Below are 257,798 nucleotides of genomic sequence, written 5' to 3'. Positions count from 1 at the left end.
ATCCCTGTGTTAATTTTTTACAGTGTGTGCCTGTACAGAGTGCCTGGAATGTTTTTGGTTTTGTCATAAATGTCTGTGTCCAAAATCTGGCACGGGATGGTCTCTGGTCATTATTTACCAGAGGTATTGTTCAATTTCTGATGTGTTTATTGGATCCCAATTAAAAATGAACTTAAACAGTGGACCAGACCTGAGATGTCAGTTTAGTATCCAAAGGTCCTCTGTGTGTTTTCTAACGGGGATTACAGTGCCCGCAGTTTTATGGGAATCCCCGAATTTAAAACTGCTGGAAAGTTTCGTTTCACACATCCAGCTGGGCACTGCTGGCCCTAAGTGCATTCTTTTCTTATGTGAAAGCTGTTTGGACCAAGTGACGAAGGCGTTTTATATAGACAGCCCAAGCACTGCAGCAGCACGCAGGGATCTTTTACACATGCTCCGTACAACAGAGGAAAAACTCAATCTGCAGCTCTGCTGTATGAATCCTTCTGTGTCTTCCCTTCGTGTGTGAAGGTTTTTGCATGTTTGTGTCAACAACGATGGAAAAAGCTTTAGTTTAATTGGTCTATCCGCATTGGTTACGTTCATTCCAGGAGCCCTCGTAAGCTGTGTCTGTCTCCCCACGAATAAGCAGCATCAAAATGACCAGTAAGCGCAAAGCCCACAAAAACCATCTGAGCTCAGAAGCAAGAGTCAGATCTTGTCATGCAAGGCTGCTCTTTGACTGCTGTTTCCATTCATGTGTCACTGATGTGTTTTCTTTTTGAAACCATGACCACAAGTGTTTCCTAAACCTAATCCAGTAGATTTTTTTTCTGCCTGATCTTAAAGAACAGTTTAATTTTTGTTGACAGACGACTGAAAGATTATGTCATCATGCCAATCAGGGGCATCTACAGGCATTCACACAGGATTTATTTTGGTGTTAATTCAGAAGATTTGCTGCCTTAGCTACACTTGCAGTAACTTCTTTTATGTTTCTATTTCATGCTTCGATTTGTATTCATTCATGTATACATGTAGTGTTCAAGACACATGATCTTACAACAGACAGAACCACGAGAAATCCCACTCCCCCTAGGACCCCACTGGAAGAAGACCACCGATGTAGCAATGAGAGCACGACTCTGATCATGAGTACTGTGTACAGTGTTTGCATGTCATGCATCAAACCAAGAAATAACATTAACACACAACAATCTGTGCCAATATAAGATATGAAATATGCTTGACACTGAAACATCAGATACACAGAAAAAGAAGAATATTGTAGTGGTGACAAATAAAGCCCTTCATGTCCTACGTCACTGTGACATCACGTCGTTAGCTGGAGGCGAACACTGTCACTTTCTACCATTTACCCCCCACAGTGGATCCACTTACTTACTTATTTACTTCTTGTAATATCTTTGTTGGAGAGGCCAGACTTCGTCCCCTCTGTGTCCTTTGGTAAAATCGTCCGTCCAGTGACTGAGAGTGTAGAGGTCAGTGAATATAGCCCCATCAGTCAGAGTCAACTTTTTAAAATAACACTCACGGTCTCGGAGAGTGAGTGTATTCATATATTCTCTGTATATACATTTCAGAGAAACCCAAAATGAGAGATGGACACTAGAGTAGAGTTTAATGGAGCTTTATAGGTTAGTTTGTTTTGTTTAAATATTCTAGAAGAATACCTGAGAACACTGCTTAAACACTATTGATTGTGGTGATAAAAGCAGTTTAGTTTATCATGCACAGCGAGGCTGGTGCTGAAGCATCTGAGCCATGTTTGTTTTTGCACACACTGAAACACTCATTTATAATGTTCATTCATTCATTCATTCATATATTCATATATTCATTCATTCTCCAACAATGCTGGTAGGGGAGAGTAAAGTGAAATGCAGAATACTGTGTAGTTCCCGGCTGACATGTCTGCTTTAGTCTGTATGAAGGACCTCCCCTTCGTTTCTTTAAATCCCTGCAGCCATCTGCTGGCGGCATGACAACAACCTACACCCTCATGCACAAGGATTTACACACTGGGCACTTTTCTGACAGTTGGTTTCCCTAAATTAGATGTTTTCCTTAGATTCCCATACATCTTTTAATCATAGTGTACAGTAATAGTGATGTTATCATCTGTTGATTGTTATGTTTTATGTTCATGTTAGTCCCTGTTATGTAAGTTGGATGAAATATATATTTATATTTTTCCTTTAATATGTTTCAGGCCTTCAGTCTAAATTGGTAAATGGCAACTGGCAGACTAGACTTCAGCCATGAGAAAATAATCCTCTCATCTCTACTTAGAAATAGTATTTATTTGTGTGCATTTATTCATCACTCCTGCCATTTATTACCTGGTGCTTTTAATTACTATGACCCTTCGTTATTATTATTATATAAATTGCACATTCTCACACTACATTACTACTTTGTTTTTTGTTACATTCTTTCTTAAATTAAACTTGCATACTGTACATACCTTCATCCAGACTGAATAGAGTTCTACACACCCACAAACACACCCTCACATAGACCACACACAACTGTACATACACACTCCTGTACATAATTTCTTCTAGGATTTTGCTAACAATAGTTTAATTTCCCTTTCCCCATTTTTTTCCATTTTGCATGTTCACATGTTCACAGACACTTGTTAAACTCAACATTATTTATCATTTCATCATTCCTCTGTTTGTTTAAACCTGCTGCTTTTCTGATCTGATCACTACATTGTGTATGACTTCAGTACACAAATAATTATGATTATGACTCTCATCAGTATCACTGTAAGCTTCACAATGTAAGGAAAAAGACCAGCACATATGTGCACATTCAGCTTTGTGTTTTGTGAAAACTGTGGCCTGTGATTTACAAGCGCATCCTGTGATGATGGAAAAACTTTAAAAAATTTATATATTCCCTCCACACTCTGTATCGCTGGACCTCCTCAGGGTTGGCCGCTGCAACGGATGCTCCCTCCAAAAAAAAAAAAATGGATTACCGAGGGCCACAGCTGTGCATGTCATCGTGTTCTTTCCAAGTCGTCCACTAAAGATCAGACTGTGTGTTAAATTATGAAACTAGATAAGAAACCAACAAAGTGTAGCAAGCAGGGTGAAGATAAGGTCACAGGACCTCAGTAAGAGAGTGTGAGCCTGGCAAAGTTTTCTGTACTTGCTAGAGATGGGAGATATTTATCTCACTGAGTCATAAATAAAGAAGTGCAGCTGCACAATGTTTTTCTATGCTATGCCACATTGCACTATACTATACTATACTATACTATACTATACAGTGGCATACAGTAAAGTACATTGCACTACACTACATACTACGCTATGCTATACCCCAGTGCACCAAGCATATAAAACTTCACTTTTACTTCATTACCTTGCAGATTTCATGTGATTTAGAAACTATCCACTTACATCTGAGTGTAAAGAAGCAAACCAGACTCTGTGTTTTTCTATATACTTTACATGTTCCACTGATCGATTCAAGGCTCTGCTACTTTCTCCTGCCACTCCGCTTCATGTCAGAGATAATATTAAGCATTTTGTACCACTACACAACCTCAGCTGAAGGGGAAACGAGTCCTGTGCGAATACGACACTAAACTGTCTTTTCTTAACATCCGTGTTAGTTTACTGACCAACTTCAAAGCTCAGTTTGACCAACATGACTTGTACAGTTTGTACAATGAGGGAATGTTAGCTGAACAACAGTGATTACTTTAGTTAGTGGAGTATTAATCTTAATGAAATGGGTGCTGAGATGAGATTTAAAGTGATTAAGAGTCCTGTGCTAGACCAGGAAATTGAAAGGGACATTATTAAGGAAACACACAGAATGCAATAAAACGAGTAAATACTTTGTAACATATCTAATGAATACAAAGTTAGTCGGTGTTATTTGGATGCTTAGTTTAGCTAAAGTGTATGGACCTACTTACAGTACACAGCCAACAATATTCATTACTTAACACTCGGACTGTCTTACTGTCGACAGTGCAACCGAAAAAGACTGCGTCTGTTCATCTATTTATAAAATGTTGTCGTTTAATTTTCTGTTACGCGTTTTAAAAACCTTCTTCTCAACTAATTACGAGATGTTGTACACTTCTATTCAGAATGCTTTGGCAGCAGACCGCATTTATATCAGATTATGTGATGTAAATGTGGACCCCAGGAAGATTAGTGGTCGCCAAGGCTGCAGCCAACGGGGATTCATGTAATAAACAATGTGGAAACATTCAAGATGGGTCAAATTTGTCCCGGAAGGACAATCAGAAGGCTAATATTCATCTGTGATTCAGTCTGTTGCCTTTTCAAGCTAATGTCATGGTCATTTCACCCAGATAACCAAACCAAAGAGCTGGTATTGATTCAGTAAGACTGTTATTATTATCATAGTTACACTGTTGTTTAATGCTGCTCAAGGGTATTGGTAAACCAGGTTTCATGTAACCAAGGCATGAATTTGTGAATAATTTTCTAATGGCAGCAACAATTCTAGGTCACAGAAACAGGATTTTTAATGGTGACAGAATTCATTAGGTTGGAGAAGATCCCAAATTAAACACACTCCAGGATTGACTGGCAAATGGATGTGAAGTGACACAACTAAACGCTGTAATTAGGGTAAATAAATTTGTAAGACAAAGCGTGGCCAAGGTTCTATCACGGAGCTCCAGTTATCCAAAAACGTGCCTTTCTGAAACAGTCCTTAAGTGGCTGTTCAATGCTGAGTAGAGTGAATGCACGGACATATGAAGCCTTGGAATACGGCAATATATCTTTTCAACATGATGTTTGCTTTACTGCCATGTTGAAGCATTTGCCGTGCCGGTTCCATTACGTAATAACTGCCCCCCTAAGTGAACCTGTAAAGCCCGGCATTCGAAGTCTTAAACATTATTCCACTCTGTCAGATGCGTCCCCTCTACCACACCGCTCAGCCTTCTCCATAGTTACGGCTTTGCATGATTATATGTTACCTTTTGTTTCACGACCGGGAGTTTGAGGATTTCTTTAAAGAGTCACAGCTGCTTCACTATACATGTTGCCCCAAGTTCAGTTTGAGTTGAAGTCAAGTCGGAAGATAGATATTTTGCAGATTGGCAAAATGACGTAGAGGTTAAGAGAGTTGTCAGTCTCCATAGCGTGAAACACTTTTAGAACCGTGACATTAAGAGAGGGAATTATTTCCAGATGTCATGAGAGCCAAGTCATTTATCCAAATTATGGAACTACACAAAGTAAATACCAGTCATGGACCAGGGTTGGAAATGGCAATGGTATAGTGAGTCAGCTCCTAAGCATGTGCGTCTCTAAAGGGCCTTTTGAAGAAGGGTAGGGACTGTGAGACAGAGTCCTGCCGCGTTTCCATTTGGAGTCTTGCTGAAAATGTATTTTCATTCATGAATATTTACATATGTGATTTATTGCGGAGTGGCCATGGTTACTGGCTACTGCATTAATAGATTCCAGCTGTCAATTAAAGACACGCTTGGAGAGATCAATGGTTGCCATTGTTCAGTGGGAATAGTGAGTCAGGGGGGTGTGGGGGCGTGTGTGTGGCTACACTTGGCAGAATGAGAGGGAGATGTGATACACCACCACCAGAAACAAGTAAGAGCAACAGTTAATTGTTGGAAAGACTTTGAGCCCTGGCTTCTTTTGCAGACATTGGGGAAACTGCGCTAAGAAAACAAATATGGCTTGAGTTGTCAGGACTGGACCTTAAACAGTCACTAAATAACCGGAACAATACTTTGCATACAGTAAGCAGCCTCTAATGTAACTAAATTACTAAATTTACAGCCTCCCTTTTGAATTTTTACCTCCCTGTGAGAATTAGTGGGTGGTGCGGGGAGGAGGTGTGGTCAGTTGCTCCATCCCTTTCATGTAGGAGGAGTGTAACAGTGGCCTGAGGTTGGCCATGGGAAAACTACAAGACGAATATTCCAGAATGGCTTTCCAAAACCAAAATGGGTATGGAGTTATGTTTGCATCACATGACGGGCCATGAAACTGAGCTCTTCTGCGCCAAGTGGCTTAATAAAAAAACATGGGGCCTTGTGAACGCATTTCAAAGAGAAATAACTACTAATACTTGGATGGAGATGAACTGTTCCTTCATACTTAAAGTATCTAATCCAAATAAGCTCACGCAAGAGAGACATAAAAGTTTTTTTTTTATTTTTCACAATAGCTTTACTTTCACTGTGAAGGCTCCTCTGTTTTACAAGTACGGCTCAAATGGGTTAATGTTCTAAATTCATTAGGTTGCTTCATGTTAACCGTAAAACATGTGTGCAGTTTAAACCAAATTGATTCTTTAATGTGTTTAACCACTGGCACCAAACATCTCCATGAACATATATATATATATATATATATATATATATATATATACACATAGTTGCAGAGCTGAGAATTAAAAGCAGCCAAAATTATAAGGGAGATTTGTGTCATGCTGCAACTAAATGAGTTCTGCTGTGTTCTCCAGTGCATGGATGTGAGTGAATATAAGTATAAATTTTTACCTTCTTTGAGAAGACCAGGTGGCAGGGGTGTCTCCATCAGCCGTGTCCTGGCACCTCCTTGCAGACCTGCAGAAAACCTCACTGAATTGTGTTGGAGATTTGAGAAAAAATCCCAGTGCAGAAATCTGAGCCTGGGACGATGACATAACCTTGTTTAGTTTGGCCTCAGGATAAGCATGGGCCAGAGAAGCTTATTTTTTTATTTTTTTTGCTCAAACTTCTTTACTTCTTTCGTTTTCATTCAAATCCTAACTATGGTGTTTGTAATATTAATTTCAGAGCTCGGATTCTTTCCTTTATCGACGCATTCACTTTGTAAAAGACAACTTTGAACAGCTTGTTTGTATGCATCACAACAAAATGAACAGGAAGCAACACTAAGCTGTAAATGCTACACTTTATTGTCTTTCTTAACTTTCTTTTTCCGCACAAACACAACAGAAAAGCCACGTCAGTGTGATGTCCAGCACTGAGGATCATCTGGACAGCTTGGTGTTGTTCCAGAATATCACTGTTTAATTCAGATAAGGGAGAGGGAAATCAAAGGAAATTGGATCACTGAAGGATGGTATGCAGCTGTGCTCCTCATGTGTACAGCACATTTCCATTTTAGAACTCCTTGTGGGCCTAAAACGTTTTTTTTTCTTCTCTTTTCTTTTCTTTTTTCTCTTTTTTTTTATTGTATAACTTGGCCCGTGGTTAAGCCTGTCTGCTTCCTATTTAACTTTTGTTTTTCAAAATTCTTCTTTTTCTTATTGAGCCCATTGATGGTGTCAGAAATAATAGCAATAATAATAATAATAATCATCAGTGTTGCATACAGCAACTCTCCAAATCCAACAAGAGTCTTGGGGATATTTTAGTTCACGGTAGAACTCTTAACACAAATTTTCTGTCACGGGCCACTTTATTAGGTACACCTTGCCAGTAAAAGGTTAGACCTCATTTTGCCTTCAGAACTGCCTTCATTCTTGGTGTCATACTTTCAACAAGGTGTTGGAAACATTCCTCAGAGGTTTTGGTCCATATTGACATGACAGCATCACACAGTTGCTGCAGATTTATCGGCTAAACATCTATGATGAGAATCTCCCGTTCCACCACATCCCAAAGGTTCCTCTATCTATTGGATGGAGATCTGGTGACTGTGGAGGCCATTGGAGTACAGTGAACTCATTGTCATGTTCCAGAAACCAGTTTGAGATGATATGAGCTTTGTGACATGGTGCATTATCCTGCTGGAAGTAGCCGTCAGAAGATGGTCCACTGTGGTCTTAAAGGGATGGACATGGTCAGCAACAATACTCAGGTAGGCTGTGGTGTTTAAACCATGCTCAGTTTGTACTAATGGCCCAAAGTGTGGCAAGAATATATCCCCCACACAAACTACACCCCCACCACCACCACCCTGAACTGAACAAGGCAGGATGGATCCATGCTTTCATGTTGTTTCCTCTAGATTCTGACCCTGCCGTCTGAATGTAGCAGCTGAAATCAAGACTCGTCAGACCAGACAACGTTTTTCCAGTCTTCTATTGTCCAGTGTTGATGAGCCTGTGTGAACTGTAGTCTCAGTTTCCTGTTCTTAGCTGACAGGAGTGGCCCCCGGTGTGGTCTTCTGCTGCTGTAGCCCATCTTCTTCAAGGTTGGACGTGTTGTGCGTTCAGAGATGGTATTCTGCATTCCTTGGTTGGAACCAGTGGTTATTTGAGTTACTGTTGCCTTTCTATCATCTCCAACCAGTCTTCCCATTCTCCTCTGACCTCTCACATCAACAACTACTGCTCACTGGAGATTTCCTCTTTTTCAGACCATCCTCTGTTAAACCCTAGAGATGGTTGAAAATCCCAGTAGATCAGCAGTTTGTGAAATACACAGACCAACAACCAGACCACGTTCAAAGTCTCTTAAATCTCCTTTCTTCCTCATTCTGATGCTCAGTTTCAACTTTAGCAAGTTTGATCTCTTCTAGATGCCTAAATGCACTGAATTGCAGCCATGTGATTGGCTGATTAGCTATTTGTGTTAACAAGCAATTGAACAGGTGTACCTAATAAAGTGTAAGTGGCAAGTGATTGTCATTTGAAATGCTAAACCTTTAGGTGTTCCTTTGTCAAAAATACATTTAAGAAGCTTTCCCAGTGATGACTTGCACTGTTTATCCCCAAAACTAGACAACCTGCCTAAATATAAGACATATTATCCAAAATCATACAGGTGGGAGCCTCCTACTACGTGGAAACACACAAAAGACTCTTTATGAGTGTTTGCTTAATAACACTTGCATATTTCAGTGTTCATGAATAAGTTCCTCAGACGTGGAAACGATGAGCTTTGAAGGTCGATATTATCTGTTTTTTTGCAATCATCTATGCCACTCCAAAGAACACAGATGAAACAGAGATAACACACAACATTTGTAGGAAGATTAAAAAGATCTGACGAGCTCCACTACAACAGAAGGTCAAGCCTGTGGACAGACCATTTAATTGGCTTGGTTCGTCTCTGCAGAGGAAACGCGCTGTGTAAATAGTTTTTGGCTTTGTGTCCTGGCTTGTCTCTTAGCAACGCCTTCCATACACAGACAGACTCGGAGCACGCACCAGCAAAGAGGATTTCATGCACATTTATGCACGTGTTCGCACTTGGTCCACGTTGTTGCTGTGAATCAGGAGCTCTTGTCGTGTTCTCTGCATATTATACACAAAGCTTCCATCACCAGGCGGCTTGACATAGCTCATCAACACAATGACTGGACACAGGGAGGCACAGATTGCCTGACTCAGTACAAAGGCATCAAGTGTATGTACAAATTAAATTTTACCTCAAATGAATGTACAGTACATCTACTTTCAAATCACTGTTGACAGGCAAAATCATAGACCAGTGTTAGGAAGGATATGTTTGTGTTTCCTCACTCAGGGAGAACCATGCTGTGTTGTCTTTATTGCCTCCTCCCCTCTTCAGTCCCCCGTCTGCTCTCCCTACCAATGTCATCTGTGAGCAGTTTCCTTTAACACCTGAGAACACACACACACACACACACTGCTGGACATCTGGTGCATCTGTCAGGTTTATAAGTGTAGTTCTATATCAACTGGTTAATGGAGATAGCAGTTCTAAATCTCACAACATGCCAGGTGTTTGAAGTGCACTCATGGGGGGAAAGGGGGGAACAGGAAGTTTTTGGTTCTTTGGGCATGATGTTGTTACATCTTCTTCTTCTTTTTTTAAAAAAAAAATAAAGTGCAAGAGAGATTCCCCAGTACTGTGGAATGCTGTAATGAGAGAAATGTGCTGATAATCAGTTTTATTTCCAGACAGGAGTAACTTTTATCCAGTGAATGACTAGAGGGACATGCTGTGGACAAGAAGGGCCTGAGCAGACTCCACGTCCTGAGGGAGCTCAGCTCTTTTAACTTTCTTCCAGTCTGTTTTTGTGAGCACCTTGTACTTTGCTGTGCTTTGTTAGGGGAGCAGTACTAGCAAAAAGGACACCAATAGAATCAACAAACTTAAATGAAAGGCCGGACGAGTTATTGGTAGTGAGCTGGAGATGTTTGTCTCAGTGAGGGACAGCTCACCTTTCTGCAACAGATAACAGATTATGCATGTCATTCATGCACAATATTGCACCTTAGTCATCCTGGGGAGGGGGGGTGAGCGCTCTCCCGTCTCTCCAGAGATCCACGCAAACTATAAGACGAATATTCCATCGTCGAGGCTGCAGTCTTCTGCTTGTCGGAGGTAGGTGCATGGGGAAAGAAATATGCCACAGGTATGAGTGTGTGTATTAGTAAACCTTTATTTGTTCTACAATGGGCAACATTGTGTGTGAGCCTGTGACAGTGGAGCTGCTGTTTGATGTTTTGCTGTTGACGTCAGTACCTGGAGGGAGTGAGACTGACATGGAAGAGTTTGCAGTGATCCACAAAAATCTGTCAAAATAGTTTTACACCCATTGGAATGGGAATCTAAAGTCAAGAATGATAAATAAACAACAATGGACTACAACTGCACAATGAACAGTATATTCCTGGTTTAATGCAATTTGAGTAAATATATATAATAAATACAATAAATTAATCAGAATAAGTGTTCAGTTTTCATTTATTAGACTATAGAGAAAACCCTGTAGCCCCTGTAGAATTGTTAATATTGGTAAAAAGCCAGTGTGAGCCAGGCCTCCTTTACCCCATCATGCAAACGTAGAACAATTACTCAGCATTTTACTCCAGATGATACCAATGACTTATTCAAGCAAGAGCTCAAGCAGCTAGAACTGTCTTTACATAAGTGCCTCAGCTTGTATCCTAGATGTATTCACTATATCCCCCTTCAGGAAATGAACAGTGGCTTCTTTGGATGAGGCCACCTGCTGGAAGGACAAAAAGTCACACAAAGGCCAATCCTCTCCGCTCTGACCGCCGGGCAGTCGGGCAATAATATTATCTAGTCATCTCCAGTCACTGGAAATCATGTGACATTTTTCACACATTTCATTATCTTGTTTCGAACTACTTCTACGGTTTATTGTAAAAGTGCTGCCTACGTTTTGCTGCGTGACTTCTTGTTTCACAGGAGGCTCTTATTTTCATGACTCATTGGGTGGTTCTGAGTCAAAATCTGACGAACTGCAGCATATTTACCTATCATTATGAAACCATTTTGAAAACCAAAGATGATGATGATTTTGACTTCTAACCATCCAATCTCCAAGCACAAGATTACCCAAACTGCAATTAGAAGAACTGCATAACTGACTCTGGATGCTACGGCGGCTGGCACCCTACAAGAGACTCAACAGTGCATGCTAACGTCATCCAGCTCACCTCATCATGCATGTTGCTGGCTTTGATTTTAATTTTCTGCAGACCTCTTATGTACTTTTGAACCTGGCTCTGTCTCGACTGAGTATTTGGCATTTGACCTTTGTCGTGAACCATATTAACTCATCCCTGATGGATATCAGTATGCACACATTTATCTTTCACATCATGTGTCAACTTTAAACCACGTATCCTGTCAAGCTTATCTTGGATTACCTTTGAATTCTCCAGTCTTTCTTTCTGAAGTGGATTTTCAGAACTGTAAAGCATTTAATATACAATCTGCCAAGACTATGGTGCAATGCTCCATAGACTTAGTCAGTTAATTTACAAACAATACATAAAGGCTATACACTACCGGTCAAAAGTTTTAGAACAGCTGAAGTTTTCTCTGGTATAGTTGGTCAGGGCTTTGTCCTACAGTAAGATAATGACCAAAACTTTAGTCCAAGCTCTAGCAGAACTACCTCAGATTTATACCTCAGTTATATATTGATTCCATGTTTTTTTTTTTAACTTCAGTTATTTATTTGGTCTATGCCTTCATTTCAGAGTAAAATGAGACATTAAACTGCTACATTTCGATAAAAAATAAAAAAATACTGGAGTGTTGACTGTAAGTGTATATATAATTATATAACTTAAGTATCTTTCATATATTCCATATGTGAAATTCATCTTTGTTCTTCCATGTTTGTTTGTATCAAATGAGGATGCACAGTCTGGACCAAATGAACCGACTACATGTTAGGGCTCCCCCCTCATACAACCAGAGAGCATGATTTCAAGAAGATAGGAAATAGGATTACCAAAACTAAATCTAAGAGTGGGGTATTGACTGCTCAGTGTTGCTCATTTACACCTTTTTCTGTTCAGCAGCCATTAAGACTTTCCTCATTACACATGGTAGGAGTGAGCTAAGCCAATCCAGCTCCATCCATTTATTTGCTTACGCTCCAATGGAAATAAGTGTGTTGGTGGAACCAACACATACATTTTCCTAAGACCGCCTGTGAACAGTTTGTTCCGAAAGGTAATGTCTTCACAGACATGGAAAGCAACCAGTTTGAATACTACAGTTATTTGAAAGGGAGTCTCATTATTTGGGAATAAACAGTGAATGTGTGTTCGCTGGTTTACAGGGGTTACAGGAGTTCTGCTTTTCATAATTTCCACACACTGTAGGAACCTAGTGAACTCACAACCCCACCCAAAGCATCATCTGACTGCTGCAGAAAATGGTCACTTGTTCTAGTTTTGATGTCTTTAAGGTGATTACATGTTCTGTAATTCTCATCTGTAGCTGTTAGTGTTGTAAAAGCTGGCAGTTATTGGTGAAAGCAACAAGAGTCAGGGCCGCTTTAAAAAAACAGTAAACATTCTGTTCTTTCATCCACCCACATGAAGTCACCTTGGTGGCATTGATCAAAGTATCAACTCTGCCTGGTCTCAACATCTCAGGCAATTGGTAAAAGCTGTGAGCGTGACACCAAGATCACCCAGCTATATAGTGATTAGTTCCCTCCACACCAAGTCCATGAAAGGTTTCGATTAAGAAGGTCTGTGTCAGGTTAATGTTCTCTCACAGGGGAATATATGCAAGACATGTTTCTTAAATGATGAAGGAATATTTTGGATTTAGCCTTTTCAAGCCTTGCTTTGAACTTAACTCGCACCATAAGGGTGCCTAACATACGATTTTTAGGCCAGTTTTCATTTCTGTTTGTGTATGCTGAGGCACCCTTGCTGCTTATCAATCGCCATTCCTTCTGTGAACAACTCAGGGAATGTTATAGCCGCGGTTGCCAAGCACCGTCATAACACTGACAGGCTGTGGAGGAAATTTAGGTGGTGCGAGTAATGACCTTCCCACAACAGAACATGGATGCATTGAGCCAGTGCTATAAGTACTTCCATGTGTTATGCTTTTCTTTTTTTCTTTAGTTTTTAGGTTTTGCATTAAATGGATTTAGGGTAACTGAGATACTCAGAGTGGGATAAAAGCTCATCTTTCCTGTCAGGGTTCAATACTTCAAACTTCGTTCACACAGGTGTGATGGCGTAAAGTTGATTTTAAAGTGAATTGACCTCTGGAGTCTGACGTAGCTCAGTGACAATAAAATAAAAATAAAATAAAATAAAATAAAATAAAATAATAGAATAAATTGCTGCAACTCTACTCCTATTGAGACTGGACTGAGACATTTTAAAAGTTCCACTATAAAGTGCTGCTGAGAGTCCCTTCCTGTTGACATCCAGTAAATTGTGTGGACTTGTGTGTATATGTTTATTAAAACCACTGACAGGCGAAGTAAATACAGTTAAACCAACTAGTGATAATTCAATGCTCTGCTGGGAAACTTTTGGACCTGGCATTCATTGGTGTGGATGTTACTTCTACATGTACCACCCACCTAGACCAGACCAGACATCCCCACCCATGGCAATGACACTCCGTGATGGCAACAGTCATCCCCAGCAGGATGCAGCCCGACACACACAGAAAAAACACTATAGGAACAACGGTACAAGGTGTTAACCTGGCCTCCAAATTCACTAGATCCCAAACTAATGATGTATGTTGATGTATGATGTTGTGTTGCCAGACTCCACAAGACACTCTCAGAAGGTCCATGTCCATTCTCTGATAAGTCATGACTGTTTTGGAGACACAAGGGAGACCTACACAATATTAGGATGGTGGTCATAAGATTATGCCTGATCAGTGTATACTAGTTGTTGTACTGACTAGTCCAGGGCTGAGCAATTAATTTCTACAGGGGGCCGCATGAAAAATCTGAACTGTGTTGGAGGCCAAACCAAACGATAACTTAAACGTTATTCTGCTCAATATTAATTTTCTCCCATTGTAAAAAGCAGAAAATTATATATGTTGATAAGCTGCGACTGGTAATCAGAAACATAAGAATATTCTGTAAATAGAGTTTTGCTGTAGGTTGAAGAGGAAAATGAAACACAATCGATCTGTAGTTTTGGATATAACGCATTGGAATGTTGGAAACTTTGTCCTCTTTGGAAAACTTCGGTGGATTATGTAGCTACATGAATTATTTTCTATATCTCAATAAATCTCAATAAATGTTTAACCCTTTAAGACCTGAATGTCCGTCTGCCCACAAAGAGAAGCTTGCTGCATTTGAATTACCGTAATCCCCGATGGATAATATTCAAGTTGCGCATTCTAGAAAAGACGCTACCATTACGGTAATGATGACGCACCGCTGATATCGGCTGCAGGTTACAGAGCAACGATCACGGAGCCTCAGCAAGAGAGACTTGTTTGGAGGAATTTGTTGGTAAAAACAAAGTTAGTTATACCTTTGAGATGTCACGAAGGTCTTCCAGGCAAAAGCACAACTAACCAGTGTTCAGTCACAATGAATATTATCAATAGAACCAAACCACTGTGACTTACGGTAATTCAAAATCGGCCTCTTTGACGTAAATAACACATCATGGCTCAAAATAAAAGCTACACAGTCGCATTGCATGCACAGTTCATCTGTGCTCATGACTGACAGACCGCGGGCCGGACGGGAATGCCCAAAAGTTAGTCAGAGTAGCTCTGCCTCGTGGCTAAGTTAGCATGCTAATACCGTGTTAAACATGCTGTCGTAATTTGGATGACTGACACTTTCGGTGTGTGTCTGCATGTTAGTGTTTGTGTGTTAACCGACTGGTGTTTAGCTGTTTAGCTGGTGTTGTCATTCATATTTTGGTTTAGGTTTCTGTTTGTCGTGTGTGCTATGTAGAACAGTATGGTAACCGATTTAGCTTGTTGTTTGCTAACTGATACAGCTAACGTCTTTGTGTAAGAATCTCTGTTAAAATATCGCAGTATTTAGTGTCCTAATGCTCGTTGTTTGAGCTTTTATGGGTTAACCGTATGGACTGATGGAGCTTCAGAAACCACTCTACTTACTGATGCTATGAACGTTGCCAAGGCAACCAGATGCCTAATGCCAGTTTAGCTATTGCAATGCAGTCTGGGATTTGCAGTAGCAATCGTGCGCACGCAAAATATGGACTGGTAGATATAAAATATCATCTTGTCTTGCGGGCCTTGAGTTTGACGCTGATGTGTGCCTTTGTACTTCGCACAAAATAAAAATATAAAACATTACAACAAATAATAAAAAACAATCCCACATTTTGACCCATGCACGCACACAAAATGCCCCCCCAACACATGCACACCCACACACATGCACACGCACACCATGTTGGAAGGATATACCACCTAAGGGGGGCCATCCACACCGAGAGGCGCCACAGGATGCGACCACAAGGAGGGCCACCACAGAGACCACCCCGACCCAGATAGACCAGGGTAGATTCATTAAAATCACTAAACAATAGGAATAGTCAAATAAGAGAATAAAAGAGTAAAAGGGATTAAATAAATACATAAAAGATGAGACTTGATCCTCCTTTTATAAATATCAACAGTCTCTGCAGTCCTGATGTTCTCTGGCAGGCTATTCCATAAACGAGGGCCATAGTGGCTGAATGCAGCCTCCCCGTGGGTTAGAGTGGTAACTTTTGGGACGGTTAAAAGGCTGGTGCCAGAGGACCTCAGGATCTACGAGGCCTGATATGAAGAAAGTGGATAAAAAACTAATAAAAGAACCTTAAAATCACAATAAAACATTAGACATTATGTTCTGGACCTTTGGTTCAAGAAACTTTCTCTAATGGTCCCTTTTAAATTGTAGTTGAATTCCCCTCCTGTACAGACGTTAAAAACAACACTAGTATCCTGTAAAACCACACGATTGCTAGCTAGCTGCTAATTCTGACTGCAGTTTGGTTGTATTGGTTCTTCAGAGCCATGTTACATATGACCGATGATAACATATGTGCAGTTACGATATCCACTCTGTTTTTAGATTTGTCCGACAACGACCAAAGAGAAACATAGCAGACTCTTCAGCTGTTAGCTGGCTGTGCTTGGACGCGTAGGCCGTGCATAGTCATGAAGTGAAGCAGGAAATTGCTAATGTATTTTATTTGCCGTTTCCCGAGGTGTCTACAGCAACAGATTAACATTAATATCTAAGACGACTGTAGGCTCCGTGCTGTATTTCTTAAATTTGCACTACATATACAGTCCATATTCTTCAGTGTGCACCCTAGTGTGGCTTTATGTGTACAATAATTGTTTAGTTGTGAAACAGTTAAATTCACAGCAGTCTTTGCTTAACAGGCTTCCCATTTAGCCAGTATACTGTCTTGCGCATTCCTTTGCAGAAGAGTTATGGGTGCATTTGTTAAATAGTGTCTTGGTCAATGCTCCTTTAAAGAAGGCCCACAGTGCAGAGAGTGGCTTGTAAAGTGTCAGCGCATGCTAGTTAAACTGCATTAAGTTTTTCTCTTGTAAACTTGTTCAGTTAAATACAACTACAAAACGCGTACACTGCAAATTATGGACGACCCAAAAAAAAAAAAAAAATCAAACCATAAAGCATGTCCAAATATCTGACATGGCAGTGTTGTGAAAGGACCCTGCAGAGGTGGAGGGAGAACTTTAGGAAAAGGTAAGGAGAAAAGCCCGCTCCAGATTTGTGACATCATCCTCCCCAGTGCTCGCGTCCAGACCAAACAGGGATATGTGTCTGGTTTTCATTTAGGCTACTTCTTTTCTCCTTTCTCCCTGCTTTTTCTTTTTTTCTTTTTTTTGCTCCTCAGAGAAAGTGGGAGGAGGAAAAGGGAGGTGGCAGAGCTCCAAGAGTTTGGAAGTTTGTCCCATCCCAGCCTTGAACTGAGCACCACAGCTCTTCTGGTTTGAGACCGGCAGGCTGTCTGTCTCTCTGCGTCTCAACCATTTCCCCCATTCAACCTAGACCCCTCTTTCAGTGCATCTCCTATCAGTGACTTGATCACTGCCTTGTTCAGCCGCCTTCCTTCGGGAGGAGCTGGAAAAGCCAGCGAAGGGAACTTATCAGGAGGATAATGACCAAAAGTCCAACTTGTAGTCATTTTACATAACAGATTTATTTTTCTTCAAAAACAATTAACAGTGGAGTACAGCTACTTCAGTTCAGGGTAAGTCTTGAATCTTGCTGTAAGAGCTTACATGCTTTCTTAATTTCTGACTTTTTTTTAAGGTTGTCCTCAATTGCACTGCATGTTGATTATATGTAGTGCGTTGACCACGTTACAGCAAGTAAGCTGATGAGTGTGATGATCTTAGGTCTGTGCAGAGTTTTTGGCCTCTGCCTCATAAATATCAGACAGCATGCGTTTAGCAGTATGGCTGCAACCTATACTTTAGTGGTGAGAGTGCTGCAAGGGCAAGAGGTGAAGGAGGAGACCTCAGCAATGTAGCGCACGATGCATGAGAGTTGAGAGGGGTGTGCGCGCTCGTTCTCTTCAAATCTTAAAATGTGAATTTCTGTTTCACATTCCTGCTTCTCCCTCTCTTATTTCTATATGTTAAATAAAGGGTGTTGATCCACGACCCTGTGAAATTTCTTTGCATCATAACCTAATATAATGTAGCGTATTTTGTGCGGTAGATTGATGTTTTTGTGATTCATGCAAATCTAAAAACCCCCTAAATGTCCTTTATCTGAGCAAATAACTAACGTAGTCGAGTAATATCCAGAAATAAGATGTGTGAAATCTGTTGGTAATTCTAAGCCACATCCACTTTCATAAAAACCTCTAATGAAGTAGTCGGATGAAAAGATGTCTCCAGTGCAGCAGTAGCCCGAGACCACACCCTTTAGGAAAAGCGCACAGGAGTGGAAAAGTGTGAAGAGAGTATTTTCCACGCTCTGAGCCAGATGTACCAGGGCAAGCAGAAGGCTTTCTGGACTGTTGGTTGGGTGGGTGGGTGATGGGGGTGCTGCTGGTGGTGTTGGCAGGCTGGTTTAGTTGACCAGGTGTGAGTCATTAATGTTCCACCTCTCCTGCAAGACGCTCCAAGCGGAGATGGGGACGAATCCAGCTCTGCCTTCGCCGCGGGCATTTGACGGCGTGCATGTGGGATTTGCAGAAATCAAATCCAAGTTATTTTATCCGCCTGAGTCACAACAGTAATGTAATTACACTGGAAACTTGTCATGAATAATTCTCAGGAGCTACCGCTTCGCCGTACGTTGGTGTTTGCATGTAACGCGTTGCTATGATACAAGGAGGAAGAGTGTGGTCGTTGTTCCGTGAGCACGGGGAAACTTGGTGTGCGCTCCAGATTTGGTTTTGTGTGTCTGAAGTATTTTCACGTAATTTACTACCAGCATTACGACAGCTGTACAGCTCCCTTTAGAAGCTGGCAGAGAAACATCAGGCTTCAGACTTTACAAAGGAGTTTTAGTTAAATTGCATAAATCACCATTGGATATGTTTTATGGCTGCTCCGTTCTCTCCAGCTTTTGTCTTTTTTTTTCCATGATGCGGTGCAGATGCTTGGAAAGATGGTCTGAAAGGTCTCAGAGAACCGCTAGGTTGCTGTTGTCGTTTCAAAGAATAACTATGAGGGATGTATAGAAAGCACCACACCATGCGAGTTATTTCTTCATGTGACTTTCTCGCATTCTAAGCAGTGAACGTCAAGTTTTATATGTGATGGCCCGTGATGTGTGAACACATATCTGCCAGGTGTTAGACGCACTAACACACACCAGCTGTGTGGCGCAGCCTCCCTCCTTCTTCCCCTTTTAACTCCATTATTGATCCTCCTCTCATCTGCGCTGCACATGTCACGTCTCATCCTTCCAGATGAAGGGTGGGTTGGGTGCACTGCAGCTCCGATTGATTTATACGTGCTAACTGTCGCAAAGCCACACACACTACTGTACAAGTGAAACTTATTTGCATGAACCCAATGAGTCAAATCCTGCCCTAGAAATAAGTCCCATACTGTGGGATTTCACCCTTTCTTTACATTTTCTCACCTATAACTTGTGCATCTATAGCTTCAAACCTGTCAAACAATGTGCACAGAAATATAAATAGTGAACTGGTCTTTAGAATTTATTGATGTATGCTGGCATTAATAGCTATTGTAATGCACACAAGATTTAAGTCTATGATGTGTGCAGTTTTAAGTGAGCTGCTAGATTTGAGCCAAATATCATTACATTAAAGCTTCTTATTAGATGCATATTATCTTGCATACATTTCCAGTCGCTTAAATTGAAATGTGTCTTATTCTCTCATGTGCTCGTTTGTGTGTGAAGTTATAAGCAAGCAAATCAACCAACAACACCGGCCAGTTGGAGGGAACAAATCTTCCTCTGAACATTTTCTTATGTGACATAACTCCGTGCCGCCATTGTTTTGGCTGCTACTATCGGAGATAACAAGACTTCACTGTGTGACTATGTTTTCCTCTGTGGTGTTGGGGGGAAGCCAGAGTGTTGACACATTGGCTAAGCCTGGCCTGGCAACCTCTGCAGAGCGGTGGCTTTTGAGTGACCTGAAATCACATGAGCATGAGTGGAGAACACAAACATCTGTTGCAGTGTCCAACAGAGCTTAAATTTCCTTGAAATTAAGCAACTTGGTCATTTAAACCCTCTATTTGGACATTGAGCGCATCTTTGGAAGCGAATATCTGTGGGTTGGTTACGTACTCTGAATTCTGTAAATCTCCAATGTGTTTGTTTAGAATAGCAAAGAAAGGCAGATACAGTATTAAAGTCCTTGTAATCTTTGCACTGCAGAATGATCGAGAAACCCACACGGATATTCTTAGATCCACAACTGCTTTAAATAGTGTCAGTTTGGTAACAGCGTTCGGTTTTCAACTGCATGCCACAGTTAGTTGTTAGTTAGAGTTATGTGTTGTTTGGTCCGTGCAAATTTTTTGTCATGCTGCTGGGCCTTGCTGAAAAAGTGATTGTTACAGCTTTTCCCCCACAGTTTAGACATTCAGAGATTCTTTTCATCTGCAAAGTGCGGTTTGAATAAACAGTGGACACAGCAAAGTGTAAATACCATGACTCAGTGGCTGCAGCTTTGCATTAAATAAGACAGCCATGTGTTTGTAATTCATTATTGCTTGAATGCACTGTAGGCTGATTTTTACTTAATAGACTGGTATGCATTGTTGGCAGTTTTTAGAATTAGAACCTTCATATCATCTGTTTGGCCTCTGCTTCAAGCACACGAGCATTATGGGAATTGATGTATTTTTTTTGTTGTTTTTGATGTTTTTCTAGCCTGTCAGAATATATAAGCCATTTAAAGATTTTCAGTGGCTGTTTATGTCTCTTCCACCAGAGGGAGACATTTTCCAGTGACTTCATCACATTTTTTCCAGAACTGGAAAATCAAAATGTGTAATCTTGAAAAACACTTTTCTCAGAACTCGTCTTAGCTCTAGTGCTTTTTTACCCTGTGTCTGCCGGCTGACTTTGTCTCTGCTGGGTTAATTTTTCACCACCCATACTTAATTGTACTCCCCATCATTAGCTAAATGGTGCAGGCTGGCGTGCCATGTGTTCAGTTTTCCTCTAACACATTGTGTTTGTATTTACTCGCTTCTGCCTTGGTAATTTCTAGAACAGCAAGTCTGCCAGATCACAGTTGGAATTTTGTTGGTTTATGAGCAGGGTGGTTGTGTTGTTCTTGGATGAGAGTGTGACACATCCAACATTATTCCACTGTATTAAAATGTAATTGCTTTTATTATCTCGAGTCTTTCTGGACTCGTATTATCAACATTCATGTGTGTGTCCTTGGATTTGATACCTCAAAAGGACCACAGGGGGTTTTGGATTCACAAAGTGAAAAAAGGAAAGTGAAGACTCCTTATCAAATGATGAGAGTTTTCGGTTGGGATTTGCTGTGTATTTGGGACATTTAGCATTAGATAATAAATCATGTCAGGTAGATTTCAAAAAGGTGTGCACAAATTATCCGCAAATCATCCTTGTTTGTGTGTTTGTGCCTTATATGTTTATTATGTGAAACCTGTTTGAGGAGGACAGTCTGACTAAACAAGAAACTCCCCTACTGTGAAACAGGGTTCTACTCTAAAGAGTACATTACTTTGTGTCGAGCAGAATTAATTACTGGAGCACGCTGGATGATAATTTTAAGATTTATTTATTTTTAAATTGTTACCTTATAGAAACAATACAACCACAGAATCAGCAGATCTGTGGTAGCAGTAGAATTGCTCATAGTTTGTCAGGTTATTCTCTTCTGTTGTGTGTTAAATTTAGTGTATATAAAATAGAAGTGTACACGATTTTTTCCCCCTTCCAGTAGACTAACATGCTCTGAAGTCAGGAGTATAAATTGGACAGACCTTGCAGCATTAAGATATTATTTATGTATTAATATTTATTATTTCTTAAATTGTGTCTGATTTCACAGGTGTCCTCTTCGTTTCCTCTGAAGATGAGGAGGCATCGGCTGCTACCGCTGTGTGCCCTTCTGGGCGTCCTCTTCGGAGGACTCCTGCCTAAACTTGATGCTCAGGATGGTAAGTTGAACTGAGTTAATCACAGGCTCACTCAGCAGATAGTACTCATGTTGTAGTCACTGAAGTGTGAGCTTGCAGTTCTTGTTTCAGAGAGACACTCCGATTGATTTTTTTCTTCTTTTTTTTTTTTTTTAATGAATTATATTATATCACTACATTGTCACCTGTAAAAAAAAAAATAATACAAAAGAAATATGGGGATCATAAAACTGCATACACATTCTTTTATATAATATAAATTCAAAATATGAATCGTAATACGGGACAAAACATGAACGAGGCAAAGACATTAGAGCACTCAGTTCTGTCAGATGCTAGTGAGATACGGAGCAGACTGATGTTGCAAGTCTTAGAATTATATCAAATTTACAATTACATTATGCAACAGTAGCGTAAAAACAATATTTTGGTGCCATTCACCAAGCATTTTACTGGTCTTCACTTCTGTCCTCCAAGCACTCTCTTCTGAAGATTGTGCACAAGGGTTGGCAGCTGATGTATACTTTCTAGTGGATTCATCCTGGAGTATTGGAGAAGACAACTTTGATCATATCAGACAATTTTTGTACAGCGTGATACAATCGCTGCACCAGGCTGGAGGAAAAAGGTTTAAATTTGCCCTTGTGCAGTACAATAACAGGCCCCAAACTGAGTTCCAGCTCAACAGCTACCCAACAACACAGGGGGTCCTGGCACACATCAAGGACATGTCTTACCGTGGTGGGGGGACCCGGACTGGCCTGGGCCTGGATTTCCTGATACGTGCTCACATGACCACTGCTTCAGGCAGCCGTGCTGTTGACGGTGTGGCTCAAGTGGTGGTGGTGCTAACAGATGGGCGCTCTCAGGATGACGTGGCCGAACCAGCTCAGGTGCTGCGGCTGGCGGGCGTGAAGATTTTTGCAGTCGGAGTTCAGGATGCGGTGGACGCCGAGCTCAGGGAGATGGCTAGCCAGCCTCATGAGACCCATGTGTTCAGAGTAGACTCTTTCCTGATTTTGAAGGATATAATCCAAGATTTAGTAGTGGGGCTTTGCAGTTCAGTGACCCAATATGGGGCTACTCCTCTGTCAAATGAGGACCCTGTGGCTGGAGGAGGGTCAGGTAACGAAATGGGACCAGTGTCACTACCCTACTAATGTGTTTACGTGTGGAGAAAGAATCCGGTGCATATGCAGTTGTGGCCGGACTTTTTCATTTTAACCACAATAACCTTTCACTGTCCACCTGCAAACCTGTATTAACATCACTTATTTTGGTTTGGCAATATTTAATGAGCCCCTAATGCTATAGAAATCACAACAAGAATGCATGTTATTGACACACCTATTGCATCTTAGGTTATAATAATGCTACAGATACATAGATATATGCACATACAGTGCTTCAAATTAGTTTTTTTTAATGGTGGCAATAGCTTTAGTCGTGATTCAGAACGCCATTTCTAATGATTACGCCTTGTTTTAAAGCGGACAAGTCTCACAGCACCTCACATTGTGAACATTTTTTTAGAAAATGTTTGGAAGTGAACGTGATCGATCTCCAGGATTCTTTACCCTTTAAAACACTGCATCTCAAAATCCCTCAGAGAGCTTTTAACAATAGCTAACCACTGCACTGTTGCTTATATGTTCTTCACATATATGTTTGTCTTTATCAATCACAAAGTCTATCTGTGTAAAATGTGTGTAGTATTCTGTATTTGAAACAGTGATGAACCTACCTGGACTCATCCTTGACCTGCAGAAGTACTTTGAGAATCTTTTTAATTGAAGATGTCCATAAATTGTCTGTAATTTTTCCAAATAAATTACAGGAATACTCTTATTAATTCTATTCACTATTATTAGGGTAGTCCAGTCTCTAAAAGACATCACAAATCAAAGTGGTGATTAAATAATGAACTGTACACATAACCAGTACACACAGTTTTTCTTATTTTATATGTAATCTCACATAACATCTTCTCAAGTACTGCAAACATGTAGATAACCGGGATGGTCCACAGGGTCATGACTGGTCACTCCATCTAAGGTCCATAACAAGAGTCTGCATGGAAAGACTGAACTCAATGGAGATCACAAATGGGACAAATTGAAGAAGTTGGACGTATTACTTTTGCATTATCTTGCAGCTGCATTACGATTATCCTAATGCAGCTGCAACATAAGGTTAAAAGTTAAATACAAATTACAGCTGCATTAAGATAATCATAATGCAACTGTAACCTACAGAAAAAACACAATGGAAAATCTCCTTGGCTCAGTCTACATGCAGTATGATGTGTTTTGCAATGTTGTTGATTTGTTCACTCTGAATGTTACTTTTCACATGCAGTTATTTGCCAGCACGAGACCTTTGATTGAAGTCTTTGTCTCTGTCTCACCAGGTTAACGCTTTCACAAGTTCCATTTTGCTTTGTTTTTTCTCTCTCTCCTTAAAGCACAAGATTCAGCTGACCTAATACTCTTAATTGATGGATCACAGAACGTTGGAGCAGCAAACTTCCCCTTTGTGCGTGAATTGGTTTTGAGAATCATTGAGCGCCTTGATGTGGGCAGGGACACAGTTCGGGTGGCCTTGGCCCTGTACACCACCGACCCAGAAATAAAGTTCTATCTAAATAGCTATGACAGCAAATCTTCGGTCCTGGATGCTGTGAAGGGCCTCGCCTACCCAGGTGGTGATGTCTCTAACCTGGGGGCTGCCTTGGAAGAAGTGGCTGAGAGCCTTTTGAGTGAATCGTCTGGGGGCAGGGCAGACGAGGGTGTGCCCCAAATGTTGGTGGTTATCAGTGCTGGGCCATCTGCTGATGATACTGGTGCCGGTGACCGGGCTCTTAAGAGGGCCAGTGTTATCACATTCACTGTGCCGATTGGTGACGCTGCCACCGCAGATCTGGAAGCAATTGCTACAGATAAAGATTTTGTCCTGGCAGCCCCTGATTTCAGAGCACTTGCAAGCATGGGTGATCAGCTGTTCCAATACCTTAATGGGGTGACCCAGCGCTCCTTTATAGTTCTAAATGAGTTCACAGAAGGTATGTAACTTTTCTAAATGTTGGTGGGACATTGTGGTTGTGGAAGGGAATTAATGAAACTGAATGGCCTAAAATGGTCACAGTGATTATTGTATAGTCATAGGCCAAGACATACTTGTGCCAAACATGAACTAAAATTAAGTTAATATATTCTTAGGAGTCATGTTTTTTTTTACAACAGTGTAGTATACTATATTTGAGGACACAGGTTAACAAATTTCCCCCATAGCACATCCATTTTCAATTAGCTGTTCTACCTTTCTATGCATTTTGGCCCCTTTTGATATAAACCATGTTTTAACAATTATGAAACACTTTATCTGTTAGGAAATTCACAGCTACTGTAGAGATTTATAGAGAGATAATATAGATATAGGTTGTGACAACTTGAATTGGATGACCTTAGATAAGTAATACCCAAGTCATTCCTCTGAAAAGTCCATACTGTATTACACTTGCCCCAAAATATCCCTTCTCATTTCTCAAATGTTATGAATTAAACTATATTATAAAACACAAACCCAACAATAGACTCAAATTTGAGGGCTTTGTTAGCTTTTAGCATTTACAGGTTGATGATTATAGCATTTCTGATAATTAAGCTTTATTGTTTTTTTCTGTCCTCAGCTGGAAAATTGCCAGTTGGAAAACGAGATATTATTTTCCTGATCGACAGTACAATGGGATCAACAAACATCAATGCTGTTCGTGAGTTCATCAAACGGTTTGTCGACAGAAGATCAATTGGTCCAGACGAGGTTCAAGTGGGTATTGCCCAGTTCAGCAATGTTCAGAAAATCGAGATGGATCTCAACACCCATGGAAGCAGTGAGACATTAATTGCTAGTTTGGGTGCTATCAAACCCAGAGCAGGACAGGTTGTCGACATTGGAGCTGCCTTGGATTATGTCCGTGGGAATATGCTGCGGCCTGAGAAGGGCAGTCGTATTCAACAGGGAGTGCCACAGCTTTTATTGTTGTTGACCAGTAAATCATCCCGGGACAGTGTTGACCAACCTGTAAGAGCCCTTCATGAAATGGGTGTGTTGACACTGGCTGCAGGCGTCAAGACTGCCTCCGAGCAGGAGCTGAAGAAGATTGCCTTTGCTGAAAACCTTGCATATACATACAAGGACTTCCGTGGAATTTTACGTGACCCAACAGCAATCAATGATGCACTGTCTACTCTAGCTGGGGTGGTTGTGACTGAAAGGCCCACTGAGCCAGGTAACGCTTGGTAATCTTTTCATATTAAGTAATGACATGAATAAAGTAACTGATCTTCAATATAGTGTACAAATTAAACAAAACATTGAACAAGTGCACATGCTTTTGAACAAGGGGGATGGGGGGCACCAAAATAAGTCTATAAAATTATACATGCACTGTGATGTATTAAAATGTTAAGCAGATCTCAACTCAACTGAATAATTTGGGAAGTAGGCTTAGGGTTAGGGTTACATTCAGAGACACAAAAAAATGTTATTCTCATGTTTAACAAGTTTACATTTGCTACTTCATAGGCTTTCCAGCAGCCTGGCACTTACTGTATAGTATAAAGCCTGCCTAACACAATATGGATTGTGTAAGCTGGATTTGATCAGTGGACCACTGTTGAGCTGATAGGCTGTTATTGTGACTATTGACTTGAAGTCAACTTCAATATCCAACAAAAAAAAGTTTCAATAGATGCTTCACCTTTAATACTGATCGTATTGTATGTATATAGGGTGTTACACAAAGAGTAATTATTTGTTTTTGTGTTTTTCCTCAGTGGTGGAGATCACTACAGTGGAAACCCAAAAAGTAGTCCGAGACATCATCTTTCTTGTTGATGGCTCCAACTACATTGGCAGCAGTAACTTTCCCCAAGTGAGAGACTTCATGATTAATGTGGTCAACCAGCTGGATGTACGTCCTGATAGGGTCCGAATTGGTCTGTTGCAGTATGCTGAGCGTCCAAAAGTAGAATTCTACCTGAATACCTTCGACAACAGACAAGATGTTGTGAATAGGATCTCTGAGCTGAGGCTAATTGGAGGTTCAGTTCTGAACACAGGAGCAGCCATGAATTATTCCAAGGTCCACATGTTCCGGTACCCTGTGGGGTCACGCAGGACGCAGGGAGTCCAGCAGGTGTTGGTTCTGATCACAGGCGGTCCAGCCCAAGATGAAGTCAGCTCCGTGGCTGATAGTTTGGCTCTGGGCGGTATTTTGACTTTTACAGTCAGTTCTGGACAAGCAGAAGAGGGTCCGTTGCAGTCAGTTGCATTTGTTCCAGAATTGGCTTACTATAGACCAAGTTTCTCTGATTTACCAGCTCTGGCAGAAGAAATCATGCCAAAGTTGATAACAGTGGTTGGCGATACAGATGTGGCAATAGCCGGTGCAGGTTAGTATGTTAGTTGTTTCTATTATTTTCTTTGTTTAAAATATAAAAGCAGTGACAGACTTTCAAACTCAAATAAATCTGGTAATTGTTATTTTATTCTTTTTTCTCTGTTTTCTATCAGAAAGGGATGTTGCCTTCCTTATTGATGGCACTGATGGTGTCCGAAGGGATTTTGACTACATTCGGGATTTTATCATTAAAGTGATTGAGCCACTTGACATTGGGACTGACAAGGTACGGATTTCAGTGGTTCAACACAGTGAACGGCCAACACCAAGTTTCTACCTTAATAGTTATTCAACCAAAGATGAGGTGAAGAGAGCGGTCAGTAGCCTGACAGCAGTTGGCGGACGTACCTTGAACACAGGTGCTGCTCTCAAATTCATGAAGGACACCATCTTTTCTGAAAGACAGGGCAGCCGGGCTGCTCAAAATGTCCCTCAATTTCTGATTGTTTTGGCTGGAGGAAGATCCACGGATAATGTGAAAGAGTCGGCTGGTGCACTAAAGACTGAGGGAGTCGTACCATTTGGTGTTGGTGTCAAAGATGCGGATCCGAAGCAGATTCAGGCGATTTCACACAACCCTTCATTTGCCTTCACTGTGAAGGAATTCAGTGAGCTCAGCACCATCCCACAACGGCTCAATAACTATGTGAGCCTCCCGAAGGAAGAGTTGACGTATGTACTACAGCAAGGTAGGAAATAATTATTTTTCTTTGTAAAAGTGTGCACTTGCAACTATTTTCCTGCTGTTCTTTTTCTTTCTCCAGAATAACTGAATTGTGTTTGTTGTGTCTTAGTGCAAAGTGGTGTTGTAAAAAGAGATATTGTGTTCCTACTGGATGGCTCTGATAACACCAGAAATGGATTTCCAGACATAAAACTCTTTGTTAAGAAGATAGTGGAGAGCTTCTATATCAGTGAGAGCCAAGACAGGGTGTCTGTGGTTCAGTTTGCTGATAACCCTGATGTCAACTTTTATTTGAATTCTCACAAAACAAAGACTGACACCATAAATGCCATAGACAACTTAAGGCACAAAGGCGGGAGGCGCCTTAATATCGGCGAAGCTCTCCAGTTTGTGAGGCACAGTGTCTTCACATCCTCCACGGGAAGTAGAAGACTAGAAGGAGTGCCCCAGATTTTGATTCTTCTTAGCAGCAAAGCCTCCACTGATAACGTGAGAAGCCCAGCTTTCGCTCTGAAAGAGCATGACATTGTGTCAGTGGGGGTTGGAGTGGGAGATGCCAACCTTTCAGAGTTGGAAATGATTGCATTCAAACCTGGTTTTACATACAAGGTCAATGACTTCTCCGAGTTACCTTCAATCCAATCAACACTTGTTGACACGCTGAACATAAAGACAGACACTGGAAAAACAGTGAATGGAATTTCTGATTTAGTAGGTAAGAACTCCACATTAAATTTTTTTTCATTATATCATGTCTTCAGGACAAAATTTTTTACTCTCAAGAACTTGTTTCTAATGCATGACATTTATGATAACTCTCACTACAATATTCTTCAGCTTTCTCATTTCTTCCTGACTATCCACTTCATTTAGCCTGGTATAATATAACAGCTTATGAGTAACTCTGCACGTCATTTCCTCATTTTGTGTTTTTGATATATATGGTGTGTAATCTCAAGAACTGCCAACCTGTCCTCGAACATAGCTCTAATCATCTTGCGTGCTATTTAATGTGATATTAAATGGCACAAGAAAAAGTGAAAACATTTAAGTGGCGTGTTATTTACACTTCCATGATTTAACATAACAATGTTATGTTGAAGTCAAGTCTTCCCATACATCTTTTTTGGTAAAAAGATGGTTCATTTGTAGTTTTGCTTGAAGCTTTTTCAGAACACTTTCAGAGCAATAGCTCTTTTCTTTTCAGCTCAGATTTTTTCACTGAGCTTCCAACTTACTCATGCTCATGAATATGCATGGTAGTAGAAACATCTCAAAGGTTCTTCTTTCTGCCTGTCCACATATTATCCAGTTGACATGCGGAGTAATAAGAGGGACATTGTGTTCCTCATTGATGGGTCGGACAACTCCAGAAATGGCCTTCCAGCTTTTCGAGAGTTTGTCAGAAGAATGGCAGAAGAGCTGGACATTGGTGAAGAAAAGGTTCGAGTGGCCGTTGTTCTGTATAGTGATAAACCCACAGTATATTTCAACCTAAAAAGTCACAGATTCAAAAAGGCTGTCATCCGTGCTATAAGAAGTCTTCGGCATAAAGGAGGAAGACCTCGAAACACTGGAGCTGCTCTACAGTTTGTGAAAGACTATGTTTTCACTGCTTTATCTGGGAGTAGACATGAGGAGGGAGTTCCTCAAATTCTGCTTTTACTGACTGGAGGAAAGTCCAGTGATGATGTTTCCGAAGCTGCCTCTGATCTAAAGCGAAGTGGTGTTCTATCTTTTGCCATTGGAATGAAAAACGCTGAACAGGAAGAACTTGAGAAAATTGCCTTGTCCCCCAGATTTCTCTTCAACCTACCTGTCTTTGGTGAACTTTTGTCTATTCAGCCAGATATAGCTGCATTTGTCCAGGCAGATATACAAACTGAACCTTCTACTGTTATAGGTAAGAAGTGTCACTGATTCAAAGCTGAGAATTATGCTGACTGTGCTCGTACATTTAATACTTCCTACTTTGAATTGTGATGAAACTGTATAAGAAAGCCAGTCAATCAGTTTCATATTTTCTTAAACTTTCTCCACTGGCTTCCTGGTTGGGACGTTTCATCTTTGACTTTCATTTTTTTACTTCTTGTACCCTGGAGAGCGTTCCTTTCAATTCTTCAAGCTCTTTCTTGATACAGTGATAATCACATCATTGACTGAATATTTAAACAAAACTTTCTTTTAATATTTTAACTGTTTCATTTTGGGAAAGAGGGATATGCCGTTATATTGTAGTTTCCCAACATTTTACTTTTAACTAATTTTCCTTAATTTCTTGGCATCTAACATATTGTGTATTCCAACAATTTTCATAACCACTTCACTACCACCTCTTTTTTTGTTGTCAATATGTTATGCTTATTTTATCATGCATAACATAACATAATATATTCTTAAACAAGACTTTCTTATTCTTTTCTAGTTGAACTAGAGTCACCTCAAAGAGACATAGTGTTTCTGTTGGATGGGTCAGACGAAACACAGAGCGACTTCTCAGCAATGAAAAGTTTTGTCCAGCAAATAGTAGAAGCGCTCAGTGTTGGTGAGAACAAGGATCGTGTTTCTGTGGTTCAATACAGCAAAGATCCACAGACACATTTCAATATGAATGCCTACACGGAAAAAGAAGATGTTCTTAATGCAGTACAACAGTTGAACCATAAAGGGGGCAGCACTCGTAACACAGGAGCGGCCCTCGACTATGTGAGGAATAATGCTTTTGCTGACTCCTCAGGGAGTCGACATCAGGATGGTGTCCCCCAGATATTGATTCTTTTAAGTGGCGGAAGATCTCAAGATGATGTTGCAAGAGCCTCTGCTGCCCTAAAACAAGAAAATGTTGTTGCTTTTGGTGTAGGTACAAGAAATGCGGACATACTTGAGCTCCAAATGATTGCAAATAATCCTTCCTATGCCTTCTCTGTGCTTCGATTTGATACTGGTAGCATCAATCAACAACTTGTGTCATTTGTGAAAAGGGTGCCTCCACAGCAGCTAGGAATAAAAACTCAGAGTGCTTTCGGTAAGTCTATCTATCTATCTATCTATCTATCTATCTATCTATCTATCTATCTATCTATCTATCTATCTATCTATCTATCTATCTATCTATCTATCTATCTGAAAATGTACTCTAACTTCAGCTTCCTCGTATCTGTCAAGATTCCACAGGTGAAAGTAAATCCAGTCAACATGATGTTGTGTTTTTACTCGACTCCTCTGATGAAATGCAGAATGACTTTCAGGCAATGCTTCACTTTGTTGAGGCAATAGTGGAAAAACTCAATGTGGATGAGAAAGACCGTGTTTCAGTGGTGCAGTACAGCAGAGAACCTACAGTTGAGTTTTTCCTGAACACATATGAAACACAGCAGAACGTTGCTGACAGTGTTCGGAGACTGAAACTTAAAGGAGGCAGGCCCCTCAATACTGGAGCTGCTCTTCAGTATGTCATCCAGAATGTTTTCACAACTTCTGCTGGAAGTAGGCACGAACAGGGTGTGCCTCAGATTTTAATTCTTTTGACTGGAGGACGGTCAAGTGATGATGTCAGAAGTGTGGCAGAAAACCTGAAAGAAATTGGTGTAATGGCCTTTGTGGTGGGACTGAAGGATGCTGACATCCTTGAGATTCAGTCTATTTCACATGAAGCCAGTCGTGCTTTCTTTGCGGCAGATTCCAGTGAACTGTTAGGCATTGAGCAACAACTAACTGCTGCCATCAAGAAGGACAAAAAGCCTTCTATCACACCAGCATCATACGGTAAGACTGTAATGGCAAGTCCTTCTAATGTGTGCAAAGTTTCATGTGTTGTCAGATTGCTGTAGCTTGCTGCTGTGTAAATTACTCCCTTAAACTGAGGCTGAATGATGACATAATAATGCCTTGTATTGTACACAGGGTTATTGAACATTTGTACGTATTAATATCCTAAACCTATTTGTTTAAATCTCTGTATGATTGCAGATCCCAAGAAAAGAGACATAGTTTTTTTGCTTGATGGTTCTGATGATTCTCAGCAAAGATTCACAGATTTTATAGACTTTGTCCAGATAATAGTGACAGACCTAAACATTGATGCAACTGAAGACCGCGTGGCTGTGTTCCAGTACAGCAACACTGCAGACGTTCATTTTAACTTGGGAAGTTACTCAACAAGTAATGATGTCCTTGAAGCGATAAGCAGTCTGAGTCACAAAGGAGGTTATCCCCCCAACATTGGAGCTGCTCTCCAGTATGTGAGGGACCATGCTTTTACTCCAGATTCTGGAAGTAGACTCCTAGAGGGAGTTCCACAGGTCCTCATACTACTGAGTAATGGACGATCTGGAGATGACATAAGAACCCCACTCAGACTACTGAAGGAAATTGGTGTCATTTCACTTGCTATTGGAACAGCTGATGCTGACACCTTAGAGCTTCAGACAGTATCTCATGAACCGAAATATGCACTTAAAATGACTGATTATGAAGAACTTCGTACTGCTAAGCAGGATGTGTTGTCATTTTTGAAAGAGGCACATGGCCATGGAAAGCAAACTCCCCTCACTGCAAACTTTGGTAAGATGTAATTGTTTTACATTTACCTATTAAAAAATTAATAATAATTTAATTTGTAAAGAGAAGATAAAGAAGAGTTAAAACGAACCATCACCATATCAGCTAAACTGTTGCTTGCAGGTTGTCATATTGACTTTGTGTTTATTTATTTTCTTGTTTTGTTACAGATTCTAATAAACATGACGTAGCATTTCTCATTGATGGATCCTATGACTCACGAAATGGGTTTGAAGACATACGAGACTTTATTGAAAAAACTGTTGAAAGTTTAAATCTTGGAAACAACAGAGATCAAGTGGCAGTTATTCAATACAGCCGTGATGCCACAGCTAATTTCTACTTGAATTCCTATTCATCTAAGAATGATGTGCTCAATTCCATCAGAACAATGAATCATAAGTTGGGACGACCTCTCAACATTGGAAGAGCACTGGAATTTGTCAAAGACAATGTCTTTGCTGCTGCAGTTGGAGGCAGAAGAGAAGACTTGGTTCCTCAATATCTGTATCTATTTAGTGGTGGAAGATCAGGAGATGATGTAAGAGGACCAGCACAGGCACTTAAGGACAATGGCATAAAAACTTTGGTTATTGGATCAAAGAATGCTGATACTTTGGAAATGCAAACCATCTCGTACACACCTGCATATTATTTTTCTGTCACAAACTTTAACAATCTACAAGGCATATATCCATTGGTGGAAGCCACATTCAAGGGCATTCAAGTAACAACTGAATTTCCAATTATTACCGGTAAGAACTTGCCCGTTGGCATGCTTGTGGAAATATAAGGGATGCGATCTTATACTACATATACTGTATTCTTTTAAGGTAAATATTTTGGTTCTATATTGTGCTTATTTGTATCCATTTCAGATACGGTTCAGAACACCTCTGCAAAAGTGGAAATTAAGAGTGCTGACATTGTTTTTCTCCTTGATGGATCTGATGATATGCAATCAAGTGAAAGTCAAATTTTGGAGTTTGTCAAAGATTTTGTCAAGCAAATAGAAATTGGGCCAAGAGATGTACAAGTTGCATTGGTCCAGTACAGTACAGAGCCCACTACTGATTTTCTTCTGAACAAATACTCAGTAAAAGAAGATGTCTTGAGTCATTTGAACAATGTAAAATTAAACGGAGGACTCGAAGTAAAAACAGGTGTTGCCCTCAGTTATGTGGAAAACAACGTCTTCACTGTTTCATCTGGGAGCCGGGCTGGGCAGGGAGTCCCACAGATACTAATCCTTTTAAGTGGAAGAAAGTCTGAAGATGATGTATTAGGTCCAGCTGAGAGGCTGAAAAATGCTGGAATTGAACTTTTTGGTGTTGGGATGAATAATGTGGATAGGTTGGAGATGGAGCAATTGGCTCCTAACGAGGAGTATTTCATCAAAGAAATTTCTGACTTCCCTCTTGTGAGAGAAAAGTTGCTCTCAGCCATTGCCTCTGTCAAAGGCCCATACAGTCGGGGAGTAGGTGAGTGAAAAAAGTCGAAATCCTATATACTTAGTGTAATCTGATTTCTTTTGAGCTGGTAACAACACATCTGTAATTGTGGATTTTTCTAGGTTCAGGCTCCAGCATGAACAGAGATGTTGTATTTCTCATTGACGGATCAGATGATGTCAGGAGTAGATTCAGTCCTGTACGTGACTTTGTTGCAAAAATGGTTGACAGCCTTGACCTGGACACGCAAAAAGATAAAGTCGCTGTTGTACAGTACAGCAACAATGCTGAACTCAGTTTTAGTCTGAATTCTTACAACACAAGAGATGATGTTCAGAAGCACATTGCAAGCCTAAAACTGAAAGGTGGAAGACCTCAGTATATTGGAGCAGCACTGCAGTTTGTAAAAGATAACGTTCTTGTTTCAAAAGCTGGAAGCCGGCAAAATGAAGGGGCCAAGCAAATACTTATTATATTGGCTAATGGAAGGTCTAGGGATTCTCCACGAGGTCCAGCAAGTATGCTCAAAGCTGCAGGAGTTACTGTATTTACAATTGGATCAAGGATGTCAAATTCGGCAGAGATGCAAGTCATTTCTTCTGGCCTGGATTACTCTTACGCAGTCCCTGACTTTGGAAATCTCCCACGCATTCAACAGAGGCTAATGCGTCAACTAAGTGAATTAGTTGTTCAGAAGGAGACTGACAAAAGTAAGACTTTTGACAATTTAAATAATTTAAAAGTAAAAAATAAGAATGTATATTTATGAAGAACAATATTTTATGAAATGTTGAGAATCTGAAAAGAAAGTAATGTGAGACATCTTTTACTCTGTGTTAAAAAAAACTCAGGGAATCATTAGTTTATTGTACCTAAATATGTCCAACATTTTTCCAATATTTCCTAGTAGTGAGACAACCACAAGGAAAGGATTATGTGTTCTTGCTGGATGGATCCGATGGTAGTAGAACTGGATTCTCTGCTATGAGGGACTTTGTTCAAGCAGTAGTGGAGAGACTGAGTGTGGATGACAACAGAGACCGCGTCTCAGTTGTTCAGTACAGCAGAGATCCAGCTGTCCAGTTCTACCTGAACACATACGCGACAAAAGGCCAGATCCTTGACACTGTCAGAGGTTTGAGGCACAAAGGCGGAAGACCCCTCAACACTGGTGTAGCTCTCCAGTACTTGAGGGACAACGTCTTCACGGCCTCTGCTGGAAGCAGGCGTCTGGAAGGAGTGCCACAGATCCTAATATTGCTAAGTGGTGGAAGATCTTTTGACAGCGTTGACGCACCAGCCTCTGCTCTCAAACAGCTGGGTGTCTTGACTTTTGCAATTGGAACCAGAGGCTCTGATGTGAGGGAACTGCAGAAGATATCCCACGACCCCACTAATGTGGTGTCTGTGTCTGAATTCACCGACCTTCCTGGTGTCCAACAGCAAATTATGTCCGCCGTGGAAGCTGTGGTCATTGACGAGACCGTGGAACCACCAACTGTACTTGGTATGTTATCAGACACGTGTTTTCCCAGATTGCCATTTTTCCCAGGTTGTAGTGTGTTTTCCCTGTCTTTAATATAGAAATGAGCAGGTTCTCATGCTTTTAGCCTAAAATAGCGGGCCAGTTGATCATTAGCCCATGAGTGTACTTTTAGCAGAGGTTTTGACATTTTTGTCTTCCGTCTTTTCTCAGTTGAAACTGCCAAAAAGGATGTTGTATTCCTTCTGGATGGTTCTGATAGCACTAGGAATGGCTTCCCTGCCATGCGTGAGTTTGTTGAGACAGTGGTGGATAAACTCAATGTGGGAGAAAACAAGGACCGCGTCTCTGTGGTCCAGTACAGCAGAGAAGCAGAGGTCAACTTCTATCTGAACACACTTAAGACAAAAGAGGATGTTGTGGATTCGGTCAGAGGGCTTAGACACAAAGGAGGAAGACCCCTCAACACCGGGGCTGCCCTCCAATACGTCAGAGACAACGTCTTTACAAACTCCTCCGGAAGTAGGCGCTATCAAGGAGTTCCACAGATGTTGATCCTGCTAACTGGGGGGAGATCTTTTGACAATGTAGACACCCCAGCCTCTGCTCTCAAGCAGCAGGGCATCTTTGTGGTTAGCATTGGAACAAGGAACTCTGACAGTAGAGAGCTGCAGAAGATATCCCATGAGCCGAGTTACGCTCTATCAGTGTCTGAGTTCTCTGACCTCCCAGGTGTCCAAGAACAGCTGTCCTCAGTAATGAGCACAGCTCTAGTGAGGGCCACGCCCGTAACACCAACAGTGACTGGTAAGAAAGCCATGTGTTTTCACCTTTCAAGATCATGATAGAACACAGCATGAACTGTATAAAAGTGTCCTTTTCAAAGTCTACATCAGCCAGAGCAGGTTTAAGAAACAATTACTGTCATTGTGAATTGATTGCAATCTTTGAGGTTAGTTTCCACTGTCTGACTTTGCCTTGGGAAGCAGTTGACGACTGTACCTAAATATGTCTCAAATCTTATGTTTCCTAGTTGTGAAAAAACCACAAGGAAAGGATTATGTGTTCTTGCTGGATGGATCCGATGGTAGTAGAACTGGATTCTCTGCTATGAGGGACTTTGTTCAAGCAGTAGTGGAGAGACTGAGTGTGGATGACAACAGAGACCGCGTCTCAGTTGTTCAGTACAGCAGAGATCCAGCTGTCCAGTTCTACCTGAACACATACGCGACAAAAGGCCAGATCCTTGACACTGTCAGAGGTTTGAGGCACAAAGGCGGAAGACCCCTCAACACTGGTGTAGCTCTCCAGTACTTGAGGGACAACGTCTTCACGGCCTCTGCTGGAAGCAGGCGTCTGGAAGGAGTGCCACAGATCCTAATATTGCTAAGTGGTGGAAGATCTTTTGACAGCGTTGACGCACCAGCCTCTGCTCTCAAACAGCTGGGTGTCTTGACTTTTGCAATTGGAACCAGAGGCTCTGATGTGAGGGAACTGCAGAAGATATCCCACGACCCCACTAATGTGGTGTCTGTGTCTGAATTCACCGACCTTCCTGGTGTCCAACAGCAAATTATGTCCGCCGTGGAAGCTGTGGTCATTGACGAGACCGTGGAACCACCAACTGTACTTGGTATGTTATCAGACACTGTGTTTTCCCAGATTGCCATTTTTTCCCAGGTTGTAGTGTGTTTTCCCTGTCTTTAATATAGAAATGAGCAGGTTCTCATGCTTTTAGCCTAAAATAGCGGGCCAGTTGATCATTAGCCCATGAGTGTACTTTTAGCAGAGGTTTTGACATTTTTGTCTTCCGTCTTTTCTCAGTTGAAACTGCCAAAAAGGATGTTGTATTCCTTCTGGATGGTTCTGATAGCACTAGGAATGGCTTCCCTGCCATGCGTGAGTTTGTTGAGACAGTGGTGGATAAACTCAATGTGGGAGAAAACAAGGACCGCGTCTCTGTGGTCCAGTACAGCAGAGAAGCAGAGGTCAACTTCTATCTGAACACACTTAAGACAAAAGAGGATGTTGTGGATTCGGTCAGAGGGCTTAGACACAAAGGAGGAAGACCCCTCAACACCGGGGCTGCCCTCCAATACGTCAGAGACAACGTCTTTACAAACTCCTCCGGAAGTAGGCGCTATCAAGGAGTTCCACAGATGTTGATCCTGCTAACTGGGGGAGATCTTTTGACAATGTAGACACCCCAGCCTCTGCTCTCAAGCAGCAGGGCATCTTTGTGGTTAGCATTGGAACAAGGAACTCTGACAGTAGAGAGCTGCAGAAGATATCCCATGAGCCGAGTTACGCTCTATCAGTGTCTGAGTTCTCTGACCTCCCAGGTGTCCAAGAACAGCTGTCCTCAGTAATGAGCACAGCTCTAGTGAGGGCCACGCCCGTAACACCAACAGTGACTGGTAAGAAAGCCATGTGTTTTCACCTTTCAAGATCATGATAGAACACAGCATGAACTGTATAAAAGTGTCCTTTTCAAAGTCTACATCAGCCAGAGCAGGTTTAAGAAACAATTACTGTCATTGTGAATTGATTGCAATGTTTGAGGTTAGTTTCCACTGTCTGACTTTGCCTTGGGAAGTAGTTGACGACTGTACCTAAATATGTCTCAAATCTTATGTTTCCTAGTTGTGAAAAAACCACAAGGAAAGGATTATGTGTTCTTGCTGGATGGATCCGATGGTAGTAGAACTGGATTCTCTGCTATGAGGGACTTTGTTCAAGCAGTAGTGGAGAGACTGAGTGTGGATGACAACAGAGACCGCGTCTCAGTTGTTCAGTACAGCAGAGATCCAGCTGTCCAGTTCTACCTGAACACATACGCGACAAAAGGCCAGATCCTTGACACTGTCAGAGGTTTGAGGCACAAAGGCGGAAGACCCCTCAACACTGGTGTAGCTCTCCAGTACTTGAGGGACAACGTCTTCACGGCCTCTGCTGGAAGCAGGCGTCTGGAAGGAGTGCCACAGATCCTAATATTGCTAAGTGGTGGAAGATCTTTTGACAGCGTTGACGCACCAGCCTCTGCTCTCAAACAGCTGGGTGTCTTGACTTTTGCAATTGGAACCAGAGGCTCTGATGTGAGGGAACTGCAGAAGATATCCCACGACCCACTAATGTGGTGTCTGTGTCTGAATTCACCGACCTTCCTGGTGTCCAACAGCAAATTATGTCCGCCGTGGAAGCTGTGGTCATTGACGAGACCGTGGAACCACCAACTGTACTTGGTATGTTATCAGACACGTGTTTTCCCAGATTACCATTTTTCCCAGGTTGTAGTGTGTTTTCCCTGTCTTTAATATAGAAATGAGCAGGTTCTCATGCTTTTAGCCTAAAATAGCGGGCCAGTTGATCATTAGCCCATGAGTGTACTTTTAGCAGAGGTTTTGACATTTTTGTCTTCCGTCTTTTCTCAGTTGAAACTGCCAAAAAGGATGTTGTATTCCTTCTGGATGGTTCTGATAGCACTAGGAATGGCTTCCCTGCCATGCGTGAGTTTGTTGAGACAGTGGTGGATAAACTCAATGTGGGAGAAAACAAGGACCGCGTCTCTGTGGTCCAGTACAGCAGAGAAGCAGAGGTCAACTTCTATCTGAACACACTTAAGACAAAAGAGGATGTTGTGGATTCGGTCAGAGGGCTTAGACACAAAGGAGGAAGACCCCTCAACACCGGGGCTGCCCTCCAATACGTCAGAGACAACGTCTTTACAAACTCCTCCGGAAGTAGGCGCTATCAAGGAGTTCCACAGATGTTGATCCTGCTAACTGGGGGGAGATCTTTTGACAATGTAGACACCCCAGCCTCTGCTCTCAAGCAGCAGGGCATCTTTGTGGTTAGCATTGGAACAAGGAACTCTGACAGTAGAGAGCTGCAGAAGATATCCCATGAGCCGAGTTACGCTCTATCAGTGTCTGAGTTCTCTGACCTTCCCAGGTGTCCAAGAACAGCTGTCCTCAGTAATGAGCACAGCTCTAGTGAGGGCCACGCCCGTAACACCAACAGTGACTGGTAAGAAAGCCATGTGTTTTCACCTTTCAAGATCATGATAGAACACAGCATGAACTGTATAAAAGTGTCCTTTTCAAAGTCTACATCAGCCAGAGCAGGTTTAAGAAACAATTACTGTCATTGTGAATTGATTGCAATGTTTGAGGTTAGTTTCCACTGTCTGACTTTGCCTTGGGAAGTAGTTGACGACTGTACCTAAATATGTCTCAAATCTTATGTTTCCTAGTTGTGATAAAACCACAAGGAAAGGATTATGTGTTCTTGCTGGATGGATCCGATGGTAGTAGAACTGGATTCTCTGCTATGAGGGACTTTGTTCAAGCAGTAGTGGAGAGACTGAGTGTGGATGACAACAGAGACCGCGTCTCAGTTGTTCAGTACAGCAGAGATCCAGCTGTCCAGTTCTACCTGAACACATACGCGACAAAAGGCCAGATCCTTGACACTGTCAGAGGTTTGAGGCACAAAGGCGGAAGACCCCTCAACACTGGTGTAGCTCTCCAGTACTTGAGGGACAACGTCTTCACGGCCTCTGCTGGAAGCAGGCGTCTGGAAGGAGTGCCACAGATCCTAATATTGCTAAGTGGTGGAAGATCTTTTGACAGCGTTGACGCACCAGCCTCTGCTCTCAAACAGCTGGGTGTCTTGACTTTTGCAATTGGAACCAGAGGCTCTGATGTGAGGGAACTGCAGAAGATATCCCACGACCCCACTAATGTGGTGTCTGTGTCTGAATTCACCGACCTTCCTGGTGTCCAACAGCAAATTATGTCCGCCGTGGAAGCTGTGGTCATTGACGAGACCGTGGAACCACCAACTGTACTTGGTATGTTATCAGACACGTGTTTTCCCAGATTGCCATTTTTCCCAGGTTGTAGTGTGTTTTCCCTGTCTTTAATATAGAAATGAGCAGGTTCTCATGCTTTTAGCCTAAAATAGCGGGCCAGTTGATCATTAGCCCATGAGTGTACTTTTAGCAGAGGTTTTGACATTTTTGTCTTCCGTCTTTTCTCAGTTGAAACTGCCAAAAAGGATGTTGTATTCCTTCTGGATGGTTCTGATAGCACTAGGAATGGCTTCCCTGCCATGCGTGAGTTTGTTGAGACAGTGGTGGATAAACTCAATGTGGGAGAAAACAAGGACCCGCGTCTCTGTGGTCCAGTACAGCAGAGAAGCAGAGGTCAACTTCTATCTGAACACACTTAAGACAAAAGAGGATGTTGTGGATTCGGTCAGAGGCTTAGACACAAAGGAGGAAGACCCCTCAACACCGGGGCTGCCCTCCAATACGTCAGAGACAACGTCTTTACAAACTCCTCCGGAAGTAGGCGCTATCAAGGAGTTCCACAGATGTTGATCCTGCTAACTGGGGGGAGATCTTTTGACAATGTAGACACCCCAGCCTCTGCTCTCAAGCAGCAGGGCATCTTTGTGGTTAGCATTGGAACAAGGAACTCTGACAGTAGAGAGCTGCAGAAGATATCCCATGAGCCGAGTTACGCTCTATCAGTGTCTGAGTTCTCTGACCTCCCAGGTGTCCAAGAACAGCTGTCCTCAGTAATGAGCACAGCTCTAGTGAGGGCCACGCCCGTAACACCAACAGTGACTGGTAAGAAAGCCATGTGTTTTCACCTTTCAAGATCATGATAGAACACAGCATGAACTGTATAAAAGTGTCCTTTTCAAAGTCTACATCAGCCAGAGCAGGTTTAAGAAACAATTATTGTCATTGTGAATTGATTGCAATGTTTGAGGTTAGTTTCCACTGTCTGACTTGCCTTGGGAAGTAGTTGACGACTGTACCTAAATATGTTCAAATCTTATGTTTCCTAGTTGTGATAAAACCACAAGGAAAGGATTATGTGTTCTTGCTGGATGGATCCGATGGTAGTAGAACTGGATTCTCTGCTATGAGGGACTTTGTTCAAGCAGTAGTGGAGAGACTGAGTGTGGATGACAACAGAGACCGCGTCTCAGTTGTTCAGTACAGAGAGATCCAGCTGTCCAGTTCTACCTGAACACATACGCGACAAAAGGCCAGATCCTTGACACTGTCAGAGGTTTGAGGCACAAAGGCGGAAGACCCCTCAACACTGGTGTAGCTCTCCAGTACTTGAGGGACAACGTCTTCACGGCCTCTGCTGGAAGCAGGCGTCTGGAAGGAGTGCCACAGATCCTAATATTGCTAAGTGGTGGAAGATCTTTTGACAGCGTTGACGCACCAGCCTCTGCTCTCAAACAGCTGGGTGTCTTGACTTTTGCAATTGGAACCAGAGGCTCTGATGTGAGGGAACTGCAGAAGATATCCCACGACCCCACTAATGTGGTGTCTGTGTCTGAATTCACCGACCTTCCTGGTGTCCAACAGCAAATTATGTCCGCCGTGGAAGCTGTGGTCATTGACGAGACCGTGGAACCACCAACTGTACTTGGTATGTTATCAGACACGTGTTTTCCCAGATTGCCATTTTTCCCAGGTTGTAGTGTGTTTTCCCTGTCTTTAATATAGAAATGAGCAGGTTCTCATGCTTTTAGCCTAAAATAGCGGGCCAGTTGATCATTAGCCCATGAGTGTACTTTTAGCAGAGGTTTTGACATTTTTGTCTTCCGTCTTTTCTCAGTTGAAACTGCCAAAAAGGATGTTGTATTCCTTCTGGATGGTTCTGATAGCACTAGGAATGGCTTCCCTGCCATGCGTGAGTTTGTTGAGACAGTGGTGGATAAACTCAATGTGGGAGAAAACAAGGACCGCGTCTCTGTGGTCCAGTACAGCAGAGAAGCAGAGGTCAACTTCTATCTGAACACACTTAAGACAAAAGAGGATGTTGTGGATTCGGTCAGAGGGCTTAGACACAAAGGAGGAAGACCCTCAACACCGGGGCTGCCCTCCAATACGTCAGAGACAACGTCTTTACAAACTCCTCCGGAAGTAGGCGCTATCAAGGAGTTCCACAGATGTTGATCCTGCTAACTGGGGGGAGATCTTTTGACAATGTAGACACCCCAGCCTCTGCTCTCAAGCAGCAGGGCATCTTTGTGGTTAGCATTGGAACAAGGAACTCTGACAGTAGAGAGCTGCAGAAGATATCCCATGAGCCGAGTTACGCTCTATCAGTGTCTGAGTTCTCTGACCTCCCAGGTGTCCAAGAACAGCTGTCCTCAGTAATGAGCACAGCTCTAGTGAGGGCCACGCCCGTAACACCAACAGTGACTGGTAAGAAAGCCATGTGTTTTCACCTTTCAAGATCATGATAGAACACAGCATGAACTGTATAAAAGTGTCCTTTTCAAAGTCTACATCAGCCAGAGCAGGTTTAAGAAACAATTATTGTCATTGTGAATTGATTGCAATGTTTGAGGTTAGTTTCCACTGTCTGACTTTGCCTTGGGAAGTAGTTGACGACTGTACCTAAATATGTTTCAAATCTTATGTTTCCTAGTTGTGATAAAACCACAAGGAAAGGATTATGTGTTCTTGCTGGATGGATCCGATGGTAGTAGAACTGGATTCTCTGCTATGAGGGACTTTGTTCAAGCAGTAGTGGAGAGACTGAGTGTGGATGACAACAGAGACCGCGTCTCAGTTGTTCAGTACAGCAGAGATCCAGCTGTCCAGTTCTACCTGAACACATACGCGACAAAAGGCCAGATCCTTGACACTGTCAGAGGTTTGAGGCACAAAGGCGGAAGACCCCTCAACACTGGTGTAGCTCTCCAGTACTTGAGGGACAACGTCTTCACGGCCTCTGCTGGAAGCAGGCGTCTGGAAGGAGTGCCACAGATCCTAATATTGCTAAGTGGTGGAAGATCTTTTGACAGCGTTGACGCACCAGCCTCTGCTCTCAAACAGCTGGGTGTCTTGACTTTTGCAATTGGAACCAGAGGCTCTGATGTGAGGGAACTGCAGAAGATATCCCACGACCCCACTAATGTGGTGTCTGTGTCTGAATTCACCGACCTTCCTGGTGTCCAACAGCAAATTATGTCCGCCGTGGAAGCTGTGGTCATTGACGAGACCGTGGAACCACCAACTGTACTTGGTATGTTATCAGACACGTGTTTTCCCAGATTGCCATTTTTCCCAGGTTGTAGTGTGTTTTCCCTGTCTTTAATATAGAAATGAGCAGGTTCTCATGCTTTTAGCCTAAAATAGCGGGCCAGTTGATCATTAGCCCATGAGTGTACTTTTAGCAGAGGTTTTGACATTTTTGTCTTCCGTCTTTTCTCAGTTGAAACTGCCAAAAAGGATGTTGTATTCCTTCTGGATGGTTCTGATAGCACTAGGAATGGCTTCCCTGCCATGCGTGAGTTTGTTGAGACAGTGGTGGATAAACTCAATGTGGGAGAAAACAAGGACCGCGTCTCTGTGGTCCAGTACAGCAGAGAAGCAGAGGTCAACTTCTATCTGAACACACTTAAGACAAAAGAGGATGTTGTGGATTCGGTCAGAGGGCTTAGACACAAAGGAGGAAGACCCCTCAACACCGGGGCTGCCCTCCAATACGTCAGAGACAACGTCTTTACAAACTCCTCCGGAAGTAGGCGCTATCAAGGAGTTCCACAGATGTTGATCCTGCTAACTGGGGGGAGATCTTTTGACAATGTAGACACCCCAGCCTCTGCTCTCAAGCAGCAGGGCATCTTTGTGGTTAGCATTGGAACAAGGAACTCTGACAGTAGAGAGCTGCAGAAGATATCCCATGAGCCGAGTTACGCTCTATCAGTGTCTGAGTTCTCTGACCTCCCAGGTGTCCAAGAACAGCTGTCCTCAGTAATGAGCACAGCTCTAGTGAGGGCCACGCCCGTAACACCAACAGTGACTGGTAAGAAAGCCATGTGTTTTCACCTTTCAAGATCATGATAGAACACAGCATGAACTGTATAAAAGTGTCCTTTTCAAAGTCTACATCAGCCAGAGCAGGTTTAAGAAACAATTACTGTCATTGTGAATTGATTGCAATGTTTGAGGTTAGTTTCCACTGTCTGACTTTGCCTTGGGAAGCAGTTGACGACTGTACCTAAATATGTCTCAAATCTTATGTTTCCTAGTTGTGAAAAAACCACAAGGAAAGGATTATGTGTTCTTGCTGGATGGATCCGATGGTAGTAGAACTGGATTCTCTGCTATGAGGGACTTTGTTCAAGCAGTAGTGGAGAGACTGAGTGTGGATGACAACAGAGACCGCGTCTCAGTTGTTCAGTACAGCAGAGATCCAGCTGTCCAGTTCTACCTGAACACATACGCGACAAAAGGCCAGATCCTTGACACTGTCAGAGGTTTGAGGCACAAAGGCGGAAGACCCCTCAACACTGGTGTAGCTCTCCAGTACTTGAGGGACAACGTCTTCACGGCCTCTGCTGGAAGCAGGCGTCTGGAAGGAGTGCCACAGATCCTAATATTGCTAAGTGGTGGAAGATCTTTTGACAGCGTTGACGCACCAGCCTCTGCTCTCAAACAGCTGGGTGTCTTGACTTTTGCAATTGGAACCAGAGGCTCTGATGTGAGGGAACTGCAGAAGATATCCCACGACCCCACTAATGTGGTGTCTGTGTCTGAATTCACCGACCTTCCTGGTGTCCAACAGCAAATTATGTCCGCCGTGGAAGCTGTGGTCATTGACGAGACCGTGGAACCACCAACTGTACTTGGTATGTTATCAGACACGTGTTTTCCCAGATTGCCATTTTTCCCAGGTTGTAGTGTGTTTTCCCTGTCTTTAATATAGAAATGAGCAGGTTCTCATGCTTTTAGCCTAAAATAGCGGGCCAGTTGATCATTAGCCCATGAGTGTACTTTTAGCAGAGGTTTTGACATTTTTGTCTTCCGTCTTTTCTCAGTTGAAACTGCCAAAAAGGATGTTGTATTCCTTCTGGATGGTTCTGATAGCACTAGGAATGGCTTCCCTGCCATGCGTGAGTTTGTTGAGACAGTGGTGGATAAACTCAATGTGGGAGAAAACAAGGACCGCGTCTCTGTGGTCCAGTACAGCAGAGAAGCAGAGGTCAACTTCTATCTGAACACACTTAAGACAAAAGAGGATGTTGTGGATTCGGTCAGAGGGCTTAGACACAAAGGAGGAAGACCCCTCAACACCGGGGCTGCCCTCCAATACGTCAGAGACAACGTCTTTACAAACTCCTCCGGAAGTAGGCGCTATCAAGGAGTTCCACAGATGTTGATCCTGCTAACTGGGGGGAGATCTTTTGACAATGTAGACACCCCAGCCTCTGCTCTCAAGCAGCAGGGCATCTTTGTGGTTAGCATTGGAACAAGGAACTCTGACAGTAGAGAGCTGCAGAAGATATCCCATGAGCCGAGTTACGCTCTATCAGTGTCTGAGTTCTCTGACCTCCCAGGTGTCCAAGAACAGCTGTCCTCAGTAATGAGCACAGCTCTAGTGAGGGCCACGCCCGTAACACCAACAGTGACTGGTAAGAAAGCCATGTGTTTTCACCTTTCAAGATCATGATAGAACACAGCATGAACTGTATAAAGTGTCCTTTTCAAAGTCTACATCAGCCAGAGCAGGTTTAAGAAACAATTACTGTCATTGTGAATTGATTGCAATGTTTGAGGTTAGTTTCCACTGTCTGACTTTGCCTTGGGAAGTAGTTGACGACTGTACCTAAATATGTCTCAAATCTTATGTTTCCTAGTTGTGAAAAAACCACAAGGAAAGGATTATGTGTTCTTGCTGGATGGATCCGATGGTAGTAGAACTGGATTCTCTGCTATGAGGGACTTTGTTCAAGCAGTAGTGGAGAGACTGAGTGTGGATGACAACAGAGACCGCGTCTCAGTTGTTCAGTACAGCAGAGATCCAGCTGTCCAGTTCTACCTGAACACATACGCGACAAAAGGCCAGATCCTTGACACTGTCAGAGGTTTGAGGCACAAAGGCGGAAGACCCCTCAACACTGGTGTAGCTCTCCAGTACTTGAGGGACAACGTCTTCACGGCCTCTGCTGGAAGCAGGCGTCTGGAAGGAGTGCCACAGATCCTAATATTGCTAAGTGGTGGAAGATCTTTTGACAGCGTTGACGCAGCAGCCTCTGCTCTCAAACAGCTGGGTGTCTTGACTTTTGCAATTGGAACCAGAGGCTCTGATGTGAGGGAACTGCAGAAGATATCCCACGACCCCACTAATGTGGTGTCTGTGTCTGAATTCACCGACCTTCCTGGTGTCCAACAGCAAATTATGTCCGCCGTGGAAGCTGTGGTCATTGACGAGACCGTGGAACCACCAACTGTACTTGGTATGTTATCAGACACGTGTTTTCCCAGATTGCCATTTTTCCCAGGTTGTAGTGTGTTTTCCCTGTCTTTAATATAGAAATGAGCAGGTTCTCATGCTTTTAGCCTAAAATAGCGGGCCAGTTGATCATTAGCCCATGAGTGTACTTTTAGCAGAGGTTTTGACATTTTTGTCTTCCGTCTTTTCTCAGTTGAAACTGCCAAAAAGGATGTTGTATTCCTTCTGGATGGTTCTGATAGCACTAGGAATGGCTTCCCTGCCATGCGTGAGTTTGTTGAGACAGTGGTGGATAAACTCAATGTGGGAGAAAACAAGGACCGCGTCTCTGTGGTCCAGTACAGCAGAGAAGCAGAGGTCAACTTCTATCTGAACACACTTAAGACAAAAGAGGATGTTGTGGATTCGGTCAGAGGGCTTAGACACAAAGGAGGAAGACCCCTCAACACCGGGGCTGCCCTCCAATACGTCAGAGACAACGTCTTTACAAACTCCTCCGGAAGTAGGCGCTATCAAGGAGTTCCACAGATGTTGATCCTGCTAACTGGGGGGAGATCTTTTGACAATGACACCGCTCTGCTCTCAAAGCAGTCTGGTGTTTGACTTTGAATTGGAACCAGAGCTTGATGGAGGAATGCAGAGATTACCCTACCAGTAATTGGTGTCTTGTCAGGTCAACGAACCCTTCCTTGCAAAGCAAATTAGTCGCGTGGAAGCTTGACATGACAGACGTGGAAACCAACTGTACTTAAGTATCAAACACTGTTTCCATGACTTCAGTGTCCTTTTCATCAATCGAGAGTTTAAAAATATGTCATTTATTGTCATTTTGAGTATGTCCAGGTCTGATTTGCTTGTTTTGACGACGTACCAATATGTTCATCTAGTTTCCATTTGAAAAACCACAGAACATAGTGTACTTTTCGAGTTTTAAATTTTGTTTCTCTTTTTGTTGAAACTGCAAAAGGTGTGATACACGAAGGTTCAGTGCATAAGAATGCTTCCCTTCCTCTGGATTTGGAAAAGGCGATCTAAACTCATGTGGGATGAAAACAAGGGGACCCGTCACTGGTGTAGACCCAGAGCAGGGCAATCTTCACTGGACTCTGTGAAGCACATTGAAGATGCAAGATTTATGATTGTAGTGGTGGAAGACTTTACAAAGGTGAGAGCACCCTCCAAACGCTGGGGCTTGACTTGCAATTCGAGACCAAGCTTTAAACTCACGGAAGAGGTATCAAGGATTCCACTAGATGTGTCTGGTCTAACGGGGGTCATACAAATAGTCCCCGGACTGTGTCTTGAGAAGCACGGGAAACACTTATTGGTTAGATTGAACAGTATTACGTGAGATGCAATTATGAGCGATTACTCATCATGCTAGTTCTTGACCAGGTGTCCAAGATCTTACTGAAATGACAGTCTTGCTAGTAGCGGCCAGTTGATCCAACCATGAGGTGTTTAAGAGTGTTTTCTTCAATCTGATAGAACACAGTATGAACTGTAAAAAGGTTTTTGTCCTATCGAGAGGTTTAAGAAACTAGATGGATTGATTGCATGTTGGTTGTTAACTGTTGAACTTATGTGGGAAAAGTGACCCGACTGTAATAGTCAAACGTATGTTTCCTAGTTTGAAACACAAGAAAGGATTATGTGTTTGTGGATGATCCGGGTGTAGAACAGGATTTCCCCTAAAGGGCTTTGTTCCCACAATAGTGGAGAACAGTCTTACAACCTAGAAGTGGCTCATTTTCAGTTCACAGAGTTGATCCTAGTACTGGGGGAACTCTTGACAAAAGCCAGACCTTGCACTGTCAGAGGTAGGCACTATGTGGTAGATCCTAACACATGGTTGACATCAGAACTGAGGAAAGTTTCAGCCCGGTTGCTACAGGGTCTGAGTTGTGCCAACCAGTTCCATGAAAGCTGTCCAAATTTACAGCTTGAGGGCCACTCTTAAACACAGTGCGGTGAATAGACTTTTTTGACCAGGCTCTGATTGAGGGAACTGCAGAAGATATCACTGTCATAATGTGGTGTTTGTCTGAATTCACCGACCTTCCTGGTGCCAACACAATTATGTCTCGCCGTGGAAGCTGTTGCATTGACGACCGTGAACCACCAACTGTACTTGGTATGTTATCGAATATGTTTTATCTCCATTTTGCCATTTTTTCTTCGGTGATATGATAAACTGATCGATGAGGACTTTGTTCACGTGTCCGTGTGATGAAATGAGTTTTTTAAATAGAGCATGGTTCTCATGTTTTAGCCTAAATAGCGGCCAGTCTGACAGCCCATGAGTGTACTTTTAGCAGAGGTTTGACATTTTTGTCTTCCGTTTTTCAGTGGAAACTGCCAAAGGATTTGATCCTTCTGGAGGTTCAGATACACTAGGAATGCTTCTGCCATGCGTGAGTTTGTTGAGACAGTGGTGGATAAACTATGGGGGAAAACAAGGAACCAGCTCTGTGGTCCAGTAAGCAGAGAAGCAGAGGTACCTTCTATCTGAACCACTAAGACAAAGAGATGTTGTGATTCGGTCAGAGGCTAGACACAAAGGAGGAAACCTACTACAACGGGCTGCCCTCCAATACGTCAGAGACAACGTCTTTACAACTCCTCGAAGTAGGCGTATCAAGAGTTCCACAGAGTGATCTGCTAACTGGGGGGAGATCTTTTGACAATGTAGACACCCAGCCTCTGCTCTCAAGCAGCAGGCATCTTTGTGTTAGCATGGAACAAGGAACTCTGACAGTAGAGAGCTGCAGAAGATATCTATGAGCAGAGTTCTATCAGTGTCTGAGTTCTTGACTCCAGTGTCCAAGAACATGCTGTCCTCAGTAATGACACAGCTCTAGTGAGGCCCCCGTAAACCCAACAGTGACTGGTAAGAAAGCCAGTGTTTTCACCTCAAGATCATGTAGTCCACATGAATGTAAAAGTTCATTTCATCTAATACCAGACAGGTTAAAAAAATTATTGTATTGTGAATTGAGGTTAGGTAGTTTGACACCTCTGAACTTGGCTTGCGAAATTGACAGACTGTACCTAAATATGTACAACTCTATGTTTCCTAGTTAGGATAACCACAAGGAAGGATTTGTCTCTGTGGATCTGCCATGTAGTAGACGCCATCTCTGCATAGGGACTTTGTTCAAGACATAGTGGAGACTGAGTGGGTGAAAAAAGACCGGCCAGTATGTCTACAGCTGAGATCTACCTCGTCCAGTTCACTGAACACTTCCCAAACAAGCCAGGAGGCCACTGTCAAGTTTGACACAAAGGGGAAGAACCCAATGGTTTACCTCTCAGATCATGATAGGAAACGTCTTTCACGGCTCTGTAAGTCGACTCGCCGAAGAGTGCCACAGATCAATATTGCATAGTGGTGGAAGATCTTTGGAAGGTTGACTGCACTTTGCCTTGGAAACAGCTGGTGTCTAAATTGTTTCAATTGACCAAGGTTCCTGATGTGAGGAAACCAGAAAGATATCCCAGACCTCTGATGGTCCGATGTAGTGAACTGGATCTCGCTGACTCCTGTGTCCAACAAAATTGTCGCCGGGAAGCTGTGGTACATTGACGAGCCGTGACCACCACGTACTGTAGTTATCTGACACTGTTTACACATGCGCAAGTCTATTCCTACATGTCAGGTTGAGAAAAGGAAGATCCTCACCGTGTCTTTCATATAGAAAGTAGGGCTTGCTGAAGCAGCGTATGTATTGCCAAGCCTAAATAGCAAGGCGTTGAATCTTAGCATTGAGTACACTTCTGCAGAGGTTGCATTTTGCTTTGCATTTGACTCAGTCTGAAATGAAGAGGAACTGAGAAGTTCCCATGGACCCTCACTAATGTGGTGTCTGTGATTCGATTCACCGACCTTTCCTGTGTCCAACAGCAATTAAGTCCCCGTGAGCTGTGATACATTGACAGCCGTGACCACAACTGTACTTGGTATGTTATCAGACACGAGATACCCAGTCCATTTTCACAATTAACAAAGGTGTTGTTCGTCTTTAAGGACTAGACAAAGGAGGTCCTCTTACTGGCTCACTCAATACCAGAGCAACGTCTTACAATCCTCAATAGCGCCATGAGTGTACTTTAGCAGAGTTTGACTTATGGGGGATCTTTGCAATGCCCCCCCCCACCGGCTGTGTCTTGCAACAGATCTTTCCAGTTAGAAACGCAAAAAGATGTTGTATACCATTCTGGTCTTCTGTCAGCATTATGCTTCCCTGCCATGCGGAGCTGTCCTGTAAGACAAGTGGTGGATGAAACTCAATGTGGGAGAACAACAACGGACGGGATCCTGTGGTCCATACAGCCTTAGACAGAGTAAACTTCATCTGAAACTTAAGACAAAGAGGATTTGTGGATTCGTCAGAGGGCTTAGACACAAGGAGAAGACCCTCAAAACGGCTCCCTCCAATACTCAGTATGAAGTCTTACAACTCCTCAGGAAGTAGGCTTCAAGGTTTCCAAGATGTTGAATCCTGCTAACTGGGGGAAGATCTTTTGACATGTAGACACCCAGCCTCTGTCTCAAAGCAGCAGGCATCTTTGTGGTTAGCATTGGATAGGAACTCTGACAGTAGAGGCTGCATGAAGATATCCATGAGCCGAGTTACGCTCTATCATGTCTGAGTTCTCTGACCTCCCAGGTGTCCAAGAACAGCTGTCCCAGTAATGAGCACAGCTCTAGTGAGGGCCCACGCTAAAGCCAACAGTGACTGTAAGAAGCCATTGTTTTCACCTCCAAGATCATGAAAGAACACAGCTTAACTGTAGAAAAGTCGTTTTCAGTCCATATCAGCCAGAGCAGGGATTTAAGAATCAATTACTGTCATTGTGAATTGATTGCAATTTATGACGGTTAGTTTCCACTGTCTGACTTTGCCTTGGGAACCAAGTTTTGACTCGAGCCCCTGTACCTAAATAGTCCTAATCTTATGTTTCCTAGTTTGAAAACCACAAGGAAAGATTATGTGTTCATTGCTGGATGGAATCCGATGGTAGTAGAACTGGATTCTCTGCTATGAGACTTTGTTCAACAGTAGTGGAGACACTGAGTGTGATGACAACAAGACCCGTCTCGTTGTCAGTCAGCAGAAATCCACTGTCCAGTTCACATGAATCACATATTTTCACAATAAGGCCAGATATTTTGCTCTTGCACTTCTAGTAATTTGAGGCACAAAGGGTGACCCTCAGACATGGTGTAGCTCTCAGTACTTGAGGGACAATCGTTGCACTGGCTCTGCTGGAAGCAGGCGTCTAGAAGGAGTGCCACAGATCCTAATATTGCTAAGTGGTGGAAGATCTTGACAGCATTGACGCACAGCCTACTGTCTCAAACAGGGTGGTGTTGGACTTTGCAATTAGAAAACAGGAAGCCTCTGAATTGGGGGAACTGCGAAGATATCCCAACGACCCCATTCAATTGGTGTTTCAATTCCGTGTGTCTGAATTCACCGACTTTCTGGTGTCCAACAGCAAATTTGTCCCGCCGTGGAAGCCTTTTGGTTCATTGACGAACCAGGAACCACCAAATGTACTGGTATGTTATCCGATACCTGTTTCTCCTCTTCTTAGTTTTCCACCTTCCAGGTTTCAAAAACTAATTAGAGTATTTGCACACTAGTGAGTCCACAAAGTGAGTAGGATGTGTTTTCCCTTTTCAAAATAGAAATGCAGGTTCTCATGCGTTTGGCCTAAAATAGTGGGCCAGTTGATCATTAGCCCATGAGTGTACTTTTAGCAGAGGTTTTGACATTTTTGTCATCCTGTCTTTTCTCAGTCGAAACTGCCAAAAGGGATATTGTATTCCTTCTGGATGGTTCTGATAGCACTAGGAATACCTTCCCTGCCATGCGTGAGTTTGTTGAGACAGTGGTGGATAAACTCAATGTGGGAGAAAACAAGGACCGCGTCTCTGTGGTCCAGTACAGCAGAGAAGCAGAGGTCAACTTCTATCTGAACGCACATAAGACAAAAGAGGATGTTGTTGATTCGGTCAGAGGGCTTAGACACAAAGGAGGTACACCCCTCAACACTGGGGCTGCCCTCCAATACGTCAGAGACAACGTCTTTACAACCTCCTCCGGAAGTAGGGGCTATCAAGGAGTTCCACAGATGTTGATCCTGCTAACTGGGGGGAGATCTTTTGACAATGTAGACACCCCAGCCTCTGCTCTCAAGCAGCAGGGCATCTTCGTAGTTGGCACTGGAACAAGGAACTCTGACAGTAGAGAGCTGCAGAAAATATCATATGAGCCGAGTTACGCTCTATCAGTGTCTGAGTTCTCTGACCTCCCAGGTGTCCAAGAACAGCTGTCCTCAGTAATGAGCACAGCTATAGTTAGGGCCACATCTATAACACCAACAGTGACTGGTAAGAAAGTCGTCTGTTTTCACCTTCGAAGAACAGGTTTATGAAACAATTATTGTTATTGTGAGTTTCAGTGGTTGAGGCTAGTTTCCACTCTCTGACTTTGCTATGGCAAGCAGTTGACGACTGTACCTAAATATGTCTCAAATCTTATGTTTCCTAGTAGTGAGACAACCTCAAGGAAGGGATTATGTGTTCTTGCTGGATGGATCCGATGGTAGTAGAACTGGATTCTCTGCTATGAGGGACTTTGTTCAAGCAGTAGTGGAGACACTGAGTGTGGATGACAACAGAGACCGTGTCTCAGTTGTTCAGTACAGCAGAGATCCAGCTGTCCAGTTCTATCTGAACACATACGCGGCAAAAGGCCAGATCCTTGACACTATCAGAGGTTTGAGGCACAAAGGCGGAAGACCCCTCAACACTGGTGTAGCTCTCCAGTACTTGAGGGACAACGTCTTCACGGCCTCTGCTGGAAGCAGGCATCTGGAAGGAGTGCCACAGATCCTAATATTGCTAAGTGGTGGAAGATCTTTTGACAGCGTTGACGCACCAGCCTCTGCTCTCAAACAGCTGGGTGTCTTGACTTTTGCAATTGGAACCAGAGGCTCTGATGTGAGGGAACTGCAGAAGATATCCCACGACCCCAGTAATCTGGTGTCTGTGTCTAAATTCACTGACCTTACTGGTTACCAACAGCAAATTATGTCCTCCATTGAAGCTGTGGTTATCAATGTAACCCAGGAATCATCAAGTGTAGTTGGTATGTTATCAGATACGGCATTCATCTAGTCCCAAAATCTCTTTCGTCCATTTTAGCTCTGGGAGTTAATTATACTAATAAGATAACAACCAATAACAATAAATCTTCATCTGTACATGTCAAGTGCGGTGGCATTGTGTATTCCCAGTTTTTAAAACTGTGGAAGCATGGTCTACATGGTTTTTACTTTATAATTGTTTACCATTGTAATTCATGATCATGAGTTCATATTTTTGTAGACTTTTTTTTCACTTGATTTTTCTCCCCTCCTGTTTTCTTAGTTGACATTGCCCTAATGATTCTTCTTTTCCTTTTCTTTTTTTGCTGATTTTTCTTGCTTGCACTACTAACAAATGTCCTGAATGTCATGTTTCAACATGTTGTACATATTAAAAGGGTTTTAGTTTAAACCAAATTTTAACCTTAACATGGTAATCTTGTCTGAGACTGCAGTCTTTTTTTAAGATATATATTTCTTTCTATTGCATACAGATGAGTATATATTTTCCCATTCGCATCAACTTTGTAATCCTAAATTAAATCTGTCATAACTTTCTTCTGTTCAAGTGATGGGAATATTTTGCCCACCATTCCAACACTGAGAACAATTAATGCTGAATATTGTACAATGTTATTAACAAACAAAAGGCTAACAAACAAAAAACATAAACCAATCACTGAAACCTTTATTCTGTCCTCATCATTACATGCAATTATTTACTGTGTTCATTTTAACTTTGTGGTAATCACAAATTACTTTTCGTATTCATTTCAAAACACTAAAATTGACTTTTCTAGTTATTGGTGAATTTTGAAGCTGATTGTAATTCTAAGGCCTGTTTTAAAGTACTGAAATACAGATGTTAACACTGATAGACATGTAATACCTGTGCACAGAATAGAGACATGGTGTAAGATTAAACAGCTTTGATTTCGCCAAGTTCTAGTCTTTAACCCCAAGCGATGACAGATTACACAAACACAGGCGATGAAGCCAAAACTAAAGCACAAGTGAACACAAAAAGCACACAAAACAGTGAACAAGATTAGAGGGAGAATGGGAGAGAGATAGGACTACTCCTTGAATATTCATAAAGTCAAATATACTTTGTCAGTCATAATAATAATTAGGCTTATTTGTCATTGAGACTTAGAAAAACCTTTTGGAGAGAACTGGTTCAGAGTAATATTTCGTTTAGAATATCTAAAAATGTAATCTAAAATTGAAGGTTATATTTATGTAATCACGTCTGGAAGAAAAACATTATGTACAAAATGACTTGGAACAAATTTTCTATTCTCCATGTTATCAAGCCAAAAAGTTCATTAAAAGCCATCTATTAAAAGGCTACCAGACATTGATATGGTATTTCTTTTGTAATTTCCCTCTGACATTTGGTATGATTTCTGAACAAAGCATTAACATCACTTTTTTCTGTCCATTTCAGCTGAGTCACAAGGACCCCGGAAAGATATTGTATTCCTTGTTGATGGATCTGATGGGGTTGGACGCGAATTCGCCATCATTCAAGAGTTTATCCGCAGGGTCGTGGAGAGTCTAAATGTCGGCGAGAGTAAGATCCAAATTGCCGTGGTCCAGTATGGAGACACCGCTCAGGCTGACATGTACCTGAACACACATACAACCAAAGAAGGTGTTATGAATGGCATTACGCAAATGCGCCAGCGAGGAGGCCGGCAACGTAACCTGGGTCAGGCTTTGCAGTTCGTCAATCAGGATGTTCTCACAGAAGCACGAGGTAGCAGGAAGCAAGATGGTGTACCCCAATTTGTGATCGTTGTGTCCGCTGGACCATCTACAGATGATATCAGTCGTGCAGCAAATTCCCTTAAACAATCCAGAGTCCTTCCATTAAGCATTGGAACCAGGGATGTTAATCCTAAGGAGTTGCAAGTGGTGTCGTATGTGTCCAATTTTGCCTTCACTGTAGATGATCTCCCTGGTCTGTACAGAGTCCAAGAAAACATAATCAACACTATCACTGAGTTGTCAGATGATGACATTGAGAGCATGAGACCAGAGTTCTCAACATATGAAGGTAATTTGACTCATTTTTGTTTAAAAATGTGTCTAAACACAGTCCAACATATCACCTTTACATTACTATAGACTTGAAGGGACATTTGATGGTCTAGGAAGGAATAATTTATTCTGTATATGATAATTAAGACTGGAAAGATGTTTGTACAGCTCCCATGTGTAACTCCTGTTATTACATACCTGTAGTAACCTTGTTACTGTGCTTGCGTGCTTTTTTTGTGCAGTAATCTCACCAGCAGGACCACCTACAGGAGGGGACAAGAGGGATGTCGTGTTTCTAATTGATGGCACCACGGCAACACGTAGTGAATTTCCTTCCGTTCGTGAAATGATAAGAAGAGTTGTGGAGAAGATGGATGTAGGCATGGATAAAGTCAGAGTTTCCGTGGTGCAGTACAGTGATGAACCAAAGCTAGAATTCCTTCTGAATGAACACTCCACCAAAAATGAGGTGAGGCAGGCTGTGATGAAACTTCGAAACAAAGGAGGGAATCGTCTGAACACAGGTCGTGCTATTGAGTGGGTTTCCAGAAACATCTTCCAGCGGTCGGCAGGAAGCCGAATTGAGGAAGGTGTGCCTCAGTTCCTCATTGTAGTTACAGGTGGAAAGTCTACTGATGATGTATCTGAATCAGCCTACCAACTTAAGCGAAACCAAGTAGCACCACTGGCCGTTGGTTCAAGAAATGCAGATCCAGATGAACTGAGACAGATTTCTCTAAAACCAGAGCTTGTATATACAGTTGATAGTTTCCAACAGCTTCCAGGAGTGGAGTCACAGATCTTAAATTCTGTCAAAACAATATCCACAGCTGATATCATCAGTAGTATCGGCAGCCTTCCCACTCCAGTGGATGATGGTAAGAAATTTCAAGGTTTAAGTTGAATTAATTTGTGCAAAACTATTATGTACTGTTTACATTATTTGCTTTTTAGATTTTTTCACTTTCATTACAATAGTGGTGGAATGTAAAAAAAGAAAAAAAATGCATCAGTCCAATTACATTCTTTCTTTCTTTCTTTGTTATGCTTATTATTGCAGTCAAACTGGATCTTGGGGAAAAGGACATTATCTTCCTTATTGATGGCTCAGATAATACAGGTCCTGTCGGGATTGCTCATATTCGTGACTTCATCCTCAACATTGTCCAGCAACTCGATGTACAGCCTAATCAAGTGCGTGTGGCTCTTGTTCAGTATGCAGACACTATCCAAACAGAGTTCTCGCTCAACTCGCACAACAACAAGAAATCTGTTATATCTGCAATCAAAAGACTTCGTCAGATCGGTGGACGGTCATCAGATTTGGCTGATGCCATTGAATATGTCCTACGAAATGAGTTGCAGCAATCTGCTGGCCTTCGTCCGTCCGCATCCCAGCATCTTGTAGTTCTCACAGGTGACCGTTCCTCCCAAGATGTTTACAGCTATGGACCTCGTCTTAAGGACTCGCGGGTCAACTGCATCGGCATTGGAACTGGTGGTGCTGACAAAAGGCAGCTTACCCAAATTGCCACATCCTCAGGTGATGTTCTTCAGGTTCCTTCATTCCCTGGCCTGCCAGCAATACAGGAGTCATTTATTGCCAGGCTGAGTGGGATTACGATTCAACCTACGCCACCAAGTTACGTTCCTAGTAAGTTATACAGAAATTTACACATATTACAAATACTAACAAGATAATAAACAAATGTTATGGTTATGGTCTAAAACATCTTGTCTATGTCAAAATACAGTACGCATATGTTTCAATGTATCACAATTTTCCTTCCTTTACCTGAAGGTTTACCTCCACCTAAAAAGGCTGATATAGTGTTTTTGGTGGATGGCTCCATTAATTTTGGCCGGGACAAATTCAAACAAGTGATGGGATTTGTCAGCAACCTAGTTGATCTGTTCTTCACCGAGAGAGACAACCTGCAGATTGGTCTGGCACAATATGCAGCAGATGTGACCGATGGTTTTTACTTGAACACCTACAATGACAGAGAAGCCATTCTGGAAGCCATTGAACAAGTGGAGTACAAAGGTGGACGTAGAATCAACACTGGTGCAGCCATTCGCCATGTTCAAGATGTTTACTTCACCAAAGAAAGGGGCAGTAGGGTGGATGAAGGCACTCCGCAGATCCTTATGGTTATCACTGGAGGACGCTCAGCTGATGACAGCAAAACAGCAGCACTTGGTTTGAAGAGTAAAGGTGTGAGAGTCTTTGCTGTGGGTGTGGGAAACATTCAGAATGAATTGGAAAACCTTGCAAGTGAGTCCTCCACTGTGGCTCGTGCAAGTAACTTTCAAGAACTCTCAGAGCTCAATGAGCAGATCTTGGGGACTTTGGATGATGAAGTAAAGGGAAGGCTGTGTACTGAAGGAACGGATAAAAGTAAGAGAAATATCAGTATTACTGTTTAGTTTGTAACTTTTCAGAAGTTTTCTGTGTCTAATAAAAACAACCTTGCTCTGTTTTACAGCCTGCAGCATTGAGGTGTTGGTAGGATTTGATGTGTCTGCCCAGGACATCTTCAGAAGTCAGACCAACCTCCAGAGCAAGATGGGTGCCATTCTCCAGAGGATTTCCAAAGTGGAATCTATCAGTTGCTTATCTGGGCAGACTCCCTCAGTGCAAGTGGGCATGCTGGCCATGGACTCTGCCTCTGAGCCAGTCCATTTAGACTTCACAGAAAATGCGAATGAGCTGTTTGGGGACTTTAGAGCCCTGCAAAATCGTGGTCCCTTTGTGCTCGATGGCAAGACAATCTCAGCTTACACCAATAGATTCAAAACCAGACAAGACAACACTGTCAAGGTTGGTTTCTGAACTAAGTGTTCTAGCTATTATCTGCCAATGTCTGGGTGTAATGTACAAAAATGAGAAAGTGAGTTGCATTTTTCTTCTCGTACACTTAAGGTTGTCATCCATTTGACTGATGGCCTTGACGCCCCATATGCTGAAATGAAGAGACGAGTTGAGGAACTTCGGATGTCAGGTAAAAAGATGAAAGCATGCAATCTGCACCCAGCATCTACCCTCTGTGAAGTTATGACAGTGCCACATTAAGAACTACTAAGTGAGGATAAATGTGTTTCTGAAATCCCTGCAAAACAGGTGTGCACAGTTTTATCCTGGTTGGGCTGGAGAGAGTGCCGAAATTCGAGGAGGCTACGCTGCTTGAATTTGGTCGTGGCTTCAGGTACACTAGACCTTTACGACTGAATATCATGGACTTGGATTATGAACTTCTGGAAGAACTGGTAAGTACTTTTGACTCATCCCTAAAATATCTAAAACACTGTAAATATATCTTTTCCATAAACTACTGTCTTTTTATGTCCTTTTTTTTATTATTTTTTTTTTGTTACACAGGACAATATCGCTGAAAGGGAGTGTTGTGGAGTGCCATGCAAATGTACTGGTACCAGAGGTGACAGGGGAGGAGTTGGACTGCCAGGGTTAAAGGTATCTTAAAAAAAAAAAAAATCATAGAGCTTTCATTTCTAAGTCCTTAAATGTTTGCTCATTTCTTTTATTATTTTTTGTCGTTTAGGGAGGTCCAGGATTGCCAGGAAGCCAGGGACATCCTGGAGATGAAGGTGGACCTGTAAGTGTTTGGTCCCAGTCTGAAGCCTTAGATGTGTTATACCTTCCTATTGCATGCCTTATGTAACTTCCTGCTATATCTTATTGCCTGTATTCTCTAATTACAGGGAGAGAGAGGTCCTCCTGGTGTTAATGGAACTCAGGGTTTCCAGGGATGTCCAGGACAGAGAGGTGTCAAGGTAAAAATATTTATCATTGCACTTGTTATTGTAAAATAAGAATATAACCTTTGTAATATAATGGTGTAACACACTGTGAATCTTCTTTTCAGGGCTCACGTGGATACTCAGGAGAAAAGGTGAGTGTTTATCTTTTTGAAAATCATTATTAGATAACGTTGCCGTACAAAAAGGCTAACCATCAGTTATCTAAACCTCTGCTGCCTTGTTTCAGGGTGAATTTGGAGAGATTGGGCTGGATGGCATCAATGGAGAAGAGGTGTGTCCCCTGTTTTCAGTCATTCAATCCACAAGTTACACAACACATAATATGGGATTTTGTACCATTTTTCCATGTCTTTGGCTATTGGACAATATTTCTGGTATGTTTTAGGGCAAAAGTGGAGTGGCCGGTGCTCCAGGGGACAGAGGAAACCCTGGCAGAAGAGTGAGTGACTATTTAGTTTTGGTATTTTATTCCTACCTTTGTATCTTTGCTCTGTTTTACTGGTTTATAACTGTTTTCTATTTTTAGGGTCCTAAAGGAGCCAAGGGGCAAGCAGGAGACATAGGAGAAGTGGGAATCAGAGGAGACCCTGTTAGTATTTTTGGACATTTGTTACATTTATTGTGTTCTATATTTATTGCATTACTTGTTAATTGCATCAAATGTTTTTAAAGTTGTGTAAATAAAGTATTTAAAAAGTGAAAGTCAGAGGAGACTCTGTTACTAACCGGCATTTATAAATTTCACCAACTTGTTTTTCTTTACATATATATTTTCTGTATATGTTTATGATGTTTGAATGTAGCAGAAGTTTAAACACTAGTTTATTTTTAATAGGGAGCAAGCGGACAAGATAACAACCAGAGAGGACCCAAAGGAGACCCCGGTGACGCTGGACCAGCGGTAATGTCTTCTGAGCTTGTTATGCTGTTATTGTTGTTTTATTTTATTTTGTGTGTGTGTGTGTGTGTGTGTGTGTGTGTGTGTGTGTGTGTGTGTGTGTGTGTGTGCGCGTGGATGGATGTCTTTATTTCTCTCACTGGAATTTTTGTTCTGCAATGTTAGGGAGAACCTGGTGAGGACGGAACTCAGGGAGCTGGAGGTGAAAGGGGAAGAAAGGTAACCAAGCTTTAGTACGATTACCATCTTTTCTTTTCAGAATTGCTGTACTTGTTTTTTGTTAAACCTTTTTTTTTTTGCTTCTACTTCATAAGGGATCCGATGGCAGAAGAGGCTCACCTGGGCAACCTGTAGGTGCCTTTATAGTGATAGCATAATTTTTTTTTAATACTCAGTAACTCTTATGGAAGTAACTAACATTGTGCTGCTTGCATGACATTAAAGGGAAATCCTGGAAGACCGGGAGCTGATGGTGTGCAGGGAGAGCCTGGTGTTGGAGGATCTAGAGTAAGTTTGACAGTCTTTTTCCAGTTCCCCAGTCGTATTTTTTGTTTTTCGTTTTTTTTGACAATATCAGGCTCCAGTCTGCACATACACTTGCCAAATACCATTGTATGCAGTATTTGTATATCTATAAATGTGACACTGGGTTTGTCTTTTTCAAGGGTCCATCAGGACCAAATGGTGCACCAGGGCCCAGAGGTGAAGATGGGAACCCCGGACCTAGGGTGAGTGTACATTTCTAAATGTACTTCTTATGTATATGTATGTATTTTTCATGTATATTTTCAAGTATAACATTCTGAACTTAACTTTAATGTTTGAATGCTTTATTGTTTAGGGCCCAGGAGGTATCCCAGGTCCTGCTGGAGAGAAAGGTAGAAGAGGACCTCTGGGTCGCAAGGTACTGACTGGGATGTAATTTGGCATGGCATTTGGTTTTCCATAACAGCCTTGTTTCCTTTATAAACACACTGGCCTAGGATGAGCTCTCTCGCATTACTGGACACACAGCTGGTCTGTTTGAGCAAACATGAAAGAGCACTAAGGAATTATTAAGACCTTGCCTTTGGAATTTAGCTAAACGTATGGAATCTGACCTGCCTTTGTCTCATTCTTTGTCATATGTCTGTGTCTTCGTAGGGAGAGCCAGGAGATCCAGGACCTAAGGGTGTCATCGGACCCCTTGGCCCCATTGGAGAGCCCGTAAGAATAACAGCCTATCTTCTTTGCATGCACCCTTACTATATGTAAAACTGATGAAAAACGTTTTTAAAAAATCTTCACAGCAATTAGCCTCACTTGGTTTTGTCAAACTGATTATTGAATAATTAGAAGAGAATATGTTGGCAGCAGAACTAAAGACCTTCTACCAGGATCACGCTGCAAGTTAGAAAAACAATTTCCATCCATTATTGTCGTGGCTTATGTGTCTAGGAAAGTATGTGGTGTGTTTAAACAGGGAACTGATACTTGTGTTTGCTTTTAAGTATTTCTGTATTTCATTCATTCAAGCCTGAATGGCGCCATAACATTACATAGGATCCCATATCAGTGCTTATGACTGAAGGGGAAAAAGAGGACGGGAGGATGTCACTTCAAGACTGTGCAGAGCTGATTAATAAGCCTTTAAAATTTATTTTCTTATCTTCTTCATAGGGTGAAGATGGTAGAGATGGCATCGGTTTTCCAGGGCCTGACGGAAGAAAGGCAAGTGATTTCTGACATATTGTGTTTGGTGAACTGATAATTGAAGACATGTGTAATCAAAGATGCATGTAACTTTGATATGCAGTTACACACAATAATAATACTATTAACTAGGAATAATGATAGTAGGAATGCTATAATGAAGTGACACCATTGCACAAATTCAAGTGTGCTGAAAGTTTTTTTCTTCTTTGGAATCTGGACTTCCAGCACCTTGACAAAGACTCGGCCAGGTTGAGCGGTAGACCTCCTACAGATACTAATAATACTTAAAATATGTGTGAATTTTTCTTTACAGGGCGATACCGGTTTCCCAGGATTTGCAGGACCCAAGGTAATGGAAAACACTAATTTTTAAAGTTATATTTTATTTGCGGTTGCAGAATAAATACTGTGTTGTAGCAGTAGATCATTTGCATTTATCCATTTTTTTGTTTGTTTTTACAGGGAGCAGCTGGGGACCCTGGCACCCCAGGTGGACCTGGACCCAGAGGAAATCGTGGACAGAGGGTACGTTTTTGAGTCGCCCAGTTAGATGTGGTACAATAATAGATTCTATGATAATTCACAATCCTCACACTTTTCTTACAAAAACATTTATAATGTCTTTTTTATGGTTGAAATATAGGATATATATAGAGCATGCATTCTCAGCTGCGAGTGACTTGCTCATTAATGTCGTATTTGAGGAGTTTTAAAGTCAAGATCTGCGTTGAACAACTGACAGATGAATGAGATTTAAAAAAAAAAAAAAAAAAAAAAGGTATTTATTATCTCTTGTTTGCTGTTAATTATTTTCAGGGGGTCTCTGGGAATCCTGGCATTCCTGGCCAGAAGGGAGAGGTTGGATATCCTGGACCATATGTAAGCATCTTCAAAGTCTGCTCTTAATTGTTGAGCAAATTCCACATCAGTGACATGGTGCCACCACAGCAGAACATGTTTATGTAGGATTCACAATTTACAGCTCACTTTTATGAGGTTGCAAAAAGTCATGTAAATTAAAAACTGAATGTATACATAAAAATAAAAACATTGTGACAGTGGTCAGCGTTCATCCATCCACCCATCCATCCATCCATTCATCCATCCATCCATCCATCCATCCATCCGTCAGCTCTTAAATAACATCTCTATTCTCTCATAGGGTGCCAAAGGACCAAGAGGACCCGGTGTTGTGGTATGCTTTTTTTTTTTTATCTAAATTTGACTGAAGCAATACAGAAAAACTCATGCTACTCATTTTTGAAGATTACAGAGTTCTTCACATTTCTCTTTCTCTCCCCTTTTAGGCCTGCGACCTTGTCAAGAAGATAAGAGACAACTGTCGTACGTATAATTTAAAAAACTTTCTTTAACTTTAAAAAATGGATTAAGCTCATTTATTGTGTGCTACGAATAAATGTCTTACACTGATTTTCTTTTTCTTTTTACCAGCTTGCTGCTATGGTAAGTGCAAATAAATAAGTCTATTCAATAGAGTAATTAAATCACATATTAATTTCATGACTGTGCGTGTACTGTAGTTGCTAATATGCAGAGAACCTTTTGTATGTGCACACCTTTAGGTAAACAGGAATGCCCGCTCCTCCCCACTGAGCTGGCCTTCGCCCTGGACATCTCTCAGGGAGTTAACCGTGCAAACTTCAACAACATGCGTGACACCGTCCTGCGCCTGGTCAAAGACATCACCATCACCGAGAGCAACTGTCCGAGAGGAGCTCGAGTCGCTTTGACCCTGTACAACAGCGAGGTGACCACTGAGATCCGGTTTGCTGACGGCATGAAGAAACGCGCCCTGGTGGAGCACATCGAGGGCCTGCAGATCCCACAGAACAACAAACCTCGCAGCCTGGAATCAGCAATGAGCTTCGTGGCCCAGAACACCTTCAAGAGGGTGCGCAGCGGTTTCCTCATGAGGAAGGTGGCCGTATTCTTTGTTGGCGCGCCAGTCACTCAGACACAGCCGATCACAAACGCAGCTCTCCGCCTCCATGACGCTGGAATCGCCTCGCTGTTCTTGGTCACACGTGAGGACAGAGCACTTAGCAGAGCACTGCAGGTAAAAGACAACAACGTAAAATAGAAATTTCAGTAAATAGAATAAATAAACATTATCTCAGAGCCGCTCTCTGTCTTCATTCTTTGTTTCTGCTTCCCTACGTACAACAGGTCAACAACACAGCACTGGGCCAGGTGATTGTCCTTCCTAGCGCTGGAAGTTCACAGTACAATTCAGTCCTCAATAAGGTTATGAGCTGCCACGTCTGCCTAGGTAAGAGCTCTGTGTGTGTATTAATATTTATCTTATTGTTTTTATTTTTACACATTATCTTTGGTTTTTATCCATATTTTATTTCCTCATAGATGCAAAAGTTGATTTATTCTTTTTTTTTGTTTTGAGTAGATTCAACACAATCTACTCTGTAAGTGGGAAGAAGGAGAAAATTTAGCATTTGTTTTTTCCATTTAACAAGTTTTTGCATTGCTAGATTTTTATTAGTAAATTTGGATCCAATGCAACTTATTTTTAAACATTACACAAAAAAAAAAAAAAAATCAGTTTAAGCCAGCTGAATGATCCCAGTGCAGCCTTTGATGAATACAAATACACAACCTCTGATTTTTATCCCAGATACCTGCTCTCCGGACCCAATGTGCGACTACGTGCCCCCAGCGGCCGGCCGAGACAGGAGGTCTTTCACCTCAGACGTGGACATTGACATGGTTTTTGTAATGGACAGCTCTGAGTCTACCTACCCGTCCGTGTTCACTGAGACCAAACGCTACATAGCTCACATAGTGGAGCAGCTTCATGTCTCCGCTGACCCTGTGTCATCACCCCACCACGCCAGAGTGTCTGTCATCCAACAAGCACCTTATGGGTTCCTCCTCAACAAAACTGGCTCCCCCATCCACGTGGACATCGGCTTGACCGACCACCGCTCAGCTCAGGATATTGTCAAATTCCTGTTGGAGAAGACGCCCCAGTTAGAGGGCGGCCGTGCGCTGGCTGCGGCTATCGAGTCGACGGTGGAGCAGGTGTTTGAGAAGGCGCCTCTGCATCGCGATAAGAAGGTGCTCATGCTGTTTGTGACAGGAAGCGTGGAGGAAGAAGAAGAGCAGCTGGTGCGCGTTGCCACTGAGGTCAAATGCAGAGGCTACTTCGTGGTCATCTTCGGCGTGGGCCAAGGACTGAGCGCCAGGGATGCTAGTGTCTTGTCCCGCATGGCCAGCGAACCTTCAGATGTCTTCTTCAAGCGGCTGGAGAGCATCTCACACTTTTATGACAAACACATCCAGACATTCGCCCAGCTGATGCCCAAGTATATCAGCAGTAAGTTTGTGATAAATAGCAGTCATCAATTTAAAATGCTGTTTTGTTTTCTTCTTTATGTAACATTTTTAATGAGTGTCATTATATGCATCGCTCTATCTTACCGTGTTCCACCTTACTTTGCTTTTACAGTTGAAAATGCTTTCTACATGTCACCTGAAGTCTCCCAAAACTGCAAGTGGGTGCAGAGTGACCAACCACTAAAGAGACCCTTCGTGCCTTCATCCCAACAGCCGGAGTAAGCTTTGTGATGTTCTTTTTGTCTTTACACTTGTTGCTCCGTGTCCTCGATGGTTTCATTCAAACTGTCTTTTACATTAGTAGGAAACATCCGAACGATCCTCAAAATCAACAAGCAGCTCATCCAAGGAAACACAAAGGTAGGATTGTGTATTTGCTAAATGAACTTGAAAATAATCAGCACTATTGTTGACACCATGCATGGCTGGACCAGGTAACATCTATTGTTACATTCATTGCACATTTTTCTAACCTTCGCGCCTCCATCCCTCAGATTCAGAGGAGCTGCACGTCTCTAACGTCACCTCGAGCAGCCTGAGATTGCACTGGAGCAGAGCAGACCCTAAGCTGTTTGTGTACTTTGAGGTGGTGGTCACACGGCTGCGTGACCACGCCCTGGTGCTGAAGACCAACGTGTCGGGCACAGAGATTTCTGTGGACAACTTGGAAAGTGCTCAGACATATCACGCCGTAGTCACAGGACACACAGCGGACGGTCAGATCGTCTCCACCCGCAAAGGCATCATGACGACCAGTGAGTCTGCAAACACACCTGCAGTCAGTAACACATAACGACAAAGTGAAAACAGGTTGTAGACACAGTATTCAGATTCTTATCCCGGTTTGGATTCTTGGTTGAGTCTGTGGTAGCCGAATGATATGAGGCCCAATTTCACTTTAATACATTTAAAATTAAATATAGAACATCGTAGAGAATCCAACATAGTGGAAGTCTGTTTTCTAATTACTGGAGTCACTCACTCTGCGGAATAACTACGTAGAATCATTTTCTATCTGCAGACTGTTGACTAGTGATGTTCGATACCACTGATTTCCTTTCTGATCTGATACTGAGTAAAATTCAGGCTGGTTTCCTCTGTACTAATATGTCTGGTAAACCTAAAAGAAAGTAGCTCATAGCTTCATAAAGAACACAGGAGTCATTTATGTATTTTAAACTCTGAAGTGTATTGAGGTAGTGGCCTCATTTACTTTATAGCCGAGCTGATACAACAACAGAAAAACCAAACAGACACACTAAAAAAATAAGTTAATGATAAGATCATTAACGTAAATAATTGTTTAACTATTAGGAACTACTATAAAATGAAACCTTTCATCTTAATTGTGACCCTGTTCTCTCCTCTTTTGTCCTCCTCATCATAAACGCCTCATATTCTGTGTTGTGGTTTAACCTGAGGTGTTTCACAAGGTTTGTTGTGTTTCCACAACTCAGTAGTTTAGTTACTTTCTCCTGTGTTCCTATATTACCTCCAGTGACTGAAGTATCCAAAGTATCAATATTTTGATTTGAGAATCGATTTTAGAGCATAAAGACCTGGTATCGAAGGTATTGATATTTCAGTATCGATCCACACATCACTACTGTAAACTCCTCAACAACTGGGAATGCTACACACATTTTACATTTAAAATCTGTGCAACTTCAAGCTTTGTTTAAATTTAGATAAGAACGCCGACTTCAAGCAGCAAACAGGTCACACACTCCATTGTTGCAGGCGCTCTGTGAACTCTCGTTTTACTTCACAGAAGCAGCAGAGCAGAAGCCAGCCAGCCACGTCATCAGTACTGTTAATACCACACCACTGGATAAACCAGAAACTGGTGAGTGACCGTGAACAAACATGTGTGTCTGTATGCCGTTGAGTTTCAAAAAGAGAAGAAACACTGGAGCGGTAACTAAAAGCCGTATCAGTGTGTTGTGCTTGGCTTGGTTTCCTAGGAAGTGTGTTCGGAAATTGTTCGTAAGCATAAATTGCTTTGCTGCAATGTAGCTGGACTATTACACAAATGTGTTATTAATCAACCATGTGCCAAAGTATATTGAAAGTCATTCAGGAAAATCTCAAACTCTTGAGTGAATTGGGTTGTGAATTAATTCAAAAGAGGTTTAAATAAATTGTAGAATTCTGAGAACTCTTTCTGCCCTCTTTTCTCTTTTTGAGAACTTTTTCTCAAAACTCTACGGTTCCCCTTGTTTAAACCCTGTTTGTATCACCATGACCTGGATGACTGAGGCACGTTGTAAGTTAAACTCCAGGCTGAAATATCTGTGTCACTAGGTAGACGACTGTATCGCTCAGTGTTTATATACTGTTTAGCTCCAAGAAACACTGACAAAGATTTAAAGAATGCATATTTGTTTTAGGAGTGAAGCCTTTCAGCTGCTCTGCTTATAAAAGGCACAACCACGTTACTAAGACGTGAGAACATCTGTATGGGCTGTAGCTTTATGACAGTTTCCTTCCCTACAATCATACAGCTGTTAATGTATAAATCATTTAGTTTGAACTAATTTAATGAGTGTTGGTCTTTCACATTTCAAGATGAGCCTGAACCCAATACTTACTGTAACTCTGGTTTTCACAAGTAGGACAGAAGGAAGCATTTCTCGTGACGTTGTAGGGGATGTCACGTACTGTATCATGTATACAGTAGATAACGTGGACCGTGCAGCCTTGAACTTTCCAGATGACTTAAATGAACTAACGCACTAAATGTAGTTTTAACTAACTTTTCAATTCACCTTTAAAATGAGTTAATCCTCTTTCATTCTACTCACAACTTTTAATTCTTAAATGCAGAATCTTCTAATAATGCACTGATGATGCCCCCCCCTGTTTAGTGTAGGAACACGTTAAACGTAGCTTCTTTTCCTCTGTACAAAGACTCATGTGACTCCATAAGAACAGCCCAAAGCTTCTAATATGACTTTTTTTTTTTTTGTACCTGCAACTTTTTAACCAAACACAATATCTGCTGTATAGTCTCTTGTAGTTGATCATTCGTTCCTAACAGAAACTCATCCTCTCTCTCTCTCTGTTCTCCACCACTGCTCTCTTCCTTGTTTTCTTTTGTTTTGTTTGCATGTTCTAGTTAATGAACTCACAGACCCATGCTCACTTGACTATGACCCCGGAATGCCGTGCAAAGACTATCAGGCTAAGTGGTTCTTTGACAGAAAGAATGGGTTCTGTACGCAGTTCTGGTATGGAGGTTGTGGAGGCAATGAAAATAGGTTCGACTCTGAGGCCCTCTGCTTGAAAAACTGCATGAGGTCAGGTAAGTGTCCCAGTTGCTCCCAGGATCATTGCAGGAATGTTCTGCATTCATCACACGCTTCAACTCCAGGTCCAAAGCTTTTCTGATGGCTGTCGAATCCTACCTATCCACACCTAGACTGTGTGAATATTAATGGCAGAATAGCTCCTCTAAAGTGAAGCCAGAGCAAGTAGAGCTCTCCCTGGTGGCTGGAGGCTGCAGTAGATGTCATAAGCTCCACCTCCTCATGGTTTCCGTCATTTCAAGTAGTTAATGTAATGTTGATGCACGTTCAAGTGGAATTTGTTTTGGATAAGTTTTATTTGATGCTATAGAAACAGGATGCGACACAATGGCGACCACCAGTTGCTATGGGATTGTGAGAGTTGTAAAAACAAGTTTTAATGCAAGGAAGTGGAGATGCGTTGTCCATATTTATATACAGTCTATGTAGGCATCAGCTGTATTTGGTATTTAAAGAGCAACGGTGGTGTCTTCTCCTTCTCAAAACCAAGACAGAAATGCATTATTATACACAGTAATGTGTTATTGTGAGGGGCTGATTACAAAGACCCGTGACCAACAAAATACATTTTTGCTATTTTATCTTTTGACTGTGAACTTCCAGTTGCACATCTGCTTCCGTTGACACTGTGGAATAAGTTTCATTCAGTAATAAATGCAGCCAACAGTGAATGAAAATATCCTGATCTGGATAAAGATCGTTACCTCCAGAGAACCCGTCTTTTATCCAAGACTAATAGTAAAACTGTCTTGTGTGAAGGAGAAGAAAAGTAACCTGTCACTGTGAAACCAATTTGACACAAATAATGGAAAAAGTCCTGCTGCATTCCTGAAACTGATGACATAGCTCCCTGCTTCACGCTGAAACCACATTTATTTATTTTTCTTGTTTCCACAGAGCCAGAGCCTCAGCCAAAGGTGCAGCAGGTCGAGCAGGTGGAGATCCTCCCGTTGCCTGGTGAGGGAAACACGGATATGTTTCTGCATGCATACGATGATACACTTCCTTAACGTTCTTTTAAGATGCAACTGACTGTGATGTGGGTTCATGCTGTGCAAAAGTATAGAAGAACGTGCTTCCCTCTCGGCCTGTTTCAAACATGCAGATCAACAGCAAAACCTCCTTTAATTCAAGGCTTTTAATGCTGAATAACTACTTCTTTGTATTAAACGGCGCTGCCCCTAAGATGATGTAGATGGCGGATGGAACAAGTAACGAGCCGAACATGGGAAAATGAGAACGTTGTGCTTTTGTTAGAGGAGCAGGCCAAGTCGTAACCACAGGGAAAATGAATGGAAAGCCTTGTTCTAGGGTTCATTGTTTCCCTGGCAGCAGCCTTCATACAGACACCAGTTAGTCAGTAAACGGGCAAAACTCTGCTTTAAACCAAAAGTACTATATCTCAGGGTTATGGAAAAATAAATGAGCATAATGACGATGTTAAGCTGGAAGTGATTTGGTTAGTTAACGTTCTTACACTGATTCATACAACGCACAACAAAAACAGGCCAAAGCTCAATACTCATCAGCCGCCATTACTCATCATTATATATAATTATTACCACTTGTTAGTGTTAGTATTTAAAGTGTAATTTAGCATATTATTCCCCATGTCCTCTGGTTGTACTTGTACATGTATTCCTCTTGCTTTTATGTTTTTCTATTGTATAATCTTACATATGGCCTATGGTTCTATATTCAAGGTTCTTTATCACGGTTCAGGCTGAGAAATGGCTTCTATTATGCAAAGATTCACTCAGTAGTTCTCATAAAAATGTGCAATACATGTGTGCACACATGTGCAACATTGTGCAACACAAACAATGGGAATAATTGTGTGAGGTTTGCAATAACAGTGACTTATTATCATGTCATGTTAGTGTTTTAGACTCATTTTTTACATTTACTTTATCTTTTTATTTGTGTTTTTTATCTACGACACCTTTTAACTTTATTCTGTTCTGTTTCTTTCCAGTGACCTCTACCACCACAGACATTTGCCAGCTTCCTAAAGAGGAAGGAACTTGTGCCAAATTTGTCCTGAAGTGGCACTACGATGCCCCCAGCAAGAGCTGTGCACGCTTCTGGTACGGAGGCTGCGGTGGAAACCAGAACCGCTTCGACACGTTTGAGCAGTGTGTGAAGGCCTGTGCAGAGCCAGGTAGGTCGACTTCTAATCTGCTTGTGTCAGTGGTGAGGCCACATTAATGTGTGCTACTAGAACCAGAGTGAGGAACAAAAATAATGCAATCTCAAATTTTAGGCTGCACCTGGACATCCACAGTATCCGGGCGTATCCGTCTAAATATCGATAGTATCGATACCAAGACTGGTATTGGCATCAGAACAATACTATCGTGATGAAATCGATACTTTTGTTACAGTTTCTCTTCTATACGTTCACTAAATGAGTTAAAAGGCAGTAAAAGGTGGAGACGGACAGAGTTTGACACTCAGATCCTAGAATCACAGCAGCATCACACAACTGGAAACTGATGCTGTTAATGAGATGAGTCTGTTTTCAGAGGAAACGACAAATACTCAGGATACAGACTCACTCCTTTGGTGGAAAATGAATGAGTAAACATTTCCCTCTTTGAGCAATTTTTATGTTTATTATTACATTGCTGCTTTTGTTTAATTATTTGCACAACTGACTTTATGTTCCACTGTTAAATTTATGTTTTTGTTACATTGTTCCTTTTTCTCACTTTTCCTCCAAAAAGGGTAATTATTTCATTTTTATTCTGTCAAATTGTTTTATATTGAAATTAGTTAAAAGGTTTATTTGCCTAAAATATTTGTCCAGTGTTTATTCATAATTATAATAAACTAAAGGCAAAATTATGAAGTTTTTCAATGATCATGACATTTGAAGTAGAAGATATCCTATGGGCGATACTAGCCCTGTATTTACTTGGTATCGGAACGATACCAGAATCCCCAGTATCACCCACCCTTAATCCACAGAGATGTGCACATAGACACTAGAATTCATGAACCTGTGGACAATGAAACCAGCCTTTAGCATCTGCTAGCATAACCCACAGGTATATCCATCTTTTTGCATGACATGAAGAAGGTTTCATTCATTTTGTCACATTTATATCACTAATCCAGTGGATCTAGGTTCTTCCTCCTCTGCTAAATAATACTAATAATAATAATAGCAGCAATAACAACAACAGTGTGGACATTAACTTGGTCTCTAACCATGAGCTAACCACATTTTTCTTCTCCTTCACCAGCACCGGTCAACCAAGGCGTCATTGCTTCAATGAGAACATAGGAGAAAAGCATCAGACGTGGCCAAGCTTCTGAGGAAAGCCGAGCAAAGTGGCCATACTGTAAAGATGCAAAACCAAAGTAATGGTGGCTGCACTGGATTCCACACAAATGAACTTCATCCCCAAAATTCTTGAAATAGTTTTTTTCTTCTTTTATTTTTTCTCTTCACATCAACAAAGAAAGCAACACGATTGACAGCATGTTTCGTTTGAACCTACTGGTGCTACATAGTATATTTGTTTTACAGAGTTGTTAAGTGTCAACTTTGTATAGTTAAGATTTTTGGGAACAATGACATCATACAAGTTTTCATACTTTTCTTTTTTTAAAATGCAGTTTTATGATTAAATAAGAAACATATATGAATATCTTGGACAGGGATTAGCAATAAATTAGTACAAGCAGGACTGGCATTATTCAATAGAGTAATCTTTTTTTTTTTTATTGTGTTTTTAGTTTAATTTTTTTTCATGCCACATTCACATAGTAACATTGGCTTGAATTGTGTTTAACCTCCCTTGATGCCTGTGGAATCATTACTTCACTATTTCAGCATCACGAAATCCACAGCAATGTTTACACAAGTCTTGTGAGACAGTGACCAACTGCTTGGATACAAACATTAATGTAATGTTAAGTGCACTTCTGGATCCATCGCCTCAAACTAATATTTTCCAGCTATTGAGAAACAGAATGTACTTGTCAAGCTGTTTTAATTTTTATTTTTTATTTTTGCTGAAATTTGTGTTTCACCGGGGTATAAGGGGAAATAAAAATGAATTAGACTTTCTAATAAACACAAGCAACTGATTCTTTTCTTTCTTGGTGCATAAATAAAAGTTATGGCGATTCAGAAGAACAATTTATATTTGCATCCTTTCAAAGGTGGAGCTGAAAGAGAAGCTGAGGACTTAAATCTGTGAAGTCGTCTTTCAACTTCTTTCAAAGAAGTGGGTGTTTTACTCTGAGGTGGCAACGTTTCCAGTTTGCTTCTTAGTATTTAGATTTCAAAGTGACGTTTAAAGCCTTGAAACATGTGGTGAGGTGAGATGTATCAGTAAATACAGAGAGATCGGGAAAAATGTGGATTATCAGATCAAATTAACGACAATTGGACTCAATGATCCACACGAACTAGTGTGAATTTGGAAAAGTGAATTACCCTCAGTTTCAGTTAGTTTCATTATGATAAATGTAGCTAAATAAAATGTTACTAATGTTACTGAGAAGTAACATTGACCATAAAATACGAATTTGACCCTGATCTCACTGAAAGACACACAATTTAAAATGTGGGCCAAAAGTTACCAAATATGGTTCCTCGCCCCATAAACAGTTAATAGTTGTCCAGAAACAGAAGGTTTTCACTTACAGAGGCTGAATATTTTGAACTTTCTAGCTCTTTTATCCATTTGTGGCTTTCAAAGGACCTGAAGACCAGGATGAACCTGTGTCTCCCCAAGAAACCTAAAACTTATTGGTCTGCTGGTGTACTGGTATTCCCAGATATCAGGGTAAATAACGGCTGAGTGAATAGAAATGACCCACAAATTCCTGAAATTTCAACTATTAGTCTTAACTAAAATCAGAATATCTGTTTTAACCAGCTGGTAATCAAACTCCAAACGTCATTAGACAATAACAAACTCAAACATTTCATTACTTCTCTATTTGACGAGCAATCCTCCAGTTTAATATTAGCAGTAATTAGTTGTATATTAAATCATAGTCTGATAACTAAAGCTGTCTTTTTTTCCTCTTATACTGAGCACTTAAGTTACTTAACAAAATGATGTGGACACAGTGAGTAATTCCAGTAATTTCCAAGTAATTAAACTTTAATGATTCCATTTCTTCTTTTCTTTGTGAAACTGGTTTTGACTGAGCTGAGAGTCATGTGATGAGGATCTGAACGTTTGGATCAGTGCAAGTATCTTTAATAAACCAGAGGATGTTCATCAGAGTAACAATCAGCCCATGAGTACGATGAACAGTCGTATGTGATTCATCAGTCAGTCAGTCAGTAACAACTGTGCTGCACCACTGTCGCTCAGATGGGAGATGTAGTTTATAGAAGCACAGACAAAAACAACTAGACAACAGAGAAAAGCATATATATTCACACAGTATAACACATATAAAACTGAATATATACATGTCACTACATTAAGGGTGAAGACGCTGCATAAACTGCCGTCATAAAATGTCTAAAACCCTAATAAAACAAGCATTAGACAGATTTACAGGAATCCAAATTATAACACAGCCCTTCATCAAAATCAACATTTAGGCCTTTTTGTGTGTGCAGAGTCTAATGTGTGTATCCTCATAATATTTCAACATAAGTGTCTCCTCCTCTTGGCGACTGTGCTGCACATGCAGGATTCCCTGACAGCAGAAGGAAGAGATGATTTATGTTCACTCATTCTCTGCTCCAGACGATGTAGATCTGCCTACAAACATGGTGTCATGGGGGGAGAACGTAGATCACATGTTACCTGTGAGGAAACAACCTCTCACCAGGTTTCACCAGATCTGGGATGTTTAAAGTCAAAACATTTATGAGTATCATCACACTGGGTGCAATTACCGAATGGAGCAAGAGGCTCTGACTTGGAGCCGTTTGTATACTGACCCCCCCCCCCCCTGACCCTCCCTTTACAGAGGCCAGGGCCCCGTTTATACACCAAAACCATCGACATCAATATTCTTTATCCTTTTAACGAGGCCTGATGAGAGAACAAACCCACACTGATGAAATTATGTTGCTAATGCACAGACGTTGGGATTTAATGTGGGACTAAAACATTTCTGAACGTCCCACATCACACAGAGTTAAGTCTTGTCAGCATATTACAAACATTACGCTAGAGGACAATTATTCAGCGCCGTAACTGGAAGCAGCTGCTCGTGAGGAGCGGTTGAGGCTCGATGTAGCTACACCAGTGCTGTCGTGTCGTCTCTGTGGGTGGGAGTTTGTACTTCTCCACAAATGTGTCAAACAGTACAGTAGTAGTAGTATGAATGCTCCAGCTTACATTCAGATGTATGCACATGTAAACCCCTCACATACTGTCCCTGCGTGGTGGATACACTCACAGCTGCACAATCACATCCGCAGCTATTCCTCTGTGTATGCACACTGTGTCCAAAAAAGATAAAATTAAAAATAAATAAATAAGATTAAACATGCAAAAGCTGATACAGTAATACTCCAGCTCATCCTGCTGCAAAAGTCTAGTACAGTTAAAGAAAGTGATTATTTTAGGAACATAAGTTCTCGAAGGCTGAATTTCCCTTTAGTTGTTTCAGTTTCAGGGTCCTGAAGTAAATACTAAGTGAATAATTTGGAATTATGACCATTCACAGATGTATGAAGCTGGAGCCAACACATCTTGGCAAAACACTTTACAAATAAATAAACAAAAGCAAAAGATGAAAAAATACACAATCATTTTTCAGTGAAACATAATATTTCAGCTGACTTCACGGCTACTTGTGCTGTTTGTTACTTTAATTTCCACGTTTGTGTTTCCAAACACCTCGTTTGACACAAAATCTATTTTTAGTCTGAACTGGTCTCAGCCAGAAGAGTCGCTGCCCCAGTTTCCACTGCTCATGCTCAGCTAAGCTAGGCTAAACTAAGCTAAGCTAAGCTAAGCTAAGCTAACGCAGTTGCACTAATTACCTCAACGTCCACATTCACTGCCCACACTGTACGTACTGACGGTCAGAATGATGTTACATTCTTCTATATTTTGTACATTATTTCAAATCTGATTCTGTCTTTGATTGTTTTTTTGTATATATTTCGTACCTAATTCGGTGCAACTGTGTCAAGTAATTTCCCCATAAATGTGATAAATGAAAATGAGAAGAAATGAGAAATAATACATTTCCCATCATGTATTTTTATCATATTCTCATTATAAATTATTATAAATGACAAATTGTCTATTTTAAGATACAAAGCATTTTTTTATAAAAGACCATGATAAAATTCAGCCCTTAAATCCAACCACTGAATGGAAAAATAAAAAAATAAAATACGTCTCCTGGCACGAGCTTCATTTTGGACGACAACTAATTCATTTCACAACATGTCAAACTACATCACATTATCAGCAGCCCTCTACATGGTGGGGGACGGGGACAGGGACAGGGACGGGGGGGGGGGGGGGGGGACTGGGACGGGGACAGAGACAGGGACGGGGGGGGGTGTCACCGTTGCAGAATAAACGTCCTCCAAGATGGCTTCCTAATATATGAAGCCATATATTAGAGAACCATATATTACAGAGAGTCTGGTCAACTGAAATCATGGCGCCATGTTTGCTACATCAGAGGTTAGATTCTATCCCAGTGTCTACTTCCTGGGAGCTGAGAAACGTGTAATTACCTCAACCAGTCACACCTGAGACTGAACAAAGGTCCTGGTTGTTGAAGAAGCCTCTTTAGATGCAGCACGTGTCTCCTTTTAGTTTTATTTTTAATGAACCAAACCGTTACTTTTCTAACTCTGTCATGTGTCTCTACTTTATGCTGGAGCCAGGACGTAACACTTGTGCATATTGTTCCCTATGTGATATGTATTTTTATCATATTTTCATTATAAAGGACTAAAGGAAGATGTCACTCACACACGTTTTCCTTTAAATCGCCTAAATCTGGCCACAGGATGGATAGAAAAGAAGAACCTTCAGATAAAAAATACTTCAACTTACTGTTACAATGTGACAGTTTTACCTCCATGAGAAACAACAGAAACCAAACTAGTGACCTGATAATTAAACTTAGTTGGAAAATTCTGTCTTCGATAAACCACATCTGACGTGCCTCCATATTAAATTTACTGCTCATTTCCAATTCTCACTGGCACCTGAGGTCGTACACCACCACCACCACCACCACCACCACCTTGTCCCATGTGAAGCCTGTTAGACAAACTCTAAACTACACAAGTTAAAACCAAGCGTTCTCTGTGCAGAACAGAAAACAGAGGCCACAGCAACTGGCAGCTGTGAGTCAGTGTTTCCACAGCGAGGTGACTTAGAGCAGCCGAGGCATTTAGGTCAGGCCAAAGACCCCCCCCCCGGTCAGTCACGTTAAAAGGAGCAAATAATTTGACTTCAGTGAAGTGATGAATGAGGAACATAGATCAGACCCCTCCACCACGATTTACTGACAAACGTCTTTGTCCTCTCGTTTTTATGCTTTTATTCAACATTCCCCTTTTCTTACTATTTGTTTTTACACATAATACTTTAAAATATTCACGTTTGAGTGAATTAGAGCATCTGTTACTTCTCTTCTCTCCACTTTATACTCAATAAAAACTTTCTCCAGGAGGTTTTTATAACATTTCTTTTTGTGTGTGTGTGTGTGTGTTGAATATGTGACAGCTTCATGTTTTCACCAGAAGAAAAGAAGCTCTCATCACATCCAGTCCTCCTGTGTCCCACGGTCCATTAGTCACGTCCACAACCTGAAGGTTGGTGTGGGCAAAAACAAGTTAATGAAAATGTGACTTAAATAAAATAAGAGACTATTCTGATGTTAGGAAGCCACAAAGTCTGTCACAGACTCAGAGATGAGGAAAAAAAACATGTATATGATTTTTGGTGACTACTTTCCAGTTGATGAACTTGGCAAGGTTAAACTACGAGCGTGGGAGCTTCGCTCCGTCCCTCGTGGTTTTATACTGTTTGAGGCCAAAAGAACAAGAGGAGGAAGGAGGAGTGAGGAGCTTTTACTGCTGTAGCAGCACACATGGACCCGTGGATGACTCACCCTGCTGGCTCTGCGTCTTTCCACAAGAGCCATAAAAGTCAGGGGCCTGTAATGACTTTCACATTGAGCTGCAGAGCCGTAAACTCTCTCCTACTATCTGCTGCTCCTGAGTCACAGCACAAACCAGAGGGCACTCCCCTCCTGTCCTGGCCCTGGGTCTCCTTCGGTTCCTCTGGCTCAGCGTGGACATCCTGTGGAAAATCTGCCGCGAGCAGACAGGCAGGCAAACAAACACCTCTAATCAATAAAAGACTCATGGAACCGAACTGATATAAATACAAACCAAACAGTGGGCGTTCACATCTGCTGATGTGGACCACGGTTTCTAAAACGGAAATCTCAGAAGAACAGCGATCAGGAATTGATTTGTTGATGGAAGGATTAGAGAGAAACCTGAAAGGTTTTGGACTTTCCCCAAAACCCACGGTTTACGTTAAACTGAGCTGATCTGCAGCTCCATTAAATTATTGTTTGAAGTTGCTAAGTTGCATCAAACCCTAAGAGGTTTGATGTAGAGCTGGTGATCCCAATATAGAGAATGCAAATCATACTGAATAATAACTTAATAAGGAAAGACTCAACAAAAGATGTAATGACTGGAAAGCCCCAAACACTAGACGAAAAAAAAAATAGGAGAAACTGGTGCAATTGTGCAACATAAAACACAAAACCGGAGTAAAAGTTAACAAAAGGAAGATCTCAGGACGCAGCCCGGGCTCATCTGTCAAACACGGCGCTGTTTCTGTTATGGAGCGTTGGCGTTTATTGGTTTCAGGCTGGATGAGGGCGGGAGCATGTTCACAGTCAGCTGTTCCTGCAGCCTCCCTCAGCCCACAGCACTTGAGGTTGGAGCCTTGATTACTTTACGGACACATCTTCATTCTTCCAGCGTTGTGCTGAAAGGCCAAACGAGGCCAGAGCTCAGGGCTCCAGTCACACGTGTCGATAAAATACGTGTGAACACGTCAAATATCTCCACCCCGATCACGACGTCCTTCCCCGACGTCCGAATCATAAACTGTGTAGACAAGTGTGTTGCCATAACTGTCGTTTCCATTATGATGTGACGTCCGTTTATAATGCGGATTATTCCAAAGTGCGTTTATGTTTAATCTCCGTGAAACACATCGAAACTGCCAAATTTGGGAAATGATTGTTATGACGTGTCAGCCTCTCCCCACGAATGAATCCTGCGTTTGTGTTTTATTTGGTGTATATGAATTCCTATATTTTATTTATTTAACCAGGTCAATCAGGGAGAACTGGCCATGAAAGCAAAGTTACAGAATTAAAACATAGATCTTCAACAGGGCATCTGTTGTACATGTTGGAAATTTTAAAAATGAATGTTTGAACCTGTGTATTAATTTATTATTTGCTTAATATGGAATGTAAAATGATTATAATAATGTATCAGTCACAGGTCTGAGGTTTCATAGATCTACAGACACATATATATGAAATAGAACAGAAGTAACATGATCAAAACAGGGATTCATTAACAAAATTAATAAAGACAAACAAGAACTATATATATATACTATAACAAACTACAGGGACAGGAGGAGGACGTCCTTCGTCCTCAGAGTTGTCCAGCTCCTCAACTTAACCTCTTAATTATAAACACAGAACGCTTTAATACTAACACTTTTAAAGTTTTACAGTACAGTGTGTGTTTTCTTAAACATTTTTTTGTATGTCCTTTAAGCTGCTGTCATTAATTTAAATCAAATAAAGTCATTTAAATGTAATTGAATTGGACATTTCAGAGCCTGGAGACTAATTAGCCCTAATTAGCCATAATTAGCCATAATTAGCACACACAGGAAGAGACTTCAGCTCATTCACGTCGACTCTTTCTCCTCGAGGCCCCTGATCACCAGTTAAGCCAACAACATGAACTCTGGAGAGAAGGAATTACGTTACAAACTCATTCTGATAAGGAAGTCTTTTCTGTCTGCATTCCATAAGTTCCATAAAGAGCAGCAGATGTTCTCGGTCTCACAGTGTTTAACTGTGAGCAGCGTCTGCCAGAAAAAAATTAGTATGTCAGTAAAACACAAAACATGTTACGTGTGCCAAAGACTAGACGCTTCATATTTAACCAAACAAAGAAGGTAATAAAGTTCTTTTCAGGTTAGGCCTTAAACTGCTGAATTTAAATGGTAAACAGATCTGTATTTTACCACCAAAAAGATGTGTTTTATGTAAAAAGGAGATTTGGATGGGGATATTAAAGGACTCCTGTTTCATGTGTACACCTTGCTGCATTTACTTACCACTTTAAAGATGTAAATCACAAATAAAATGACTAACCAGGTCTGAATTCCTTCACTTGCGTAATATCATCAAAATTAGGAACATCCTGTCTCAGAGTGATGCTGGAAAACTGGTTCATGTATTCGTGTCTTCCAGGCTGGATTATTGTAATTTATTACTGTCTGGTTCCAAATAACTCTTTAAAAGGTTGATTTAAAACACTGCAGAGAGAGTATTGGAAGGAATTAGCAAGAGAGATCTGTCACGACTTGACTCGTAAGCTCTGACAAAAGAATATAGTGACAGAAGTTAGAATTATTTAAAAAATAACGTCAGCAAACAAACCGTAAAAGTATGGCGTAAGTATGGATCATTTTGTCTGATGACGTGTGCATGATCGAAAACAGAAGAAAACAAGGTCATACAGCAGATCACAGATCATATTACTACAGTTTTAGCTTCTCTTTAAAATCTAGAACTGAATTTTAAATCCTCCTCCTTACAAACGAGGCCCTGAAAGGCCGAGCTCCATCACATCCTAAAGACCTCATAGCACCACATCATTGCAGCAGATAAATCACCACAATCTCAAAGTTCTGGACCACCTGTGGTTCCTAGACTTTAAAAAAGAGAACGTGAATGCTCCCAGTGGTTTTACACTTTGACAAAAAGGTGAATAAATAGAAGAAAGAGCCTCTAAAATACATGCAATAAAAAAAGAAGGAAGGAGGGAGTTCTACAGCCTTTCCTAGAGGAAGCCCTAGAAGATACAGATCAGAGGGTTCGTGAGGAGGTCTGGGGGGTTTGAGGAGCTCCTGCAGGTAAACGGGGGCATGACCGTAAATGCATTGGATGGTGAGGAGGGTGAGACCTATGAAAAGGACCGAGAGCCAGTTTTCAGGATGGGGTGATATGATCAGACTTAAAACTTACCTATAAACTCAAGTTTATAGTTAGAGCTGGACTGAACCATCTCTTAGTTAAGCTGCTTGAGGCTGAGGCTGAAGGAGGACGATGCACTGAGGACATGTCCTCTACTCTCTTCTCCATGGCACCAAGCTCTTGTCCTGTAATCTAATTTCTGCCCATTTCCTGCCTACAACTATGTCCTCCTACCTGAAGGAACAATTCTCCAACCTGCCTGTGACACCTCCTACATTCAGTTATTATAACCCTAAACCCTGACCCTATCATTAACCCTAACCTTAAACCCTAACCTGTAACTGTCTAATAACAGCTTCATTTCTATTCATTATCAGACTGTCATGTAGCATCATCAGCTTCATCTTGTCTCTGTATCGCCATCACATCCTACATGAACACTTCAGTCACATGTCTCTATGACACATGTAGATTTTTCTGGTTCCTCCGTTTCTCTCTGGGGGATTCAGGCCAGATTTTCTAAATCGTCTTCAGACAATTTACTGACTCTATGTAAATAAAACTGCAAATATAATTTCCATCTGTCCACTTGAATATACAAGAAGGGCTGACCAGATTGTGATTTATAAAACTTCTTTATGAATAATGATGAAGTGCTCTGGCTCTGTCCCAGTCTGGACTTCACCCCCAGTGTTAAGTCAAAGTTAAAATAGACCCTCTTGTGCCCATTATTGGAAAAATAAAAATAAATAAAGCCTTGAATGTAGATGACAAAAGAAGAAGAATTAGTGCAATAAAGAAGATAATATCTGAACACATTTAGATCCTCACTAAAAACTGTCAACCAGGGATCCAATAATGTGGTAATAATGAACTGATAATAATGGGATTTAAATGCTAAACCAGTGGAATAGTCTTTTAAAGCACGATAATAATGTTCTTTGAATGATGAGTTAAACTATTTGTGCAATCTTTGATCCAGCTTCTTAGATTTCAAGTGGTAACATCAGCCAGTTGTGCTGCAGCATCAGTTAGCATCCACGCTAACAGTTTAGAGAGCTAACGACAAGGTAACAACATCGTTAGTGCAACCAGGAAACCATGGAGAAAAACACACATGCTTCATCAGTGCAGGTGTTTTCACTCATCCGACTGGTTTGACCTTCTCTCAGGACTGTGCGTGGGCGTCGCATATGGTCCGAGTTTAGCTGCATCTGTGAAGGTGTGACAACAAACACTTATTTCATTCTGGGACCCAGAACAGCTTCGACCTGAGCAGGGAGGCTCCTAGGTGTACACACTATGTTCACTCCTGTTTCTATCTCTTGTCAACTTGTCCAAATGGATGAGAGGAAAACATTCCTTCCATCCTGAGTCAGTGGAGTGAGAAGTGTTCGCAGAAGAGATGTTATTAGATTAAAGTCTCTGATTCATATGAAGAAGACAGGAGGGACGAGGACAACAGCTCACAACACAGCTGCTGGGAATATCTCCCCACTCTAAAAAAAAAATACCTTAAAAAAATATTTTAGTTTACAAACTGGGCTGAATGACAAGCCTGCATTCATCATGATGTTTGATTCGAAAATGAAACCCAGGATCGTAACTGAGAGGGACTGACACGAGAGCAACATTAGCTCCCTCTGTCAGAGTATAAGTCATATTTGTGCAGATTCTGTGGAAGTGTTTCTGTTGACTTATTTCATAATGTCACCAGTCTGCACGAGTCCAGGATTTTACTGAATTTCCTCAGTAAACAGCAGCCTCAGTTACCTTGGAGTTTGCTCAGTGCATGCTTTTCTATTTATCTAACCCCTTCCTATCAATGACGTCCCTATATATGACGCTTCCAACGCTTCCAGAGAATCAGGGTCTGGAGACTGATGACTAAGGAATGGATTCGTTTTATAGCTTCATTTAAACCAGTATTTTCCAATATTTCCTCAACAAGGAAAAAAAAAAGAAAGAAAGAAAAATGTGATCACCTACTAGGAACCATTGTCTCCTTTGCACATCTTGTTTGAGGGGTTGCAGAATTCTGAGAGGAGGTGAAACTATATCAGCGCTGACAGGGGCAGAGTTTCCAATGGATTCGACTCTTACTGAAAAAATATGTAAAATCTGCTTGACTGGCTTAACTACAGCCAAAAAGATGGAGACCCTGACACTTCAGAGCTTTCTGGACACAACTGTCTTCACCAAGAGTAAACACGGCAAAACAATCCTTATAGGGAAGAATTTGATATCTGATTTAATTGATCATTAGCAGTGATAAGTTCATCCTTTGAGAATATGAAATGCTCCTTGGTTGGTTGAAAGGTGGAGGGATGGGTAGGGATGAGGGAAGTGGTTCATTTAGGGCTGAGTTGCAGCATTTTTGTTGAGCTGATGTTTAATAGAAACTGAATGAAAGAAAAAAAATATTGAATTTCGATGTTTTGGGAGAAAAAATGATGTGTTGAGTTTGAACACAATGTTCTGACGTCTCAGTATGAAAAAATAGAATCTGGTCACGATTAAGTTTTGGGGAGAACATATTTGCTTGAATGTGTAGGAATGTGTAGAAATAAGTGGCGCTCTGGACGCTGTAACGTTCGTGTCCTTCTTTGGGACATGAAGTGAGATGGTCCCCAGACAGTCTTAAGGTTTTCAAAGTAATAAAACCAGTTTATTGTGGTTTTTCCCATAAATTTCAGTTTGGTTTAAAACTATTATAATTTTCTCTATTTCCCATTCACTGGGGAAAAACACACAGTCAGTGAATATGCACACATTTCATTTCTAGTTTAACTAACGAACAGCAGATGAAAGGTCCATTTCCAGTGTTTGTATACGGTGTCTATACTCACATTTAAATGTGCTGAGAATAAGTTCAGTGAAACCTTCCTACCGTCGATCACATTAGACAGCGAAGCTTAAGTGGCGTGGGACTTTAAGTAGGCACGTCGGTTTTCCAAATCAAGTCTAGTATTGTGGTTGGGAGTAGGATTTTACCAATCAGCAGTCTGGTGCTTGAGTCCTTGTTTGCCAAATAAATAAACAAACAGTAACAATGTGTTTCGCAGCTCCCTTTGCATTCTTACTCTATTCTGACCTTCTGCAGTCAGTGGTTATGTGGGAGGCAGCACATGTGCCAGCTCAGCAGCCAGCCAGACCATTTTGTTCAGTTTATCCCATCGCGTATTCCAAAAATGTGTTAATGCAGATTTATTGAATTATTGAACAAACATGGTAGCATTTTTTTTTTTTTTTTTGGTGCAGCTGCAGCCCTTAAACTCTGACATGGGAACTGAGCAAGCACAGCTCCAAGCAGTTCAAAAGCTCTGGCACAAACTGCATCAGCCTTGCCATATTTATTCGTATTCTGTTAATCACATCATGACACCGGTTCTGAGAAACATTTTAGAAAATCCCCGCTGGAACAATGTGAGTCAAAGTCTGCTGACTCCCTTATCAATTCTGACCCTGTCATTCCCATTATAATACTCAGCCGGTGTGTTAAAAAGACAAGTACAGAAGCCAATAAAGTGGCGCACATTAACTTGTCACACTGGAGTCGGTTTTGTGCAGGAAAAGGTTTATGCTTTCTCATGCTGGGCTCTGCAGTGGTAAAGGAAAATCCAAAAAGGTGGTGCACATTAAACTCCTTCCGATCCAAATATGAGCATCAACTGCAATAACACTAACTTAAAAAGAAGAGGGAAGAAACTGAGTCGACGCTGGGCTGCAAGGGTTTCAAAAAGACAACAATAAGGTTCTTTGAGTTTACAATCAAAAGCACCAGTTGGTTTGGTCTAATGGACATCTGGTTTCTGAGCCCTGCTGGCTAACCTGCTGTGTATGACCCATAGACTGTATAAATATGGACAAAACTTCCTGGCATTGGGCAAACTGAAGCTATTTTCCCAGGTCTACGGTGGCGCCATTTTTGAGACTTTGTGAGACTCACTTGCATTTTTGTTTAATTACCGTTACACTCTGCTCTACCTCCACCAGTTACAAGGAAATGATAAACTGTACTTACTTATTCAGTCGCTTCACAAGGAGGTTGGCATGGCAACTTGTAGTCTTTGCGATGTCGCATCCTGTTTTTATGGCGTCAAATAATGAACTAAAACAGAAAAATAGACTGAGTACGAATCAGCACGATATTAGCTACCTAAAAAGAGAGAAACATCCTTGAAAAAAAAAATCTTTACCTTTACTGCAGCCTCCAACCACCAGGGGGAGCTCTACATGCTTTGGCTTCACTTTAGATGCCGAAAGCGTCGCCATCTTGGTCCAGTGCCAGCACAGGCAGCGGTGTATGTAAACATTTTTAAACTAGAATCACTGACCGATAAAACTGAATTTTGGGCCAATTTCCAAACGGTTTGATTTGTTAAAAAACGTCACATGTGCCTGGATTTAGAAAAATGTTGGTTTTACTACCTGAATACAAATCTTCACCTTCCTAAAATAATGGCCTATGTCATTTATTTATTTATTTTTATTTTTCACGAAATATTGTTAATAATAAATCTTATGTATCTTTATCTTCGTCTTCTTTTCTCACATTTTTAATTTTTTTGGGTTCCTTTTGTTCTATTTATTTATTATTTATTCTATCTCTCTTTCTCTAACTATATATCTATCATGTGTGACATTTCTAACAAACAAATTCCATGAAAATAGCTTGATAATTGAGTGATTTGTGTAACTTTAATTGTGTAGACACAGAATTCCTCTATAAAAGTAATGCAGGCAACCACTGAACCAAGATGGCCGCCCTGTAGGCACATCGCTCCAATGAGCAGCAGCAGTCAACGTGGCCTCTGTTTACCCAGATGTTCATATCTGGGTACATAATACCATAGCACATGATGTCTGTGGCTCACTTTAAAACAAACAAGATGCTCTATTCTTCTGTTCAAAACCTAGTTTGACCATTATGACCCCAGAAATGCAAAGGAATAGATCTGTAACTCATTAGTGAATCCCCAGTCAGCTGTAACTCTCAGTGGAGTAAGAAGATCAGCTCCTTCATGTTGCAAATGATGGTGTGTTTGCTACGATCAAGTCAAGGCTGAATATCCCGAGACGGCCACAAAAACACTGAAAACCTGGTTTTCATTTTCCAAAATGGTACAAAACGACACAATGCATGCAAAGAAAAATAATGTCTGGAGGAGACTGGACCCAGGCAACGTGCCATGTGACCCTGTGCTTTCACCAAACTGAGTCACTCTCATGGATTCCGTGACACTGGGAAGACGTTCAAGTGAGGCAAATGTTTGCTGTGTGTTTATCTAGAGTGCTGTCTGTGGTGCATAAAAGGCGAGGAGCCCCTACTCCAGCATGGCTGTGTTTGTAGGATTGTGTCAGTGAAGCTCTATGTCACAGAGCATTTGTTTACACCAGACTCTGGATGCTCACACCAGTGAACCTGACGAGCTTGTTGACGGAATGACGGAAGAAGCCGGACCACCTGGAGAAAACCCACAAAGACACGGGAAGAAAGTGCAGACTCAACACACATGTTCACGCTGACCGTACACGCAGGTGTGAGCCCAAGTGGTTGTTTGTCTCTCCGTGTTGTTTTTGTTGTGTTTATCAGGTTCCTGAAGAGGTCCTGTTGCTCTCAGCAGAAAGAGCTGAACGGTGTTTGTATACAGAAATCTGTCAGTGCACATTGGTGTGAAGAGAAAAAATGGAAAGGAGGAGATGGTTTTAACCAGATCACGTTTCCTCCATAAAGGGCTAAACAAAACATTGTTTTTAGTAGGTAAAAGTCAAAATGACAGAAAATATTACCAATAAAATATTGAGGCTGTATTAGGAACTGTAGGAGATGGGGTGAAAGATGCACAGAGGATATTTGAAGGATACTGGGTTATATGATAGAATTTAAGAGGTTTGGCTGAATGAAAGTCCAGGTTACATACTCCGATACAGTAGGTGGCGATATGCACCTTCAAAGACATGGCTGCAAACCGCCAATAAACAAAAGAAGAAGAAGAAGAATCTCATATACAGTATATATATATATATTCTTATATGATTCTTCTTCTTCTTCTTTTCCTGCAACCAATACAGTGTAAATACACTAATGTGTAATGTGTGTCATAGTTTCATAAAGAATATAAGACATCAGAGTAATTATATTGAGGTGTTGGCCTCATTTACTATATAGCTGAGTTAATACAACAAAGAAAAACCAGTGTTTCTGCAGAAAAAGAATAAGATTAAAATAAATGATTGTTTAACTATGAAGAACTATTATAATCTGTAACCTTTTACCTTAATTATGACCCCGTTCTCTCCTCTTTTATGTTGGTTTCCCCTTGGAAGTGAATGAATGGATGCAGACATACATGTTAGTAGGAGACACTTATTATAACAGAATGTAGAATACAAACACGTACTGTCATTGATCTTTATGGAATTATCTGTCTAAAGGTCTGAACTAGGTCAATGAAGACGCGTGGTCGGTGAATATTCCAGCTGGTGGAGGCTATCGTACTACAAGAAAAATCTCTGCAACAGCTCTGTTATTTTCTCAGCCTCATACTTTCCAGCAGCGTTATATAACCACCTAAAACAGTCCTAATTGGAAAAATGCTTTCGGCATTGACTTTAAATCTACATTAAAACGTGAGCTTTTGAGGCAGCGCGGAGTAAAAACACCCTCGTAGGCCTTCGCTGAACTCTGCCGGGGATTTGTGTTCATTTTCCTCTTTTAATTTCCTTTTCAATTACTCCGAGCCAAAGGTGACGTCCCCAGGAGCACGGCAGGCTCATAAAAGGGCCATTCAGGTTTGGCTGGCAGCGGGCGCCATTAAAGCCAAGACGAGCCCCGATGGATGGATCCACTTTTAATTGGCGGATTAGGAAATCTCTTGGATTGGAGATGTAAAGGCACGGAGCCCTATTATCTGGGAACTCTTAACCCAGGTCACATGGCGTGGAAAACAGCTGCTCCCAAAATACTGCAGCTAATTCAACGTTCGTGAGAATCGATTTTTTTCGTTCCGCTGGTTCACATAAGATACTTCAAGTGGAGAGTCCACTGTGTTCCACAACTGCACTTTCTCATTGACTGTTTAAAACTATTTGTTTTTGAGGCTTTACAAGTTTTACATCTTACACGTCTTAACCTTATTATACAAAATGCATCTTATCACATACACGTACATAAAATATTTTTATATATCTTAACACTGTTAACCTGCACGGCCCCTGTGTTTCCCATCCTTGCTGCTGGAAAATGTGAATTTCTCACAGAGATGATTAAGAATCTCTGACCCCCTGAGTCATCTGTGACACTGGTGATGAGGAAATGCACTTTTGCAATAAACTTTTATATTGATACATTGGAAAAACTGCGTCATGAGAGAGTAAAAATGTTTTAGCTTTAGATATTTGAGAGGTTTTTCGAAATGTTTCTATTACGACTTTTTTAATCAATCAATCAGTCAATTAAACTATATATATATATATAGCACCTTTCATACAAATGAATTGCAATGCATATAACTATCTATCTATCTATCTATCTATCTATCTATCTATCTATCTATCTATCTATCTATCTATCTATCTATCTATCTATCTATCTATCTATCTATCTATCTATCTATCTATCTATCTATCTATCTAAACTCTGTCCACTCTGTCTGGATGTGACTTGCATTAAATACAGTTGCATGGTAAAACGTTACCACAACCATTTCCAGTTCGTTTGCATAATTTGAAACAAAGATCTTTGAAATGTAACCGCGACCTCTAACCCCCTCCTCCCCTTCCTCCCCCCTCCTCCCCCCTCCCCTCCCATAATCTCGACTGAACACTGGGAAATGCACTTTTATTAATTTTCCAGCCTCATCTTCGTGCACTTGGCCCCAGAGAAACGACGCCTCTGCAGTGTTCTTTTCGCTCTCCGTCTCCTCCGCTCCACGTCCTCCCACCTCTTTCTCTCCTTCTCTCTTTGGTTCCTACTGGCCCCATCGCGCCATCTTTCCCCTCTTCTTCCTCCTCCTCTCCCCCTGATCCCCTTCTTTTTCTCATTGCTGTCCTCAGTTCAGTCTCCCACATCCTCTTGGACTCTTCTCTTGGTCTCATGCTCATGACTCATCGTCCCACATGGAAACATTTTCTCCGTGAACCCGAAGGAGTTTTTACTGCTGTTAATGAAGATTTACCACACGCTCCAGTCAGGACAGAAATGAGAGATGTGAAAATCAAAGGAGAGAAGATCTACCTCTTCTCCTCGTGTCCAAATATTGCTCCTTTAATGAAAGCTTTATGATGCGGTTTAGCATCTGTGAACATGTGTCATGTGCGCTCCCTCTTCCATATCTGTTAGTTTACACTGCCTCCTGCTGGCTCGCCCTCCACTTACATAAGCTCTTCTCCATCCAACACATTCCTTGTTGGGTTAAACCTCTCCAGATATCATGGGACTGCTGGATATAACCTCTCGGCCTGATTTAGATTCCGTCAGCAATCCCATCCTGCCATGTCACTGCGAACTCATTTGAGCTACATTAGAACAGAGGTGTGTTCAGGGTCACTTCAGTCTCCTACAAGCTACAGGAAGTCGGGCTTTGTAGTCAAAGCCTCCTTACCCAGCTGCAACTTGATGCACGGCTCAGGGAGAAGTCAGGCTTGAGTGGTCGCTGCCGTTTGTCTCTAACTCTCATGTCTGACTTGATTTCCCAAATAGTCACAGAAAACCGACCTCTTTCTTAATTGCTCCAGAACTGGTCTGAGAATCATCGCGATGTGTCTGCATGTTCATGGGTTCCCTGCAAAAGTGAACTACTAATAACCACTCTGACATACTTTTACAGTTTTTCTATATGGAAATTCTCAAAACTACCTGTTCGATCGTCACATCATTGTGACACTTGTGCACATAACAACAAGCTGCAAATGCTTTGGTAACGTCAATGCAAATTATTGTGTCCAATTCTCTTCTGTTTCCTACAATACCAACCGCTTACCCTGAACTGCATCAGTCTTTACATGCAAAGTGGTTGAACAAGTTGTCATAATATGTCAAGCATATTATAGACATTTATATATTTTATATTGTGATTTCTTTGTGCTATGTAGTGCTGTCTTTTCCTTTCTCTATCACAATGACATCGTCTGTCAACAAATTACAGAACAAAAAGTAAAAGCGTAAATGTGAATCTTGCAATCAATCTCCCACATACACTAAGGTGTAACTTACAATTTCCAATAAATGTCGTCAAAGCTTCAGCCATAATTTACATCAGACTATCCCTCCAGACTGCACTGTTATATTGACTAAGTTACTGACTGTCTCATCCGTGCACAATGACACAAGGACTCGTCATCCTGACGGCACTGACGAGTTCATTGACACAGATATTTACTTTTCAGAGATGAACTAAGGGTTTTGATCAAGAGACCGGCTTTTGCAGATAATCCACAGTGTCTGGTGATTTAAGAGTTGTGGTGCAAGCTTAAAACTCAGCGCTGGGGTTCCAGCCCACAGCTTTAATCAGAACCTCTGCAGCATCATGTCACTGGCATGTGTTGTGATGCGAGACAGAAGTCGCTTTTGACCCCTGGAAACAATGACCTCAGCAGAGTCTGTGCGAGCATCTGCACATCAAGCAGCTCCACTCGGTCCCTCCGGCTTTTGTTTTTCTCTCTAAAACAAATGAAAATTTAATGTGGGTGATGTCCAGTCTTTCCTTCCACTCCATCCGCGTTCATGTTAATTGTTGCTAAAAACTGTCAGCCCATTGCAAACAAAAATGATAGGGTAGTAGAAAAAATATGAGACGGTGATCTCAGCCACTTCAAAAGATTCAGCTAGACTCGAAACATCTGAACGGCAAAGACTTCTGCAATGTGGAGGCCATTTGTGAGCAGACTGCTAGAACTGCTTTAAGGCCGGAAAAGCTATTTTTATAAAAGCAGCTGTAATGTAACGCAGAGCAAAGTGAGACAAAGTTCAGCCTTTAAACCGCTGTATCATGGCTGATATAATCACACTAATATCGTTTATATCATTCTATTAGCTGTTCTGACCCTCTGAGGTGTCTGTGAGGTCACTTCAACTTCATCATGAAATACTATGGGATTTGAGTTGTGTCATAATAACCAAACACAATCTCACAAAAATGTAACAAAAGTAAATATACTTGACAGTGTATGACAAACTGAAAGAGCTGCAGCTGGTGCAGGGGGATAGTTGGAAATAGTGTCACCAATTTACAAGTGTGTTAAATAGGAAGAGGCCAAGTTTTAATAGCCTATAAGGGATCTATGTCCTAACTAATGCTGAGATGTTCGTATATATTCATATATATAAGTGTGACTCATCCTTCAGATACTTGATCAGTTTAGGATCTAGTAAATCTGGAGCCCAGGTCAACGCCTTGTGCTGTTCTTCAGGTTTTATTGAGTTGTTCCTAAAGCGTTTTTGTGTATGTGTGTGTGTGTGTCTGCATCCTGCTGCCATCAAGGAGTGTCATTGCTATGAGGTGGGGGGTGTCTGATCTGGTCTAGGTGGGGGCTACATGTCTAAATAACATCTACATGAATGAACACCAGGTCCAAAACCTTCCCAGCAGAACAGTGAATTGTGTCAAGATGATTACAGTGAAAAAGGCTACAATGTGCAATGAAAATGCAGCAGACGCACTGATAGACGATAGAGCAGGCACACTGCTTAGATGTACTGCTCATGATTTTTTTGAATCGGATGGTCTCTGAGCTCGGCTGGTTTGCGTGTGGTGCTAATAACGCTGTGGTTGTGGGTTTGATCCCCGTACGGGACCCACAGTATGATCACTGGTAGCATTGTTACTCTTTAAGTAATTCTTACTCACGTGTCTCGAGTGTGGCCTCGTGCTTTGATGGCATGTGGACCACCTCGGTTTCTGCCTCGATCATTTCAAATTCCTTCAACTTCTAAACCGCCGACCAGATTAAGAAGCATTTTGAGGTACAGTACGACTCCAGAGTTTGGCTCAACCGATACAAAAACAAGTCTGAAATGAGGCTAAGTGTCTCTCACAGGGGCTGAGCCAGAGAAGGAAGAGGCTCATTAGAGATCCGATCTGCCTCATATGTGAATACTTCATCCCTTCTCAGTGTGTCTCCAACAGCTGCACCACCATCAACATTATAGGCATCAAATTACGTTTTACAGTAACTGTTATAGAACGTAAAACATAAAGGCTCATGGTAATTGCTTTCGATGCAGGGGGGCGCCACTCTACTCGAGGTGACTCATGATAAACTTCCTCAGATGAAAGCATTCCTCAGCTCTAATGCACTTTGAATGCAGTGAATCTACCTCCTACGTTTCATCCTCTCCACGAACGTCTGATCATCTCAGAGCCACTGCAGTGATTTGAATCCTGCAGCAGACACTAAACCAGTCTCCACGGCAACAGTTCTGGTCCTCGGTGGTCTTTAAACCCCTATCAGCCCGGTTAATACCGAGTAACTTGATACGCGCAGATAATCGGCACAGTTTTACGAGTTCTTACGACACACGGACTATGTCAAGGCAGTGTTCTGAAGCAGCTGGAGAAACGCTTTGAAGCCAAGACGCAGAGTCACCGTGTGTTTCCAGACTTTGGCTCTTGGGACTTTAACTGCAGCAGGTTTAACAGTTACATGCTGCTTCAATGAGGATCTAGTTTTACTAATGGTGATCTTCCTCATGCACGCAGGTTTAATGAGGGTCAGCATGTGTCACGACGCTTCAACACAAAGAAATAAACTGAAAGTGACACCGTTTTGCCTTCAGAACTGCCTTAATTCTTGGTGTCATACTTTCAACAAGGTGTTGGAAACGTTCCTCAGAGGTTTTGGTCCATATTGGCATGACAGCACCACAGTTGCTGCAGATCTATGATGAGAATCTCCCGTTCCACCACATCCCAAAGGTTCCTCTATTGGATTGAGATCTGGTGACTGTGGAGGCCGTTGGAGAACAGTGAACTCATCGTCATGTTCCAGAAACCAGTTTGAGATGATATGAGCTTTGTGACATGGTGCATTATCCTGCTGGAAGCAGCCGTCAGAAGATGGTCCACTGTGGACGTAAAGGGATGGACATGGTCAGCAACAATACTCAGGGAGGCTGTGGTATTTAAACCATGACCCCCCCCCATCATTACACCACCACCACCACCAGCAGCCTGAACCATTGATACCAGGCAGGATGGATCCATGCTTTCATGTTGTTTGGTCCAGATTCTGACCCTTAAATCGAGACTCATCAGACCAGACAACGTTTTTCCAGTCTTCTATTGTCCAGTGTTGATGAGCCTGTGTGAACTGTAGTCTCAGTTTCCTGTTCTTAGCTGACAGGAGTGGCCCCCGGTGTGGTCTTCTGCTGCTGTAGCCCATCTTCTTCTTCAAGGTTGGACGTGTTGTGTGTTCAGAGATGGTATTCTGCATTCCTTGGTTGGAACCAGTGGTTATTTGAGTTACTGTTTCCTTTCTATCATCTCCAACCAGTCTGCACATTCTCCTCTCACCTCTCACATCAACAACTGCTGCTCACTGGATATTTTTCTGTTTTTGAGACCATTCTCTGTTAAACCCTAGAGATGGTTGAAAATCCCAGTAGATCAGCAGTTTTTCTGAAGTACTCAGACCAACAACCAGACCACGGTCAAAGTCTCTTAAATCCCCTTTCTAGTGAGTCACCACAACCGAGATCTACACAATATAAGGCAGTTGGTCATACTGTTTTGCCTGATCAGTGTATTTGAAGAGTAGCAGTACAGCAGGGTCATGGGGGTCGGTTTCCTTCTCACGCTTCTGCTGACGGTCTCTGGCACGCTGCTCTGTCAGGAGGCCAGCGCTGCTTCAACACATGCCTGCACACAGTTGGGAGTTTATTTAAAGCACATCCACCAACACATACTGTAGCGTTTCTATAGAGAGAGGAGAACAATGTAAAGCTTTACTGCATGAGCAAATAATTACACCTTCAATGAAAAAACCCTGCAGCCTGAAATAGACACAAACGAAGCGACACATCAAGAAAACGGCAACTTGTTTGCATTCGTCTCCAATGTACCATTTTCAAAACAAAGCATACGATGATGTGTAACTAATGAGCTCTTTGCAGCCACAGACATGTGAGAAATGGCCTTTATGTACATGATTTCACAGTAAATCACATCAAACGCCGGCCACTTCCTTTAAATGGCAAACTGGCTTCAAAGAGGGAAAGCAGCATACGTTCCAAAACAGGATACAGATAAATGGAAAAAAAAACACAAACAAAAAAAAAATAGAAATTCATCAGTACGTCTATTTTGTGGCAGCAGCAGCAGCAGCAAACACATGGGGAGCAGACATGTCCTCACAGAATAAAACGTCCACCGGTTCTCTGTGCTCACTTTAAATGTGACGACAGCGACGCTTTTCACACATGTTGAGACGAATATAAACGGATATAAATAAAATCTACTGAGGTCAACTGGATACAGGTCAGAAACATGAACACTTATGAAAATAGAATCACATTCGGGACGAGCCTTAAAATGGAGAAGGTTTTGGGGGATTTCCTCGTCTACAGGACATCGTTTATTTAAAGGCTTGGGACATCAGGTGGTTCAACGCTGGATGGTCATGATCTGCACATTCTGAACGGACACAGGATTTATGAAAAGACAAAGTTCATCACTGCATCCACAAATACAACGATCAGCCACAACATTATGACCACCCACAGTAGAAGTGAATAACATTTAAAACCAACACAACTCAGTGTTCTGCTGGGAAACTTCTGGACCTGGCATTCATTCATGTGGATGTTACTTAGACATGTAGCCCCCACCTAGACCAGACCAGACCAGACCAGAACCCCCCACAGCTGTTTTGGAGAAACTCTTCCTCTTTGTACACCAATCAGGTATAACATTATGACCACCTTCCTAATATTGTGTAGGTCTCCCTCGTGCCTCCAAAACAGTTGTGACTCATCAGAAAATGGACGTGGGTCTTCTGAGGGGGGTCCTGTGGTGTCTGTTAACACGATGTTGTTAGTGGGGGGGTCTTTGAGGGGAGGGGAGGGGCCTCTGTGGATCATCCCACAGATACTTCATCAGTTTGGGATCTAGAGAATTTGGAGGGCAGGTCAACACCTTGTGCTGTTTATTTATTTAATGTTTTTTTTTAGTTGTTCCTAAACTGGTTTTGTGTATGTGTCATTGCTGTGGGGTGGGGGTGTCTGGTCTGGTCTAGGTGGGGGCTACATGTCTAAATAACATCCACATGAATGAATGAATACCAGGTTCAGAAGTTTCCCAGCAAAACAGTGAATTGATACAAGATAATTGATGTTATTTACTTCACCTGTCAGTGGTCATAATGTTGTGGCTGATGTGTGTGTTCTGCTGTGATACACAGGTGTCAAATAAAAGTGAAAAATAAAATAATATTTTCTTAAGATTTTTTTTACAGGATATTTTACTAAATGTAAACATTCTCGTAATTTACTTGTTCTTCTTTGTACTAAAACTAAAGGACACAAATCTCAAGTTGTCATTAGTTATTGGTTATTATGTTGTCATGTTACTGGTTTGGCCGGTTTGATAATCTGAACCCACCCGCCCCCCAGCTCTAATGTGAACCTACCTGGTTTTCTGCTGTAGCTTCACGCTGTTGGTACACCCCCTAGGGGTTCCATGGGGGTACTGCAGGGGGATTTAAAAATCTTTGGTTGATTATACATTTTTCTTTAAATCTTTCTTTCTTTAAATACACATTAACATGAATCCAACATATTTTAGTAAAGGGGTAAATGGACTAGCTGAGACCTGTCACTCTAAGCTTCCTGTACACACTAGGCCCCACCCCTAACACTGCTGAGCCAATCACGAGGCTGCATATTAGACGCCAACTCTGTCAAGTTCCCCACAATTCGATGAGTCTAATCAGTCCCCAGGTGAAATTCAGAAGCACACTGTAATATTAGCAGAAGAGATGCAGACGTTTAGGATTATGGAAGTTGCACCCACGTATTATCTGAAAAGCTTAATATTGAATGAAGAATGACAATGATGTATATTATAAGGACCAGGCATCAACCACTCAGGATGCGTAAAAAGAAAAAGAAACAAAAATAAAAGGAGGACGGTGAAAAATGGAGAGTGGTAACTATGAATGAGTGGAGGATTGGGGGCATCCAAGGTGCCTCCTGCCCGGGGGCCCCAGAATATCTTGACACAGCCCTGTAATATTCAACACCACCGACTGAGCTCTTTTGAATGAAATAGAATAAAAATAATAATAAATTAGAAACAGCAAAATATTTATTCACCAGTCAAAACATAAACTTCAACATATGAGGTCTGAGGACTGAACTCCACACGGTGATGCATGCATGCCAAGACTCCTGGTATCTGATGACGTCTGTTTCAAGGCACCCTTTAAGTGCTAAAACACATGGGGGTGTGGGGGGGTGTGGGGGGTGGGGGGGGACCATACATACAGGTTGGTGGATTTCATTGATAGATTAGCAATAAAAACACAGCAATGACAATCAGAGCCTTCCTTTTAAACCAGGCCTCAATCTAGACATCGGGAGGAGGGCTGGGACAAGCAGAGCCCCTGCAGAGATATGAATTAGCAGGGAAGCTACATTAGCTATTGAACATAAATAGGCATATCTTGCAGCATTCATGCGAGATGATGGTGTGTTTCGGTTGGTACATCTTCATCGGGGAGTGAGACGCTGCAGGAAAGACAAACAGTCCACCCAGACTTCTGTCCTCTCTCAGTACCAAGCGGGTGAACGAGTGTGGCAGTGGTCGCGGTGGGTTATCAGTTCTCGAGGAAAGCCACGTAGTCAGTTAGTCTGGCCAACTGCTGCTCGTTTGGCACCAACGAAACAGGGGGAGGATCTGTCGAGAGAAAGAAGAGAAGGGAAGGGAAGAGAAAGGCAGAGGAGACGATGAGTCAGAGCGGGATTCCTCGTCGCGCCAAGTGCCATCGATCTTACATCTCCCAGCTACAGCTCACGTGTTCTGACTCCGGGAGAGCGCACGTTTCAGGTTGATCACACTATCGACATCTGCGCATGAGCTCACGGCTACTTGTTTAACGGCGCTACCTGCAGAGCCTCCAAAAAAAAAAAAGAGCCTACGACTCAGTCTGCCCGGAGATCGTTACACAACTTTATATTCATTCCGACCCCAAAGGATTTCCTGTGCGAGATCCACTCTACGAGCAGAATCAGCCGAGCGCTGTTTAGCTGCAGCGGCGCTGCCGAGGCAAACACGCGAGAGAAATAAAAGCAGACGAGTGGATTTTAATGGTGGGTGGGTTAGCTGAGGACATGTGCGCAGCAGATGCTCCAGTAGTCCACTGATTACAGGGAGGAGGACGGGCCGCAGCCTCCTCCTGGTAGGTTTGCATAAATCAACAGGTCCTTTGTACATGTCCTCAAATCAATGCGTCACCCTGTGACCTTTCGCCTCATGGATATATGAGAACATCAAGTGAAAGAAAAGAAAAGCGGCAGAAAAATTTGGAGCAAACCAAACATCATTTTCTAGGAAAAATAAAAGCCCTACTTTCATCAGTTTTATGTGTGTCTAATAAAACCTAAGAAGAGAAACAGCAGAGAGGTGGTGCAGGGTTATTATTATTACTACTACTGAGAAGAAAACCATTTGGGCAACACGTGGGCCCAGCGGAACAGAACAAGACTGCCACCTACCTGGCTTTTTGGGCATCACCATCCTGGTGTTAGGGTCTGCCTGCCAGCCCTGGGTCACCACACCTTAGGACAGAGGAAGACAAAGACTGTGTCACACTCTTTAAAGTTTACCACTTGATTTATTATGACTAAAAATACATAATGGCTTGAATTCTTTACACACAATGCCCTCGTTCAGTAACGATGTTTGATTCTTTAGGTGAGACACGAGTAGGTAGGTGTTTAAACTCTTACCAAAGACAGACAGAATGAACATTTCCGAGCTAAATCCAATCCTACCTTTTACTGCCTCCTCCACAGAGTAGCCAACGAAGGCGGCGAAGTCGTCCGCCGTTATGGAAGTGTAGGCCTGGGCCACGAGGCTGTACGCTCTCTGCCGTGTGCTCTCTGTGAAAAAAACATCAGATAGGTGCATATGGAGCACATGTGAGTTCCATCCATGCTTCATGCTTCTGCTTCTACTTAAAGCGCATACAGCACAGGGGCAGCAACAAGTCGCTGTGATCTCCCAGAAACAGGAAGAGTATGTCATGAGCAATTAATCATCGGTGATGGATGGTTTATGAAGCATAGGATCAGCAGCAAACACGTGAGAGGATGTTTTGGTAGAATCGCGTGAAACCTAAAGGTTTGCACGGTGCTTCCGTGATTTTCCTGAGCTTGCACTTTTTTTTTTCTTCTTTCTCTCAAGTTTGGAATTCTGTGTGTTTGACAAGTAGCTTCCTCTCACTCCAAACAAACACACGAAACCAAAAATAGAACATAAAAAAAAAAAAGACTCTGGCTTTAAATGGTGTCAGAGAATCTTCTTTTTGAGCAATATGAAATGCCACGATCAAGGATACTTAATACGTCTTGTTAAATGAAGCATGCTTCAGATAAATCATGGATGTCGTATGCAGGGTAGTGCTGGCTCATGTCTGCATCAGCAGGTGCTGGATTTGGCTTAAAAACCCGACCAAGCAGAGCTATTTATCTAGACTGACTTGCCGCGCTGCAGTAATTGTGGGGATTACTGTAAGAGTGATGGGGCCTCGCGACAACATACAGTACACTGACATGCATTTGCTGCTGCTCCTGCAGCTATCGCGTAAATGCCTCAGGGTTACGGCCTTTTGGGTTTTATAGCCTAGCAACGGGTTATGTGTATCAACAGCCACTCAGGCCATGCTGCAGCTAGCAGCACTAACAATAACAACTGGGATGAGAAAAGACAGCTGTGCAGGGGAAGGCCGGAGATTTGTCAAGAACGCTTTCCCATTCTTATTTCCATAGAGCGTCCTGGCCTTGCTGCTTTTGTACAGGTCTAAAAAGAGACGGAGCTTCGAAGATATGGATTCAGAAATCTGTGTCAACATTGTTTTGTTGTGTGTGGGACGTCCTTGAAGATCCTTCGCCTGCGTTCGCTCATGGTTTTACTGAAGTTATGGCCGTAGAGTTACATGTGAAGTTCTTAAAACACCACAGGCTGTGAAACAGACTCATGAAATGTGGATTGAAAGAAATGTTTTGTTGGTGACTATTTATACATGACTCAATTTATGACTCATTTAATTAAACAACGTTTTTTTTTTGTGTTTGTAACAACTGTCTTGCGTTTGGCTGCAGATGCGTGTGCACCAATCCCAGCAAAGCAGGTCATCTCAAGGGGCTTTCTGTAATTCAGTCACAAGCAAGATGTGTATTTTTACCGTGGCCTCTTGACTGCCAGCAGATGACTGGTGTGGCAAATGGACCTGCCTTTTCTTAGCATGGCCTTCTGACACTTCAGTGTTGGGCCGGGAGGTGCTGAGCAAGGCATCCGTGAGTGGGAGGTGGACGGTTTTATAGAGGAGAAACAGGACCTGGCCTGTCCTTCCATGACGGTCTATTCGGGGGGCTGCTATCATTTCTCACCCTCTCACCTCTTAAAAATAGCCCTCACTTTTCACCAGCAAAGGCAAAGCAGACAGGACAGGGCAAGGGCTTTTATTTTTAAATACAGACCATTGGCAAGTCAGAGCAGCAACAGATAGGGAAACAGTTTGATGGAAGCACTCCAAGGAAATCTATAAAGGTCATGACAGGTTTTCTCCATTTTATACCCACTTCATTAAAAAAAAAAAAGAAAAAGTCTTAAATCAGGTCAACCAACATCTCAAGTTGGTGTTTAATTTCATGCAGCTTTATTCCACTAAAGATAGACTTGGTAATCACAGGTTAGATAATCACCAATTTAAACACAAACAAAGTGAGAAAGAAAATGAACTAAAACTACTATAAGGCTACACATGAAAAAAAAAAACAACAATGTGCTTCAGACCATCTGTATTTAGGTTTCTCTACGACTATTTTCCATTTTACTGACTCAGAAGTACAAAAGTATAAAAAGAAATTAAGAAAAGGTACGAATACGACATTGAAATCAAATATTGCACTGAAAGTCTGGGCACGCCATCTTAGCCCACATCCAACCTAACCTTATTTTATTTCCTTCAGTATCAAATTCAGAGTCCTGATGATAAACACGTCCCTATTTTTTTTTTTTAAAAAAAGCACATATTAAATTATAAGTCCACATCTACTTCAGTTTTCATTATTCTTCCTCCTCCTCTTCCTCTTCCGCATCCTCAAACTCATCATCTTCACCACCGCCCGTTCCGAAGTCCATTTTCGAGAGGACTGCCTCGACGTGCTCTGTCGCCAAAGTGAAGTGGTCCATCTTCTCGAAGCCCGGCTCTGGCCTGTCTTCCCCCAGTGAGGATTTGGCTGCATCTTTGGTCTGCGTGATGAGGCCCTTAGCGGTCAACAGGAACTCGGCGGCTCCGCTCTGCTCCAGCGCCCTCACAGCCGAGTCTGTCAGCTCTGAACTCGCCTGCAGCCGCTCGCCGTAGCGCTGAGCTAGCGCCCGCAGAGCCGCCACCTTCTCGTCTTGCTCCTTCCCAATCTTTTCCAGGAGAATGGTCTTGCGCTCTTCGAGCACGGCGTACAACAGGTCAAAGCGCTCGGCCAGGCCTTGCTTAGCGCGCTGAGAATTCTCCTGCACGGCCCGGCAGGCGTCTTCCATCTGGTTGAGCAGAGCCTGCAGACGCCCGTTGCTGGCCACCAGGGTATCGATAGCATTACTGAGTTCGCCCTTCTGGGTTTGGTAAATACTTGCTAGAGGGGCCACTTCGCAGTCCTTATGCTGCCCGAACACTTTGCACATGGAGCAGGTGGGCGCCTGGCAGGTCACGCAGTAGATGTTGATTCTCTCGTCTTCGTGTTCTTGGCACATTGGTTCCTTGGTTTCTTTAGGCTTCAGGTTGGTTTCCGTGTTTCCGCTGTTGTTCACCTCCTGCTGCTGCTTGTAGATGTCGATGATATTTTCCACCAGCAGGTTGCGCTGAAGCCCGTGCACGCCGTGGCGGTCGAGGACGACCTCGAACCGGCAGGTAGGGCAGCGGAAGACGCCTCCGGAGAAGCGATATGGGTTGCGCGAGTCGTAGAGGTCGCTGGCACAACTGCGGCACAGGTTGTGTTGGCAGGGCAGGATGACCACGGGCTTGGTGAACATATCCAGGCAGATGGGGCAGCTCAGCTGCTTCTCCAGGCTATCCATCGGGCTGGGAGGCCGAACCATAGATCCTGTCCTCTGAACGTCCATAATGAAAGAAACAAAAAAAAAAAAAAAGCCTCTGTCTAAACCTAGACTACTAAGTTTTCCAATTTCCCAAAGCAGGAAAGTCAAAGCTTTTTAACGCCCTTAAAGTGGAGAGCAGACTCCAAGACCTTAACCTCTGTGTGCGCCGCTCCTCGTCGAATGCTCGTATCTATTCTGGTTGAGGGCTCGCAGCCGTGTCCTTTATATCAGCCCCTCACAGCTGATGACATTTGATCCTTTCCACCAAAGGGGAGCAAACATTCCTGCCCGCTCACTGGCCTGGGATCTTTTCACAGAAATGGACTCTCCATACCAAGTGCAGCATGTGTCACATGTCCCAGTGGGCACTGTGTCCCCTGTAACACTGGCAGAAACGAAGGGGCCGAGCAGACACAAACAGGCTCCATGTGACTGAGGAGGCCCACCTGAGAAGAGCTCAGTGTAATTGGTAAACAAGTCGGTGTCAACATCCTGCGACTGTTGTTGTTCCATTTTGTCTTAGATTTGATTTGTGTCATATGTCTAGTTTGTTTTCTAAGAGGACTGATGTTTTTAAACACCTAAACACCTAAAAACCTGGCTCTTTTTTCCCCAGCTATTACTGAATGTATTTTAGAGGCTATTTCTTTTAACTATTTATTGACCTTTTTGTAGATTTGTGGCACTTTGAGATTGTCCAAATGAAAAATAATGTAAAATCTATTTTGTTTTCTAGATAGAGTGAGTCACATACTCTAGATATTAACATTAAAATTTAAATCAGCCACAATAATTAATAAATCACTGGTTGTATAACGTCTATATTTTGTATGAAAAACATTTTCTCGGTTTCGTTTCAGATGAAACAGATTTTTGATACATTGGTAACTTAAAAAAGCGTCTTTTAGCCCAAATAATAGCAACATGAAAGAGCTGTCAACCAAAACACACAGTAAACATTCATTCACTTCTTAAAGTCTTCCATTTCATCATACAGTAAAACGTGTTCATTTAGCTCCTCAGGCACCAGTGTACTCATCGTAAGAGGTTATCAAGTGTCGTGTGACATACTGTGCGTCAGCATTAACAGCAGATCAACATGAAGTGGTGTAAACATGAGGGAGAAGCTATTCTTAACCTGTTGCACAAGGAGACTATCATATGATACAAACGCCACAACAATGGAGGCCGTCGTCTTTATTCATCTTTATACCCAAATTCACTCTTTCAGCGTGAGAAGGTGGATAAAAAGAAATATTTACCTGCTCTATTTATTTCTCATTATGAGACAGGCTCCTGTACGTACAGTAGTAGAGCCTCGTGTATGAAAACCAGCCTTCACGTTAGGGACAACGCACGCTGCTGGAACTTGGAAAGTTCAGTATAAACACTGGAATTTTTCCCCCTTAATCTTTCAACATGTTTGATTTCTCTCCTGCTCGACTGCATCGCAACTGCAACTGTGTTCAGCTGGTGCCCCCTGCTGATTGTAATCATAATACCACACAGAATAATTGTATATGTCCTTTTCATTTCACTGGAAGTGAAGTGTAAAGTCTAAATCACATCCACATCCTATTAATCTGAAATGTTAAATGTTTAATGAGAGTAAACAGTCAGAGAGGAGTTTTCTTTTGTTCTTACCTCGAAGGGCCTCCATGACCGGAAGGATATTCTCTGACCACTGGAAAGCTGCGATGGCTGTGTAAATGCCTGGAAAGTCTCGCTGCCAAATGCGCTGGCCAACAGCCCAAATAGCTGCTAATTCAGGGTTTGCCTGTAAGTAACAAGGAATGTATCACAAACAACCCTTAGTATGCTACACTTGGTTTTCTGGTTTTCATAGTAATGTCAAGATTATTTAGTGCTTTAATTGTCTTATCTACTTTACTTTGCTATTTAACCCTCAGGAGTCCAGAGTTTAATTGGGCATGTTTGACTACTTCAGGTTTTACCTTTATATTTCATGTTAAAAACGATTTACATTACCTTGTTTGGTTTCATTCTTTTCAGCACAACCTCACGTGTCATTTTACAATTATTTTTTTTTATTTTGACAAACTGTACGAACACATTGGGCCTAAAACCAAACTAAAACCGCAAAATCCGAGTAGAAATTTAGATTTTTCACTGTGAAAACCACAAACATGTTTAACAAACCTTTTTTACGACTTAGAATGTAAATCTAAAGTGTATAATTTTTGTACAACTGCTTGCAAACATTTACAAAACTATAGGAAAGGGTTGTTTTTTGTTTTTTTTTTGAGGCTGGCTAGCAATTTCCACTTGCAAGCATTTTGCTTTTCATCGTTTCTCCTGTGCATCAACGAGACTCAGTGACGCTGTGCCATGTGATTTAGACGCACCGGTGCTTCCAACAAGATTGGAAGACGAGTATCTAACAATTAACTGATAATTACATCATTCTATTTCTTACTGACCTTAGTCACCTAAAAAGGAACAGACAGTGTTGTGAGACAGCATCCGAGTAATCAGATAAGTCAAGATGCCAATTAAGGAATTATTACTTATCTAATTTAGCTTTAAATTAAGTTGGACTTGTTCAGTGTTTATCATGGTGAATTCAATGTAATCTCATATCACCTTGAACTTTAGACTTCTGTCATATCATCATATCACCACAAATGTTCAACGTTGTAGATGCCTGCAGCTGTAACTGGATGTTGATGTGAACTGTATCTTCTGTTAGAAACTGTTAACTTCTACATGAAGCTAAACAAACATGATAATTCCATTTAACTGTGTTTATATGCAGCTACCAATCAAAATTGTCTCAAGACACTTTACAGAACTCAGACCTAAGGTAACACCATGAAAAGAAAACCTCCCGTACGGGGGAACCCGGCTGCACGAGGCCGGGGTAGAAAAGAATGTGATGCATGTGTCACCTAGTGCACGGAAACAGATTTCCTTACACATGGGAGCAAATGGTGGTTCAGCTCAAGTAGACATCAGCATGTGGCCATATGTCTTAGCACGCTTACCGATTTTATCGCTTGAGGAATCCTTTTCCATAGATACCTGGCGTTATTCCTGTGGGATCAACACAAACTAGTCAATGCATGCATTAACAATAATTTCACACAACAGACTTCAGCTACTTACAATAGATTTCTACAAAAATATAAATTTAAAAAAGCAGTGATGGGGACAAACAGTCAAGTTATTGCTTTATCCGGGAGCAGACTGTGTATAGGAAACTCAAAATCAGATCTCACTCTTAATAATGACTCAGAGACAGATTCAGAAACAGACGCACACAGTTTACTTACATGTCATTATTAAGTAAATAGAGTGCCAGCAACTGAGCGTATACTTGAGGTGTTGCAATGCCCCCTGGAGCCTGTTGAAAATAAATGCAGGAGCAATGTTAAAGGTGCAAAGCAAAGCATGGAGATATAAAACATTGTATTGCTTCCATAACCCCCCTCCCTTTTTTTACTTTATCTTAAACATTATTCGACAATTGATGTGAAGTAATGTAATGTTAGCTACATGTGTTATTTTCATTAGCTCCTGCTAAAATTATTAATGTGGTCATAAAGTCAAAGTTTAATTCTTTAGTTGCACATCTGCACAAGCCACAACAGTGGAATTCATTTCAATGTCTTAAGCTCCTAAATAATGAATTAATCCAGGGAAAAAACAATGAAGGACGAAGAACGAGAGCTTTAATGAGGGATGACCGTAATGTATCTGGAACACATTCCTGAAACAAGTTACCACCGCACGTCAGAAGCTGTGACAACTACTTACTTTTAAAATAAAATAAAATAACAACATTGGTTAAAAATAAATCAGACATGTACTCATATACTGTTATTAATCTGATGCCTGTTCTCTGGGTTCTTGGTTCATTGATCTTTTTGTAATTGTGGGTCAAAATGTTTTGTTATAATAGTGTTTGTTTTGATATCGTCTGCCTGTGTCTTTTCTGGGTTTGTTTTCCTTGTGATTGTCCTGAAGGTTTTAACCAAAAGGCATGAAGCCTTCGCTTATTAGGGCCCTGAACTCTCCAGTCTACCTGAATCTGCTGAAACCTTCAAACTGAATCTTAAGAATCTTAAAACGTATTTTTATGTTCTGGTGTTTTTATTATTATTTGCTATTCTTTGGCTTTTTCAGTCACAACTTAAGAGACTGGTGTTCTTTATTTGACACTGTATCTTTTTATTTATGACTTATAGTTGTATAGTTGTTATCTGTATCGTACTTACTTGTAAAGCACCTTTGTCTCAACTCAACTGTTGTTTGAAATGTGCTATAGAAATAAATTAGTATGATATTGTATGATATTAGGCTTTTTATCATTATTCAGGCTTTTATTTTGCTTGTTTTTATCTTTTTTTTGATTCTAGCTCTTTTCTGTTCATAACTTTGTGTTGCATATTATGCATGAATCGTGGTACATAAATAAAGACTGTTATTATTGTTATTATTATTACCTGCCTTAGGCATATATGCCAAGTGCGGCGCATTTACACTGATGCCTAATGCACCAATGCTGACTACTGTTCAGAGTGCCAATTAAATTAATTAATATAAGAAAATAATTTAAATGAAAGCATGCGGTGTTAGCCGTGGCTATGTTTACTAACACAACCAACAGATTGTGGCTAGCTAACCCGCAACAACAATGTTAAAACTGTCAGTAACTGCAACCCAGCTTCATTTTCTGACATCGTCAGTACAGAACAGGTTCATTTAAATGTAGCCTCGAGAAAAAGAAAGTCCTTTTCAGAGTGACAGAAAGTTAAAGGAGCTTTAAATGTGTTCGCTTGTTAGCCACCATGCTAACCTGAACTGCTCGTAGCCAGCTAGTGCTACGACGCCTTCAGGGACCTTCATAGTTCACACGCTCAAAGAAATATAACTTTCACAAACACGGGCTCACCTCGAGTTCCTGAGCTTCACTCTGCTCCAATAATTTATCAAAATTTTCCTCCATAATCACAGCAGTAGGCATGGTGATGCCTAACTGTAGCAGCGGACACTTCTTCTACTTCCGTTGTCCTTCTTCTTCGTTGGTTTCAGCAGTCTAGAGCCATCCCAGGCGTGTTGCTGCCCCCTACTGTTCCCCAGGCGATTTCTCTTAATGTTTAATCATAATGGAGCGCTACGGAAGAGTATTAAGAAAAAAGAGAGAGAAAGTATTTTTTTTTCATCATGCACTTAGAGAAAAAAGTCGAAATTTTGAGGAAAAAAAATAAATACAATATCGACAAAAAGTCGACCTTTTGAGAGTAAAACTTAACAACAAGCGCACTGCTTCTACAAAATGCCTTGCAGACAGTTAGATTAAGTGGTTAATCTATATGATATTGTATTTCAACTTTTTAATGTCATCTCTTCTTTCTCAAACGTTATTCATCAATAAAGCAGACAATCAATAAATAAATTAATAAATTAAAAAAGAGAAAAAATCATTAAAAGCAATCAATACAAAAGAAAAACAATAAATAAAAAATTAAAACAATTTATTTCTGGTAATTTCAAAATTCTGTTTCAACAATGTTCATTTATTTTCCTTTTTCATTTTCTGTTGCTGGAAACAGATTGCTGGTGTGTTTGGGTTCAAAGTTTTTTTTTGCCCGTCCCTGGTACCAGGTCAGACGAGTTCATGCATCTGTGTCTTCCAGGCTGGATTACTGTAACTCATTACTGTGTGGCTCCAAATAGCTCTTTAAAAAGCCTCCAATTGATTCAAAATGCTGCAGCAAGAGCATTGACAGGAAGAAGCGAGAGAGATCATATTACTCTTGTTATAAAGTGGCTCTGTTATTGTATCAGGACTGTTACAGGGCCGGGACCCTAGAGGGCAGCAGCACACAGGACAAGTGGCAGATAGTCTCCTAGGAAATACCGCTGGCAATGCATCTTTGGGGCACAGATTAGTGATAGTTTGCATGGAGGCTGGTAAAATACCAGATCATCCCAACGGTTCGATCTCAAAGTGCAGGACTACTTGTGGTTTCAAAAAGTAGAATGTGAGGTGGAGCTTTCAGCTTTCAGTCTCCTCTCCAGTTTAGGTTCAGGAGGCAGACACTCTCTCTACTTTTAAAGTCAGGCTTAAGACTTTCCTCTTTTAATAGTCAGAGCTGGACTTAGCCATCCTTTAGTTATGCTGCTGCAGGCCTAGGCTGCAGGAGGACGATTCACATCTACATTACTGGCGTTTTTTCTTGGTGTATTTTCTGATGTTTTTACAACAACATAAAGTTGTAATATTACTATATTCTAATGTTATTATGAGGTGGAGGCTTCAAATGAGCCTTCCCCTGCACTGTTTCATTATTATTTGTCATATTTTATGTTTTTTCTTTAAAAAAATGTGAAAAATAAAAATTTTGAAACTTGATAAAAGCTTGATGCTACTCTCTTGTCTCTCACATACTTTCTTCTCTATTACTACTCGTGCAGTTCTGTGCTACAACTCTATAGCATGTTACCTGTTGTGTGTTCGTCAAAGCTTATGCCATGGACTTGTTAACCAGTTGATTAAGTCATGGTCTTTAGGCAAACCGTTAATTAACCCACTACAATGTTTGGTTTAATGATGATAAGCAAATATACCGTTGGATTGAACATAGCTCTACTTATAAGTGACAAGTAATGGAAGTGACAAAGTGGAAGTGAAATTTTGTATTAGAAAATCTATTAAAGAAATAAAATAAAATATGCATTTATTGCATTTCTGTTTTTGCATTTTTTCGATAAATGTTATCGATTATGTTGCCTCCAAATTTGTAGATCATTGTTTTATTAATTTTTCAGCCATAAACCTGTTCATCCTCAAGAGTTTTTTTTTATAAACCAGTGTAAACTAAACCATCAATTTTGTATTACTCTACTTAAGTATTTCACTACAGTTCAAGAATAAATATTCTACTTTTTACTTTTTAATATTATCATTTAATAAAGAACCTATTATAGTTTTGTATTGTCTCTTTGTACTGTGGAAATAACAGAGTTAAAACTTGAGTAAATACATAAAAATAACAACAATACTAAAGAACTTGAGTAAAAGCTCTGATTATATCATAGCCAACGCTTTACTAAAAACTCCTACAGGATCTTTGCCTATTTTTGGACACAACACTTGACGCTGTCGTTTGTAATCTCACACAGCTGTCAGCAAGAAGCAGCCTCACAATATCTCACATCCAGCTTCACCCAGAAGACGCCTCCCGCAGTAATGGCTGCCAGGTGTAATGACAAGCGGGGCCGGTGACTAGACATGGCAGCGGAGGGGGATATGAGGGAACGTCTCGACACCGCGCTACACAAAGAGAACACAAAGAGCTGTGGCTAATTACAGCTGCTGTCAACGGGCCTCATTACAGATGCAGCGCGGCTAATGGAGGCCTGCTCCCTCTGCATTCTGCACACATTATTTATGGAGCCGCAGCACACAAACACTTCCACATCAGGGAGTTGAACAAGTGTTTTCTTTTGACCGGTAGCCAGACGGCTGCTGTAATGATTTCATTCTGCTTTGAAAGTAGCAGGATCGTAAACTAAAGTACCAAAGATATTGTGGTCTGACCCTCCTCATCACACCACCACTCCTTACAGTTACTGTCATCAGGAGGAAAACATCTACAAAAAATCCTTCATTCCATCTACAACAACCATCCTGAACACCCTGAAACAGACACTGGATGTTTGAATTAACTGCTACTTTTCTTGTTTTTGTATTGTCCTTTTTGGAAAACTGTCTTTTATTTGGATGTTATTTTTTTTTACAAGTACCACCACTTGACCATATCTAAGGTAACAGTAAGAGATGTTCCTTGTATCCTAGGAAAGCAACATACACGACCAACCTTCACTGTCCACGTGCATGGAGAGAAGAGACGTATATACATAAGAAGAACATCCTTCCTCAAGCTCAGGTCCTCTACCATTCTCACCTCAACCTTGCTGCTCCTTTAAGTCTTAGTACTTCCCGGTCTTTTCTGCCTTCTTCTGCTCTTTGTCCACCACCACTACGTCCAGGTTGGTCAGCGAAGACCCATCAACCACCTTCTGTGGTGTGGCCCATTGAGACTTGGATGCTTCTATTCCATTACTGGGTACAGATATGTTCCTGTACACCATCCCGGCCACTTGGCTGGCTGTGCCTTTACATGCACGCTGAGCGTCTAGCATCTTCTGAGGATATGATCTGGACATTGAGACATTACCTGCAGCTATTCTGAGGATTCACACAGTTTTAGTGAGAGTTGTGGACACAAAACTGAGACCTAGAACTAAACAGACATTGCAAATGTCCAGTTGTTCACTACTATACATTATTAGACGCTACTGTGTTGCTGGTCCGGCCCCATTGAGATTAGTGACACCCCTGGTTTAGAAGGTGAAACAGCGCCCCCTAGGATCACAAAGTTGACCTCCATTCGTCCGTGTTCAACCCGTTTGCTTCCATGTTTTAACACTGTGTGCAGCTCATCCACTTTTTTGCTTCACATTCAGTTTCACCAGACAATAAGACAGACAGAGTCAGGAGGGACACTACAACACTCTGCAGCAGAACAAAGTGTTCATGAAAACCAGCGTGAATTCATTTGCAGGAACTTCAGTGCGTCGGGGATTTCTCTGTGGGACTAATTTTTCCTGCAGCAAAGGAGAGGAAAATATTTAGTCTGTAGGTTTACTAAAGTTTGTGTCTGACAAAGTGAGGCTCTGGCCTAGATTTTTTATTTAGATATCCTCTGCATGCTCTTACACACATTGTGTTAACGCATGACCAGCTGTGTGTGTTACACCTGTGTTGCATCAGCATCAGCTCCGTGGTCGCGGACAGACGTTTACATCATCCTGTGAGCTGGACTTGAGGAGGAATCGCTGCAATGTTGAAACTGCATTTTTAAAGTCGGCCTTTCCTTTTATGAGCACTGAGCAGCTAAACACGGAGAAACACAGCAGATGTGTTTTCTGTCGTTTGTCTGGAGTCAATTAATGTGCAACACAACATTTTAATCAAATGTCTAATGCATGTACATCACTGTGGTCTTTAGAGACTTGTGTGTAGCATCTGCACCTTAACATCCTCATTTTTCCACTTCTATCAGACTGAAGAATATTAACTAAAGTGCTATTAGCTCTGAGAGGTGTACTCTTTAATAAAAGCAGGAGACTCTTTTCATTTTATCACATTTAATTACAACAAGTATCTGATGGCAGTGAGACATTTCAGTCTGCTGCCTTCAGCGAACAGCTTCCTCGTACACTTAAAAGAAATAAATTAAGCAGAATGGTCGGATTTACTCGAATCTCTCAAATCGTCGTTAAACAGATCTTTTTTTTTTCTTTTACTGTCCCCTTCATGCAGTATTTCCCTCCAGTTTTCAGTGTCCATGATCTCTGCAGGAAGAAAAACGCTGCAGTATTTTCTTCACACTTAGTCACTCGGATTATTTAAAACCTTGGAGCTGTTATCCCCAAACATATATCTGGCAGTAAGAAATGAATAAGGTCTTGTGTTTGGGCCACACCAACGACAAAACTGTCACCCGACATACACAGTACAGGAGCAGCAAAGACTCAGAAACGAAGCTTCAGTCAAATGCATCTAAATGTTTTTACCGAGATGTTTCCTTTAAGTGTCCAGTAGTAAAGTTTTATTTGTCTGAACAGTACGAGCTTTTATATACGGCATCTCTTCTCATGAGGAAAAATAGAATCACCAACCCTCTGTGATGTCACACAAGGATTTGAAGCTCAGCGTTGTGTCTCTGGCTGCCGCCATCTTGGCAGTGCCTGACTAAACCTAACTCCCAGTTAATTCAGATACGGTCAAATACGTGAATAAATTAATTGAATTTTTGAAACTTAAAGTTCTGTATTAACCAGAGCCATATATTACAGAGAGTCCGACCAACTAGAGAATGGAGCGTCTGATCTGTCCCTCTTTGCTGATTGGTTCTGAGCTGGTCACGTGTTTCATGGCGCCATGTTAGATACATCTAACCACTATTCACCCATAGAGAAGTGGCAATAACAGAGAATAAAGTTGGATTAAAAGTTAAAATATGCCACAGTGCTCAGCCTATGGCTCCAGCACAGGATCAGAAAAACACGGAGGAAACTCCACCGTTTCCCCAGTGAACAAAAACAGAGAAAGTTATGGAGCAGAAGATTAAAAGGAAGAACTGGATGTAACTGGTTTCTCTCTATTATGTGATGAGGTAAATGTCAATGTCTCTCTTTGACGTTTGTTAAGATTTTATATAGAAAAATAAAGTCATACCATCATTAATGTGAACCTTGATCTCAAAAACACCACTTTACAAATGAATGAAGTTTGAAGTTAGCCTAGCCTTATGCTAACCTTATGCTAGCTAGTTATCTAGACTAAAGGCTCAGAAAAATAGCAGCTAGCGTCATATATACTGTGAAACCCATTTATACATGTAATTTATGTCCATGTAGACACATTTAACTGACATGTAACTTTAGCTCGGATACTTCTAAGTTATTATGGCTAGCGTGCTAATGCTATAATGATGATACTAATGATGATACTGAATAACAGTATTTCTGAGTATTTATAATTTTTCTGAGTAATTTGAACCTTTTAAGGGTGATGGATGAACACGGAGACTGAGGAGAAGGTAAACACAGCTCCATGACTGATGAGGTGATTGGGCTACAAAGCATTTTACAGCTCATTTAAGATATTTAAAGGAAGTAGACGCTGGGATATTTAAGTGAGGACCTTTTACATAGTGACAGACGTTGGTAATAACATTTATAGGCCCGTTAATGGTGAAAATAAGACATTTATTTCAACATCAACCAGGGTTACACTGTAGAATCTAACCTCTGATGTAGCAAACAAGGCGCCATGATTTGAGTTGGACAGACTCTCTTTAATATACAGCTCTGGGGTTAAAGTTCCCATACGAGCATCTAGTGGCCATAGGAGGAACTGCATTTCTGCTTCATTGCTTTTCGGCCTCAGACGTTGCTGCTTCAATCTACCGTAAATAAACCAGAAAATAATGATCTGTAATCCGTGATGTTTTGTTTCATTACTTTAGTCTTTGTGGTAAAGAACTTAAGTGTTAAATTTGAAGACAACATAACGAAAAGTTTGTGTTTAATTCAGATGGCAGATTTATAGTCGAGTGTAAACTCCTTGTAAACCGAGTGTCACTGACCTAACTGTGTATGTCCCATCGTGCCACAGGGAGCCCACTAGAAAGTAAGAATGCACCAGTTTCTGGACAAGATTAACTTTGGTGGAACTTTTTACTCCCTCTGCTGCTGAGTGGAGCTAAGAAGGTCACCAAGTGCCACGGTTCAGTTCAAAGCCGAGATACGCGGAGTGTCTTCAGGACTGATGTAGCACCCAGTCTCTAAAAACCCGCTGCAGTTCACAGAGATACGAATCTGCAAAAGTTTTCATCTTGACCCAACATGCAGTTGTCCGGTTTCCAGTGTCTGCTTGGGTGAACATCATCCATATAATCCAACGCTGCTGTGAAAGTGTGAAGAACACACACACGCACACACACATTAAGGGTCTGTTACACTGTCTTTTCACGTTGCTGTGTCTGCCCAGTGTGTGCGTGCGTCGTCCCTGCGTCACGCCGAGCTGAGGCTGTCGAAGCCGCAGAACTTCCACCGTTTCTCCAGAGTCGCTCCGACGCCGCTCAGCTCCTGCCTGAACATGGTGGGCAGACGGACCATGAGGCGCTCCAGCTCCCCCGCTGATACCTGAGAGACACAGCAGGAAGGACACGCATCAAACTGTGGCACAGAGATAACGACCTTAGGGTTTTAGGACAGCATCAGTCTCCTCTGGTATAGTTGGTCAGAACTTCATCCTACAGCAACATAATGACCCAGAACTTTAGCCCAAGCTCTACCAGAACTACCTCAGGATGAAAACTAGATGGAAACATGGAGTGTATCATGGTCCAGTCTCTAGACTTTAACCCCATGGAGCTGGTTTGTGATGAACTGGACAGAAGAGTGAAAGTAAAGCTCCCTACAAGAACTCTCTGAAAAATACTCTTTGAATAAATTCCATTTTAGAAAGAAAGAATGTGACATGTTAAATCAGATAAAGATGTTTACTGCGATGAGTCCAAAGGTTAGAATATATTTTCGGTTATTTATCGATTCCAGGATTTTTTATTTTTTTTTAATTTTTTTGAACTTCAGTCATTTATTTTGTCTGTGCTTTCATTTCAGAGTGAAATGAGACATTAAACTGCATAAATTTCAACAAAAAAAGAAAGAAATATTGGAGTGTTCTAAAACTTTTGACGTTTTTCTCCTAACGTGATGAATGGAAACACACCAACACCAAAGACCTATTCGTGAATCTTGTTTTGTTTAGAGAAAAAGTGCTTTATTTAAACTTTAATATATCATTTGGTCTCTCTTACCTTTGAGTCCAGTCTTTGTATGTACGACCACAGATACTCCAGGTTGGCCCCAAATGGATGCACGTGGAGGAACGTCGATATGATGCCTGCAGAGAAGAGAACAGGTCAAAAGGTTACAAAACTCTAAGAGAAATATATCAATCTGACCAGCCAGGGAGAAGCTACAATGAATGTTGAAGCTCCTGTGTATTGTAAAATGTTGCACTGAAAGGACTCAAAGGTTTTACTTTTCTTTCCATGTACCACTACTACTACTACTACTACTACTACTACTACTACTACTACTACTAGTACTACTAGTACTACTAGATGACGACGAGACGATGAGATAATAATAATATAACATAATAATGTAACAATGTAAAGGAACATTTTAAAGGGAGTTTAAACTGCCCATATTCATGTTTCAATGCTACATATCGTGACATAAATACAAAGAAATATTACAGCATGTGCAGTAGATGAGAACAGAGGAGTCTTTCAACTAACTGATCAGTGTTATATACGGGAAGAACAACATGAACTAAACTTCTCTCAAGCTTCATCTGGACAATGATTCACTTCCAGCTGTTCATCAAAACCACATTCATGCATCAGGAGAAAAGGAAACAAGCATAAAGTCTCATTATCTTTTGCAGATTCTCTGAAAACTAAGCTGAAACGTGCACGACAAAAGTCTGTTTATTTCTATAAACATGCGTTTTGTTGTGCAGATTTAATGTTTAGCATTAGTATTCATGAGAGCAGCAAGAACACAGGCTTGTCAAGCTAATACAGAGCGGAGGGATGGAGGGAGGGCTGACACAGAGGTAAGAGCCACTCGAGTGGATATTAGACGTTCGGGTTCAGGGTCCAGCTGAGCAGCCAATCTGCATCCTCACCAAGTGCTGCACAGTAAACATATGGCGGCGCAGCCCCATAAAAAACGCTGGCCGGAGCAGAAACTGATTACTCCTGAGAGGTCCTGCAACGGTAGGCAGCCATGCAGAAGGAACGGGGGCAGGGGAGGAAGAGGAGGATTGGTGGTGGTGGTGGGGGGGTAAGGGAATAGAGTGGCTTCCCCTGGAGGATCTGGTGCAGCCAATATTTATTTCCTTGATTTATGTGGCGAAACGCTGGCAATCACAGACTGGTCTAATTCAATTGCTTCCACAGGGCCTGCTGACGTGGAACCGTGCCATCAGAGGAGAGCTGCAGGGTGGAGGAGGAGGGAGGGGGGGCACTCTATTTAGCAAGTCAAATTTTCAACTTGAGCCAAGGAAAGTCAGACTGTGGAAGGGAGTGGGAATCACGCTCAGTACGGAGATACGGGTCTGACCTTTTAAGGCAACATCTACAGGAGGTTTCTGACGTATTAGAAGAGACTGATGAGTTTGTCCTGAGGGACGAAGGACATGAGTTATGCAGCTCTGCACACATGCACGAACAGTTCAGCTCTTTGAGGGATTGCGTGGAAAGTTTGAGGTAATAAATATGGTTAAAAAATGCAAACAATGCAACACTAGGAGAAGTTTTCACCTCCTCGCTGCTGTTTTCCTGAAGGTCAGCGGTTGTGACAGTGTGAAGTGATGCTTTGTGCAGGTCTGAGACGCCTCATCTATCTATGACCTCCACAACCGCTGGACTAAGACTTTTTCTACATCTGACTTCATCCTACCTCATGTTAAAAGCTTATCCATTGCCCCTCGTATCCTACTTTTTCTCATAAATGTTTCTCAGTGGCTGAACAATAGCAGATAATTCTCCACTCTTCTTCCTCCTACAAACCACAAACACAACCTCTCTTTTCCGTTCAACATTTATCAGCTCCAGCTTCAACATGAACTGCACAGTTTTTGTCAGCGTTGTTTTTAGAGAAACAGCTGAGAATTAATTACAGAAAGATGCTGACGCCCTGTATCAATGCTCAGGGAGGCGTAGCCCTCCACAGAGGAGGCTCCGGACTCCTGTTCTCTGACTGAAGTATATACCCAGCTTCAGATGGAGCAGGAGTGTGAACGCACCAACAGAGTCAGAGATGTACAGGGCCAGAAATGATTTATCAAGCGTGTGGATCTTTTTTCACATTCACTGTCCTTATTTGTTATTTTTAGGTGCAAATTTAAATGTAAATTTAAATCGTGTTCACAAATGTTTCTGTTTGATAGAAATCTGAGCTGTAGGCGCTCGAAGAGGGAAGATAGAGATTCTTGTCTCTCTTTCATATCTGGATTTTCTATTTGCTGCTAAAAGAGACAAATGAGCCGCGGCTTCTGCTTTGCTCTGGACAAAACAGCCACTCGATGCTTTTGTCAACGCTGCGGCGTGGCCTGGGTCACAGGAGGGTTTATGTGAGCTGAGATGAATTCAGTCCAGCTGCTGCGTGGAGTAAGTCAGTAAGTAAATCTGGCTGAGAGATCTCCAGAAACCCCCTGGACGGCAGAGAGTGCGCTAGTGTCTGCGTGAACATGACGGCCGTGGATGTGCTCAGTCATCTTTAATGTTGTGTCTCTGAAGGCCCCGCTGTGCACTCAGCCCACTAAGACATCAATCTAGTGACGTCCCTGCATGTTGCATGAGTGGCTGCATGCACAGGAAATTAAATGATCTGAGTAGAGTCCACCTGGAGGCTGGAAACGAAGCCGAGCTGCATCACATGCCAGTTTATTAGGCACACTAGAGAAGATGAATACTGTCTAATATGACGGTCCTGCACTACATCTTGGCTCCGATGCTCGATAGGGCCAAACAGTATCGATCTAAATATATTGACAGTATCGATACCAAGGCCAGTATCTGTATAGAATTGCTACCAGAGTGATGACATTGATACTCTTGTTACAGTTTCTTTTCTATACGTCCAGTTAATTACTCCTCACAGAGTTCATGCAGGAGCTTCTCCATCTCCACCTGGAATTAAAGGTTTATATGGACAGAGTTTGATACTCAGATCCTATCATCACGGCAGTATCGCACAACTGGAACTGATACTGTTATTGGAAGAGACGACAACTACACAGGATTCAGACTCACTAAATGAATGAGCCAACAATTTATATATTTATTATCACTTTACTGCTTTTGTTTACTTATTTTACTCAACTGACTTTGTAACTGATTTATTTTGAATTTGTTGTTGTGTTGTTTACTTTGTTATATTTTTGTTACATTGTTTCTATTTCTTATTTTACACTAATGAATTTTTCCTAAAAAAAAAGTGTAAGGGGAAATGTTTAACTGTCAGATTATTTTAGACTGTAATTAGTTGACAGACTAATGTGTTGGTTCGGAATCAGTTCAGAATCTGCTGCCAATCTTTACTTGAGCCCAAAACAGTGGAGCTTTGTGAAATAACACTCCAGGAACATCAGTTTAGACTGAACATAATATTAAGCCGATCTTAGAACCAAAAATATTGAGTCAACTGTCAAATATTGTTTGTAACTTAAAAGTTTAATCTCAATTAATAATAACAATCTTTTAGAGTGTGTGCACTATAAAAAACTATTAAGAGACCTGGTACTGACATTTAATTAAATGTAAATGACTGTGTGAGCGAATGAATCCACCGTGTCTACGATAAAGCGCTGGATAGAACTTATACATTATTATTATTATTATTATTATTATTATTATTATTATTATTATAATATTAATAATAATAATAATAATAATGAAAACATCTAATTGGAACAACTTCATTTTAAAATGCAGGTCAACTAAAAAACTATGAACCATGTTCATAACTTTGAACTTTGATAATTAAATAACTTTTAAATAACGTGAGGAAACTATTTGGAGCAACTTAATTTTTATCAACTTAAAAATGATCGTTTACACTATATTTATGCAACATTTGTGAAGAAAATATACAATCAAAGCACCGATACTGAAGCTAATAACTGGGAAGAAAGATATTACTAGAAAACGGGGAAAGGAAATTTAGTTTAAACAAATTCAGCTTTTCCAGATGTGTGACTACATCACAGATCAGTTCTCTCCAGACCCCCAGTCTGTGTCCTACAGGCCACAGATACCAGGCGTCCATGAAGGAGCATATCACACCGTCTCCTCTCTCATATTTACCCAGAAGCAGGGCCTCTTTTTCTGAGGCGACTCCTCCTCTCTTGATGACCTCGCTCCTCCTGTCTCTGCTGTGGTACAGTGAAGGAACACACCCGTTGATCCCCTGAGAAAACACACACATCTAAATCACACACATGTCAAAATAACGCAGTATTTTTGAACTGATACTTTAAATCATTCCTACTTAATCCCTCCATCAGTTTGGGGTTATTGGTTGAATTTAAATCATCATCACAGAGCTAATAATGGTCCTTTCACTGAAGCAGGATCGTATAAACATGTTTCATTTCTTCCACCACTGATGCACAGAAGACGGATGTTGTGAGCACCTAAATAATCATGCAGGACGCAGACAAACATGCAGCAAAACCTCTCACAGTTTAATAAAAGGCATCATAGCGCTCCACTCAGAAGGCTTTGGAGGTTTTAAGGTAACGCCGCAGAGAATACAGGCCATGTTTTATGTATCTATGTCCTTCTGGCTTCAATGTGTTCACACTTCAGCAGCTCTGAGGCTAAAGGTTCATCTCGCATGACACACACACATACTCATATATACATACTCTACGTGTGCATGTGGACATAATGGTGAAGGGAAAGAGAAAAGCTGTGAGAGACAGCGAATGAGGACAAAAATAACAGCCCTGAACTCTCAGCACCCTCTCCTTCTGTCGCTACCTTTCCTTTGACAGTGTCGGGCTACAAATAAATCTACAAATAACAATAAAAAATAAAAACACATGCATGAGAATCTGTGACTAGTTTATTCCCGTGTTTTAAAGTTAAGCAGGACTAATTAGCGTCATGAGGAGAGGTCCGTCCTGACAAAACCAATTAATTTCAATATTTAACTAACACAATTCACAAAAAAGAGCTTCAATTAGAGCATCAGACAAAACGTGTCATGAATGCGTTTCTGTCAGCAAACAGCACGGCAGCGCAGACCGGCGACAGGCAGGAGAAGTTTTCTACTTTAAAACCACTATGCAGGAGGAACGAGCAAAATGGGTCAAGGCGTGTTTTATATCAGTGTCGAATGTTGGCACAACTCCACCAAATGTCGCGGCCTCAAAGGGAAACTTCCACAAACGCATACGTAATGAAAATAAATACGGAGCAAGTGTGTCCACGCCTTCACATCGCAAACATTTCACTACACGTGTTTAATAAATCCCAACACTATATATATATATGTATATATGAACCAATAAAGAGTTTGTGCTGTTGTAAACTGCCAAATAATCAGACATTCAGTTTATTCACAGTCCCAGAAAAGTCTTATAAAGGTTTCATTTCAAGGCTATAAAATGTAAAAACTCAAGGGGGAAAACACTAAAATAATCATATTTAAATGTTTTAATGTGTTGCTTTATCATATTACAGATAAACTGTATGTTGGTCAGATAAACGACTTCAAGCCAAGTTTAGAAGAAACTGTTCTCTATTATTTAAGATGAGTCAGTAAAATACAGTTTTCATCAATTAACAAAATGTGGTGAATGAGCAGAAGAGAAATATAAATCAAATCAGTATCTGGTGTGACCCCCCTTTACCATCCAGACAGCATCAGTTCTTCTACTTGGACACAGTTCCTGAAGGAACTCAGCTGGTAGGTTGTTCTAAACATCTCAGAGAACTAACCACAGATCTTCCTCAGATCCTTCTGTCTCTTCATATAATCCCAGACACACTCCATGATGCTGAGATCAGGGCTCTGTGGGGTTCATGCCATCACTTTCAGGACTTCTTCTTCTTCTTTCCTCTGAAGATAGTTCTTAATGATCTTGGCTGGATGTTTGGGCTCTTTGTCCTGCTGCAGAATAAATGTGGGGCCAGTCCTCCTCCTCCCTGATGGTGTTGATGGATCAGTATCTGCCTGTATCTCTCAGCATTGAGGACCATTAATCCAACTCCATTTGTAGAAATGCAGCCCCAAACTCTCCAGGAGCCTCCACCATGCTTCACTGTTGCCTGCAGACACTCATTACTGTAGCTCTCTCCAGCCTTTTGGTGAACAAACCAATTATTTCTCATGTTGACTCATCAGTCCAGATGTTTCTGAGCCCAGTTCCTTTGTTTTGGTTCATAGTTGAGTCTCTTGGTCTTGTTTCCATGTCAGAGGGATGGATTTTTGGTTGCAACTCTTCTATGAAGACCACTTGTGTCCAGACTTCTCCAGACAGTAGATGGGTGAACCTGGGTCCCACTGGTTTCTGACAGTTCTGGACATTTTCTGATATAAGCACAAGGTTTTTCATCTTATTTTCCTTGGTCGACCACTGAGTCTACGATCCAACAGAAGGCCTGACTTTGTGCAAGTGGACCCATAAGGATTGACGCTGGTTTGAAGGCAAAGGGTAGTAACACCAGATATTGATGTGACTTAGATTTTGTTCGCTCACTTTGCATTTTGTTAATTGATCAAAATAAACAATCGTTATTCATATATGTTTTCCACTCCTGCCTAAAACGTTTGCACAGTACTGTACATGTGCATCATTCATCTCTGCATCAGATGCACACTTTTGAAGAGCTGCACCCGATGTTTGGCTTCAAAAGCAGAAACGCCATCCCTTTGTTTCAGTCCTTTACCTTTTCGTGTATCTCTCCATTGGTCCCTTCCACAGCTTCACCATTACTGCTCAGCAGCTGCAGAGACGCAGAGACAGAGAGGGAACAGGGATATTTGATGAGTTGCGGGGAGAACAAAAAGGACTGTTTGTTTCCTTTGCTGTTTTATACATGTCTCTGTTGGAGGAGAGTGAACACAAGCTCAGAGTTTCCACTGAGCAGAGTCAGTCATCTGGAGTGGAGGATGTTTGTCTCTTATATTTGTAAGGAAGGGGATTTGGAGGAATCCCACGAAATCTGACACATGCTTAATGGAGGAAATTGACACAAAGCAAACTGGTCATGAGGAGTAGTGGAAAGTCTCACCAGGTTCTTTAAACATAACCATGTGAAACACTGACCTAGTTAGCAGCCGACTGGTGAACTACACAAGTGCAGATGTGTTTTTTGGTCTCCCCTTCTTGGCAGTCCCAGTACTTACACAAACACCTCAGCGTTGACCACATTTGTAGACTGCAATCCTTTCTGTGAACCAGTTTCTCTTTTATGTGGGACTTTAGAGCCTTTTTTAAAGGCTTCAGTTTTCATCAATTAACAAAATACAGTGAATGAGCAGAAGAGAAATATAAAGTTCTGCTTCGTTCTTCCAGACCACCGACATGTTTATTTCTTCACCAGACTTATACACTACGACTGATTCTGAAAGTCTAATGTATGCTTTGTTTTGTTACCAAAGTGACCGGAGTCAAGTTCCTTGTATTTGCACATATGCTGTACCTGGCCAATAAAGGAGAGGAGGGAGTCAATTCAAATGTGGAGCGAGAAAAAAATAAAAAAAAAATACATAGGAAAAAATACTGTAGGATTCTTTTTTACATTTTGGTTTTATGTTTCATTCTTTTTATGTCTTTATTGTTGTCAGTGAGGGAAATTTGCAAAGTAAATAATTCCATCGTGTGGTTTAAACTGCTGCTTTTTGTGCATATGACAATAAACATCTTCAATCTGAAACAGTCCTTTGTTCAAACAATGCATGTGGATACATGGATCAATGTGAATCAGGAGGTTTGTAACATTTAACAGCATCTGGAAACTATTGTGGCAGCAATTATTTCATGTTTTATTGCTGCAGTTTCTGGGTTACAAAGGAGTCCAAAAGGACAATGGCTATAATCAACTTTCATGCTTAAAAATGCATCACAACTAAACAAAAGCACAATAAATTCAGAGCCATTTAAAGACATGTAACTGATTAACGGGTAAAATTATACACATTACATTACATTACACATAATATCTATACTTACTTATATCATTTACAAATAAATAAAGTGCTTCCTCTCATAGACGTCAATGTTAAAATGTCCAACTTTAGTGCAGAAATAAACATGTTTACAGCAGGTACCAAACAGGTTTAGGTCTCTGTGGCTAATTTCTCCATTCATGATGTCTATAAGGAGGAGAAACCTTAAATTATATCAAGTTCTGAAGAATCTAGATGCTCTACTTCTTTGATCCTTATTCAATTAGCCTCCAGTTAGTTTGGTTCTGCACAAAACGTGACGGCCAGAGACACGTCCATCTCTACATGTAATGTGTGTAATTGATTCCACTTTTAAAGCACCCTGTCTGATTTTTATCCAACACCACCACCACTCAGTCCACAAGTATTTATAGACCACACACACGGTCTCTCAGGTCACACCACTCTCTTCTCAGCGGGGGAACACAGAAAAACATCCCAGCAGGACTGTTGCCATAGCAGCCGTCATGTCCTTCCAAACCCTTTCATCCCTCCGTCATACTGAACCTGTTTCATTACACCGGCCATGAAAGAGACGCAGAAACCAGAAAACACACTGAAAAGGAGAGTGAGGAGTCTGCTGCTGATTAGGACCTCGACACGCTGACTTTAAATTTACTGCCCCCGCCCCAAAAAAAACAAACACAGCCAGTGTGACATGAAATCATCAAAGGAACGTCACAGCAGAACCACCAGATAAACACACACCTTGTCTCGGAGGCCGAGCACCTCCCCCTCCAGGTAGCGATGCTCCTCTCTCGCCTGCTCCAGCTCGGCTTCTTTACTCGTCAGCTTCTCCTGCAGAGTCAGGAGTTGCTGGAAGGAAAACGCAGAACCACACATCTCATTATGATGGACAGTTTCATAAAGGTGTCAGAGGTCAAACATCATTGTTTTCAAAGTGTATTACCCCAAATTCAGCCTTGGTTCTGAATTTCAACCAGTCAAAAAGTGGCTGTAGTGAGTTCTACTGAGAACAGGCTGCGTCTGCACCTTTAAATGCTAATGAGCTGTGTCTGACCACGCCCACTCCACGAAATGTGTAGCAAACAAGCCAGGGAAGAGATGGAATTTTATCACTTCTGGGTAGTGGTGTTCGATACCACGATTTCCTTTCGGATCCAATACTGAGTAAAATTTAGTCTGGTATCAGCGATACGGTTCAGATATCGATACTTTATTTATTACTATTTATTTATTTTAAACTCTGAAGTAAATTGAGGTAGTGGCTTAATTTATTATATAGCCGAGTTAATACAACAACAGAAAAACCAGTTTAAGCTGAGTTTGTGTTTCAAAAGGTTTGTTGTGTTGCCACAACTCAATAGTTTATTTACGTTCCACGACTGAAGTATCACAAGTATCGATATTTTGATTTGAGAATCTAGTTTAGAGCTTAAAGACCTGGAATCGGAAGCAGAGACCTTTCAGTATCAATCACACATCACTACTTCTATGGCCTCATATTCAGACTGTGAGGACACATGTTACTGTTAGAAAACCTTTATAAAGTGATGCATAATATGGGACCTTTAATGGAGGAAGGTTGTTAGAAATTCACATCAGCTCCGCATTTATGGACGTGGACGTGCTTCTGCAGCTGTCCTGTCCTAAGCACACGCGAGTCATTAGACTGTAGTTGGAACAGTTTAGCAGCTTCTTTGCTGCTGAAGCTCGTCACTATTTGAAGCTGCAGCCTCCTACATTTATTTGCAGTACGTGAGCCGTGAATAAAACACTTTTTCATTGTCAGACGTGTAGTTTTAGAGCCCATACCTTAAAAATGTTCATTTATTTAGTATAAAGCTGTTGCAGAGGAATCTTACAGCAGGAGAAACAGCTGACGGCAGCTATAACTTTAATTTCTTTCCCAGTCGTATTTGCTCCCACTCATAACTTTGTTCATGTGCTGTGGCCGTCATTTATTATTATGGTTACGTTCTCTTCGTTGCAATAAGATGCTTCGTATTTTTATTGATATTTATTGAAGATGTAACTTTGTCAAAGACTGTAATAAAGCATGTGAAGGTAATATTTATTTGAGCAAAGCACTTATTTAGTTTTGTCTTGGAGGCTCGTTTGTACCGGGGGAACAAAAACAGCAGCAGGTGACAAACGAGGAGCGACAGTAGCGTGACTTTCCATCACACTGTTAGAAGTCAGCTGAGCAACACATTTGCATGTGTGTGTGTGTGTGTGTGTGTGTGTGTGTGTGTGTGTGTGTGTGTGTGTGTGTGTCTCTAATGTGCCTCGCTCTATCAGCGCTGTCACTTCAGATAGATGAAGACAGGGAGTCGAGTCAGATCAGAGTGAATCAGGCGAACGCGCTCCGTGCTCTGACGGAGCTTTGTGTGCTGCTTTATGAAATCAGTGGAGCAAGGGATTATGGGAGAGCTCAGAGGAAAACACTGTTGTAGTCTCTTTTTTTCTTTGGTTTGTTTTTGTTTGCTCGTGGAAGACACACACAGCGAGGTCGGCAGCAGCCAGGAGTTAACGGTGAGGAGAGAGGTGTCGTCACGTGATTCTTCTGGATTAATTCAAACCAGCAGCATCACAGCACTGACCTGTAGACCATGGGCAGCATCGCACATTTCCACTGATTACTTGATCTTAGAAGTAACTAAATTAGCCCCCCACCACCAAAAAAATAAAATACATGTTTTTATTAAAATCCAGCATTTCTGCTCGACCAACTTCTTCTTCAGCTCTCCCCAACTTACTGGTTCTGCTCCAAAGTCTTGACTTGGAGACATTTAAGTCCAAGTCTATAAGTCAAGTTTTTTTTTTCTCTAACCACTGCTCCAGTTGAGATATTTCCAGCTTGTGCTCATCTCTCTCCTCCTTCCATTGTTGTTTATATTGGTTTGTGTTGCCGTGTGGTTTTACATGTGAGTTGACCTTAGTTGACCTCATGAAAACGTGACTTGCTGCATACGTGACGTCGCTCCCAAAGACGCAAGAAGAAAGCAAAAATAGCAAAAATATAAAATGGGGACAATAGTAACGCACAGTTACTTCGACAAGTAACTTTTATCTGATTACTGGTTTGGAAATAGTAACGCGTTAGATTACTTGTTACTGGAAAAAGATGGTCAGATTAGAGTAACTAACGTCACTAAGTAACATTTTACCGGCATCATTGTTCAAGAGTTTCCTCCCACCTCCAAAGACATGCTCATTAGGAAACTGGTGATTCTAGATTAATCCAAGGTGTGAGTCTCATCACCTCAAAATAAGTCGTAATTTAGATGCAAAAATTTAGGAAAATTTTGCATGAAATTCTTCACTAATTTGGTTTTTATTGCAAAGAAAACGAAAGAAGACTTTAAAACAAACAAACAACAAAAACCCCCAAAAAACAAAGGGACAACAGGAATAGGACTTGCTGTGATTCTTGAAGATCTGCTGCTCATCCAAGTAGCTTTTTTAGTTCTATGTAGGAATTTTGGAGCTAGAAGAAATTCAACAAGCCCAAGTTACTTAGCTTGAGCTTTATGTTTTAGGATCTGCCATGACCTGGATGATTGGGAACCTTCACTGGAGAAAGGGGTTATTATGATTATAAGATAAAAATAAGATGACTGATTGCAAATATGCCGGATTACAGCAGAGCTGCTAATTTGCGACTGCAGTCGCTAATCAATAAATAAAGCACTAATGACAGAGCACCATACAGTCAGAGTTATGAATTATGGAAGCACGGGATCATTAATTCTGAGTTTTTAATTTAAAAATAAAAGTCATATATAAGTAGGTTTCTAAACGTACATGACTCCATCAGAAATAATGCACTGTGGACATTAGGTAGAAATATATTTGGCAGTTTAGGGTAGCTGCTAGGTAAAATGTGAATTATTAATTACTGGAATTTATTTGAACTTTTCAGGTCAGTTCACGCACAGTTCACGCTGTTAAACAAGTCAATAAATGTATTAATGCTGAGTGTGCAGAGACTTGGGTGTCAGTTTATGAACTTTTTTAAATAAAAAATGCATAATTTCCTATTTTTTCATAATAAACTAAACTTCATTGGTCATTTCTGTTGCATCAAACCCATGAGAGTATCTTAGAACGGCTTCACCATCACATGTCCCACTAATAATCTTCATCCTCGGTAAATACAGGAGAAGAGCTGAGAGGAGAGAAACCCACCTGCTGCATGTTGTGCATGCTCTGCTGCAGCAGCTGGATCTGAGCCTCTGGACTGTGAACGTGTGAATGTGTCTGCAGGTGATCGTCGTCGGGGCGGTTCGTTCTGCACTGCTCCTTCCTCAGGAGCTCCACCTCGTTCCTGTAGGCGTCCAGCTGCCAACGCAGGGAGTCGTTCTCCTCCTTCAGAGACGCCTGAGTCTGATCGCACCCTCCTGCAGGAAGTCACAGAAATTAATTCTGCAGCTCTGCTCTCAGCTGATTTGACTTTAAAATGCCGTATGTGCTACGTACTTAACATGTAGGTCTACAAAACACTGAATGGTCTATTTCTAATGTCGTAGGTGTGAACAATCCAGACTTTTCAAGTGGTTAGATGCAGATCTCTCTATCATTCATCTCTATCAGAATTCAATTATTGTGCACCAGAGATGGTCTGTGCTATACATTTATATTGCACGGCATCTATTTTCTCTCTGTCTTCATGAGAGAGACTTTCCAGGGATTTATCTTTATATAAAGAAAGACCTCAAGGACAAGCAGTGGTTGATGCTACAGGCTGTAAAGCTCTTTTAAATGTTGCGAGTTTAAAAAACAAACAACCAGAGCATTTTTCTACTTTGAGGTTATTTTAATTCTTATCCTGCAAAGTACTGCAGATTCTCTCTATCATTATGTTTTTATTTTGAGTTTTATCTTCCCGTTCATGTCTCATGTTGCCTTATTGTCGCACTAATGAACCAACTTTGCATTAATTGCATAAATCCAGAGTCCAGCCGAAGCCAGTAAACACACGGTTTGAATCTGGATTGTTGACTTCTCTCAGGGAGCAGGAAGCTGGAGTTAACCTCAGAACCATCTAATGTTTCATTTAGTGTGTAACTGAGACAAAGCAATGAACACGAGGTAGAAATGTGATGTCGCTCTCGGTCTGTCGTACCATTTTCCTCAGTGCGCATCCTCTTGCAAGGATTTTCGTCCGAGTCGTCGTCCGACATCTCCATCTCCTCCTCCCGTCGGATGCCCATGATCTCTTCGCTGTGGGCGTTTCTCAGCTCCTGAAACATCACAGCCAGCAGAGCGACAGCGTTCCTCAGCACACGGGTGAAGCCCTGGGACGTCTTCCACACTGTCACACTGTACATTACCACTAGTGCACCAGGAGTGAAGCATGTAATAAGACGGAGCCGCGGGGGTGAAAGGTGTGTGTGTGTTAAGGGACGAAACGAGAGCTGGAAATAAACCCCCAGGTGGTGAATTCCTCTCCTATTGCCTCTGGTCTGCTTAAAAACCAAAGGTCTGCTCATTCTGTGATCGCTGCAGCGATGGTGAATATAAAAAGTAGCAGTGGCAGTGATTCCGGTTCCTAAAATCTGCCTTTTTGCTACATTCTCTTTGCTACTATGCCTCATTGGTGAGACACACCGATCAGCCACAACATTAAAACCACCAATGACACCAATGATGATCTCGTTACAAAGTGATGTTCTTCTGGGAAACACGGGCCCTTATGTGGAGGTTACTTTGATACCGCTACCTGAACATGGCAGCCTTATGGTGTCATGTCGGATAAGCAACACACATGTGATGAAAAAGAATACAATGGGATTTATTAGACCCTCATACATGTCTCCGTGATATAGTTCTGATGCTCACATCCCCATTATAGACCCCTTCACAGTTTGTAAACAGTGTAAAGTTATTTTGAGGGGCGGGGCTTAACTGGAGGCAAAACATCGCAAACACTATAGTCTATAGTAAACAGCGGTTAACATATATCAATAAATATACTAGTACGCTCACTCTCTGAGACCGTGAGTGTTATTTTAAAACTTGACTCTGACTGATGGGACTATATTCACTGACCTCTACACTCTCACTCACTGGACGGACGATTTGACCAAAGGACACAGAGGGGACAAAGTCTGGTCTGTCTTTATCAAGTGAAGCCTCCAACAAAGATATTACAAGAAGTAAGAGGAACCACTGTGGAGGGGAACGTGGTAAATGCAACTTCTGCTTGGACACCCCTGAATCACTGTTAGCATGCTGTTAGCATTAGCTAACAAGAACATGTAATAGGAACCCACCAAAAAATGATTAATTTAATGTAATTTCAGTCACAATTTATTCTAACCCAAATCATTATCCAGGCTGAAACTGATGATCATTACATATTAATCTAAGCTGATATGAAGTTGCACGTTGTTGTTGATTGTCTCACTCCAATCATTTCTTTTAACCAAACCAAAGTTGTCTTTGACTGCCAGTGGCTGGTATGTGATAAAACTTCAAGTTGGTGTTTTTGCTTTTTCGGTTCTGGCCCCAAAAATACAGCAAAATTACCTTTTTATGGTTGACAGTGACAGTGTTCACCTCAAGCTTTCTGTTTTGCCTCCAGCTAACGTTGTAACGTCACAGTGACGTGGGCCATGAAGGGGTCGATAGGAGCTTTCTCCAGTGTATCATACAAAACAAACTGAGATCCACTTTGTGTTCTGACGCTTTTGAATTGGCCTTCACTTGACCTTCCATGACCCCGTTTTTGTTTCACCTCTTATCCATCCTCAGAATAACTTTGATAGGTACTGACCACTGCATGTTTGGCCTACGAGCCTGAGTGGAGCCTGCAGGGGTCAACTACAGCCTGACTGCAGCAAAGCACCATAAATTTTTAGCATTAATAATTAAATTCTTATTTTTATAGTAAGTAATGTTACTGTAAGATAATCAGTGCTTGTAATAAATCCTTTTATAATTTAATCTGGCATTGTGTTTGTTGTGATTATACACTGTGATATTTGCTGGATTCATGTCAGTCAGTTCTCGAACGCACATTTCAAAACCCCTTTTTGAGACTTATTAGGTAATTTGACTCTCAACTCTCAGATATTAATGATTAATTATCATAATTCTTAATATTATTTATATTTATTTAAGCCCCTACTTAAGCCCAACACGCAGAACCAAAAACATACAACCAGAGCTTCAGTTCTGTTGATGTTCTGACTCAGTCGTCTGTTTATCACAATCTGGTTCTTGTCAAAGTCTCTTCAATCCTTGAATCCTTCCTCTTGTCCAGCTTTTAATACAAACTTTGAGGACAAAATGTTTCACTTGCTGCCTGATATAACCCACCAGTTGACGGGTGTCATGATAATCGGACCAGTTGTTAAACCAACCAGTCACAATGCTGAGGCTGATCGATGTATGTTAGACCTTCTACTTTACAGGAAGCTCTTCACTATACACAGATTCCACCCAGACTAGAGGGAAATAGCTGCAACATGTCTCTCTTCTCTCTAATGATTAGCTACAGTTTTAATAGAAATATGACCAAGGACGACCTCACCTCATTCCTGTTTCTCTTTTTGCCACTTTCATATGCATTTAGTTGCATTGTGATGATCAGAAATAACCTTCCACAAGGAAATAAAACAGAAATTACACTCATTTTCTAGCTTATGCAAAAAAAAAAAAAAAAGCTCCTTGCTTCCCGCTTCACAACTGCATTCTTCATCATTTCCCCCCTTTTTTAATAAACTTTAAGTATCCATAGAGTGGGGAACATGCATTTGAAAGGGTAGTAGCAGGAAACCAGAGTGAGGTCCTGATTGCTAATCAGATCTCTGTCGCATTTTGTCACATTCATTATCTCTTCATTCGGGAGTCGTTATTTCACGGCACATCCATGACACCCATTTCCACAGAAAGGAAAAAAAAGAAAAAAGAAAACACGGCCTGTTTCCACGCAAATCTGCTACTGTTGCTATAGAGATGTGGGTGTAGACTTACCACAGATACTAGCCATTAAAGGAGGGGCTCACAGTGAGACTGCAGCAGATGGGCTGTCTCTTACCTTTTTTTTTTATTAATAAATCAAAACTATGGATTTTTTTTTAATGCAGACATTTTTCAGAAAAGAGGAGGGTTATTAAAAGTGGCTTTGGTCCATTAAGTGCCTCTGTTAGCCATAAAAATAAACCAGCATGCACAATAGAAGGATGTAGTCGAATGCAGCCGCCATTCAGACACCTGTGACTAATCATAATGTCTGTTGTGACAAAGCTGCATTATGGGGAACCTTCACAACTTCAACATTTTATCATTTAGAATTTATTTTAACTGCAGAAGAAATAAAATGCACAAAGCAAATCAAATCAAACTAAGAATATGAACATGTTCAAGGGACTGTTGTTTATTTTTTGTAGACTGAGGTGTCAAAAAGCCTCCAGGTCAGATCCCAGTGAAGTTTTTATCCAAACGCAGCTCAGTTTTTTTTTTTTTTTAACAGAAAAAAGCTCAGAAAAGGAATCGAAAAAGCGAATTAATTCCAATTCCCATGCACAACCTTTGGAAATATTCACTGGCACATTCTGTCCCATTGAACCACTGCAGAAGAAGAGCCTGCGATGACTCCATGACTCCAGTTATAACTCAAACTGTGGGAAAGTATGAAGAAAATGTAATTTCTGTGCAATATGGGTGATTTTAATAAAATAAATCTATTGGTGATTTAGAAGAAAAAGCTAAACACACTGACTGTGTGTATGTAAATAAGTAATTACTGAATTTAATATATTAATACCAAATTTAACATCAACACTGATGCTGCTCAGACAAATAGAATCAAACTAATACAGACTAATTTATTATTATTATTATTATTATTATTATTACCTTGTATTTTGGGCCAGTTTTGCTTTAAAGTAAATGTATATATACATTCTATATACATAAATACATAAATATATAAAGTGAAGCATTGCATCCTTTCTGTGTTTTTGTAGATCTTATATCCAAAGCTTCACTGCTCCTGCAGGTGCAGCTCTCAGCCTGTAGGGGGCGGTGTAACCCACCTCTCTTTGTTTTGCTTTTTAATTTGAAATAACAAAACACAATGTTGGATTGCACCTCATATCTTTGTTTGATTAGTTTTTTTTTATTATTTCTGCACACTTTTGTTGTCTCCTCTCAGGATGCCGTTGAGCGTCCTCAAGATCCTCAAATTACACCCGTACGAGTTCTCGTGCTCGTACTTGCTATCTAGATTTTGACTCTGGATGAATAATTGATTAGAGACTTAACCCTGGAAATCACTGTTGCCATAGCAGCGCCTCACACTTTCGAGGAGGCGTCAGATCTTTGCTTTATATCCGATGTGCAGGGAGAAGGGGAGGCTCAGACGATCAGATGCTGCCGTCTGTCTGTCTGTCTGTCTGACTGACTGACGGACTGACTGACTGTCTGCGAGGGTGAAGCATCCAGCAAAACAACTACAAGGGCACTGAGTACAACAAATCCTACACGGCTGCCTGTCAGCTCCGTCTCTCCTGAGAGCTCAGAGGGGTCTGCAGAGAAGAAAGCAGTGGGCCCGGGTGGGAGGAGAGAACAGAAGAAGGTTTACCAACCTCACACTGCTTGCGCCAAATGTCTATGTTCTTGCGCTGTGCTTTTGAGAAATGGTCCCATGCCTTTTGCCTGGTGGCGGCGGTGAAAACGGCGGTGATCTGCTCGACTTTGGGGTGAACAGGGAGGAGGAAGAGGAGGAGGGAGGAGGAGGAAGGAGGAGGAAGGAGGAGGAGGAGGGGGGGTCAAGACAAAACAAGCCATTTATGTAGCGTGGTAGCACTGACTGAGGCTCGTACAGCAGACAGAGGAGAGACCGTGGACATGCACTGACCTCAGGCTGGTGGGGCTCAGGTTGCTCAGGTCAAACCTGATTAAAAATCTTGGATCCGATTCTTTTGACACTGATTTAGATCTGACACTTTAGATTTATGTTGCTCGATGGTGTGCAGGACAAAAAAAAAATGAATAAAAAGTGATGGTTGAATGTAATATTTTAATATTTTAACCATCAGATGGAAATTGCAGATTGAGGTGGGCGGTGTAAACCGTTGTTGATTTTCTTTGTTCTACAAGTAAATATTAGTTCCCAATAACCACCTGAAACTCTTGGTCTGATCGTTTCTCGCTGGTTGGAATAAATCCACTTCAGCAACAGTGCAGTTTAAAATGCATTCACTCCAGCCAGAGAGAAACGCACACTTATATAAATAGCCTAAATCTGGTTCCATTAGATTAATGAACTCCTGCAGAATAAATCTCTTAACAACCTTTAACCTCCTGAGACCCAAGCAAGATAAAGATCTTTAGATATCGGGGATTAGTAGGACCTAAAAAAGTATTAAACAATAGGCATCATCTTTCACATGTGGATTATTTCACTGCATACAATAATTAATTATAATTTAAGTCACCAGTGTGAACCAAACTATAAAGCTGTTTGTTTTAATGACAAAGCAGAATTGGAATCGATGAAATCCCAACGTTCTAAAACGAGTATTTGTAAATTTAAGTTTTCATGTCATATCAAACTAGAAAAGTGAATAAGCATAAATAAACAGTTGTACTGACCCTTCGCTACCAGTGCATGGGAGACGAAAGTGTCTCCTTATCAGGACTCATTATCAGCTGCAACAAACCTAAAACTTAATTTCCCCGTATGAGGACGCCGGGTCTCAGGAGGTTAAATATTAACAGAAAAGTGGAGTGAAACCTCCAAAATGATTGAGATATGACTGAAGATAAACAATGCAAATAACATATATTATAAGTAAGAAAACAATGATATTATTACTGATGGTTTACATAAACCCACTGAATGTCTGAAAGTGGCTTCATGTGTCGCACAAACTTCGCACGCTGCAGAGAATCTGTGAAATAAAGGTGTACAGCTCCTGTAGCTCTGCACAGAAACCAGAGCTTCAAAGAAAGGAAAAGTATGTTGTGTTTCTTTGCTTCATAAATACACGTATACATATGTATATATATTTGAATTACACTCACTGAATTAATGCGGTCCGTAGGGAGAAGGAATACAACACAAGCCAGAATGAAATCTCCAGTCTCGAGTTGCCGTGATTAAATATTAAAAGGCTTTTCATCATCATTCCTCAAGGCTCTGAGTGGGTCGGGGTTTTTTTTTCCCCCGAATGTTTGCAAACATGATTTCTACATGGATGATTTCAAACGTCTCTGATTCTGACTGAAAGACGGACGATTGAATCACCTGCATATTATCAAGTCAGAACGGAGTCATTTCATTTAATATGGGCGACCATATTTACTGGTCTAAGACTTGTTGGAGCATCTGACTATGCATCATTAAACTGATGGTGTTGCATCAACTCAGAAAGGAAATATTAAAAAAAGTACCACCACTAAAGTCTGTATCATTCAAGCTTTGCAGATGCAAATAAAATCTAATTGCAGCTTCTCTCCCTTGCTCCTCATTTCGTGCAAAGTTAGCGCGACCCATGCAGACACATTTAGGGCTGAAATAAACGGGAATCCTCCCGCGAGGCCGCGAGGCCGCGAGGCCGGAGTCGTGTGATGAGCAGGTCTCTCTCCTGGCCAGTGCTCTGTACTTACATCTCATCACCTGCAGCTTCACTTCCTTCAGGACTGACAAAGGCAACATTTCCCAAGAACGGAGGGTGACTCTCAGACACTGTGCACATTGCATCATGCACAATGTGTCGTATTACATGTTTAAGGTTAATTCTAATTGCAGTGTGATTAATGTGTACGCAGTAGTTGCTTTGAATGTGGATAATCATATAACTTTCAACAGCGCAGTTAATAAAGTCTCTCCATTCTGTGGGAAAATGCCGCCTTTTAAAAGTTGATTCACTGTCTCTCAAAACATTTGTATTTAAATTTCTTTCCAAACCTGCATAAACATTAAGCCATTCAATCAACATCTGTGTGCTCACAGTGCTCAGGACTTTCTCTGACAGAGACAGAAAAATAGACTGCAGCAGTATTATACTTACCCTTCAGCGCCTCGGCTCACCCACCTTGTTTTTGTGTTATCATGCTTTATATTTCCAATGAACTGCTCCCACTAAATCTGCACTGATTTGTTTCATCACTTAGATGCTCGTTGCTGCATCTTTTAGATCGTGTGACGTGCATTTGCATACACAGAGTTAATATTTATCATAACAGTTACCAGTGAGTGAATCAGATCTACTTAATACTATTTAATATGTATAATACAGTCGTATCATCATTTATAAGCACTACATTTGTATTTTTTTGTTAATATCTAGTCTGATGTTTAGAGGATATAAAATGTTTCATGTGCAATTAAAGGTTTTGACCAGTGCTGTGCTTCTGTGACTTCACTGCCCTCTAGTGGTTAAAAATCTCCAAACGCAGCTTTAAATGCAAAGATTTTTGCAAAGCGAGTGACTGATGGTTAACCAGGGCTGGTGCAGACCAGCATTAGATAACATCCATTACTGTCATCTGGCTGCGGAACCTCATTCACTGTGTTTTGGCATTTTCGGTGGAAAAGGTCAGAGCGCTGTCATGCTGCCGACTCTGAAACCTCAGCGCGACTGACCTAATCGCCGCCGCACAGTGAGCTGAAGATAATGGAGCTGATGGTGAGACGGATGGGAGAGGGTTGTCATGGAGACTGGGCCCGAGATCCTCGCAGAGTAAATGACTTGCGTCGAGGCGGGCTTTAAAGTGGTGGAGGTGGAGACGGCTGCTCGGTCTGCATCGCACCACTCCCTGCAGCAGCGTGGAGCGACCACGGGTTCAAACACACTCAATGCAGATAACGCTCCTGATTTTTATTAATCACCTTTCAACTAAAAGGAATGGTATATTTTAAATAAATGTGCCGTATTGGTGCATAAAATCCAAGAAATATATAAAATCCTCATCTCTGAGCCCCTTTTTTTTCAGTGCCAGCTGTCAGTGTTTGAAAAAACCTTCTCGGGATTAAATCCTCCTCTCATTGGCCCAGATTACTTGACAAATGGTGACGCATTAGAGGTGAGCTCTGCATATGGCTTCTGTGTGACTCAATTAGACTTGTCAACAGCAGATAAAGCCTTCAGAAAATGTATTTTGTGCATTTTATAGACATTTAAATATCATAAAGAGTGGCCTATTTTAGCTTAAATTAACTAATCAGTTGCAGTTTTAATACATGACCAGCTTTAGTTTAATCAACTCACCAGTGGCATTTTTTGCTTTAAATAAACGGTGGATAAGGCACTTAATTAATTTCAATCAGGGCCATTTATGTCACAGAAACCTCATTTATTTGTTTAGTTTTTTTTGACAGTGTGGTTCTGTTCTGGCAGAGCTGAAGTAAAGACGCTGTGATGCTCAGAGTGATGCACTATAGACTGATTAAGGAACAGAATAAAAGGAGGAGCTGGGGTTGAAGTTGGCTGAAAAGTGGCTTCCTGAGGAAACAGTAAAAGGCTTAAAATAAGTCGCCCTGATTGAGGTTTGCAAGCGGACGCCACAGCCGAGGTGTCAGCGGATGTGAGGCGAGCTTGACACTGGGCCAGATGTTTTATGTACGTGATGGTTTGGGAAGCGATGTTTGCTCTGCGTCATCGGGTCGACTTCGTACCGTTGGCTCTGTTTACATGCACTTTATGCTCAGCCCCTCGTGTCCTGTGTCTTCATGTAGCTCCATGGTCCTCTCATCTCACTATGTACCACACCTGCTATATTTAGCTGAAATTAGAATAAAAACCTCTTCGATTTTGACTCATGTCGTAATATCATTTTCAGTGAACGCGTTACTTACTAATGCATAACCCTAATCCAGAGCAACGTTTGTTGAAGTCTAATCAACCAAAGATTTTGCCTTTTTTATAAATACGTCTTTTTTTCAGGATATAGCTTTTAAGTTCATACTAATAAAAATGCAATATGTAATATTTTAAAATGCATTTTAGATTTGTTAAAAATGCACTTCCAATAAAGTGAATGTAACTAATAAAGTAACTGTTACTCTAATCAGTGAAATAAGTAAATTACTTTTTAGCGGTGTAATCAGTAATCAGATTACTTTTTTAAGTAAATGTGGCTACACTGATCATTTTATCTCGTTTTCCTCTGAAGAAATAAAAGCAAAACTTCTTTTTCTTCCTTAACTGTTGCCTGTTGTTGTTACAGTTTGTCACTTCTGAGGCTATTTTATTCACTTGGTTATGAATTAATCTTTTAAAAGTTACAATAGATATTTTCAAATCCGCTAAATTATTCAGTGTTTTCGCTTCAAAATGATGAAACGCGGTGAAATATGGAACGAGCTCCTTGTTCAGTGAAGACTTACCTGAATAATTCTTCCCACTTATTCTAGTGTTAGATTTCCCAGGTTTCTCGCCTGCCTGGAAGTGAAAACATCAGAGTGTCCTTACACTGTGTGAGGATGGCCATCAGGGCGTTCTTGAAGGCCTCCTTGGCTCGCTCCATCTCCTCCTCGTGCTGAGCTTTCTCGCTCATGAGCCGGCGGACGTGGCTGTTGGCCGACTGGATCATGGAGTAGAAGTGATTGGCGGTGCGACGGTTGACCTCGCCCCGGTCGATCCAGGTGAACAGCACCGCCGTGGCGTCGCTGAACTTGTGGTCATCTGTGGGGACAAGGTCGGGAAGGTTGAGACAAACCAGACGGAGGAGAACCTACTCTACCTACCTACCTACCATGGTTCGTAGGTTAAATCTCTGAGGTTTCGTTCATTAACTTTACTTCTGGCCTGCGTCAGACCAACCACAGACTTTCATCTTATATGAGAGGGTTTCCTGAACAACCTAATGATTGTAATGTGCACTTGGTAGCTCCCACTGATTGTCGGTCTACTCTGTGGTCTGCACCCCTTGATTTCATCCGTTGGAAAACAGGAGGTTCCAGACTATTTTGCATTTTCTCTGGCACCACATGACGTGTTCTCTACAGGAAACTCTTCATTTTTTAACCATAATGCCACCCCCGAATTATAATGCTAAATATCCTTCAAGACTAACAAACTTAAAGTCCCGTTAATTTTCCTCGGAAGTGACCCACTTCTCATGAACAAAAAGACGAACAGCAGACTTACAAAAGACTTCATCTGTGAAAATAATGAACTAAAAACCAACTATGACTAAAGGTTGACTCAAGATAAAGATGACTACACTCTAAAAAGCGTATCTGTGAGATTTGTTCATTAACCTACTGTTTTTACTCAGGTCAAAGTGTGTGAGTTAAATTTCTTTAGGTTTCGTTTTTGACGTTGTGACTTTTTTCTTTTTTTTTTCGTTTTGTTTTAAAAAAAGGGGCTAATTGTCTTTTTTTCTAGTTGTCTTTTTTTTTTTTACTGAACTTCATTTGGATACTAGACCTTTGTATGGTGCAGCACAGCGGCTGTGGTTAGCACTGATTCCTCCCAACGAGCAGATACAACTCTGATTTGTACCTTTTCCTTTGTCTTTTTTACCTTTTACACTCGTCCTTTTAAATCATTGTTAAAAACTCATCTACAAAACAAACCAATAAGGACTCATATTTACTAAATCAAGACAACTATGTGTGTGTGTGTGTGTGTGTGTGTGTGTGTGTGTGTTTTTCTCCAGTGATCTGGCCAAGACACACAGACACAAATAAAATTTGGACAGGACACACACTACAGAAAAACAAGTGGGATTATGTGATTACACAGTGGAGTCACAAGATCCATATTTCTCTGTCTTTTATTACTGTCTTGAATTCCTCCAGAATTTCTCATGAAAAACATCAACTTTGTCGTCCACTTGCATAAAAGAAGTTTGCCAATAATCTACATGATCTCATATTTCCTTTGTATTCTGTTGTAGATGAGTGTAGATGTGCAGGAATGTGTGAGATAAGAGACCGGATTAACTCCTACTGAGAAACAGCTCTATGTATGACACTGTTGAACCTTGACCTTCCTCTGATTCAATGAACATTTAAGTGTTAAATTACAGTTCTGTGTAACAGTCAGAGACACAGGAGGCTCTGGGTCTCTGACCATCTGTCTTCCTGCAAAACCTACTGACTCATCCACTCTCTGTGTTTCTCACCACAATCTATCTCTGTTTACGCTTGTTTTTCAGCAACACTGACATTCATTACTGTTTTACTTGAAGATGATATGGTGAGAAATATGTTGATTCTTTTGGTTCTGGTGTTTGCATCCAGCTGCAGACTGCTGTGTCTGAAGGAGGACTCATGAGGTGGCAACAGAGAACCACAGTCTACTCCATCCTCCATCAACACCGTCCTCCACCAACACCGTCCTCCATCTTTGAGGCTGTTCTACACTTCAGAGCTGAGTCAAGACTCTTGGTAAAACTGGAGCCACTCACATTCTCCTGGATCCTCGTGGGTCAACATATAATTGTGGGACGTTTTGAGTTTAACATAGTTGACAGGTATTATAGTTATTTTCAGGCCTAAAATCAACATGGCCGCCTATAACCAATCACCACATGACATTTTTAGATAAAGATTCTTCTAAATATTATATATATACCATTGAGTAAATTGGAAGTTGTTTATAAAAATGTTGCAGTAACTGTTGACATGTGATAAATTCACACTTGACTCACACACTATTTTATATTAAAATTCTAATTAAGAAAGAGGAGGAAGAACAAACCTTAGAGCAGGTCATGTGATCTGGATTTAAATCACTTCCTTCAGAGGTGGAATGTGTTTGCAACTCAGCTAAAGGGATATTATTTGTTATTTTCCATATAAAAATCATGTTTACCTCAACTTAACAAAAAGAATGTAACCAGAACAAATTCTGGATAAGCCCATTTTATTATTGTTCAGCTAATTAGAAGTAGTATTTTCGTTATATGTAAAGACATGATCATAATGAACATAAAAAGCGTTTTATTTTTTTTTTTTACTTAATAAATATGTATCCAGGATATATCCCATGGACGTCAAACGTCCCTCAATTATACATTGACCCTTGTCAGGAAATGTTTGCGGCAGAGCTTTGATAACGTTTCATAAGAAAGTGCTTTGGGCAAAAATCTTAGTAGATATCATGCCGAGTCAGTGTCCTGCATTTTCAGTGTTTCCTCATTTGAGAATTTGCAGGAATATTCAGAATATCTTTAACAGTACGTCCTCCTTGAACCATCACATCCTGACGCCGCTGCTGTCATTGAAAACCATTCCAGACGCATTCAAATGTCTAATAATTTAGCTTCATTCCTTTTGAACCTTAAAATATGCTCCCTACTCAGCACCCTGCTTCATGCAACATCACACCAGACGTTGACTGAACATGTAACGATGTAAAAGCCGTTTCATGGGACCTTTAACATTCACTCAGCCTAGACAAACAACAGCGAGGACTGAAATCCTTCTCTAGGGGCGCTCGCTGTTCACGGCTCTATGGAATCATGCCACAGCCATTGAGCACAAAAAGCATTTTTGATTTTCGAGCAAAACCACGAGCTGCATTCGGTCATAAAAGGTGCACGGTCTCCGTGGGCCTCCGTCGAGTGCTTTTTCTCACCATTTGAATAATAATTGAACGATGCCTCAGAGCCCAAGACGACGGCAGAACAGAGTGAATTAGAGAGCATTTAATGAGCTCAATACCCAGTGCAACACAACCTGTAAGAAGACACTTTCCTCGGCTCTGATAAAGCCCCATTCATACACAGCAGCAGATTACAGTCACATTACAGCGAGCACAATGAGGCGCTGCTGAACGGGGACGACGGAGGGAATAATGGAAATTTATTTCCCCTGATGTTTGAGGTGAAGAATGAATAGAAAAAGGTTATTCAGAGAGAAAACATGCTTGTTTATGTTAGGTATTAGAAGATGGATGGGGAAACTGTACAGAGCCCGAGGTTAGAAATAGAGCAACAGAGAAAATTTAAAGTTATTATTAATTTATTCTACATCTATTATTACTGTAAATTGATTCTATTCATTTATGAGCTCCTTGGTTATTTCACTTTAATTGATGTTAATCTACTTCCGCTGTTTCATCTTTGATTTTCTCCACATATCGTATCGATCAATTGATCGATCGTATGGTATTGTATCGCATCGATCGCATGGTATCGTATGGTATCGTATCGTGGGATGAGTAGGTTTAACCTGATACCAGTGTCAAACCAGTACCTAGTGACTGTCCAGGATGTATTCGGCAGAAAAATAGCGCACGTGTTTTTTCACATAATCCACAGAAAGGACAACAACTGAGAAAACAGGAAATGATAATGACAGTGTTGAGACGTGTACAGATTAAATTGCACTAAATTGATTCCAGTCGTCTTTGTGCTTTTACAAACACAGCCGCAAATGTGCTAGCAGTAAATGTGCAACATATCCAGTCATGGGAGAAAATATTCAGCCACAACAGAGCAGAGGAAAAATGGAGGAGGAGGAGGAGGAGGAGGAGGAGGAGGAGGAGGAGGAGGAGGAGTGACCTTCACTCTCCTCCACAGCAACATCCCTCACCACTACTCATCTTGTCCTCTGCCAATTCACTCCCACACTTCGTCTTCTTCCATCACATCTCATCACGTGCAGAGAAAGCAGGTGACAGGCAAACATTAAAGCCAAACCAGTTACACAGCAGATGAATGAAAGAACGATGAATGTGGGCTCATTACAAAAGACTCCCCTAGAGCACATTCCCGATATCTTTGAAACGTCACCTGAATTATTCATTCTCATGATTCTTTTTTTTTTTTACCAAAGACATTCTTTCTCTGGTCCAAAACAGGTTGGAAAAATAATAAAAAACTGCAAGCGCTGCACGCCCAGCAGGAAAAATACCTGACACAGCACCAACCAGAATTCACAGAATTCAGTTGTTGAAGCAAGAAAGCAGCTGTTTGAAAAAAATAATCACAGCACCAAACTGGTCAAATCGTCTCATGTAACTGTACAGCACAGACCTCCCGTGTCGGCCCAGCGCCTCACACACGGCTGAACACATACAGAGTTGTTTGCATCAGTCCACCTTCAGTTCACGACGAATATCGATAATTGTGCAGCTTCCTGAAATATTAATTTGCACCTGCTATTAAATATCACAGCAGGAGATCTAAACCCGAGATTATACAGCACACATACATGCAAACTCATGGAAAGCATTTTCTATTGATATGAAACACTTAACTCTTCACCTTTTGTAACCTTTACCTTAAAATCAAGTTTTAACAGCTCTCACACACTCACTGAATGCGCTTCTATGTCCGTGAGGGGTCCGATTGGAATTGGGTCGATCTGTCTTAACCCTTTCTGCTTCCTGAGATGTCGCCCCCTGGGTTCCTCTGCATCCATCTACGTATCCCGCCACTCTCATCCCTTAATCCATTTCCTGCACATCCCGTCTACCAATTAACCTCCCTACATCAACTGTGACGTCTTTGTTGGTGAAAGGTGAGATGTAGTTCAAATCATTTCATTCACCTGTGCGAACGATGAGCATAGAAACTTAAAAACAACTGCATGAGACAATACAATGAAAGTAACAAACACCGGAACTACGAGATCTGATCTAGTATCGGATCTGGAGACTTAAGACTCTTTAAATGTCTTACATTATGTGATATATCACCTGCAGACAAACTGATCCAGACTCAAACACATTTGGCTCAGCTCGGTCCAATCAGTCCTTTCATTAATTAGACTCTCGGTCCGTTCAAAAGGGTTAAATAATCTGCTCACCTTTCAGTCTGTCAGCTAACACTGTCGCCTCATGTTCAGAGTAGTGGACGATGGGTGGAGGAGACGGCGGACGCAGCCGGTCCTCGTGGATCTTTCGCCGGTGTCTTTCCTCTCTGGCCAGCAACCTCTGTTTACACTCCCACTCATACAGGTCGTCTCTGGCCTGGGCAAAGTCCACGTGGACCCTCCCCGAGTCCTTCTTATCTGTGCTGGATCCGATTCGCATCCGATACCCTGCAGGAGAGGGAAAGCTCAGTTTCGGCTCAGTCCAGGAGGCGGCGCTGAATCCAGTTCTGGTCACGACATGCTCACCTGACAGGTAAAGAGCCTTGTCCACCATGAACTCCTCGCTAAAGCGGATGTGGCAGAAGTTCTTCTTGCTCTTGCGGATGGCGATGATCTCTCCGCACTGGTCGAACACCTCCCTGATGATCTCCTCTGTGGCGTTCTCTGGAAGACCTCCGACGAAAACCGTCTTACAGCCAGGGGGTCGCTCCCGTGTTGATGGAGGGGGCAAGTCTGAAGCATGAAGATACTGTCATCATGTGCAACTATAGCAGCCTTCGTCGGGACGTAAATATCTTTACATTACACACTTAGTTGAATTTAGGTCACTTTGTTTGTTATGGCTGCTTCAAACTACTTTCATAGGAAAGGATAATCACTTTTTATATTAATACATTTCTGATTTTAATAATTTTAACACTCCACCTTACATCTCTGTCTCATTCTCCACTGCATCTTGTTAACTTTCGCCAAACGTCATCCTTACAAAGTACGAAGTGCACGAGTGTAAGAGAGTGTAACACAGAGCGGGTTCGGTTCGGGGTCTTACTTGGGTTCTGAGGGAAAAGAGTGCAGCTCTTGCAATGAATGATCTCCTTGATGACGGGCATGTCGGGAGGAAGAGGTGGAGGAGGGACCAGGCTGATGCCCGTCATCATGGGGTTTAAGGGCGCGATGAGGCCCAGCCCGGGGTCGAATCTCTGGATGCACAAAGTGTCTGCAGGACAGAATGACAACGGGTAAGTTATTTCATTTTTGTAGCACCTTAGAAGCAAAGAGCATTTGCAGCAAAGTGTGTCATATATAATAAAATAAAAACAGATAAAATAAAGGTGGATCTTAAGGTGCTTCTTAAAAGCCTCAACAGAGTCAGAGCTCCTAATAGCTTCTGGCCCGGTCCCCCACCAGCCAACATACCACGGTCCGAGGGTTCTGGTGGTGGTGTAAGGGGTGAGAAGCTCAGAGATATATGAAGGGGTGAGACCATGGAGGGATTTATAAGCGATCAGAAGAATTTTTAAGTGTATCCTAAAATAAACGGGGAGCCAGTGTAATGATGCAAGAATGGCAGTGATGTGGTCTCACTTCTTTGACCTTGTTAATAACCAGCTGGCAGCGTTTTGGACTAGTTGGAGACGGTAACAGCAGCGTTGTGGGTGTGGACTTTCGTCTTGTCCTCATTTAGCTTAAGGAAGTTCTGAGCCAACCAGTCTTTGATGTCTTCAAAGAGTTTTTTACTCTGGAGATGTCAGTCTGACTTTGAGAATTAGCAGGAGTATGTATAGACTGAAGAGAAGTGGACCTAAAATTGAACCCTGAGGAACTCCACATGTAATATTTGCAGGTGTGGACGAGGCGCTACCAGTGAAAACACTGAACTGTCTGTTTGAGATGAACCAATTAAGGGCAGGACCGGAGATGTAACTTAGAAAAACACAAGGTTTAAGTTCTTAGTGCTGTATTTTCTCTTTGTCCTGAAGAACCGACATTTTCTTCTTCTCTCGCAGAGAGTTTTGGCGATCAATTAAAACACACGAATGATGGAAATGCAAATACTGTTGGATGGGCCTCCTTGTCATAACAGATGTTCGGATAAATCCTCTGACTTTTCCTCAGGTGTCAGCATGAAATTTATATTTTTGGTTATAAGCAAACTTAAAAGGTCAGCACTTAAAGTCATTGATGGTTTACTTTAAGAACAACTGGGGCGACTTCCAGCGGAGACAGATGTTAGAAGCAGACGATCAGTCTTCTCTGTGAAAGCAGAAACCTCTTGAGTACTCCACTTCACCGCACAACATCTCATCTCAGCTTCTAACTTCCCTTCTGGCTTCATAGCATTGTTTGTCATTTTAATACACAAACACATATACGCGAGGCAAACAGAGTAGGTGCTAACAGGGAAGAGGCAAAGACGTGACGGAGCGTGTTTCTTTAAAAACTAGAGCTTCATACACATTAATGATCAGTAATTATTAATATTACAAAGTAGGACAATTAGTATCCAAGCAGTCGTTAATATTACATACAAATCATGTCCTCAAATCGTGCGTTTAGTACAACTAGAGCATTTAAAACATTCAAGTTTAACAAGAAATGACAAAATTCAGTAACTTCTGAAGTTTTCAGGACTTAGGTCCCTAAAAATACTCAAATCCAATTTTATAGATAGATATTTATCTACTGAGATATTCTTTGGATGTACATATTTTCTTGGATTTATGAGGTACTGAAGTTGTGCATGTTAGACTGCACTATATGTAATGTCTTTGTTTTTGTTGTTGCTTCCGGTGTAATGAAGATTTTTTTGGGAGCTGCACACCGTGCATGCATGCAGTCAACAACAATAACAGTCTGAAAAACTGTGGTCTGATCCATCAACAACAGGGGGAAAAAAAGCAAAAAGAGAGAATATCACTATCCGGAAGAAAACACAGATAACAGCAGAAACAAATGGGGATTGGATCTGCAGGGAAAGGACAAGAAAATATGATCTCGAGGGCGCTAATGGGGATGGTGCAAGAAAAATACCCGGTGAGGAAGAAAGCGTGGGAAGGAGAAAGTGTCTGTTCTCTAGGACAAAGAGAAAGTGAAGAAGAAGGGGTAAGATAAACAGTGAGAGGACTGAGGCGACAGGAGCAATGCTTCAGCTGTCTGGGTGAAAATAGAGCGGGCGGGCTGGAGGAGGGCGGCGCGCCGTCGCATGCGTCCCTATCTCCAACGCTGCATTAACAAGGGAGCGGGAGGAACAAAACGTCAAGCCCACGCCGCCACAGGCACCGGCGAGAACAAAGTGATTCAGATTACAGGCGAGGGAAGCTGTCACACGAGGAGAGGACAAATGTCTCTTACAGTAATTTAATAGAAATAAATCTGTCTTTTGCTGCTGTGTATGGAGGATTGATAAAACCCACCACTGATTTAGTGTGAAAGCTTCTGATGCTGCGGCTCTAAACAGTCAGCAAACAATAAGTCTTTGCCTGAAACACTCACAAGCAGACACGTAGAAAGGTAGAAAGGTGGTCCACACTTCCAGACAGTTACAGAGAAGACACCAAAATAAAAGCATAATGGACATTTGGTGGAACGATGCCCGATGTAGATTTATTTTAGATGTGGTACGTTTCCCTGACAATTAGTGACGTTCAGATCTATACTGAAATACAGATACTAACAATGATTCTCAAATCAAAATATCAATACTTGTGATGCTTCAGTCATTAGAGGTGATGTAGGAACACAGTGGAAAATAACTGAACTATTTAGTTGTATCAACACAACAAACCTTTGAAACACCTCAGGTTAAACCACAGCACAGAATATGAGGCGTTTATGATGAGGAGGACAGAAGAGGAGAGAACAGAGTCACAATTAAGATGAAAGGTTTCATTTTATAGTAGTTCTTAATAGTAAAACGATTAATTGAATTGTCTTATTATTTTGTATGATTGTGTCTCTGTTTGGTTTTTCTGTTGTTGTATTAACTCGGCTATATAGTAAATAAGGCCACTACCTCAATATACTTCAGAGTTTAAAATAAATACACAAATGATTTGATATACGCTACTTTTTTACACAAAGTATCGGTATCGGATCGGTATCAACAAAACCAGCCTGAATTTTACTCGGTAATGGATCAGAAGGAAATGAGCGGTATTGAACATCACTACTCAGTGTCCTCCAGTTTCTTCTTCTTTTTCTGGATGACATTTGCATCATGTCCCTGAATCTGAATCATATCTGTGTTTTGAAACAACAACTAAATCTACATGTGACTTGAAATGTGTCTGTGATGGTTCTCAGTCATCCAGGTCATGAGTATATCCACAAAACTTCTGAACCAAGGCAAATGGACTTGTAGAGTTTCTTGAAGGCATTTCATGGTGGAACATCTGAGACACACATTACGCACCAGTCCTTTAGAACTACTAAAAACCCACAAAGACACAGGGGGAACATCCAAACGCCACACTGTCATATTTAGCTCCAGCCTGAAAGATCTCAACAGCCCCCGGCCTTGAACTGAGCAGATATTTATGGTCCTCAGAGGATGATCTGGGTGTGGACTCAGTCTGAGCGTCTTCATCAGTCCCGGCCGCGCTGACGTTTGTGTCTCCACAAAGGAAAGCGATGAGGCCTTCTCTCCAAATAAACGCTTTACATATGTTAAATTCACACACGCTGTAATAATCCGTTTAATATGAGAGTGTATGCTTTTGTTTAAAAAAAAAAAAAAATCATAGCTGCATAAATAAATGGTTTCTAATCTAGCATTCACAGAGCATTAGGATACGCTGAATGCTGCAGGCTAAAGAGCTGGGAAACACTTCCTGCCCAGCATTTCATTTGATAAAATGGAAAAAAGAGCACATATGCTTTTATTTAGAGATCTGCAGCCTTATATACACAGGTCAGCCATAACATTATGTCCAGCATGAGCTTCCACGACAGTTGTGACTCATCATTAGAATGGACGCCGGCCTTCTGAAGGGTGTCTGGCAACACAATGTTGTTAGTGGGTGGGTTTGTGGTCCTCCGTGGGTCATCTAACAGATACTAAATCATTTTGGGATCTGGTGAATTTTGAGGCCAGACATATGGAATTTTCATCTAGCATTACCTTTCTGTTATGTTTGTCACTCCAATCCTGTGAGATGTGCATTGTTACAGTCTAATTCAGAGATTTGTTCACAGTCATACGCCTCTGAGCAGCTTTTATTTGAATGAATGAGACATCATATGTAATCCAGTTTACAGCTGTTTGCAGGTGTCTTTGGGATCTAGTGAATTTGGAGGCCAGGTCAAAACCTTGTGCTGTTCTTCATGTTTTTTTTTTTTTGAGTGGTTCCTAAGCTGTTTTTGTGTGTGCGTCTGTGTCATTGCTATTGGGTGGTTGGTATCTGGTCTGGTCTAGATGGGTGCTACATGTCTAAGTAACGTTCACACTAATGAATGCCAGGTCCAAACGTTTCCCAGCAGAACACTGAATTCTAACAAGGTGGTCGATGTTATTTACTTCTGCTGTCAGTGGTCTTAATGTTGTGGCTGATCGGTGTACTCCACTAATGTTCAGCGCTTCGGGTCTAAGGAAAACTCATTAAAGGGCCGTCTGCGATAACCTCGACAGGTAAATTCCACATTCTCCGTGCCGCACATTCATCACCATCACAGAAGGCTGGCTTCGCTCTCAGCTCTGCTCCCGCAGCCAAAACGAGTCGAGCCAGGTTCATTTCTCTGGCTGCGAACTCTGCTGAGTCTGCCAAAGACGAAAACACAGGAAGAAATACACAGAGGAGCAAAAAGAATAAAATATAACCACAGCTAAGAAATGAAAAGAGAGGCTCTGACAGGCGAAAAAAAGCAGCATTTATGCTTTTAATTGTGATTTCTTTTTAAAAGGTTTTTCCTTTTTAAACCAGAACCGATGATGCGTGATCTGAATCTGAATCTGAAGCTCGATGGGAAACATCTGGCTGCGATTACGCACAAGTTCAAAGCTCATCAGTCAGGACACACCCAGACATGTACATGTGAACTAGTTCTAATCATAATCTTAAACCAGACGCCACTTATCAGCCACTTACAACAGGACAGAATGGTTGGCATGGTAACCAGTGGTCGCCATTATGTCACACCCTGTTCCTATAGCGTCAAACAACGAAATAAAGCCAAACTCAATCAAAAAATGCATGCATCAACATTATATTAACTACCTAACATAGTGCAAGTCCCGCCCACTTACATGGAGGAGGAGGAGCTTAGAGCCTATACTACAGCCAGCCACCAGTGGGAGCTCTATTTGCTTTGGCTTCAGTAATGAGGAGCAGTTCCATCTTTATACGATCTCTCGGCTGTACAGACTAGTCGACCAGTCGGTTTTCTGACTTTACAGCTGTGACATGATGCTTTAAGCATCACGTCAACTAATCTAAGACAGACGAGGAACCCAGTGGATTGTTTTTACAAGTAAGAAGCAGTTCATCAAGTTTGTGAAATACTACAACAAAGATGAAGCCTATACTACCATGACATGCCAGTCCTTCCTAAAATACAACGAGAGTACTACTGCAATGCATCTGAAAAGACATTCGCTAACAGAGGAATGATCCATTCACCACACGTCCTGTGGTGACAGAGAGAAGGAGGCTGCACATGAACAATTTAATAAAGTTATTAAACTTTATTAATAATAAAGTCTAACAACACACAATGTAGTACTATTAAATGCTAGTGATGGTGCTGAGTTACAGCCAGTTCTTATACAGGCTATACATATCTGCAGGTCACAGTATGTAGAACATGAGCTGTATGTTCTCAGCATGTGTACTGCTTTGCTCACTGTGTTTCACTATTTTTATTATGTCATCAGAGACTTTCATCACAGTCGAAAAAAAAAATCTGAACTGTCGCACATCTGCACACAAGACACTCTAGCTAACTTTACACTGAGACACTTTACACTGAGACATTTTAGCTAACTTTACACTGAGGCTCAATCATTCTTATTTTATTATTTTATTTTTTATTTTCATTCTTATTCCTATGTCGTGTTCATATATGTTCTTTCTTATCTCGTGACTCTTGGACAAAATAATTTTCCTGCAGGGATCAATAAAGTGATCTTGAATCTTGAACTTCTGCTTGTAAGTGGCTACTAACAGGTGTCTCCGAAGTTTTCTAATTCTTCTTTCAAACTTTTTGTCTCCTCATGCTGTTGTCCTTAATGGAGTCCTTCAGTCCCGTCCTGACCTGGAGTGACCCCTCTCTTCTTTTATTCAGCCAAGCGTTCCTGGTTCCCCATGTGTTCCAACCTGTGTGTTCTTCACCACATAAACTGCATTGCTTTGGTTTTGCCTGTCTGGATTTCTGCCTCAGTGTCTTTCTGTGCTTAAAGTCCACAAGGGATGCTATGTTTGTTGAAAATCCTTTTCAGACTAACCCAGCCGCATAGAGATTTACAATGTCCGCCCTTTTAATCGTCTGTTCTTTTTTTTCCTTTCTTTCTGGGGAATCATACTTGGACGAGACATAAAAATAAATGTCTTTAAGAAACCTCTATAAAGTTTTTTTTTTTTAATCCTTGTCAAATCCAAATGTTAATCAGCCTAATTTTAACCCTGAACGAGTCTTACATCTATTCTCAAAAGAACAAGTTGGAGGTACTTGTGCTTTGAGCATTTTTGTCTCATACCACTGCAAAATAAGATAAGAGTGGAAACCTCTGATTCATGGTGAAATGACCCTTTAAGATTTCCCTTTCAGATTTCCCCCTTTTTATTTGTTCCCTTTCAGCTCTTTCTGACGAGTCTAAACGTTCCCACGTGTGGTTTGAACTGGGAGGAGAGGTGCAGCTGTTGCCAGAGGTGGAGTCAAATCAGCATCACATCACCAGTGAAATAATATCCCGTCATCATCTTAATATGTGCGCTCAGGTCCAGTGGAATTTGGTTGCTATGTTTCTGTCCGTGCCTCCGTGTAACAGCTCCGCTCTGTCCTCTTTGTTAAATCCATGCATTCAATTATTCTTGGCTTAACACACACACACGCACGCACGCACGCACAAAAAAATCTACTCAGCAAATGTTCATTAAATAAATAAATAAACCCCCACAACGGCAGCAACGACAGTCGAAACAACCACCAGACAAATCCGCACGTCTCACAAAAACAATTCGCTTAATAGATTCGAAGGTGAAACTGAGCCCAGAGAAACAGAAAATGAAAGTGAGCAGCCACACAAGGAGCTTAGTGTAGTTTCTGCTGAAATGACAAGTGACTGTGGCGTGTGTTTGGAGGACAGAAATGCTGTTGATAAAAGACCAGCTAGGATGTGGACATGTATACACTTCTTTGTTTGGTTTAGACATATATATAAAAATCAGAGGTGTTTACTACATCCAGATGTTCCAGTTGTGCTGAATGTTTTTCCAGCCCTGCCCTGTGTAGCAAAGTGTAACAGCCTGATACATCTGGAAAAATCTGTTACATATGAATCTGGAAGAAGAGCTCAGACACCGATCAGGCATAACATTATGACCACCTTCCTAATAATGTTTAGGTCTCCAGAACAGTTGTGCTTCACATTATGTTTTCAGTTGTTCCTAAAGTGTGCATCTTGTCTGCATCCTACTGCTGCCATCAAGGAGTGTCATTGCTGAGGGGTGGGGGTGTCTGGTCTGGTCTAGGTGGGGGCTACATGTCTAAGTAAAATCCACACGAAAGAGTGCCAGGCCCAAAAGTTTCCCATCAGAACATTAAATTATCACAAGTTATTTCTTTCTCCTGTCAGTGGTCATAATGTTGTGGCTGATCGGTACTGTAAGATTAGCAACGCTTATAAATCCTCACCAACTCTGTGTGTGTGTTTATGATTTAATTTCATTTATATTTTGTTATGCAACGGACACCAAGGCAAATTCCTTGTACATACAAACATACTTGGCGATAAAGTTGTTTCTGATTCTGATTCTAATGCACTTGTCATGTATTTCGCAACAGACTCGGCTCGTGCGACATCGGTCCATCGAACAAATCAATTCCGACAGAACTAAACTCTATTTCTTTTGGATATTGTGCCTAAAAAAACAAAAACAATATCAGTCACATTGGCACATGCTTTGAGAGGTAACTGGTTCCATCGCGGAGCAGCAACACTTGAAGCCTTTCAGCCTCACATGGTTCCTATTTCTCCCAAAGTACTGCCAACTTGTGCACACCCCAACACATCTGATATCACTGTTCCGCAAAAGATTAACACACAAAGATATTTCCAAGGCCACAAACCTCAGCTGTATATAATGCTTGGGACACAGAAGCTCTGAAAAGTTTGAAATATCCAGGTTCCTCTCAGAATATGCAATTTTAACGTAATTAAGTCTGTGATAATAACAATAAAAAGTTTGTTTCTTTACATGAATGTATTATGTTTTTATTTGTCTACATTTGTTAAAAATACAAGTCATTTAGATTTTTTTCATTAACAAGCTGTATGTAAGTGGCACGTGTTGTATTTACTCCGACTTCGGCCCGATGTGATGAATTCTGGGTAAATCCACCAACTAACCAGCTCCACAAATGAAGAAAAATGGAAAAAGTGGGAGACTGGACTTTAAGGTAAGAATGAAGTTAATGTTAGTGACATAGTTGGTAAATTACTGGAGTCTTTCAGATTTCATAGTGTTGTAGAAATGAATAAGTAAAATATAACTGGAGACTCTTGATGTTATTTGGAATTAACAATAGCAAGAATACTTTTTATGTTGGCAAGTTGTTTTACGTTGGCAAATTGTTTTAAAATACTTGATACAAATTTAATTTGTGACTAATTTAAAGTGAGATGTGTGTTTTTTCATCTACGTAATGTTAGCTTACTGAGTTAAAAGGTGGTTAACACCGACTAACACTAGTTAGCCGTTAGCTAACACCGTTAGCAAGCGGTTTTAGCGGTTAGACGGCCATGCACTGATAAAAACACAGTGCTCCATCTACTTAAAACACGTACGGCAACTTTTTGCATCATTTTATCTCATGGATCAAACAAGACTAGTCTTGGTACAACATCAGTTCTGTAAGTAAAGTGAATTTACTTTTGCAGATGATATCACATACTTTTACAGGTTGACTTTACTCACAAAATTTGCGAGTCAAAAACTTGGCTGAAAGTTTCAGTTAATTTCATTAATATAGCACCTAAAAAACAAAGAGCATTTGCACCACCTCAGCGTAATCAGCCGCTTCTTAAACTGTTGCTGCAGCTGTTGTAAGAACGTGCACCAGAAAAATGATTTAAGTTTCTTTTCTCCTCAACACAAACGTGAAAGCACCCACTTAAACATCAGAGCAGACTGACCTAAGGTCTCCGTGTCCACTGAGGGGAAGTGGTGGGATCATTATTTTGTTAATGCTTAGCTTGTGGTTTTTATTACAGCCACACAGATGTTGTATTTTCCATATGAATGCCAGTCATCATCATGTATCTTATAAGTAGAATGCAACAAACCCGACAACAAACCAGTTTTATTTCATGCTTGTCATCAAGTTTCCCATGGAATTACTTTTAATTAGCGTCAGCAGCTACGTTCATCATTTTAATCATTTCCATTCTCTGTACCGAGACCAGCCTAATATCATAATTGCATCAGTCATTTTTCACTTACTGTTGCAATGTCAATAAAAATACCAATGTGCTGCTAAACGTTATGCTATTAGGTTAACAATGTGTTGCTAAAACCTGACATGCAAACATTTTTATGAGGTAACAAAGTGTGGCACCATCCAATGAGGAGGCTTCCCGTGATTAAAACAGATTTGCTATTGTTGTACTTAATTTCTGTCGCATCAAATGGAAACTTATTTTAATTTCAGCCTAAATGTCGGGGAGCTTTTACAAACTAAATTAGTTTCCTTCAAGTGGTGTTTTTAAATAAAGTTAACCTTGAGCTTAAAGAAGTTAAACTGAGAAGCTGCTTCCTGAATTATTATTTTTTTTTGTACTCTGATCTCTGCTAATGAGAAAAAAAGAGAGAGGAGAAATGACAGATATCATGAGCTAAGCAGCTTAGAGGAGTTTGCCGACCGGGGAGTCAGAAGAGAGTTAGTCACTGGTGTGACAAAAATGTTTTTTCACATTCACACTCGACAGCTATTTTTACGACGCTGCAGCGCGGAGGCATCCGTGATTAAAGGGAACGCGTGCAACACGAGCATCTGATGTAGATGTAGAGATGAGGAGCCTGGAAGTCAGAACAACCACAAACTAGGGCTGGGATATAAATATAAATATCGATAGTGTTTATATCATGGCTAGTATCGGAATCGGACCGATACTATGATGATGACATCACACCACTGGTGCTGATTCTGTTATTGAAATGCATCAGAGTAGACAACTACACAGGATGCAGACCCACTTCTTTGGTGGAAAATTAATGAGGCAACATTTCCCTCACTGAGCAATTTTTATATTTACTATTACATTGTTGCTTTTGGCAAAGATCTGCCAGGTCAATCTGAACATTTGGGTGATGATGGACAGAACAGTAACAGTGACGGCGCCTTACGTTGTATCTGAGCACCGTGGAAATAAAATTGCTTACGACAAATGGTTTATAGATCCCTCATAATATGATGATACATGCAACAATGAATGCTATACATACACTACTAGTCAACAGTTTTAGAACATTTTTCTTTCTTTTTTTATTGAAATGTAATAGTTTAATGTCTCATCAGGTAGTTCTGGTACAGCTTGGACTAAAGTCTTGGGTCATTATCTTGCTGTAGGATGAAGCTCTGACCAACTATACCAGAGGAAACTGGAGGATAATGTTCTAAAACTGTCGACCGGTAGTGTATACAAAACAAAACCCTTTAATAAAAGAATATATGATCATTTTGTACGACACATCTAATAAAAGTGAAATAAATTAGAAGGAGAAGGCACCTGAAACCAGCTGCTGCCCGTTAATACCCACAGGCATGATGCCCAGGTTGTTCATGGCCGTGGCCCAGGCTCCGTGGTCAGCGACAGGGACGCTCAGGTGGTTCTGCTCTGCACCCAGACTGCCTACACCATCAGCTGCTACAACAGAGAGGAGCAAACACGTGCACACATCAGAGACAACTGGGACTTTGAAACTGAAGTCAGGATTTTAATTTGTGAAAATGATTTTGGGAAAAGTAGCTGTAGCCATACGTGCTGCTAAGCTAGAGAGTGTTGATGGTCACTAATGAGGTTTTCAGGGTTTAATCTGCAGGAGCTTCTGAATGTATTGTTTTTGCTGCAAAAGGGATAAATTCATGACAACTGAAAAACTAATTTATTATCTGTCATGACCTTTAACCTTTGTTATGTGTTGTTAATTCCTCCAAGGAGATAAGACGTATAAAAACTAAGCATCATCTTTGAGCAGGACGACGCTATAGCTTTTTATTGCTGATAGAATTTGTTACATTTGCATGTGATATTAAACTAGAGAAGTTAATAAGCATAAATAGACAAGTTTCAACCATAAAAATATAAATAAAATAAAGATTTCTCTGAAGTGCCTGCTATCATGCTATCATGTTGTTACACTGACTAGTGTATTGACCCTTTGCTACCACTAGATGGCAGATAAAGGCGTCCACTTATGAGGACAACAGGTCTAAATGAAGCAGAATAAGAAGCCATCACAAACCTAAAAACTGTCCTCATATGAGGACGCAGGGTCTCAGGAAGTTAATGCAGAAAATAACTAGAAAATCTGCAAAGAAGAGTCATGGCTGTGATTGTTCAAGAGGCAAGATGCACAAATGTGGGTTGGAAGAGGAAGCACTTCTCTTCGGATAAAAGTTTTTCTTCACCTCAAAAAGTGTTTTTCTCAAAATCTAGTTTTGGAAAATGTTGGAAGAGGGGGACTGTTTTCACGTAAAACTGGAAAGTAGAGTTTTAATTTTGTTACCTACCGCTGGCCATGGCAGGTGGTTCTTTGTCTCCTGTCTCTGCAGTCCTGTCATCAGATCCTTCCTCTGGCTGATGGAGGGATGGACGTGTGGATCGACGGCTAAGTGGGCAGACAGGTTCATCCAGTTTCAGCCACCATCAGTTTCCACTTCTGTAAGACAAAAAAAAATGGAGAATGAAGAGTTAAAATTACAACAACAAAAAATTAAATAAAAATTCTTCAGTCTGTTGATGAATCATTGACCCAGAACGTCGAAGCAAAACCAGAGAAATCTTTAGGTAATTACGAAGCAAAGTTATGATCCCAGCTGAGCTTTAAACGGAGAGGGCTACTTAACACGCAAACACACACACACCTCTGATTCATGAGCTCTGACGCTTCTCAGCAGCAGTTTCTAATCTTGAGAACACAAATCTGTGCTGTGAACTCCTCTCACGCTCATTAATACAAACATAGACACACACACACACACACACACACACACACACACACACAGAGTTTGTGTATGAGGTTAGGGGGCTGGTATCTTGATCATTACCAGTTCTCCACCCCTGTGCTGAGCAGAGCTGTCGAAGCCACATGGAAAACATCAGAGGAACCGACTGACACAGCTCAGCGGCTCTCGACAAATCCCTCATTTCTGTCTGACAGGCTAGAATTCAGCTGCATACATATCAGCTATTAGCAGGAGTCACGCAGGGCAACGGAAGTCCTGCTGTCGGGTTCAGTCTCAACCGGGAGTCTTTCCAGAGGTTGGAAACAAAAATGTTTATTTTGTAATTCACTTTGGTGACTGAACAAACACCCAGGCCCTTTGGTATGTGTCACTAATGGCTCAAACATTTCTTGCACAAGAGAAGGAGTTTTTCCGTTCTGAATTTCCTTTATTGGTCCCTTGTGGGGAAACAGTTTCTCTTCATTTAGCAAACACATATCAGTGCATGCGCCCGGAGCCAGAGCCAGGGGAGCAGTTAGGTAGTTAGGTCCTTAAGGCAACTCAGCGTCTAAACCTGTGATCTTCTGATATGAAAACTCCTTCTCTAACCATCAGCAGTGAGCCGCTCCCACCGGTTTCCTTTCCGGTCCAATACTCTGTGTAAATACACCCGAACTCAGGGGTCTTTAACGTTTTTCCAAGTACCCCAAACTGATGGAGAGATTTAGTACGGACCCTCTACCTATAGCAGCAACATGACTTCCACCAGGCAAAACACAGTCCTTTAGATTTTATCTTTCCATCGCTTGTTTTGCTTCTGATACAGAATGGACTGACTTAACACGTAATTATCGGCAGTCTTTTTGTTTTTTAATTTACCATAATTTACCATAAGTGAGCAGATTTCTGGAATGACATCCAGGGACATTTACAGCCGTTCCTTAGCCATTATCTTTTTTTTTTTGCAAATCTTGCATATGGGACGAGTTTGTTCCACATCCACCTTACGATATCCAAACCAGTTCCATATTATCGTTGAGGAGCCTCGTTTAGCCGTTAGCCACAGGTGAGCTACGTCGAGTACGTGACTCTTAACGTGGGGATTGTTTTGGACGGTATATCGTGGTACAGTGGTAAAATACATTCCTAATCATCACATCTTAAAAAGAAAGTAGATTCCAGTGTCAAACCAATCCAGTAGTTATTTAAATATTTGTGGGTACAATGAAAATGGGAGTTGTTAATTCAAATTTCAAAAAGGATGATTAAAGCTGTAATTATTTGAGTTTGGGGTAAAAGATGAAACGTTCTGGACTTGCACCAAATCACTCAACAGCAGGTAACGTCAAAAACCCCCCATCCCCCCAGAGGACAGACAGGAAACAGGTCTGATTTTATGTTTCTTGGTCGATGAAGCCTTAAAGTCTTCTCACATCTAAATCCGTATTTGTTTGATGTTTTGGTGATGATTCAACGTGTAAGACTGTAGCGACGGGTGTTTGTCATGCTGAACACGTCTCCCCCCTCCTTCCCTCCCTCCTTCTGTCTGTCAGCCCACTCTGCTCTGCAGTAATCACCATCATTCACATCTGACACCAGGAAACCAGATGAGTCCCGCTGCACATCCAGCTTTAATTGAGACACAATCATATCAGTGACTCTTCATCAACGGCTACACACTTCAGAGACTCTTCCTGCCGGACTCCACAGCGTTTCACGTCCACTTCCCTCATCGCAGCCGTGAATCTTAATTATAAACGTGATGAGTGGACAAAACTTGCAGCTTTAGCCAACATGTCCCTGCAAAGCTGTCCCCACAACAGAGCAGGTCTGTTTGTGTCCCTGGCACACGGTCAAATGCTCCCACATGTGTAGAGACATTTACAAACACACACCTTACAAACACAAGTCCAAACTGGAACCAAAGAAAGGAGGACCTTATAAAACGTCCTCTAGAAGACGGAAGGACACGAGAACACACACACAGGCTCAGATCGTGCAGTCTGAATTAGGTCCCTGTCGATACAGGGAGGGGGGAGGGTGGATGAAGCGAAGGCTTAAGATGAGCTGAGGAGGCTGCTTCTCTGCAGCATCCCGAGTTCATATTAAGGGCGATTTATCTTGCGAATAAAAGCACTTATCTCCTTAGACTTCTGTTGAGTCCGGACCAAAATATCAACAGCTACTCTCTAAAAAGAGAATCCAGACCTCAGACTCTTCCTGCAGTGCTGACAAAGGTTCTGATTTCTTGCTTTGCAATTTAAATTTGACACTGAGACATCTGCAGTGTATCTGCACCTGCACCTGCACAGGTCTTCACTAAACCAAACTAAAAAATGCTTCAACCTGCAGGACTTCCTGTTAAATCCATATACATAATTAAAAGATTGAATATTTGCATCCTCTCCATCCACACAGCTATTGATCAGGAATTTCCCCTGAGGATCCTTCTTCCGTGAATGGATTCAGACGACTGGAGACTCTCACATGGATCAGTGGTTGCAGGAGAAATCAGATATTTGCAGGTATTTGCTTGTCTTGGTTTGTCTCCAGCAGTTAGCCACGTTAGCTAAGTGCTAGCAGAATCCCTGACTAACGTATGCTTGGCTTCATTAATGTTCTATTTGGAGCTGGAAGTGCTTTGGTGAAAAGAAAACTTCCTGCAGAGTGTGATAATACTTTATGTGGCTCCACTGTTCCGTCTTGTTTTTTTGTTTTTGTTTTTTAACTAATGTGGAGAGGACCAACGTGCTGTTTAGCATCTTCCTTCTTTATGGGTTGGTTCTGCTTCCTGTCACCAGATCAACTGCACATTTATGATGCGTGACAGTAACTCCTCATGGATGAACTGAGAGACATTCAGAGTCATTCTGCTGCAGACGGTTTCATTGAGTTAAACTTTTTAACCAGATTAATCAAGATGGATTAATGTGCATTAACACATTAACATGTTGAGCGGCTCATGGCTGAATTAGCATGAGGACGAGGACTGGGAGCGTCCTAGAGAAATCAGGTGGATGAAGAGCTTATGTGAAATATATGACAAGAGGCAGAGCTGCCAACATCTCGCCCTCCGCTCCGTGTGAGAGACACATAACAAACAGTCTTTATCCAGGTAAGGACGGTGCGTTTAATGGCCCAGAGCAGGCAGTTACTGGAAATCTACACAGATGCAAACACCTCCAGCTATGTACTGTCTGCACTAACTGTCTCTTTGCTCAGCTGCTCACTCGCTCGTCTCTTGTCTAATCTGTCTAATTTCCTGTGTGGTGAATGTGTGTGTGTTTAATGTACCATCACAGGCTTGAAGACAACATCATCTGTGATGGGTTTTTCAACAGAGTCGGAGGGTTTCTGTGCTTTTTCCTTTTTTTCTGCAGTGAAATGTATAAAGTATTTGACGTCAGGGTTCAGAGTTTCTTTTACTAGAGTTATTAGGATTAATCCACCTGTCAACCCTGAACAGATTAATACAGTTGTTCATTATATTTTCTGCATTTTTTAATCAATATGAATCTTGAAAGGAAACTTCATTTAATTTCTAGGGGGTCTGCAGAGGTGCTGCAGGGGGGTCGCAAAATCTTATACATATATATATTTAATTTTCACCCTTAAACACCTACTGCTGCATATGTTTGGGAAAAAAATGAATATTTGAACCTGTGTTCAAAGGAAAACATGAAATCTGAAGAATTGAGGAGACGTTACCTCAGTTCCCTAAACTTCAGCCTTGGCCGTTGTCTCTAACTTTATGTTTTCATCCTTCCATCGCTTCCTTTCTTCTGAGAGTTGACCGGACGATGCCAATCTCCACCGAGTGTTTCTGCTCACTTTCACACACCATGAAATATTCACAGCCGAATGCGTGTCCTGTTTAATATTCATGAGCTCACCCGCGAGAGGTGCTCACACGCAGACGGACATTTCAGACTCGAGAACGTGAATTTGCAAAGTTTCCGTATTCGTACTGAACCATTTATCCAGCTCTGAAGTGCTAAGTGCTAAAGCTTGTGTCAAATTACTCGGCCCATATTTATGTGGTTATTATTTCACATATTGACGGAGCATTAGTGAACAATCTTCTGCAGACAGTTCCAAAAGCTCACAGAGTTGTTGATAAGGATTCAGTGAGTCAGTCATGTGATGAATTAGGTATTACCAGTGCATGTTTTCAGTGTATCCATTAATGTGCAGACAACTGTCACTAGATTACACACTAGATTTGATGTGTCACAGGCAGATTTATGGATTTGCAAATGTTTGTTGATGATGATGGGCAGCACTGAATCAGAAAATATGTGTGTGCTATATCGAGAAGGAGAATTATTTAAAAAGTAAGTAATAAAAGTGTTGTTCCACTACAGCCGTAATAGTGAACTCTTAACGAAGACATGCAGTTCCCAACTTCATTTATTAACCTATGACCTACAGAGGTGTAAGGACTGTAAGTTTTATGTTTATTAATTTCTATAGCAACTTAAAAGCAAAGAGCATTTGCACCAAAGTGCTTCACATCCAACATGTCGTATAAAAACATGTAAAATACAGATTAACATCAATGTATCAACAAATGAAAAGCCAGATGAAAAAATAAAATCAGATCAGATGGAGGAAGTGAAGGACTCATTTCCCAACTAGGAAACATACATAAAAGTATTTGCCTCAGATTTTGGGTCGTGCAGCGAAGCAACGAGCCCAAACATGGTTTTCATCCTGCAAAATAATGGCTAAAAAGAACTAAATTAAGGTTATAGAACGGCTGAGTTAGTGTATCCTGACTTTAATCCAGTAGAAATGTGAAGGACCTGAAGCATTAGTTCATGAGAGGAAACAAAATGGGCTAAAATCTCTCCGTCACTGTAGACGACTGATCAGCAGTTACTGGAAATATTTAGTCGTTATTGCTACACAAGGAAGTCACAGCAGATACTGAAAACAAAGGTTCTCTCACCTTCTCACCTCACAAATAAACAAACAAAAGCATGACTGTTTTATTTGTTTGACTGGGTTCTCTTTGTCTACTGTCATGTGAAAACTCGTTAACGCTTTGAGTTATTTTTAATGCAGAAATGTAGAAAACTGGGTGAGGGTTGCAAACGTTTTAAAGCAGGAAATAGACACTTAGCTTCATTAAACCAGGATTCTGGCACGAATTCACACAGGATGCCCATAAAACTTCTTTTAATTCCTACTTGTGGTTTTTGCAACTCAAGTTATTTGATGGTTCAGTCTCAGTGTTGCCACACGCCTTCACAATAAAGGCAAGACACTCAGAAGCTGGTCATGGTTTAAACGCGACAGCGAGAACAATCAGCAGCTGAGAATTTTCTTTCAAGTGCGACACACGTGTTACTGATCAGCCTCTAATGCTGGTGCTCCCAATGTCCATCTTTAAAACGTGACCCATAAATCAGGGTATAAATATCTTTCCCGGCCCTTTTCTTTTCAGACACGCAGCGTTCCACTTCTTTAAAATGTGTTGCAGGACGTTCCACAAATTCCATCAGCATTAAAAATGTTAATGGATGGTGGCAGCGGTCCCGACGAAAATCTGTAAACATTCAATCTTCAGAGAGTTTCTAAAATGATTCCAGATATTAACAGATACACTGTCTGTCCCCTGCAGCATTAACAGAGTTCAGGTTCACACACACACAAAAAAAAAAAAAAAAAAAAGATTTTAAAACTGCTAAAATGGTTTTCGTTCACATCCTGAGTCCATTGACTCCAAACTCCACAGATGCTGCGTTTCATGTCAGCACTGAGCAGATTCCGCCTGCTTCACTTCACCCACACGGATCACATCACTACATGCAAACCTGGCTGAAAAATATGGTCCATGAAGGCAGCTGTCATGCAACGGCTGCACACAGATGTGGAGGAGATACTTGTCAACGAGGGCTCATGTTCCTCTGCCTGATGTTTGATTTCTGTACTGTCTGTATCTAAGGAATTACCTGAGATTGTTTTAGGGTTGGTTCAGAATTTAGATAGAAATAGGAATTGTATTTCATATTTTTTTATATTGTTGTTTTGATGTTTCTGGGCTCATGTTTATAAGCTACCGACAGCTTCTGGGGAAATCATATCCTGCTGTAAATTATGAAATTAAATTCTATTTGTATTTGTATTTGCACTGAAAATTATAAAATAAACGAACAAACGAACAGTAAACTGAATGCTGTTCATGAACATTTTGGAGCTCATTCATGGTCTTGGTCTCTTTTTAAAGCCAATACTCTGAAGTTTCTATCACTAAAAAAGTCAGAATCACTCTAAGTGGTTTTGTTATGGAGGAATCAAATTTGAAACCAGAAGAAAATGACATATTACATCATGCACCATTTACTCCAACACAACTCATGTCCAGAGCTCTGATTGTTTCAAAAAGCTGCTGCTGTGTCATAAACCACCCAGAGGAATGTTAAAGGGTTAAAAGAGTAAAAATATTACATAAATATTACATAATTACATAACATCTATGATTGACAACAGAAATGGCTGCTGATAAGCATCAGATAAACTCATAAGGTGTAAAACCTTGTGAGGGTGAATCCATCCTGAGCTCATGTGCATCATTATCACTTTTAAATGATAAATACTGTATCAGCCAGAGTGTATTTCACACATGGTACATGGAGGCCACTTTATAATTCAGCATTAATATGCATGATATACCGTATATAGCAGCATCCTCACGAGGCACGCTCTGTATCTATGGAAACTCTGACAGACCGGGAAGTACCGGACCTGCTTTAATGCTTCACGATCAAACACCGTTTACTATTGAATACTGCATCCTGCTTTTCATAGATAAATTTAACCGTTTCATGATATGATCATGTTAGTGTCTGGTTATTTTTAAGAACATAAAAATGTTTTTTTTAAGTTAGACAGGGCTCCAGTTTTTCATTAAACAGACTCCAATTGAAATTTGATGAAGATTCAAATGAAACCAACCAAACATACAGCATGATTACAACTTGTATACGATGAATATAATATAATAGAGCATCTTAACTGAGTTCCGCAAAAAATATGTCTCATTTTTCTCAGTTGATGCATTTAAATATTAAATCCAAAGTAACTGAACAATGATAAATTCCCACACTAGCTAATTTTATATCTTCCCTTGCATGATGTAACGTTTCTCACTATTGGTTTGTCAAATAAAAGAAACAGATATATCCAGTCCAATGTTTTGTTGACCCATCCATCCAGCCTGACCTCCTCCATATCTTTTCTCCTGACATCTGGAGATTACTTGTATGATGAACTGTTAACATATGCAGAAAACTACAATACACTATGACGTTTAGTGTTGAGGAAACATTTATGTGAATTATTTCTTCTCACGTTAATAAATATGATATCGATCAATCCAAAAGGTCCCCTGCCGCCTCGTCCAAAGCACATTTCTGGTTTGCATCACTGTCATTTCAGTCTTCCTCTCCGTCCGGCCACAGTGGTATTCAGGCTCTTTAATCTATGTGCAGAGTGCAGAGCCTGCCATGTCCACTCTGAGTGGGACTCCCTCTTTACCCTTCAACTGAGAGACAGGGTCGTGGCCCAGATATCAGTCAGCGCTCGCTGCAGCAAATTACTCCTAATAAAGCCTTTAGGAAGGCACCATTAACCACAGCGACGACGGAGAGGAACAGAGACCAGCTTCAGCCTTGGCAGAAAATCCAATCAGCTGCAATCAAATTATTGTCCAGAGAAACAGACCAACCCAGAGCCTGTGGTGATCATCAAAAGAAGGGGAGCGTTTTAAATTTTGTTTTAGAATAGCCATCAGTGTAGAATCTGTTCAAAGAGAAAACATCTATTACTCCTTTCACATTGAAAATACCGGGTTGACACAGTTTTCAGACCCAGGTCTTGCTTGTGCGTTGCCATGACCGGTTAAAAAAGTCAAGATTCCCCGAAGCGATTTCCCGAACATGACGTAGGGCTAATTCAGCTATGAGCTTCCATTAACAATCACGTAACAACTCATTTGATTTGTTTGATTGAAGAATTGGACAAAAATCTCTGCCCTTCAGAGATCGGTCTTTATGGGAGTAGAACAAAACTTTGCTCTGATTTTGAGCTGCTCGCAGCCCTGGAGCTTCTACAACGACACAGTCTGACAGGACGTCCAGTGACAAAATCTATCTATCTATCTATCTATCTATCTATCTATCTATCTATCTATCTATCTATCTATCTATCTATCTATCTATCTATCTATCTATCTATGTATAAATGTTTGGTCGGATTTAGGGAGGTGGTGTAAACAGTTGAGTAGTTACGTAGGAAAACATTAGCTCCTAATAACCATGAAAACATTTGATCTAATTGTTTCTCTCTGGTTGGAATAAATCCATTCTGTCTGAGCATGTTTGCTCCACGTGGGGTAAACACCGGGTGAGAAGGGACAGAAACAAGGAGGCAGAAAATCAACCCGTTGTTGAAATAATAGTTTGTAAAGATGAGCCGAGCTGGAATCAATGACGGCGGCGTCGGCTCCATGTTGGTCATTCAGTGAAGTCAGTAAAGTTCTGATGACATATTTATCTGATCAGATCATTTCTAACGTCTAACGTGACATCACTGACATCACTGTTTGTTTTGTGCATCTCTTGTTTTCATGGTCTCGTTTTCCTCCACAGTCATTATCACTTCATCAAATTTCTGCCCCGTAGTAAAGACTCATAATTAGCCGGTGCCTAAAATTAGCAGTGAAAGGGCTGCATCAGCAAGGGACAAGTAGCAATTTAGAGCTAATGCAGAGGAGAGCTCCGCAGACTGGAGGCTGAGGACAGGATGTAACTAAACACTCATATTCCTTCCTGTCTGCAGGTTCCCGAGGCCTCGCTGTCCTCCAGCATTACGCAGGTCTATCTCTGCAGCTTTACAACTCTGGGCTTTTTATCTGCACACATTTCCCTGAATGGTCTAACGCCTTCTGGAGTTAATGGAAGTGCTGTGATCGACCTCCATGAAGACGATTATGATTCACATCCAGCAGAGAATATTTTTGTACTATTCCTATAAGACATTTATCGCCGCAGTGTTTAGTGTTTTAATAATTCATAGAGCAATCGGTGAACTCAATTAATCATTTTAATCAATTAATAGATTTAACATTTAACCGTAACAAATAACGTTGATAATGTTGATTCATAACTAAAAGACTCTGTGGTGGTTGGATTTGTGGTTAAAATCAGAGCATAAAAGATAAAAAGGGAAACATTAAAAGGTTGTCAGCCTCCACACAAATGATCAGGTAATAGTAGTTTCCGTCCAAATGCATCACCCATTAGCCTTCAAACCTGTGCAGCTTATTACATGAGAACAGCAGAGTGCTATTGTACAGTTCGTGTCAGTGTGGTGGAGCTACATTACTGCGAGCACTTCATGCCTCTTGGTTACAACGCTGCAGCTCTTTAGACTCCGAATCAATCCACCACGGATTGCTTAAAATTCAAGCAATGCTATTAGTGCGGCTGAAGCTCGCGTTTTGAATCAATTTAATCCACTTAGGGTCTGAGAGGCAGCAGGACTGTAAGTGGATTGCATCTACCTCTTGTTTTTCTCTTTAATTTTGCTTAAAAAGAAATAGATGTAACCTGACGTGTGTCTGACGGACGAGTAGGAACACGTGACTACCAGGATTTCATCTGTATAGCTGCTTTATCAGGACTTTTATTGGATGGAGGTTATTTAAAGTTTAAATGAGACAGTTTATCGTTTCCACGACTACAAAGTCGCCAGATAAGTGGATTAATTTACATGGAAACAGTCACCATCACTCAAGTGGAAAATGAAACTGTCCCATGCAGTCAGTCAGTAATAAGACAAAGTAAAAGTACTAATACTGCACTGTGAACGTATAAGAGGAAAGTGTAACTAAAAATGTTACTTTAGCCTTGAACAGCTAACGTGTGGTTATAAATTTGATGCCTCATGTTCACCTCCCCAGAAATGTAACTACGCCTCGCAGCGACTGGTCCGCTCGGTAGTAGTGTGTTTCCACTTTTAGCTCCACAATTTAGGTTAATTGAGGAGGTTTGGGGACACAGACACTTGTATGATTTGTCTCCAGCGAAGTTTATGCAAACATTACAGTCGTCATTGTTGAAAGTGATGCGGGAAGTAGAAACAAAAACTCCTTATCCAATTAAGACGCCCAGATAATGAGATTAGAAACTTTTCTCCGCCTTAATCTGACTTTAACTAGACAACGCGAGTGCACATGCTCCATAACTGCTGCGCTGGCGTATGACCCCAGAACAAAAACATCCAGGATAGCAAGTTGCAGAAAAAGGAGGTAAACCGAGTCGATAGAAGAACCACCTGAGGGATAGCACCATCTTATGTGCACCAGAAGTGGCAACACATTATGAACTAGATTAAAAAAGCTGTATTATTATCTACTATTATCCTACAATTATGGTTATTTGAAATGCCAGTCTGCCACATGAAGGACTCTTGTTTATTATATGACATAAGAGGCCAACCAGAAAGGGGGCTGATTTAACCTGCTAAAAAGACACATATCGCCACCCAGTGTGGAGGAGGAGGACAGTTATGCAGTTTTCTCCGTTACATGTAAACTGGGACAAGAACCACATTCAGAAAGTCAAATTTAGAGCATAGCTCCGTTAAGCTGAGCATGTAAATGCACTAGTGACAATTAGTTCCCACTACAAAGGCAGTAAAAACGTCCACACGTTTGAAACTTCACATATTACCTCCTCTGCACCAAAGACTAAAAAGAATAAAAATCTTTTGTACAGTATGCTGTGTGAAGAAAACTCAAGCTTCAATAAAACTGTAGCTGCAGGACAAAAAAGAAAAAAAAAAGTACCACACTGTGAAGGTGTCCCACTAGAAGAATGCACACGACTGTACGGCCTGTTCACACGTGCACACACACAATGCTGCAGGGCAGCGACTTTCTGTGTTTGACGATAGCAACGATGAGTGAGCAGACTGACTCAACCAACAACCACAAAAAATATAAATAAATAAATAAATAAATAAAGCATGAGAATCTAACCCAAAGGTTCCACCTCTAACACGATGCAGATACATTAAGTATCGAAGGCAGTTTGAGATTTAAACCAAGGGATCAGATAAGGAACATTTACTGTCAAAGTCAGGTTGGGGCACCAGTAAAAATAGGTATAAACAAAGAAGCATGGACATGTTTGGGTATTATTTAGGCAGATTATTACTTTCTTCATGCAGGTCCTTGGTGGAATTTAATTTTAGAATCTCAAATGTGACTGTGTCTCTTGGGAAGATTGGTCATTCTGATAAGGAAATCACCTGTTCTGGTGTAATGGTCCCATTAGGTAAGTTCATCAGGCGTCTCCTGGATGTCCACGTGTATAATAATTACAGGTGCCTTTGTTTTCAGACTAAATCCAGATCAGAGGATCTGCAGTGAGGCAAAACTAATCAGAAGAAATGTTCCATGTTCAGTACCATAGTTACACTTTGCCTCCAGAACCTGAATTAATGACCAATAGCAAACTGTCTAAATAGAGCTGACGTCTGAGGGGTCACAGATGTGGAGAATCCAAAACAGAAAGTTATTACGGCCTCGCCTTCTAATTTTATTAAACGGTTCCATACAAACACAGTAATCGATCCCATCTCTGACCGAGCTAAGCTAATAAGATCCTGGCTAGCCAATTAGCTATCTAGCTATTTTCCCGACTACAATGTTTTACTGAATAATAAGCAGAAAAAAACAGAACAGTACAAAGAAAATAGAAAGTAAAATAGCCTTTATCTCAGCGAGCTGCAGGCCTCCTATGCACTAAATTAATAAAATGTTTAAATTCTTCATACTTACAAAGATTCAATATGCATCAATTTATTTGTTTTCCAATTTAAACATCTATTATTGATCTGGATGAAAGATTCTACATATTCTAATAAAAGGTTCTGAATATTCTGTTCAGTCAAATCTGTTTATATAATGTCAACAACAATAAAAACTGTCTCAATGCACTTTACAAAATCTGCTCTGAAACCTCCTTTTGCTATTAATAGAAACTTTAAGAAGTAAAATGTTCTTCTTCTTTGAGGATTCAAGGATTTTTATTTGTCATTCACAACGATACAGAAGCATGAGATGGAACGAAACTATGCACTCAGATTATTTCCCCTAGTAACTATAGTATATAGATACTAAATGAAATAGTATAGATGTAAATAAACAATATAGATAAGAATAAAGATAAATAAAATAAAGGATAAATGAAGTGAGAATATAAATAAAAACAGCAACAAAGCACCAGCTCCACCAGAGTCTAAGAGTCTTACAGCTTCTGTACGTCAGCCTGACAGTTTCAGGTGTTTTATCATTGAACTGTGATCATCTACCCAGACCTCCTCCTCCCTACATCATTAGCTATGTTTCCATTATAGTTTTTTCTGCAATATAAAATCAAGCACAATTACGCTTTTGGATGTGTTTCCATTGAAAATTGTTTTGTGAGTGAGATGTAAAGTAAAGTAAAGTCTCGTCTTTATGCAATATCTCATAATCCTCTTAAATTCTCGTCACTTTGATGATGATGGACTTCAAATGAACTGGTCACATGACCCCCTGCATCATCTTTAGATACCAGATATATAAGTTTGGCTACGTTCGGTTTAGACAACACAAGTTTATTTTATTTTTCACACTATTTTTGGAAGAGATAGCTCGATAAAGTTTGTTTAAAATTCATAACTTTCCACAAAACACAAAAAATATGATGAAAGCACATCATTCATAAAAAAATATAAAGTAATAAAATGACAAAATAATTGAAGTTCAATCCATTCAATTGTACAGTAGGTGCGAAAAGATTTAACAAGTTGTATCCTGAAAAAGATTAAATAATTACACAACTTTTATCAATTTAGCCAAAGAATAAAAGGACAAAACAAAAAAGTTGCTCTGCTTCCATAACAACCGCTAAAACTGCTAAACTCTCTTAAGGTTCTGCTTCTTCCTGTTGTCTGACCAGTTATAAGACGTCACGTCATCATCCCTAACGACTTTGTGGCACCGTAGCAGATCTGGTACCTACGATACGTACCCGTATCCCCCAGAAAATAGCAACAATTTGGCCAATGAGAGGAAGCTGTGTCCGTGGTGTCCATATTTATATACAGTCTATGGATTAAACACACTGAATCCCTGTAACTATGAGGGAATCATAAAGGATAAAGCATCAGTTTGAAACTGATAGTGGACTAGACCTGGTATGAAAGATTCTTTTATCATGTTGATGTAGAATTATTACATTTGCTACGAAATGTGAAAAAGTTGTTTCCGTTGCACTTTTGTGATAAACTTTTATATCGATATGTCTGAAAAACCACCTCAAAAAAAGTTTGTGATATCTGAGAGGTTTTTAGAGATGTAGGTGTTTCCTTTACTAGTTTCTTATTGTGGTATTTGTGTATTTCTAGGTGGAATGGAAACACAGCAAATGTACCTTGATAACATCACTTGACTCTTATCGTGGCTCTCAGCATAAGTACTGCTGCCTCTGGTGCAGTCGTATTTATCAGAGATGGCCTTTTTGAGATTTTTGAGTTTGACAAAGTGTTCAGTGTTTACTTCTGCAGGTTTACGCTGAGGTAGAATCACACACACCTTCCCACACATCTCCAGGCCACTGAGTTTTTAAATGTCACAGGTCTGTGTGTGTTTGTTAGCGTGTGTTTTAGCGTTAGTGTGTTAGCGCTGAGTCACAGAAAATGACCAGATGGTGTCGAGGGAGGAAAGAGATGGGAGGAGGCGACGGTGGTGGGGGGGAACGAGAGTGACAGAAGACGAGATAAACATAGAGAGGAGGGAGGGGAAGGGAGGAAGGGGTGAGGAAAAAGAGACAGAGAGTGTTTGGTAGCTAACGTTCCTCCAGCCATGACGGCTCTCTGCATTTTAAACACCTTCCCTTCTGTCGCTGACAGACCGAGCTCTGCAGGACGGGCCAATTAGCATCACACACACACACACACACACACACACACACACACACACACACACACACACAAATGTACACAAATATACACAAATATAGACAGACAGGGAGAGCAAATAGATCCTGACCTTGAATATTTACATTTTTCTGGCAGAAAGACACTCGGATTTGAAGTGGTGGACTATAAATCCATCTAAACAAACCCAACGGAAAACATAACCTAGACTCTATTAACTGTTTATAAACCCACAATTTATGGATGTTCAGTAATGACTTGTCTGCAGAGACACAACAGACAAACTGTTCTCACCACATTCTGTCTACGCCACTTTGATAATATGTTACTAGTTAACAAAGTATTTTAAAATAAATGTTGCATTTTTTAATCTGTGTGAAGGTTTAGGTCAACTTGAAAACTTGAATAATTTAATGCAAATATATCAATATTTAAATAAGACTATCATACATGTATACACAGATGAGGCAAATAATGAGCAGAATAAAGCAGAATTCTAACGATTTATAATTTAATTTACATACTCAAAAAGGAGCAGGTGGATTTAAAATAAATAAATAAATAAATAAAATAAATCAAGCCCCTCTTCCTTAAATCAATAAATAATGCAGTTATAATATACTTCCTTCCTGTCTCTATATATATATATATATGCACTGGACATATATATATATATATATGCACATGTTAACACATAACATGAATATGTGAGTTGAAATAATTAGGACTTGTTCATGGTTTTCACAAGATAGAATAACGTTTCTTAAACTGATCATATAACCTAATAAGTTGTTTAAACTCAAACAAGAAGTGATCATTAGTTTTTAGCTTTTTTCTCAGTTGAAAGTGAGAAGTTTTTAAAGCAGCAGGTGAAGTTTAATTTCTAAGTTTCACTGACTTGAAATATTTTACAGTGAATCCGCAAAAAAACCCAAAGCTGTTATACCCTAGTGTGGATTTATATAACTGTACCTGCTGCAGTCTGCTTCGTCAAAGTGTTGAAATAACAAACATTTTGTCAGTGTCAAAGAACAAATAGAAAACCTCATCCACATCCATCTCTGGTTGCCTAGGTAACTCTTGCACATTTCCAGAGTGAAACAAACACAACAACAACAAAAAAAAACATAAAAAAAAAAAAGATCCTGCATTTAAAACGTGCACACTGAGAGGTCTTCATGAATGTGTCAGGCAGGACGTGATAATTCAGTCGTTTCCATGGGAATAATAACCTTAAACTTTCAAAATAAAAGTACACGCTTCTTTGCAGACAAAAAATTATAAATGACAAATAAGTGTTGGGACAAATTTGATCAATCCCCCTAATCTTAGACAGCAATGCTGTGTGTGTGTGTGTGTGTGTGTGTGTGTGTGTTACATCCCAGCCTTGGATTATATGAATGCTAAGTGGGCTGATTGACAGAAGCAGCGGGGTGAGGCGCTGCCGTCTGTTCCCATCCCCTCTAATTACAATCAAGGGAAACTAAAAGTGGCAGAACTCATAGGCTGATCTGCCTCGACGCTCTCACCACCGCAGCCACAGAGGTCACCATTTTTAACACTTAATATGCACAAATGCTCGGTATAATTGAAACACTTACAAGAAATCATTCAGGGATGTTTATGTTGTGTCTATAGATACATTCTGTCTATTTTTAGCTACTTTATACCCTTTTAAAAAGCCCCTTAGGGACAAATAAAGTGATTTAAACTTAGTTTAATATAAGCATTTTCAAAAAAATCTATAACTTCAACTGAATTGTGCGAATTAAAAGCCAAACTGATTAAAACTATAGACACGAGCCAACATAAACAATATCGGCCTCATCATATCGAGCACATCTGCCATGCTAGACGCTCTCAATCTAATCCTGCTTTAACATGATGTATCCAATCACTGGGACAAACAACATCCAGATGACAGTGATGATATCAGACAGGAAGATGCAGGCGCACAGAGGGAAGACAGCAGATGACGGGGGAGACCCCACGGCAGCATCGTTTGGCTGGAAGACTTTCTGAAGCTCTGGGAAGCACAGTGTGCGTTTACACCAGTTCCTGGTGCTGGTGCCAGAACCAGTTTTGATCATAGTGGGAACATGAGAAACCAGAGGAATCTGGTTTCGCTTTAACCCACGTACATGACACATGCTAGTTTCCTGGGTTTAATCATGAGTGATCAGACCTCCTTGTAACGATTCGTGGCTGTGGCTGCTGACCGCTGTTCGTGCAGGGAAACCGACTTCTACCACGGAATTGAATACGTCAGCATTTTCATGCATTTTCCATTTGTCATCTAAACGACCGACAACGTTTTACGCCCTCCAAAAAAGTTTTTAACTGCTGTCTTTGTTTCTGTTTCACTTGGCTGCAGTGGGGGCTCTAAAATAATGGCTAATGTGTTATAAACATCTGCAGGGCCGTTTCAAGTGGACAGGCAAAATGGATAATTGCCCCCGTCTGAGATTGAAGGGGGCCCCCAGAGACGGCTGATACTGGCTGAGTTTTCTAGTATAAACCAATGGTTCTCAACTGGTCCCCCTCCAGGACCAACCATCACCCCTGAATGACGACTCAAAGTAAATTTTCAACTTGTCAAATTTATTTAATGAACACATCGTGCAGTTTGAACGTGAGATAGTAGAATATCACAGTATGAAAACGCACAAAAAACAAACCAATAAACCAAAACGATGCTACGGAGGGAACTATTCCCTTTTACACTCAGTTGGCTGCATTTTAATTCAAACTAAAACTCTTCACTTCAGTAACTTCAGTTTTGGCGGCTTCACGCTTTCACGTGCCAACACCTCGCTGCACAAAGTACACTGAGATTTTCGTCCTCATTTATTCTCAACATAAGAAAAATCTATATCTCATTTAGTCTGCGTTGCACCTGCATTTCGCCCAAAATGCTAAATTAGCACATGCAAACAGACGTTGCAGATCTTCTTCTGTGTTGTGGTTAATCTACTGATAATCGTGTGAATCGATGACACACTTGTTTTTTTTTGTGGCCCTTGTTCCACTGAAAACAGGCCTGTGACCCACGTTTGGGTGGGTTGGGGGGCCCCTTGTCTGGAGCCCCCAGAGTGTCTTGATACAGCCCTGCATATCTGAAATCACGATGTGATCTGTGCATGTGCAAACACAAAGAACAAAACGACGGGATACTTCAAAACCCTAAGTAACATATCCACCTTATTTATGGATCTTGGGTGAAATAAGGAACTTTAGACTATTTCACATAAAGTCTCATAAAGAAACAAAAAGTTTAATCGCATTTAACTAAAGCCTTTTACTAACTAATCTAAACATGACAGTCTGGTCTTGAAGCTTGAAGACTCTGATGCAAATCATGACACTTAATTCATCTAAGTAGGTAAAATAAGGTGCTGCTAGAAATAAAAACATAATGGAAAAAACAATTAAGTCACCTACTGCTACTAAAACGACTAAAGCTAAAAAAAAAGGAACTGTTTTTGCTGCTGTTTAATTCATTCATTCAATTTCCTTTATTCCTTTTAGCACAGAGCACGTTTCATCCTGATTTGCATTGTTTAACTTACGAGAAATAATCAGATTCCGCTGAGAGGCATCAAAGACACATAACCCACCTCCTTCATGTCACTTTCCTCCTATTAACAAGGCCTTTCTGGGGATTTCAACTTTAATGTAATGCATTAAAGGCATGCAGTGAGGGATTTGTTCAACATTTAGTCATGTCAACTCGACAATGTCCTGAAAGACAGAGTTAAACAGACAAACTGATCTAATGACACTCATTTAGAATAAAAGCTTTATTTAATTTGTTATGAGAGCTTTAAAAAGGAGACACTGAAGCTTTAATGCGTCCCCAGCTAAACGACACATGTCATCGGTTTCTCTCTTCGCAATGAATCACAGATTACGTTTCAAAGTTAAACTCTGTTTTATTAATGCAACTGTTTCGTGACATTCATTTATTCATTTGTTAATGGGACACACTCAGACTAAACTTATGGATTAAATTGCTTCTTATAAAAAAAGCTCTGATCTTGCCTGAAACTGGAAAAGGCTTCTCGGTGTTTGCTGCTAAATGCGACTGCAGTGAAAACCAGAAACAGCCAGAGAGACTAATCTTCCAGGAACCTGGATGATGAGGGATCCAGATGTTTTGGCTGATGGTGTGATTGTTAAGGAGAGACATGGTGCAGGGGTTGAATTAAATGTACATTAACCCCGATTTCTCAGGCTGAGGTCATTGAGGTCTATGAGGAACACTTGGTTCTACTTCTATCGCCCCTGATCCTAAATGATGGAAACCTCAAACAATTATTTTAAGGTCTGCTTCAAAGTAAGGACTAAACATGCACTCAACATAAACTGCAAATTCTCTTTTTGTGCGTACTCTTATTCTAATTACCTACTTATTCTGACATATTCTAATTTCCTACATCGCTCTTTGTTCTGAACATTGGCTGCTGTAACAAAAAGTAATTTCCGCTTGGGATTAATGAAGTTATTTTGATCCTGAATCACTAGTGTGACTACTGTGTCTTTTTTTTATTTTTACCGTCCGGGTTAATTTTTGTTTCTTGCTTCACTTTCAACAATGTAGACTGAACCTTCTGCAGAAGCCTCGATGTGTTCCACCTTTACTGATCCGAAACAATCATTTCAGAAGTTGCAGAGATGGAGAAGCTGACGTAAATACTAAAGCGTGAACATGCTGCTACCAGCGGACCGACCTGTGTCGTCGTGTCACGTAGTTACATTCCTGGGGAGGTGCAAAGCAAATAGTTTGTTTTACACATAAACATTAATACAGTGTTTCTCAGTTCCGGTCCTTGGGACCCACGGCCCTGCATGTTTAGATAGTTCCCTCCTCCAACATATCTGATTCAAATGAATGACTTCTTTTAAGGCCACTGCAGAGCTTGGTGACGAGCTGATACATGGAGGGCAATTGAGAAACACTGTATTAATATATGGTTGAAAAAAAAAATGTATTTCTAGAAAATTCTCACAAAGAAAACTATTAATCTATCAAATAACACTAATAAAAACTGGATTGAGAACACTATAGCAATATTAAACTAAAAGATATCACACATTAGAGATGAAGAAAAATACGACTGTCACACACTAGATTCTGAACCTTGACAATGAAGAATGAAGTGGGCGGAGCCATGTTGGATCAGCTTTACTCCGCCCACTCCCGGATACTCCAAATATGGTAATGGGGGTCACGTTGGGGCAGAGCTAAAGCCTGGACAGAACTCTCCAAGACCTGTTAGCTCAAAGCGAGAACGTCCTTAATTAATTATGCAGAATTTAAACCTTAATGAAAAATGTTGGGCTTTTTAATGTGGGGGATTGTGGGGATTCGCTCCCTTTTGAGCATCAAGCTGCCACTTCAGACCTGGAGGTTGAGGCCTGGTGTCGTCAGACACTATGATGGCGACTGAGCTTTAAAACTGCTCTACAGGAAACTTGTGTTTTTCTATGTTTACGACAGAAAATGAATTAAATAGTCTCCAAGTACCTGGACCAACTAAATTAGTTTAAAACCAAAGGAGCATCTCCACTCCTGATGTTAGAACTCATATCATTATCTGTAACGCTGAGCAAAGCAACTATTCCTTAGAAAAAACTCCTTCCAGCTGCTTTCATCTGATCTCACGCTTCTGAGAGGATACACGTCCCACAACACCACACACGAGCCATTTTCTTTTTCTTTTTTTTTTCCATTTCCACTTCAAGATTCTTGATTCTTCCCTCCAGTTTGCTGATGCTGCAGAGGAGTTGCACCTCTAACCAAAGCGGCGGTGAATAAACTGGAACGTGGAGAAAGAAAAACAGATTACCGCTTCGTCACAATGATGCTTTTTCTGGAGAAGAATGGGCCGAGAGTGGAGAAATCACAGCGGGGGGGTTTTCTTATCACCACCAACACACTGTTCGGTCTCAGCCGTGGGCGCACAGTAATTCTGACAAACACTGACAAACAATAAAGTTTATTCAGCTTGTACACGGTGGCTGCATAGTCAGACAAACAGCCGAAGCAATTCTGGACTAAAGCTGCTGCACTGCACACACACACACACACACACACACACTGTGCACATCAATTCATATGCACTCATACATATTCATTAACACCTTATGGGGAGGTAACCGCAAAAATGCACAAACAAATGCACATATAGAGAACAAAAAAAATTTGAAATTCAACCACTCCTCCAAAATACAGCACAACAGAAAGACACTCACACACACACTCACACACACACACACACACACACACACACACACACACACACACACATGCAGATGCCTTCAGAGATGTGATTTTATTAATGGAAGCAGTGCTGCACAGAGGCGTTTATTCAACGTCTCCTCATCTGATTCACACCAGCAATTAAAGAGCAGCCAGATGCCTTTGGGGGGGGAGGGTGAATCTGAGGAAGCATCGAATCAGGGGCGATAAGGCCCGAGCACAGAGAGCCAGCTTTGCATCCTCCTACGTGCAGACACGGAGTCTTTGTGACGAACCGGTGCTCGGCTCTATTGTCGCATCCCGCGTCTATTCAACCCTCGGCTCAGTCACTTTGTCAATTTGGACGCATGAGCAGAGGCAGATTTCACAGCGACTCGATCAAAGCGGCGGGAGGTGGAAAGGCATCGTTTTTCTTTATTAAAAAAAAAAAAGAAAGAAAGAAAACCTTGCCGATAAGCTTACTGTATGAATAACGACCTGATATTCATGAGATGCAATATTACACATGTTTGTGTCAGAGCTGAATGCATTGTGTGATGTAATTCCTTGTCACCGAGCATCTGGTTCATCTTTCTGTTAAAAGACCCATTTCCCTGTTTATTTCCCCTGAGCTTCCACCAGTGACTCATACCAGGATCACACTGCAGGATATTAAGAGACTCCACTAATCATCTCGGAACGATTTCAGGCAATGATGCCAAAAGACATTCACCCTTTTCTGATTTTTCTCCATCCTGCATGAAGGTGAACTAAACTAGGGCAGCAACAAATGATCAAATTATTATTCATCAATCCATCGACCTATACAATAAATAAATAGTAGCTTTTTTTTTTTTTTTGCTTTATCTTTAATCTGTACACTTCCTCCTTTATTTATATATTGTTGAATATTTTTTTTATTTTTTAAAGCATATTCTCTGTACGTCCTTATGTGTGGAATTAAAGATCATTCTGGTAAAAAAAATCATTTATTCAATCATTTTTCACATGGCAGCATATTTTAACATGAAATTTAAATGAATGAAGAAACTCAACATGAAATCTAAGATGTATTTATGTACTTGTACATATGCAAATCTTTTCTTTTTCTTTTTTTATTATTATTTATTCTATTGTTTTCAATTTAATTTAATTTAATTTTTATTTATTTCTTACTTACTTGTGGGTTTCAACTGTGTTTTTTTTTTGTTTTTTTTATATGCAACTGAGCTGCTATTACCAAGCAATTTCCCTTGTGGATCAATAAAGTCTAAGTATTATTGATCTCCTATAGGTTGCTTGCACACACACCAAGTATTAATGCATATGTACCTGGTTTAGTTTTATAGGTCTACCGTATATGTGCAGAAGCAAACCGCAGATGCATCTGCATCATTAGAGTCTTTGTTGAGTGGTAGCTTCAAACACATCAGATAAGGAAATGATGAAAATTCTCAGGCTCTGACCAGCAAACAACCAGCAGATAAAACTATTATAATCCAAATACTGATGCTGTTGTCTCGTTGTTTGGAGACTAAAGGGAAAAGAATCGTAGCGACTGTTTTCATGTCTGCAGATCGACCATCTAGTCGAGTCTCTCTTTAAAGAATTTCTTCCCAGTGGAGGGTCATAATGTTAATTTCACAGTGCATTAAGTTAAATATGGGTATATCCAGCATGCATGTGCCAAATAAACACTATCACAAATTAATTTTAAAAAAAGAACGACTCGGGTTATTATGCTTTACGTTTACATTCAGAAAAACTACCGAACGTCTATAAGCTTCTTTAAATCGTGATGACAAAACTCTGGATGCATAATTACACAAAACTGAAAGGTTCAGTGTGTTAGAGTATATAAGTATATATATATAAGTAACACCTCAGCACATGAAGTGGCAGCCAGAACAGAAAGACATTCATGTTTTATAGTGTTCACAGAGATAGAGAGATAGAGATTATCATGCTAAGAATGTACATGTCACGAAGGCGACCAGAACTGAACCACATTCCTGTCACACAAAAATACAAAAAGACCTCTTTTTATGACGCCAAACATCTAGTCAGTGTCTCCTCTTCCATCAGAAACACTATCTCTGTGGTTTATAATATAATAATAATAATAAAATAATGGACATGGATCATCACTAGGTCTTTACTAGACATTTAGGGCAACAGGCAAAGTAATAAAAATATGCACAATCATACAACACACTAACAGACCTGACTATATTTCAGACCTGGGGGGTGGACGTGTGCGCTGCCCAAACACATAGACTGGTGACAACTTTTAGAAGATGTAGTTAACCTGTGTGTTTTCTGATTGTAATTTAGCCTTTTATATATTTTTTGTCATTCCTGTATTTTATATACATGTATTTCATATGTGCACTGTCTGTGATGCTGAATGTCTCTGATGCTGTTAACAACGAGAATTTCCCCACTGTGGGATGAATAAAGGCAGATCTGATCTATCGTATCGTATTGATCTTATCTTATCTTATTTGGATGAGGCTCATCAACAGGGGTTCGTACTGATACTCGGTACCATAACGTCCCTGGTGACTCTAACAGTAGCAACCAGACACAAACGCAGCTCAGGTTTGGATGCTTCATTTTGGTGCCATTGTATTTTTAATTAGCTTAGCTTAGCTCCCTTAGCTCTACTGCTGAGCCGACGCTACATGTGACATCACGTCAGTTTTCAACAGTATGTGCCACATATGGTGGAAATCCGGTCAAACGATCAGAAGTTTAACTGCACTTCACATCAAGATGCAGCATCAGCTTCGGCTTCGGCTTCAGCAACATGCAACAAGTGCTGGAAGGAGATACTGTGCAACACCTGGAGTTTGACTGATCACACAGCATTTTTTAAAAGCATATGATAATTGTGAATTATGTTTGTTGTGAATTGTACTTTATATTTGTTAATTTATTTGTTTGTTGTATTTATACACCGTTTTTGGACAAAGTTTGTATGTTTTCCATTCCTTAAACTCGGGCACCGTTTCAGAAGTACCTGTTTGACTGGTATCTGATAAAACCTTAAAACGATACACATCCCTACTAATCAACAAATCAGAGTCCGTCTTGTTTCTGTGATGCACTGATTAGAGTCGCTCACAGTGGACGAGGTAACGTTTCATCTAAAGAAGTCTGGCATCAAGTGCAGATCTTCCTTTTTCTTTTTCTTTTTTTGGTCAAAGGCAGCAACATGCTGCAGTGTGCACTAAAATATGAATAAAAGGCAGCCACAGACCTTTCATATCTTTGCTATGAAAGGCATTTTTCTAGAGGCAAGACACATGTAAAGGAGTCTCTGACATTTTGTTAACATGGTTGATGTTCTTCTGCATGAGCACGTTCATGGATCTGACACCGTCGCCTCCTCCTCCTCCTGCTGCTGCCATGAAGTATTAAACAGTAGTGGATGACAGATTTCAAACCTCCCAGACCTCCCAGACCAGAGAGGAACAGTCTGCAGACTGAGTGAGCGTTAGCAGAGAGGAGGAGGAGGAGGAGGAGGAGGAGGAGGAGGAGAAAATCTTTCAGGCCAAAGAGGACACCTCAAGGTCGGACCATGCGCCGGTAAATAATTCAACATCCAGGAAAAAAACACACATCTCTACACCCACTCTGCACACACAGGCCCCATGTGACTTATCTGTAGCACTAAATATTACTAGAAACACAACACGTCCTGGTTTACATATTTTATGAGTAATGAGACTTTGACTTAACGTGATGTTCTCTTCGTCCACCTGAATCCATCCAAGTTATTATTCATATATCAGTTTTAAAAGTAGCATATTTTTTGCCTGACACCTCTTCACTACAAGGTCTTGGTTTTGTTGACACGATAAAGATGAGGGGATGATGGCGCTGAAAGACTGTCGCTATGGAAACAGGGAACAACTCACACCATCTCCTCTTTGCTGCCGATGGTCAGTTAGTGTTTTTATCAGAGATCCTTTACTTTGGTGACAAATACAAACAAATGTTCCACATTTATAATCCCATTTAACCCCGTGTCGCCATTTGTATTACATTATATTTGATACATGAGTTTTTGAGAGCTCTACATCCTCACTGTGAATTAGTTTTAGATTTGTTTTCTTTTGGATATTTTTGCCAATTTTGAAAAAGTTAAGGTAAGGTAAACTTTCAAATTGTCAATAGTTATCTACGCTGACAAAACGCTGAAAAAATATATATTTCGCAACTTATTTTATAGTAAAACCAATATAGATGCAGCAGGTAATAAAAGGACATTTATTTGCAAATCTTGCATTTCATCAACTGTGCATCCCACAAAGCAACATACAGTCTTTTTATTATTTAATCAAACGTATTAAAGGTTTAAATGATATTTAGTAGATATTTTTTAACCTATATTGTATTTTTATATAAACAGCCTGCTGTATCATGATGACTGATGACTAGTTGAATGTTGGGTTATATAAATATAAATACATATAATTTGGTGTGTGTTTTAGATGTCAAACAGATACAGTGTTAAAAATGATCGTGGCTGGGAACACGAGGAATGTGGAGCAGTTAGGAGACGATAACAGTGATGATGAGGAGGATAAAGAATGAACTCATTAATTACTTGACTGCAGTTCCTCCAAAACTAGGGGTCAGGTTCTTTTGTACTTAATGTAATATTTAAAATGTCCTTTGCAGTGTGTTTCTTGATGACCCTGATAAAGGCCACAAGCTGAAAACAGAGCCGAGCACCACTGTGGCAAACTGGGATTAATAATGTATTTTTTTCCACAATTAAAACTTTTGAATATTTTTGTAAATTTCTGCCTCGTGGTCTTGTAGATTTCATCACTGTAAATAATTCTAGTAAAAAAATTTTAGAAGCCTTATAGTTTTCCGACTTTTGTAACTGGAACGCCAACAAATCAGGTGTGACGTCATTCCCAGCTCCGAGGTAAATAAAAGGCACCATCAATAAAGACGTTCTATTTTACTACAAGTCCTACAAAGTGTCATGGGTGAGATGATCAATGGGAAAGAAAATGGGACCAAAAAAATAATCAAATTTTTCTTGAATTTTTGTGAAACACTAGACAATTTAACATATTTTGACTTGGGCCAAGTGCAGACAGTGGCCTCTAAGCAGACAGTGATCCTTTAATTTGAAAGTGCATCCAACCATCCAGCCTCTAATCCACAGTGGGAACGGTCTAAGTCTTCCAGACGTTCCTCTCCCTAGTAACGATTTTCAGTTCCTCATCCCGAGGCCTTCTCAGGACAGACAGGATATGCAATCACTGCAGCTCATTCTGGGTCTAACCTGAGGTCTCTTTCATGTCCGGTAAAAGGGGGAACGTTTCCAGGAGGCACCCTAACCATATGTCCCAACTACAAAGAGCCAGTTCGTATTTAAGCTCCGCAATACACTTTAAAAGCATTTTATGTTTGTTCGTGTAAAACCTTAATGGGAAATTGTAACAGCTTACATATCATACATGAGACGACGACCAATGCTGAGTAGGTAGAAGTCTTCTTACTTACAGGTGACATCAGAACAAAAATAATCTGATTGCACAATTATATCCAAAAACAGGGACTGGTGCAGGAGCTGAGGTCCCAATCCCAAGTCCAGTTGCCGTCTTTTAACGTTTTTTTGGGGGGTATACTATGACCTGGATGGCTGAAAACCTTCACAGACATTGTGCAGGATAGAATCTGTAAGTCTAAAAACCATGAACGTCTACTTTATTTGGACCACAATGAACGTTTTAGAAAAGGAATCGAACGCCATTATTCTGTTTGTGAAAAGAAGTCGTCCCGATGACCTGACCTGCGTTATAAAGCCCAGGTCCTCCTTCACGAGTGCCGCAGCGCTGACACGACCAAGAACTTGTAACTTTCCATTTCAATAAGCCCACAGCAAAATGAGCGAGCTGCCCGGCATCGATCTGTTTTTCCTCAGGTTTTATGGAGGGCAGGAGGGAGGAGGACATGTCAGATTTTCCCTCGGCTGGATGGCAGGCAGCGGCCGGTCTAGACATGAAATCACCAAACCACGGGATGGAGGAAAAAAGAGAGACTGCCGCTCTGGGTTTTTACAAGGAAAAAGACTTAAGCCTCAAACCAACTAGAGTCAAGCCTGCATCAGCTTTTTAACACTTTATAATGTGTTGTCTTTTGTATTATGTACAAGGACAAAGTTTCTTTCTGGCAATTATGCGGAGAAGACACAGCAGCTAGAAAACAACAAAGAAAATATCCATCATAAGCTGAACACAGACACTTATACAGAAAACACAACACAACACAGAAACATGCAGCTCAGCTTGTTTCTTGCAATTTGTTACTTCATGCCTGCGCTGCACTTCAGCAAATTAAACCCAGCTCCTAAAATCAGACCAGTGATTTTCAACCTAACGCACAAAATATAGACTTAAAGAGTCTTTTTTTTTTAAATCACAGCCTAAATACTAAACTACTACTGCAGAATAAAGACTAACGGTGCATGAACCCACTGTGATGTTACCTACAGGATTCCTGAAGCTCAGTGTGGCGTCTCTGGCCGCCTCCATCTTGACTCATTAATAAATAATCAAAGAGGAGGAGTCATCATTGTCACTCAAAGCAGCCACGCCCTTAAATATGCACAACTTTAAGCCTTGATAAAATTTAATTCTCCACAATAATTCTGTTCTCACTACTGAACATGGCGTCATTTTGTTCGTTTGGGAGTTTCTGGCAGCTTGTTCACACACATCAACGAGACATAACTTTTTTCTCGTGTGGTGTCTGGTAACTATACTACGATTGGTCAGAAATGAGAAGTGGGCGGGGTTAATGCGGCCACTCTATGAGCTCCATGATGCTGATGTTCCTGGGCAGAGATCGTTGTACTGTGTGTGTGGTTGTAAGCTTGATGGAGAAGGGATGGACAGTGATAAGACTTTATTGATACCAATGCCATCATTGATTCTGCTTATCACACAGTACGTTTATATGCACGTGAAAGAAAACAAATTTAACTGGATAACTTAAGTGCATGTAAACACGTCACTCAGACTAAAATCAGAGTTCTTCGTATCCGATTAAGACGCCCAGATAATGTGATTGGAAATCGATTTTCTCTGGCATGTATACGCCTCAATCAGACTTTAACTTGACAACATATGTGCACATGCTCTACAACCGCTGCGCTGGCGTATGAGAAAAACAGAGAATCTTGTCTTAATTTTTAATAGGCTGACGTTGCTGCTTGGACAAACAAGACATAACGGCCTCACCTGAATTAAACTTATCTGAATATCTATTGTTTTATCCGATCCTGTATTTTTATCCTGACCCTCCATCCGCCCCAAACAACCACCCATCGCTGCCTTTTATCCATGACTCTCCTCCAATTGTGTTTTTCTGTCCCCCCTCTCCTTTTTCTCCCCCTCTTTTCTCGCCTTCCTCTCTACCAGTCACCGTGATGAAGTGGCCAGTGAGTGGCCGTCTCTGCTGGTAATCACCACGGTAACTCATGGCAGCGCCGTGGCGCCGGGCAGCACGCCATCCATCACCGCCTCCGCTGCTGCAGGAAACTGATATATCAAGATGTAAATTCTGGCCTGTGCTGCTGCTCCCTGTGCTCCTCTGCTGTCTCCAAAGACGTGGAGGAGAGGGTGGGAGGGAGGGAGGAGTAGAGGGGTGAGGTGAGGAGGGAGAAAGAAGAGAAATGGAGGACAAATGAGAGGTGAGACAGAGGGAAGAGAAAGCGGGGAGATGCAGGCATAGAGGTAAGTAAGGGTAAATAGAGGATGGCTGAAGAGAAAGGGGGCATAAACAGGAAGAGGAAGGATGGGTGGAACAACAGGGACACAGGAGGAAGGGAAGGGAAGAGAAAACAAAGGAATATTCTGCAGCAGAAGAGACAGTGAAAACATCAGAGACAAGAAGAAAAGAGGAAGAAAACAGAAGAAGGTGGTGAATAAGAGAAGGAGAAATGTAAAAGGTAGAGGGAGGAGAAAGCATGTGAAATGATGGCTGCTGTTGGTGTTAATCCATCCTAATCCAGCCTTACTGCTTTTTCTCAGCCTCTAGTAAACACACTCAAACAAACACACACACACATATATAACCAAAGACACTTTGAATGCACGGACGTCTGTCTGAATGCACACACTGTAAATCAAAGAAGAAATATGTGCTACTAGTAAAAATACTCAAAGCAGAAATATGTCTGCAGTGATGAATTACCTACACGACAGTTTCAACAGAAATCTGAACCAGAGCCAGAGAACATCAAAGCAAAATACATAAACGTCCTGATATATAGATTATATAGCTGCTCAGCTGTCTCAGTCCAAACATTTCCAGCTTGTGAAGCCAGAAGATCTTACAAAGGCTCAACCGTACAGTAACGTTGATCAAATCTGCTAATTTTACTCATGATCAAAGCAAAATCTGCTTTTTTGGCTCTGGTATTAACTCTAGTGGATGTTTTGAAAATACTTTCAAAGTTTGGTGTTTTGAGTGAAGCCCAGCTGTTTGACACCACATGGGAAAAACAATACGCAGGCTTTACTGAAATGTTGGGGTGGATCAAAAACGATATTAAAGACTGACTTTTAATTACCCTATACTCAATTACTTTTTTTACACTTGTTTGGGATCTAGTTCAGGCCAAGGACCCCAAACTGATGGAGAGATTAAATGGGGACCCCCTATTTATATGTGTTCTATACTCAACTTGGCCTAGTGCTGTATATAAATATACATTATTATTATCATTTTGTACACAAGTTCAAGTATTCATTTTTTTTTTCAAACGTGTGCAACAGTAGCATGGATTTGGAGGCTATATATGTATATATACACAACCTTGTGCTGTCCTTCGTGTTATTTTGAGTTGTTCCTGAAGTGTTTTGTGTGCATCTTGTCTGCATCCTACTGGGAATCACTGCCGCCATCAAGGGGGGAGGGAGGTGCTGATCTGGTCTAGGTGGGTGCTACATGTCTATGCAACATCCAGTTATTCACTTCTTCTGTCAGTGGTCATAATGTTGTGGCTGATGGTGTGAACGATATATGTCTAAAGATCCAAATCCATAAAAAACTCTCAAAGGAAACTATTGGACATTTAAAGCAGCAAAAACAGATTTGTAAAACTATGTATGTGTCAAAACTATACTGAACTGAAGCACAACGTACCAAACAATGGTTTGACTATCAACTGGTGATCATCTCATCTCATCTCATCTCATCTCATCTCATCCCATCTCATCCCATCTCATCCCATCCCATCCCATCCCATCCCATCCCATCCCATCTCATCTCATCTCATCTCATCTCATCTCATCAGCTTTAAACAGAAACGTCATTAATGGCTGAAATACGGTCAGACATAATGGAGTCTTCTGGAAAAACCTTTAACTCTATGACCTGAGGTGACTGCAGACTGACAGCAGCAAGAAGACGAGACAGTAAAGATAAAGTTATGACTTACTGTTGACTTGCAGCAGCTCACGTCTCCTGGTCCCTATGGAGACAGAGACAGATTCATCATTAGTTCTGAAGGTCCTGTGTTGAGGCGTTTTCATACCATTCTAATGAAGCGAATGCGTGAAATGTCTTCAGGTTTCAGCCATGACTTCATCTCAACCCTCCCACTCCCCCGAAGCACAAACACGTTGACTCTGCGAATGTTAATGTGCAGGATTCAAGGCTGGTGAAAAGAGGTGAGTCGCTAATAAAACAGCTGCACGATTTATTGCATCCTGAGGGTGAAAAGCACAGAGCACCAGCTGGGCTGTACTGACCTTTCTAAATAAAGGGAGGGAATCAACAGAAACCCAGCAAACTGTGTAGAGACAATCAACACAAAGAGCTGATCAGATCCTGACCAGAGTCTGTCCAGCCCATGGACAAAAGACCAGTTCAACTCAATCATCTCAGTGACAACAGTGAAGCAACCAATTAAAAAAAACAAAAAAACAGCAGCGATGACGCAACTAAGCTTTTACATTTTAGCATAAAATGTAACAAGCCTATAAAATTTGACTAATTGACTATGTGGCAACCATTATAAACGTGAGGTTAATTAAACCGTGTATAAAAGGAGGGTTATATGACAGAGAACTGTAAAAAATATATAAATAAATAGTAGTACAACAACTCCTAAAAAAACATTACATCATGTTTTTATTATGCAGTAAAACTTTTGCATTTAAAATCCTGATTAAGTAAAAATACTACAGTATCATCTGCAAAATGTGACATTTTTAATAATTGAAGTATTCCATTTCTCTTTATTTGGGATCAGTAGGACCTAAGAACTATAAAAACCAGCCATCATCTTTGAACAGGAAGTAGTTTTTGGAAAAAAAAAATGCCCTCATATGTGGACACAGGGATTATTTCAGGGATAAGTCACCAATATGTAACAAAATCGAAAAATTTCAAATAATAAAGTCCCAATGTTTTCAAATGACTAGCTGCTAATTAGTGAAGTTATAGCTCGTTGTCTGTCATATTAAACTAGAAAAGTTTCAACTGTAAACTTTGATGAGGTTTTGTCCACTTTTGCTACGTGATCGGCTGTAGAATGAATCAGTTGAAATGAACGCTATCATGCTTTTACACCAACCACTATCTACTTATGTGGATAAAAGTTTAAATGAATCGGAATAATCTGCCACGAACCTAAAACTTAACGTCCCCATATGAGGCGCAGGGTCTCAGGAGGTTAAGACAGATCTCTAGAGATCTCTAGAGATTTTTGTGTGAGTTTCGAAGCATTCTTTAGCCCTTTTGTGGCGTGTGAAGGTCACATTGGTCTGAGAGCCAGACTTAGAATGGCTTTGGTGTTGGCACAAAAATGGCTGCATCCAGTTTCCCATGACATGAAGGACTTACGTCATGTTGAACCACATGCCAGACAAAAACATCAGGAAAGTTATGCTTATAAATCACTTTTAACATTTTGACATGGCAGCTAAACAAGATAAATAACAACTACTTAAGATAGAATGCTAATTAGCTCTATAATGATTTTCAAACACAAATCTTATCTTTATGCCTCTCCTCTGGTTTTGAAAGTCTCTAAACCTCGACTCTCTCCACGTCATTGTGAGAATAAATGTAAGCTACGCTAAGCTACGACGTGTGGAGGACGTAAGAAAACACACTTAAAGTCATTAAAGCGTTAAATAAACTGATGATTAACAGCCATGGCACAGCCTGTGAAGAGAACGTGACTGATTGTTGTTTAGTGTTCAGCCGAGTGAAGAGTACAGCGCGCTGGTGCCAGATCAGGCCATATGGGAAGGACAGTCCTGAGCCAAAAACAGTCCGGCCTGGAAAGAAGCAGCCGGGCTTCCAGTAGAAGATTCTCTCTGTGCAAACACTGAACCAGGTTGATGTGACGGGGTGAGGCTGGTCAACCTCATGGAGCATGATCCATGGATTAATGAGAGGTGCATATACAAACCTACTATACTTATCCTTAAATTCATTCAAAACAAAGTAAACAATAATATGCTTCCATCAATATCAGCTAAGAGGGATATACATGTTCAAAAAAAATAAAGACCAGAACGAATGCAAAACAAAGGTGTAGAACAGTAGAAGGTGTAAGTTGTTTAGGGAACAACTTGGAATGAAATTATGTAACGCACTTAATAGATTATAAAATAATAGTATTAGTCGATATAAAACAACATTATGAACAGAGGGGCACTCAGGAACTGCCTTGGAAACTTTGGAAAATATTGTGAGCATGTGTTTCTGGTCATGATTTATTTATTTATTTATTTATTTATTTATTTATTTTTTTGTCTTGTATTAGTATATATACAGTATAGTATATATATGGTATTGGTTTGTCCAACTGACTGAAATAAATAAATAAATAAACCTTCACAATAATCAAAGTTTACTTTTCCTTTATTTTATGTTTTTTTGTGATACCTAATTAAAAGTACATCATCTCTGAGTATTTATTATGAATAATAGTGATTATGTAGTAGTAATTAATTAACTGTGAGCAACAAACGTGTTAAAAAAAAACTGAGCTGCCTCCAGAACTCATCCAAAATGAATGAATGAATGAATGAATGAATGAATGAATGTAAAATCTGTGACCCGTCCTCTCTCAGTCTTTATTGATAAAAGTCTACCCTTACTTTTACTCTCCTTTATTTATCTCCTCATGGTCTAATGAGATCATCTCTCCCCATTACGTAACCTGATGGCACTTGTGCAAATTATACGGATGTATGTGGACCACGCAGAGGGGGAATTAGTAAATTAGTTTGTCTGTGTTCGTTTATGAGGGCAGTAATAATCCGTCAGTGACCCCGGGATTATGTAACGCTGTGATTAAGGCATTTTTCAGCTCCCTTTTTTTAATTATATATCTCTAAATATGTGTTTGTTTTAACAGTTTTTTTCAAAATGCATATAGGATCTTAAAAGTCTGTAGATATCTAAGGTATGTGACTAAATCCAGAGTGAAATTATATAAAGATGTGAGTTTAAAGTGTAAATGAATCACTGAAAATAGAGACTGTGTATGCAAATTATGTCAGTCTGTACATCATATTTACTTAAATTTGAATATATCTGCTGTCAAATTAAAGGTAAGAGTCTGCACTTGAAGCAAATTATACGGCTATATCTTATGTTTTCATTAGCTGCTGTATAAATAACCCAAATTATGTCAGTGCCCAAACTGTGTGAGTGCTATCCACTTATTCTATTTTCAGACTTCTTTGCGGTCTGGCCCATTTTCTGTTCTGGTGATCCGACACTTTCATAATTACTGGATTTAAACTGAGGCAGACGTGTGAGGCTCGCAGGAACCTTCTCACTGGTGGAGAAAGACAAGACAGGAATGTTTGTCTGATATGAATAAACTCACTGACGCAGGAAATCAGGGAGAAACTCAAGACACCACCGGCCTGCTCTCCAAAACAAACCTCCAGCCTCTTTATTCATCACGGTAGCTGGTGTCTGCCGAAGCAAAACGCACCCACTAATTTTGTGTTTTCTGTGTGTTTCCTCTGCTTTGCATTGATCAATCACCAGCGAGCAGCAGGGTGAGCGTGCAGGGCCGGGCGGCGGCGGCCGGGACGATGTACCCGCGTCGCACCTATTGGCACCATCCTTGTTCCAGCAGGGCCTCGTATAAATCACTGTTAATGACACCGGGACGGAGAGAGAGGAAAAATACCAGGCAGCATAAGAGAGGGAGGAGGAGGAGGAGGAGGGAGCTATTTACCAAAATATTCTGCTAAAAGATTTTCAGGATGTTGATATTGGAGGCAAATTTCACCTTTCACAGTGAGACTGAAGAGGAACAAGCTGATTCTGATTTGATCTTTATTAAAGCAGGAGGCCTCTCTGAGCGCGTTTCCTTCCACCAGTTTCACCAGCATTTGGTCGAGGTTGGTCTATGCATGTGAGTGCAACAGAAACCAACCACTGGTGAATAAATTGACAATGGACACAAGCAGCACCGGAGAGACATGAAGTCACGTGGAAACATCAGATCAGATCAGATCAGATCAGATCTGGAGCACTGACGAAACTCCACCTTCCCCATATGAAACTAAACAAAGTGCTTTCATCAGGTTTCCTGTTACTTTTCCACTTGAGCTTCGTGATTTAATGCCACACATGGTGGAGAATTGGTGTTGTTTATGTCGGTGTGACAAGGAAATCCATCCAAAATTAGACTTTATTTGCTTATTTATGTATACTATTTATTTATTTATTTATTTATTCTGTATAACAAGGATGCACTGCAAAAACAACATTACTAGATTCAATCAAGTTCTTGTGTCTGAACAAAATATATATGTATATCTTTGATGCGAGGATTTTTTGCGTTCTTGAAATATCTTTTTTGCAGTGTGTGTGTGTTTGTAGGTATGCCAGTAATTAATTGGAGGCTCTTCAAAAAAAAAAAAAAAGAAGAATCAGCTGATTGTTTTGCCTTTAAGAGACACAGGCTCGCTGCAGCTTTTCATGCACCAGATCGATACCTGGAGCTCATTAAGCTCACAGATGTGAAACGACAGGACCTTCGATAATTGGAGTGGTTTTGTGAATAATCGTCCTTAAAGTTGTGACGTTCCAGCTGTTATGTCTCAATAATTAACATCGATCAATAATAATCTGCTGCTCAGGTTGAGATTATTAGTTGCACTTCATTAACGCTGATTCTGATTCATTTAGCAGCTGCTGCTAAAAGCTGTTGCTTTTGTTTTGTTTTTTTTAACAAATCTGACAAAAACTGATCACTATCTGGAGGATTCTGGATTCATTTGATCAAATACAACCGTGATACCACTAAATATTAATCTGCACCCAGCAGCTGGTTAGCTTAGCTTAGCATAAAGACATGAAACAGTGTTACACTGCTAGCTTGGCTCTGTGAAAATACAGAAAATGTTCAAAAACGCATGTTTGTATCAGGCATCATCCTCCAGGACTGAACGATGAAGCCCTGCAGAAGTGCAAAAAAATGCAGTTCATCCAGTGGCCACTAGAGGCTCCAAAAGGGAGCAAATCCCCATAGACCCCCATGTTAAAAAGCCCAACTTCACAGCATTAATAAACATGTTCACAGCCTGGTCCTGATATATTAATTCACTATTCATGACAACAGGTGGTGGCCTGAGCTAACAGGAAGCAGAGCGTTGGGTGGGCAGGTCTCAACGTCCGACACGACCCCCCCATGTCCATATTTGGAGTAGCTGTGTGTGGGCGGAGTAAAGTTCATCCAACATGGCGACCGCAGGCTCCGCCCACTTAAGGCTTCATTTTTCGAGGTTCAGAATCCAGTGGGTGACGTCACGATGAGTTTGTCCATAGTATAAACAGTCAATGGTTTGTACTCACTATCTTTGTCTGAATACAGAACCCGGCTGCAGAGAGAACATTAAAAACTTTAATTTTAGCCATTAGAGATTCATGTCAATTATCCTCATCTAAACCAGCGTCAGCCAAAGTGAGTTAAACCCAAGAAGCCATCGCTCTCTGGTGATCTAACCGAGTGAAAAGAGGTAAAAGCTTTGCACATCGGTGTCAGACTCTGGTTACTTTACCAACCGGAAGCCAACTATCTGAACGCATGTCACGCTCCCATCCACCGCCACTGACTGTAGCTGCAGCGTGAACACAGAGAGGCCTCTGTTTGAGTCGTGGGCACGAGCGGAAAATGGCTCTGATCGGGATTTTCCTCCCGTGCAATGAGGACAGGCAGCGAGTGTGATTTGATGTGATGTGCAGAGAGAGGCTGGTTTGCATCGTAAGAGGCAATCCAAATGTCGAAATAGTCTCACTTTACCGCTGACATACTGGCTGGATGGGCGGCTGTAACTCACGCTGGAACCAGCTGAAATGCCTGTGTTAATACAGGGCCACATTTACCAGGAGAAAACGTCTAAATGACATAAGTCTATTAAAGTGAATCTGTGAGCAGATTAAAGCAGAATATGTGTAAAAAAAGAAATAAATAAAAACAGCCTCCCATCTTTTACTGCCTCGAAGCAAAGAAACAAAAAACCTTTGCAAATGCTATTGTGTTTGTCTCTGTTAGAGGTCACCTTGTGTCTCTCTCCATCTTTCTGTGGTTCTTTTACGACTCCATGTGGCTCTACGGCTTTTTTCCTGCAACATAGCCTCTTTTTTTTTTATAATTTAATGTTCCATCTCTTTGCAGAGAGTGGTTTCAAGCCTTTGTAGTTTTTTTTTTTTTTTTTTTGAATGACTTTCCAAAAAGAAATGGGAGCAGTCACTTCAAACAGAGCACCCGGAGCCAGTGTCCGTTCAATAATCCGTTTGTGGCTGTGATCCTGAACTTGACCCTGAGGAATAAACGCACTGCAACTCGAGAAAATGCACAAAGACACACCAAAAACAGAAAATATCGCTCCCAGTTTAACAACACTGCTGCAGCATCTATGGAAGGAGTAGATTCCTGCTGCAGCATCTTCCTGTGGAGCTCTTTGCCCGAACATTGTCCAAAGTAAATGATCATTTACAGACCACCTGCCTGTCTTGTTACAGATTCCATTATACAGATATGTCATTTTGGATCAGATGCCAGTAACACACACTGAGTGTATAGGATGATCCAACCCTCCCGCTGAAAGTCACTTTCCCCTGAGAACAGATAATTGTCCATATCTGCTTGTCTTCGTGTCCTCACCTGTAGCTCAGCGGTGTCATCGATTCTGTTTGCTTAAGCCACTTATAAACAGGTAAACAGGTCTCTGCCTCTCAGAACTAATGTTTACAACTGAAATAGCGAATGCAATTCCAAGGAATAGGCTGATCGTCAACATAATCACCAAAATATTTGATTGTGTAGAGACTTTATTTTAAGCCTTTTATGGTCTTGTCTCGGCTCAGGTTAGGAAAAGAGTAGAATAGGAGAATGTGACACATTTAACAGTGACAATTTTAGCTGATTGGGTACAACTGTATTTATTTTTTTTTATCAAGATGCCATCATCAGAAACAGACGCCACATGAAAAGTAATTCGTCTTTTTTCTATCGTGCTGTATAATGGTAGATGAAACCTCTGTGAAGTCGCCCGATGGGTGACATCTACAACAACAGCTACCAACCTCTGAGTCTGTCGCCAACCCAACATGACATTTAGTCACTCACCGTATTCTCCAGAGTTGGATAAGTTAGAAATAGCATTTATAAATCAGTCAGTCCAATGATTAAATCATTGTCCTAATCCAGCAGCGATGGAATGTAGCGTTGTCAATTAACCAGACATTCACAAAAGTGATAAATGGACTTTGATGCAAGTAAAAAGATGTGAGAGACATTTCGATGCAATGAAAGGATTTGGAGTTGAGATTGTTTGGGTTCAAACCACAGCCTGTAAAAATACAGGTAGACGCCAAGAGAGCTCCTATAAAGTCAAGCTAAAGCAAGTATAGCTCCCCCTGGTGTCTGGAGGCTGCAGTATAGGTCATAAGCGCCACCTCCGACATGTTAGTGCATGGGACTTGTCATTTAAGGATTCATTAATACACAGGATAAGATGTTAAACTCCCGTGTGCCAAGATCCCAGGCAAAACACACTTAGAAGGCCAGCAGGCTAGCAGTCAGCTACCAACAAGAAGACACCAGCTAACTAGCCTAGCCAACAGCTGCGCATCATTGTGGTTTTCAAGTGGGCACCTCACTTCACTGATGTTTCGTTAAGTTGGGCCCACAACACCTCAAAAAGGTAGTTAGCAGTTAATATAATGTTTCAATTCAGGTGAGAAGTTTCATTTTATAGAAACAAGACGTCATTGTGATGTCATTGTGATTGATGGTTGCCATAACAACCACTCCATGAAGTGATCTCACCATGAAAATAATAATAATAATAATAATAATAATAATAAGTACAGTGAATAATCCAAATCTCTTGCTCAAATGAGCAAGATGGTCAGTGTGACCAACAGGAAGAGGTGGAGACGAGTCTTTCAGTCTATTTGCTTTAAACCATCTGCTGCAGAACTCGTTGTTCTGATGGCGGCTGGTCATAGTTCTTTATGACTCTAGCTTTACTTCTAGGTTCTCCGTCCTGCTGCAGAATGACTTTGGGACAATCAGACGTCTCCCTGAATATTCAAATGATAGATCATAATGCAAACGACTGTGCATGAGCCGTGGAGAATGAGCAGCGTTCCTCACGTCAGCTCATAAATCATGTGTCAAATTATAACCTGTCAGTACAGTGGGAGAATGTGGGAGTCGTGCTCACGTGCTGAACGCGGCATTGACTTTAATCACGCCCAATTACAGCCCTCTCCCGCGTGCCCGCAGACTGAACATATGCATCATATAGAAAGAAAAATATCACCTCTTGATGTTCGCCTCAAATTGAATTTGGAAATAAGCCATCACGCACTTATTACTCTCCATGAGACACAGCTGATTATCCCTGTGTGCTCAAATGGAAATATTCCCGAATGAGAACAAAGAGATTTCACGGCAGCTCCATCACCACCGCCACCGCCCCCACACACAAGCACTCAGACACACACACAACACGGACATGTACACAGGCAGGAGTCCCATAGGACGTTCACGGAGACTCCCTCCAATAAAGAGGATTATAGATTTTGCCCTGTGCACCCAAGTGTTTCCAATGAAATAACGGCCTCCTCCTGCACAAGTCATTAAAATTTAAACCATCCCCCCCTCTTTTCAGCCAGATATCACTGTACTGCTCTGCATGCATTATAGTCTTTGCATGGAAAAATAACCCTGCCACGCTTAGTGTGTGTGCGTGTGTGTGTGTGTGTGTGTGTGTGTGTGAGTGTCTATATTGCCAGGGTGTGGGAAAATTAGAAAGGAAGATAAGAGGAAGTGTGAGTGAAAATGTGTTTCTATCCTTGGTGCCCTGCAGGCTCAGCGGTTGGTTAGAAATTTCACACTCTAACACACACACACACACACACACACACACACACCTAAAATAAGAGGAAGGAAACACTGATATGAATGTTAAATTTAAATTTTTCCTCCAAGATGATGGTGGAGACAGGAAATGCATATTTATGTTGAGGCAGCACCTTGACAGGAGGAGGTGGAGGTGGAGGAGGAGGAGTACTGGATGCAAACACACACCTTCTAATTTCTATTTTTGTGAGGACCCTAAGCAGCATAATAGTCCAACACCTCCACAACCCTTAATAATCCTGACCTGAACCTGAGTTTACTCTCTATCCTGCAACCAGGAGAAAAACCCCTAGACCTCATTCTCAGACTCCTGCTCAAAAATAACACATCCAGGAAAAAGAAAGTCCATTTGCGTCATAACATGAAAAGAAGGAACAAAACACAATTGCTAAGTTTACTGCAGAGGTGGAAGTATCCGTGTGTATGTTATTCATAGTAAATGAGGAGGAAACTACTCAGCATGAATTCCAAATTTACAAGAAACAAGCAGAAACAAGGGCATCTGGACTTGTGGGAGTTTCTAAACACCCTCCTCTGCACGATGAAATTCTTCCGTGGCTGTCAACGATCCACAGTGAATGCCACACAACATAAAGTCTGAGCATAAAACGGATAAATGACGATGCAAAATAAAGGCTGTTTTAAAAAGCAGCAGGCGGAAGAAAACAAGTATAAACTGTGTGTGCAATTATACGCGTGTGCAAACTGAAAATGTGCAATTAAATGAGGTAGATGGTGATTATGAACTCCTGTCAGCTGTTTAGGAGAAAGAAGGAAAGAAAGAAAGAAAGACGTTTCTCCACTTATCCAAGTAGCTTCTTCCATTCTGAAAGACTGGGAGTAAATGGGATGTTAAATGGGAACATCTGTGGGTCGTGCCCATCACAAACTCACATGATTAGGGTCTGTTAACAATGACTACAGGAAGAAACCACCCATTTACTCCAGTTTCACCTCGTTTTTTTGGATACACCATGATCAGAATGACTGAGACCCTCCACAAGCAAGATTTTCATTTTCATTTCATTTTATGCTCACAGGAAAATGATACAAGGAGATACAAATATCTTCAATTTGCTCCAGGGTAATTTAGTCGCTGTGTGTTAGAACTGTGTTTCATTTGAGTACAAATTGTTGTTCTGTTATGTTACGCAGAGATGCACAGCAGCCAATATTAAAGAGGACTCTTCGGTAGTTCAGGTCAGAAATAATTATGTTATAATAATGTTTTTGCATTAAAAGAATATGGTACAGGCAACACATCGTATGCACCAAGAGAATTAATCGAGTGGTTCTAAACTATAATCGTACAAATATGTAGGAAATCAAACCATTATACAATCTAGCTGCATGCAGGAAATTTTGTGCATTTTATGTTTTATTCCCTATTAATAATTAATAATTAAAAAAAAAATGGTTTGCAAACATAAATGGAAGTCAAGATGTTGGTATTAATAAAAACGAATGACCAGGTCTATAAAGTTTTCCAACAATGGAGGTTTTATTCCTTTATTTGAGTTCATAAAAATCTCAAACTCAGTCACCTTTAATGTAATGTTTCCAACATTTCTTTATAAGCTTCCCAGTGGAAAACCCTCGGTGTCTGGAGTCAATATAATAAGAGGTTAAAATGTGACGAAAATGAGCGACTGGCCGCCAAACGTTCCCTGGCTCTGAGGAATCCCTGGAAACAGATCTGTGTGGATTCAGTAGCAGTCTGAAAAATTACTTTACAAGGACTTCTCAGTTTGACGAGTTCACAAGTAAAAAAAAAACAAGAGACTGCTTTTAAGAACATTTTCACTGGAGTCGTGTCTTTAAAACTGAACCACTGTCCAGTGTGTGGAGAAGCGTGGGCCAGTGTTTATACATGCAGACGTCACATGTTCCAAATGAAAGGTTCCCTAATAGTAAAACAGTCAGACACACATTCAGTCTGAGGTTCAAGCGCCTCCTCTCAGATCAAAACAAAACTGTCAAATTCTGTCAAATTGATGATACAATTTGGGCCAAATCTAAAAGCCAATGGAGAAACTGCTCATAACCACACACAAGTGGTAATTCTGTTGGCAGAAGATCCAGCTGACCCTGAGAGAATGGAGAGAATGTCAACTCTATCATGTTCCTGCAACAAAACTAACACAGGCAGCGTCTTCTGCCTATATGCACTGATACGTGCTGCAACAGGGGTCATTAAACCCAGTGCTTTCAAAAATCAAAGCAACAAACACCACCACTTCTTTTTTTCCACAAAATGTCATGACATGGTACAAATGAACCATGGTCCCAATAGTACAGTTCCAGTAGAGCTGTGACTGACATGTACCTTAGCTCCTGAAGCTCCAACAGATGGAAAAAACCTATGTTTTCTGGTACAGAAATGTTCTGGTAATCCAACGCCACAACCTCCCTAACCCTCCCTGGGATATTTTTCACCTTGACGCTGTCTCCAAGAAATTTTTCTCTTCCTTTAACTCACAGCGTTCAGTGTTTGGTGCAGTCGTAGTCTCGAGTGGACTCCATGGATTGGGTTGTTTGTCTTTTTTTGGAGGTGGCTAATCAAGTTCCGGTAGACTACTAATGATAATCTCTTACCACCTAGTTTCCAGAGTGAAATTCTTCCCCAAAGACCACTGACTGTATATACTATGGATGAACCCGTTATGATGTCACCCATTTGATTGTGAACCTCAAAAATTAAGCCCAAAGTGGGCGGAGCCTGCAGTCGCCAGGTCAGATGAGCTTTACTCCACCCACACACAGATATTCCAAATATGGACGCTTGGAGGTTGTCGCTTGGAGAAAATGTGCTTCTTCTTCTTCCTCTTCTTCTTTTGGCATTTTGGTAAGCTTTGATGATAGTCGACCTGCCACCAAAACAGAGGAAGAAGAAGAATATGGTTTTGACCCTAAACAAAGAACTACAAAAGGTCAGGCTTGGCTGGAGCCCAATCTGATTTTAAAAAATGCCTGAACCGGCCATCAGGGCATCCCTAGCACAAATACTCTCGCCTTGATTCTTTCTCCTGGCACAGATTCATGCAGGGCTGCTATGACGATCAGCATCCTTATGGAGGTAGGTACTGTCTGCAATGGAAATGAATTAGCAAAAGGAGCCTGGTACCAAAACTCAAGTCACATCCTTCCCTGCAGTGGAAATAAGGCACAAGCGTCTCTAAATTACACCTAATTTCCTGTACTGACTTGCGTTGGATCCCAAATACTCTGCATATACTGTGACTTTTTGTGTAAACGTTGTGGAATATTTGAATAAAAGAAAATAAAATTCCCCCTACTGTATGCCTGCATGACACAAAGCCCTGACTATAAGGCTTTCAGAAAGCAGCTGTGCTCCATATTCTGCGTCTGAAAGGAGGTCTTGGGAGTATGTCCGCTGCAGAGTAAAAAGAGCGAGTGCTGCGACTGGAATCACCTGCATTTGAGGAGGAGCGTGTCATTGTGTGACTTATCCATGCTCTACATAGCACAGACAGAACAGAGGCCAGGAACACAAGAGGAGAAAAGATGTGTCCGCTCACTCCATCTCCTCCAGCTACTTTCCTGCTCAGCTGTAAAAGGTTGAGAGATGAACCCTGACGTCTCACCAGCACGGGCCGAGAGTACAATTCAAATGCAGCCATGCATATTTAACGCGGTCTAACGCAAAAAACAGGAGGCCACAGAATCACAGTTTAAATTCTGCTCTATCTACCAAAGGAGGAAAGAGCAGCCAGAGTTCAACCGTCCTCCAAACTCTTTCAGCAGACGTAGAGATAAACACATTTCACCGTGGAGAAAGTTCAGGTCATTACATAGATAGCTGCATTTTTCAGGAGAACTCCATTAGGTTTTGGTTCGGGGAGGCCTAGACGCATGACTCCAGCTGCTCAGTGAGAAAGATTCATCGCATAAACACCATCTAATGTTAAAGAGCCATCTACCGTCCAACTTTTAAGAGCTTGCTGTCAACTGCAAGAAAGGTGTCTGGCATGGTTTTAGCGTCTCACAACTGTGTGCTAACGTACAAATGACTGAAATATAAAACTAATTAACGTACGTGCAGAAAGATGCTTTCGTGTTGAGCGTGAAGGGCACTGAGTCATAAATAATATGCCTTACACTATTACACTGAATTTCATCATAGAAGTGGATAAATAGATGGATGCAATGAAAATGTGATGTGATATAGATATATATACCTCATATAGGGCATATAAGGATATAAAATATATAGAAAATAGTGTAATTATACAAAATATACAAAATACGTGCATAAAATGTGGGGTGTGCAACTGTCCAACCAATCAGCCACAACATTAAAACCACTGACATTAGAAGTAAATAACATTTAAACCATCTTGTGACAATTCAATGTTCTGCAGGAAAACTTCTGGACCTGGTATTCATTCATTCATGTGGATGTTCCTTAGATATGTAGGCGGCGCCCCCCACCCAACTCAAAAACTCAAAAAAACAGGAGCAACTCAAAAAACATGAACATCTAAACTAAGAACATCACAAGGAGTTGACCTGGCCTCCAAATTCACTAGATCCCAAACTGGTCAAGTATCTGTAGGATGATCCACAGAGGCCCCTCCCCTTAAAGACCTGCACTAAAAACATTGTGTTGCCATCACAGGAGACCCTCAGAAGGCCCATGTCCATTCTCTGATTGGTTTTGGAGGCACAAGAGAGGCCGACACAATATTAGGAAGGTGGTTATAATGTTATGTCTGATTGGTGTATGGCTCAGTAACATCTCCAGTAGGATGACTGCATCACTATGCTTCCATTAACTCCAACATGGCAGACTGTCTGTCTGTCCGGGTCCCTACTAGCTGTCCAGAACACCTTGGTACAGCCACATATCCCAGAATCCGGATTCCCCATCTGTACTGCAGAACCACACTTGCAAAATGCTGTATTGATAATTAGCTCCGAGCCAACGCTCTCGTGGTGAGCTTGTAGACAGATTCTAGGAGGTGTAGTGTGGTGTGAGAAGTGGCTGAGGGGGAAAGGAAGCTACTTGAGAACATGTTTCAGCAAAACGAACAGAGCTGAAGAACCATTAATGTCACACAGCCTCCCCTGTCCTTAAAACCTAGTGACGCCCCTGGTGATGAGTTCGTGGTTATTTCCTGACCATCAGAGCTGCTTCAGAGCACCGTGCATCAGCTATCAGAGCCTAAGTTATCAGATTACAAACATTTCTTTTGCTTTCCCCGTTTTTAATAAGCTTTTAATGAGGACACAACGCAGAGCAAATGAGCAGGCAGCAGCGCGGTGAATTCAGCTGCATCAAAACAAGCCACGGAGAGAGAGGAAGGAGACTGAGGCGAAGTGAAGTGGGTAGAGGCTGCATGTTTCTGTCGTCAAACATTTTACAGACAATGCAGCACAGATGTTGTTATTAATTGTATTTGTGTTGACTTTGTCTGGCAAAACCAGTCGTGCTGTTGTTGTTTTCTAACTAAAGACGAGATTTAATGTGCGCAGCTGTTCTGCAATGAAAGAACTTGGAAACATTCACGTGGATGAAGATAATTTTTTACTGTGAATGTTGCTGAAAATGAAACCTGGCTTTTGAGTTGAGCTGCTGATCTACTGGGATTTTCACACACGGTCATCTCTAGGGGTTAAAGTCTGAAACAGAGAAAATGTAAAATTCTCTTGGTAATAAATGTCCTGTTGATGCCAGAGGTCAGAGGAGAAAGGTCGGACAGGAGCAGTTTGGCATCATGTAAAACAAAGAAAAGCATTGAATCTGAAAAGTTGCAACCCAATTGTTTACCAGAAAAGTTTCATTTTCTTGATTTATCATCTTATTAAATCATCTTATTAAATACAGAACTCGGCGAAGGACACACCACAAGCGAAACGCACCAAAGTGTGCTCTTAAAAATTTGGAGCATGTTCTTGGCAGCAAGATCAAACGTTTCTCAGGCCTCAGAGGACATCCATATCCTCGGGCTGTTGTTCTTCCAACATAAAAATTCAGATGAGTAAAGAAAGTTTTGGATTTCGACACGCAGAATCAGACTGGTTGGCTTTTTCTCGGTAGAGGCTGGCAGAGATTCCATTAGAACTGGTGGAAATCAGAGCAGCTGCAATGTGTTCATTAGGACTCAGCAGCAGAGAGACAGAGGGTGTGTGTCGCCGTCGGTGTAACCGAGGGGTTTTGGCAGGCTCCAGTCAGCTTGTTCCCTCTATTGTTCCCACTGCTGGACGGTGTAATGATTCGTCTTCTTTGTGCAGAGAGTCTGCTCCGTAATGAAAGCTCATCCCTCACTGTCTCTGGCTGTCAAACCGATGCCACTGCACGGTGTGTCATATATATATACACAGTACTGTGCAAAAGTTTTAGGCAGGTGTGGGGAAGGAAATGCTAAGAATGCTTTCAAAAATGGAAGTGTTAGTAGTTTATTTTATCAATTGACAAAATGCAGTGAATGAGCAGAAGAAAAATCTAAATTAAATCCATATCTGGTGTGAACCCCCTTCCAGACATCATCAGTTCTTCTACTTGGACACAGTTCTTGAAGGAAATCGGCTGGTAGGTTGTTCCAAACATCTTGGAGAACTAACCACAGATCTTCCTTAGATCCTTCTGTCTCTTCATATAATCCCAGACACACTCCATGATGTTGAGATCAGGGCTCTGTGGGGGCCATGACATCACTTCCAGGACTTCTTGTTCTTCTTTACTCTGAAGATGGTTCTTAATGACCTTGACTGGATGTTTGGGCTCTTTGTCCTGCTGCAGAGTAAATTTGGGGCCAATCATCCTCCTCCCTGATGGTGTTGATGATGGATCAGTATCTTCCTGTATATCTCAGCATTGAGGACACCATTAACCAAATCTACAACTCCATTTGCAGAAATGCAGCCCCAAACTTTACAGGAGCCTCCACCATGCTTCACTGTTGCCTGCAGACACTCATTACTGTAGCTCTTCCCAGGCCTTCGCTCAACAAACTGACAAATATTTCACATGTTGACTCATCAGTCCAGATGTTTCTGAGCCCAGTTCCTTTGTTTTGATGCATATTTGAGTCTCTTGGCCTTGTTTCCATGTCAGAGGGATGGATTTTTGGCTGCAACTCTTCCATGAAGACCACTGGTGTCCAGACTTCTCCAGACAGTAGATGGTGAACCTGGGTCCCACTGGTTTCTGACAGTTCTGAGCTGATGGATCTGCTGGACATCTTCAGATTTTTGAAAGGAAATAAGGTGTTTTTCATCTGCTGCACAAAGTTTCCTTGTGCGTCTGACCAGTGTGTCTATGATCCTACTAAATCCCTGACTTAGTGCAACTTTTGTTTGCCCACTTTGCATTTTGTAAATTGAGAAAAATAAACAATTGTTATTTATATTTTCGAAAACATTCTTCGTTGACAGCATTTCACAGCACGGTTTAACTGTACTCACAGGGACCTTTGATTAAAGACATAATTTCCATCTGTATTAAACTGTATCTGTGCTGACTGCTGCAGTAGTAGTGGAGGTCAAACAATTATCTGCCTGGATGAACATGGAACCTAATATTCATCATTTACCCAATTATTTATTCATCAGTGGTTTGTCTGATTTCTGATTAAATAAATGAACTGATGGGATACTTCTTCTTCTACTCACAGCAGAGTCTGACTGTAAAACACTGCAACCTTTGTGTCCCTTGTGCGACAGAGGAACACAAAGATTAATCTATTTCGAAGAGCAACAGGTTATTAGGATTAGATTTCATGTCATTATAATGTATTTCTATGACAACAACGCCATATTGTCAATCATGAAGGAAACATAATTGTTACTGGATTTCAATTCCTATCAACTTAAGGAGCATCTGCATATTTACCAAGTTGGAAATACCTGTAAGTAGGATGTAGTGATACCTTATCCAGAGTCCAGTTGACACTTGAACATATTAGAAAACATAAAACATCTCGCAGTGTCTCGAACTACAACAGACCAAAAAATATAGATTACAGTGAATTCATGTCTAATAATATGGTCACTGCACTAGATAGAATGTCTCAAAACCTTCATTAATTAATATATGTAACGAGTTTTCATGGAGTCCAACATATCGACGAAACTACATATGAGAATCTCAGCATCACCTCTGGTCAGTGACAACTTGTGATTTGTCCACCCACCATCTGCCCTGAGCACCTCCTGGTGACTTAAACACAGTTAATAAATGCAGTGCTTCATCCATTCATGCATCTTGAGAACATGCAGCACTTAACTATTTAAATTTTTGATAGTTTCCTTCAGAATATGAGCCTGGTAACCATCTACTCAGACTTCATTACAGACTTTCTTCATTTAATCCAGACCAAAAAGAAATACTTTGCTATCCTTCTTTATAACAGAAAGTCTCAAAAATGGTTTATTACATTGAACCTATCTATGCCTCCTACAGAATATTTTTGTACGAATTCAAATATAAAACTCACTGTGGGCACCACAGGTTGCCTCCTACTACGAGTGTAGTGATACGCTACACTTGATAAAACCATCTATTTAGGTCCTGACCCCCTACGTCTTTGAGGTTTGTCAGTTATCAGACCAACATTTCATGGTCCATGCATCTTAAATTCATGCTCGAACTGTCAAGCGCTCAATAAGCTGCCAGTGAAACCACAGGTTGGGTTCAGGTCATGTCATGAAACTGATGAGTTCTCATTAGCTCCGTTTCCATCACTGTCTTTTGCAATAAAACTGCTTTTGTTCTTTATCTTTTATTTCCTATCTACTTTTTTAACTCTTTGTTTTATTTTTGCCCTCATTTTTATCCCATTACTGTTTTATTTATTAAGTATACAGTATGTATCATGATTTTGGACCTGACTTGAGTTGATACAAGTGATATTTCTGAAATTCCTTTAAATTACATTTGCTCTTTGTATGTGTTTCCATTGAAATGTGTTTTGCAAATCTCGTAAAGTCTTTAACGTTGACACGGGACCTCCAGAGAACTCGATCGCTGCCTTTTTTGTCGATCTGTGACCAGGTGCATCTCATCTTTTTGATGTCTGCAGTTCCCGCTGCCAGGTGTTTCTAGGCCAAATTCTCTTTCTCTTCCCCTGTGGGTTCCATGTCAGAGCCCGTCTAGTGGTGTTTAGTATTGATTTTGGTCTTCTAAAGTCTCGTATCGCGATATCCAACAATTCTCTTGAATTCTTGCAAGAGAGACGTCACTTTGAGGAAGATGGACTTCAAATGAACTGGTCACATGACCCACTGAATCATGTCCAGTGACGGGGAAATGCCATAAACCTTTACACCTGAAAAATCACCCCATGAGAGCGTAAAAATGTTTTAACGATATATGAAGTTTCTGGAAATTTATCTGTTTCCATTACCAGTTTTTTATTGTGGTATTTAGATTTTGCATATTTCTACAGGGAATGGAAACACAGCAAGTGCTTTTGTGGGATAAATTACAGACAGGTGTCTACATGTGAACTCTGGTCTCTTTGCTTTGTGCACCCACCATCCACCCGGAGCACCTCCTGTGGACTGAAATGTTCTTCAGTCATTCAATAAAATTTTTTTTTAACACACTCCTGGATCATGTGAAGAGACAATTCCTTTAAGAAAAGCATAACTCTGCCTCAGGAATCAGTGAAATTCTCCAAAGCAAAAGACAAATCCTGTTCACAGCGAGGCCCAGATGAGACTCAGAAACTTGGGAAAATGAAAATGTGAACGAATCTCAGCAGCTGATGGATCTTTCTCCTACAGTCACAAACACACTTCACTGGAAAAAAACAAACAAAAAACAACAACACAGAAAACAAAGCTCTGCTGCCTGACAGTAGAAATGGATGCGTTTGTCTTGAATCTTAAGCAGATACACATCGTGTCACACAACGTTTGACATTTCTACATTTAACCTCGTAGAGACTGACTGATGCGTGTGTGTGAGGGTTTAACGGAGGTGTTGGAGATAAGCAGTAGCCCTTGCTCTTCCCATCACGCCGACTGAAGAAGGATGACAGGACTTGCATCGCTCGCATCCTCCCCCACCCGTCACATTCACTGCTGTGGTTGTACACCTTCAGACAACAACGCTCCCGTGCAAACGCATTTCTGTCCCTGCAACAACACGGGAACACAAACACACAAAGATATGGAGGAGCAGAGGAGGCAGCCTGTCTCTTTCCTCTCAGTAGAGCTGTAGCTCCAAGGCTTGTTTAGCATTAAACACATTATTTAAATACGCAGCTCTGAGCGGACGGTTGGTTTCTGACCTTGTATTAGTAGCTGGCAGAGATAAAGACATGATGCAAAAGACAGATGTGTAAAACGGGACGAAGGTTGGATGTTACTTGGACTCCAGAAATCCATAACAGTGTTTACGATACTGTGAAATCGGAGGCCAGGTCAACACCTGTGCTGTTCTTTTTGCTTTTTGAGCTGTTCCTAAAGTGATTTTGTGTGTCTGCGTCAGGCTGCGTCGTACTGCCATCAAGGAGTGTCATTGCTATGGGGTGGGGGTGTCTGGTCTGGTCTGGTCTAGGTTTCTAAGTAACATCCACACCAATGAATGCAAAAAGTTCCTCAGCATAACACTGAATTGTCACAATTAAGGTTATTTACTTCTTCTGTTGGTGGTATTAATGTTATGGCTGATAAAAACATGCTTGAAAAGCACAGAAATTATATTTCTAAAATCCTCAAAAACCCCTTAATCCAGCCAAATGAAAAGATATTCAGTTAGTAGTTAGTAGCAGTAATGAAAACGAGACAAAAATGAGACAAAAATTGTCTGTAGTTATATAACGTGTGAAGGTGGTGGGGATGGAACCGCCAACTCTAGACTACCTTTTCGACAATTTGTGCAACAGTCACCATAATTCGTCCAGGTAGCCAAGAGTCTGCCATCTTTTTTTTATTCAGACGCCCAACTTGAGGACTGAGACAAACTGGGCTAACTAGGACTAACTGGCCGGCCAATATTTACAGTTTTTACTGGTATCAGTATACGCATGGATTCCAAGGATACTATACATATATATTTATTTCCTTGGCAAGATTTACAGACAGGCGCATCCACAGGCAGCCATGTGCTGCTGGAGATACTGTAGACCGTGCAGCCCATACATTGCCACTCCCCTGCTAGCAGAGTGTGTGCAGCTGGAAGCATGCCTAAAAATAAGAGCTGAAAAAAAACAGCACCAAGCTGTGATGTCCATTGAGAAGGAGGTGAGTGAGAATCAAGAAAAAATCTGCAGTACGTACCAGCCCATCTCTAATAAGAACAGTAACTTTTAATTTGGTTCCTGTGCCCTCCATTTTTAAAAACAATTACTATTATTATTATTCATATAATAAAATCAGGTTATCACCTGCACTCCTGAATCACTGGAAGAATCTGAACCATCTGCTGGTTCAGAAGCTGCTGCTGCTGCTCGTTTCCACTCCTGGAAAACTTCCTCACCTCTGGAAACATTCCTGCCTGAATCTCTGCAGCCTCTTTCTGCATGCATATTAAGCTTCGGCTGAAAAGAACTGGCGCCCTGCCGCTGGAAGCCTCATGGCTTCCAGCGGCATTATGAGGACATGCACACATAAAAGCAACAATATATTTAACACACCATGACTCAAAACCTGAAGTCGGAGCTGTTAAACACATTGTTGGGGAAGGAACTGCCCTGAACTGTGGGGAAACTCCACCAGTGGTCCTGAACCACAGCACATCTTCAACAACTTCGAGGGATTTTAAACAGGGTCTCACAGCGAGAGACCACAATCTAATTACTCCACCAGATCATGTTGTCTCATACCACTGAAATGAAAGTACTGCTTATCCAGATCTAGCATGTGCACATGGTTTGAGTCTCGCCTGCACAGTTAAAACCAATAAACGGAGTTGAGAAGGAAAGCAGATGATGGATTTTATCTGAAACAGCGCTCTCAGTGAAGAGAAAAGACCGGGAGGAGCGTCTCGGGCAGACGGAGCATCTATACAGCACGAAAACAGCCAAGAGTAAACGCCGCCAAGACAAATTAGATGTGGATTGCAACGACGTCAAGTGGTAGTTTGAGCCACAATCTGGCCATAAGCAGATACAGTAAATCCCAGAGGCCTTTTACTGCATCTGCTTCCCTCACATATGGCATCTTTATCCCCCAAGCCTCAACTATGGCCACTGTGGCCCCTTCTGCTGTGCTATTCAGATCCTAAACTAGACTTTATTCAAGTAAAATATCCGTTTAAAATAATATAACACAGGAGATCGGCATTCAAATGTGATTTAAATCACTGGGACATCAGAAACATGACGAGGAGTTTAAGATCATTTCATTCTAATCATTATAATCATTCAATTTCATATCATTACCATATATTCTTTATTTGAAATGTCAAATAAATGGATAACGGTAAAATATTTAGTTTGGAATGACGTCACACCTGAGTTATCAGCTTCAGTTACTGAACGTCTGAAAAAAAGATGGCCGCCTCCACCAAAGCTCTTGCAGCATTTCAACGTATGTATGTGGAAAAATACTGTCTGTATGACCAATTTAATGCAACAAAAACTAATCAGAAGTACTAATAAACATAATATTACGGGAGCTTGTAGTTATGTTTACACACGGGGCGGCCATCTTGGTAACCCAACTCAGAGTAGTGAGGATTCTACGACTTTCTGAGTAGAAAATCTGACTTCAGGGGTTTTTTTTCTAGTTAAAAAATTCAACTCCGAACTCAGAAATTCAGACTTCTGAGTACAAATGGATTGCACCAATAATGATAATATCAATTTAAAAATTGTAATGATATATATAAAAAAAAGAAGTTATAAAGGAGCTTGACAATATACTGTAGCTTTTAACAATGTAGAGTCAAAATGATTGTGTGATTATAAATTCTTGTGTGGGACAGTAAAAAGGATTGTAAAGGTGGAAACCATTTACAGGTCAATTGTTTCACATTTTAACTGACAAAACTGGTTAATTTAACCCCGTCCTAATCTGTACGAGATAAATCTGTGACAAAGGGATTTGAAAATCCACAGACAGATGAATCAATCATCTCAAAAGATCATTAGCGACGGGCCTCCATCAGCTGCAGCCTCTCAGACAAACAGGAAGTAAATCCTATTTCCTGCCGTGCTCCTCTGCAGCTTTCAGCACAAATCAGATTTACTTGATGTGTAGCCAGACAGAGGCACACACACACACAAATGCACAACACACAGCAGCCATTGTGTGAATTAGACAGCACTTCAGTCACAGCAGCTCTTCCCCTGCGGCTGCTGTCTCCATCACACTGATGGCCGAGCCTGCTTTGATGTGCTGCTGCCTCAGTGTGTGCATTAAGGCTTAAAGCTGAATGTGTGTCTTCATAGCGCACAAAGGATCAGACCATGAACCGATCCATGAATCAATGAATTTAGAGACCACGGATGAAATTGCTTCTTTTAACTATTATTCCATTCATTATTTGACCTGAAATGAACTCAAAGCTGTCCATCACGGTAGAAAAAAAACATGAATGCATGATAACGCAAACCTGCAAGATTTGTGAAAACTGGGCTGAAAATGAGTCTACAACATTCAATATACTGATTATTTCCTCATTTTCTAATATTAATTTTAATTTGCAACCTAAAAAAATATTAAAATAGTGTTTTATCTTACTTGATAAGATAATAAAACTTCATGATAGAGGCTATGCATTGACGTCACTTCCACACGGGACCACGCCTGAGTAACAAAAACATGGTGAAATGTATCAGTAAATACAGCAAAACCAAGAAAAATGTGGATTATCAGATCAAATTGAGGACAACTGGACTCGACAATGATCCATAAGAACTAATATGGATTTGTAAAAGTGGATTAGCCTCAGTTTTTAGGTCATTTAAGTTGGTTTTAGGTCATTTCAGTTCTGATAAATGTAGCTAAATAAAAGATGCTAATGCTAAGAGCTTTAGTGAGAAGTAACAACAAAACAACAACATCCATAAACTTATCTGACAGCCCTCCAGGACGTAACTTATGAAGTAACTTAAGGTATGACTTCATCAAAAAAAATACAGCATAAATTAATATTATCTGACACTAAATGTGAACCATAACACCAGGTTTCTGTGCTCTTTGGCAGATATCTATAAAAATATATCTCTTTTCAGATCTGTTGGTTCAGTCAATCACACAACAGCTCTTCCCAAGTTTTTAAATTCATTAAATTTAACAATTTAGATCCTATTAAATCCTGTGATTCAAACTAATGCTGCTAATCTCCATGTTCAACTGACACTTTTTGCCGCTCAGTGGCCGTAACCATGGAGACTTCGCTTGCTGTGACGTCACATACAAACCCTCTATAAAACAAAGCCTCACCAGATATTCTTCTTGATTCGTCCATTTCATTTCTACAGTAAATCTTGACTCTGTGGCAGTGTTCCCCAATGACTCCTCCACTAGAGTTAGGATTCAGGAATGTGATGGCCCCATCTTCAGCCAGGCAGCTCTTCTGTCTTTAGTTCTCAGGATGGGAACTTTCTTCATTCCATTCTTCCTCAGCAAGTTCGGAAACAGTTGATTTTTAGACAGCAAGGTCATCTGTTTCAGTTCAAACTGTAGATATTAATATTAAACTGATTCTTCTGGGAGGTGCCCACTTGAAACCCCAACGATGTGCATCATACTGCCTACTGCTGTTGGCTAGGCTAGTTAGCTGGTGTCTTCTTGTTGGTTGCTAATTGGTATCTGACTGCTAGCCTACTGATTGGTTTTTCAGATCACGGCACAAGGGATTGTAACATATTATCCTGTGTATTAATGAATGTTTCATTGAGACCTAGTAAATGTCTTATACTTCTTTCACATTGAAAATCCCAGGTCGACCCGGGTCATTTTCAGACCTACGTCGACTCGGGTTTTTCGTCCAATGTGAGAGGGGCTTTAAAAACAAGAACTATATATATTTAATACCTTCATTATTTTCATCTTTTCGTCTTTGTTTCTGCCACTAAAAGGGGAAGAAAGTTGTAAACCCTAATGCATATAATCAATAACATGAAACATCCAGTGAAGCTTCAAAGAGACTTGACACAAGATTCTTTTTAGCCGTGTAAATTCAAACAACATATTTGTTGGGTTATGTCATCGGTTACTAGGAACAAATTATTTTGTATTTTCTCTGCCACAAATCATCTTGGGAGTCTCGGGGCTCATCGTAATGATTCAGAGACTCAAACAGGCAGGGAAAGGCATTATGAATGAAAATGGATGCATTAATAAAACATTTCACACACTTTCATTGAAGTAAAAAGAGATTCTGGTTAATCGCTGGCTTGGACTTAATGGAGATTTCTTATTCTGATAAGAGTGATGGTGTGTTATTTATTTATTTTGTGTTTCAATATTCTCAGGCCAGAAGAATTATTGGTGATTTTGTTTTGTTTTTTATAAAATAAATATCTTTATGTTTGAATGTAGTTTGGACAAAACAACACAACTGGAGATGTTGCACTGAGCTCCAGGAAACCTTGAAAATATATGTATTTTATAAATATGTATATATATATATATAATCTACATGAATATACATGATATTAAAGCATCTGCTGCTGGTTGTGTGAGGAGCTGCTGTGTGACTCTGAGAGCTACTGCAGCTTTCAGGAGTGGCAGTAATGACTTTGCCTCCATTAACATGAGGAGAAGGAGGCTCTCTGAGGTTAATGCTGCTACCGTGCACCTCCCTCCGCCAGCCTCAAACACAAACACCCTGACATGGAGTTGCTTTCTGCAGAAGAAATACTGCAAACATTATGAAAACTGCTCCGTGTGGATTACAAAGAAAGGCTGGTTTATGTTATTTGTATTGGGGAGCTACAGTGTAGCTACAGCAGGTTACAGTGTGTTTAAGTCACAGATGAACTGTGCTCCTCCTCCACATCAACAGAGATACAGAGAACGGGCTGCTTGTGTTTTCTCCGGCGTGTTTGTGCGTATGTTAATTTCTTCAGCAAATAGGTCATAGACGCACGGCTACAGTACAGATGTTATTATCGGACAGGTGGAACGAGTTTCTGATTGGTTGATCAGTTAAGAGAACCAGAGTGGGAGAAGAGAAATGGACGAGGTGAAAGTCTTCCCCGAGCATGAAAACACTTTTTAAAGGCTCCTCGTAGCCTCCACCTCCAGACACAACATCTACTGGAATGAAGGATGTATTTATTCTCAGGGGCAGAACATTGAGGTGTGTTCAAGTTGCCGACAGAGTCTTAGTGATGAATCGCTTCGTGGTGGAACGCACCAATTATATTTCACCTGCATTAACACATCTTCTGCCACTAGGGGGCAGAATAAATTAAAAACATTACTTAAGACTGGTTCATAAAAAATAAAAAAAAATAAATGTAATGAGATAAAAAAAAAAAATGTGTTATAAAGGAACGGCTGGAGCAAACAAATAATTAAACAGTTTATTAACCATCTAGAGCCGAAACGTGTGAATATGTTTTCTTGTACAGGACAGTAAAAATGATTGTAATGGTGGGAAGTTTTTAAATAGGGAAAACTGTGGGGAAAAAACTTCCTCAACTTGTTTTTGTAAGAACCAGAAACTGGTGCAACTAATTACAGAAACAAGTCAAGCGTGTTTCCGGTGTTTTTTTTTGTTTTTTGTTTTTTTTTACCTGCATAGTTTCCAATTTAAACCTTAACTCGCCACCAGTCTCTTAAAACCGAAGAAGCTACTCAGCTGAAACGTCTTCTCTAAACTCTACGAGTGCACTTGCTTTTGGATATAAACCATGGCCTGGATGACTGAGAACCGTCACAGACAGCATGGGACGACTTTTTGCCAAAAATGTCACTCAAGATTGTCAGCGTCTCAGACGGCCTAAGTTACAAACTGATGTCTGGGATACACATTGAAATTTAACCCCTTGAGACCCGAACTTATGTTTGAGGTGCATTTTTAATTTCTCTAAGGTAGAAGTATAAAAACTAAGCATCATCTTTTAACGGGAAGTAGTTTTTGAAAAAAAATACCATGTCCTCATATGTGGACACAGGGATTATTTCACTGTATGTTATAATAAAGTCACCAATGTGTAACAAAATGTAAAACTGTTTATTTTAATACCTGAACATGGCTGTGCAAAGACAGAAATGACGAAATCCCAGTGTCCTCAGACGAGTACTTGCTAATTAGTGACGTTGTAGCTCGTTACCATTGATAGAATTAGTTAAATTTGCGCGTAGTATCAAAATAGAAAAGTTAATAACCATAAATAAACAAGTTTCAACTGTAGAATCTGACGATGTTTTGTACCTTGTCCACTTTTGTCCTGTGATTGTGAACGAAGAACTTAATGTCCCCATATGAGGATGCAGGGTCTCAGGAGGTAAAATCTTTAGCTGTTTGCACTGAGACCTTCTCATCTTATTTGAAATGTGTAAAATTGTGCTGAAACAGCAGCTCCTAAAGATGTATAAACAGAACATAAGACAAAAGAAAAGTAATTCCCTAGTGCGATTGTTGTGTGCTGCTGTTTTCAATTTATAGCATCACACATAGTCTTTATTCTGCCTCCTGCACTGTTTTGGTTTGTGAAGTGTGTGTTCTGACTGTTTGGTTTGCACATGTCAGAACATATCAGCTATCAGTCTGTCAGAGCCTGATTCTAGACACGTTTTTATTTTAGCTGTGAGCTGTTTTTTTTCGTGCATCAAAGCTTAAAATGATCCATCTGTATTCGAGTCTCACAGACCATATTTTTTGGATTCTTCAGCAATAATTACACTCGTGTTTCTGTAAAGAATCTCAAATGAAGTCTCACACAGTCTCGAGTATTTTGTGCAATTTTCTGCAAAGAAAATGTTTCATGGTTCTTTGAAATTTGCTCCCATTTGTAATCCACCCAATTTTTTTTTGACAACTGTCACTGAATTACTGAAGTTCTGCAGAAAACTTAAAAACAAACGATTCTCGGGCAGATACTGATGCTCCGACAGAACAGATCCTGGAGTTTGCAAATCTCTTCCTTCAGTAATGCTAAGGGACGCCCCTCAACTCCATAAACCCAGATATATTGTGGGCTTTGTTTCAGATTTTTCTTTTTTTAATCAGTCTGAGTCCCCCAACCACTAAATCTGGAGTGCCCCTCTAAGTGAAATCAGATATTTTCCTTGACTCATTCACCCCTACGGCCATAAAAGTTTCATTGTTAAGCTCAAAATGAATTTATAGTGACTCTCGAGCTTTAAGGAACATCTGTCTCTTTGCATCAGACCTGGCACTTGTGCCCTGTAGCTTGAATGCGTCGTCGCTCTCTCCAAACGCAGGGAGCACGTGCATTTGTTTTGTTTCTTCCAGACCAGACGCTGTCCTCCTGCTCACTCTGAGCTGGCTGTAAATCTGAGCGTCTGATTTGTGTGACAGCGAATGAAAGCCAGCTGTGAAGGGAAGGCTGGTTCAGAGCCAGACGTCGCTCTGAATGCTGCGTCTCTCCGGATCAATACACAGCTGGTGACGATGACCCCCCACCCCATCGACCTTGGCTCATGCTCATTCCCTTCCTCCTCATCCTGACCTTTGACTGTCAGTCAACCTTAAAGAGGAGCTGAAATCCCAGACCACAAGACATGACGTTTACTCACTTCCCTTTGCCAGATTCTAACCCTGCACATATTTTTAGGTCAACTGCTGCTTCCATAACATAACAAAATGTAGATGAGGAGGGTTTTGTTTGTTGTATTCACAGCTTCAAACATCCCTCTGATGCACGTTTTATACCTCAGTGGGACATAGATGCCACAAGGCATGTAGTCTTGGCCGGTGTGAGACATTTCTACTTGTACCTCTTCAGTCTGGTTCACTCTGTTACAACTCCACCTAAACACTAGTCGGCTTTGTTTCAACTTCCTGCTTCATTTTCAACAACAGCAACTGAAATTTTCACGGAAATATCTCCAAACCTCTAGTTAACCTTTAACCTCGTTATGTTTTATTAGGGCTGAGTGGTACACCGGTTCATACCGAATGCTGAGTTTCATTACACATGCCATTTTCAAAGCAGCACTTCTAAACTCACATGGTGCGACTGTGTCACTGTGAGGCTTTGGTGAAGATGGAAAATTGAAGCGGCAGAACGCGGAAAAAGGTGCAGTGTCGGTGGTTTGGGTGTGACCACACGTCCCCAATTTCTGGAGACAGTCCCCGTTTTGGATGATCTGTCCCTGGGCTAAAGCTGTTCCCAAATGTGTCTCCAATTTTTTTTTTTACTTTGAAAGAGGAAAATAATCTTGTGAGCAGACTATAATTATAACTGTAGCTGGTCCTGCTACTAGTGACATTACAGTAGAAAATGTTGTGAACGTGATTATGCATGAAAAGAAAAAAAATACCGTGATGCACATTTTTGGTCACATCCCCTAGCTTATGTTCCATCTTTACTGATCCAAAACTGATCAAATGAAAATTGCCATAACACGCTACTACCATGCGGACCAATCACAACTCCTGTGGTCTGCATCTGAGACTACAGTTCACTGTACTCCAACGGCCTCCACAGTCACCAGGTCTGAAATCCAATATTTCACCTTTGGGACGTGGTGGAACAGGAGATTCTCATCATAGATGTGCAGCCGACAAATCTGCAGCAACTGTGTGATGTTATCATGTCAATATGGACCAAAATCTCTGAGGAATGTTTCCAACACCTTGTTGAAAGTATGACACCAAGAATGAAGGCAGCTCTGAAGGAAAGAGGGGGTCCAACCTTCTACTAGCAAGGTGTACCTAATAAAGTGAAGCTGTCCCTACACACTATAGGAGGATCGGATGTGGAGCTTACACTAAGTGCTGCTTTACATTGGAAAAGTGTGCAGGTTCAAACAAGCCAAAGACTTAATTCCTACACCTGGTTCACACCTGGCACTAAAACGCCTCAGGTTATCTGATCCCAAGTAAACAGGTCTAAGTACATGAGCTCTGACGGGAAAATTAAGACAAAACTGTAGTTCCTGAAATAAAAAATAAAGGGGCAGTTCAAGCCTTTTGCTTTAGTCTCGCAACAATTATAATACTAGATTCAGACTGGATATATTTGGATGGCTGGAATATTAGTATATGAGTAAATGTACTTGGTTAGATCTCACTTCTGGTGTGTGAATAGGAAGAAAACTGAGAAGCACTTTCTGGTAAAAGTGCTATTTATGCATCCATTTATTTATTTACTTATTTTTCAGTTCCCAGAAAGTGAAGTGGAAATCAGGTTCCCACAGTGTAATGAAAACCAGACACACACACACACACAGACTCTCGGTCACACATAAACGCCGGTGGAGTCATCTCGTGTGAATAATTCCTCCCGTGGTGGAACGCAGCCTAATGCTCCCACCGTATCGCAAAATGCCGCCGCAATTAGCGACAGCCGTCCCCATTGAGCTCTGCAGCGTGGGGTCAATTAACGTTTGTGAGGTGGCGTGGCAGACTCTGCAAAAAGACATGAAGAGGATGCATAATCGCATTACGGAAGCTAACAGGCTGCTTTTGCCACACGCTGTAATGAGATGCACAAAACATAATCACAACAGTGGCTGGCAGAGGAGATTTCCCGTCCAACGTGAGGGCTTGAAAGAGGGCTGAGTTATTATCGCCGAGCCTTGTTTTTTGTCTCCGCTCTCCTGTGGGAGCTCATCACCCATGTTTTCCTGAACATCTCCACCCAGGCCTGCAGGGGAACCCGGATCGCTCTAATCCCCCTTAGCCGTCGGACCAAACCAACCTCACACGGCCTCAGCGGGCGACCGCCGCCACCGCCACCGCCTCTGGGCAGAGTGGTGTCAAATTCTGCTGCAGTGAGTCCAGAGCTGATATTCAGCAGTCGCATCACCATCATGTCGGCTCATGATGTAACAGCCGGCTGTTTGCCTGCAGACAATAGAGGAGCTGTTTGTTGACGATGATGATGAGTGGTGTCTGTGTTTCCGCTGCCTCCTGGGAATCGCTGCCTTAATGTCACTCAGTCACAGGCACCATGACAGCCTCATTTATATTCATGATAATAGAACGGAAACGGTCGACCCATTAGCTGAGTGGACATGAAAACGCTGCTCTCTCTTCCACATGTAAGACAATAATAATTCCTCCTGGAAAGTCACAAAGTTTCATGTCTGACCTCCTGAGACCTGAGCTGTTGTTTGCAATGCATTTTTAATTTCTCCATTTATCTTTATGTGGGATTAAGAACTATAAAAAACTAAGCATTATCTTTGAATAGGAAGTAGCTTTTGGAACGGAAAAGTGTGTCCTTGTGTGTGGACAGTGGGATTATTTCACTCAATCTTATAATAAAGTCACCAATATGTAATGAAATATATAACTGTTAATTCTCATGTCTGAACATTGCTGTGTAAAAGCAGAAGTAGTGAATTAGTGAAGTTATAACTCGTTACTATTGACAGAATTTGCATGTGACATTAAACTAGAAACGTTAATAAGAATAAATAAGAAAGTTTTAACTGCAAATGTTGATGAGGTTTTGTACCTGGTCCACTGAAATGAACGCTATCAAGCTTTTACACCAACAAGTATCTAAATTAGAGTATTAAAGTTTAAATGGAGCAGAATAATCTGCCACGTCCCCATATGAGGACGCAGGGTCTCAGGTTAATCTAAACTGAACTTTACTACTTAATTCAATTAAACTGGTCAATTTAAACAAGTATCCGTGAACATTAATGTATCCTGGTTTATCTTCTTCTGTTGAATTAATTCTGGTTTGTCAGTGAACTTCTTCTTCTACTGATGTAGTTTCAGCAAATTTATCTTCCACATGAGGCAGAACCAGTTTTCACATTTAAAAATAGTTATATTGTGAATGAGGGTCATGATACGTAAACACAAGACGTTTACGCCGAGGTTCACCGAGGAGGATCTGTTCAGTTTGGGCAGTTTTTGCTGCTTCCACAAAATCACTCCGAGTTTCAACATCACTGTCTTTGTCTAGGAATCAGTTTGAACCACTTTAAATCCATTGTAATTCAGTCTTTCTCAGATCTGGATCCTCCATCATCATCTTTCCAGTCTCCACCTTGTCTCCTCAACCACCACCACCATCACTCTCTAGTCTAAAGAGGATCCCACCTCCATCTACTACCTTCATCTGGGAATCCACTTCTCATACTAGTCCATCTTCCAGAATATTCTTACTCTTTACTTTCAACTCCTTCTTAATGATATATATCTTATCAGATCTTTGTGTTTAGCGTCCATGTAAACACCTAAGTTGGAATCTCTAATCAGAATGAGGTTGAAGAAAATAATACGTATTCTCACATGAGAGTCGAGCCTCAGAAGGTAACCTAAAATAATACTTTAAAAGATAAGATAATACTTTATTGATCCCCACTGGAGAAATTCAAATAACCTGATACCATAATAAACCTGTAACTGGTGGATACAGGAACACAGTAACAAAAAAAAAAACAAACAAAAAAAAAAGAAAGACAGAAAACATTGTTGTTGTAGCTTCTAATTAGTTTTCGGTAGCTTGTCTTATCATAAACTGAATATATTTGGGAGTTAGTGAGAAGATAAATAGCAGAAAGGTAAAAACTGCATAGCTGCATCATGATGGACAACTACGATACAGCCACAATATTATGACCACTGACAGGAGACGTAAACAACATTTCCATCTTGTGATAGTTCATTGTTCTACTGAGAAACGTTTGTTCCTGGCATTCATTCATGTGGATGTTACTTAGACATGTAGCATCCACCTAGACCAGACCAGACACCCCCACCCCCCCAACACACACAAAAACACTTTAAAGAACAACTGAAAAAACACATGAAAAAGGTCCATGTCCATTCTCTGATGAGTCACAACCGTTTTGGAGGCACAAGGAAGACCTACACAATATAAGGTCATAATGTTATGCCTGATCGGTGTGAATAACCTGTTTATGCCCATTGTCCATATCCAGTAAATCTACTGTAACTTGTTAACATCATGCATTATAAAGTTAAATCTAATCTAAAAGAGGAATAAATAAAGCTAAACAACTGAAACGAATCACGTTCACAGCTTCACTAAAACCTGGTTGACTGTGAGTTTTGAGTCGACTGGTGTTTGTTATCGACGCTGCCTCCTCTCCATGGCGCTGAGCAGTGTCGCCCTGGCGACGAGTCACCAGGAGCATCGTTGTTTATGAGGAAAGAGTCTGAGCTGCTCACACTATTTAAAGGTATTTGAGTCAACGCTGGTTTACTTTTCACTCCAATACTTCACAGCTTTAGTCAGTTTTTTTCTTCGCAGATGAAGATTTCACACACAAAACACACAATTAGTTGTTAGAAATGCAGCTTAATGTGTTAGTTTTTCCCATTTCTCTCTTGAAAATGTGAGATTAATAATTGGAACTAACAATGGAGTAGGAATAACAATGTGATGCTCTTTGTTTGAGAAACTGAATGTACGGGCATGGGAGGTGAATAATGTGACAGATGCAGCTCTGTGCAGCTCTGGGGTCGTCAAGGTGACTTAAAACCAAGGGCGTCCTCTCCTCCTAACCAAAGACCACCAAGCCCCCACCCCTCCCCCCAACCCCCTCACCATCATCACATCAGCATCAGCTCACACAGCAGCAGCAGCAGAAGAAGAAGAAATTCCTCTAAATGACAGTGAAAAGCCACGAGACACGCAGGTGTGCGATGAAATGAAGCAGGGGGGACGACAGGATGGTGGTGGTCACTTTTCTTTTCTTTGCGTGGCCCCAGAGGAATGTTTCACCTCAGCTGGATCACTTTTAATTGAAAATCTGCTGCTGAACAATAAGGTGCATTCGCAGCCCGAGAGTCGCTGTTATAAACTAACATCCCTACACTGTGTATTTTTTTTTTTTTTTTGGATCAAAAGAGGCGCACACTCCAGCTCACTGACATCAGATTCAAGTTAATAATAAGGTTTTCATGAATAATTTGAGTCTAATCGAGGTTCCTTTCTGTTTCAATGCCACACTCCCAGTCCCTGCAGCTCCATCCTGATGGACGGAGCTTCGCAGCGCAGCCTTCCAGTAAACCAGGCTGACAGGAGCGCGTCATGAGGAAAACCGAGACATATAAAGCGGTCAAACCGGAGCAGAGAAGCGGACCTCCTCTTACCGGGTCAGACGGCTCGGTCCCGCGGAGGAAGGACGCGACGGATGCGGTGGATGCGCGGTAAATCCCGGCGCTGGAGAAGCTGGAGACGATAATCCGCGCGTATGTCTCCTCTCAGGCGCTCTGCTGCATCTCTGAGCGTCCTCCGGTAGGACGGAACCCGGGGCGCGTCACCGAGGCAGAGAGAGACGTGCACGAGCCTGCTCTCCGTCAGGTACCGACCGATGGAGACTGGGCAGATATGAGGAGGACAATGTCCAATGGTGTGACATAAAATAATTTAGAAAGGACACTCAATGATAGATTATTGCATACTTTATTATTATTATTTATCCAGAACGAGCCTGTAAAGAAGAAAAATCCTGGATTCAATGATTAAATATCACACATTTTAACCCTTTATAGGGCAAGGAACCATATCTGGTAACTTCATCTCATCGTTCCTCTCAGTGGGCTTTAGAAGCACGTGGTTTTGATTGAGCCAATCAGGGAAGATCAATGAAACGTTCTCAGGTCTAATCAGGGTCTAATGTGGTCTACAAGGTCCACCTCTGCATGAAAACTGGTTTATTAGGAACCACGAAGAAGAAGAAGAAGTGTCCTAATGTGATAATGTATAAAGTGTCTGAATCAGCTCTGATGTTCTAATTCTCTAAATACGTGTTTACATTTGTTTAAGGGCAAGCAAACAGATATAGGAAATTCATTAATCTGAGTTTTTTCCATGAAAAACAGTTTTCGGACGTCGTATAATAAACAACTCTAGGGTTAAAATTTAGAATTTCCAAGTATTTCAATGAGTTCCCTGTGAAGAGTTAAGTTAAATAGGCAAAAAAAAAGAAAAAAAGAAAAGAAAGAAGAAGTGTGTTTTAGGGTCTCGTTGGGGCTCTAAAGATGGAAATATCAGATTATAATCAATATGTTGATTGACAGGAAATGAACTGGGAACAGCCTGAGTGAGAGATTCATTTTATAAATCACCTGGAAAAAAAAAAAAACATGCTTGTTGTAATGTATGAACACAACATCTTTGCAGCCTGTTTTGTATGATTAATAATGAATGAAATTGTCTTTGCAGTCCTCCAGAGATGGAATCACTGCCTGCAACCAAAAGATTTATAAAACATTGTGCTCAACATAACGATTCAGGTCTTAGTTAGTTTGTTTTTAATGCAGGTACCTCCCACCAGTCAGGGTCCACAGGACGGAGGATGGACGACGTGATCCATCTCCAATTTGTGAAATCACAAAAAGAATAAGCTGCTTCGTGTTTTTAAGGGTAAAAGCTCAGGGTCATATAAATTACCAGAAAAGTTAAGAAACCAAAGTTCAATGTTCTCTCAACTTAACATGGAACAGGGAACAGATTCTGCTGCTGAACTTGCGTCTCTGTGACCATTTAATTTATGAGGTTTTGCATTTTCAGACGGATTTGATTCAGAATTTAAAACAGAACTGCAAGTTCAGTTTCAAAGAACGACGTTTATGCTTTTACACGTTTAATGAATGAAACTGACCTGCAGCAAAACCGACCTAGAACTAATTCATGTGTGAATACTTCATTTTGTGACAATAAACTGAATATATTTTTGATTTTTTTTTATAGAGTCCGATGGACAAAATGAGACGTCTGAAGATGTTAGTCTGGTCTGAAATGATCCATTACAAACAAATTAATAAGAGAATAACTGTCAGATTAATGGAGAAGTAAACTGATGCAGCTCTACAGTCCTACACAGGTAATAATGAATATTAATAATATCAAAAATATGACTTAGCTCATGTAGTAAACTGAATTAACCATTAATATTGATTAGATTCTTTATTGATCCTGAGGGAATTTTGATGTTTTTCACTATAAAACCTTCATAAATGAGACTTTATCAGAAACAGGTTTATTACAGGTAAAGTCAAACACATTAAGTGCTTAATCTGTGTTTTTCTAATGACAATTATTTTGTTATCATGAAGCCAAATCTCCACTCTGACTGATGATAAAAATACCCAACAGTCCCACAAGAGAACAGCAAATACAGGTTAATAATAAATTCCTGAGCAGAAGGAGCAGCAGCGCCATGTAACCTTAGTGACTTTGGTCCCCGAGGTTCAGTCAGGCAGGAAAAACAGCAAAACCTCGTTCTGCTGCAGCAGAGACGTCCACTGGGAGCGAGGCTGCAGCCTGACATGCCTGACATGGACTGTGTGGTTTGGGAAAGTGGTTAAAATGTGCAGCACGTGATCATAGAGATGGAAATTAAAGAGCACAGCATCCTGAAAGAGTTGCTTTTTTTTTATTTCATACATGTTCCTTTATCAGTGTCGTATGTTTGCATGTTAAGTGGATAAAAAGTTGGTGTAAAATCTGAATTGAATATCTGGCGCCACCTGCTGGCGGTTGGAGAAAATGCACCAGTCATAGTTTGTATAAGGAATAAGGAGAAAGTATCAGAAATGCTAAAGTAATTTTATACTATCTATAGTAAAAAATACATGTGTTTTTCGTTTTAGTATTCATAAGAAGAGTACACCTTGTAGTTAAAGCATCTGTAGAAAAAACACATGCAGCTAAAGTAGTAGTCAGTAGTAAAGGCACACAAATATCAGTTGATGCATTGACGGTAAAGTACACAAATGTACTTAAAGCCTCCGTAGTGAAAGTGTTGCCGTGTTGTATTCTTGCACTGTGTAGTTAAAGTTTAGCAAAAATATCAATAGTCAAAGTACACAAACATCAGCGCCAACATGCTTAAAGTATTTGTAGTAAAAGAACTTAAGTACTTTCATCTCCATGCAGTAAAGTATGGGTAGTAAAAGTAACAAGCGGTTAAAATGCCAGCGGATAAAGTACACAAGTGTAAGGTATTCATAAACATAAAAGTATCCGCTTGATGTGGTTAAAGTCCTTTAGGTAAAATGTCAAAGCTTAAAGTATCTGCAGTAACTCAACTAAACTGTGCAGTTAAAGTATTAGTAGTATTCAAAGTACATGAGTATTAGCTTCATGTAAAGAATCAGAAACAAAGGTACACAAGTATCTGCTTGATGTTGTATCAACAGTACAATTACACAAATGCATTTAAGAATTCGTAGTAAAAGAACTGAGCTATCTCAAAAAAGGTAAAGTATCAGTAGTAAAAGTGCAGCGATCAGATACATGTGAACCTAAACCACACAAACAGAAGTGGATCTGACCTCATAGTTCATCAGATCACTTCTTCTGTGGCCAAAAACACATGACAACTACGCCCCGGTGTTTTTAAATGGACTCACTTATCACTCACTTCATGGTATTTTCTGCAGCCAGGCAGTTTTTTTTTCTTCTTCTTAAGCCACACGATATGTGTGCATTGACAGGGCGACTCCGTCAACATATTTTTGTGGCGTAGTAAACGTCGTCATGTTCACATATTTTCTGCACTGGCCTTTCCCAGCGGTAACATCCATGAAGCGTGAAACCACCATCAGCACAATTTTCCGTGCTAATGTTTAATTACACCACACGTGCTGCGGCTAACAAACAACCCAGGGAAGTTCCTACATCCTCCTGTTATCAGGTGAACCAGTCAGGTCTGCATTTGTTAAGAAGCCGTGTTTATTCTACACGCTTATATTTCCTCATTCACAGTGATTCAGCAAAGCAGCTACAGGAGGAGATGGACACCAGTAAGGTGTGGAGCTTCAATCAGTCAATGCCTGCATATCTACAGCAAGTCAGTATTTAGTGAGGTAAACTGGCCTAATGCATCAGTGCACAATGTATATTGTGAATATGCTCCTCAATAACGAAATAAATTAGAAACTCATACCAAACTCCATTCAGGTTCCAGCAAATTTAACGACAGGAAAATTTGAATGCGTTGAAATGCAATTAAGTCATCGTACAATACATGAGGAAATCACACTCCATTCAAATATGTGCCAATATAAATTATCCATTACCATACTCCATTCAAGCATTTGTCAATTTAATTACTAATTAAAGAACCAATTACACTCAATTCCAATGTGTTCCAGTCGACCTGCTAACGTTTATAACTGACTGCACACCAATAACGCCAACACATACATGCCAAGTACTGTATTTATAACTGGCTGAAAAGACAGCACAGGATAAACTTACCAGACTCCATTTAAGTATCTGTAAATTTAATAACTACAAAGAACCACAACCAAACTCCATTCAGATTTACACCAATTTTGCAATAAGAGACTAATTCAGACCAAAGTCCCTTTAAATATGCGTCTCACACCAGAATCCATTTAAACATCTGTCTCTGATAACTGATCACTAGCCCATTACCAAACTCCATTTATGCATTTACCAATTTACCAATAAGATAAATCCACTCACCTTTCAAATAGTCACCAATTTAACAATAGCATGGGATTAATTTAGACCAGACTCCATTCAAATTTATACCAGTTTTACAATGTGAGACACATTCAGACTCTATTCAAATATGCACCACATTAATGAGAACAGCAAATCAATGTACTGTCAAGTTAGAAACTAATGAACAACCCACTACCAATCTCTATTCAAGTATCTACCAGTTTAATGATGAGAGAAAACTTCATGCCAAACTCCGTTGAAATATTTTCCATTTTAATGACAACTGGAGGAAACTCAGTTAACTCATACCAGACTCCATTTGAGCATCTGTCAATTTAACAAAGATAAAGAATCACCAACAAAGTTTCACACAATTTAACAATATAACCCATTACCAAACTCTATTCAAATATCTACCAGTTTAACAATGAGGGACAACTTCACGCCAATGACACACTAAACTCGATAAAGGCATTAGTTAATCTCATGCCAAAATAAATAAAAGTATCACCCAATTTATAAAACCCTGCTCAAATATAAGGATGCAAGGCAAATTCATGCCAAAGTCCATTCAAATATGGTCCAATTTAGTGATCACAGGTCACAGGTTTAGATCAAGACTCGTTACAGCATCTGACAATTGAATTGCATGTGGAGAACTTATCCAAATCTCCAGACCATTCACTTATTTATTAATTTAATGAAATGAGAAACCCCACGTCAATCACTATTCATGCCTCAACACGTTTTACTGATAAAGGAAGTAAAAAAAAAACTAAACAAACCCCACATATACCGATAACATGTTCTTCCTCATGTTTTCATGTTGTTTTGCAGCGTGTTCTCATATTCCTAACATATAAATTCCGGTGCTTGTGCAGAAAGTATTCTTTGACCTCACTAAACTAACCTTTATGCAACAGTCAGCAGATGTGGAGGAATTTCCACTGTACGCGAGGGCTTTCCAGTCTGGGCGGAGCGACGCTGCAGACTCACACTGCAGGAAGTAGAGCCGGTTGTTATTTCTCAGTATTGTTTTTTTTCTATGTGAGAAAACATTTTCCTGTCGAACATAAAAAGAGGAGGAGGAGTGTGACTCTGTTTGTGGATGTGACTTCTGTCTGTGTTTCGAGCCGTGAATTTACCTCGGCTCTCCGCGATGGCTCAGGCCGTGCTGGTGGACCTGATCCACGGCTGCAGCGCAGCGTGCACCGGAGCTTCTCTGCTGGAGGAGTCTGCACCAGACCCACATGTTTTTCTGTTGTGCGGGAAACGTTACAAGGAGAACAACGGCTTTTCAGACGCGTTTCTGAGCTCGTGCAGAAACGCGCAGGTCCTGGACTCGGACTCCACCGCGGCATGTTTGTACCGGTTCAAGCAGACTGTGGACGAGTTGGATCTGAGCTCGGTCACAGTCCTCACGACCTCATGGGGCCGAGAAGTGCTCGGTTTGTACCAGGAGCTGCTTTTTACGGCCGTCTACAGCTTTGAGTACAAGGTGAAGCCGGTGGAAAATCACACCTGTCCGAGTTGCAGAGGCTCCGCCCACACGGACTCACCTGGTGAAAGAGTATCTGAGGACGTGTCGGCGTTTCTGCAGCAGCTGCCTGCGCTGAAGGGAGAAATCACCGTGTTGAAATCAGCACTGATCCCAGGTCATTCTCAGTAAATTAACCCATAGAATATAGTTCTTAAATTGGTCGATATTTAAATGGAGTTTGGAATCGATTTGTCTCAGATTTACATGAATTAAATTGAATGTAATTTGATATTTGCTTCCTCTAGTTTTATATTTAAAGAAAGTTAAATTCACCAATTACTTATAGGGGTGGGTATTGGAGACGACTTCACGGTACGATACCATAAATTATTGCGATATTACGGTATTCCAATACTCTACAGTTCACATGAAATTTTAAGTGTAACGTAAAATACACATTGCATATATGTACATCAGATGACATCACTGATAATTAATTGGATAAATTGAGTCAAAAAACAATATTCATCCAAATGCTCTGTTTCCAATTTATTGGACTTGACTTTGAAACGTGACTTTTTCTTTTTCTTTCTTTCAATTGTTATTGTATCGGAAGAAAAAGTATTGGGATATATTGCCATATCGATATTTTTTCCCCCACCCCTAATTACTAAGCACAGAAATGAAACATTTTATTATTTAATATAATTAATACAGATCCAAAGGGCCCATACCAAACTACATTCAAATATCTACTAATTTAGTAACGCAGACTCCTCCCTAATCCCATTAGGGCTTTGCCATAACAACATAACAATGTCCATTTAACTTTATAACAGTTTGTTAGTAACATGAGACATACCTCTTTTAAACTGAATAATAGCATCAGGTGGACGTGTACCAAACTCCATTCAAATAGCAGCTAATTTAAAACTTCAGAAGGACCTTTCACCGAACCAGACTCCATACAAGTATCTGCAAATTTAATTGTGCTTTTCTCATCACATAATACGAAAATAAACTTGTATTAACGTATGGTCTACTGACAGGGTTTTGCCATTAACTTTATTTATCCTTGGCACATCTTTTTTGCATAAAATTGGTGTTACAATTAAAAATTCCAACAATTTTGAACATAATTTGGCATGAACTGATAAATTATCTGATTTTCTTTTTCTTTTGCCTCAGACTGTTTTGGTCATGGATTCAGCACTCGTACAGGTGGCGTGTCCTACATTCCAACATTATCCTCCATGAACATGTTCTGCAGCAGCAAGAGGAGGGACCCCGTGGCTGTGGTGACGGAGAACAGACGTCGACTGGCCCTCCACGCTGGTTTCCACCCTCAGCCTCTACGTCTGGTCAAGGTACCGACCCGTCTTCATTATCCTGCACAAGATCAGCAAGAAATACAGTTTAAGGGCATCAACACCAAACCCTGTTCAGTTATTTACCAGTTTAATGATAGCATGAGAATAAGATAAACAAAACTGCATTCAAGCGTGTCTTTATTAATCAAATATAAACAAATCACATGCAAAAAGAGAACAGGATCACAGCTTCCGAGCTGAGGGTCAAAGATGTGAACATGTTTTCTGCAGGTGAACCACGCCAGCGACGTGTGGGTCTTGGGTAAAGCCGAGCCGGAGAGCTACGATGCGTTAGTGACCAACCAGACTGGGATCATTCTAGCGGCTCCGGGGGCCGACTGCATGCCCATCCTGTTCGCTGATCCGGTGTCAAAGGTCATCGGAGCCGCTCATGCAGGTAGCACCTAATAGTGCACATCTACAGGGCTGTTTCAAGACAGTCTGGGGGCCCCAAGGCAAGAGGCACCTTGGAGCCCAGGGGGAAGTTCTCGTCGTGTTGTCATTGCAGCGTATATAAGGGTCATTTCTCTAGGCAACTGCCTAGTTTGCTTGTCTCCTTGCAACGTCCCTGCACATCTGAACATGCACTTTAATTTGAGTAGCTGGCACTAACTACCTCACTGTCCACATTTACCATCAATTTTTCAGTATTTCTTTAATTCCCAGCCCACACTGTATATACTGACAGTCAGAGTGCTGTTATATTCTTGTATACTTTGTATGTTCTTTCAAATTTGATATTGTTTATATTTCTTAAGTAATTCTGCGCTACTGGGACAAGGTAATTTTCCATACATGGCATAAATAATGTATTATTATTTTTTTTTGTTTAGCTTGTGGCGCCCCCTAGAGGTTTTCCATTATCATGTCTTCACCATACCAGAGTTTCCATTAAACAGACTCCAGCAGCATAACTATGAATGTGGATTTGCTTACAGGTTGGAAAGGGACCCTGATGGGGGTTGCCATGGCCACCGTGGATGCCATGGTGACGGGCTTCGGTTGCCGGGTGAGCGACATCGTGGTGGCGGTGGGCCCGTCCGTGGGGCCGTGTTGCTTCATCCTGGACAGAGAGCAGGCGCTGAACTTCACCAGCATCCACCCGGACTGTGTCCCCGACCCAGAATCCGCCAAACCACACGTGGACATCCGCCTCGCCAACAGGTACAGGACAAATACAACAGGAAACACAACAGGATGTTTTTATATGGAAATAAACCGCGTGTCCGCATATATCTACAGTGGGGGAAATAAGTATTTGATCCCCTGCTGAATTTGTAAGTTTGCCCACTTCCATAGAAATGATCAGACTCTGGTTTTTATGGTTGTTTACTGGTTATGGGTATAGACAGAATATCAGTCGAAAATGCATAAAAAACACACAATCTAAAAGTTATAAATTGTTATGTATTTTATTAAGGGAAATAAGTATTTGATCCCCAACAATTCACTTAGAATTCAGGCTCCTACAGATTGGCTGGTGCGCATGTGGCACACAGCTGTGCTCAGTCAACTAATTACCAATACTCCTGATCTTAACTCGTCATGTATATAAAGCACACCTGCTCTAAGAATCAGTTTCTTACATTCCAACTTCTACAGCACCATGGGCAAGACCAAAGAGCTGTCAAAAGATGTCAGGGACAAGATTGTAGACCTGCACAAGGCTGGTATAGGTTACAAAACCATCAGCAAAAGGCTTGGTGAGAAGGTGACAACTATTGGTGCCATTATTCGCAAGTGGAAGACCCATAAAAGGACCATCAACTGTCCTCGGTCTGGAGCTCCCTGCAAAATCTCACCTCATGGAGTGAGGATGATGATGAGAAAGGTGAGGGAGCAGCCTAAAACAACACGGCAGGAGCTTGTTAATGATCTGGAAGCAGTTGGTACCTCTGTCACCAAGAAAACAGTTGGCAACACACTGCGCCGTTATGGATTGAACTCTTGCAGTGCCCGCAAGGTCCCCCTGCTCAAGAAGGCACATGTACAGGCCCGCCTTAAGTTTGCCAGTGAACATCTAAATGACTCAGAGAAGGCTTGGGAGAAAGTGCTGTGGTCTGACGAAACCAAAGTTGAGCTATTTGGCATTAACTCGACCCGCCGTGTTTGGAGGATGAAAAAACGTGAGTATGACCCAAAGAACACCATACCCACGGTTAAGCATGGAGGTGGAAACATCATGTTTTGGGGCTGTTTTTCAGCAAAGGGTACAGGGCAACTTCACCGCATTATGGGGCCAATGAATGCAGCCATGTACTGTAACATCTTGGACAAAAACCTTCTTTCCTCAGCAAGAACACTGAAGATGCCTCGTGGGTGGGTTTTCCAACATGACAATGACCCAAAACATACTGCCAGGACAACAAAGGAGTGGCTCAAGAAGAAGCATATTAAGGTCATGGAGTGGCCTAGTCAGTCTCCAGACCTTAACCCGATCGAAAACCTGTGGAGGGAGCTGAAGCTCCGAGTTTCCAAGAGGCAGCCAAGAAACTTGAAGGATTTAGAGACTGTCTGTGAAGATGAATGGGCCAAAATCCCTCCTGCGCTGTGTGCAAACCTGGTGACCAACTACAAGAAACGTCTCATCGCTGTGCTTGCCAACAAAGGTTTCTCTACAAAGTACTGACTTGTGTTGTGCTTGGGGATCAAATACTTATTTCCCTTAATAAAATACATAACAATTTATAACTTTTAGATTGTGTGTTTTTTATGCATTTTCGATTGATATTCTGTCTATACCCATAACCAGTAAACAACCATAAAAACCAGAGTCTGATCATTTCTATGGAAGTGGGCAAACTTACAAATTCAGCAGGGGATCAAATACTTATTTCCCCCACTGTAACCTCTAACCTTGCGTCTGTGCCCAGCTTTGGGACTCTATGGTGCAACATGCAACAGTCAAATATAATACAGCAATGTAACTGAAAAAATAATCACAATTTTATATTCTTAATATTAATTATTAATTAATGTTAAAGCCCCATTACTCTTCTGCAGAGCATTGAAATTTTGACTCTCAACGGTCATGATGATTTTTTTCTCATGGGTGGCCCTAATACTCTTCTGTACAGCAGCGTTTCAATAATTTTGACACAAACAGTGGTCACCTCTTGTTGAAGGAGAAATTTCTTGGAATTTTCCAATTTTCTCTCAAAATTTTGTCTTTTTTGCAAAATTTTGACTTTAAATTTCGTGTTTTTTTCTCAAGAGTTCGACTTTTTTGCAAAAGTTTGACTTTTTTTCAGGGAGCATGATGGCAAAAAAAAAATCTGCCTCAAATGTTTTTTCTCATGGGTGGCCCTAATGCGTTTCTGTACAGCAACATTTAAATGATTTTGACAGAAACATGGCTCACCTCTCGTTCAAGGCGAAATTTCTCAAAATTTCACTGTTATATTTCAAATTTTCTCTCAAAATTTTGACCTGTTTTGCAAAATTTCAACTTTAAATTTCAACTTTATTATTGAAATTTCGACTTTTCTTTTTGCAAAATATCGACTTTTTCTCAAACTGCATGATGAAAAGGAAATCTACCTCCTCCTCTACCTCATTTGTTTTTTTCTCATGGATGCCCCCAATACTTTTCTGTAATAATGAGCCTTGTTGATATATTTGGAGGAGCCACTCAGTCACTCAGACTCTTTCCACAGTTTATCATATTTTCTTTTGTCTACAAGCTCATTTGCCTTTTAACACCTTTTGGATAAACCTGTCTGACCAAGTGCAAATTGAGAACGCATAAAAACATGTGGACAAAAATACACCTTTATCCTTGTTCCACCCTGTTGCTAACATCTAATTATCCGTCTCAGAGTTCTCCTGCAGAACGGCGGCATCCTCCCCGAGCACATCCACGACCACACGGTGACATCCTGGCCGAGTGTGACGCCCTGCACCTCGTGTCACCCTGAAAGCTTCTTCTCCCACGTCAGAGATGGAACAAACTTTGGCTCACAAGTGGGTTTCCTGTGGATCAAGGAACAATAGTCCGAACAGTGAACAGGTTGGATGAGCCAAAAAAAAAAAGAGGGATATTAGGAGCTCAGCTTTTAATAAAGCCGGGTTTAAAAAACCTAAACATCAGTCAGAAACAGTAGCTCCAACTGTAATGTAGTGCACAACAGGTGTCACAGCCGGCGGCCGAGCTGATAAAGATAGCAGCTGCCAGCGGGACTACAGCCACGTTTATCAATATACAGTACTGTATTGTTTTCTTGTGGACTTTTCATCAGTCACTGACCAAGTACTCTTCATATTTAAAGTATGTACCTGTCCACTCCAAGTACCAGGATACGCTTTTTTCCCTACACATTTATGTGGGGATGCATCTCGAGGTAACTTGTGTAGACGTGGTACAAGCAGAATTAATTTCATTTGCATCATATCAGGGCTTCTGAACTAGAGAGATTTAAGACCTTTTCAAGACCTTTTTAAGACCATTATGGGTTTTAAAACATTTAAAACCTGGATCATACTGGAAACTGAATTTTCATCGAACATGAGGACAAATGGTCCAGAGACGTTTGAGAAGAAATTTCTTTTAATAAACCTGACCAGTCAAAAACCTTGTTAAGTATGTAGTTCCACTTCCAGGTCTCATTTGTAGTTTTATTTCTGCTAATAGTTATATTTCATAAAGAACTACATGGAACTAAGTTGCAAAATATGTTCGTACATAAGACTTTTTAAGGCCTTGAATTGGGATTATCCAACGTTTAAGACTCTGCAGAAACCTTGAATAAAGTTCGCTGGTGTTCCAGTTGCAGAATGGACGTCCTGCATCTGAACTTATCAAGTACAAAAATACCAAGTGCATCAGTAGTTCAGGACTCGGCTTCCAAAAACACTTCATACACTAAAACGTTATGTGTCCACAAGTTTTTAGTGCCTTTTTTTTGTAATTTTTTGTAAAAATAGAGAGAATTCGAGCTGGATGTTTGTTCCTGTTGCTTTTATTGTAACACATTGATTACACACGTTGATTAATGACTGCAATTTGTATTTTCTGTGGTATCGTTTTATTGTGGTATTAGTTTTACTGTCAAATAAATTTCAGCAGCAATGCAACAAGTTCCAGCTGAGTGGATTTTAATAACAGACCAGATACGACCATGTGATTTATCAAATTTATGATAAAGTTAAAGAAGAAGACGACGCGCTGATGCTTCGGGGATACAGACGGCTTTTATTTTCAGTCTTGATTTGTTTTAAAAAGCAGCCCTTTTTCTAAAAAAATGAAATAAATGTAACAAAGAACAGCTGAGTAATGCAAATCGTTTGTCTCACTACTGCATAAAATCAAAAGGAAACTCAGAGACGTCTCCTGTGTTTCCATCAACACATTTTCACCAATGTTGACTTTTCTTTATCACAAACTTACTTTAAACTATAAACTCTGAAATCATTGTTTTTTTTTCAGCTCAGTGCAACTTCAGTCAATCACATTTAACATATTGAAAACCAAAAAAAACACAATCAAAACAGAATCTCCACGGGTCTTTTTTTTTCTCTTTAAAATAACAAAACGACACGACTGGACTGAGGTCTGATCATCGGCACATGACTAACAGTAATGACACGAAGCTCTACAGTGCATGAATCGTAACAGGTGTGGAATTTAAACAATGTTTCCAGCTTCCTGTTGACGACATAAAAACAAACCGACAGAACACAAACAGACACAAACGCATGACGGAAAAACTACATTTGTGGATTCCAGGAAACAAACACTACAAAAAAAAAAAAAAAAAAAAAAAACTTGGTCACTTCATGTAAACACCTCATTCCAATGCAGCCAAAAAGAAAAGTCCTCTGACATTAAGGCCAGCTCTCTTGGTTTAGTGCAAATCAAGACATTTGATCACTTTTATACACATTTCTCACACGAATGAAGCAGCTGCACTAAAGTCCACGAGAAGAAGAGTTTCATTCCAAAACTGATCAGGGATCAGTGATTGCGTCGACTGGAGAATAAAAGACACACGGAAACAACTGGATCTGAACTTTAAACTGAACTTGGAGTCACATGATTTCACCATAACTTATATAATGAGTCTGAATCTATTTGGAGAACTTCTCTCTCTCTGGTCTGTTTATGTCAGGTCACATGACGCCGCGACTTCGTCCATGCGTTTTATCGTCGCTGTCGTTTTGAGTCATCTTGTGTTATGACTCTTCATGGTTTTATTGTGCCGGTGTCTTTGTGGTTGTGTGTGTTTTGTATCCCTGTAGTTTCTGTCTTTGTAGCTGCATCGTGTGTCTTGGTCGTTGTTGTGTGTCTCTTTGTAGTCGTATTGTGCATCTTTGTAGCTGTTCTGTGTCTTGTAGTAGTGTTGTGTGTCTTTATAGTGTCTCTTTGGAGTTGTATTATGCACCTTTGTAGTTGTAGTAGTAGTAGTAGTAGTAGTAGTAGTAGTCTATTGTCTTGTTTGTAGTGTGTTTTTGTAGTTGAAGCATATCTCTTTGTAGTTTGTAGTTCTGTGTCTTGTTTAAGTATTGAGTCTTTGTAGTGTCTCTTTTTATTGTGCATCTATGTACTTAGTTTGTAATTGTGTGTTTTGTATCTGTGGTTGCTTTGTGACTCTGTGTGGTTGTATTGTATATTTATAATGTTTCACACTGTGTTTCCTCGTAGTTGCACTCTGTCTCATGTCGTTATATTGTGCATCTTTGTAGTTGCACCGTGACTCTGGTTTTGTTTTGGAATGAAACTCTTTGATGAAGCTTCAGAAACAGCCTTGGAAACAGCATGCGAGACAAAATAATCTTCAATCGAAAGGTCCACTTAGTTGTTCCCCACGTTATTCTGTCTAATATCACATTACAGATAAAACTAAAGAGATTAAATCACCGTCTCACTGCAGATAAAACTCATTTGTTCTATCGTTTCATCAACACGTTCAATGGAAACAACTTCTCTCTCACCCTCTCAGAACGGATCCATCGTACATTAACGTATTAAAACAGTTCCTATGATGCACGTACAGTATTTTGGCCCAGCTTTCATCTCAACACTCACAGATCATTGTTCTCATTTAGCAGCTGAATTGATGGAGTCATTACAAACAGTGAAGAGAGAGTCCTTGATTATAGAAATAACCAACAAACCAACCTGTTCTGTAATAAAACGATCAGAAAGTATCTTCATTACATCATTCACAATATTAAGCACCATTGGATTCCTGCAATGCTGCATCTCTAAATTAGATCTTGCAGTGGCTGTAAAGTTGTGTGTTTACCTCCACGTCAACGTGACACCAGACTGGGAACGAAAGAAAACTTGTAGAGGAGAATGTTTCCTGAACATCTACAGAATCTGCATTTCAAATGGAGCCAGAGTCTAAACTCTCAGGGCCGTCAGCACAGAATAATGGCCGACCAGTCTCAAGTATTTTGGCTCCTTCCACGTGAAACTGCAAATTTCTTGTTCTTTGTTTCTTAGTCATTAGGTCTGAGTGATGACGTGGAGGTTTTTAAGACCAATGGATCTGACTTTGACTATAATAAACTCTGATATTCAGTGAAACTTAACAGAACAAACAGTGACTAAAATATTATTAGTTAGACTTCAACATTGTTCCGTCCGCTACAGATTCATCCCGTACCTTAATTAACGTGACACGTGATCGACACAGAGCAAACGAGGTAATGAATTAAAATGAAACCCCGTGCGTCCTGTCAGGAGGACGACGGGAAACGTACTCGTTTTTTACGCTTCTATTTACAGTAAAAGTTTTCTGCATAAAAGATTCTTTGAGCTTATAAAAGTTCAAAGAGTTACCTTTTCTCACCACCGGAGAGAGAAACTTCACGCGTCCGTGAGTTCTCTGGCTTCAAGAGGAGTAAATACAGTTTAAGAAAAACAGGATGTGTAGATTTAAAACGATCCGCTTGACTTTTCTTTTCGGTTTCTCCTGGTTTGGGTTGATCGGACAAAGAAATCGCTTTTTGTCGTGGGATGATCCACAGTCAGTTTCGATCTCTTCGGTGTAAATGAAAAAAAAATATGGAATTTGGTGAAGCAGGATGATCCCAAGTTGGTGTAAAGTTGCGAAACTGGAAAAACAGAGTGAATCCATGAGGTTTCTACTGCATCATGTGTCCATAAACAAAAAAAAAACAAAAAAAGAAAGGAGGAAAAGGACAGACGATCTGTCCTGGAGCCAAACGAACGATCCCATTTGCTTTTGTAAGACAAGAGGACAAAACTAACACAATATTTTCATGCACTTAAACCAACCTGAGAATGTGTTTACATGCACTGTGGTAACCTGGTTGCTCAAAATAAATCCCAATATAAACCCCAGTGCCAGTGCCCTGGGTAGATTATGGCCATGTGTCAATGCCTCGTCATGAGAGAAGATGGTCCCTGTAGATCACACGTTAGCTGCCACGTAGCTGCTCGAGAGTGTTGTTGGTTGAACTCCTGGAGAAATATATCTGCACAAATCAGGCTTTTTAATCCCCTACTCTGACCACAATGAGCAGGTTTAATCTGGTTACTGGAGTGCATGTAAACGCACCGACTGACACCTGAAAGGAGCTTCAGCAAAAAGGATCGCTGGCAAAGAAAAAACAGACGAAGGATAAAATAGACTGAAGCAAAGGAGTGGAAGGAGTGGAAGGAGCAACTAGAGGAGTATTTTCATCTTGAGAGTAAAAATAAAGGAAGTAAAAGATTAAAACGGGGGAGAAAACCAAATCCTCGGAGGACGTCCGTGCACCAGAGTGTTCTGCTACCTTAGTTTGTGTTTGTTTGTGTTCATCAGCTGCAGTGGCAGAGGAGCAGTCCGGCCACTAGAGGGAGCAGGTTGAGCAGCAGGAGCCAGAGAGTGATGGCCAAACCTGGAGAACCGGAGCACGGATCTAGAAGGAACAAACAAGACAGGCCCGAGTAAATAAACAAGCCCTAACCTCTTATCGTTCCAGCATTGTTCCCATTTAGGACAGACTCAAAGTTAATTAAAGTTCATGCACATTTTGGAGTTCAGTCACGATCTTGGTCTTTTTTAAAAACCAAGATTCTGAGGTTTCTATGACTAAAGTCAGAATCACTCTAAGTGGTTTTGTTCCTGAGGAATTAAAGTTGACACACAGTAAAATAAATAAGACGTTTTTGTGATAGCTTGATCTTTTCTTTTTTTATCTGATGTTGGTTGTGTTGGATGAATCCTATAATATGACAGAAGGAAAAAAGAAAGATCCTTTACATTTTCTTACATTCTTTGATTTATAAGTTTACACTGAACTTTGGGGATCGGGCTTCGTTTGGAGTTGGAATATTTATATATATTTTTATTTGGGGGAAGGACGTGTGATTTAGAGACTGATTGCGGTTGAAGAACGTTTACTCTGGATTTGGATTGATTGACCGGGGAATTTGGGGGAGCACTGAAATGTTTTGCTTGTACTGTGAAGCATTGGACGTTTATTGAACTGTTGGGACATTTGAGGCTTTGAAAAGTATTTTTATTGTTGTAAATCTTGTCTTTAAGAGTTTCCTATAATTCTGTTGCCCTGAAATTTTGGTTAAAGAAAAGACAAAAGTGAGTTTTGGGTTTCATTCATTCCGTAGCGTCATTGTTATTTCCTTTAGGCCTCATGTATCTTTTCTCTACCCGGAGACTGTAAATGACTTAATTATCTGTCTGGAGCCAAGTTAAATTTAAACATTACACATATTTTGGTCTTTAGTTACGCTGCACATCTATGAAATCAGAAGAAAAAACACAACCAGAGCTCTGATTGGAGGGTTAGAGGGTGGATGACCAGCAGCCACTGACCTATGGGGTTACTCCTGGAGGTGTTGATGGGCGGGAGCTGGTGGGGGAGAGGGCAGTTGTCACAGAAGTCTGTGCAGGCGGGACAGATCAGGACGCCGTTGTAAACCCAGTCGTTGACTCGGACGCTGACGCTCAGTAGCTGCCCTTTACGGGCGCAGAGGAAGGAGCGATCCTGAACGAACACAGTCAGACCCTGAGCTGAACACAACACCTGGAAACACACACGGAAAAACACGTTTAGACTCCAGAGCGTGGTTCATTCAACTTTAACTAGAACTACGGTTTAAATATCACTAAATATGATGGTTACTGCACTTACTAACTTTAATAAAAGACAAAAAACACAATAAGTGTTGAAAAAGCTGCAAAGTGGACGCAGAAGATGAAGATTTATCTTTTTTTTTTTGGAAACAGTTTGATTCTGTAAATTTTATTCTTGTGATTTAATGTTTCTTCTTTTAAAAATTAAACTGCCTGTTTCAGCTGTTTCAGTCTGAATATTAGAGCTGCTTCAGCCTCAACCTTCGCCCGCCACCTCTCGTGGTGTCGACCTTTCACAAAAAGTTGAGGCTCCTGAACGTAGACACTTAATAAACAGTTCTGTAAACCTCATAACACGGTTGATGAGTTCATTTGTGCACAAATGTTCATGGCTGAGAAAGTTGTGATGTGCATTATTTGTTTACAACAAGCAGGTGCCTTTTCAATGAGACACTACATACTTGCTATAATTATGTGTATACAAGTAAATTGTGAATAAATATATTGATTAAAAAAAAATTCTAAAACTGATGCACTTTGTAGCATCCGGAGCCCCAGTCGGGGTAGGTCATCTTCCTGGTGCACTGCTCCATGATGAAGGCTGATTTCTGGTAGAGACACACAGAGTCGGGTCCGTACTGCTCCGCTCCGTAATTCCTCCACCAGTCTGAACACACACACACACACACAGACACACACACACACAGATACACTGTTAGCTGGTAATAGTACAGTTTAGTTTTTATTTTAATGGTAAATGTAAACAGAGAACGCCAACACTTCTTCTTCTAACTCCTAGTTTGAGGAGAAGTCGACTTCTACAACTCCCCCAACAATAACCAGGCAACTTCTTCTCTGTCTGTGTCCTTACTTCATGGAAAATGTGTAAAAATAAAAGTGCTTAATTAATAACTCGAAACTACCCTGATATAAACACGATAAAACTTAGACTGAGACTGGAAATGCTACAAAAAAAAAAAGAAGAAGAAAATACAGGCGTGAGATGCACTGAGACTGGTTGTTATTATCAATTAAACAAATTTATATAGCACCAGAATAAGTGAATGTCATTCCAAGTGCTTTACATGTGCTGGACATTCATATACATACAACAAAAGGACATGTTAAAAATGATGAGTTAAAGTAATAAAAGATCAATATCAAAAAATAAATAAGAATAAAAATCTAAAAACATAGTAAGATAAAAAAGAATGCAGGATAAAAATATAGAATAAAATATAGAAACGCTCAAAATTAAGATTAGTCAGTGGAGCGGTTTCTGATTAAATAAGTGTCGTGGTACCTGGCTGGTTCTCGGACACCCGACAGTACGAGTTCCTCTGGTATTCTCCGCTGAGGTGCCAGCTGAACTCCTGGCTGAAGGGACAGTAGTCGGCGATCTCCACGGCGCCCCCGAAGAACGGCAACTGATCAGCGGCCACGTCCGGGATCCCCTCAAAGTACTGACACACACATAACATCACGCACAGACGAGCGGCACAGGATTTAGGATCCGCTCACAGTCGTGTCGTTCTTGCTGCGTACCTGGTAGTCCAGGGGAAGCTCCTGCGGGTATTTCTGCAGGTTGCACACAGCCACGGCCAGCTGGTCCTGTCTGCAGGTCAGCTGCAGAGGAGACGCTCGCACCGTGTCGCAGAACGGAGTCACAGGATGTCGTCTGCAACAACAAAGACAACAAAGTCACGACTGGTGAGACAAGAAACCGGAGAGAATACACACAAAATTACACTGTTAAAACTGATCTGTGTTAATGTATCCAGGTTTATTTTACAGAGTTTCTGCAGGTTTGAACAAGTGAAATTCTAAAAATCGTTCTGGGTTAAATTCTACATCAAGTAGGAAAGATAATTACTTTCAAAATAAGAACATTTTGGAACAAATAACATATTCCCTGAGACTTCGAAAAGATATATTCACTAGAAGGAGGAGCCCGTACAAACTTGTTCTGTGTAAGTGTTTCCATTTAAAAGGTGTTTTGTGAATGAGCTGTAACTCTCGTAAAGTCTCGTCTCATAATTCAATTAAATTCTTGTCACTTTGAGGAAGATGGATTTAGATGAACTGGTCACATGACCTCCTGAGTCAGTAAATGTTCTGAAATAAACTTAAATAAACTCATAAGAGTATAAATAAAATGTTTTATGTTTTAGTTTTTTATATATTTGAGAGCTTGTATCTATAATCAGTTTTTTATTGTGATATTTAGGTTCTGCACATTTCTAGAGGTAATGAAACACACAGTTTGACACAGAGTGTTATTGTGACCTCTGTCTCTGTCTGTCCATCCAGAACTTGCAGCTCTTCATGACGAAGTCGCAGCCGAGGCCTCGGCCCCAGTCCAGCCTCTGGGCCAGGCTGTAGTTGGCTCGGTACCAGCCCGTGTCCTCCATGATGGCCAGCGTCAGCCGCGAGAACACTCGGTTCTGGGTGTGGGAGCCCGTCATCGCCTCGTTCTGAGTCAGCGGAAAATGAAAATAAATTCATGGAATAATTAATAGATGAACAGAAGAAATCCAGGAAGTTGTGGTCAGAGAGTGTGTGTTGACCTCCAGGAGTCTCTTCTCCCAGTGGTTGAGTTCGGTTCCCATCCCTCCCTGGTTCTCCAGCTCCATCCCCTCCAGGATGGGGCAGTTAAAATGCCTCCTCGCCTCCTCCTGGAACCAAACAGACTCTTTCACTCTATCTACTTCAAAGCTTATATCAAATTAACATTTAAATGAGGTAGAATCTGCAGGTTCGGATAAAGTCCACGTGATTAAATTTAGTGAATTAGTGACTGAGCAATCACAAAAAGATACATGATTTAAGAGGGAAACTTTAATTCAAAAACCCCACTATCTGTATTCTACATAGAAAATGATGTGTATTTCATTTTGTGGAGTTAAAATATGGTACAACGTGAAATTTTTAAAAACAAATATAGGGTTTATCTAGTAAATATTTTTAATTTTTAAAACAATGTTGGACACAGACATTATATATTGTTCATAACCTGACATTGTTGGAATCTGATGCAGCTTGTACTTCATTAATGTGTCGATGGTTTGAGAAAAAAAAAGATAAATTTCTCTGTCTCTCACCACAACGCGAGGAGTGACGAGGACGTGGACGTGGTGTCGGACCATCGTTCCTCCTCTGATGTCCCACAGTCTGCTGACCCTCCTGATCACAGCCTCGCTCCACTGGTACAAACCCAGACTGACACACAGGTTTAAGGTTTAAAGTTAATGAGCGGCATCGTTAAATCCTTTCATCTGATGCATTTTAAGCTTCATCCTTTAAATCATAGATGTTTGAGGTTCTCTGGTCTCCTCTGTGCTGTTTACTTGAAGCACTGACTTTCAGCACTGCAGAGAAACTATAAGTGTAAGTTTCCATTAACCAGAGAAATGACCAAAACCTAAACATGAGGGACAGCGTTCACCTCTCGTTGAAGGCAGGCAGGCCGCTGGTGAAGCGAGGAGTCAGAGGTTTCCCCTCGTCGTCGTGGTAGAAGGCGAACAGACCGGCTGAAAACCCCTGAGGAGCAAAGTGCAAACACAGACGTGAAGCTCACTAGTTCCGTTTTGAACCTGATGACGTTTACAGCAGCGTCGGTGGGATGTGCTGACCAGAGCGTGGATGATCTCATGTTTGACCGTAGAGAGCATCCCTTCAAACTCCTGGGGCTGAGAGGAGATCATAGCAGGGCACAGGTTGGCGTAGCCTGCAATAGGTCTGGAACAAAAACACACATGCACAGATATGAGTTTATTCTCCGTTATTCATACACAGCATCTCCATGTTTGTGCTACTTTCACTCCTGCCGCTGGTTGACGGAAACGTTTCCTCTCACCTGTCCAGCTCCGCCTCCAGCTGGCAGTAAGCAGCGTAGGCCACGATGTTCTCCTGCCCACATCGCTCTGTGGTGATGCCGCTGACGTAGAGCACAAAGTCGGACCCCTCCACTCCAGGGCCGTCCGGGGGCCCGGAGGGGCCGCATGACTTCCCCGACTCGCTGCACACTTTGCATTGCTGCGGGAGAGATACACAAAAAGAGTGAGTTAAATCTGAGGGTAAGAGTCTACAGCACATGTGTCAAACACGGACGGTCTAATCTGGCCCACAACAAGAAAATTATATAGAAAAACTGAGAATCAGGGCTAAAAAGCAGACAGCAATGTGCAAAGATTACACTTATTTTTCTTTTTAAAGGATAGTTTATTAAATGTAAACAAGCTCCTAATTCACTTGATCTTCTTTGCACTAAAAACTAATGGGAAAAGTCTGGAGTCGTCGTTATTTCAAGAATTCAAACAAATTCGAGAACATTATTTGCCATTTTTGTGCACAGACAAGCCAGTCTAAAAAAAAAAACTAAAAAGTTTAAAAGAAGCTGGGGAGAGGATCTACAAGAGGATATCATGACTGAAAAATGGGAGGAGGAACATTGCACTATACCTGATATTTGTATTAATAATCCTAACCCCTAAAGGAAAAAGGTACATTTTTCTACTGTATTTGATATAAATTAGACTTTCGAACAGAACAATTTAGAAAAACTAAAAGGTCTGGAGCCGATATATACAATGGGCTTGGATGGAGGGAAGATTTCATTTTAAGAGTAAATAAAAACCATCAGAGCTTCAGTCTCTCGTGTTTTTACTACAACACATACAATCTATCAGTGGCTCTTTCTTACCTGTAGGTGGTGCTGTGGTACAACGACAGGGCCACACCGGGTGACGTCTGCACAGGCGTCCTGGCAGTAGCGATGAGGGTCATATTTCTTCCTCATGTACTGGTTGGTTGCACATTGTCTGAGACGACAAACAATCACATTCACTCTGCACTGTGTGAGAATGACTGATTTCATCAACATAAATTCATCTAGATAGTTGGGAAAAGCTTTCTAACATTCACCGTCTCACATGTTAAACCTCAAAGCCACTTACCTGCTGAGAAGAACAGGTCCAACCCTTCGTCTCACGCTGAAGGCCCTCTGGAGGTAGTCGATGGCTTGTGGAAACAGCTTATCCTGAGGAGGAACACACACAAAAAAATACATAGTTTGAGTCTGTTACACTGAGGGTAACTACCCACTGAATTAAGAAACATCTTCAGCCACAAGATCTCAACACCAGGCTTGATGGACGGATAATGTACAACATTCCTCGCTCTTTGGTGAAAGTGTCTTTAAAGTATTCACCTTTAAAGTCCTGGTGTAAATAACAGAATCACCTCAAATTGGATTAACTCCCAGGTTTGGGAATTTAAAGCTACGATTAAGGACCATTTGATTAGTGAATGCACATGTCCTCTTACCGAACATGTATTTTGCTGTTTTAACTGTGTTTTTTTATGTTTTGTATTGTTGTTTTTTTCTATTGTGTACTGTATGTCGACCTATTATGCTGCTGTCTTGACTAGGATCCACTTGCAAAAAGAGATTTTGAAACTCAATGGGATTAATTCCTGGTTATATAAAGGAAAAAATAATAAAATATAAAATTATCAATATAATAATAAACAAATGCACAGAATAAATGCAATAATGAATTTGCCAAGATCTTCAAACCAACCTACATGTAGCTACCAAGTAAGTGTGTGCATGTGAACCGTGGAGTCAATTCAAAGGTGCTCAACATCAATTATTGATCAGTCCTTTGTCTTTAATGCATTCTGTGTTAAATTAGCTGGTGAATGAAAGATAACCCTGACGTTATTTCTGAATGAATCATCACTCTGCTTCCCCCGCTGGCGTTACAGTGGTGGTGCAGAGGGATGTGGCTCATGGGCTTAAATTTCCTAATCCGTAACTCGGAGGAAGAGTGAATGAAGCCACGGCTCAAGACGACGGAGAAGACATCAGTAGGGGGTCGGCACCGGTGCTACAGTTCATCATCTAACAGCTTTGCAGTTATTTTTTCAGTAACTAATACAAGGACGACTGAACATTCAAAGCGTCTCATTACCTTCACCAGTCTTCTCTTGTCTGCAGCAAGTCTGTGGAGACAAAACACATCAGCTTATCACTGCAAAACTATTAAAACACAGGCTCCTGACTACTTTTAAGAGTGTTTATATACTGTCTCTGTGCGTCTTTGTGAATCCCATGATGCTGCTGCAGCACTTACTGGTCAACGCTGTTGTCGTAGATAATCTTTATTTTGAGCTGAAGGTCATCAGGGGAGCTTCTCTTAGTCAAACGCTCAGGCTTCAAGTGGACGTGATGGACAACCTACAAGAGAAAATAATAATAACAAACCACAGTTTGAATGATATGGATAATATATGGAACTACAATTTGCATCAATAAGATATCAATAGACTTAAAGTTAAATATAGAAATAAGAATTTAAGATCTACCATTACTGATGCAAATATATAATATCAAGCAGCCAAGAATCTGACACTTGACATAACTGAGAAACAGTGCCTGCATTGCAAAGATTGTCCATCAGAAAGGACAAACTTCCACCTCATTCGAATCACAAATATAAACATCTAATGTGCGTCTAATGATTCTGGAAATACCTGCATAATGAAACTAGGTGTCATATAAAGTACTTGTCATCACGACCTTTTCTGGAGGTTTAATTTGCTGGAATCAAACTGACACCAAGAATGAGACGTATCAGTAAATTGGAAGGTAACACAAGTAGGAGGGTTATGTCCATAAATTATGATTCTGCTAAATTGTTTTTTGGTGCCTTATTACTCGCATTTCCGAACTAAATTTAAGTTTTACATCAAATATGTTCAATTTGTAGAAACTGTGCTTTTATTGTGAAGATATCTACCCGGAAATGTTATTTCTGTTGTTGCTAGGGGAAACAGCTGCTAGGCGAGGGGGAAAGCTGAAACTCATAAAGATGTGAAATAAAATCACTGCTTTTACGGTTAAGAAAGATAAATTAACTGTATTCTAACGCTTTTCATTTATATTATATAAAAAATAAACACATAACAAATTTACTTGATATGCTATACATTTTATTTTAATAATGTTTCACACGCATATGTTGATTAACCACTGACGCTAATGTAACTAACTAGTTTAGCCTCAGGTGACCAGATTTCTGAAATAAAATCCGGGGACATTTACAGCTCGGCTCGGATTAAAAATAAATAAATAAATGTTATCAATATTATATGAAGAAACAGGGACCATTGTGGTTTCATTTATTCTGACATATTTATTCATATTTAACCTGCTTGTAATGTCAATAGCAGCGACACTGGCTCCCGTAATAGCTGTATTCTGCGCGCATGCTCATTAGCGCTCCCTCTCCGACCGGCTACCGTAATAACGGCTACCGGCTACCATAATAACTGTTGTTGTAGTCTGCGCAACATTTTTTTTCTTATGTATAAAACGCTAAAATCGGGAACATTTTCGGGGACAGCTTTAGCCGAGGTACAAGTGATCCAAAACGAGGACTGTCCCCTGAAATCGGACGTCCGGTCACCCTTGCCTAGCCCTTCAACGGCCACATTAGCTTAGCCTAGCTTAGGTTAGCTTAGTTTACTTTAGCTTAGCTCATTGGATATTGAGCTCACTCACCTCGTCGGGAGAGGGGGCTCGGTGCTTGCAGGTACCGTGACAGCTCGCTTGCACCGCCAGGAGTGAAAGGACGAGGACGGGGCCGAGGTGGAACCAGGACAAGGACGGCTTGCCATCCCCGCTCAGCCTCGGCTCCATCCTCCGACCTGCCCGACAACCGGGGCTCGACAGCCCGCAGTCAACACGACCTCCGCCGGTCTCGGTCCGGTCCCCTCGGTGCTCGTTTCGTTCATCGCTTGCAGGGAGAATCAGAACATGTTAGCATGCCGCGAAACGACGTTACGATGGTGGGTCCTAAGGATGAGGAGACAGATGGGATTTAAGTAAAACCGGCTTGTAAAAATAAAAAAAGGAAAAAGCAATAAATGCAAGTCTGACAGCTGATTGCAGAGAGGCGGTGCTCTAAAGATCGTCTACGTACAAGATGTACCACTCAACAGAGATGTTCTCTACCGTGGTTTAGAGAAGACTGCAAAGATCGATAATTAACCGGATGAGTTACTCCAACACTGGGTTTTTTATCCCACTAAGTCGAGAGGAGCAAAATTTAAAAGTATAATTAGGAAAAAACTTTGAATGAATGACAGTGAATGATTTTTTTTTTATTTATTTCGAACTTGTAATACAAAGAAAACAAAAAAACCTTACAACATTTAAACAATATTTGGATGGATAAAATATGGAACGTCGATTTGCTTCAATGAGATATTAAGTTAAATATAGAAATAAGAATTACAGATCTGATATATAATATAATATGCAAATATATAATATCAAAGAGCCAAGAATCTGCAATGACAAACCTGAGAAACAGTGCCTGCATCGCAGAGATTGTCCACCAGAGAGCACAATGGTAATAGGTTTTATCTGTCAAAATGAAAAAATGTTCTACTTTAATACTTCCAACTTTCACCAATATTCCAGCATCCGCCTAACATGTTTGAAAAGCAGTAGGAAGAAGCCTAATGCTTATTTAATCCTACCCCTTCTCCATTTAACATTCACTTCCTGTGTGTGTGTGTTTTTTAGACATATTCGAGCTCCTTGTGCTTAGACTTACTCATGCTGGGACATTGCTTTGGTTTCCTCTGTCAGTCTGTTCCATAATTTCACTCAACATGTAGAAATACAAAATGTTTTTAATGTTGTGTGCACACAAAGATGGTTTAAATTTAGTTCCGCCCTCCGATTATATCCCACCTCTATAAAAAAAATAAATAAAAGGTTTCTGAATGTTCTTTACTGCTTTATACATAATTTGTGCCGCTTTAAAGTGAACCAGATCTGTGAATTTCAATATTTATGATTTAATGAATAAATGTTTATGTTCTTTGCAGCCAGTGTGTTGAATTATCCTCACTATAATATTAATGAACAGTAAACAATGTGGAATTAATTGTGTTTATTTCAGTAATGAAATTTCTGGATTAAGAACTACAAGTGAAAAAACATTATAAGTATAAAAAAAATAATAATAAAAAATTTAGAGCTGTACGGATATATATATGTAAGTAAGTCAGCATGGCAGGGAGGTGGGTGGGTGTAAGGTATAAAATATAAATAATAAAATAAAACAGAATAAAAATATGTATTGGGATATAAACAAAAAGTGTTGAAATGCAGATGATTGTCGGATGTTAACCAGAAGGACCAGATGTAACTGGGTTATAAAGTTGCACATAGAAAATATTTAATAGTGAAAGTGTTCAACCTTATAATAATATTAATAATAATAATAATAATAATAATAATAATAATAATAATAATGATAATAATAATAATAATAATACCAATAATAATAATAATAATAATAATAACAATATATATAATAATATATAATAATAATAATAATATATAATAATATATAATATATAATTTAATAAATATAATATATATAAATAATATAATAATAATAATAATAGTAATGAACATATTAAACAGGTTCATTGTGGAGCCTAAGAGCAGAGGAAGGAAAGGTTTCCTGGGGGTGGAGGAAGGAGGGTGGTGGTGTCACCTCCTCATAGAAGGTCTGCAGGAGTTTCCCTTTCACTCCACAAGACCTCAGTCCCAGAACACAGAAGAACACAGTTTACAAACTTTGTTTTGATTTAAAAACGTATCAAATTAAATTGTGTAGTACATCAATATTCTAGCTCCATTCAAATAAAAAAAAAGATCTAACATCTATTTATATGTAAAAGTAAAGGCAAAGCATTAATGATTCTTCATATTCTGCTGTTTATTATTTAATTTAACAATAATCTTAAGAGGAAAACTGAAAGTGAGAAGGTTTGTTTCTTCTCAGGGTGAGAACATTTCAGTTTACTCAGCAAACCTTAATTATTTATATGAATTCATCTGCTCTATTAGGAGGATTTTATGAAAACTTTGATACTGTAAAACTATGATGAGCTGCCTCTGTGTGAATCTTATTATTTTAATATTTGATTTTATTTAGCGTTGCATTTTAAGGCAGTTTCAGTTAATATCGTCCACTTTTCTTTACAGGACAGGTTTTTACTCACTGACTGCGTCTGCTGCCGTGTTCCCACGCTCTGAGACACGGACGCCAGAACGTGATTAATGAACTTCAGAGGGACGAGTTAAATGTGACTAATTCTGGACTGAGCTCAGTAACTCACTGATGAAAACCCTTCCAGTGCGTCTAATTACATCAGCTCCTCTTTGACTCCGGTAATGGGGGATAAAGATTGAATTTAGAGTCAAACTGAGTTCAGCTCCAGCGCTTTTTCTGACGCTTAATGTGTGAGATTCTCTGGCTTTAGTATATGAACCCATCAGCCATAACATTATGACCTGTCATTAGGGGAAAACATCTGCATGAAAGTGGAAGATGCTCAGTGTCAGAGTTAAAATTCTGGTGTGAAATTTTAATTTCTAGACGAGAAACACATGCAGGTGGCTATTGGCCACATTTGTTCTTCTTCTTGATGATGTCATAATGACCTCATAATGACCTCTGTGTAGCCTCCAGCCAATCCAGTGGAAGGACATTAGTGGCCCTTATAGTATTTTTATACTATAATAATAGGCACGTTCTCTCTGTGCTTGTCTGGGCGTTGTCTCTGTGCCTCCATAATGTCATGTGCTCCCTAGGGCCTCTTCAGATTTGCATTAAGATCTGGACTATTGGATCTGAAGTGACCATCTTTGGGTGTGGTCAGATGTGGCATTAACATGCGTCTCCAAATGTCTCCCCTGATCCCATCTCAGTTTTGTGCTCTGTATGAAAATAAACTCCGGCGTCATCTTGGCTTATTATTTACTGATCTCCACCCTGACGTTAGTGAATGAATGAGGCAAAACGCTGCTTACGTAGGAGCCCCCCTGTAGGTGTATTGTGTTTCTATAAGCAGGAACTCTACTACGACCCTGAGGCCAGTCATGTGTGGAGGCTGGAGACTGTTCAACTTCTGCTGTAGGAGCTGCAGGACTCATTCTCTCTCATTTTACCTGATGTGTGGGGACAAAGTATCTGGAAAATTTGATGTAAAGTGGCGTCTAATGTCTTATACAAACAGTTATAAGATTTTAATGTGTTTTGTGTCTGTATTTTATATTACTTTTTATTTATCATAATTTATTTTACGTGTAATATGTAATCGAAAAACAATAATAATTTCACCAAACAGTGTAAATATGGAGTAAACACTTGTAGAAGTAAACAACTGACACTATGAGGAAGTTGATATCTAACACTATACATTAGTGTTTAGAGAAACTAACACGGATTAGTGTTAAATTTTAACTATAAAAAGAGTAAAATAATAATATGGTGGGAGCGTTGAGATACCAACACTTCAAAAAGATTCAAAGTAACACTCTGTGGTGACATTAACTCTGATTTCTCCAGCTGCTCCACACGTCTCTACATCAGGTTCATGCACATGTTCTAAAATGAAGAGATAAATTAGTTTTAGTGCAAAATATCTGCGGTGTAACGGGGTCAAATCAGAACAAATTTTTAGATTCATTGCAGATAAATATTCATAAATTTCCTTTTCAAATATTGCCTGAAGTCATCACTATAAAAGTGATTTGGAGATATACACTGTGATACACACAGCCACTTTATCATGGCTTCAAGTTTGGTTTTCACTTATTGTTTCTACTTCATCTTGTCATTTTAATGCAGTTTCTTTATTTTTTAAACCAAATGATAGTTAGTAGTCTGACATTAAAGCATCCCTAAAGTTCTGACCATGCGTGAAAATCACAATTACATAAAGTCTCACAGTTTTTAGAATAAATAGGGATAATACTTTAATTAAATAAAGGTTTTTCCACAGATCCCACCCTTGCAGATTGTTCCCTGACAATCCAGATGTGTTGGCATTTTTGTGTTGAGAAATCAACACTTTCATCGTAATAACTGGGCGTTTGTCTTCACTTTGGTCGGCGTTGTGGTTACCGAATTTTTGAAAACCTGACGAGAGAATTTGTCGTGTCAAGTAACCACAGGCACAAAAAAAAAAAAAAAAAGACCAAAACTGGTCTGAGTTCCCAACCCAAAACATGAAAGACATTGCTGTAAAAATTCAATTGTGGGCTCAGTGCTTTTCTTTATCTGACGTTTGAAAGTCACATTTTAATTCTTGGTAAGAAAAAGAAAATCATACAAATGTTTGAGAGGTTTCTACTTCACACAGAGTAGTTCTTCACGTGTTTACATGGAAAAACCAGGAATGAAATTCATTCATTCTCCAGTCAACAGCAGGATGAGGAGATTCACATCATCACGGCAACAACCAGGAGATGGTTATCTTCGAGGTTAGCCTCGAGAGTGGACTTATCTTCCCCTAACCGTAACGTCTCTGGGCCCCTGTTGACGGATCTTTTTTCACCGCTCTCATCATTTTCTAAGATTTAATCTACTAGAAAATCAGTTAAAATTATTGTCACACACTCAGGGTTTGTAGCTGAGTTTTCACAATTCAATGTTATCATTCATAAAGACGATGGAACGAATTCAGTTAATTTTAATTCCCACAATATTAAAAATAATAATAATTTAATTCCTTCAGTCTTTCATCTACTTTAGAGAGGAATCTTGTTCACAGAAAATAAAAATAAAAATCCTGTACCAAACCACCTTCTGTGTTAAAAGGTTAAACGGTTGCTCTGTGTTATACTTACTGGAAATTGATTCATATCTAAACAAATATACACCTATAGTTTTTTTCTTTTTTTAACGCACACTTTCACATGCTCATGAAAATACACTTACTTGAGAATTACACTAGAATTGTGTCTGTTCATCCAGGACAGGAACTGCTAATGGACAATTTTGCATCAATTTCCAGGTCCAACAAATACATGCCAAGAAAAAAAAACTCAAGTTAAGTTGTATCCCAAAAAAGAAACCTCCTAAATAAAAAGTTGACTGTCAGTGGACTGGGATTAGAGAACGTAGTGTAGTCTGTTAACATCCTGAGACGCTGCGTCCTCATATGGGGACATTAAGGTCTTCATTCTGCAGCCAATCATGAGACAAAAGTGGACATGGTACAAAACCTCATCAAATGTTGCAGTTGAAACTTGTTTTTTTATGTTTATTAATGTTTCTAGTTTGATATGATGCGCAAATGTAACAAATTCTATCAATAGCAACGAGCTACAACATCACTAATTAGCAAGTACTCGTCTGAGGACGTCGGGATTTCGTCATTTCTGTCTTTGCTCAGCCATGTTCAGGTATTAAAATAGAAAGTTTTATATTTTGTTAAATATTGGTGACTTTATTATAATATACAGTGAAATAATCCCCATGTCCACATATGAGGACATTTTATTTTTCAAAAACTACTTCCTGTTTAAAGATGATTTTTAGTTTTTATACTTCTTAGTTCTTACTAATCCCAAACACCTTGGAGAAATTAAAAATGCATCGCAAACAAAAGCTCTGGTCTCAGGAGGTTAAACACTCCAGTATTTAATAAACGCTAAAAATTTAAATAAAGAAGAAGAAAGTTTTGAAGAACAGCAATGACATATAGTTTAGCGGCAATAAATATAAAAGCTACGGCAGCAGCAACTCACAAGTAAATCTGTAATGTACAGAAGAACGAACACACAGATGCAGACGCAGGAATATAATTAATAACAGAGTGAATTAAAATGGTTTTTAAATGTACGGAAAATCCCTCCAATCAAGAACCAAGAATCACGAATCATGTACAAAAACAAACTTTATTGTCAAAATGAACAACACAGGCTGAACATACTGTGTTTTCCATCCTTTAGTGGTTTTCTCTATTTATGTTTCTGGATGGAAACTTTTTTCTTTGGTTGCTGGATCCTTCACTAATTTAACACATTTCAAATAATATGACAGAGCCAAAGATTACGCAAAATCAATACTTGCACATTTAATGCAGTTCAATTTATTGCTTTTTAATGAGGCGTAAGTGTCATCCACAAGGCAGGAGAGAGCCCTTTATCCTGTTTATTTATGCACACAGGTTAGAGTTACGATAATCACAGTCACTATTAAAGAATAATACCACGATAAAATGGAGACCAGCTCCAACGAAATGAACCGTTATCACACAACAAACTGTCTGAGCGTGCGTCTCTGCCAGCAGATCTCTGACCTTTCACCTCCCTCTCTGCTCACTCTCAGTTTGTGAGTCGATCGTTTTAAGGCACAAAGTCAGTGTTCGGTTTGTATCCGTCCTCTCTCGTCTTCGGCGAAAAAAATTCCAGGATTTCCCAAATCACGACAGACTGCAGTCCTGTTGATTTGTGGTCTCATAAAAAATGTGTAGCAGGTAGTTTTCATGAAAAATCTCAGAAGCACCAGGGGCACGGACGTGTGGCTAACAGCTCATATAATAACATGATTCAAACCCACGTTTACCCAACGGGGACCATGAATAGCTGCGGACTGTGTCATGTTCATCCAGATGTTTCAGCGTGGACCAACGAGTATCTTCACATTAGAGTCATGAGTTTGTTCATTCTGACATAATCGTTGATATCTACAAATGTTTTTACCTTAAATGTCTCTGAAGCCACTGATGCAAATACTTCATTATGGATTTTATGAAGTGCATTACCTGTAACTATAGTTTATTATTTGTCCAGTTTTAGTCCCTTTATCTGTGACTGTTTGTCTTAACGCTGTCATCATCAGGTTGAACTGTGGAGGGATTTATGGATCTATCGCTGAGCCTGAGGAAGACAGAGGACGAGGAAGACTAAAACACCTGAGAGTCTTTTTTTTTCTCTCCATCGCCTTTTTGGCATCAGTTCCTCTTCGTCTTATCACTCCTGTGTACCTGCCTCCCCCTCCTCCTCTTCCTCCTCCTCCTCCTCCTCCTCCTGCTCCTCCCCCCGTTGCAGAGCGTTGAAGCGCTCCACCACACAGTGAGCCGTCAGTCTGGCTTCTGGGTCGTGATCCCAGCACTCAGTGATGGTGGAGCAGAAGATGCTCATCCCCTGAAGGACAGGAGACCAGGTTCAGACAGAAAGACGTCACAGGCAGTGTGAACCATGTGGAGTTTAACCTCTCATCATTTCAATTTTTTGCAAAAAAAACCCCCCAAAACTCTCATTTAGAACTTAACCAAAGTACATTAAATGTTGTTCATGAACATTTTGGAGCTCATTCATGGTCTTGGTCTCTTTTAAAAGTGAAGACTTTGAAGTGTCTATCAAAAAAGTCAGAATCTCTGTCACCACAGATAGGCTTAACTTTCTGGGCTATGTTTGTCTGCACTCTCTGTACTCTGTACTTATCCATACTTACTTTATACATTGTTTTTACTTTTTACTTCTCATTTCTTAGTACTATACACTTTATGCATTGTTTGCACTTCTACCTCACACTTTAAGGTGTCACATTTTTTATAATAGTATTTTTATTAGTAGTATTTTTCATTATTTTTTATTGTGTCCTGTTGATGTTATTTGATGTTGTGCGTGTCCACTGTGTCTCTGATGTCTGCTGCAAAATTAATTCCCCTCAGGATATCAATAAATCTGAACTGAGCTGAACTGAGAATCACTCTAAGTGTTCAAAGTTGCACACAGTTAAAAAAATAAGAAGTTGTCTGAAGTTTTTTGTTTTGAAAAACATGTGTTGAATCCTATCATGACTTTTATCAATGAAATCAGAAGAAAATGACATAGTGCATAATGCAGCATTTACTCAAACACAACTCGTGCACAGACTCTGAATGGTTCAAAAAGCTGCTGCTGGCAGAATGTTAAAGTCTTTAATGGTTAATTAGAAGTTATTCCCCCCGCCTTCATGAAATAAGTGACTATAAACATGTTGTCTTTGTGTCTCTTGTGTTTGATGCATGTAGCTTAATCCTTCATGGGGCATGGAACCATATTTGGTAACTTCATCACATTTTAAATTGTGTCTATGTTCCTCTCAGTGACGTTTATTGTCATGTGGTTTTCATTCAGCCAATCAGAGAAGTTCAAGGAATCATTCTCAGGTCTAATCAGGGTCTAATGTGGTCTACAAGGTCCACCTCTGAATGAAAACTGATTTATTAGGAGCCATGAAGAAGAAGAAGTGTCCTGATGTTGTCTAATGTGATAATGTTGACATGTGTCTGAATCAGCTCTGATGTTCTAATGTGACAAATACCTTGATTTTATCGATGAACAACAAACAACAACAATAAATAACTTGAAATTTAGATTTTGCAGGTATTTCAATGAGTTAAAGGTGAATTAGCGGTGACTGTATCTCTTACCTGGTGCTGCGTCCACGTTGGGGGGATGTCCGGCCGTCCTCGGTCCCTCAGCACCAGGTCCCTCATGCTGTCCACACAGGGCTGCTCACAAACCTTGGAGCCAAACGCCGGCTCGTAGCTCTTCACCTCTGCACCAATACAAACAATTATGCATTAACCGCTTCTTCTCTGGAAACCTACTGACCCACAACTGAATTTAGACTTTTTGAGTTTGAATATTGAGGTTAATGATCCACAAGGGAAGTTGCTTGGTCACAGTGCGTTAGTTGTACATAAAAACATATTCATGGAACCCACGAAAAGAAAAAGAAAATAGGTAGTTAAAAAAGTATATAGCAATAAAATAATATAAAAATAGTATTATTTATAGCATAAGAAAAACGTACAAGATTTGCACATGTAGAAATCTACAATAAACATGAATAGAAGTAAATATACGCTATATACAGAAGAAGGTGGAGGTGGACCAAGATCCAAGTATTTGTGGGATAGAAGGTTGTTACATAGTAAAGTATTTTTGTTTGACAGTGCAAGAACATTTTGGACATGCACCTGAAAATAACATCTGTCCTGTTGCTGCCTTTTAAATGTATGATGTAGGTCTGATCCGTTTATTTGTCTTAAATCTGACTAGAACACCTTCGACCGATAAGTTCAGGTTATGTTACATTTACATATGTTAACCACAAACCCAAACATTAGAGTGTGCTCTGATCTATGCAAGATGAGTTTTGTGTGAGGCAACTGAACGCAGTGTTTTAGGTTTCTGCTAAATTAAAAACAACATCTGCCTGCGGACAAAAAAAAGCTTTTGGTATTTGAATTACTGTAATGTGTAGCTGAACACTGGGAAGTTGCACTTTCTGGGGAAAAAAAGTTGCCATTACGGTAATTGTGATGCACCACTGCTGTTGGCTGCAGGTTGTTTGTTGTCGAGGAGTATGTTGGTAAAAATACAGTTAGTTAAACCCTTGAGATGTCACAAAAGTCTTCCAGACAAAAGCACAACTTTCCGGTGTTCAGCCACACTTTGAATTTTGTCAGTAGCGCAAACTACTGTGAGTTACGGTAATTTAACCAGGCCTGCCATTAGGTGTTTGTTACCTGGAGTTGCATCCTTGCACCTTCCTGCTCTTAACATGAACAGTAAAGACATATAAATGCTCATCTCGCCTCTGTTATCCTGACAAACAGAAAACCACCTACCTCCGATGGCGTGGCACCGGGAGGCCATCTCCCACAGAACCAGAGCCATGGAGTAAACATCCATCTGTTTAAAGGCCTCGAGGTCCTCCAGGTTCACCCTGGACTCAAGCACCTCAGGAGCCATGTACCGAGCTGTCCCCACCTGGACAGGACAACAAAAATAAACATCAGATGCAAGTTCTGCTTTGTAACAAAGTGATGAGCTGAGACATTGCAGGTCAAGTTCTGGGACATGTGAGTGGGTAAGTGGAGGTTCTTGTAGTGAGTCTGTTGGAGACTTTAAGATTTCTTATGGGCAGAATACTGGGAAAGAATTTTTAAACCAGCAAAGCTCCAACTCCAAGTCAGCACCGTGGACAAAGAAGGGGCAAATTATGAACTAAAGACAGGATGTTTTGTCCAATTCTTACAGAATTTAAAGAATTTGCTGCTAATGTCTAATTTGCAGATGCCACATGGTCCCTACAGAGGCCTTGTAGAATCCAGGTCTTTTAGCTGTTTTGGTGGCGCACAATGAACTAACAGCATTCCAGGTAGGTGATATTTAAGCATATCTTAACTTCACAGTTTACCTGCCCACTGTTGGCGTAGTCATCAACTGTGAGGGACAGGTCCAGTCTTAAAGCCAGACCAAAGTCGCACAGTGCACACTCCTTTCTGCTCTTTACGACGATGTTGCTGCTCTTTAGGTCCCGATGGGCAACAGGCACCTACAGCAACACAAGCAACCAGCAACAGTCAAAAAAAAAAAAATGGCACAAATTAGCACGGATCACAAAATGATTTCGTTCTTCACCTTTGGGACCCCGCTGGGCGTTGTGTCACTGTGGAGGTGCGCTAATCCTTTAGCTATGCTGCCTGCCATTGCAACAAGTTCCTCCCAGCTGAGTATGTTGGCTGTGAGGAAGTCCTGCAGGTTTCCCAGGCTGTGATAGGCCAAGACGAGCCAATAGGTCCGGAGGGCGTGGCCCGGCCTCCCCCTTTCCTCTGCTGCCAGGAATCTGACCACATTTTCATGCTGCAGCTCCGGGTCAGAGAAGATGGAGCATTCGTTTCTCCACGAGGCGTACTCCACGGCCGGAAAGACCTTCACCGCTACCGTTTCGTAGCTGCTGACTCCACCGCTCTCGCCCTGCAGCAGGCACCCCCTCCACACTTCAGCAAAACGCCCCTTCCCCACCAGCACGTCCAGCTTGATAGGGAGCAGGCCCTGCCAGTCGGTCATACTGCTGATGGTGTCATTGTTTAGAGATGCCACCTTGGCGTTAGACTCCTCCTGATCAGTACCAGAGGCTGTCACACCTCCTCCTCTTCCACCCTCCCCCTGACCACCCGGCCCCCCACATGGCAGGTCTAAAGCCTGGTAGAGCTCCGGGGTACGTTTGGTGGGCCAGTCAGGGCGTGCAGGAGGGCCCGGTTTGTCCGGACGGCGTACGCGGTAGAAGTAGAAAGCGGCAGTGGCGACTATGGCCACCAGGACAGGAGGCACCAAACTGACCACCACCACTGGAATCACATCTTTACTCTGCAGCCTGGAGAAACCTGCAGGAACAGAGGAAACATCAGCTCATCGTTCACCCATCCAACCACGTGGAAGTGAAGTTAGTTGATCATTAATTCAAATATAGTTTGCTGCATGAGTGAAAACTTACAGGGTTATCATCTCAACCACAAAGATAGTGTTTCTGTTGAGGTCATTACTCCACATGATTTACTGGAGACTAATTCTTTAGGATTACGTAAGAGAAGATACTGCTGCAATCAGAGGTCTTCAACAGGATTTCCCCCCCAAATGTAAATTTCTTTAAATACACATTAACATGTATCCAACACATTTCAGTAAAGGGATACATGGAGATAGAAGACGTTATCTTTCAGTCAACACTTTACTCATTGCAGCCCCTATCACTGCAGAGCCAATTACGAGGCTGCATATTACACGCTGACTCTGTCAGGTTCCCCACAATAGAGGGTATACATTGATGTCACTGCCGCCTTGGGCCACGCCCCCATGAGTGGCAAAAACATGGTGAAATGTATCAGTAAATACATTAAGACCGGGAAAAATCTTTATTATAAATCAAACTAAGGTCAATTAGACTCGACAATGATCCCTACGAACGGGTATGGACCTGGAAAAGTGGATTAGCCTCAGTTGCAGTTACTTTAAGTTGGTTTTAGGTCATTTCAGTTCTGATAAATGTAGCTAAATATGTTAAAACGATGACGAGGAGTGATCACAAATATTAACAATGGTTTTATTGTTATTTATTGTTGGAACTGAAATAGTTACTGTCGGCCGTAACTACGACAAAACAACGACATCCACAAACTTATCTGACAGCCCTCCAGAACGTAACTTAAGAAGTAACTTAAGGTTTGACTTCATCAATAAATACAGCATAAAAATAATATTATCTGACACTAAATGTGAACCACAACACCAGGTTTTTGTACCTCGATTCCAGTTGTTTCTTCTAATGCAGTGATACATTTACTTCTCTTTTATTTGGCAGATATCTGTAAAAATATAAAATATATCTCTGACTGCTTTTCAGACCTGTTGGTTCAGTCAATCACACAACAGCTTACTTGAAATTCATTTAATTTAAATGAATCACTGACTGTAGCTAATGCTGCTAATCTCCATGTTCAACTGTCACATGTTTCAAATAAAAAATGAATATTTGAACCTGTGTACTATTTGAATAGCTTAATATTGAATGCAAAATGATGATAACAAAATAGCACTAGGCCGAGTTTAATATAGAGCACATGTAGTAGACAGGATGTGCCTATAAATCTCTGCATCAGTTTGGGCCTGAAAAACGTTAAAGACCCCTGGTCTGGGTGTTTGATGCCATAGAAAGAGGCATTTCCCTATTTTTGTGTGACCAGTTGTTACATGAATATGGTTCAGTTACGGATGAACAGTTATTGTCGTCTTTACGGATATTTCTGCCAAGTTAACTTCGGGAAGACAAACTCTGTGTTTGTAAACACTATAAAAGACGAATGTGTGTTAAGGTACAGTGATCTCCTGTTGTAATTACAACATACTCTCTTATATCTGTCAGACAATTTCCACCACAACCACTAACCCACTCATGCTTTTATCCCATCTGTGCCGTCTCACCGTTGGCTCCCTTGTCGAAGATGAGTTTGTCGTTACATTCGTGTTCACCGCGGCAGCCACAGACCATCATGGCTCCGTCCTCGGCCGGCTGTGGGACCATGTGACACTCCCTGGAGGTGAAGTTCAGCAGCAGACCGGGGTCCACGTCGTCCAGCGGCAGAGAGGGATTGTGACACATCGTGTGCACCGTCATCGTGTTGTTGGTTTTCCTCCTGAATGAGAAGACGAACGTTCGGGCTTTAAGAAGAGTTGTAACCTGGCAATTATCTTTACCAAATAATTACTTTAAATAATGTGCGTAAAAAATAACAAAAAATCAACCCTTGAAGACAGAAACTCACTCTACAACATAGATCTTCCACAGAGACATTTTTTATATATATTTTTTTAAATTTTGTCCCACAATTTTCCCCAACAGTTTATTTTAAATACACATTAACAGAAAACCAACATATTTTAGTAAAGGGATGAATGGAGGCAGAAGACTACCACCCTAATGTTGCATATGTTTGAAATAAAAACATAAACATAAAACATAACATAGCACTGGGTTGAGTTTAATATAGAACACATATATTATGTCGGGGGTCCCTATTTAATCTCCCCATCAGTTTGGAGGTTCTTGGCCTGGAAACTCTGAAGACCCCTGGTCTACAGTTTACTGTAAGTGATAAACACAGTCATTTTTTATTGTTACTTCACAATAAAAGACATTCTGTTTATTGCAAACTTCGTATTTTATTTGCAGTACTTTAAATCTTAATTTGTAACAAACTCGATTATTTTAGACGAAGAATCCTGACCTCATTACCTTTACAAAATACATTTCTAAGTATTTAACGGGAAGAAATATTGGCACATTAATCACTTATGTGATTGATGCACCCACTCTGAGCTTGTAATGGAATAACAATAAATACATTTATCTTTATCTATATTTGCCCTGTTTTTTTATTATTATGTGAGAACTGAAGATGCCCGAGTACATAGCCTTGAGGAACTAGGATCTAAAAAGTTATTGCATCTGTCAAACAGTGCAGAAGATGTCAACAAGCAGAAAATGTGCAGCAGCAGCAGAAAATGACAGCTTGTCCCTAAGTACAGAGCTTGATTTAACTGCATGTGTTATTCTGCAGTGGTGAGGAACAGCAAGTTCAGACTCTGCATTTCTGTTTGCACTGAGTAAACCAGTGTTCTTCTTTTCTCTTCTTTCCTCTCAGTTGCCTCTTATCGCTGGTTACCTGCAGAAGGCTGGGAGGGTCGGGCCAACTGGCGTGAACAGGAAATGAGGGTGGGGAGGGGGGGGCAGCGAGGGAGATCCCAGCACAGGACTGTTATCCAAACACAAGCACCAATAGCCAGAAAGTTTCCAGTCACGGAGAAAGGACGATTTGAAGCTCCACATGTACTGTCTAACATTAAAAAATAACCACGTGGAAGCCAATAAGAAAAGGGCCAAACTTTAGTCAGTGCTGCAACAGTAGCGAGCCGAGAGAAATCACTTCAGGATGTTTCATAATTGCTGATCAGCAACATATTGAAGTGGATCAGCTGTACTGTTCCCTGCTCTGCTGGCTCGAGGGACCGTGCTGACGGATAACAATGAGTGCACAGAGATATTCCAGCATTTTTATGGACATTCAAGGCATGAGGACATATTGTTTTATTTATTCCTATTCACTTTTATTTAACAAAAGCAATAAATCATTAAAAACAAAATCAAGCAAACGCAAAAGACTGCAGATCATCAAATAAGCCTCTGCACCAACACATGCACAACCACCGCAAAAACATACAACGAAGAGGCACCAAACGATTTACTGAGACATAAATAAACACAAAGGTTCACAAAACAAGTCAAGAGAGACAAGCAAAGAGACAAACCAACCATGATGACACACAAAAGTGCCAGAAGGAGACCAAATAAAACTAGAAAGACACAAACATCTACACCAAAAAGCCACAAAACCACCATAAATGCACCTAAACAATCAAAGTGATCCAGGACTACCACAAAGAGACGAAAACTCTGAAGACATGTAACTACAAGGGACAAAAAGACGGGCACAGATGACCAAAGAGACAAAACTAGAGAAGTTAAGTTATTGCAAAGATGCAAACAGGAAAAAACAAGCACAAAAAACAAACATGATAAAAACAAACACACCCAGATGACTCTAATGAGATATAAAACAAACATGAAGAGACAAAAATGACCAAAACTACAAAACAATCACAAATATATACAAAAGAACCTCAAGGAACCATGAAACAATCACAAGGAAATGCTAAAAGAGACACTAAATGAATCCAAAAATAGACAAAATAAGTAGAAAGGGCAACAAGACACGAAA

General features: G+C 40.8%; 9 protein-coding genes across 10 annotated transcripts in view; 4 read left to right on the top strand and 5 right to left on the bottom strand.

Annotated features, from left to right (window-relative positions):
* Window positions 1-17,065: 17,065 nt before the first annotated feature.
* On the top strand, window positions 17,066-38,056 carry LOC125018023 (collagen alpha-3(VI) chain-like). Its single transcript, XM_047601634.1, has 18 exons — window positions 17,066-17,436; window positions 21,721-21,829; window positions 22,286-22,933; window positions 24,273-24,869; window positions 25,497-26,096; window positions 26,644-27,261; window positions 27,383-27,958; window positions 28,064-28,669; window positions 30,380-30,979; window positions 31,120-31,719; window positions 31,924-32,517; window positions 32,685-33,269; window positions 33,393-33,995; window positions 34,088-34,675; window positions 34,873-35,472; window positions 35,662-36,255; window positions 36,482-37,081; window positions 37,273-38,056. The coding sequence occupies exons 2-18, from the start codon at window positions 21,745-21,747 to the stop codon at window positions 37,647-37,649; spliced, it is 9,471 nt and encodes a 3,156-aa protein (XP_047457590.1). The 5' UTR covers window positions 17,066-17,436; window positions 21,721-21,744; the 3' UTR covers window positions 37,650-38,056.
* A 112-nt stretch (window positions 38,057-38,168) lies between these two features.
* On the top strand, window positions 38,169-40,638 carry LOC125017205 (collagen alpha-3(VI) chain). The gene is made up of 5 exons (XM_047600074.1): window positions 38,169-38,505; window positions 38,559-38,690; window positions 38,880-39,474; window positions 39,701-40,300; window positions 40,490-40,638. Exons 1-4 carry the CDS (start codon window positions 38,169-38,171, stop codon window positions 39,756-39,758), a joined length of 1,122 nt encoding a protein of 373 aa, XP_047456030.1. The 3' UTR covers window positions 39,759-40,300; window positions 40,490-40,638.
* A 60-nt stretch (window positions 40,639-40,698) lies between these two features.
* On the top strand, window positions 40,699-73,077 carry col6a3 (collagen, type VI, alpha 3). Its single transcript, XM_047601633.1, is given in 49 exon segments — window positions 40,699-41,083; window positions 41,308-41,469; window positions 41,472-41,906; window positions 42,096-42,338; window positions 42,341-42,688; window positions 42,915-43,514; window positions 43,704-44,297; window positions 44,524-45,123; window positions 45,313-45,906; window positions 46,132-46,731; window positions 55,336-55,947; window positions 56,174-56,809; window positions 56,992-57,585; window positions 57,733-58,332; window positions 58,421-58,755; window positions 58,858-58,936; window positions 59,056-59,201; window positions 59,314-59,406; window positions 59,495-59,548; window positions 59,655-59,726; window positions 59,819-59,845; window positions 59,941-59,985; window positions 60,100-60,153; window positions 60,241-60,303; window positions 60,550-60,615; window positions 60,778-60,831; window positions 60,927-60,962; window positions 61,057-61,119; window positions 61,278-61,340; window positions 61,454-61,516; window positions 61,756-61,818; window positions 62,272-62,322; window positions 62,621-62,656; window positions 62,770-62,832; window positions 63,124-63,186; window positions 63,470-63,502; window positions 63,615-63,651; window positions 63,760-63,771; window positions 63,891-64,384; window positions 64,495-64,597; window positions 64,958-65,659; window positions 65,792-65,897; window positions 65,984-66,039; window positions 66,174-66,434; window positions 67,451-67,525; window positions 68,798-68,983; window positions 69,885-69,944; window positions 70,963-71,148; window positions 72,236-73,077. Coding segments are annotated over 49 exon segments (10,818 nt in total). The 5' UTR covers window positions 40,699-40,824; the 3' UTR covers window positions 72,277-73,077.
* Window positions 73,078-96,489: 23,412 nt separating this feature from the next.
* cops8 (COP9 signalosome subunit 8) lies at window positions 96,490-106,593 on the bottom strand. The gene is made up of 7 exons (XM_047600904.1): window positions 106,437-106,593; window positions 104,815-104,885; window positions 104,527-104,575; window positions 103,166-103,298; window positions 98,200-98,307; window positions 97,921-97,983; window positions 96,490-97,102 (listed from the first exon to the last, which is right to left on the bottom strand). The coding sequence occupies exons 1-7, from the start codon at window positions 106,506-106,508 to the stop codon at window positions 97,023-97,025; spliced, it is 576 nt and encodes a 191-aa protein (XP_047456860.1). The 5' UTR covers window positions 106,509-106,593; the 3' UTR covers window positions 96,490-97,022.
* Window positions 99,873-101,744, bottom strand: trim63b (tripartite motif containing 63b). Its single transcript, XM_047600903.1, has one exon. It carries the CDS (start codon window positions 101,543-101,545, stop codon window positions 100,496-100,498), a length of 1,050 nt encoding a protein of 349 aa, XP_047456859.1. The 5' UTR covers window positions 101,546-101,744; the 3' UTR covers window positions 99,873-100,495.
* Window positions 106,594-112,289: 5,696 nt separating the features above from the next.
* Window positions 112,290-217,768, bottom strand: enox1 (ecto-NOX disulfide-thiol exchanger 1). Of its 2 annotated transcripts, none has more exons than XM_047601642.1 (16): window positions 217,572-217,768; window positions 184,448-184,480; window positions 154,302-154,450; window positions 153,298-153,432; window positions 142,405-142,572; window positions 141,882-142,088; window positions 141,570-141,803; window positions 136,276-136,488; window positions 131,443-131,549; window positions 126,972-127,089; window positions 126,035-126,246; window positions 122,591-122,698; window positions 120,601-120,657; window positions 118,009-118,111; window positions 113,944-114,029; window positions 112,290-113,266 (listed from the first exon to the last, which is right to left on the bottom strand). In XM_047601642.1, exons 3-16 carry the CDS (start codon window positions 154,309-154,311, stop codon window positions 113,135-113,137), a joined length of 1,890 nt encoding a protein of 629 aa, XP_047457598.1. In that variant the 5' UTR covers window positions 154,312-154,450; window positions 184,448-184,480; window positions 217,572-217,768; the 3' UTR covers window positions 112,290-113,134. The 2 variants fall into 2 exon arrangements, with proteins under 2 accessions (XP_047457598.1, XP_047457597.1); XM_047601641.1 differs by having other exon boundaries at window positions 153,298-153,435; window positions 217,572-217,767.
* A 5,136-nt stretch (window positions 217,769-222,904) lies between these two features.
* On the top strand, window positions 222,905-229,827 carry lacc1 (laccase (multicopper oxidoreductase) domain containing 1). Its single transcript, XM_047601446.1, has 5 exons — window positions 222,905-223,556; window positions 224,570-224,748; window positions 224,983-225,148; window positions 225,690-225,915; window positions 228,570-229,827. Exons 1-5 carry the CDS (start codon window positions 223,061-223,063, stop codon window positions 228,742-228,744), a joined length of 1,242 nt encoding a protein of 413 aa, XP_047457402.1. The 5' UTR covers window positions 222,905-223,060; the 3' UTR covers window positions 228,745-229,827.
* Window positions 229,828-229,922: 95 nt separating this feature from the next.
* On the bottom strand, window positions 229,923-242,797 carry lmln (leishmanolysin-like (metallopeptidase M8 family)). Its single transcript, XM_047601444.1, has 16 exons — window positions 242,368-242,797; window positions 240,938-241,041; window positions 240,776-240,806; window positions 239,756-239,838; window positions 239,503-239,620; window positions 238,657-238,835; window positions 238,433-238,538; window positions 238,246-238,340; window positions 237,902-238,019; window positions 237,368-237,475; window positions 237,087-237,274; window positions 236,346-236,478; window positions 236,104-236,263; window positions 235,337-235,467; window positions 234,540-234,750; window positions 229,923-233,622 (listed from the first exon to the last, which is right to left on the bottom strand). Exons 1-16 carry the CDS (start codon window positions 242,503-242,505, stop codon window positions 233,522-233,524), a joined length of 2,004 nt encoding a protein of 667 aa, XP_047457400.1. The 5' UTR covers window positions 242,506-242,797; the 3' UTR covers window positions 229,923-233,521.
* Window positions 242,798-248,558: 5,761 nt separating this feature from the next.
* tgfbr2l (transforming growth factor beta receptor-like) overlaps window positions 248,559-257,798 on the bottom strand; it is a 16,040-nt gene continuing 6,800 nt past the window's right edge. The window contains 6 exon segments of the mRNA XM_047600096.1: window positions 248,559-249,828; window positions 251,103-251,230; window positions 252,309-252,450; window positions 252,881-253,018; window positions 253,105-253,850; window positions 255,445-255,656. Of these exon segments, the coding sequence (XP_047456052.1) occupies window positions 249,655-249,828; window positions 251,103-251,230; window positions 252,309-252,450; window positions 252,881-253,018; window positions 253,105-253,850; window positions 255,445-255,656 (1,540 nt within the window). The 3' untranslated portion in view covers window positions 248,559-249,654.

The sequence above is a fragment of the Mugil cephalus genome, chromosome 12 (genome assembly GCF_022458985.1).
Source record: "Mugil cephalus isolate CIBA_MC_2020 chromosome 12, CIBA_Mcephalus_1.1, whole genome shotgun sequence".
Lineage (NCBI taxonomy): Eukaryota > Metazoa > Chordata > Actinopteri > Mugiliformes > Mugilidae > Mugil > Mugil cephalus.
The sequence above is the reverse complement of the archived record's forward strand: the minus strand, read 5'-3'. Positions and strand labels throughout refer to the sequence as shown.

Bases quoted from the DNA above. Each gene is read 5' to 3' on its own strand.
- LOC125018023 (XM_047601634.1), top strand. From the start codon at position 21,745: ATGAGGAGGCATCGGCTGCTACCGCTGTGTGCCCTTCTGGGCGTCCTC. The intron at 26,097-26,643 runs GTAACGCTTGGT...GTTTTTCCTCAG, and splicing joins TGAAAGGCCCACTGAGCCAG to TGGTGGAGATCACTACAGTG. The intron at 30,980-31,119 runs GTAAGTCTATCT...GTATCTGTCAAG, and splicing joins AAAAACTCAGAGTGCTTTCG to ATTCCACAGGTGAAAGTAAA.
- LOC125017205 (XM_047600074.1), top strand. From the start codon at position 38,169: ATGAGGGACTTTGTTCAAGCAGTAGTGGAGAGACTGAGTGTGGATGAC. The intron at 38,691-38,879 runs GTATGTTATCAG...GTCTTTTCTCAG, and splicing joins GGAACCACCAACTGTACTTG to TTGAAACTGCCAAAAAGGAT. The intron at 39,475-39,700 runs GTAAGAAAGCCA...TATGTTTCCTAG, and splicing joins CGTAACACCAACAGTGACTG to TTGTGATAAAACCACAAGGA.
- trim63b (XM_047600903.1), bottom strand. From the start codon at position 101,545: ATGGACGTTCAGAGGACAGGATCTATGGTTCGGCCTCCCAGCCCGATG.
- cops8 (XM_047600904.1), bottom strand. From the start codon at position 106,508: ATGCCTACTGCTGTGATTATGGAGGAAAATTTTGATAAATTATTGGAG. The intron at 104,886-106,436 runs GTGAGCCCGTGT...TATTTTCAACAG, and splicing joins GTGAAGCTCAGGAACTCGAG to GCTCCAGGGGGCATTGCAAC. The intron at 103,299-104,526 runs GTAAGCGTGCTA...TGTTACTTACAG, and splicing joins TTCCTCAAGCGATAAAATCG to GCAAACCCTGAATTAGCAGC.
- enox1 (XM_047601641.1), bottom strand. The intron at 118,112-120,600 runs GTAAAGGACTGA...GTGTTTTCTCAG, and splicing joins ATGGAGAGATACACGAAAAG to GGGATCAACGGGTGTGTTCC. The intron at 114,030-118,008 runs GTAAATATGAGA...TCTTCTCTGCAG, and splicing joins AAAAGAGGCCCTGCTTCTGG to GCATCATATCGACGTTCCTC.
- lacc1 (XM_047601446.1), top strand. From the start codon at position 223,061: ATGGCTCAGGCCGTGCTGGTGGACCTGATCCACGGCTGCAGCGCAGCG. The intron at 225,149-225,689 runs GTAGCACCTAAT...ATTTGCTTACAG, and splicing joins CATCGGAGCCGCTCATGCAG to GTTGGAAAGGGACCCTGATG. The intron at 225,916-228,569 runs GTACAGGACAAA...TATCCGTCTCAG, and splicing joins GACATCCGCCTCGCCAACAG to AGTTCTCCTGCAGAACGGCG.
- lmln (XM_047601444.1), bottom strand. From the start codon at position 242,505: ATGGAGCCGAGGCTGAGCGGGGATGGCAAGCCGTCCTTGTCCTGGTTC. The intron at 237,275-237,367 runs GTCAACACACAC...CCGCTGACTCAG, and splicing joins GGGAGAAGAGACTCCTGGAG to AACGAGGCGATGACGGGCTC. The intron at 234,751-235,336 runs GTGCATCAGTTT...GTGTGTTTCCAG, and splicing joins GGGGCTCCGGATGCTACAAA to GTGTTGTGTTCAGCTCAGGG.